We start from the raw sequence: 288,358 nt of genomic DNA, 5'->3' as shown, positions 1-288,358 counted from the left end.
AAAGTACATAAAATATAAAATAACAAAAAATGACAGGTTACTTAATATTTTTGAGAAGATAGTAAACTACATATATTAAAACAATGGTAGATTATAAAAAACTTTTACATGCATGTTTGTTTTTTCACTCTCAACTTCGAAAATACATAAACATTCTCCTTTAGTGAGTGAAAGGCACAAAACTTTATCTAGCCGCGACCTATCTTCACAGACGTTGTTGTTATCACAAAATTGCATTGGACTTGGTCTAGTGGTCCATGGAACACAATAGTTGAAAGTCCACTGTTGCGAAAATACCTCACTAAGTCTTTTTTATTGCGAAAAAACCAACCTGTATTCTTCAAACAAATCATTCATCTAAAAACAAAGGAATTATATTTAGTAGAAGAAGAAAATACTCGACAGAAGTTGAAAGATAAAAAGCTTGTACCTTTCTGGTGTTCTTCAAAGATCCTACCTTTGTATGGAAGACGAAAAAATTGTACCTTTGTTGTCTTCTTCGAGCAATTCATTGATCTGAAAGAAAACCTTCATTACTATAATGTTCTATACGCAAAAAAAAAAAAATCTACAGACGAAGAAAACATTCATTCATTAGAGAAAAAATACATAACAAAGTACATAAAAATGGTAGAAGCAGAAAAGATCCGAGAAAAGAAAAAAAATGTTGTACCTATGTTGTCTTCTTCAAACATGTCATCGATCTCGAATAAAAACTTCATTCATCACAGCAAAAAAAGACATGCAGAAGTACTTAAATCTGATAGAAGTAGAAAACATCAAAGAGAAGACGAAAAAATTGTATCTTTGTTGTCTCAAAGAGATGAATGATCTACCAGATTTAAAAATATGTTAGGAATCTAAAATTTAAATCAAAACTCAAGAATAAAAACTTAAAAAATAAAATAAAAAATTAGATCTTAGAGAAGAATAGAATATTAGTCAAAGTATAAAACTTACCAAAGTATAAAACTTACGTACCTTTTATTGTTGTCGTCAAAGAGTGAAAGGTTGAAAGATTCAACCTTTACTATGTTCTTCAAATATTTGATTTGATCCACCTCGCAAAAAATATACACTCATCCGTTTAAAAAATAAAAAATCATTCAAATCTTATAGAAGAACAAAGGATTCGACATAATATAAAACTTTTGTACCTTTATTGTTGTAGTCAAAGAGTGAAAGGTTCAAAGATTCAACCTTTATTGTGTTTTCCAAATATTTGATTCACCGAACAAAAATAAGTAGATCTTAGAAAAAAATATCCATGAGAAACAAAAATAAAAATAATAGAAAATAAAGTAGATTTGAGAAGATGGTAGAAGAACAAAAAAAAATAGAATTCTTGTTACTTTTTTTGTATTCGTCAAGTTGCTCAAGGTTCTCAAAGCAAAATATCAACCAAAATAAAGGTAGATCTGAGAAGAAAAAATCCATCGAACATAATACATGTAAAAGAAAATCTGAGAGCAAAGAAACCATTCAAGAGAGAAATAGATCAGAGTGAAAAAGTCGAAGATGGTAGAAGAACGAAAAAAAAAACAGAATTCTTGTTACCTTTTTTGTATTCGTCAAGTTGCTCAAGGTTCTCAGAGCAAAACATCAACCAAAATAAAGGTAGATCTGAGAAGAAAAAAATTCATCGAACAATATACATGGAAAAGAAAATCTAAGAGTAAAGAAATCATTCAAAAGAGAAATAGATCTGTGAGAGAAACCTAAATCCAACACATCTCGTACCTAAAGAAACGTAGATTTGAGAACATGGTAGAAGAACAATAAAATGAGAAGTTGTTACCTTTTTTTAAGTCTCGTGAAGGTGCTCAAGAATATTAGAGGAAAAAATCAACCAAAACAAAAGTAGATCTGAAAACATTCACCTAACCAAAATAAGTAGATCTTAGAGAAAAACAACACTCGAAAATCATCAAGAACAAAGAAAGAACCCAGAAAATGTCTAATGTTTCTTTAAGACTCTTGCATGTCTTCGACCTCTTCATTTCAAGCATTTAAACAAAAAAAAGTTAGAATCAACACAAAAATCACAAATAAAAGAAAATATAAGAAAAAGATGAACTCTTTGCTTGAGAAGAAGATCAACTCTTCGCCATGGTGTTATCTGTGAGTGAAAAGAAGATGAAGATTATCTGGAAACCATGATGTTGCGTGCGACTGAGAAAGAGAAAGAAGAAGATGAAGAGGTTTGGATGTGTGTGAGTTAGAAAGAGAGAGAGAAGAAACTGCGATTTGAATGTGTGTGAGTGAGAAGAGAGAGAAGAAGCTGAAGAGGTTTGTGTAACATCTATAAATTGAACATCTATATATATAAACTTAATAGAGTGGTTTTGTGATTTCGCATATAAAGTCTTGGAAAATTGAAGAGTCATAAACTGAATAAAATATAAAATAAAAAAATAAATAAAAATAAATAAAAAATATGACTCGATAACAAATCAATATATATTCTTATTATTATATTCCAATTAATATGATATCTTCCTTACAGTCACGTAAGCACAAATCAATATATATTCTTATTATTATATTCCAATTAAAATTATTTCTTTCTTACAGTCACGAATAGCATTAAATGCATGTCTATCGCAAAGTAAAATATCAAGAATGAATAGTTACTTAGTAACGTAACTGGCACAGTGTGAGGGATCATTTAGTTCAAATAAAAGTAATGTTAATCATTGCTTAGAGTAGTATAAATAGGTGATGAGGGAATGCAGGGGAGGAGAAGAAAAAAAACAGAAAAGGAGAGTCGTGGATGTGAGAAGAAAGAGAGAAGAAAGAAAGAGGAAAAAAAAATATCATCAAAGTCTCGGTGCAACCTTGGTATAATTTTCACAATAACTAAGGTAAGGGAATGAGACATCCATCACTTTATCTTTTTACTTTGATTATTTTTTTATCTATTAATAATTATTTTATCTCGATATTTACCCTAAGTGAGGTGTCCCTAACCTCATTCTAATTTATATTTAGTTCCCAATCCTATTTATTTATTTATATTCATCTCCAGTTATGCACTGGTCCTATTTATTCAATTTATATTTACTCTCATTTATTTATTTATATTTATCTCTAGTTACGTATTGACCCTTTTTATTTATTTATATCTATTTTAATTATTCATTGATCCTATCTATTTATTTATTTATATAATTATATGGTTTAATATTGAAATAAAAATTTTGATAAATAAAAGATTTGATTATTGTAGTTGGAGGTATGACCTTGGGGATTTAAACGAGTTAGTATCACTCAAGATGAGATGTTCTTGAGTTACTTTGTTGGCCATGAGCTCATTTACCCTGACTAGTCACTACAAAAGTAATCAATATCTTTATAAAAGTATAATAAAGATCCCGTTTTATGGAATTGGGAGAATTTTCATTTCATTTTATTTTATTATGATATGCTGTATTTTTTTATGTGATATTTGTCTCACTTCCCTATTTTATGATTGTGTGTGAAAAACAAAATTTTATAACATTATCATAGATGGCTGCTCCGAACACGCCTGATCCTTCTTCGTCGACATTGTGGCTGTTTTTCTGGGAAATGCATGGCAAACCAATGTAGTGAATAATTCTGTAACATTTTAGGGAACGAGAAACTCTATCATTACTTTTCTCTCTGCTCCAAACGCGCCGATTGTCATCGAAGGACAAATCGGAGTTACCTTTTATTTACCCCAAACAGTTCAAGTGAATCCTATCCATAACCTTTTCCCTCCATCTGTTTGATAAACCGCATATGAGGGGGAAACTGTAAATAAATAACCCTTCTTCCTCTTCTAGTGTAGGAAATATAAAATGTACTAAACAATGTTGATATAAGAAGTATATAGTATTGTAAATATATATATAAATGTGAATATTTTAAATATAATTATATATTAGTGTATAAATTTTTGCCTCTAAATTTTTATAAGTATACTGTAATAAATAAATAAATAAATTTTTTTGTATCGTCACAGTTTGAATGTGAGAAGGAGAGAGAAGGAGTTGAAGAGGTTTGAAAAAGGTTGAGAAAGAGGAATTGTGTATGAGACACGTTAGATCAGAAAAAAATAGTGAGAGAGTGTTTGATTTTTGATTTAAATTTTAATGTTCAAGATTCTGAGAGATTACCACATATCCATTGTTTCCTGTTGTAGAATTTTTTTTTTGAATAGAAGTAGTTCAGAAATATTAAAAAATTGAAGAACTTGCCATTTGTTAGTTCAGAATTGTATATAGTATTAGATTTATGGTATGAAGACTTTTAAGAAAGAAAAAGTAGAAATCGTCATACTCAACTTTGACATGTATGCAGTGGCGGACTTATGTATTGACAGAGGGGAGCCACGGCTCCCCCATTTTTTTTGGAATTTATTTTATATATATATATATATATATTTAAAATTATTTTTATATATTATTTATATTAAATTTATATTATGGAAATTATAATAAAAGATAAAATAAATAATTTAATGGAGACATTGATTTATAAAAGAGATTAGAATTTTGTTTGGCTATAGGATTTTTCCACCGTGTAAATTATCATGAAAGTGTGTGAGGAGAAATAAGTATAAAGAGATAGATTGAAAAAGATAGATTAGGGAACATATAGATTGAGATGAAGTAATTTTCGTATGATCTCTCACACATCAAGTGTAGTATCTTATTATGATTTATGTACATTGAATTTATGAATCTTTTTAGGATGTTTCTCCAAATTAAGTTTATCTCAAATTAGTATAAACTTAATTATGATTTTAGGGATTCTTTTATGAAATTGGTATGAATCCTAATTATAATTTTTCCTAAATTATTATAACTCTTAATTATGAAATTTATGGATTTTGTGTTTTTTGCTGACTATGGTAATTTTTTTTAAGTTTTAAATTTATACCTTATTGCTTATTTAATTAAAGTGGTATAAATTTTGTTATGTCTTGCATTGTGATAATTGTGACTTCTGAATATAAATTTTATTTTTTTCTAAATAGGTGAGATGTGATAAATTTATATTAGAAAAATTATGATAAAGAGTAAAAAAATTGATTCTTTTTTAAAGAAGGAGGTTTGTGATAAAGATGAAAAAATTGCATATATGTTAACTAAACTTTTCATGAGAACCAAGAATTCAAGATAATGAAAATCAAATCTCTAAAGTTCCTAGAGTTATATATAATGAATTTAAAAATTTATTAGAACGCGATCCGGAAAAAGTGTCTTCAAATTTGACAATACCCATCAAATCAAATTGATAAGATATAAAGGGTTGATCTAAAATGATATTCATGGTTAGTATCATGATATAATAACGATTAATAGTCATATTTTTTTGAATTCTACTATTATGCGTGTTTGTTTTAAGCAGAAGAAATGAAAAAAAAAATCTAACTAAAAATATTTATATATAACAAATTTAATCTGGCACCCCTAAATTTTTTCTCCTAGTTCCGCCACTGCATGTATGTTAAAAAGTATGCATCGATTTTATTCAATTTTGTACTATTTTAAAAAATAGAGCTTTTACGTCAATTAAAAAGTAAATTGACTCTTTTACGTAAATTTGTAAATTTGTCGTGTTTTTTTGTATAGTAATAATGTTGAATTATTTTGTCATTTGTTCTTTCATTTTTCTGTTGCTATATGGTTGTGGCATTGGTTGAAGGAAACTTTTCAAAATTTGTAGTTTTCTTCTTTGAATTTAGTTGTTCAGTTTATGAAGTCTCCTTGTAGTCCTTTGCTTAAAGTAATTGAAGTAAATCTCATTATTGCAATCATTTGGATGAGTTGGAGGATCTGAAATCATAGTAGGTTTCACGATCCAATTGCAATTCCTTTTGCTATTTTTCAAATTAAGGAGTTAGTGCGTATGACTGGAAATAAATTTAAGAAATATATGAATAATATTGTCTCTGATTTTTGTTGTGCTAAAATTTTTTAATATTCAATTCAGGGAAGGTATGATAGTTTCATTTATGAAAATAATATGACAAGTTCTATCCATCAATTGATTTATGGGTGAATATTAATGGTGCAATGCAGCTAGAGGTTGTCATAGTTTAACATCATGTGCTAGTATTAATAGAGGAAGTTAAGGTGAATATATGGGTGATTTTTCAGTATTTTTACGGGTACAAACTCTATTTATGCTGAATTTTTTGCAGTCATTTATGTTTTGGAGCATGCTTGAAAATAGAGAAAGTTGAGGTGAATATGTGGATAATTTTTCAATATTTTTACGAGTACAAACTCTATTTATGCTGAATTTTGTACGGTCATTTATGGTTTGGAACATGCTTGGAGAGAGGACTTTTAAATACTTTAGTTGGAGAGTAATTCTTCTTTATCGTGTCATGATTTTTTGGATGAACAAGTGTTTACTTAGAGTGAGATGATGTCAATGCTTGCAATTTTGTAAACATATGCAATTCAAAGTTTTTAGTACTTTTCATGAAGGAAATCATTGTGTTAAGTAGCAAATTTAGCTTTAATTCATAAAGAATTATATAAGTGGTTTATGTTAGTAATTTTGGGTCATGCATATATATGACACATAATTAAATGTGTTAGGGCCATTATTTATTAAGCCAAATAATAAAGTGATCTAACTAAATTAAAGATTTAGTTAAAGGCATATGTCATGAAAATAAATATTGTGTAGAGACCTTAAAGTAATTTCTAATTTGATGAGGGGCCAAATTAGAAATACTAAAACTTAAGTAATTAACCGTTTATAAATGGTCGTGGTCCCCTTCTGAGAGCATACTTTAGTTTCTGTTCCTTTCTCTCTATCCCTATCAAGAGAGAAAACCAAAAGGAAATAAAGGTGCTCTACAGGAGGAAGATCATTGTATCAGTAGTGCTCTAAAGAAGGGAACATCATTGTTATGGCTAACTCGGGTACGCTTCCGTTTACTATTTACAACCTGTTTATGAGTATGAGATATTGTTTATGATTGATTGTTAGAATCAATATTAAGATCATATTCTGCTTATGCTAACAGTTTAATACTTTACCTCCATGTATATATGTATATATATTTTTTTCATAATAGGTATTGTTTGCCTGTGTTTCATGAAGTGTAATTTTTATCATGGGTTTGGTGTGATTCTCATGCTTTGTATTCGTTTATAATGTTCATGTGATGACAAATGATTGATGGGCTTTTAGGTGTCAACATAATAGAGATGTAAAAGTTCATAGTAATACCTAACATGACCTTATTTGAAAAAAAAATGATGATTTTTAAATATTTTGAGAAACTTAACATCTTTAACTATTGTTTTATATATATTTTGTGATTTTAATATCTTTGGAGTGTCAAAATAGCATAGAGATATCAAAGTTCATAATGATACTTAACATGACCTTATTTGAGAAAAAAAAATCATATTTTTTTAATAATTTGAGGAACTACCTTTTAACATCTTTAACTATTTTGTTTATGCATATTTTTGTGATTTTAAATTAAAGAATAATGGTAATGTGTTAAAAAAACTTATATTGATATGTATGAATTGTTGTTTTCTCAAATAAAACTTGTATACATATGCCATTTTATTTTATCCCCAAATCATAATAATCTCAGTCTCACATTTGCTATTTTTAACATGACATGTTTACATGTAGACTAAAACATACTTAAATACTTAAATATGGTCTTTGCTTCTAAAGTTGTATAAATTGTTGAAATTTGAACACCATCATATATTACCTCATCTAAGTTAATTTGTTTTGCACCTTCATTATAGTGTGAATAATCGATTCCATTAAACAAAGACTTTATGCTTTAAATCTTTCAAAAGATATATCAAATTTTGGCCTTTCTTCTTTTCTACACAAATGTATCTTTCCTAACGGACATAGATTTTCTGTAATGGAGTATAAGCAAACATCAAGTTTAATACTCTACCGCCTACTTTTATATTTATCTATTAAGAATATAAATATAATAAGATAATTACAAAACTTTCTGTTTATTTATTTTTATTTTTATTTTTATTTATGATAAATATAATTCGTAAATTAATTAAAAATAAAAGATAGATAAAATTATAATATAAATATAATTTTAAACATAATAAATATAAATATAAAAATGATAAAAGATCAATTAAAATAACTTTCAACATTATAAACATGAATAAAATTTGTGTTCTATCTCTATTCTTTCTCAATGATACTAGCTATCATGAGTGGCACCGAAACATCCTCAAATATATCTTGAAATATGACTCAACAGTAGTGCTACATGCGCATATTCCTTGTACAAATATTCTTACACGTGTTCATTAGCATATTTTAAATTATATTTACTTTATTTATAATTTAATTTTAAATTAAAAATAAAATGTGAAAGGTCGGCACAAAATTTAATATACATTGACACGTGCATGTACTTGCAAATTGCTGGCATCGAGAAAGAAAGGCGAAGAAGAAACCTATTTCTTCAAAGAGGAGTTGCTTATATTATAAACAAACAATTTTTACTATATACTTATTATCATATTTTTCTTATTTTTATATGATAAGAAAAGATAGAGATATTGAAAGTGTAGACTAGCACATTCAAAATAATATTACCAATATATTCTTAATTATATTATTGCAATTTTTGAATAAATAAGCAAAAGAAAGAGATAAAATTAAGAGTGAATGACATGTTTATTATACCAAAGATATAGAAACTTCCTTTGCCAAATCATCTAGATTCTCAATTCTTCACATATCCGATTCATGTTTATCACAAACAACAAAACAAGCTCGGATTTGGTTAATATTATATAAAGAAAATAATACAACCAAAATTTTTGGTGAAAGAGGAAGGCGAAAATGATAACTGAAGATAAAAATAAAAATAAATGCATTTATCAAATTCATTTTAAAGAAACAACTTACTATAATAGTAATATATGGACTCCACTGCCAAAGTTAGTCCTATAGTAATATTGGAAAAAAAAGGAAGTTATATGCATATGAAAAGCTATTACAATATTACATTGTCACTTGTAGCCATTAATCTCATCATTTCAATATAAAATAAATTAGTGATATATTTTTATGTGACATCATGTGCAATATTTTTTTATTGTTTAAAATACATATTGGAGTTTTTAATAACCTATTCTCTTTGTCATCAAAACTAATTTCATGGAAGTAATTAACTTAAATAAACGAATGTAATTTATTAAAAGAGACACAATGAATAAATATTCCTATAATATATCTGAGTTATTCAAAAGATATATGTTGTAATATAGACATCAGAAAACTCCAAATTAAATATAAATATCTTTAATTGTTATTTTAGTTTTAATTTTAATGCTTTTATAGATATGTGCATAGCTGTACAAGGATTAAGATAGTAAAATTTTTCTTTATATTTGTATATCTTTAACTATTTTTCCATGTTTCTTATTAAGAAATTGTGTGGTTTTAGATTAAAGAAGAATGATACTATGTGTTCCGAACAAAATTGCAATTTGATATGAATGGTTGTTTACTTAACTAAGATTTGTGTACATGTATCATGTTTTACCCGAAGTCATTACTAAAACATACTTTAATACTGTATTTGCAACCTAGTATCAACAGATGTCAGAAATCAAGTTTATTTCTCTACCGCCTGACTTTATTTATATTTATATAAAAGATAATAAAATAAATATAAAAACAGTAAAAGATCTATTAATATAATTTTGAACATTATATAAATATAAATAAATAGTTTGTGTTGTATCTCTGTTGTTTCTCAATAATGCTAGTTACTATATGAGTGGCACCGAGACATCACCTCAAATCTATCTTCAACTATGACTCAATAGTAATGCTACATGCACATATTCCCTTGTACAAATATTCTTACACGTGTTCATAACTGTATTTTAAATTAAAATTATTTATTTATATTCAGTTTTTAATTAAAGAAAATATGAAAATGTCAGCATAAAATCTTTACACGTGCTTACTTGTGATAGCTGGCAGAGATAAAGAAAGAAAGGGAAAGAAGAAGCGTATTTCCTTGAAGAGGAGTTGCTCATTAATTGCATCTCCAAGTTAAATAATTCCTTTGTTCTAACTAGTAGGTTACCATACCCTGTCACACTCTTCAGGACATGCATTATTATTTGTCAGGAGAAACATAAAATAATAATAATAATAATAAATTGTAGAAATTTTGTTTTTTGAAACTATTATAGTGTACAATCATTTGAAAAAAAATGGATTTTAAGTAATTAAATGGAAGTAATTTAATTATTATGTATTTGACTGTTTTTTGAAAAGACAAGAGTTTTTGAATTAATTAAAACTCAGATTTTCATTTGGAAGCAAAAGCATAAAGAGAATAATTAGTTATACTATTTTCTGTTGATTTCAGAATCCTATCAACTTATTTGAGGTAACCTCATTTTGGTTGGACTATGTTTCCTGCAAATTACAGAAAAAGAAAGAAACATTTATTTCATGAAACTTTGATTCTTTGTGGAAAAAGAAGACAAAGACGATAACTCTAGATAAAAATGATATTTCATGGGAATAAACCTTTCTCCGATCAAGAAGAAATATTTTTTGCAAGAATTCTCACGATATTGTTAAATGATATGTGTACCAATATATTAACAACAAACAAAAATACTGTACTTGAATCTAAAAGAAAAAAAAAAGACACAATGAAATAAATGTTCTTATATTATAATTGATTTACATTACATTCTCAATTATTCCTATTGAAAAGTATGTTATTATCTTCTAAGTTAAGTGAAATTCACATTACAAAATAGAAAAATAATGAAGTAATACATTCTCTCTTACTAGAAAAAAGTATTTTGAAGGTATAAAACTTGTACAAAATGTCACACAATATTAAATATTTATAATATCTCCATCTTTATTTTCTATATCTAAATAATAACTAAATATATTCTTATTTTTTTATTCAAAATATTTATAAAACTGAAAAATTACCTCAAAACTAATTTGAATAGAAGCATTAAATAAATATTCTTAAAAAAATAGAATACAACCAAATATAAATAATATTATTACTTGTGATACTGAAAATATATCTTATCACAAAAAAAACCTTTATCAATTCGAGAGATGTAAAATTATAATTTAGAGTTGGATATAATGAAAATATACATTAATGATGAATTCAAACCAAATTAATTAGGCATAATCCCATTCGGCACAGATATAGGATCTCATTTGATACATATATAAGGACCAATACCAAAACCAATATAAAGATCTTCATCTTAAATAATCTTCATAACCTTAAATATAAAGATCTTCATCTTGAATAATCTTCATAACCCTAATTAAATCGTTCCGGCCCACTGAAATTATATTCACTACAATAAAGAAAACCAAGAGTGAAATAATAACTTTATGAATTCATTTTAGTTATGTTCATAGAGTATGAGAGAATTTTTGTAAAAATGTACGAAGAGATTAGCACCATTTTAATAAATTATATTATTTGACTGTGTTTAGATATGTAGTAAAATATTAAATATGAATTCTTTGTAAAAATGTAAGAGTACTTCAAAAGTACTCCACAATAAATATATTTATTTGTTGATAAAAAACAAATATTCACCACGAACGATCACATGTACATTCCAAAACATGTATGTTTCAGGAACATTTACCATGTACATTCCAAAACATGTATGTTTCAAGAACATTTAACCCTGTGCTCTTTTTATTACATCGGGCCATGTCTAAAATGCATGAAAAATTATTATCAAATAATTATAACATGAACAATGCTAACTTTTGTACAAATATAGATATAAATTCTTTTGTACAGAATCATACACACCAATAAATTCTTTATTAAATAATAGTTCAAAGCTAATTAAAAACAAAATAAGCACACTTACAACTTGCAATGATTTATCACTGTATCAAAGAAATCAAAGCTAGGGTTAAAAAATTGAAGTTAGGTTTAGAACAAACTGAAACTTAAAAATAGCGTATAAGAAGAAAAAAACACAACTACCGTAAAAATGAAAAACACTTCCGAGAAGAGATCATGGCTCTTATAGTAAAGAGAATTATTTCAACCGTAAAAAAAAAATTATGAGTTACAGAAAGTGAGCGTTAGAGTAAAAAGATGAGTAACTTAAATTGTGTGAACCTTATACTCAAAAAAAGCATGTTTGCGATAGGAAAAGAAATGAACTCAGACAATGAAAAAAAGACAAAGTTTTGTATCAACGAAAAATAAAATAAATTATTCATTCATTTTATTTATTTACCGTTTGTTATAAATTAACTATAAATATAATGTAAATTTAGGATCATGTTAATTTTCTTAAACAGCCAGAAAATAAATATCACTATAAAATATTTTTGTTGTAATGTATACATGAATTTTTTAAGAATAAGTAATTGTGAATAACTAAGGTTATTTATATAACCAATTGTTACTTAATTAACATGGCACATCATTTAATTCATAATTGATATTTTTTTTTTCAAAAAATATTTAAGAAGTGAACAATATAAATAAGATTAACATAAATCTTGAATACTAATTATCAACAAACTTAAAATCAATTAAACATGATTTTTTTTTTAATATTTGACCTTTACATATGTTGAATTTAAAAGTGATATACTTGTAATAAAAAAGTGTTTAATTAAATTTAAAATGTTTCATAAATTTTAATATTTTTAAATAAGTTCCTATTAAATATTTTAATATTATTGAGTATTTAAAAAAAATTAATAGTTTTCTTTTACATTTTAATGCTTTCATTAATTAAAATAATGTAACTAATATTTTGAATTATTACTTATATCACAATATAAAAATGACTTAATTATAATTAAATTTTAAGTTTTTATAAATGTATATATTTTTAAGTTCTTATAAAACAAATTTTCATTTCAACGAGTGTACAAACATGGACGATACATATTTATTTGAAACTTTAATAATTTTTATCATATGTCATTATTTAATAATTAAATAATCACATTATTTTAATTATGATAAATATTTCAATTAAAAAATATAACAATAATTGATACAAAATACTAATTATATTGTCTCAATTAATGATAAAATAAAATAGTAAACAATTAATTAAATTATAGATACTCAATAAAAAGATTAAATAAAAAAAATTAATGCTCAATTTTTTTAAAATTTACAACTTAATAAACTATTTAAAAACATGATATTTTTATTCTATACTCATAATAGCATCATTAAAATTAAAATTGAAACATTAAACCCTGATATTTTAATATTTAATGGTGTCATATGATAATATGATAAGACAAGTAACTACTTATTACAAATGTAAGGTTGTTTCTATTCTGTTATTAGAATGTAAATTAAATATATTTAACAAATATAAAAGGATAAGAGAACAAAAACTCAACTTGGCTACAGCTGTTTTTTTTGTGTCTTTTTCTTAAAATAAAAGAGTGAGATTCATTATTTGAGATATAATTGCAGTTTGGTTTAGTAGCGACAAATAATTGTGGAGTGGGACTCGACTACGTCACTTTCACACTAAACCCTTCAATTCAGTGGCCTCTATGATGCAATGTCATATTTAGTCAATATTATTATCTCTTAAAATTATTTTAATTATTATATTACACCTTTAAAATAACCTCAATATGCAAATTTAGGACTATTTTTATTCTGAGTATTTCATATTTTTATTTAAATTAAGCATGGAATAAATTATAAGACTTTGGTTAGAAGTCTATTATAAAAAAAAATTTATAAACCAACATTTTTATTTGTTAGGTATTCTTGTTTGAAGAAAAAAATTATCTAGTACTCATTTCTGGTGAAAATATAATATTTTAACCAAAAGTTAAATATAATCATAAGTTTTTATTCAGAATATTGTTTTACAACTTTCAATTTAGATTATAATTTGATTTTAAATTTTATGAATTTAAAGGAACATAAATAATATAAGGAATTAAATTATGAATATAATAGGTAATATATATATATATATATATATATATATATATATATATATATATATATATATATATATATATATTATTAGAATTTCAACATTTAAATTGTAAGCCCCTTTTCTGTGCTTTAGAGTTTTGGGCCTGGCCTTTTCGGAGGTCCAAGGCCAGCCCTTCAGTAGGTCCCTATACCCATTCAGTTGTCTCATTTGGCTCTTGTCTCCCTTACAGAAGCAGGTTCCCTCCCTCAAAACACTCTATCCTTCAGCAAGGCTCTGCTAGGGCACAGTCTTCTTCCATCCCGAGTTAGCAAAATCGACCTTGTACTCCCTGGTAAGTCGAACTCTAGAGCCTTTAGTCTACTTTCTTCCCCTCCTTTCACTGTTTAAGCACGTTGGTTAAGTTAGGGCTAAGTCTCTTAACTTCGTTTTGTACGAATCTTTCTGTTTCAGCTCTCTAATATAGTCCTTGGAGCTGTGGTATTTTCTGTTGCGAGTCAGTGTCGTGTTGTTATCATCTAAGCAAGGTAAGGGAAGCTAGATTCATCGATCTCGAACTATTCTTGGCTGTTTTGGTCGTTTTTATGTTTATATGCATGCATAGTGTGCTTTTGTTGAATGAAATGGAGTTGCATGTGTATTTGGGAGTGGATCTGAGCTGTTTCCGCCACTGCATGTGGGTTGACAGTGGTGAACTCTGCTATTCTCGCCCAAGCGGCCTAGGCGAGAGTATCAGAATGCTCACCCTGGTTCTGCCTCGAGCACTCGCTCAGGCGAGGGACCGCGTTTTGAGCGACAGGCCAGCTCGCTCAAGCGAGACAGCGTCGCCTGAGCGAGAGATCGTGAATCTTCCAATGACCCACTGTTGTAGGCTCGCCTAAGCGAGAGTCAGTCGCCTGAACGAGACAACTTCTCTCGCTTGGGCGACGACTCCTAGCTTGAGCGAGGCTACTGCAGCGGGTGGTTCCAATTCTGTTTTCCTCTTTGTTTGATGGGTGAATTGTGTGATTTATTTATTTACCCCTTTCTTTCAAAACCTAAAGCATGTGAATATATATATATATATATATATATATATATATATATATATATGTGGTTGTTTGAATCTTATGAACTAAAAGTTGGTATGTTGGCATGAATAACACATGGATTTTGTTTGGTTGGTTGGTTGAGAACTTGCATGAGAATTGGATGTTCAAGAGAAAGGTGGTGGTTATGGTATGAAACATAAATTTGGTGTGATAGGCGTAATTCCATGGGTCTCGTGGGGAGACCTCATGGTGGCGTGTAGTGTATATATTAAGATATGGATTCAAGTAAGGATCACATCCCGAAACTCTAAAGGGTCAGTGAGTCTCAGGTAGAGCAATCTGACCCAAGTGGTGAGAGTGGCGGGAGACCTTAGTCTTTGGCAGGATAATGGCCTTAGATGCTTGAAGGTTAACCTTGTGCGTGGTAGGGTGAAACCCATTGGCAATGGCTCTGCAAAGCAGTAGAGGCCACCACAAGTGCAAGCTTCCAGTGAATCCGATCTTAATATATGTATCCAGATAATCGAGTCATAGTGTTTTGCTTGCTTGTCATAGCATGAATTATGTGCCTCTGTGTTGTATGTCTGGGAATGTTTACGCACTGGTTCCTTTATACCATGATAAGATTAAATTGCACTAGCTTACCCTTGTATTTGTGTTGTTTCTGTTATGTTTTCTCTTTTGCGATGATCACCTTCTGGTGGGAGCAGATGAGAGGGAGGTTCGAGATGGATCCGGGAGACGCAGCGGTGCGACCTAGATTTTCTTGCTTGGATGTCTTAGGAGTAGTTCGTGGCCATGAGGCCTTTTTGTATTAGTTGCCTTGAGGGCAACCCTTTTGCAAGACTGTTAAACTTTTAGATTTGTGTTTTCTTATGGCATGGTGGTATGCCCAGGTTTTCCTCTAAGTACTCCTATGGATGACTGCAATAGTTACTTTTCGTACGTCTCATGTTGATCTGATTGGTTCTCGTTATCAAAATTTTGTGATGCTTTATTTGGTAGAGTAATCTATTAAAATGGGACGTCACACTTTTATGGTATCAGAGCCTTCGTTCCTAAGTGTTTGTGGGCTATGTGTTTGCTTAGCTTTCGTTGTGTGTTTCTTGTCGCGTTTAGATGGGTTTCAAGTCTAACCAAGTTTTGATGGTTCTTTCTGTGTGTCCAGTAATATGGCACCCCCGCGTATCGCTCCTCCTCCACCCCCTCAGGACGACGGACAAGATCTGGCTAGGGCGATTGAGGCCATGGCTGCGGCTTTGACCCAGCAAAGCAATGCCATGATGCAACAGCATGAGGCGGCGATGCAGCGCCAGGAAGACTCTCTTGAGCAGCAGAACTTCATGATGCAGCAGATGGAAGCTGCTAGGCATGCTGTTGAGGACGCTCAGAGGCAGCATGTGGATGCTCTCCGTTAGTTAGGGGAGAATGTTGCTGGTGCTCAGATGCATGGTCCTCATCCCCAACCTCCACCCCCTGAATGGAGTTTGGAAGACTTCTTGAAGCACCGCCCCGCCAAGTTTGATGGCAAGTCGAGTCCCGATCAGGCGGACCAGTGGATGAAGGATATGGAGCGCATCTTTGATGCCAAGAGGTGCCCCGATGAGAGCAGGCTTGCCTTCGCTGTCTACATGCTCACCGGAGAGGCTGAGCATTGGTGGGCCAGCATGAAGCTGGTGATGGAAGAAAAGCACGAGGACATCACATGGAGAGCCTTCAAGAAGAGGTTCTTGTCTGAGTATTTTCCTGATAGCGTGAGGTACGCTAAGGAGGTGGAGTTCCTCCAACTGACGCAGGGGGACAAGTCAGTAGCCGAGTACGCTGAGAGGTTTAAGCATCTGGGGCGTTTCTACACCATGCCGCTCGATGAGGAGTGGCGCTGCAGGAAGTTGTAGAATGGTCTTAGAGGAGACATCCGCTTGATGGTGGCCCCGCTGTCCATCAAGGACTTTGCGGCCTTAGTGGAAAAGGCCAGGGTCATGGAGCGAATGAAGGTAGAGGTGGAAGCTCAGCAGCAGCCACATCAGAGAGTTAGCGGACCATCTGGGTCCAGGCCACGAGTTGAAGAAAAGAGGAAGCCTTATGCTAGACCTCACCCACAGTCACAAGGGTCTAGAGGTTTTTCTTCCCCACCCGGCAGGATCCAGTGCCACCACTGTGGAGGACCGCATGTGAAGAGTTTCTGCCCACGGCTATCGGGTTTCCGCAGGTGCAACCATTGTGGCAAAGAGGGCCACTTTGGTAGGGATTGTCCTACTTTGAGGAGGGCAGTAGCGCGACCTTCACCGCAGACTCCGAGCCAGACTTCGGGTCAGACTCAGCAGAGGAGGGGAGGCAGCAGGCCTCAGGCTACAGGCAGGGTTTTTGCTATGACCGGGTCAGAGGCAGCAGGTTCAGGTAACCTTATGATTGGTTGTTGTTTGATATCTGGCAAGTCCTGTTGTGTTCTTTTTGATTCTGGAGCGACACACTCTTTTGTGTCAGAGTCTTGTGTGCGAGAGTTAAGTCTGCTGGTGTGTGAACTACAGTTTGATCTAGTGGTATCGACTCCGGCGTCTGGGTTGGTTAGGACTTCTTCAGTGTGTTCTAGATGTCCAGTTGAGGTAGAGGGGCGCGTATACAAAGTCAATCTTATATGCCTCCCTCTGCAAGGGCTTGATGTGATCTTGGTAATGGATTGGCTCTCCGCCAATCATGTTCTCATAGACTGTCGGGAGAAGAAGTTGTTGTTCCACAGCTCGGAGGAGCCTGAGCTAATATCTTCCCATGGGGTTATGAAGGAAATCCGGGACGGCGCACAGTGTTATATGATCTTTGCCAGGACAGAGGTTGAGAAAGAGGAAAAGATAACAGTGATACCAGTGGTCAGAGAATTTGAGGATGTGTTCCCTGAAGCGGTACCGGGTTTGCCTCCGAGGAGAGAAATGGAGTTCTCCATAGACTTGGTACCAGGGGCCAGTCTTGTATCAATAGCTCCTTACCGCATGGCGCCAGCAGAGTTGGTAGAGTTAAAGAAGCAGATAGAGGAATTGCTTGAGAAACAGTTTATACGGCCGAGTGCTTCGCCGTGGTGAGCGCCTGTCTTGTTGGTAAAGAAGAAGGATGGCGGCTCGAGGTTGTGTGTGGATTATAGGCAGCTGAACAAGCTGACTATTAAAAACAAGTATCCTTTGCCGAGAATAGATGATTTGATGGATCAGCTACATGGGGCATCGGTGTTCTCCAAGATTGATCTCCGGTCAGGTTATCATCAGATTCTGGTAAAAGCAGAAGATGTGGAGAAGACTGCTTTCAGATCCAGATACGGGCATTACGAGTATGTTGTCATGCCATTCGGTGTGACTAATGCCCCGGCTTTGTTCATGGACTACATGAACCGGATCTTCCGTCCGTTTCTAGATAAGTTTGTCGTAGTCTTCATAGACGACATTCTCATCTACTCCAGGACGCATGAGGAGCATGCCGAGCATCTGAGGATAGTGCTTAGTATCTTGAGGGAGAAACAACTGTTTGCCAAGTTGTCAAAGTGTAACTTCTGGATGAGAGAGGTGCAGTTCTTGGGGCACGTGATATCAGCTCAGGGTATAGCTGTGGATCCAGCTAAGGTAGAGGACGTGATACAATGGGAATGTCCCAAGTCAGTGACTGAGATTCGGAGCTTCGTGGGTTTAGCTGGCTACTACAGGAGATTTATAGAGGGGTTCTCCAAGATAGTGGCACCCTTGACACAGCTAACCAGGAAAGATCAACCGTTTGTATGGACTGATAGATGTGAAGAGAGCTTCAGGGAGCTTAAGCAGAGGTTGACGAGTGCTCCAGTGTTGGTAATCCCAGATGTGAGTAAACCCTTTGAGGTTTACTGTGATGCCTCTCATCAGGGCCTTGGGTGTGTCTTGATGCAGGAGAGGAAGGTGGTGGCTTATGCTTCAAGGCAGTTGAAGGTTCATGAGAAGAACTACCCCACTCATGACCTAGAGTTAGCAGCGGTGGTTTTTGCTTTGAAGATATGGAGACACTACTTGTATGGTGCACAGTTTCGTGTGTTTAGTGACCACAAGAGCTTGAAGTATCTCTTCGACCAAAAAGAGCTGAATATGAGGCAAAGGCGGTGGATAGAGTTTTTGAAGGACTACGACTTCGAGCTTCTCTATCATCCAGGGAAAGCGAATGTGGTGGCAGACGCATTGAGTAGGAAGACAATGCATGTGGCGCACTTGATGATAAAAGAGATGGAGTTGCTAGAGAGCTTCAGAGACATGAAGCTACAGTTTGAGTTGGAGTCAGAATTCATTAGGTGTAGTACCTTGGTTATATCTAGTGACTTCTTGGGCTTAATCAGGGAGAGGCAAGCAAGGGATGTTAGTCTACAGAAGGTAAAAGAGTTACTGGGATCGGATCAGGCCAAGGAGTTTGCCTTGGGTAGTGATGGTGTGTTGAGGTTCAGAGGCAGGGTTTGTGTACCGGAGGATGTTGAGTTGAGGAAGTTGATCCTTGAGGAGGGACACAAGAGTCGTCTTAGTCTGCACCCTGGCATGACTAAGATGTACCAAGACCTCAAGGAGAACTTTTGGTGGTAGGGCATGAAAAAGGAAGTTGCACAGTTTGTATCCGCTTGCTTGACGTGTCAAAAGGCGAAGGTGGAGCATCAGAAACCCGGTGGAACGCTTCAACCCTTGGATATTCCGGTGTGGAAGTGGGATAGCATAGCCATGGATTTTGTTACCCACTTGCCTCGCACCGTGAGAGGACATGATGCTATATGGGTGGTGGTGGATCGTTTGACGAAGAGTGCTCACTTTTTGGCGGTAAATCTCAGAATGTCTATGGCCAGGTTGGCCCAGCTCTACATCCGAGAGATAGTGAGACTTCATGGAGTGCCTAGTAGCATAGTGTCTGACAGAGACCCCCGGTTCACTTCCAGGTTCTGGCAGGCACTGCAGGAGGCTATGGGTAGCAGGTTGAGGATGAGTTCTGCTTATCATCCTCAGACGGATGGCCGGTCGGAGAGGGTGATTCAGTCCTTGGAGGACTTGTTGAGGACATGTATCTTGGATCATCTTGGCAGTTGGGACGAGGTGTTACCGCTGGTGGAGTTTACCTACAACAACAGTTACCAAGCGAGTATAGGGATGGCGCCTTATGAGGCTTTATACGGGAGGAGGTGTAGGACTCCTTTATGTTGGTACCAGGACGGTGAGTCAGTTTTGGTAGGACCTGAGTTGTTGCAACAAACCACAGAGAAGGTGCAGTTAGTGAGAGACAGGTTGCGAGCATCTCAGAGTCGGCAGAAAGCCTATGCAGACCGAAGGAGAAGACCCCTAGAGTTTGAGGCTGGGGAACATGTGTTCTTGAGGGTGATCCGAACCACTGGTGTGGGGAGGGCTATCCGCTCAAGGAAGCTGTCTCCTAAGTTTCTGGGTCCATATCAGATCTTGAGGAGGATAGGGCCCGTGGCTTATGAGATCGCATTACCACCCCAGTTGGCTAATCTACACCCAGTCTTTCATGTCTCACAGCTACGGAAGTATGTTTTTGACCCATCACATGTGTTGGAGGCGGAGGATGTGGAAGTCAGGGAGAATCTCCAGGTAGTGGTACAGCCTGTGGCTATAGAGGATCGCCAAGTGAAGGAACGCAGGGGAAGAGCCACTAGTCTTGTGAAGGTCATCTGGGACCAGAGGACAGGTGACTCAACTTGGGAGCTTGAGGAGGACATGAGGAGTTCATACCCACATCTGTTCTGGTAAGTCTAATTTTTCGAGGACGAAAAATTTTATTGTTGGGGAGATATTGTAAGCCCCTTTTCTGTGCTTTAGAGTTTTGGGTCTGGCCTTTTCGGAGGCCCAAGGCCAGCCCTTCAGTAGGACCCTATACCCATTCAGTTGTCTCATTTGGCTCTTGTCTCCCTTACAGAAGCAGGTTCCCTCCCTCAAAACACTCTATCCTTCAGCAAGGCTCTGCTAGGGCACAGTCTTCTTCCATCCCGAGTTAGCAAAATCGACCTTGTACTCCCTGGTAAGTCGAACTCTAGAGCCTTTGGTCTACTTTCTTCCCCTCCTTTCACTGTTTAAGCACGTTGGTTAAGTTAGGGCTAAGTCTCTTAACTTCGTTTTGTACGAATCTTTCTGTTTCAGCTCTCTAATATAGTCCTTGGAGCTGTGGTATTTTCTGTTGCGAGTCAGTGTCGTGTTGTTATCATCTAAGCAAGGTAAGGGAAGCTAGATTCATCGATCTCGAACTATTCTTGGCTGTTTTGGTCGTTTTTATGTTTATATGCATGCATAGTGTGCTTTTGTTGAATGAAATGGAGTTGCATGTGTATTTGGGAGTGGATCTGAGCTGTTTCCGCCACTGCATGTGGGTTGACAGTGGTGAACTCTGCTATTCTCGCCCAAGCGAGCTCGTCTCGCCTAGGCGAGAGTATCAGAATGCTCACCCTGGTTCTGCCTCGAGCACTCGCTCAGGCGAGGGACCGCGTTTTGAGCGACAGGCCAGCTCGCTCAAGCGAGACAGCGTCGCCTGAGCGAGAGATCGTGAATCTTCCAGTGACCCACTGTTGTAGGCTCGCCTAAGCGAGAGTCAGTCGCCTGAACGAGACAACTTCTCTCGCCTGGGCGACGACTCCTAGCTTGAGCGAGGCTACTGCAGCGGGTGGTTCCAATTCTGTTTTCCTCTTTGTTTGATGGGTGAATTGTGTGATTTATTTATTTACCCCTTTCTTTCAAAACCTAAAGCATGTGAATATATATATATATATATATATATATGTGGTTGTTTGAATCTTATGAACTAAAAGTTGGTATGTTGGCATGAATAACACATGGATTTTGTTTGGTTGGTTGGTTGAGAACTTGCATGAGAATTGGATGTTCAAGAGAAAGGTGGTGGTTATGGTATGAAACATAAATTTGGTGTGATAGGCGTAATTCCATGGGTCTCGTGGGGAGACCTCATGGTGGCGTGTAGTGTATATATTAAGAAATGGATTCAAGTAAGGATCGCATCCCGAAACTTTAAAGGGTCAGTGAGTCTCAGGTAGAGCAATCTGACCCAAGTGGTGAGAGTGGCGGGAGACCTTAGTCTTTGGCAGGATAATGGCCTTAGATGCTTGAAGGTTAACCTTGTGCGTGGTAGGGTGAAAGCCATTGGCAATGGCTCTGTAGAGCAGTAGAGGCCACCACAAGTGCAAGCGTCCAGTGAATCCGATCTTAATATATGTATCCGGATAATCGAGTCATAGTGTTTTGCTTGTTTGTCATAGCATGAATTATGTGCCTCTGTGTTGTATGTCTGGAAATGTTTACGCACTGGTTCCTTTATACCATGATAAGATTAAATTGCACTAGCTTACCCTTGTATTTTGTGTTGTTTCTGTTATGTTTTCTCTTTTGCGATGATCACCTTCTGGTGGGAGCAGATGAGAGGGAGGTTCGAGATGGATCCGGGAGACGCAGCGGTGCGGCCTAGATTTCCTTGCTTGGATGTCTTAGGAGTAGTTCGTGGCCATGAGGCCTTTTTGTATTAGTTGCCTTGAGGGCAACCCTTTTGCAAGACTGTTAAACTTTTAGATTTGTGTTTTCTTATGGCATGGTGGTATGTCCAGGTTTTCCTCTAAGTACTCCTATGGATGACTGCAATAGTTACTTTTCGTACGTCTCATGTTGATCTGATTGGTTCTCGTTATCAAAATTTTGTGATGCTTTATTTGGTAGAGTAATCTATTAAAATGGGACGTCACATAAATTATACATAAATTATAGAGATGCAATCAAAACTTCGTATCTTTTATTATTTTGAAATTTTATGACAAAAGACTTTAGAATTTGAATAACAATAGGAAATAATAAAGATTAATGAAAGTGACTTAGCCTAGAAAAATACTTGTAATGTAATGCAAATAAATTTATAATAATGTAAAGGAGATTGAAAACAAATGTAAAAGGCATAAACGTAATAATCAAAATGGTTGAAAAATAAATAATTCAAAAAATTAACTAAATTTAAGTTAAAGTAAACTAAAACCAAGTAATTAAATCTAAAGTAAAGTACAGCAGGAAAATATATTAAATAGCATACTGAAATCAGAAGAGGAGAATTGGGTAGAATTTGAGAGTTTCATAAAATTAATATTTGGTAGTCTACAACAATAATAAAAATACAAGAATTTAATATTGGTTCATCTCATATTTTTCAGTGTGTTCAATTTTCATTTAGAATATATTTAAAGGGTTCCCAGTAAAAATAATGAGCAAATAGATAAATAATTATTAAACATATATAATATCCAATCTACATGCTCTTTTTGAATTCATCCCACATAACATTAAGAACACCAATTATGTTATATCTATATTAGCTTGTAATTATAAATAAGAGGATTAGTGTTTATGAAAAAAAAAATGTAATGGCAACTTTTCTTCTAATAAAGTCATTGCATATTAGGAAGGAGCTTAATCCTTTATACCAAATTCATGGAGTTTGTTTTAGATCATAAAAAGATTTGTTAAATTTGAAAATATGGTTTGGAAAAATAACACTCTCAAATTCGTAAGATTGTTCTATTTAAACTTTTTATTTGATAAGATTATTTAGAAATGCATTTTTTACATGATGCAATTTCATATTATTATAAACAATAAATAAAGGTAAAATTTGTATTGCCTACAATCTACCAATAAAAGCATAAATTTCAACATTATTTCTCACTATCTTACCTTAGTCAACTTGTTTTGAAAAATCACATAGCTCTTACTACATATTTGTCATATAGTAGACTCAAAATTTCACGCATCGTTCTTTGAAACAAGTTTAATTTCTCTTGCATGACTTTTACCAAGTTTTTAAACGGGTCCTTAATAGATTAAGTAAGATGGATTGATATTCATAGACAATTGATTTTTATTTTTGTGAATGGTACCGTTAAACAAAAAAATATGTAATGATAAATGAGTGAACAGTGTTTTTATAAATTGTTAGTTTATCCTGTTTTTATGTTTATGTTGGTTTTAATTGTAATGATCATGTGATACACCAAGAAAAAAATGATGTTGCAATAAAATTGAGTAGATGAGGTAATGATATAAATTTGTTGGATTCATATGAATATTTATATATCTATAGTTGCCTCAATTTTAAATTTCTAAATAATTTTAGTTTTAAAATTTTCCTTTGTTTAAGGAGGATCTAATATTTTATATATATATATATATATATATATATATATATATATATATATATATATATATATATATATATATATATATATATTACAAGTAGATAATATAAATGATAAATAGAGTTAATACAAACACAAATTAATCAACACACAAATTTTAGGCTAATTTTTTCTATAAATTATTTTGTTAAGACTAACAAATAATTATGTTTGTTTGGATAACTAATCTATACATTCACTAACACATATAAATGTCCTTTTATGTTCGGTATTTTTGGCTTTTCACATCTAGTTTATATCAAACCAAGAATCAAGAGACGTAAATTTATGTTTGTTGAAAAATCAGACGTGCATTTACATCTGGTGTAAACAATCAGTTGTAAAATTATACAGACAAAAGGTGCTTTGGGAGATCATTTGTCGCACACCACTGTGGATGGTGGTTCACACAGTCACTGTTGTTCGAAGGAGACCCACCGTCGCGTTGTCGTTGCAGTTGGAGACCAGATTGTCCTCCGTTGCCGCACACTGGCGTCGCACACCAATGTCACACACCCTTGCTACAAATGGGAGAGTTTCAAACTTTCAATAAATGAAAATGGAGGCAAACAAAAATGGAAGCAAATGAACATGGAGGCAAACAAAAATGGAAGCAAATGCAAAATCGAAGCAAACAAGGAACATATCTTTGGTGGGTTTGATGTCGTCGTCCCTTTAGTGCAAAGAAAATGAGAGAAAACCCTTTCGCGCACAAAGATGGAAGCACTAAAGAAGAGGATATGAAATAAAAAATGTAACGTTTACGTTTGGCCACACACAATTAAATGTAAATTTACGTTTGGTTTGACTGAAACGAACGTAAATTTATGTCTAATTGCACATATTTAGACATAAATTATGATATTTACGTCTCATTTTGATGCGCCAAATATTGATTACTTATTTATAAATATGACACTGATATTTGTAATGTGATCCCTTTATGTCAGACGTGAATGTGCAAACGTTAAATATATAATTTGTTAGTGATTTTTTCTAAAACCTAAAAGCAATGAAGTTGTAGGATTAAAAAATATTTAAATCCTAATTTAATAATAATTAGGTTACATGCATACATTCGAATTATAATTATATATTATGTATCCGAAATGTTTAAGGAATAATTATAATTTTATAATTATAATAATCATTTTATTATTTTTTATTATTATAAAAGAGAAATAACACATAAAATATGTGTTTATATATATATATATATATATATATATATATATATATATAAATTAGTATTATTATTTTTTTATTATATAATTTTATTTACTAATTTTTTTTATCGACAAAAAATATATTGATTGCGGAGCATTTGGAATGCTCTAACTCTTATTTATATCTAAACACAGCCAAACAAAATCCTACTAATCTTAAAATTAATATTTACAAAAAAAACTCAACTTGGTGTTATATGAATATAAATATAGCTAGAGTAAATTCATAGAATTATTGTTTCATTCTATACCATTCTTTAAATTATTTACTAAATATCTTAATTAAACTATTTATTATCGAAGTTACTAGAATCTGAGACAATCGATATAAATCTAAAATTTTATGAAAGTTTAAGACTACATCAACTACAGACAAGTATAACCCATTCCAATTCTGGATTCAATCTATGCCCTGCATATTTACTTAAAAACCATGGACACGTCCCACTGTATCCAACGGTTAAGATTCCTTTTCGGGAGAACAAAACAAAGCTTCAATAAAAACTTAAAACAAAGCCTGTTTTTTATAAATCAAATAATATCTGTTTTTTTTAATGAACTACTTAGTTTAATTTATGTCCTTGGTTATTGTTATTTTCAACTGGTTTTCTTAGTATTGATAACCTTACATGATTGAAATATGATTTTCTTTTTTATAAAAGATACACATGTTTTTTTTCTTACTATATTACTTATGACTTTTAGGACGTTTTTGTTTGTCAAAATTTTTATTTAGGGAAAAAGTTAAATAAACTTTACCCATAATTCCTCTTAAGTGCAAAATTATTTAATGAATCACATATGAATGTTATTGTTCATATACCTGTTTTTGTTGTATATTATAATTTAATTATTCTTTAATTTCTTTACTATAAACTAATTTAATTACTATCTGATTAAAATGAACTAATTTATTTAAAATAGGTCAAAACAACATGCTCTCAAGAAGGTGTTAATGTTTCCAATGTAAAAAAAAAAAAACACTATTAAAATGCTTATCTGACTTAGAAATTAACTATCCCATTCCAAAATCACATACATGCATCCAATTTTTATTTTTATTTTACCAAAGTACTTACTGAAAGGAATTGGTGAAATCGTAAATCAAAGATCAACCTTGGTGTGCAAAATCAACAATTAAACTACTCCATTGCCCTGCCGTATTATTTGTATAATCAAACCACCTAATTACGCACTCACCAAGCTAAATTAAACTAATACTACTATAATTCTTTATGTTACGTCTTAATCATTGAAAATGACATTTTTTGGAAGCTGACCCACATACAAGTGACCCTTAAATAATATTGATGTTTAAAAAATCACAACACAAGCATCTCTTTAAAGGTTCAATGGTATTCGTAAAAAAAAAAAAGAAAAAAAAACCCTAACTTTAATAACTCCATAAATTAATTAAAATTCACTTGTTGGACATATCTCTAGCAATCATCACCCACATACTTCCAAACAAAACCACGGGCTTAATCCAACCACTCCATCAATTATGTTACAACATCTATGATGTTTTCCATGTTGCCCTTATAAAAGACATCCTCTTCCCACACTTCACAATACTAATCTTTGCAACAGCACAAAACACCCACCTCCTCCATCCTCATCCCCCACAATTATTATCTAGCCACCACAAATTACAGTCATGTTGGGCAAAAGGCCACAACCTCTCATCGGAAAAATCTCCGAACTTTTGGTGTCCGGTGGCCGCGCCGCCGCGCTTTTCGACGCCATCGGAAGTCCGAGAAGCCCATTTGAACATATGAACTTAAAGATGCAACAATCCCCCAAGGGTCTAAAAAGTTACGACCTTGGTGGTGTTGGTCTGGGAATTGTGGTGGCTCTAGATAAATCTGAGGAACCAGGGCACGAAATTCTGCCCAAACACGCCGTTTGCACATCAAGTTCGAACAAATCGGTTAAACAACAAAGCGCGTTTCAAAAGGGTGTGACCGAGATTCCCGTCGGAAGCTCCGAGGACTACACCTATGTCACATACCATATTCCCAACAAGACCATCACTAAGGTTTATTATGATGGCGGTGAAGGTGGAATCCTAACACATGGCTACTATAACATTAACAACAACACCAACACCAACAACGATGGTGGTGTTAGAAGATTCCCACAAACGCATAATTTAATCGAAGATGATGACGAACCGTCATACGCTACATCAGATTTTCTCAGCACATGTCACTTGTGCAGAAAGAATCTCCATGGCCAAGACATATACATGTACAGGTACTGGGAAATTCAAGTTCTTGCTCAAAATTTGATCATGTTATTTACTCAATCATTAGAACTAATGTTTTGGTCTGGTTTGGTTTGGTGTGTTCAGAGGGGAGAAGGCATTTTGCAGCACCGACTGCCGTTCAAGGCAAATATCCATGGATGAACGCAAAGAGAGGTGTAGATCAGAAGCTTCAAGATCTGTGGAATTGTCTAGTTCATCATCACACACAAGGGAACAAATGTTTTCAACTGGGATTGTGGCCCTTTAACGTTCAGTTCAGTTTTTTCTGTCTCTGGTGTTTGAAGGTGGTAGACAGAAAGCTAGAAGTGGTGATTTGAATTCACATGATCTAAGACTATACTAGTGCTATAAGTGAATGAAAAAATTAAGGCACCTCGGTGAAAGCATAGGAAAAAGTTTTGATCTGGAAATGGTAGGGATTTTGGTGTAGTGAATACTAATAAGAGCTTTCCTTTTCTTGTTTTTTGTTGTATCTTACTGAAAATCATAAATTTGGGATCTCAATTGCACAGATATTATTATAACTTGTTCTGTTTCTTGAAGCTGAAGTAGTTGATTCAGGTTTTGTTACTGGTGTGTGGAGTTTTGTGTTTCCTTCTACCCTTCTACTGTGCATATTTTTGGTGTTTCCTTTCTGCTATGCTCTCTGTCTTGTTTTGTGTAAAGTCTTTTAAGAGACATAATAATTTTTTGATCACTTTGTTCAATCAGCTTTAGGGAGTGGCTGTTCATAATTAAATCCGTGGGCTCCATGTGTTTAATTCGGTTTTGAAAGTGCTGCTTTCAACACAGTGCAGAAATGATTGAGTCATCGCAGTGTTAATCAGATGAGATTCTTTTTTTTTTTTTTTCTTCTCTTACCCATCTTTTTTCACTTCAGAATTGAATATAACTAAAATAGTTAATACAGGTTTTTTACTAGTGTGAATTTTTTTTTTCAATCTATCCATTATGAACATAAATAAGTAATGAGTTTTATAAAATTCTAAAGTTTAAATTTAAGATTTCATTTAAAAAATTTAAAGTCAATATTATCATAACTAATTTTTATTAATTTATTTTATTTAATAATTCAGATTTCATTTGGCATATAAATTGTAAATATTTTTTTACCAGAATTATAAATATTCTTATGAGGTTAAGAATTTCTACTGTTGTTTATTTTCTATTCTCGATTTTTTTTCTAATAAAATTTATCTATTTATCCGTTATTTTCTAAATTCTTGTATAGTGTAATGTTTTTCAATTATATTCTTAGTTTTATTAATATAAAGAAGAAAATTACTTATAATAACAAAATAAAATCTAATATTACATGATATATATTAAAATAAAAATTAAGAAAAGGAATATAATAAAGGATTCACTTAAAATAATATTAAAAACAGTTAAATAATTTTTTTTTTGTATAAAAATGCTTTAACTATTGCAAATTATAAAGTAAGGTATATTGAATGTTTTATTTTTTATTGAGAAATGAATTCTCTGTATTAGGCATCTATAACTTCATTTAGGTAAACTATTGAATGCAAATCCAACTAATTGAGTATTAACTTGTAATTATATGTTAAATTTAACAATATAATATATTAATCATTTTATTTTTTACACATAGTTCTAATTAACCAATTGCATGAGATTGTGCTTTTCTTAACTGTAAGGAATGTAAATTCTTTTCATTAATATTTTCTTTTAGGAGAGTGTGAGTTACTATATTTTAGGCTTAAATACTCTTTTGGTCCTAGTTTTGGTCGACTTTTTTCACTTTGGTCCTACTTTTTAAATTGTTTTCAATTTGGTCCTACTTTTCGTTATATTTTTTCAATCAACTCCTTTTCGTTAACTCCGTCCAAATCATTAACGGATGTGAACAGTAACTGCCACGTGTCATTTTGTGATTTTTTTGATTTTTTTTAAATTTTTTTTAAATTTTTTTTTAAATTTTTTTTAATTTTTTTTTAATTTTTTTTTAAAATTTTTTATTTAAAAAAAATGTACACGTGTCAAGCTCATATTATGCCACGTGTCAGAATTAGATTTTTGTATTCAATTTGGTCCTATTATTCGTTATCTGTTTTCAATTTGGTCCTAGTTTTTTTTAAAAATTTAACATTTTTTTTCCTCTCCAAATTAAGACAAAATTTAATTTGTATATATTAAAATGCATATTTTTGTTAAATATTTTAATTTAGAATTAAATTTAGTTTAAAATTAAAACGAAAAAAAGCAATAACACCATTAATTTAAAATTTTAAGAGGTTAAAAATATTTAATTTTAAACCAACTCTAATTTTAAATTAAAAATATTTAATAAAAATATGTATTTTAATAAGAATATTCATATAACATTTATATACAAATTGTAATTTGTCTTTGGAGAGGAACAAAAATACTAAATTAAAAAAAAAATTAAATTAATGGTGTTATTGCTTTTTTTCGTTTTAATTCTAAACTAAATTTAATTCTAAATTAAAATATTTAACAAAAATATGCATTTTAATATATACAAATTAAATTTTGTCTCAATTTGGAGAGGAAAAAAAATGTTAATTTAAAAAAAAAACTAGGACCAAATTGAAAACAGATAACGAATAATAGGACCAAATTGAATACAAAAATCTAATTCTGACACGTGGCATAATATAAGCTTGACACGTGTACATTTTTTTTAAATAAATAAAATTAAAAAAAATTAAAAAAAATTAAAAAAAATTAAAAAAAAAATTAAAAAAAAAAATTAAAGAAAAAATCAAAAAAATCACAAGATGACACGTGGCAGTTACTGTTCACATCTGTTAATGATTTGGACGGAGTTAACGGAAAGGAGTTGATTGAAAAAATATAACGAAAAGTAGGACCAAATTGAAAACAATTTAAAAAGTAGGACCAAAGTGAAAAAAGTTGACCAAAACTAGGACCAAAAGACTATTTAAGCCTATATTTTAAATATCCTATTTGATTCTCCTTATCAATCACATCAGTTTCAAAATTCAGAATTTTCATTTGCAATATTTTTGTTTTCTTCATAACATTGGAGTCTTTTATCATAAAGTCAAAAGGATAACTTACGGATAAAGTGTACTTTTTAAAAAGCTATCAGAAAATTCAGCAAAATTTATTAAAGTATTTAATCAGCACGACTGAATCTTCTACTTCTCATATTTTAGTATGGAACAACCAATTGTTTTTATTAATAATGCAGGAAAACAATTTTGAATTTCTGCACAAAATTGTTTGTCATTAATAAGAAGGAGATGGAATGGATGGGATGGAAGCAATTAGTAATGTACAAGGAATTTTTTTTTTACGATTAATGTAAAAAATATATAAAATAAAATTGACCTAATTAATTATTTTATACTTTTAGTTGAGTTTTTTTTTTAAATTTTTGATCTATTTCTAAATAATTTTTACATTTTTAACTGATTTTTTATTTGCTTTTTTCTTTTTTCTAATTAGCAGGCGTGTCTACTATTTTAGTTTCAAATCATCTCGCTTTTGCGTATCTACATGTTAAAATTTATAAATTTGATATAAAATAATATTATAGTTAATATAAAATATATTGTTTTAATATTATTTTATACTAACTACAAAACCTTATATGTCACCTTTCTTAATATGTGTATGATTAAGATAACATTCATGTACTCTAATAATAATAAAAAAAATGTACTTAATTAAAAAATATACAAAATTTGATTACTCTTTTATTATCTAATAATTATAGCAATTCAATTAAAAATATTTAAATATATGAAAAACTTAAAATCTAATTAAATTAATAAAATTTAAAGTAAATAATATAGTTTTTTTTATCTCACTTTTATCTAAGCATATATATATATATATATATATATATATATATATATATATATATATATATATCAAAGTTGATTTTAACTTCATTCAACTAAACATGATAACAGCTCTTAAGTTATTTACTTATAAGCTCGGAAGTAAATATCTATTTATTATTAGAATCTTCGATACAATAATTAGTCATAAATATGTAAAAAAATATAATTATTTAATTTCTATTACATAATGAAATTTATATTATATAGAAAAAAGTATATTTCTATACAATTATAACTTTATATTTTACAAAAATAATTAAATGTTTTATGCTTTTATTTATTTTCTTAAAGGTTGTATATGTTTTATTAATTAGACAAATTCTTTCATTTAAATGAATGGATATTGATATAATGAATATTAACAAATTTAGTTTTTACTTATTTTTACAATTTTTTTTCTTTTATTTCTCTGCTTAAATTATTATTATATTACTTTTTCTTTTTTACAAATTTTATTGTGTCAAATTTTCACATCAACATTTAGAATATCATTTACTCACCATGAAGACACATGTATGGAGGAGTTCAAACTCTGTCCAAACATGCAATAAGGAAGAATATGTTCTCACAGAAACACTATCTATATCAATATCGGTCACCTAATAATAATAATAAGTTATTTAAATTAAAACGAAGTACAATGACTTCTACTATTTATACATACATGATTATATGATTAAAATATATATTTTCCTCGTATCAAACACATCCCTGGTATCGGGTTAAAAGCAACGGCTCCGACACGCTCCTATGATGAGAATTTTCCTTTTATTATAGCACGTTTCAAAATGAGGAAAAAGAAACAATTCCATTCAGTGGGTTGAACTATACCAGTAAAGTAAGAGAAAACCCTATACATCTGTGCAGTCAAAAAATACAGTGACATAACATTAGTCAAATTTTTGAATATTTTCAACTCTTTAATCGATATCTTAACAATTATTAGTCATTCCATTCTCATTTATAAAGAAAATACATTTTTGAAATATAAAAAAATAGTAAAATAAGAATGAAGTATTGGTTAGTATATTCTATGACCTATTGACATCTCTAACTAGATCATCAATCACACAATTCAAAGATAATCAGTCAAAGGATGCTTACTAAAGATAAATAGTCTCATAAGTGTTGATGTGACAATTTTTTCATGATGAATTCATAAAATTATCCGTCTATAATGAACAGTCTTCGATCATTTATTCTCATATCGCCTTATCAAAAGTCTAGCCATAGATGAAGTTGTGATAAAAATAGTAGTAGCTATGTTGAAAGTTATGGTTGAAGAGAAGATGAAGTGGGTGGTGTAGGAGTAGGGACCATAGGGTGGACCACTTTGAATTTCAGCACCAGGTGGAGTGAATGTCATCACTACGAATGTAGCCCTACCCTACTTCATCCCTACTTCAAAACTAAGAAAAAAAAAACAGTATTATTATACTGTTATTTACTCATTCAAGTTTTATTTGCATAATTATTTGATGCGGACTTTGTTGAATAAAAATCTGGATTTTAATTAAAAATGAGATGTAAAATTGTATATAATTTTAAAATAAACAAAAAAAGGAGGGTTTTTTCGATAAATGAAGAAGGAGGGAATATTAGAGGTCCCAGTGGTGGCACTTTATGGTAGGAACCCCTTTTATGATTGATAGGCATATGCCCCACTATCACATTGCATGTCTGGTGCCATCTCTTTCCTAAAATTAAACATCATTGTGCTCCCTTCTCATAGGGGAAAAATACCTCTTCACCTCTTTCCTTTTATTTTCCATAACCTATGTATGCGCGTAATTAATTTTTTTTTTACCTATTTCATAGTTCTTTCTCAATCACTTTTAATATTTTTGTGTTCTCATACTAACTAATATTCTAAATATATATCCCTTAACTTTCGGTCAATTTTAGAATTGGTCTATTTCAAAACTTTAGACCAAATTAGTCTTTTATCTTTCGAAATACGTAGATTTAGTCATTTTAATCAAATTTTGTTAAGTTTATTTGACATTTCAAGCACGTTTCATAATAGTATTTGAATTACCATTAAAGTAAAAGTGTATCAAACAGTATAAACAACTCAAATACAATCCTGAAATGCCGAAACATCAAATAAACCCAACAAAATTTGATTAAAATGACTAAATTCATGTATTTTGAAAAATAAATGACTAAATTGGTTCAAAGCTTTAAAATGAACTAATTTCAAAATTCACTGAAAGTTAATGAAAAAAACATATTTAACCCATATATATATATATATATATATATATATATATATATATATATATTATCTTAATTAAACAATTGATCGTATTATTGTTATTTTATTTAGATGAAGATATTTTTTAATAATATTAACTAAAATATTCTTGATAATTATTTTAATTATCATTCCATGTTTTTAATAAAGTTCAAATTCATATTAAGTGTGTCTTATTTAAAACTAATATTTATCAATACATCTAATGTATAAAGTGTAAAGTAAATCTTTTTTTACTGTTACAGAACTATGTGGTCGTTCTCATGTCAGAATCTCTTATCACTCTCACCACGAAATCGTCCTCTTCTAAATGAGTAAGAATGACTAGTAGAATTTTAGGATTAGCTTCCTAAGATGTAGTAGTTCTATCCTCAGTACACACCTTAAAGATTTAAGCATTTAATGGAATTTCCTCATTGGAAATACCCTCACATTATCACCAAAAATCTTCACAAGTTCCTCATACCCACAATCATAAATCAACATATCTTATCATATACATTCTTAATCTCCTTTTCATATTCACATATAAAAAAAATCTATCTCAATCAATTACAATCTCAAACATATACATACACAAAGTACATCAAAACGGTGAAAATCATTTATCTAACCACAGACTTAAAAACAAAGATCACACTGGTCAAAGTGAAGATTCACGTGTTTAGGATAAGCTCTCAAAATTTCAGCTCGATCGAACGGTTAATGAAAAAGAAATCTTCATTTTACCAAGAGAACGCAAACTAGAAAAACAAGGTGACACTCGGTGACCATGGAACCCACTAACTTTTAGCGTCTGATGACACCAGGTCAATGGTCTAGCACCCGACGACACTGTAACGGTGTTCGACATTGTATCAAAAACAATTTAGGAAGAAGTTGATCCAGTGTACTTGACTAATTAGGTTCATTTCCTTTCAATGTTTTTGATTCCAAAGATTTTAAAGAGTTCAAAATAGATACTTAATCACTCAAAACATAGATCCAAATCTTTTACCAAATCAATACCAAACACAAATCAAATATCAAGCAATTCAACATAAATTTTCATTAAAATCTATCAATAAACTCGTTGATAATTTAATTTTTTTAAACTTCATCAATAATGGAATTTTGTATCTGTTGGTAATTCCATCACTAAATGAATTTTTTGAAAATCCATCAATAAATTTTTCGTAAAATCAATTATTTTAAAGTCATTCATTTTCTTAAAATCCATCGATAATCATAATTTTATAAAATTTCTCAACAATTATGTCGGTAAATGAACTTTTTAAAATTCATCTATAATTCAATTTTTTAAAATTTTTTGATAATTTCATTTGTAAATTTGTCAATAAAATTAACGTTAACTTTCTCACCAAATCTGTTTGAATAATTGTTATAAATTAATTAGAGATCGATGAGAAGAAACAATGGAAGAAGAGAACAAGAAGAAGATAAGAAGAATGAAGAAGAAAATGAGGAGGAAAAGCCAACAACAACCGCGGTTGCGGAGGCGAGGACAATAGTAACGAGAAAGAGGAGCCGAAGTCGGCAGTGGCATCAGTAGAGACGACAAACATGAAGGCATGTAATTTTACCAATAAGCATTTTGCCATCAATTTTTTTTCATAAGTCGTTGATAATTTTGATTTACCAACGAATTTGTGATTACTGATAGATTTTGCATGTTAGTAAATTTGTTTTTTCTTGTGATGTGAAGAGGCTAGAACCATTATTAAAATGGGTCGTCAAAGAATTTTTTTACACTAGTACTTGATGTACGTGATCTTTACCTCCATATTAAGTTTAGAACATTGCTTGTATGTGAATGTTGGTGGCCTCCTCCTTCTTTATAACATTTTTCCTTTTCTTTCGTGACCTAAAGATAATAGTGGAAGTTTGTGATCGTGTAGGTCAAGTCTCCATCCCTATAAATAGGCATCTCTCTTGTTCTCTAGTACACACCTCCACTCACACTCTTGTCTTCTTTTATATTGGTTTCTACTCTCTTGTGAGTACTTCTAGTTTTGTGATCCTTAGCGTACCACCCAAAAAGTTTCTATTGTAACTTGGAAGATATGAATAAGTCCTTAAGGGTATTGTTCATGTTCTTAACCAGCTTTTACTACAAATAACACCCCAAAACAACTATATTTACCTAGTGCATGTAGTTTTTCACTCATCAGCTTATCCCTACGAGGCCTTCTCATTTGTCACATCACAATTTTTCCTATGTAAGAATATTGTCATCATAATCAAATCACACTGCAAGAAAATTCTTAAACAGTGATCAATTTTAATAACAAAAAGAATATGTTTAGAGACCAATTTTCTAATTAGAAAGTAATTTAAAGAACAACTCCTTTGGTAGCTAATGTGAATGACCAATTTAGAGACCAATTCATAATAAAAACTATTTTAGCTACCAATTATAATATTTTGAAACTATTTCAGTTATCAATAATTTTTAATTTATAAATTGATATCTAAAGTGATTAATTATTTTTTGTTACTAAAATTTATTATTATTCAAAAATTTTATTATAATGTCAAAACATAACAGACAACAAAGGCTAAGCTAGTAACAAAAAAAATTTACAATACAAAATAATAACATCAATGACATTGACATATCTCACGACCCCTTTAGGATGATGTTGTAGTTTGGAAGAACTCAATGAGGGAAGCTTGAGGTTTGGGAAAATTTTGATATTTTATGTTGGAAGCCCTCCATTTAGAATTTCTCAATACGAGTAAAAGGTTTTCCAATCATATTGCACTTCTACCCTCGTGTAATAAATGTTTTGATAAGTTAAAATCATTCTTCACATTTTAATGGATCATCCTTATTCAAAAGAATTATAGATTGTGTTGGATCTTTATTGATGAGTTATTTTATTTTATAGAAATATATGGGTTTGGAAATGGAGGAATAACATTATCTTTTTATCACATCGTTGGAATATATTCTATGTTTAATTGTATTCAACAAACCATCTAAGAATTTTATTATTATTGAATGCTATTAAAAGTCATATAAATAATATTTGGGACCCTCTTACATGATGTCAAATTGAATAGCAATGGAGTCTAGCTACGCCATGATGCGATGAGAATAGGAGGAGTTATGAAAAAAATAGGTAAGATGATTGAATCTATGGGTTTTTTTTTTCGAAAACATGAGAGTGAATTTTTTAAATTTTCGAAAAGCATGAAATCTATCTTGGTTAGGGATGGCAAAACGGGTCAGTCTAACCCGTTTTGGTTCGGCCCACCTGTGGCTCGCTAAAGATCGGTCGGGTTGGACTGACCCGCCACCAATAAACGGATTGGATATTGCAACCCATCTTGTCTTAGGGCGAACTGACTCGTCTTTTTTTTTAACTTTTTTTTAAAATTTTGTTTATAAATCTATTATATATATACATATATATATATAATATAAAAAATTATTATTTTTTAATTATTTTTAATTTTAAACATAAAAAAATAAAAAAAATAAAAGGGGTTGGCGGGTTAAGGCCGCCTGAACTGTTTTGGCCCACTAAACTGGCGGGTTAGGCGGACTGAGTTACAGGTGGTTGACGGATTGAAAATTTCAATCCAATCCGCTCTTTTCTTGGTGGACTGACGAACCTAATCTGCTTTGACATCCATAATATTGATGATGTTTAGTTTTTATAATACCACCAAATTTAGTGTGAAATAAATTGATTTACGCTCATATTCCACATATTTGATATTTGAGGTGACTTCCGTCCTCATAAACAAGAATCATTTGAGATATTTATAAGACATTATTACATGATTAGATAGTTGACATCAAACTTATTCATAAAGATAAATATTTTACTTTCGGGATAAAAAATGAGGTAATAAAATTCGACTCCACGCTCTTATCATTCCTAGTTAAATCACTTAATATTTCTTATATTTAAATAAATAGATACTTATACTTTTGTTCTCTATAATACCAAATACTGAAGTCAAATATTAAGCATCAATTAATTGTACTAAATTTTACAAATTCCATAATATTCTTCTTGTCCTTTTATATAGCAGAAAGTTTACGCAACCAAAGAGTTGCACTTTCTGTTTTACGATTTAAGAAAAAAATATTAAGATAGCAATAAAATTTAATGCAGTTAAAAGATTTATTTTTTTATTGTTATAAAACTTCAATTACAAAATAGTTGTAGTTTTTAATCGTATATAAAGTTTTAAGAAAAGAATGTTCTAACTTTTAATAAAATACTCTCTTTTTCTTAATATTCCTCAAATCCAATTTTTTTATTAAAAAGTGTATTTATAGAATCTGTAAGATTGTTTTAGTAGAAGTTATTTAAGAAAATAACAATAAACCTAAACTACATTTGGAATTTAGAATCGAACACAGAGATTGGATACCAAGGTAATAACTTTTCAAAGGCCACAAATTCCAACATAAGAACTAAATACACTACACCTTTTACTTTATACACTCCCCTTTGTCTTATGATTTATTCCAAAAGTATCCTTATCTTCTTCAACTCGTTTATCAAAGTATCAGTTGCTACACTATACGTTCTCTCTTCACACACTTGAAAAAAATAGTTTCTTTTCTTACTGTTCACCCAACATACCCTTATGATTTGCAGTGTTTTCTTACGTAGATTATGTCATTATAAGGTTTCTGGAAAGAGCAATGTGGGGGAAAATGATAAAAACGTTGAAGGGGTGTTTTTAGAAACTCTGAGTGTATTTAGTAATTTGGCAAAAAATTAATAGTTTCGAGCCATTGTCACAACAAAAACACAGTTCAACCATTGTCTCCTTCGTAGAGACAGCAGCATTCAAATGAAACCCCCAATTGTAAAAACGGCATTTAAAAAAAATGATAGGGTGCATTAAGAAAATGATAGAGTACAAAAAGAAAAGGCCGATTGCATATAATTGTATTTGGGCTGAGATTTGAGGCAAAGTGACACCCAGCCCAAGACGTGGTATGGATTGAGCTGGTTAGTTAATAGGCCCATCTATTGTTTGATATGGTACTTTGGCATCAGTTTTGTAAGAACACGAGAAAACACTTTTATCAACTCTGAGGAAAAACTACTAAACTAAAAGATAAGAAAAAAGGTTTTGATATTAATACCCCTCTGTAATTAGGAAAATCAAATTCTCCTAATGTTCAAATCGATTATGAAGAACTAAGTGAAAATGCACTCGTACAGACACATCAAATTGAGTTTTGCTTCTTTCAACAAAGTTTTCAACAATCATATAATAAAAAATTTAACTTACAACAGATGCGACCAAGACCTACTTATCTAAAGTATGTTGATATTTTTAATTTATCAATAAATGGTAGAGGAGGTTTCAAGAATTTTAAAAAAATGAAATATGTTGTGCAGGTTGGAAATCAGTTTATTTAATATTATTATACTTGCATATTTACAAGTTTTCAAATATATAAGCATTCACAATCACTAGGCAATTTTTCCTTTTAATAATCTTATTTATCAAAATATTTTTTTAAAATATTATGTTAATAAAATGCACAAAATCTTAAAAATAATATTTGATTGATAATCTGTTATTACTATCTTTCAAAAACATTTCAAATATTTGGTAGATGTATAAATACGTAAGGTTTAGACCCTTTAAACAATTTTATCATTCAAGATTGGTGGATTAAGTATCAATAAATAAAGTTTTGATCCTTTGAGGAGTTTCATTGCTCATAGACTAAATCCCTACAAATATTAAATTGAATTATGAAATCGATAAAGAAAAGTAAAGGTTAGGCTGATCAAGAAAGTTGAATTTTACCGCATAATTATAATGTTGTGTTTGGATAAGACAATTAAAGAAAGTAATTCATTGATTTGGAGAATTTAAAACTCTCTTAAGTAAAATATTTGTTTGGATGAGAAAATTAAAAGAAAATTGAAATTGAGAAATTTGAAGAAGATATTTGAAAAAATAATATAATTTGGAATTTACTCAAAAAAAAAAGGAAATTAAAAATTCACAAATTGTGAAATTCTTCATTGGTCCGGATGAAAAAAAGTTTGGTCAAATATTAAGCCAAGTCAGTTTGGGTCAAATATCAAGCTGAGTCGGTCCAAGTCGAAGAGCAACTTGAGTCATTTTATGCTGAAAGTCGATCGAGTCAGCCCAGGTCTAAAGTCGAGTTGAGTCAGTCCTGATCAAAGGTCGAGTCGGTTCTGGCCAAAGGTCGAGCCGAGATGTCCCTAGTGAAGGTCAAGTCAAGACGGTCTAAACCGATGGTCAAGCAAAGTCAACTGGCCGAATGTTGAGCCTAGTCAGTCCGAACCAAAGTCGAGATGAGTCGTCGCAGATCGAAGGTCAAGCTAACTTAACTTGGACTCAATAGTAAAATTGAGTTTACCCTAAAATAAAAATTAAATTTCTTTATCCAAACAAAAGAATTTAAATCTAAAATATTTTAATTATTTTATACAAACAAATTATTTAAGAAATGAAAAGAATTCAATTACAAGTAATTCAAATACTATGTATTTCAATTTTTTGGAATTGTAGAGATCCCTGGTTAAGGTAAAGGAAATATAAGATAAAAACACAATTAACACATGTAAATTTAAAATCTTTGTAATTTCTTACATAATCAAGCAACCAACTTCTTGTTTTATTGTTTGTGTTTTCTTTGAGTAATTATGAGATCATCTTGTTTTCTTCGATAAAAAAATTCTCTAATTTTGGTATTCTATTTGGGATTATTCAACCACCAAGGAGTAGAGTGGCTGTTTGGTTCTACCTAATATCATCATTAACCGATGATCTAGGTCAGCCATGGCTACTATCTTACTCTTTGTTCCCATTTGATAGCAATGGATTGGAGGAGCAAGGCAACCCTCAAACTAGTAGTATAACATTCTAGGATTCTCCTCTAATCAACATGTAACATGATTATGTCCTAAATGTTGAGAGAACTTTCATTACTAAATAGGGGTGGAAACAATATCCCCAAAATCATTTAACATAGGTTTGTCAAGAAGGACTTGTACGAAGTGGTCGATGATAAGGTATCAAATTTTGATTTTTTTACTCTTCAAATTGTCTTTCTCAAACATGGTGTACAAATCTATATATCCTTTCGTATCCACTTTTTCACCGAGGCAATAAAATGATTATGTGTAATAAATGTTATTTATTGAATACGATATTATACCTACAAAATGTCAATTTAATGAACCGGATAAACAAATATTAGTCCAATAATCTATAGAAACATAATGGCAAATACTTCATATTTATACTGATAATATATCAACTTAGTTAGTACGGTAGTATTTACTCAAAATCAATATTGTTAGAGAAGATAAAAATTATATTTCGTATTGTTCACTTTAATCAAGTATACCTATAAAATTATTACGGATAAAGCAATCACCTTTTAAAATTTAAAGATTGGAAAATGGTTTTCAACTTTAAAGAATAAAAGAAAAAGTAACCCAAATGTAATAAATAAAAGTATATTTAAGCAAAAACACTAATGATTTTCTTCCTCTTGATGATGTAATCTGATACGATACTAACCTAAGTCCAATTTTACTCCTTTATGTTTCATTATAATAATTGAATTGTACAGACACCATTCAAATACCTTTAATTTTCAACAACTCCCTTTATCTTTAATACTATTGCTCCTGCTTTTACACGTCTCAATGTTTGGTTTAGTTTGTCTTTAATGTTTGGTTTAATTTGACCTAATATTTAATTTAATTCTAAAGACAAATAGAAACTTATAATCCTCATGCAAATCTAAATAAAACCGTTTTGAATTAATCACATCAAAATCGATTGATTCAGTATTTCCTGGTGAGAAAAACTAGAAGATTTAATATAACAATGAATATATTGAATCACTATAATTAGAGCAGCAACAACTAACAAATAGTTAGATCTATGACATAGCCCAGCAGAGCCGAAATTACTATGACAAACAAAGCAAAAAGCCCATAAAACATTGTAAAAAACATTACAAAAAAAAAAGTAATAATGCTACCCAGTCAGGAAAAAAATATAACCAGAAACTTAGTGAAGAAATCTGGCAAAAAACATCTGACTAGTTAGCATTTTCACAACAAAAATATGCTTAAAATTATATATTCTGTAGCTGCTCTCAGATTTTAGGTGAAGTAGCATTCAACCCAAGCCATGGTGGCATGGACTCAGTTGATGGCCCGTTTGGTACTTGATATGGAGCTTTGGAAGCAATTCTGAAAAACAACAGAAGGAAACATCATTGACTGAACAAAAACAAATACAAAAAGGTTGCAATTTCCACTAATAATATCTATGTTATCAAGACAAAAGAAAAAGAAAAACCAGATCTACAAAGGGTAAATGGAGATTTTTCTTTTGTGAGTAAATATATTTGATTTTAAGGTTGCACAGAACTGCAGGATTGTGTGTTTGGTTCAACTTATTTAAAACAAAAAATAATGATCTCTATTTCTATGGTTTTTGAGAAAATGGAAAGATTATTGTTTCCCTAAAATATTCCTATACCAAACATGCAGAAGATGTTTAAAGTTTTCTTTGTTTGGGTGAAAGTGCATACCTATCCTTTCTCTTCAACAGAAACCGGTGGAGTGAAGCTTTTCTAGCAATTGGTGGATCTGCTCAAAAAGGAAATTCCTGATTAGAAAACAAAATTATCCATATAACAAAGTTAAACAAAACCAAATCATTCATCTCAAAAGTATTAATGATCTCAAGAAATTACCACAAACAACAGGCCTGGATGATGGTTGAGAGTGTTCATGGATGGTGTTGGTAATAGTGACAGTAGGAATAATTGGAGCAGTTGAATCCGCAGAAGTTCTGACCAAACTAGGAGGAAATGAAGGCTGGCTCTGTGTGTAAGTGAAAACAGAATTGTTCTGACTCTGTGGCTTCCCTCTAGCATAGGACATGATCTCATTGGCTTTGTCAGCAGGAAAATCATCAAACACAACAACTTGTCCTCCATAAAAGATTGTCATCTGTGCAGTTTTAGCAACCTTGTTCGCAGACTTCAGTGCACTGCACAACATGAATTAATGCAAAAACTGTCACATACTAGGTTTAAGGCAATTTTTGTAGTGACCAAACAGTCGTAAAAGAAAATGGAGAGATTTATCTAAAGGGTGGTAGCAGTTATGAATTGGTATGCAGTCATTGGTCATTAATTTTCTTCAACAGCAAGTTGGAACAAAAGGTTAGTGTTAATTGACTTGGCAACAAATTAAAGAACCAACCTGGAATTAACCAAGGTTGGAATCTCCTCTGAAGGACGATAGGAAGCTTGTGGAGAGAGCAAATCCATGGCTGTCAGGTTCTTTGGTGTAACGTTGTTTTCATTGGTAGGAAACAAGTTCATTGTTGTAGCAGAGTGACAAGAAGTCTCAGGTGACCCTGTAAAAAATTTCACATCAGAAAAGAAAAAGGGAATTCTCCATTCTCCAAAACATGCAAAATCTCTGACAGATTAACCTTGTTTTGAAACTAAAAAGAGACCAGACATTAAAATCCAACCCTTTTCTCCACTTTTTCTCATTCAAACAAGTGGGGCAAATTTGGAGCCATGAGTTAGATCTAGGAATTTGAAAAGTCATGCAGAGCAATAAATTAGCAGCAAAGGCAGATACCTAAGAATTGAGAGAGAAATTCAAGCCTAAAACTACAAAAGAAAATAAATAAAAAAATCATTTTATAAAATTAAAAAAAAAAAAACTTTGAAAGACCCACAAGCTGCTTCTCCTTCCTAAAAATATATTTATCTCAAAACAAACCAAGATGAAAGGAATAACCAATTGAGTACCCATCAAGATTCCAATTTTTCCCCCTTCTTACACTTTCTACAGAACTAAGCAGCACGCAAAACTTTCAGTGAAATTGCATATAGAAAAAACCCAAAAAAAAAAAAACATTTGCAGAGTTTAAGGAGGCGTACCACATGGTTCGGCGTTGCATGTCATGCCGAGGGTGAGATCTCCAAAGCTACCCTTCTCCTTGATGTATTGACTCAGCAGACTGCAAGTCTGAGAGAAGCTCGACTTCTCCGGCGACTTGGCCGATTTCTGGCCGGAAAATTCAGAGTACTCCGACGAGCTCGACATGATGAATTGAATATAGCCAGAAAGAGAAACACAAGTATTCGGTGTGAGAGAGAGAGAGAGAAAGAGAAGCAGAGAACGCGTGGTTTGACGGTGAGGGTTGTTGTATTACAAAGGAAGAGTCCTAAGATGTAATGATAATCTTTGTCTCCGACCCTTCATCTTATATATAATCAATGATAACCAATTTCAATAGCGCGAATAAAATAATAATAATATTGTTATTATTATTTTAATTTTCAATAAGGAGGTGGAAGATTGGAGCACGAGGAATATGTGGGGTTTTTCGAGAGCGGTTCTTTTCTTTTCTTGCCGCTGTCTGCAACCATGTCATTGTGGTTTTCCCAAAGTCTCCCTCATAAATTTTTTTTTTTATTGTTCTCCATAATTATTTATTTACTTGTTTAATATTATTAATATTATTATTGTGGTTTTGTATTTTTCTTTCTACCACGTGTTGTTTGCGTCGGTTAACTAAACGGCGAAGAAACGGTTACGTTGGGGCTCCGTTTAGGTTGGTTTTTTACGACTGCGTTTTTCACTACCTTAAATGCGCCCACGTTTTTGGTTTAATCTTTTCACGTTTAACTCATTCATTCTTTAACGAACTGTTCATGACATTGTTAATTAATGCTTTTGCATAAATATCACGCGCTTTCGACATTTACATATCTAAATCACTAATATGGATTTTCTTTTTACATATCCTTTTATTATATTTATATCTAAGAAGAATGTTAATCGAGTGTCTGTAGCACTAGTTGAAAGAATAATAAATTAACATCGGTTCTCTCATTTTTACAATAAAAGTTAAAATAATTATTTTATTAATTAAAATAATATAAATAACTTTATAAAGAAAAAATATCTTTTAAGATTTTTAAACAATAAAAAACATTTGAAAACTCAATTAAAACTTAAATTAATATTTTTATTTTATTTTTTCTAAATATTTTAAATATTTAACAATATTTTTTATTGATTTTTCTGTTAATTTAATTTTTTATGTATAATTATATTTTAATTTTTAATAATATTAAAATACAATTATTTTATTATTTAATTATTTTTAAATTTTTATCAATAAACATTAAATAAAATATTATAGCAATTATATAATATTTATGAATATTATTATCTTTTAAATAAAATGAAATTACAGAATTAAGTCGTATTTTATTTAATATTATAATTAAATTATATTTATTATTAATTACTCTTAATATTCCAAAAACACCTTAACAAAACCCTAATTTAACTATATATAACAAACCATCCGGTAGTTACTTTCATGAAAGTTACAAAATATGCTAGTTATTAGATTGTAAAATTAATACACAAAATTCAGTTTTTCACTGTTTTTTATTATTTCAATATAAATTTTATTAATTACTTTTTATTTTACTGATTATTATAATTTTTAAATTTTTAATTTAGTTTTTCTATCATTGTAAAAAGTTGGACACACAGCATCTGTTTTTACCAATTGTTTTACAAATAGAATTTTTGTATACTAACAAAAATCTATTCATTATTGTGTTTGTCTATTATTTAATTTTATTAAAATAATATAGAATTTAAAAATACGTAACGTTGTAAGAATAGATTAAAAAAATATTTTTTAAAAGTATTTTTTTCATATTTTTGTTTAACAAATATATTTTTGTTATCTGAGCCTCGCAATTGCACGATGAGTTTGATTATTTTATTTTTGTATATTTAGTTGGGTCAAGAAAAACACAAAAATGAAAAGCAAATTTGAGAACAAACTTAGGAGCAAACATATACATGATTATTCTATAACCATACATGTGAAGAAGTTGGTGCTAACATTAGATTCAAAATGAAATAATAAACAAGAGTTCTTTATTAATAAATACTTTAAAATATAAATATGTAGTTTATAAAATAAATATGTAATTTTATTAAAAATTATATATGATCGTGTATTAAATATTTTTTTAATATATATGTGTTTGTGTAAAAAAATGGCCTTTTATTAAAAGTGAAACTTGATTAGCTTTATAAATCTTTGATAGATTAAAATTTAGGAATTCAAACAGATTTGATGAAACCTACAAGATCTTGCAACAAAATTAAAAAAGGAAATTATTACTACTAATCAATTGTTTGGATTGATTTTACTCCCTTGATACATAATTAGTTATATCAGATCTAAACACTAAATAATTAAAAAATTATAATTACATCTCACTCAAACAAATTTCTTCTCTAAATCAGTTTGTATTTATAGAATCGTGGCAGATCCCGAACGTGAAAGACGTGTCACCAGCACGCATAGGGATATCATCATGAACACAACTTCGTGATTAGACTAATTCCATTTTGAGAAAAATTATAAGTTTTCACGATTAAGATTTGTTAATGATAGTGCTGGATTATTAATGATCTGTTTTGTAAATGGAAAAAATTGGTATTTTTATTTGTGTTATGCGCAGGATAAATATTTCTAAATATGTAAACTATAGGGATTAATATTTGAGTCTATAATTGATTTTGAACTTTTAGTTTTTAACCAATATTTTTCCTAGGATTGAATTTTGAATCTATTACTTGTTATCTCTTTTAATATTTATCTTGCCAATGTTAATAGATTATATAACTATGAAATTAACATTCCGAAAACTCAGGTGATTTAGTAGTTTCACTTTAATCATGCGTAATTTCTTTACTTTTTTACGAAGCCGGTTAAATAACTAGTAAGAAATAACATTTGTTTAAACTCGATGTAATTCAAAATGGATTATATATATATATATATATATATATATATATATATATATATATATATATATATATATATATATATATATATATATATATATATATATAATCTCTCATGGATAAATTTTGTTGAAAAGAATTTATTTATGGTTTCAAAATCTTTGATTTATCTTTATAATCGACTTAAATCATTGTGACAATACTAACACCACAACCACAATAATAACACTATAAGGAAATGTCATTATACACTTGAGAGAAAATATATCTTATGTGAAAGACTAAATCTTGAGGAAGTGATTGTTAGGAACAATGCAATTGAGTCTAAGTCTTATATATCGTAGAAATAACGAAGTTAAACACTATATAAAAAGGAAGACCAAGAAACCTACTATCTTGAAGTTTTGAGTTAAATCTGATGTCAAATCTTATTTAGGTTACACTCATTTTACATTTATGTAATCTCTTCCTAATGAAACATTCAAAAACTTCTATTACACATAAATTCATATTTACCATATTTTAGTTTATAAATGACTATATCATCCCAATTTAATTAGCAGGACTCATCTTACTAATTTAAAGCATTTCATAATCGATAAAAACCAACATATTAGTATATAAAATGCATTTACAAATCCTTCACGAGAAAAATGAGACTTAAACTTTGAAAGATAAATAACACTTCATCAACTATGAGGATCTATACAATACAAAAGTGACTACTTTTATTTCTTGACAACCAACAACAAGCTTATATTACTTTACAACTCTTATATTTGCATTATTCTCTGCTCACATATAATATATGATCATTGTACGCAGATAAACCATAACATAACAAACAACAAGATAAGCTAGTGTAATTCTAAGAGACCATACGAATTACAAGTTTTATCATAACATGGTAAATTTCTCATCATCACAATTAGCCAATCACATATAACAATAATTAAATGTCTACATAAAACCTACCCTTATTGACATATACATGAAATCACAATCCACCGGCTCTAAGACTTGGATATTTGACTCTACTTTTAGAAGATACATGTATTGTAGATTTGGAGATTTTGCACTTGTTATCTTTCACCGCTGCTTCAACGGAGTTATAGCTATATATATTTCAAGGTCATACAACATTCTTTTCACAGACCATGATAGGATAAATTATATATTTGTGAGTTTTATCTCATATTGAAGCTCTAGATATGAACCTCCTTTCACTTTCAAAACTAGATATCTTCCTCTAAGTGATTAGAATGCTAGCAAAGTTAGGATAATCTCTACATGGAAGAACTTCTCAATAAAGCATCTAACATCATATCAATGTAGTACTTCCTCCCTTGGAGTCACTTCATTCACCACATTCGCACCATAACTCACACATCACATTTTCATATAATCTTAAATCATCACATCATATCATACATATCTATCTTACTTCAATCCAAGCTAATCTTATGACATCAATCACTTGTTATTTATTTCAATTTAAATGTTAATATTTCATAATTTATTTTCTATTTCATTAACATAATATCCAAATACAATATTTCTATTAAGTATATCAAAATGATGAAAAGCATTTCCCAGACCACAAACATTGAATGAAAGATCCTAATAGTCAAAACAAAAAACAATATTTTAAGAATCATTTGTCAAGATTTCAGCTTGATTCAACAGTTAACAAACTAGGGATCAAAATTATCGAAACCGCCTAAAACAGGGTGGTGCCCATGCCCTAACAACTACACCCAACGCCAGATACCCTTGTATTCCATGTGAAGTGAGCACTCAATGGTTTCAGAGTGATACCTGATGCCCTGAACCACTGACTTGGAAGCACCTAGCAGTCATAGGATAGTGTCATATTTAAAAATCACTAATATTTTTCGATTATTTCTAGGTTATCATAATAAATATAGTTTTATAAAAAACAAAATGTGATTGTATTGTAAAGACTTTAAATTATGTGACAAATCACTCCAATATGAACATTATTATTGTGTGATTAATTAACATTAGTCCTTAATACTAGAAAAGAAAAAAACTTATAAGATTAAAGATTAATATTTGCCAAAAAATCAAATTAGTATGAACTAAAACCAAAAGTCCAAAAATTGTGTAGACTAGAAAGATAGTTAGTTAATCTTAAATTATATTATAGTTAAAATTTGTAGTAAATAAACATATAAATTGCTTTACCCGATAAATAAATTATATACAATACAAAAGGAAAATTAGTACAAGATTATGTTAATATTAATGTCTAAGATTGAATTTATGCTTTTAGCTTTTAAGCTGATTAAGAATATTTCTTTTATCGTAAATTTCAAAAGTATTTTTTTAAACGTTCATAATTTTCACGTGAGTTTAATTTGTATAAATATTTAAAAAAAAAGTGTGGGATATGATACTTTTTGTTAAAGTATAGCACTACATTAAGATATTACGATTATTGTAGATTTGTATGCTTTCACTACATAAAATATTTTGTCATCAATTCCAATTATTATAGGCTTATACAATTTCACTATGTAGAAGACTTTTATTTATTTATTTTTAAAAGAAACGCACTCAATTTAGGAACAGATGCATTTTCCTCTGTACTTTTATTTTGATAGTTTATCGAAGAGTGAAATACTCAATGTGAATTTTGAAATAATTTTTACCTGTGACTCAAATCTTGACTATTAATTTTAAAAATTAAAATAATATATTCAAAATTTATATATTTTAATATTATGACTTAAAAAAAATAAATAAACACTTTAATATAATTATAACTATAAAATAAAATTTCATATATATATATATATATACTAGCTTATTAGTTTTTTCAAATATATAGTCATGGTTGTGGAGTTCAAAAATGAACTTTTTATGTTAGTGGTGAAAGCCAAATCTATTTCTATATCTACATGTATATAATAAGAGTTTTTTTACATTTTATTTTCACTACCACACATATAAAAATCAATATTAGTTCATTTATAATTTATAATTTCATTTTATCCATTTATGCATATAAAACTTAAATTAATTAACTTATCAACGCACTAACTTTATTTACAAAAAAATATGAAAACCCAAACTTCTCAAATATCTCTTCTTTTTAATAATTTTTAATTAGTCATATAATATATACATTAAAAATTCATTTTAAAATTGATTTATACAGAAACATTTATTTGAATACATGAACCCCAAGATTTGAAGGCAAATGTGTTCTAGATAAACAGTTAAATAATCAAATTAAGTGTGCTAGCTTTTATTTGCAAACTCATAAATTGTCCATGTTCAACCGATACAATTGTTTCAATGGAAGTTAGGTTACAATATACAATTGTTTCAATGTAGTATTATATTGTCACGCGCAATTGACTATTCTTCTCTTCATTAAGCCATGACTATGCACTTGTAATTATATTGTATATGAAAATTAGATTATTTCCATTCCAAGATTTCTGACATAAGTTCTTGTTTTAGTTTTTTTTTTTTTTAAGAATTTTACTATGTTATATTGTTTTTAAAACCTTATGTCTTTTTTTACTTAAATATGAATATCTTATAAGACTTCCTTACTTTTAATAATAATTCATTGAATTAATTGATTAAAAGTGACTTCTAAAATAAATAAAAAAATGATATATTTTTCTTATAAATTGTAATACTATTCAATTCTTAGACATTAAAATAAAAGAATTTTACGAAAATTATTATCTTAAATTTATAACGTGAATCATGAAATGACTAACGTTACTATTGTACTATTCGAGTCACGTGTCCACAAATATGCGACAGTGCCTAGAAGGTTACTACACGAAATTTCGCTGTAGTTCTCTGTCTTGACTTCTCATGTTATTCTCATTTTTTTTTTCACTGATAAACAAACAAGACCTAATTTGAGGATGCTTCGTATATAACATCAAAGTTCAACATTTTAAATTGATCTATTCAACATGAGTCATGTCTAATATAAACATATAAAATAAAAATATTGTAACTTAATTAAGCCTAATTAAAGTAGAATTTGTAGATAATATAGAATGAAAAAGTCAAATATTGTAAAATAAAAAGGTTGGTAAATGCGGTCCAGTGAGACTGATAAGAAAACAGTATAATATAAAGATGTTTGACTATTTCAACTCTCTGCAACACATGTTTAAAACAAGTTCATGTGATAGCTACCAGTGGAATAGTTGGAGAATCAAGTCCTCCATTTGGTAGGAAAAGAAAAAACAAAGAAATAGAGAATGAGAAAGAGAAAAAAAAATAGAAGCAAAGGAAAATAAACCTAATTAAAAATAAAAAATATCTGGTTAAAGAGGAATCGAAAGAAATATTAAGAAAATACCTTTATTATCATATTATTTTATTGTGATAAAAGATATTTGAAAATTGTTTTGAAAAACACATCACATAATCAATTAAATGATCCATATACACTAATTATAGGTTAAATATAATTTAAAAGCATAAAGTAATTAACTATTAGAAATTTAAATTACTGAACCCTTCTCTCTACTTTCTTTTCCTCTCCCCTTTGTCTTATTGAGTTACAACTTCGCGGAAAGATGCACGACACCTATATGTTTATTTTTGTTAAAAACGTGAAAAGTACAAATTAGGAGAAAAAAATTAAGAGTAGCAGAATTCATAACAAAAATGAAGACATGAAAAGTTACGCAACTAAACTTTGAGATAATCTATTACAATTTCTTAATAAGAATTTATTAATATTTATATCAATTTACTGAATAAATTTCGCTCACTATTTTACATTTAGTAAGAGAATCGAAAAAAATAAAAATAAAAATGGGAGTTTCTCTCCATAATTGGTTTAGCTGTTTTCCAATTATTTTAGATTTGCTCAACTGTATTTCAGTTCAATGATTCAAAATTCAATTTTTTTCTCTAGAGTTAGTTTCCTCAATAATATATTTACTCATCAAATGTAGCTTAATAAAACATCTTAACTTTTAACCTTTTCTTTTCTTAAAATGCTTTATAATCCGGTCAAGGTATTTAAGGTGCGATTTTTGCCAATTCATTCAATTCCAAAATTTAGTATACATTTAAAAAAAATAGATTAAGTTTATAATTCAGATCTATTTTAATTAAAATTTTTATTTTTTTTTCAATCCGATTTAAATTGGTTTAAATCTATACTAAATTAAATTTAGTAAAATGGATCTAATATATCTAACTATTAGATCTATTACACATAAATCATGTCAGTTTAACCTAAATTCATATTGATTCGTGTTGATTTCAATCTTGTTCATTCAGCTCAACTTTTGGGTCTAAGCAATTTCACCTTAACATTTAATACAGTTGACTTAAATCTAACTTGGTCTAGACCGATTTGATTTGATTTAATTTAGGTCTAGATCGATTCGACTTGACATTCAACTCACCCTAACTTGTCTCGAATTTAGACCCAAACTAACTCTTTTTTGTTCCAGTATGAACCAACTCCTTAATTGGAACTAATTCATCTCGACCACCGATTCATATTAACTCAGCTCGATTTCTAATCCAGATTATTAAACTGATTTGATTAAACTTTCAACCCAAACTAACTCTCTCCGAACTTCGATCGGACCGTTAGGAAAAAAAACTCTAAAACTACAAAAGAAAGAAAATTAAATGATTTTTTTTTTGTATCTTTTAGATTAAATGAAGAAATATATATATATATATATATATATATATATATATATATATATTTATAGCACATATTCTGTGAACAAGATGTTATTATTTTCATGAGAGAAAAAAAATATAAACATCTAATTGTTAATTCACAAAAATATCATGTTGAATGTTATCAAGTCACTCGTTGAAGTCATAAATGATTATTTGATAAAAGAGTAAAATTTAATAAGTGATTTTTGTTTTTGAAAAGAAACTATAATGTTTTAGAACATGACAATACTTTGTCATCTAGTTTTCGGTTAAAATATGGTTTTATAAAAACTTATATATCCTAATTGTAGTTAATTAAGCTAATCGAGAAGGAGTTTGACTTATTCAATACACTTTGGTATGTCACATACCGAATAGATTTTAAGAGATGAGAAGAAAATTCAACGGGAAGTAGTTGTTTGACTGATTCAATATTTATCAATTAATTATTGGAATTTATATTAGAAAAAAGTTGAATGAGTATCCTTATTTTAAGTGGATAAGTGTAGGAAGGAGAGATAAAATAAAATAGCGACGTACCAACAGTTAATGAAAAATAAAATTTTAAGATTTTCACAAGAAAAATAAATAAATTGAACTGAGAAATGTTATTCATTATCAAATTATTTTTTATGTCACCTTTTACCTTTTTTATTAACTCTATAATTTTTCATCTCATTATTTATCACAAATTTCGGTTCTTTTTAATTTATTTTCGTCGCCCTTTGTTTACAATATAATGAAATAATTTATTTTATTAAATGTTTTTAAATTAAGATGATTTTAGTTTAATTTGTTTCTTAAGAAAATAAATTTAAAGTACTTCAGTTAATTAATCTCACTTTGGTAATATATTTTTTTACTAGACTATATTACTATTTTGTTTTGCTAAAATAATACATTTTTGATTGAAAATAAATACACATAAATGTATGTTGTTTTATTAATTATATTATCATGTTTAAATATTATTTTTAATTAAATCTATGTTAGGTGTTATTATGAATTTTAACATCTTAATTATGAAAGTTTGGTCGTTGTTTCCTGATATAAAAAAAAAATCTCACTTATATATTAGTTGCACATAATCATTCATATACTAAGTTAATAAATGTCATAGGTTTTATGAGAATAATATTATAAGTTTGATTGATATGAATAGGTATGATATCAATTTATTCTTATAATGTTTCTTTTCAGGATCAAATTCTATATTTTTAGGATCAAACTTCCTATTATTACTTCTCATATCGACAACAAATGTAATCTATGAGTAAGAAAACAAAAGATGATAAGTCCTACTACATAGATAGACATATATGAATAATTTGTTATTTTGATTGTGAGACAACATTTAGGTACAAAATTTGAAAAAAATTCCTCTTTTTCTTTAAAATCAGTATTCAGTTTTTAAATAATTTTCCTTGTCTTATTACTAAAATTTCATGCATTACTCTCCTAACTCCATATAGACCAAGAAAATTTTAACTACTTTAGATTACTTTTAGATAAATAGATTCTAATTATTGAGTAATTACAAAAAATAATGCATGTAAAATATATTATTCATAATATATATATATATATATATATATATATATATATATATATATTATAAATTAGTTATAAAATTTAATAATTTCTAAAGTATATATAAATTATTGCAGATAAAATGTATATAAAATATTTCAAGCATTTAATTAAAACTAAAATTAATAATACAAAATTCATTTAACAAGTCATTCTTTTATCCATTGTATTTTTTAACTATTATAGTAATCACAACATATAGTGACAAATTCGTTGTGAGTAAAACATTTGGCAAAAGTTATTCATCATAATCAAAAGACTGTTGATTAGCATTATGTTAGTCAAACAAAATTAACAAACCATACAATTCACAACAATTTTAGGATTTTGATTTTAGGGAGAGAAAATATGGTTATAATATTTCAAATTGATGTTTTAATTTATTAAAATATAATCATCAAATGGTTATAATTTTTCATATACAATATTGTGTTATTTTATTTATACCACAGTCTGGACCAACAATGCAAAAATAAAGACATAATTGACTATATAATGTTGCATACTATGTGAGTTTTCAAGTTTAGTTTGTATGTTCAACTAGATGATCAATTTGTGAGATTTTTAAGCATAATCAATTACGAAACTTAGGCAATAGATTATAGTCTTCTACAAGGAATGTATTCCATATTTTTCATTGTGTGAGCCACATTATTCTTCAACTATCAGTTAATTATATAAGTCCTTAAATAACATTTATTTCTTTCACTCTATTACTCATTTAGTTGTTAATAAATAAATAAATATATATATATATATATATATATATATATACTAAAATAATTTAACTCCAATATTTTACTATTTGAATGTTTTTCTTTTCATATTTAAAACAATAATAAATAAATTCAATGAAATAGAACAAATATAATTGAAATGCAATTTAGGATGTATGAGATTGGTGTAAATATTCTTTTTTAAGATTTTAAAAAGGACATTTCAGTAAATGTATAGTGAAACTTGGACTCGGTGCTGATATTTGTTATCCGCATTGGACTGATATAGCAGAAACTACGTCACCGATTATCACCGATCACCGTTCATTACAATATTTTATTTTATTGATCATCACCGATCACCGATCACTACAATATTTTATTTTATTGTGAGAAAAAAAGAATGATAAGAAGCACACTTTCCTATGCAAATGAGAAAACGAAATATGAATTGAGATTCATGAACCTACCTACCGTAGTGTAACTTCTCGTGTTTGATGTTACTGTTTCCTTTATTCACTCGATGTGTTCCAAATTTAACACGTTTTTTATTTTACTGTATGTGAAACTCAAAATGAAGATATAGGGATTAACTTCTACTGAATGTGATGAGTTTATAACAAATTCATGAGTACTCCCTTAATTTACTAACCAATCTACTAAATAATACTATATTGAGCCATGTATTTTTTATGAGATTCTAAAGATTAGGTTAAACTCATTGAGATTGAATAAAAGAGTAACCTTGCTATAAATAATTTTTTGATTCTATTTTCAAATTAAAAAAAATATTTTATTTCATATATATTAATATTAATTATATATATATATATTATTGTCATCTATATTTAATATGTAATTTATAATTTAATAAAAAAAACAATGTTACAAATAAAATACTTAGAGTGTAAGTTAGAACGGAAGAAGAAAAAAAAGAAGGTAATTACATAATGAAACAATGTTGTATAAAATTATTTTAAGTGAATAAAAAATTTATTTCTATCCTTTTTATATTTTTCTTTGTTATGAAATATGTAACAAAAAAATATTTTTAAGATTCAAAATATTATAATTTTAAAATATAATCAAGAATAAAATAAAAATAAAAATATGAAATAAATAAATAATAAAATATTTTATTATATGTTTTTATAAATAAAGGATAAATAAAATGATAACATTAATAATACTATATTTAAATTAATATTATTTACAATAACATATTATTGATGTTCATGATAATAATAACAACAAAGACTTTAATTTTTCTTTTATTTTTCAATATGAAACTTATATTTTTATTATTATTTTAATAATGTGCAGGGTTGTCTACTCAAACAATCTTAACAATCTAATTTATGTATTTTAATGTCTATAAGGAGTGAATATTTAGCAACAATAATTTAAAAAATATAACATTATCAAGTGTTAAATATTAAAACAACACACATATTCTATTTTAATGTCAAGTAATTAAAAAAATAAATATGATATTCTCTTAAAAGTATTAAAGAATTCTGCTTTATCGTCTTAAACAATATGGATGTTCAAAAAGAATAAACATTTATAGATGTTTTTTTTTTTTGTTTATTTATTGTTTTTTAAGTGAGAAACATTTGTGTGATGCCTATCTTGCTTACATTAATGAAATGTCCCTTTAAAAGGTAACAAAATATAATTGAAAAGTTTCTCTTGCTATCTTTAAATACTTAAAAAGTAACTATAAGGTTTGGGATAGATTTTTTTTCACAAAATTATGAAATATACATCTCTTATAACCACATCTGCATTCATCCCTAACCTAATAGAATATTTGCACTTTTAGAATAATAAATATTGAAATATATAATTTTCAAAAGAAGAATGCGTATTGCATACAAATTTGATTTTATAGTATTAATTTACTTTTTAAAGGTGATTCTGAAAACAAAACAACAAGCTTGAGTTAAACAAAATTTAGTTGACAATTTGATAGACAAGAGTGAATTATAAAGAGAGACTTGGTGTTACTTAAATATATTTTGTCGGTTTAAGAAATTTGTCACAAGTTTGATGATCCTTATCTTTTTATAAAAATTTTAAACCTAATTTAGTGTATTTGAAATAATGTAATTACTTTTCTTTTATTAGCTCGCTTGTACTTTTGACCAAATTATGATAATATATGAGTATTATATAATTGTGTTATTTTAATAAATTATTTGATACAATTTTATTATATTATTTATGCTATAGTAGACATTTATTTTTCAAAAAAATGCACTAAACGTAAGGTTAGAAGAGGGTAAAAGAGATTCTGAATTTAATTATGGAGTGTTGAATCTAATTTAATCTATTTAAAATATTATTTTATGCATAATGTGTTTGCTTCATAAAATATATCCAGGATAAAAAAAACTTGTAGGATAAACTAAAGTCGAAAGCTCAAAAAAGAAATAGATAATGTATACGAATATATTGGTAGGTAATTAGTTACTTATGAATATATTTGTAGGTAACTATACATATATCTGTAGGTAATTTACCTACCGATATATGTGTATGTAATTACACACAGTTGTACCTACGAATATATTCATAGATAATTATGTAAAAATTCCAAAATTCGTAGGTGAACATTAATTTTATATTACCTTCGTAGGTAATCTGTAGGTAAATCTGCTTTACTTATGAATTTTGGACTTTAACTATGAATTTATGTTGTATGTAATACCAATTTTTTTTGTAGTGTTTTCCACTAATACTTGGAAGATATAAGGTTGGTTTGATGAGTAAGAAAGGTTGTGGGTTCAACTCTTTTCACTAACAAATACTATAACATCGCTGATAAAAAAAATCCACTTACAATATTTTTGTTTAAGATAAAAGGATGTGTTTGCTTTCAAGGATGAAATCCATCTGTACAAATCACCTCTAATTCCTGAAAACAAACAAATCTCATCCATTTTCATAAGTTCACTTAAAAGAGCAAATCCCTAAAAACAAACACATCATAAATGTGTGGTTAAATTCAATATAAGTTTCTCAAAAGAAAAAAAATCAATAATATTAAAAATTGAGATCAAAGAAATATTGAATAAAGGTTTTTTTAGCACAATGTTTGCTTTTATATTCCAATTGTAAGCATGAAAGCTTTAGCACTAGGTAATATATATATATATATATATATATATATATATATATATATATATATATATATATATATATATATATATATATATATATATTAGATTTCTACATTACATCATATTGAGTGATAGTATAACTTTTCTCAAGTGAGGGTTCAAGGCATACCTTTTCATGATACCTTAACTAATTACATTTTTTTTAAGCACAATCACACATTTATGCATTTTGAAGTGTGCTCAAAGAATAATAAAAAATATAAGAAAGAGAATTTTATACTTTCAAATCTCTTATGAGATCAATTTTAACTTAAATTTATAACAAGGAGTGTAATAATTTTATTATATTATTATTGATCTTACTATATTAGTATAGTATATAACTTATCCTAAAAAAGAACTATTGTTAAAAGGTAGGATGGCATAATTTATTTGCCTTTTCTTCTTATCTGACTATTACTATTGTGATCAACAACATATCGTTGTTATTATTCCTGTCGCTATTTATATAATTGTTGTTGATTCTACTTTCATCGTATTCATACTTGGGTTCGTTAAAAGTAATCGAGAAGTGAAAAAAAATAAAAACTAGCCTTGTAATGTATATATTTAAGGAAGAGTGTGGCATCAAGAAGAAGACCAGACATTATGAGTGAAATAGAACAACAGAGAACAACATGCAAAATTAAAAAAAAAAATTATGAGAATTTAGTATTTTGCAAGAAAAAATCGTATTTGAGCAGTAAAAAGTTTAATTTTTAAAAAAATGATGATCTATTCACGTTAGTATAATTCAAAAATATCTATAATAGAAAAATAAATCTTCAAAAGTTGCTTATTATAAAAATTTTCTCTACTTTTTCTTAAATGCAAATTTGTAATTTTATTCCGGAAGTTCAAATTAAGGAGTTTAATGTTTAAATGATCATAATCACCTTAAACTAAACAAACAATTTAGTATAACGTGCGAAGGATACAATATTAACATCTTAATACTAAATATAAATAACTAAGAGATTAAATGTCTTTCTCTTGAAAATGTGAAAAAGTTATTTATTGCAAACAAACATGATGACCAAAGTCATATAGTTGTTATTGAAAACAATTTTTTAAATATTAACTGATCAAAAATTATTTTAAACCATTATAACTACTCATGATGTTGGGCAATAGCGTAACAAAACTCATTCAAATTACTAAAAGAAGAGTGCTTATGAATTTGAAAGTGAAAAGTCGACAACGAAATTCCGTGTGGAAAATGAGGAGACAAGGAAAGTTCTAGGATGCACGCATTACACACCTCTTCACGCAAACGCAATAAAAAAACACGTGGCAAGACCAAACGGCTTTTCAGAACGCGCAGTTTTATATATTTTTTTTATTGGTATCTTCATTACATATTTTATTATAGATTTACATATTTAATAATTTATGTTCTTTTTTAAAAGAATAGTGATAATTTATTGAGGAGTGGTTAGAGCATGTGGTTTGCAGGGTGTGTTGAATTTTGTAAGGAAAGAATTATGGAGTCACGGGATAGGACCGAGTCATTCTAAAGAACAATGAAGAACCTTCTCTCTCTTCTTTTTTAACTTTTTTTATTTTTATATATATATTTAAGTTATTTTACACTTTTACAAAACTATAACATAAAATAAAACCTTATCTTTACGATTACTAGAAATTAAACATTCTCACCCTTACGTTTTCACAACACCACCTTTTTATATTGGTAAAAAATTGATTTGATAGAAATATTTAGAGTTTTCAACGTTTTGTTCCAAGTTGGGACAGGGCAACCTCAATTTAACATTATTTAATCCTTGATTTGAACTAGGTGGTGTCTTTTTGTTTACTCTTTACACTCATCCACGTGAAATTCATGACTTTTTTTTAATCTTTTTTTGGTGTTATGCGTGACATTCATAACCACTATGATGCTCCTTTACTCTTTCTCAACCATTGCCACGTCATTACATTACATCCACATTCATGTTTGTATTGTTTATTTCGCCAATCTTAAACTTCTCTGTCATGCTTCTCACCTCTTATATATAAATTGAACTTTATTTTAATTAAAACTTATTCAAATAAGAAATTAATAAAGATATAGCATACGAAAGTGAATTTGAAAAAAAAAGAAGAATTTTAATTACTTTAATTTTTAATTAAATGTTGTTATTGTTGACAACACATATAATAAAGTGAAATTCTAATAATATTGACTTTTAATGATTTTTTTTTAAAATTAGGTTTAGGTTTTATAAAAAATAAATTCATTTATCAAAAAGTTAACTGATGGTGGAGCGGATAATTTGGAAAGAACGATGACTCACATTATATTACAGTTTTATTTGACAATTTTAATGATTTTACTGTCTTACGTCTTACGATTATGTGTGACATTTGAATTGAAAATTTGTGTAAAATGATAAGATTTTATGATTTTTCGAATTAGATATTGTTTTTAATAATAATGATACATGTTTTTATTAGTATATTGTTTTCTTTATTTTAGCCATATATTATTATTTTCTTTTATTTTAGCTATATATTATTATGGATTAAATATGTTTTTGAGTCTCTTAGTGAATTTTGGAATTAGTCCCTCTTAAAATTTTATACAAATTTAGTCATTTCTCTTTATAAATGCGTGAATTTAGTTTTTCTTACAAAATTTTGTTAAGTTTATTTGACATTTTAAACGTATTTTATGATAATATTTGAGTTAACATTGAAGCGAAAATGTGTCAAAAGGTGTAAACAATTCAAATATTAACATGAAATGCGTTTGAAACATAAACTTAACAAAATTTGGTTAAAAGGACTAAATTCACGCATTTTTAAATATGAATGACTAAATTGGTCAAAAGTTTTGAAGAGAGATTAATTCCAAATTTCATTGAAACGTGAGGGACAAAAACATATTTAACCCTATTATTATTTTGTAATTGAATAATTGATTCTATTATATGTTTCAGTCTTCTATTTTTATAAAAGTTTATATAACTCTTTTTGTAATGCTGTGATTAACAAGTTCGATAATAATGAGATTCTCGTAAATCTAAGCGTTTTCGTTTGAATGATGGAAAATTAGAGAAAAATAAATAAATGAAAAAAAAAATAAAAAAGATTAAAAATAAATAAAGAGTCAAGCAATTTAATTAATAAGTTTATTTATTTATTATTATTATATTAAATAAAAAATATTCCTAAATAATCCGTTATGTATGTAACTAATCTTTCAAAACAATAATTTTTCAATAATATAATCAATTATATGTGCAATATAATTATACATCTTTACCTATAAGTCATAAATTTACATAATTTTTCTTCTTTTTCCTACCATAATCTCATTGTTAAGGTTATTATATTTCACCTATAAGTCATACATTAATATATTTCTTCTTTTTTTTCTAATCCATAAATTTTATTTTTTTAAGTTTTTTTAAGATATTTTTTCTTTGAAGTTTAATGACTCTATCCTAATTTTATCTTATGAAGAAGACACTGGAAGGAAATGGAGAAAGAAAAATGTTTATAAACTATATTTTGACATCAACTGCTCTTAAGTTATGATAATTTTAAGTATTACCAAAAGACACAATAACTGCCAAACAAATGTACTATAGAACTATTTACTTAAAGAGCAATTCATTCCTTTTTTATTTATTAGTTATAAGTTTGTATTTTCTTATTTTTTGTGATTTTTTTTTTTAACCATAAGAAAACTCCCTAACAAATCCATTGTATATTGCATACGTTTTATTTATTTTGTTTTGGTGTAATTGAATTCTAAATATAACATATTCAATCGAGACACCATTAAAAACAATTTAATTACTTAAGATGTGAAAAAATAAAATAAAAAAAATCTATAAATGAACAAGTCAAACCTACCTCTTAAAAGATTATGCGGCACCGGATTAAGTATATGGTTTCACGTCACGTTCACAAAAATTAAATATTATAATATTCAACTTAGTGGCCATCATTTCAAATATATAGAGGGAAAGAGATTCTCTCACGTGACTTTTTTAAAATAATCATGCATGATAAATAAGTTCTACTTTATAATAACTATTTTAAGAATTAATTTTCGTAAAAAATAAAAAAATTCTTAAAAGTCATTCTATTGATATTTTTTATTGACCAATAATGCAAAAACTAAACCTATATGTCAGTCTAGCAAAATAAAGTTTTAGAGAATTATTCTCACGTCAGTATACAACTAAAAAAAGATATATAATTAAAGGATGCACACATGAATTAAAGAAGCCCTTTAAAACAAATCTTGGATAAATAATCATTAATTACTCTGATAGTACATGCATGCGTGATTTATGGTTAAGAAATTATTAAACACAATAGCGTCATTTATGGTTAAGAGATAAATTCTTAAAACAACAAGGCGTTGTTTCAATGATACTTTGTGTTAAACAATGTTTCATATAATTAACTAATTAACCAACACAAATAAGCATTCCCATACTGTTTATATACTTTGTGTTAAATAATGTTTCTTAATGATTTGATTCCTTCTGTGTGTTTCAAATGATGATACGTGTTCTAACACTCTCATAATTTCTGGTCGTTTTTTTTTCATGTTTTGATAACTAATCTTTTGCAATAATAAGTGTTGCCTATTTGCACACTCTAAATAAAGTCAAATTTTTACTACATATACTTAAAATTATAATATTATGATTTTCTTGTTTGAATATTCGATAGTTCAGTTATACAAAAATAAAATGTTTCAATAACCTTAAATATTTTTCAGATAAAATTGTGATAAAATCATTAAGTTTCAAAATTGATAACAACTTAAAACGATGAACTTGACAAATCTATAACCTTGATATCTGTTACAGGTGATATCAATTGTCCCGTAGCAGATGTCAAGTGGTCCAGATCACAATAGAATCGTGTCACTTGAACGGTTACACTCTTAAGTAAAAATAGTTGTGTCCTGACTAATGGTTATACCTTTTGGTTTAATAATGGTAAACGTTCGATCCTAACAATATCAAATTATCGGTATTAGAAAGAGTGTTTATTCCACTTTTACCCATTAGAATAAAGTATTAGTTTGCTTTAATATACCTAAAATTCTCACACTTTTTTGGGATTGAGGTCAAATGCCATTTATAAACATACTATTATCTCAAAATATGTACTTATTTAGGTCAAAATTATGTGTTAAGACTATTCAAACAAGTTATAAGGTTAAAAGTAGTAAAAGTATATTCAAATTAATGGTCAAAATATAATGAAATAAACATGTTTGAAAAAGAGATGATTCAATTTCAAAATGTGTATGACTTAGAAGGATTCAAATAGCAGGGATACCTCTCAGAATACTATGTTAAGACTAAAGCTAAAATTCAAATAAATTATCATGGTTAGTATTATATTGACGAAACTTTTGAATCGAAACAAATACAAAGTAGTTCAAATGCAACTTTATTAAGAATAGTAGTGAGTGTTATTTAAATTCGAACTTAAAAAAAAGCGATTCAAATAAAAGGTATGAAAAAAAAAATCTCCAAAAAATTGAAGAGTAAAAGTGAAAAGAAAGCTAAAATATAGAAACATTGTCATTAAATTGTATGATAAATTAAAAAAAAATTATAATTATAATCACCTAAGGTTATTTTATTTTCAAATTATTAGAGAGGAGTACTCATAAACAATAACGCAACATGACCTACAACATTAATAGTTTTTTTTGCTAAATATCTGTAACGTCTCAATTAAATGGATAAAATCAATTTAAATAAAATGCCACATATAAAAATATCTAGAGAGTGCGGAAACTGGAATATGAAGTACATAGTATCTCAACATATTAATAACAAAAAGGGAAAAGGCTCCACACAGCCTAAACAAAGTACAAGGTCTCCACAAGTGCGAGAGGACTACTACTACTAAACTCCCAAAAGTTGTGGGTCCCCAAAGTGAGCCCGATAGACGCCCAAGATTCATCAAACCGCAACATCACCATTATTATTACCACTGCCAGAGGTTCTCACATCTGCTCACATCAACAAGGTTGATGATCATCGCAAAGGAGGAAACCACACACAATCATACAAACAAGCAAAAGGGTAAGCTAGCGAAAAAGTCATCATATCATACACTCAACATACGATTTCATATTCAAGCATAAATAGCAGACATCCACATAAGAGGTACCAAACCATATACAACACCAAGACTTGACTATTCGGATACGCTTAATGAGGCACCACCACGAGGCAGTGGAATTATGTCCTAGCAATGAGGCGTCACCACGAGGCCTTCACGGAATTACACCCTTACAAGAGGTACCACCACGTGGCCTTCGTGGAATTACGTCCTGGCCATGAGGCACCAGCACGTTACCCTCGTGGAATTATGTCCTAGTTTCGAGGCACCACCGTGAACTCTCACCTCGAGGTTCATGGAATTAGGTCCAATAACTGAGGCACCACCGTGAACTCCCCTTAGAGGGGCCCACAGAATTATGTCCATATGATGAGGCACCACCACGAGCCCCACTATAAGGGTCATGGGATTACGTCCTACATAAACCTTACTCATACATAATCAACCAATCATGGAGTTCCTATGCATACAATTAACATGTCATTTAGTATACATGACCAACCATCAATCATATATCATGCCAAGCTCATCACCAATTAATTAGCTCCCACCCCTAACATACATAGTACATGCATATCCATCCCCTTTATACAATAAATCAGTGAACCAGCCCATCAAACAACCAACAATATTCATGAAATGAAGCATAGCCAAAAACCAAGCTAGGTCTCGCCAAAACTGGGAGTCCTCGCTTAGGCGAGAGGAGTGCTCTCGCTCAAGCTGCAGACTCTCGCTTAGGCGAGACTGCGACAATGCCCCTGGAAGGTTTCGCGAACTCTCGCTTAGGCGAGGCGGTCTCGCCTGGGCGAGACAATTCGTCGCTAAAAAATACAGCCCCTCGCCTAGGCGAGCGCTCGAGCAGAAAACTTGGTCGAGTTTCCGTTATTCTCGTCTGGGCGAGATGAGCTCGCCTAGGCGAGTATATCAGTGCTCACCACTGTACCACACATGTTCAATCAGGGACTCACTCATAACAACACCCAAAGCATTTTCACACCATCATAAGCAACATACTATCACCAAAAACACGAAACAGGACCAAATCACACCAAAAAGCGAATAAAAAACATGAAGTCTAGCTTCCCTTACCTGGAATAAGCTAGTACAAGACTCCCAACCCATATTTAACGAGCACAGCAACTACGAGTATGTCTTGATGAACTAGAGATCAGAGGAACAGAGTGGAAACGGGATTAATCAGGGAACTTCGGTTGAAACCCTGATAATAAAGCTTGAATAAGGAGAGAACAGTTAGGCGGTTAACTTACTTGGAAAAACGGGTCCTCCTAGCTCAACGTAACAGTGTGAGCAAAACCCTAGTAGAGGCTCGCGGTTGCTCAAGAAGGAGTAGTGATCTCGTGTTTTCTGGAAAATGAGGTGGAATAGTGGAGTTAGGTCAGATTAGGGTGTTTGGCTCCCTATGGGCCTGCCCTAGGCCCAACTCGCAAGAGGCAGCCCTTTTAATTTAGGCAGAAAAGCATAAGGAATTTAATGGGCCTTACAATATCTTTTTATCTCTTAACTTTGAGTGAAAATTAAAATTAGTATCTCTTTCAAATTTTGTTCAATCTAGTATTCCAACTTTAAAAATGTGTGAATTTAATTATTTTAACCAAATTTTATTTAATTTATTTGATGTTTCAATCATGTTTTATGATAATTAAGTTGTTTACATCTTTTGACACATGTTCGTTTCAATATTAACTAAAATATGCATTTAAAATGTCAAATAAATTTAATAAAACTTGGTTAAAAAAATTAAATCCATGTATGTGACTAAATTAGGCCAAAATTTCAAAGAGGTACTAATTTCAATTTTTATTTAAAAGTTAAGGATAAAAACATATTTAATTTTTATGTTTTAAACATGATTGTTGTAGCTTAAACGTGCATCTATTTACGAAGCAAAACATCATCATTTGAAGTTCACTAAAAATTTAATTGCTTAAGATGTGAATTTGGTTCATGGCATGGGTAGTTTTAGTCTCAACTTTTGTAAGGCCCATTAATTTTGGCTTATTACTTTCTGCCCTAGAGTAAAGGGTTGTCCCTTGTGCTTGGACCTAGAGCTGGCCCAACTGATAAAACCTGTTTCAGTTACCTTAACGCCCCATTTCCTTGCATTCACAGAACCTTCAGCCGTTTCCCTCACTGGTGCACTAGAGCTCTGCTAGGGTTTGTTCCCGCCTCGAGCCAGTCCGTCCCAAGAGCTCAAGTAGCGATTTCTACTCCACGTAAGTGATTCTAAACCTATTGTATCTACTTCCTAAAGCTTTATCTTCGTATTCCACCGATTAAGGTTTCGAAAATAATCGTGTCTTCCGCTGTTCTGCCAGTTCTGCAAGTCTGTCACTCGAGCTGCTGTGCTCCGAGGTCACGTGTCGAAGCTCTGTTAGCCCTTTTCCAGGTACAGAAAGTTAGGGTTTTTAATTTCGAGTTGTGTTGGCCTGTGTTTGAGTTAGTTGTTGATTGTATGATTTGATCTTTCGTTTTGATGCGTGAGAATGCCTTGCATGATTGGTTGGTTTGGAAAACATGGCTGCTGCAGGTGAAACAGTGGTGAGACCTGTTAATCTCGCCCAGGCGAGCCAGTCTCGCCTAAGCGAGACAAATAGGGACTCGCCCAGACCAGTTTACGCGAGAGGTCACCCAGGCGACCCGCCCTTTATTTTGAGCGAGCGAGCATCTCGCCCAGGCGAGAGGGGTCTCGCCTAAGCGAGATCCCGCGGTGCTTCTGGATGCTCTTTTCGAGCCCTCGCCTAGGCGAAGGGGACTCGCCTGAGCGAGACCCTTCAGCCTGAGCGAGGGGTTGGGCGAGACAGTGTTGTGTTTGGTTGTTTGATTGTTCTTGGATGCTTGGTAATTGTTTGGGTATGATTGCTATGATGAAGTAAGAGTGTCGAACCTACGAGGAACGGATTCAGTTAAAATAATTAATTATCTCGATCAGCATATATATACAAAGATTTTAATTTGATTTGACATTAACTATTGCATAAAATTAATACAGTAAAAGCGAAAAAGTTTAGAAAAATACAGTCAAAGAAACTGGGATTGAATTTCATCTATCTCCCTTGTCTGTAATCTGGATGAATATAATATATAACATCTGAAAATACCAATATTGATGCAAACTCAAAAATCATTTATACCGATCCCTCGCGTATAAAATTTATAAGATTAGTTCCCTGAATATTGATTCCTCACATATTCAACAAACTATCCAGCATTACGGCCAAGTGTTAAAAGCAATTGACATATTGAGATCTATTCCTAGCATCACAGTATATCAAATATCATTGTTCAAATCAGATTTTCAGAAATACTTTCCAGACAGATCTAAAAACTAAAATCAAAACATCTATTGATCAGATAGAAGTAAGCATTAAGAGCAGAACAATAATACCAATATTGAGTAAAACAAAAATGCTATATATAAACATCACCAGATTACATCCAAGTTTGAGTAGACTACATTCAATCCCAAAGGAGAAGATTAGCCACTCATGGCAGCCATCAAATCCTAAGAACTAAGAAGAAGAAGAAGAAATAAGATCTGTGTGATGCTCCTGGTAGCAGCTCTGCAGCACAGATGCGTTCTTCTCCAAAATTCCAAGCTCCTCTTCACTTTCTGATGCACGGAGAATATATACCCACGAAGGTCTTGCTCAAGCGACGTGAGTCTCGCTTGAGCGAGACAACATTCTTCATCCTAAAGAAAGCTTCTCGCTTGGGCGAGACGTGCTGAAACCAATGTCTCGCTTAGGCGAGCAAGAGTATTTCGAGCTGAAGAAAGGATATCGCTTAGGCGAGATTGGCAGCATCTGAGCTCGCCTGGGCGAGAATGGCGGCAAGAGAGGGTCTCCACTGCACGAACTCTCGCTTAAGCGAGAGTCTGCGTCGCTTAAGCGAGAATGGCTGCAGTGGCTTTAGCTTAGGCGAGAATGCTTTGGTTTGAGCGACGTTGACAACATTCCTTCCCTATTTTCTCTGTTTCTTGCTTTCTCCTTCACTCTTCTTGAGTTCTCTTTAATCTTTCCTGAAAAACACACAAAATATGATCAAATGATTACTTTAAATCAAAACTTGGAAGCATGTGATTGAAACTTAGGTTTAGGGAGAATCAATATGAAATGAACACAAATTTAAAGCATAAGTGCCAGAGTTTATTATGAATCTTTACTGAATTTTGACACTTATCATTAACAATAAACTATATTATTTCACTTTCACATATTTAACTTTAAATTTTAGTCTAAATTCACCAAACTCCTCGGGTCAATAAGAACAGTATTGTTTGGAGAAGTGAAAACAATTTACAGTAAGGAATGAGAAGTAAAAGGAAGAGTTATTTAGAAACAAAACTAAAAGCTTTTGTAAACACTATATTTTCATTGAGAACATTCTACAAGGACTTTTATGTTCTATATTCTAAAGTAAAGGAGGAAAACCAATAATATAAAGAAGGTTCTTCATAACTATTTTGAGAACAAAAAATCTTAATAAATTAAAGTTAATTTATAGAAATTAACAGTAATATATATTAACATTCACTTGACATGTACTTATTTAATTATTATAAAATTTTATTAATTAAACCAAATATTATTATCATTATTATAAAATAATTGTTAATATAAAAAATAGTTTAATATTTAAGTTTCAAATCTCTCATAATTTAAGTATATTTAATTAAATACCTATTATATTTTTTTGGTTATTAATTATTCGAAATTAAGTTTACGTAGTCTAAGTTTTCTTCTAATAATTATGATTATTATTTTATTTCGTAATCTTATTTATTTATTTCCACATGTCAAAAAAATTTGAGATCTAAAACAATATTATAATCAGAACAAAATGATAATAATTTTTATTATTTCAATTAAAAAACATGATAAATAATAATAGTTTAGTCTCGTAACCTATGACGATAACAATTTTATTTTCTTGTATTTACGGATTTAGTTATTCAGTTATTCGTTATTCTCACCTAAGAAAATGAATTTATAGACATTTATTTTTATATTTTAACTTTTTTATTTTTTATTTAATGTGAGATTTAGATTAACACTCGAATTTCAACAAAGTTTATCCGAACATTGTTTGTATACAAATTTCAATTAATAGAAAAATAATTTTGAATTGTATTATAGTTGAGAAGGTGTGATGTGAAACCCTAGAAGATCCAAAAGTAGCAGGTTATCTGCAAATGGACTGAGTCCAGTGCGTGATTGTGTGGAGAGAAAATGCGAAGTGGAGGCAGCATGGAGAAAGTCTTGGTGAAAAATCCAAAGTGAATTTAATTAGGTCAACTTCAAGCAAACCCACAATTGGGTGCCGTCTAATTTGGGTTGGCTTTGGTGTTGGGAGCCACAACCACAACGCAACCAAGTCAAAGGTTGTAGTTTTAATCTACATTGCATTTTGCATCACGTGCCAATTATCATCTGTTGACATTTCACACATGCTACATCTCAAACCCTTCTTTAATCTTATCTTCAAACCTATTCATAACTCTCACTCAACTACTTCCTTCGCTTCGAAGCCACCACAATATATATAATACACTATGAATTTCATGTTTGGAGAAAAAAAAAAAAGTGAATTCAATCATTCTTATTAATAATTTAGAAAAATTTGATGAATTTTAAAATAAAATTAAATATATTTTTCTCTTTCAACTTTTAGTAAAAATTGAAATTAATTTCTTTAGAAAATATTAAACAAATTTAGTCATTTTTTTTAGAAATACGTAGATTTAGTTTTTTAAATCAAATTATTTTTAGGTTTATTTGATTTCAACACACATTTCATTATAGTATTTTAGTTTGTTTATACCATTTGACACCCTCCACGAATACAAAAGCTAACACCAAACATTTAATAAAAAAAACTATAATGTTGTATTATATGCAATTTATTCTATCCTTCATCTTTAGTATAACGTCAATTCAACTTTGGTCTAAATATAATTTTTGATTTAGGTTGAGAAATCATAAACTTTTAGTTTTTTTTTTTATTGATACTAGAGCACATTTTTCTTTTTCCGGTTAGTCAATGGTAATTATTTTTCTGTTGTTATTATTTAGTTGATGGATGATAATTAGTTAGAGTTTTTCTTTTTTTCAACATCTACTGAAAGTCAAACACAAATGTTTTCGATTAACAATAATATGATTTGTTATTTATATAATTCGCATTGTTTTCTATTGATATCAATTAGATAGTGTAGATTAAGGTTATTTATTGATTAATTTTTTTCATGATTTTCTCAATTAACAATGATATATCTGTATTTTGAATGACGTTTATTGTTTTTTTTTTTTTTATATCAATGTGAATGAGACTACTTTCATTTGATAAAAGTGTTTGACTTTTAATTGATATTTTGATAATTATTTTTAGTTGATATTATTAAGATTGTTTACCTACCGATGTATACTTAAACTATTTAAAGGTTAGTGTTTATCAGAGTTTATTTTTTTTATAAAATTAATCAAATATTTTGGTTGAAGTTTAAAGTGATTATATTTTTATTGATATTTGCACTACTAAACTATTAACTTTTCTGCTAATTAGCTTAATTAATATGACAAGTTTCATGATAATTGATTTAAGGTGAATATTAATGATACAATTAACAAGTGTCATAATTTGATTTTATGTACTAGTATTTTTAGAAGAAGTCGACGAAACATAGTTTTTTTAGCTTTTTTTAGGAACACAAACTTCTATTTATCTTCTATTTATGATAAGTATATATGGTCATCTATGCTTTGAAGTATGTTTGGAGAGATGATTTTCAAAAGCTTTTGTTGGAAAGTGATTATTCTTTAGTCTGTCATGATTTCTTGGATCAATAAGTGATCCTTGGAGTCTTAGAGGTAGTTGATGTTGGTGTTTGCATTTCTGTATGCATATGCAATTTAAAGCTTCTCATTTCTCATTAAAGAAATCATTCTTCCAATAATTTACCTCCATGTATTTATTTAATATTTTCTATAATAGATATAGTTTGTCAATATTGTACTAAGTATAAATTTTATCTTGGGTTTTGAGTGGTTCACCATGTTTTGTATTATTTTATTTTTAATAAATTTTCATATGATAATAAATGATTGATGACTTTGAGGTGGCAGTGATTTCAAAATTCATAGGAATACATAACATGACCTTGTTAACTTTTCCACGTTAACTTTTCCATTTGGTGTGATAAATAAAACCAAATAAAAAAAAATCATGTTTTATATAAATTAAAATAAAAATTTAAACCTTAACATATTTGAACTTTTTGAATTTTTTTTATCAAATATAAAATTATTGTTTGTGTTTTAGACATGATTTGATCATGACTAATATTTCTTAACAATTTTTAAAGGAAAAAAATTGTTTCACACCAAGTAATAACCTTTTGACAACTCATATGTAAGGATAAAATATTATGTAAAAGTAAACTTTAGTATTTGTAAAAAAAAATATAGTGTAATGTGTAACATCCCTAAGGAATATTACTGATATTAAATAAATAAAATTTGAATTAAAATAAATACAACATTGAATATAAACTATTTCACAAAAATGCGGGAAAATTAAAAGCCATAACTGGTACCATACATAATCCGAATGTACAATATCGTTATATATAAATGTTATTAAAGTTCAACATAAAAATATTTACATCAAAATCAAAACAATAAAGTTTCTTTCAAAATCCCAAGTAGCCCATGCTCTCCTTCTCTAAGCATCTCCTGACTCACCTGTCAAATCATCTGTTCCCGGATAACAAATTATCCGATCATCGCCATACACACACAGATAGAGTGAGCTATTAAGTACAAATCTCATAAATTTTTAAATCACCCGACCATGACCTCATAGTCCTTCATGAGTCATATGCATGAACTAGGTCTTGGGACTTCTCTGTGCTCTCACGAAACTAACTCATTCGTGGTCCAACCCTATGAGCCTATCCCGCTCATAGTCCTTCCCTACAGACTCCTCGCATGTAGTGAAAACATCCAAGCCTCATAACTTGGACCCTGGCACGCACGCAATCACCATACTATGGACTCCTCGCCCAATAGTAGCTGACGAGAACATCACAATTCCTTGCCCATCGTGCGCCCGACACATGCAATCATCATACTAAGGACTCCTCGCCCATTAGTAGCCGATGGGAACTCAACCAGTTCCATGCCCATCATGTGTCCAATCACCAAGCACACCCCAGACCCCTATTGGACTTAGTCCTTCAAGCTCAAACACCACACCACATGCATATACAACCTATACTTAGGATAAAACAGCCAAATCATCACACACAAAGCACACACCAACATGGAATTTCTCATAAATTCGCTTAAGCTAGGGACTCTCGCCCAAGCTAAGCCCTCAGCCTCGCTTAGGCTAGCTCACCTCGCTTGAGCGAGCTTAAAATAGCAACATCAACACATCATCTCGCTTAGGCGAGATCCTCTCACCTGGGCGAGTCACACCTTCGCCCAAACAACACACAAACCTTGCCTAGACGAGTATTCGACAAAACCAACATGAATACACTTCGAGAACTCGCTTAGGCGAGAGTGTCCATCGCTTAAAACTCAAAACGTCTCACCTGGGCGAGATATCGCGCTCAAATATTCCAGAATTACTCGTGCCCTCGCCTAGGCGAGCCAATCTCGCCTAAGCAAGACTGTATTTTGCTCAAACCCAACCCTGGTCGCCTGAGCGAGTTACTCGAGTATGAACGCTGAATGGACTCCTGCCACTCTCGCCTAGGCGAGAAGGAGTCGCTTGGGCGAAAATCACAGAGTTTCGCCACTGTTCCATCACGAAAACAACCCACACCATACTCCAAAACCCAATAGGTACTATACCAAGCATCCCAAATCAACCATCCACATATTAGTGTACATATTTGCATCCGGTGGGACTACCAATACACAACATTTGTCCAATTTTAACCATGCAATTCCCAAAACCCTCACTCTAATCATAAGGATACATAACATGTTTTTACACACAATCTCAATCAACCAAATTACAAATTACAACACACGACACACAAATTTCTGATTTCACAGTATATTCTTTATATCAGTGGAGACCCAATATAGTTTCAAAAACCAGTTTAAGACCATAATCACGTGAAAAGTGCGTAAGCCCCTCCCAACTATACAATTGATAGGACTTTCAAGCCATAATTTCAAAATACCCCAATCACTAACCCAAAACCCTTCTTTTCCCTTAAAATGACCTTTTATATGTTTTTAATTTCTTATTCATTGTGCACTAAGGTTTTTATTTTTACCTTTGCCCTTTCAACTCCACTCTAAGCTAGAATTAGCAAAAATAAAGCCTTCTTTATGCCCAACAGGGTTTCAACCCATGACCTTCCACTCACAATGCTATAGCACAACCACTATGCCAATTCACATTTGGTGATATACACAAATCAACATAAGTTTACAATACCAATCACATACTCATACATATCTTTAAAATCAATAATAAAACAACAACACATACATAGAATTCGAACCCAAGTCCTCTCACACAATCAAAGTACTCTCAACCACTTGAACTAGTACTTTTTTATATCACCCTAAACAATAATTAATGTCATAACGGCGCTTTCTACCCGCATTTATTAATTAATTAAATATTTAATTAATTAATTTTCACGGGTCTTACATAATGTAAAATATGTCTAATTTGATAAAATGAGAGAGTATATACCTAACCCATTAGAGATTACCAGTTTTATATTATTTGTATACAGTACTCATCTGATTTTATATAGTTTTCATGATGGCTTCTTGAATTTGGTAGGTATGTAGTTAAAGATAGACAAGTAATGCTTCATAAAGTAGTTAAGAGATTTGGGTAAGAAAAAACATGTAGTCAAAGACATTTATAATTTACAAGATCTGAAACTAAAATTAATATCACGTTTAAAGAACGTGAACAAAATACAGTAAGAAAAACTACTTAGCTATTGTATTATATACTATCCATAAGCACTTATAGAAAATGAATAAAAATGAAATATTTTCTTTTTACAAACTAAATTGTTTTAGGTAAGTCATTATAATTTATAAACAAACATAATATATGGAACACAATTGATGTTAGGTATAATAATATGAAAACATTTATTGAAATAAACAACATTTATTTAGAGGTGAAATGGAGACTCGTGGGAGGAAAAAACTATGGAGGTATGCAAATAAGGTGGGGTTTGTTTCATGAAATTCTTCAAGAGTAGCTAATCATTGTATAAGAAGATACATGGAGTGTATTTAGAAACTATGAGGTGCAAGAAGGAAAATCCTTTTAAGCATTGGCTTGTAAGGGCCCAAACAGCTGAATTCTTATCTTTATGTGCTCATTCAAAGTTAAAAATAAAAATAGCATGCTAATTATGGTTTCTTTATTCAGAATCATAAGGAAAAAATCATATAATTTTGCCAATAATTGATATATAATGGTTTACTTTAAAACTGTTTACCGATAAAACACTTTTAAACTATCGATTATGATTATAATCTGACTCAAAAAGTTATGATTTAACTATCCATCTAATTTCCACGACTTCTGGAAGGTATAATCACTTGCATTTCATAGAAAATTATCCTCAGAAATGATTTTGTAATTCTGGAAAATTTATATAAGCATCTGAAAAATTTCCTATATACAACTCATCATCTAAGAAAAGTAACTAACAATCTTGGTCATCCATGACCAAGATAACTTCCTCTCATGCTTTCATTGAGCACACCCTTTATATACACACACGCACGCACATCAGAGGTAACACATTCATTGAGTTTGGAACACAGACATCACCTCAAATTTCATAATCTATGTCTGTGACATTCTGTGAAGCAGCATGCTTAACAAGCTGCCCTTGCTCATCGTACTGATCAAAGCTGTCGCATGGAGCAGGAGAGATGGTCCCTATTACCTGACCTTGGACAAAGGCACACTGAAAGATATGCTTCTTCTTGTAGGTTGTTCCAACCTTCATGTCCTGGAATGTCACATTTCTTATCGGAATCTGTTCGCTGCCTTGAATTCGAACCGGCACACGAACTCCTTGGCCACGGATATTGATGAACCTTATGTCTCTCAGTATTGGAAGTGCTTTTGGATCGTATCCAGCACCAGGGTGTTCATTGTAATCTGTCTTTATCACAATTCCGACACGCACGTTTTTGAAAACTAGGTTCCTGTAAGTTATTTGGCGCACGTAGCCACCTCTTCCTGGTGCTGTCTTGATTCTCATCGCGCGTCTTGATTCCCATACCAGAATGTTCTCCACCAGCACGTTCGATACCCCACCAGACATCTCACTTCCTATTGAGATCCCAGCACTGTTGCATTTCACACAGAAATTTTCCAAAGTATTTAAATATCAAACACCATGAGATGCTCAATGACATATGATTTGTTTCGTATTTGTTGGCATGAGTGAGGAATTGACTTTACCTGACATTAGATTGAACAACGAGGTTTCGAATCACTATATTCTTGGAAGGCCTTCCATAAGTAATTCCATATTGATCCCATCCACTTTTTATTGCAATTGCATCATCCCCCACACTTATGTAACAGTCCTCTATCAGCATATCCTCACAAGAATCTGTTCATATCATAGAAACTGAGACCTGTGAATAACCGGTACATCATTTTAAGATATGAAATATGTTGCAGCTTTTAGGAGAAGACACTTCTTACCAGGATCTATGCCATCAGTATTTGGAGCGTGATATACTGGAGCCAATATAGTAACATTTTTCACTGTAACATTTTTGCAGTCATAGGGATGAAGTGTCCAAAAAGGAGAGTCACGCAAAGTAATGTTTGAGATCACAATGTCACTAGACCATAATATCTGAACAAGTGGCCCCCTAGTGTGGTTCAGAAGCTTTTGGCGATATTTTGTCCACCATGTTTGTCCCTGTCCATTTATGGTACCGTTATGCCCTGCAAACAAGAGAAACATAGAGAGCAAGTATTGCACAAACAGAAGTACAAGAGATCAGTGCTGTGGCAGAAAATTTGGCATCACAAAAGCAGAAGTTATAAAATACATGCTCAATTAGCTAAAACCTTCGAACTATTTGGTATCACAAAAAGTTGGACAATATTATTTTCTTTGAGACTCTAACATCAATGGACAAATTTCCTTCTCCTTAACATATATATAACAATTTGGTTATATTTTGATACTATGTATAAGTCTTGTCCTCAAGAAAAGATGATGACTTTTTGATCCTGACCTGTTATGACAACATCTCTAAGATTTTGGCCGTGGATCAAACTGGTATATCGAGGACCAGGATGCTCCCTTCCATACCCATACGAAGGCAATGCAGGCATCAGTGGCCAATACTTTTCGTCCTGTTAATCATCACACAGGATCACAAATACAAAAGTAAGTAAAAAGTTTTAATTTAATGAAGTGAGTAAGGAACAGTAGGAATGAAAAGGTCAATGAAAAACTGCAGCAGAATGCATATCATATGACGAGTATATGTGGCTAAACTACCTTAGTCATAGTAACAGCTTCTATAGTAAAATTACAATTGTATACTCACTTTCATTTCTATTTCATTTTCAGCTTACTTTTTTCCCATCTCGCTTCCTTTCTGACAAAATAGGTGGACATTTACGACAGTTCTTCTCTTTTTCAGACACTATCTCTTTCCATCAATTTAAAGTATAACTTACCTTCATGTCTGACCAGTACAAACCATTTCAGTGTTGTTACCATCGTATCAAGGTTATACTATTACTATTGAATTGAGATTGGAAAGAAAAAGATCAGAAAAGCCCCACCTGAATTGCAAGTATAACAGCATCAGGAGCAAGAAAAAGAGTCATGTGACTGGTGAGGTTGAAGGGTGCTGTGAGCCAACGTCCAGGTGGCACAGTGAGTTGGCCGCCACCCTTATCCGCCAACTTGGAAATGGCCCTAACACCTCTCTCAAACGCCTCAGTGTTGAGAGTAACGCCGTCACCGACCCCACCAAACTCGGTCAAACAGAAAACCACCGGCCGCAGCTTCGGCGGCGGTAGCACCGGAACACCACCCAGCACGAGAAACCCGCTGATGGTGTTCCTCTGCCAGACGAAAAGCGAGGCCAGCGCCGCCACCCAGAGGAACGCGAAGAGGGTCTTGTGAGAAGCGAAAGGTGGCGTTTTGGGGTTGAGGAGGAACCAGCCGAGTACCCCTGAATTCTCCACCATTGTTGGCAACTGGTTACGTTACGTGGGTTGCTTCGAAAACTGTCGAGGGCTTTGAATAAGGAAGTGGGGTTGCGATGCTTACGTGGGTTGGTTTTTGAGGGAAGTTTGTAGTAGTAGTAGTCAGAATTGGGTGATGATAGATGAAGTGCATTCAAAGCCAAGTACTGCACACTGATAGAACGATTGCAACTGAAACTGAAAGATATGTTTCTTAGGACAATGATACAACAATTGCAATTTTCTGGTTCAGGATTTGAAAGTTATCGTTGTCAAACAATTAGGATAATACGTACGTTTACATCAAATTAAAACATGATGCTTAGCAATTAATAATGATATTATAGTATTGATTATTTATTCAGCTAAAATATTAATGACGATTATCTTATTCTTAATAGAAAATGTTGTTACATTTTAATGACGATAGTATCAGTATTTATTATAATATTAATTGATGACTAGGTTTAACACTTTATATATATATATATATATATCAATTAGTTATCACATTAACAATTGGTTAAAACTGATCATTTTTCTTTTATAAACAATTGTTTAATTTTGAAAAATTCAAAATTTAAACGACGATTGGCAAATATTTATGTTAAGTAACTGTTATGAAATTCTACCGTAAATAAATTATATATTAAGTGAAAAAAAAAATTACAATGAGAATGAGAAAGAAGTTAGATCAAAATCTACGATCCTTTCTAATCTAGATCAACGTATTTATACATGATACATATCCAAATGTTTAAAATGCTTTAAAATATTTTTCCAAGTATCTAATATATAAGAAATATTTATTATATTTTAACAATTTTAATATATATGATTTTAATTTAAATTTATACATAATAATTAAATATTTATTGTATTTTTAAAAATTATTGTATATTTTTCAATATACATATTAAATATTATATCTTATTATTTTTAAAATAAACGTATTAACATATTAAATATGTATCACATTCGACATATATATATTCATATATATGTAAATCTAAATATTAGTTATTTATTAATAAATTAATATATATATATATATATATATATATATATATATATATATATATATATATATATATATATATATATATATATATATATATATAAACCATTATCTTCTCCATTATCGAGGTAGAGGATGTTGGAGAAGTTCGTCCAACGGATTTTCATGCAGGTTAGTTCACCAAATTCGTGAATATCCTGTTGATAAGAAATGCAGTTTATTTTATTTAGAAAGTCAAATTCGAGTTTTACATGATGGAATCGTTGGAACAACTTATATAAATACGTTGATATATACTGAATATAAAGTTTTAAATAAAAGAGTTTTCTTGCAACATGTTATACAGAAGACACTTGTTGACATTATAAGAAAACTTCGATGTTATAATGGTGAAAGTGACAAAGCAACTTGGTTTTCTTAGAGAGCAATTTGTTTGCGTCATGTGATCGAGACCGATTAATATTATTAGATGCATTTTTACAATTAAACACTTCTTTTGAAGATTCAATTCTTGTAAGCTGACTTTAATTTAGCACATAAAATATATTTACTATTTAAAAATTAATAACTAATATAGAATAAATTACACTTGAACTTTATAGTACATCTCTATTGTAATCCACATGTATAATTATTTAGGACATTTACACTAAGTATTCCTAAGTTGTAAAAAACATCCAAGTCTTTGTGAAAAAAATATGTTTATGACATAGATGTGATTGTTAATGAGTTTTTTTTCTTCTAAAAATGTTTTCATCTACTTTGTTAACGTAACATATGGTGGAAAGAAAAAGAAAATAATTGCAACTACTTAATAAGGCTTTCTTTATTTTCCGTCTTTCTATCTTCAATTTTGGATGCTGAGTGAAAATTTCATGTTTTTAATTGTGTTAGAAGTGTTTAATGAAATGCCACGATTAAGAGTAATGTCTTCTTTCATTGTCAATGTGAGAAAAATTAGTAAAATAAATATAATATTGTCATGGAAGGCTACTAAAATTTAAATATAGTGAAACAAAAAACAAAAATTTAAATAATCTCTTTTTTATTTGGAGTTTCATCATTAATGATTAATTTGAGTGATGTGAAAAAGATAATTGAGAATGAGTATTGAAGATAAACATAAAAAAGTTGAACTTGCTGAAACGAATACAAGCTTGAAAGTGATGGATATAATTGCTAGTGATTGAAAAACATATATATCATTTCACAATTTTAATTGTAATAATTGTTGTTTAAATTTTATTTCCTGCAATTGTATTTTTGTGGGAAGTCAATTGTACAATTCTTATTTTAATTGCACTTGTTATTATTTAACAGACTTACTTATACTTTTTAAATTAAAATACTTAATTTCAACTTGCTTACCTTTTCAAAAATTCAATCAAGTCCTTTTATATTTTAAAAGTGAATCGATTATGCGATTCTTGTAAAATTAAATGTAATCGGTATCGAGAGGTTTTGTACGTGGTTTATTATTAAATATGTAGAAGTCGATGTTATCATTATTAAGAAATAAATTTTCTTCCTCTCAATTTAAATAAAAAATTAGAGTTTCTGAGTACATTTGGGCAACCTGTCTATTACCACCAGAATTACAGTGAACCAATTATAACAGGGCAATCCTATGATAAAATCCATAGCCAAATCTTCCTATATTTGGTTGGAGTAATCCAACAGGTAAAGCAAATTATGATTTTGATTGTTGACAAACGAGGTATTCCTGGACAAATTTCTGGATATCATGTTGCATACCCTCCCAAAAAAATTGTGAAGCAATTATGGATAATGTTCTAGCAATTCCAGAATGTCCCTCGATCAAGATGAATGAAATTCTGTCAAAATTTACTTAACTATGTCATACTCTGCAAGAATAACTAGCCTTCCTTTCCAAATGAGCGAGTCATCCTTCACATAATAATTAGGATGTGGCTTCTTGTTTTACACACATAAGTCCATGATGTTTTTCTTATGTGAATCTTCCCGTAATGCCTTCCTCAGGATTGAAATGATATTTACTTTCGGCTTAAACCATGCCATAAAAAATGATCTAGTTAATGAATCAACAACAATGTTTTCTTTTCCAGGCTTGTATTCGATGGAGAAATCATAGCCTAACATGCAACCACTTCTGCTGTTCAGGATTTTATGATTTATTTTGTAAGAGACTTTAAGCTTCTCTGATATGTTTTAATAACAAACCTATATCCCAACAAATAATTTTTGAATTTTGCCACAATTTCAATAATGGCATAAAATTCCCTTATATATATATGTTGACTGCTTCTGCATTCTTGGGGAAAGTTGCTTGGAAAAGAATGTTAACACTGATATGTAAATAACGCATATAACAAATGACTTACTTATTATTGATGTGCGGCAAGTTTAAATAAACACAGAATCAGAAATGCAAGAATCCACTTAGCGTAAACATAGGCTAGTGGTGACAAAACAACAGAAACAGAGGAAAAATCCCTAAAGACTGGGACATCTTGGTAACCACCAAGATATTATTCTAAAACAGAAAATAATAACGTCTTCACTTCCTCCCTTAAACTAAATGCTATGAAGTGAGGCAATTAGTTTATATCAGTCATATCACACACTCCTAGTAGCTTCCGAAGCTTCTCAAAAACATCAACCTTCAATGGTTTGGTCATAATATCTGTCACCTATTCTTGATTTTTGCAATGAACTAATTCAATTGTGCCTTCCTTTGTAAGATTTCTTTAGAAAATGAAACCTAACATCAATATGTTTATTTCGGCCGTGCATGATAGGATTTTTAGACAATTTGATGGTTGAGTTATTATCACACATGATAGTTGTGCAGTCTTTATAGTCATGTCCCAACTCCTTTAGAATTCTCTTAATCCATACTCCTTGACAAATTCTGCCTCTATGGTGGATAAAGTTACAATTGGTTGTTTCTTTGAGCACCATGAGACAACACTTGAATTCATTAAAAACACATAACCAGATGTGCTTTTTCTATCTTCTATATCTCCTGCATAGTCACTGTCTGTGAATCCCACCAACTTACCATCTCCTGTTGTCTTATAATAAATTCCATAATTATAGTACCTTTTAGATATCGTAGGGCTCTTTTAGCTGCTTGGAGATGAATGTCCAATGGTTTTGCCATATATCTGCTTATAAGGCAAGTGATAAACATCATGTCAGGTCTTATGGTGGTGAGATACATCAGACTTCCAACCAGCTGCTTAAAATAAGTTTCATCAACAGTATTTCTGTTTTCATTTTTGCTCAATCTGCAATCAGGAACTATTGGGTTGCATACTGCATTGCTATATAGCATCCCAAACCTCCTTAATACTTCCAATGCATACTTTCTTTAACATATATAAATGCCACATGGCCTTTGCAACACTTCAATTCAAAGGAAAAATCTCATCTTCCCCAAATCAGACATATCAAATTCTCTTAACATGGAATTTTTGAATTCAGATATCATAATGGCATAATTGCCAGTGGAAATTAAATCATCAACATAGATACTTACAATGATAATTTTTTCGTCTTGATTTTTCTTGGTGAATAGAGTTTGCTCACTATCACATCGTTGAAATCCTTCAGCAATGAAATGAGCTTCAATTCGACTAAACCAAGCGCGTGGAGCTTGCTTTAACCCATACAAGGCTTTGTGCAACTTGTAGACCAAGTGCTCACTACCCTTCTTTTCATATCCTCTTGGTTGCTCTACATAGACATCCTCATTTAATTCACCATGTAGGAAGGCCGATTTAACATCTAGTTGAAAAATTTGCCAATTTTGATGAGCAGCTAGAGCAATAATCATCCGCATTGTATCCATTCTTGCAACTGGTGCATAAACCTCTGTGAAGTCAACTCCATGCTTTTGAGAATACCCTTTGGCTACCAATCTAGCCTTATACTTGTCAATCTATCCATGCTCATTATATTTGGTTTTGTAAACCCATTTCACTCTAATCTTTTTAACTCCAATAAGTAGTTCGGTAAGTGTCCATGTATTATTTTTGGTGATGGAATTGATTTCGTCATTCATAGCCAATCTCCAGTTGAAAATCTTTACAACATCTTCAAAACACACGGGATCACTTGACACCATTAGTGCCTTGTGGATCTCATCCTCTGATAACCCTCACCACTAACATAATCATCCATCCATGTAGGCGGTTGTTTGTCTCTTTGCCTCTATCTGTTTGGAGATTGCTGAAACACTCCATCTTCACTTCCACCAGATTCATCATCTTCTGCTACTTTTTCATCATCATTCTCGGGCTCACTGTTATTCCATTCCAAATCGGGTACTGCTTATGTCTCAGTCCAGTCCCATTGCTTGTCTTCTTCAAATATCACATCTCTGCTGATAATAAATCTTTTAACAATTGGATCAAACAACCTATATCCTTTTGATTCTTCACTAACTCCCAACAACACACGAGTGGTGCTTTTGTTGTCGAGTTTAATTCTCCGCACGTTAGGAACATGTGCATGTGCCATGCATCCAAAGACTATGAAATAACTAACTAAAGGTTTCATGTAAGACCCGTGAAATTTAATTAATTAAATAAATAATTAGTTAATAAATGCGGGTCGTGGAAGCCTTTATGGCATTTAATAATGGTTGATGTAAGGTGGAAAAGTGCTAGCTCATGTGGTTGAGAGTACTTTGATTGTATAAGAGGACTTGGGTTCGAGTCTTATGTATGCTATTTATGTGTTATTTAATTATTATTGTTTTAATAATATGAATGTGTGTGTTAAGTAAGAATATAATATTTGAGTTATGTTAATTGGCAAGAAACATGAATCGACTTGATGGTTTAGCATTGACTTAATATTTGCAAGGTTGGGGGTTCAAACCTTGGTGAGATCTAAATTAAGTTTTCTTTTTGCTAAACTTGATTTTTGGCAAAGAAGAGAGGAGGTAGAACACCAGCAACCACGTTAAGGCATTCAAAGGGGCTGAAAAACAATCCCATAATGGTCTTGAATGACACTTATCACAAGCAATTTCGTAGGCTAATTGTGAGAGAGAGAGGAGGGTTTTGGAGTTTGCACAATTGGGGCATTGAGGGCTGTACGAATTCAGAGAGAAACAATGAGTAGAGAGTGGGATTGAAGGGCTGGACAGCGGGAGAGCTTGAGGAGTTGTTGGAATTCAATGAAAGAACGCAAGCGTGTCATTTTAAGCGAAGGAATTCCAGGTTAGGGGAGTTTTTCTCGATGTTTTGTATGATGAATTATATGCCTTGTGAGAAATTTGATGAATGGAATGCAACTGTCTCTGCGTTTCTTTAAAATTCATCGCGTTCTGGAAATTTTAGAAACCGCCTGGCGGCATCGTGAAAGCCCGCCAGGCAACACATACACCAGAACATCAAATACTGGTTTTTCTTTCTGTGAACCGCCTGGCGGCTGAAGATGACCCGCCAGGCGACATAAACTGCGTGCCCAGATTCTTTTGGTTTTGGTGTTTTATTGTCGTGATGATGTGTGGATTGAAGTTTATTGCACGTATATTATTATTACCCTGAATTACGATCGAAAATTATGAATTTGGCGGAAATTGTATGACCTTGAAGTTGGAATCGGGGGTTAGGGTTTATGATGGAATCAGTGATAGATAAACATGAATTTTGTCAATGATGGTAGGTTGGTTTTGCAGAATTGATGCTACTGTGGGTGATATATGAATTCTGAATGATACTTTGATGGAAAAATATGTCTGTACGAGGGGGAAAACTGGGATTGGAAGGTTTGGGGTGTGGTTCAGTGCGGGAAAAACCTGGGAAGTTTCCAGAAGTGTATGCACTGCCTGGCGGCGCATGAACTGCCGCCAGGCGGCCTGCCAGTTAGTGGATTTATGTATTTTTGTTTGGGCTCTGTGTCCTTGGGTACTTAATGGACAAACTATATGTGTAAGATTCAAAAATTTAACAGGTAAGGATAATTTGACTTAAATAAGACTAAGGGAGACTGAATTAAATGAAAGTGGGTGGTGTGATATAGATAGCAGTGATCTTTGAACATTTGGGTGTATGTGGTAAGTTAGATTCAGAAGGTATGTTAATATGGTAGAAAGGGTGAGATAGATTTATATGAAATGGTATGCTAATAAATGAGAAGAGTGCCAAGTGCAATTCAGTTTATTAACATGTAGGGATATATGAAGATTATGTTTATGGGATGTTGTAGTTAATTTGCTACATTGTTTGTGTGATTTTGGAGAAGTGTGTGCAACATTGGTAATTACAATTTACTTGATTAAAAAGGTGTGTATGATATTCTAGAAATAGAACTATGCTTGGTGTGTCCAAATTGTTTTATAAGTTGTGTGTGGTATGATTTAAGATCCATTGGGATATGTTTTAAGTGCCAAAGTCAGTAGCATTGCGCTACTGGTATGGCGCTTGGCGGCGAGAGCGAGCCGCCAAGCGGACGGAATACAAATCAGTGGCAGTGGCCACTGTTGACGCATGGCGCCTGGCGGTAGGGGTAGTTCCGCCAGGCGGTATGGTATAGCAGAGGTCCTGAAGGTGCAGTGGCGCCTGGCGGTGCAGGTAGGTGCGTTAGGCGGTGGCGGCAAGGTGGAGTCCGCCCGGCGGTGACGATGCAGTGATGATGCTGCAGGCGCGTGGCGCCTGGTGGTGTGTGATGCCCATCAGGTGGTCTGAACCTGGTGTGTGCCTGGCGACGTGGGATGCGCGCCAAACGGTTTTGGTTCAGTGATGGTGCGTGAGGAAAGGTTCTACACAGCTTTAGGGGATGTTCATGATGCGATGCTTTGGCTAGGGGCCCAGTTACGAGTGTAATCTTGTATTGGGGTAACATGTGACCACTCTAGGTTGTAGCCCGGTGGTTTAGGAAGTCCAGTGGAGTGTGCGAGTTGTGGCTCGTACAGAGAGGTTCGGGTGATTGCCCTCTTCAGAGTGATTCTGATAGAGCTTTGGTAGTCTGGAACAGCTACAAACTTCATGTTTGTTTCGGGGAACTCCACTTGGTGTCACAGTGAGATGGTGTGGCAATGTTATTCCCACGTGTGGACTATCAGGTGGTGGCCTATAGTCGGAGGGGCGAGTAGACACTCGTGCAACAAAGATCGATCATCGTTCTCACCTAAAGGGTATAGAAATGATAGACGTATAAAGAAAGTATTGGAAGTGGAGAAGTAAGGAACAAGGGAGAAGAATACTAACTCGGGGTTTTAAGGTTGCGATGTTGTATTTAATATTTTATGTGTTTGGTTTTATTTAAATGAGCTCACCCTATCTGTGTGTGTGTGGCGATGATCATGTAACTTGTTACATGGGAGCAGATGATAATGCAGGTGAGCAGGCAGGTACGTAGAGACAGAGTGGGGATCTTCCAGCGATTTTGTTATCACCAGTTTTCATGTTGGACCATGGTTTTTCTTTGTAATAATTGTACAAACAATCTTAATCGTATTACGCATTTTACGACTATTTTTATTTATGTTAGCGCGTTGAACATCGATACTTAAATTTTTTTTCCCGCATGTTTTGGGAAATCGCGCTTAATAAATGAGGCTGTGACATATTTATTTTAAAAAGTAATTTCCGGCTAGGACGTTACATTTCACACCACTCCATGCTTTCTCAACTGTAACATCTTTCACAACCAGCGTAGGACACCTGTTTAAAAGATAAATAGTCTAGTTTACTGCCTCTGGCCAGAAAGACTTAGGAATGCTTTTACCTGATAACATGGACCGAACCATATTCATCATTGTTCTATTCTTCCTTTCAGCAACAACATTTTGTTGTGGAGTGAAGGCAGTAGTTAATTGCCTCTTTATCCTATGCTCTTTGCAGAATTCATTGAATTCATTTGAATTGATATTTCGGCCTCCTTTTCAACCATAATCTTGAAGCATTTGAAAGAGTGCAATGTTTCTGATTTTTCTACCAAAAAATACACCCATGCTTTTCTATTGTAATCATCAATAAATAGTAGAATATACCTTTTGTTGCTATTAGATATGGGAGTGATGGGACCACATATGTCTGCATGAATAAATTCCAGCTTCTGAGTTGCTCTCCAATTACTCTGCTTGGGAATACGATCGCAATATTGCTTCCCTTTGATACAATCAGTGCAGATTTCAGTTAATAGAGGAAGGTGAGGGAGGCCACTGTTAAGACTTTGGCAAGTGTACCAAGTCGCACAAGTAGTAACCGGTAAGACCAAAATATCGTTTCCCAAGAGACTCGTGTATACTAAATATTTGCTTAATTAGTGACTAATTTAAACTAATGAATGAATTCATAATTTGGGTTTTGTATGTAAGAAAGTAAATCTTTCATAAACAAGGAAAATTGAACTTGGATATTTAAAGACTCTAGAAAATGGTAAAGACTAGAAATGCAATGGATTGATATTGTTGGAGTTAGACTTCACCTACTTCACTCTCATGTATATTAAGCAATAAAACTCTTCTCCATTAATTACTAATGTCAACCCACAAGTCTACTCAAATTCTAATTCCTTAGTTGAATGAGCCTAGGTTTCCTTATTTAGAGTCAATTCCTTGAATCCCTAAATAAACAAATCCGCTTTACAAATTAGGGTTTAAGACAACTAATGGGTCAAGTTCCATTCCTAGATACAAGTTCCATTAGGTATCTTGTTCCAATTCTAGGTTTTAAGAGATATTTTCCAATACCTAATGATCCAAATATCATGCAATGAATAGTCAAAACAAAGCAAGTTTTAAGCACATAAACAAAGATACTAGCAATCAATGGAAGAAGCATTTATATATTCAAATCATTCAAAAATACATGAAAGTTCAGTGGCTACATCTAACCCCAACAAAAATGGGTTTAGCTCTCCATTGTCATGGAGAGCTCAAGCTTACAAAACGGAAATGGAAGAGGAAGGAGATACAAAGAGGAAGAAAGGGTAGTTCCCACTAGCCCTAGCAGCCCTCCAAGTGCTCCAAATTGCGTTGCTCGAGCTCCAAAGTGTCCAAGATGAGTTTCCCCTCGCGAAAGCAGAAGAAAAAGGCCAACTTGCCATATCAGCGAAAACTGGCGCCTGGCGGAAGCCTCTCATCGCCAGGCGCTAGCGAAAAAACAATGGCTAACCTCTGCATCTACCGTCTGGCGGTGTACAGGTGCCGCCAAGCGGTGAGCCACTCTGTCGCCTGGAGCCTTCATTCTGCCGCCAGGTGCTGGCTGCATCTTGCGTCTGGCGCTGGCATTGTGTCGCTTGACACTTCCTGTTGACATTTTCCTTCTTCTCCTTGCTATTTCGGGTCACTCATTAGTCTAGATTGTTGGAACAAAGCTTCCCATCTACAAAAAGGACACAAAAATGGGGATTAGTGGTATATTTAGATGAATGTAACCCAAAATGTATTTATTTACAAAAGTAAAGTAAAATTGAGGATTAAGTGGGTTAAAAGCTTTGGAAGAGATGATTTTGCTAATGAAATATAGCTTGAATAATGGTAAAAATTAACATTATCAGCCACGTACCATGTTCTTACTGAGTAGTGTTCTCAAGCCACTGTAACTCAGATGGCCATATCTTGTTTGCCAAAGATGTGATAAATCTTCGGTGATTATTTGAAAGCATTGATTAACTGACGACAAAGGCAACGAGAAAAACATCCTATTGGCACTCATATTGGTTTGAATGATCAGACCCTTTTCTGGATGAAAAATCTTGCACTTCCGTTCCTTGATTAGAATGGCCAAGCCTTTCTCTTGGAGTTGCCCCATATTTAAGAGGTTGTTTCTCAACTCTGGAATATAATATACTTCAGTGATTATTAGATTTACTCTACCTAACGACAACCTTATGCTCCCTTTTCCCATCACGTTCATCTTTGTGTTGTTGCCCAATTTCACGGAATGACGAAAAGTTTCATCAAGGTCGTGAAATAGAGTTGAATCACCGCACATGTTATTTAAACATCCTGAATCAAGGAACCATGCTTCTTTCCTTTTAAACTCAAATGACTCTTCATATGCCATTAATAGCAGTTTTTCTTCCTCGATAGTCTCGACATGGCTAGCTTCTTTGTTCCGAGGGCATTCATAGCTAAAATGGCCGAGTTGATGGCATTGATAACATTCAACAGTTGCTTTTGTTAAAATAACCACGACCACGACCTCGACCTCTTCTTTGAGCTCTTCATCTTCCTCGGTCGACTCCCTTCAGCAACTTGCAGTGCCTATTCCTCATTATTCTGTCTTTGAAATTTTTGTTCGTGTACCACTAATGAGCTTTGTAGCGCATCAATGGAAAGATCATCGATGTTCTTGGACTCTTCAATAGAACACACAATATAATCAAATTTCTCCCTTAGAGAACGAAGAATTTTTTCAACCACCTTGACATCAAGCATGTTCTCTCCATATGTCCGCATTTTATTGGCCATTATCATAACCCTAGAAAAATACTTTGTCACGGTACCAAATTGCATCTCCAAAACTTCAAATTCTCTGCGGAGAGCTTGAAGATGAGACCTTTTAACCCTTGCATTTCCAACATATTTCTTTTTCATAGCATCCTATATTTCTTTGGAAGTGTTTTTTGCTAGAATGGTGTCTAGAACTGTGCGATCAATTGCTTGAAAGAGGTAATTTTTTACCTCCATATCTTTCAATTTCATCACATCAATCTTCTTCTGTTGGGCTTCGGTATGTGTTATATTGTCTGTTACTGTAACATAACCGGGATCAATCAACTCCCAATACTCCTTAGAGTGTAGAAAGTTCTCCATCAACATGCTCCAATGGTCATAGTGACCGTCAAAGCTAGGAATAGCGGGTTGTACAAAGCTTCCTTCTGAAGTCATGTTGTTTTGCTGTAAACGAAAACTCAAAGATTGCTACTTTGATGTTGATGTATCAGGCCCAATGGAGGCTCTTGATACCGAATTGTTAACACTGATATGTAAATAACGCAGATAACAAATGACTTACTTATTATTGATGTGCAGCACAGTTTAAATAAACACTGAATAAAAAATGCAAGAATCCACTTAGCGTAAACATAGGCTAGTGGTGACAAAATAACAGAAATAGAGGAAAAATTCCTAAAGACTAGGACATCTTGGTAACCACCAAGATATTATTCTAAAACAAAAAATAATAACGTCTTCAAAGAAAGCTATAAGGTATTGTTCTTGACTCAAAACTATACCTATACTTGCCCCGATGCATCAGTTTCTAAGATTAATTCCTTGGAAAAACATATTTCCACACTAAAATTAGCCTAGGAAATTTCTTGTTGCACCTCGATGTTTTCTTCCTGCACCTCCATAGTATTAATGAAATGACTTAGATATTCCTTATTAAAAACTTTGCATCCTCGTGTTTAGGGATGTCAACGAGGTGGGTAGGGTACGAATAGTAATTCCTCCGTACTTTACCCATTGAACAAATATCCACCTCGTACCCGTATCCATATTCGTATGGGTATCCATTTTGCGGGTACTGCATATTTTGCTAATATCCAAGGATATTCATGGATACCCGCAGGTATTTGTAAATTTTTTTTAATATTTAATAAAAAAATTTAACCATAAATTTAAATAAAAATACAATGTATAACCTTTATAAATTTCAAACAAAGTAAAAATAACTCATTTAGATAGTGTTGAATGACGATTTACAAATAAATGAAGATTTTTTAAAACCAATTGATAAAAAATAACCTATTCAAAATCAATGTGTTAATGTTTTAATAATTATTTTTAATTTAAATTAGAGTGTAGCAGGTATGAGTATCACGGGTACGGATACTTTGATACTCGTACCCGTTATCCGTGGGTATCCATTTTCAATATTCATTTCTTATCTGTTACAGGTTTTATGCGCGAATATCCACAAGTAAAGATTTTTTTGACATCTCTACTCGTGTTGTCTTCAAAATTTACATTATAAATTGTACAATCCGTAATGTATTTTAGATTATGAATTGTCTTGTAAATTTGCATTATGAATTGTAAAATCTAAAATATAATTTTGAATTACGAATTCCGTAATCTAAAATGTAGTTTGCATTTCATATTATTTTTCAAATTTGTATAATAAATTGTACAATATAAAATTATAATTTAAACACAAAATAATTATATACCATTAGATTCATCCATGCAGAAAAATATTTTGGCATAGATTATTTTGGTTATAATTGATACCTAATGTAGGTATTTTTTATTTTTTAAATAATTTTGTTTGTTTTGTTCTTCCTACACATACACACCTGCACACAATACCACAGAACTATAACAGAAACAATAACTTATATTTATCACACCCAGAATAAGTGAAAATACTATTGTACAACAATATGCTATCCTTAAACAAATAATTGTACTAAATACTATTGTATTATGTATTTTGGAGAAACTATCTTTAAATACTTAATGAACCTATTTCACCTGTAACTTGTAAGTTCTATAATTTATACTCATTTTCCATACATATAAAGTTACTTAATTTAAAAATCGAGTGCAAGAGAAAAACATAGGGTGGAGGAAAAAATTCCCTCAGCCGAAATACCTTTCTTTGCTCTATCCACGTTAAGCCCAACACTCCACCCAGATCTCGAGGACAAGGTTCAATAATGATATTCGATAGGTTTGACCGATCAATGCAACAACTGTATTATTTCTGCCCTAAAAAGTAATTTTGTTAGAATAGGAATAAGTGTCCGGCAAATTAATGCAAGCAGATTGTGCCCTGTTCTGAACTCGAATTTGCGGGTTAATATCTTAAATAGATACATTAACTTTTAAAATTATTTAACCAACATTTTTTTGTAGAAAATATGAATTTAAAAAATGAAATATTTTGTCTTCAAAAATATACTTTTATTATTATTTTTCGGGTGTAGGGATCAAGCACCTACAATCAACACTTAAATTACCTTTTTTCTCCTCTTGTTTGACGTCCTCCTTAACGAGTTTATACAATTCTTTCTCTTGCCGCTCGGTCGTCCAGTCAAGCTCTTCTCGGATCCGCCCACAGTTAACATCCAGGTCCTACATTTCCCTCCGTAGCTCGGCTCTCCTCCCGTTCGGCTGGTCGGGCGATCGGGGTACCTGTCTAAAAGGCTCCGATGCTTAAGTCAGTTTAAGACCGATCGGTAGGTAGCAGTATATGCTGTAATAAAATGCGAGTTGAAGGTGTTTACCAACCTACCCTGGGCTTTTATTTATAGTTTTTGGTTTGGGCCTGTGATTAGAGTTTCTTAATCATGACCCAATTGTGTTTTAAACTTGATTATTGATCCAGGTTTTGGTGTGGTCGACCGATAGGTCGTGCGTCCTGTCGATTGTCTTCATAAATGAAGGTCCACCTGACCGATGGTCCTTGATCCGCTTGACCGATGGTCCTTGGTCCGACAGTAGGCCATACTATACAATTATCTATCTTTCCATGGACTCTTATATACGTGCCACGTGTGGGTTTCATATACCATTGGCCCTCGTTTCATATTTTATCCATCATCTGGATATAGCAGATAAAGGCAGAGAAAACACAAACGTGACCCTTCTATTGCATTTTTCCATTCCACACAACACTTTCTCTCATCTCATTCATGGCTTTAGCAGTTTCCTCCACCGCATTGTCAAGTCTTCCAAACAGGTGCTGGCTCAACCACTTCAACCACCATTCTATTGCTGTTGTGTTGCTCCTAACCGTTTCATTATTTTCTGCGGATGCAGAGAAATACGTCAAAAGGTTAATTTGGCCGAAAGAACAGGGACATGGCTAGGTTTGAGCAGAAGAACAACGACAAATGCAACAAAAGGAGTCTCAGCCGTGTGTGAGCCACTTCCTCCAGATAGACCACTGTGGTTCCCCGGTAGTTCACCTCCCGAGTGGCTTGATGGCAGGTTTGTGTACAAAAGTTTCTGATTTGTAATAAATAGAATTTGGCTTAATTGCTTCAATTTTCTGTCTGCTGCAGTCTTCCCGGTGATTTCGGTTTTGACCCTCTTGGATTAGGTATATATACACTACACACGTTAGTTTTACTTCTGTACAATGTTGCGTTGTGTTTAACCGAAACCCATGTTGTTTTATGTTTTTGTCTGGTCAGGGTCTGATCCAGAGTTGCTAAAGTGGTTCGCTCAAGCAGAACTAGTGCATGGAAGATGGGCGATGCTTGCAGTGTTTGGAATTCTGGTTCCGGAGCTGCTCGAAAGACTTGGTTATGTCGAGAACTTCAACTGGTACGATGCCGGTGCGCGAGAGTACTTCACGGACAACACAACGCTGTTCGTGGTGCAAATGGGCCTGATGGGCTGGGTTGAGGGTCGAAGATGGGCCGACATGCTTAACCCGGGATGCGTTGACATTGAGCCCAAAGTGCCTCACATCACGAACCCGACGCCCGATGTCGGGTACCCGGGTGGGCTGTGGTTTGACCCGATGGACTGGGGTCGTGGGTCACCTGAACCAGTGATGGTGTTGAGGACGAAGGAGATAAAGAATGGAAGACTTGCAATGTTGGCATTTGTAGGGTTCTGGTTTCAAGCTATTTACGTTGGAGCAGATCCTGTTGAGAATTTGATGGCTCACCTTGCTGACCCTGGTCACTGCAACGTTTTCTCGGTAATTTTTTCTTCCTTCATTAATTTCCTCAAAAAAACTTAAAATACAATTTCGTAAGTATTTTATAAATATTGTGAATTTTGTTTCCCTTCAAAATGCAGGCTTTCACGCGGTAGAGCTATTATTATATATAGTTTGAAGAAAAGAGGATATGGATCTGGATGAACATATGGTATTACAATATCAGTTTTTAAATATGTACTTTTTTTTTTTATAAATGTGAACTTTACAATTGACACCAAGTCTTGATTCTTTTAAAGAAAGTGATTTTTCCTAACTAAATTAAATTAGTTATTTAAATATTGTTATATTAGTTATTACTCTACTTATTATCTTGTATGAGAAATATCATACAATAAGAAAGTTTAATGTTTAATTTAGTTTATGTTTATAAATACGTGAGTAGAAACATATGAATGAAATGATCCTTATTAGAAAAAAAATGTTAAAACAAAGTAAAATATTACCGAAAAATAAATAATACGGAGATTTTTTTTTTAATATTTATATTTTGAATTTGATGAAAATTTTGGTTGTCTTACGTTGTATCACATATTGTACTTTTATATTTCATTTTAACCATTTCAAATAAAAAAAGAAAGAAAGAAAGTGTTAATGTGTGTAAATAAATTATAAACTCTTTAATAATATACATAGAATTGAGTAGAATTAGTTTTTAATTATATTGAAATATAAAAGGAAATTATTATATAACATTAGATTCTCATATTAGAATGATAAGACAAAATATATATGTCTGATAAAAAATTATAAATAAAATTGCAAAATTGATACCAATCAAATAAAAAAAAAATAGTTATGCTTGATTTTTTTTTATATTTAAACTTATAACCAAACCTAATTTCATATGATTTAAATTAACGTTGTCCCTAAATGATGATTTAGACAATCATAAATAAAATTTAAACTGAGAAAAACTTAAAATTCATAAAATTTATGATTGATTTGATTGAGTTTTTAAATTGAACCAAACCGCGAAATGCATTCTTAATTTCATCCTTGAATGATAATTAATTTCTTCCTTAAATGATGATTTAGACAAGTTGATACAAAATGAAAAGCTAAGAATCCTATAGTTAAGTATCTAAATTCAAACCTCAATTAAAATTACAGGAATAAAACACAAATATTGTCACACAAAAAAAATGTAAAATAGAGATTGAAGTTAGGAAGTGTTATAAATGGTAAATTTCATCCAAGATGTGTTAGAAATCCTTTTTTTTTTTAATAAGCGAGTGGTTGTTTTTAAATATTATGTTAAATTTTTAAAAAATATATAATTATAGATACTAAAGTATTGAAAAAAGGTGTAGTGAAAAAAATATGTGGCAAGTTTAGAGTTTCCATGCCGAAAACCAATAGTATAGGAAGTCCAAACATATCGGAAGGAACCAGAGGAGCACCATGTCCAGTGCAACCTCCATCTATTCTTAGAATCTCCGACGGCATTTCTGGCAAAAACACACCATCATCACTCATCTCCCTCTCTTCTCTCTTCTCTCCTCTCTCACACCCAAACACCAAAACCACACTAACCCAACCTCCAACATGACACCCCGCCTCACTTTCCCTTCCCAAAACCAACCCCCCTCACAAAAAACAAACAACCTTAATCTCTGCGGGCAGCGGTCCATTATTCCGACAACCACCCAATGGCCGCTGTTCGCCTCCACCACCACCACTACCACCACTTCCTCCTCCTCTTCTTCCACCTCTTCTTCGCTCTCTCTTCTTCAACCGAAACCGAATCCCTCCTCCGTCTCAAGCAGTCCCTTGTCAACGCCGATCGCTCTCTCTCCTCATGGATCCCCAACGTCTCGCCTTGCTCCGGCACCTGGCTAGGCGTTGTCTGCTTCAACGGAGTCATAACGGGCCTTCACCTCTCCGACTTGGGCCTCTCGGGACCAATCGACGTCGACGCCCTGGCGGAGATTCGCGGCCTCAGAACCCTCAGCTTCATCAACAACTCCTTCTCGGGGCCAATCCCGGAGTTCAACAAACTGGGCTCAATCAAGTCCCTCCTTTTAACCCAAAATCGTTTCTCCGGGACAATCCCAAACGACTTTTTCGCCCCGTTGAACTCCCTCAAGAAACTCTGGCTCTCCGGCAACCGCTTCTCCGGCAGCATCCCGCAATCCCTGACCCGGCTCGACCTCCTCAAAGAGCTCCACCTCGAGTACAACTCCTTCGCAGGCTTAATCCCCAACTTCCGCCAACAGCTAAGATCGCTGGACCTCTCCTTCAACAAACTGGAAGGGCCCATTCCCGAGAATCTGGCGACGTTCACCGTGGACTCTTTCGTAGGAAACGACGCTCTGTGCGGGAAGCCGTTGGTGAAGGTGTGCGAGGCTTCCAACACGTCGTACTCGGTGGCGAGCAACGTGGGAGACGAGGAGTACGGGAACGGGTGGGGGAGGAAGGTGATCGTGGTGCTGATGGTGGCGTCGTTGGCGGCGTTGTTGTTTCTGTTTTTGACGCGGAAGCGGCGGGTGGAGTTCACGCCGGTGAGCAGGAGCAGCAGCGCGGAGGAGGCGGTGGAGGTGCAGGTGCCGAGCTCGAGGGGGAGCGTGAGTGACAGGAGGGAGAACAAGAGGGGGGACATCGTGATGGTGAACGAGATGAGGGGGGTGTTTGGGCTGCAGGACATGATGAAGGCGGCGGCGGAGGTGCTGGGGAACGGTGGGCTGGGGTCGGCGTACAAGGCGGCGATGGCGAGCGGGCTGTGCGTGGTGGTGAAGAGGATGAGGGAGATGAATAAGATAGGGAAGGAGGTGTTCGACGCCGAGATGAGACAGTTCGGCAGGATCCGACACCGTAACATCATCACTCCCCTCGCTTACCACTACCGTAGGGAGGAGAAGCTCCTCATCACCGAGTACATGCCCAAAGGAAGCTTGTTCTACGTCTTGCATGGTGATAGAGGTCTATCCCATTCTGAATTGACATGGCCCATTCGTTTGAAGATTGTGAAGGGAATTGCAAGAGGGTTGGGCTTTCTTTACACCGAGTTTTCCACCTACGACTTGCCTCACGGCAACCTTAAATCTTGCAATGTCCTCCTAAGTGATGACTACGAGCCTCTTTTGAGTGACTATGCCTTTCAGCCACTGGTGAACCCGAATGTTGCAGTGCAGGCATTGTTTGCCTTCAAAACCCCAGACTTTGTGCAGAACCAGAAAGTTTCACAGAAGACCGATGTTTACTGCCTCGGAATCATCATTCTGGAAGTGATCGCTGGAAAGTTCCCTGCTCAGTATCACAGCAATGGGAAGGGTGGGACTGATGTTGTGCAATGGGCACATTCTGCAGTTTCGGAGGGAACAGAAGCAGAGATGATCGATCCAGAGTTGTCGTCAAACGACACAAACTCACGCAATCAGATGGTGAAACTTCTCCGAATTGGGGTTGCTTGCACCGAGAATGATCCTGATCAAAGACCAAAGATGAAGGAAGCTATTAGAAGGATAGAGGAGGTACAGGTTTAAAGACATGCGTGCCAATAAGCAGCTAGCTTAGTTCAACTTTCTTTTGTAGGTGACAAATGCAGGCTTTAGCCTCTTTAAGCCAACATCTGTCCTTGTAAGCTTATACAAATCTCATACAAAATTAAATCATTTTTGGACATTATCCCTCCAATTTCTAAACTCTTCAATTTCACTCCAAAATATTCATAATTACTACAAACATTTTTTATCCTCTCTTAAATGGTGTGCTCCAACATCACTATAAGTACATATTTTAATATACATAAGTAATTTCAACACAAAAATATTTAGGAAAGATAATATAGGTACTCACAAGAAAAATGACTTTTGTTATTAGCTCTAAAGCAAACATTTACCAAATTAACAAATGAACTGCTTACAATATTGACAATATAATTTAGAAGGATATTGAAATAATGGATTTATTTTGACTAACTCAATCCTCGATTTATGTTGGTATGTATATATTTATATACAGAACAATGATATTATAATTTCTATTTTTTAATTTTTAAATAGAGAATGTGAAAAATAAGTTGTATTTTTTCTATATAAAAAAATTTAAATCATTATTATACATAAATGAAATCCATAACGATTAACACTAAGAGAAAATTATATATAAGGATTGATTACTAAAATTCCCTCTCAAATATTTTTTTTTTCTATCTATAAGATTTGAACCGAAGAAATCAAACCAAGGACTTATTTATTTGTTATTTTTTTTTAATTTTAATTGGTAGGTAATTTTTGTGTGAGTAATTATTTCTTATAAAATTATAAAATTTATAAATATTTTTTATAAAATTTGTTGTGAAAAATGTTTTATATAAAATATTTTCTAAAAAAATTATCAACAATTTTTTGCAAATTTTTTTCATAACAAAATTTATAAATATTTCTTACAAAAAATTTTAAAACAAATTTTCAATTTAAAATCATTTAATATTATTTGTTTTCCTTATAATTGCTGCCTTATTCCTCAGCATGCAACAATATTGGAAAATAATGTCGTGAGAGAAACTATGTGATCTAAAATTTTCATTTTTTTTATTTTTTTATTTTATTTTTAAATTGAAAACTAGCATGAGACCCGTGCGCACGGATCGTGTTTTTGGTTTATAAAACTTTTGTTTAGAAAACATATTTTAATATTATTATTGATAAATCAATAATTTAATTTAAAAGTTATAGATGTTATAATTGTCAATTTAAATATATTTAAACGATAAATTCATCTAACAATGATATAATTATATATTTATGTATAATTAATTATTACTATGTATTATGTGTTATATGTTATGTGTTTTTGAGTAATTTGGAATAATCAATTTGTGATGACATAAATTGTTATTTTGTTTAGATTAAAAAATGTCAGTATGATGTTTTTTAAAAATTTAATTACAGAACATGTTTGTGATAATAAGTTTAGAGTTTTAGTCAAGATTAAAGAATAAAAAACAGGTGTTAATTTTTTTTTGTTTTGGATTTTCTTGTTAGATTTCAAAGTTATTTAAAATATATTTGAAATAACTGAATCATGTTTTTTTTATATTTTTAATATTTATAACAGATTTTATTGTTAATATATATAAATTAGTGATTTGAATAATTATTATTGTTATTAGTTTAATTATTTAATGATTAATTTTATTGTTTAAATATATTATTAATTTATTTAATTATAAGAATTTGTAATAGTAATAAGTTGTGAAAGTAAAATATAAGTATATTATGTAATATGGTCATGTATAAATTAAATATAATATAAAATTGATGTTAAAACTTTAAAAAAATATATTATATGTTATATCTATAACAATATATAAAGAGAATTATCTCTTTTGTGTCCACATTTTAAAATACCAATTTTACCCTTTAAAATATAATTATTTATTAAATTTTTAAAAATTGACCGTTATTTTTACAAACATTTTTATAAAATTGTCTATCTCTACTCTTTTATTTTTTCTATTTATCAAACAATTATTCTCTCATATTTTCTAATATATTTTACTTTATTTTTAATAAATATAATTTTATTTTATATATTAACTTAATAATATTACATTACCACCTACTAATATAATATAACGTATATTTAAAAAATGTGTCGCGCCTGTGTGTACGCTAGTATTAAAATAAGATGCATACTTTGTATGATATATTAGAATAAAATATGTATGCACATATCGTTATTAAAGTAAAATTTAGGCATATGGTATTATATGGTCATGTACAAAATATATACAATGTGAAATAATGTTAAATTAGTGTTAAAATTTTTAAATAGAAATATATGTAGATATAAACACATGTATATTATAATAGAATAAAATGTAGATATATTATGTTATATGGTCTCGTACAAAATATATATAAGATAAAATTTATGTTAAAATTTTTAAATAGAGACACATATAAACACATGTATATTATATTAAAATATAATGTGTATTCATAGGTCCTTGTTAAAGTAAAATGTAGGGGTATTATGTAATAATGTCCCATATAAAATAATACAACATGAAATTTTATTAACATTTTTAAATAGAAACACATGTAGATATAAACACTTGTATATTATATTAAAATAAAATGAGTATGCACGGGACGTTGCTAAAGTAAAATGTAATATAGTCCCATAGAAAATAAATATAATATGAAATTGATATTAACATATTTAAATAGAAACAAATGTAGAAACAAACACATTTATATTACATTAAAAGGAAATGCATATGCATGAGTTGTTGTTAAAGTAATATTTAGGCATAATGTGTAATATGGTCCTATATAAAATAAATACATGGTGAAATTGATGATAAAATTTTAAAATAGAAACACAGATGTACATAAAAACCCTTGAATGTTATATTTAAATTAAATACGTATGCACATGTTGCTACTAAAATAAAATGTTGTCATATTATGTAATATGGTCAAATAAAAAAAAATAAATGAATTTGATGTTAACATCGAAATACGTGTAGATACAAACATATGTATATTACATTAGAATGAAATGCATATGCACGTGTTGTTGTTAAAATAAAATTTAGGCATAATATGTAATATGGTCCTGTATAAAATAAATACAATGTGAAATTGATAATAAATTTTTTAAATAGAATTATATTAAAATGAAATGTGTATGCACATGTAGCTACTAAAGTAAAATGTAGACATATTGTATAATATGATCCAAAACAAAAATAAAATATAATAAATCTTTCCAATTTTCAATAAATACAGAATCAACCTCCATTGAGTATTAAAACAATAGTTTAATAAATAAAGAAATAAATTAAAAAAAGTTGAACATTTCATCATAATTATAATAACAAATAATAATAATACAAATAACATTAATAATTGAACAAAAATATTAAAATGAAATAAAATTATAATATCAATAATAATAATGTTAAATATATTGCAAATTAAGAAAAACAATGTAAACATAATTAAATATATTGACAAAATATAATTCTACAGATAGTTTTTGAAATACATATGTTGTTAAAGTAAAGCTTATAGGTGTAATATAGTCCCATATAAAATAAATAAACATGAAATTGATGATAAATTTTTTAAATAAAATTATATTAAAATGAAATGCGTATGAGGTATAATGTAAGCATATTTTATAATATGTTACTGTACAAAAATAAAATATAATAAATCTTTCCGATCTTCAATAAATACAAATTCAATTTCCACTAAGTATTAAAATAATAGTATTAATAAATAAAGAAATAAATTAAAAAATATTCATTACATTTATAATAACAAATAATAATAAAAATAACATTATTAATTGAAAAAAATATTAAAATGAAATAAAATTATTGAATAAAATTATAATACCAATAATAGTAATAATAAATATATTGCAAATTAAGAAAGATAATGCACATATAATTAAATATATTGACAAAATATAATTCTACAAATAGTTTTTGGATATCGTTAAAGAAATTTAAAATATTTAAACAAATCAACAAATAAGAACGTATGAATTCAAAATCTTGATTCACAATCAAAGAAATTTAAAATAATTAAGGAAATTTACTAATCGATAAAAAATCTTTATAAATTAAATATGTAATTATTAATTATAAATATAGAAATTTAAAAGATTTCAAAACCTATGAAATAAAAAATAATTAATCCGTAGTTAGAATATTAAAAACATTTAATAAAACTAATTGGTCAATTAATAAAAAAATTTAGAAATAGATCATATAAATTGATTGTAAAAATAAATGTTTTAATCCTTGAAATATTCTCAATCCCATTTAAAAATAAATTAATTATCACTTTCAAAAGGTTAAATTGATACAAATTTAAAATAAAAATAACTAAATACAACTTTATCATTTTGGTAATATGAACAGCAAGAAATCATAAAAGTAAAAGTGGAATCGACCAATATTTTTGCAATAAACCCAATTTTTATAAAAGAGTAAGATAGCCTATTACCATATAACACTCTAGATATGTTAACATTCTATATCCTAATTTTACTTGTTACCATATAATACTCCCTTGAACCACAAATTTTGGCCAAATTTTAAAAAGATAGCTTATTCACACAATAAAATGCTTATTATACGTTGTAAAATAATATTAAAACTGACATTGTAAACAAAATATAATAAATATATTCAATACATATTGATTCAAAATTTGTTGAGTAATAATTAAAGTAATAATTTATAATAAAATATATTTATCGATTCAAATAATAATAACAAAATAGATATTGTAATATTGTTATTTTAAATGCATAAATTATTTTTTGCAATATTATGATTGATATATTGTAAATGTATTCAATATATATGAAATTCAATAAAACTAATAAATCTATTATACAGTTATGAGAATAATAATTTAACTTGTGTGTACTTATTGATTTGGATATTCATGTAGAGTGATAAATATATTATTTAAATAATCATTTGGGTTATTGACAATAATAAATTTATATTAGCTAAATTATTCAATATAATCAATAACAATAACGTGATTAAGTAAATATGACATTGTAATATGTTTTTGTTATAATATTTGTTAGTTATTTTTTATATTTAAATATATATTTGTGTTAATTGAAAATAATCGGTTTATATTAGAAAAAGTATTTTTTCTATAATTACCATGAAATGATATATTTTTGTTAGTTATTTTTTATATTTAATGTAGATTTGTGTTAATTGAAAATAATCGGTTTATATTAGGAAAAATATATTTCGTATAATTAATATGAAATGATATATTAGTTATTTTGTATTGTATAATTGATGATTAATTGTTATTATTTGACAACATTTAACTATTAATTATTCCAATATATTATTAATATAATTTATATTTCACACAGCTTAAATAAGTTTTGTGAAGTAAATTTATTCCACAGTGGTCAAATCATTATATTTTTAGAATCAATAAGACGGATTTGATTTTGGCGGCAAACAATACTTATTAGGTGTCTTTTCAATACTCTACAGTTTGATTTGGTGGAGGCCCTTTAGATTTAGTAAATCAGTTTTTTAATACTATACTCAGTATGTCTATTAACTTGGTTCAGTATGTCTATTAATTTGGTTCAATGATAGTCTAATATTTTGTGTTAATTTGTTTACTGTAGGTAGGTTATTTCATTGAAGTAGTTTTTTTTTTTTTTTTTTTCGTTCCATTATAAAGTATTGTGAAATTAATTGAAATTAATTATAAATAGTTATTTTCATGATAACGTATGGTCAAATCAATTATAAATCTTTCTATTCAAATTTGACATTATTTATTATGAAGTGTCACTATGATTAACTATAATAAACTTATTTTACTTTGAATGCTTAAATTATATTTCTGTGATATTATGATTGATTTAGTAGTTATAAAAATAATAATTTACCTAGCATAAGATTAACTATTATAAAAAATTCCATTAATAAAAGAAATGTATTATACAGTTATTAAAACGATTATTAGGTATAATTATAAAATGTATAATATTTTTTATTATAGAAATATCAATTAATTAAAGATTTGAAAAAAGAAACATTTTTAATAATTATTTAAATTAAATAGTCATTTACTTTGTATAATATAATATTACTTGTTTTGTTATAGAAGGGTCGATTAATAAGATAAATGTACTCTACATTTAATAATAGCACAATTATTATAAATAATAATAAAATTAAGAGTTATATACTATATTAAAATAAATTGTATATTTTTTGTTATTGTTATAGTTAATCGTATATATCTTGTGCAATATGACCCGTAAACAATATATGATAAGTTTTTTTTATGTTTTTTGAAATCCTATTGTGATTCCATTGTAAACAATAATAATGTACCTTTTGTTTTAATTTGTTGTATTATTTTTATTGTATTTATTTGTAGTTATATAAGATAGCGGTTTTAGTTTTTTTTTTCAATAATTGAATCTATTTCATTTAATTTGCAATAAGAAAATTGATATAACAATAATAATAATAACAATAACTTGTATAATATGAAAGTTTTTAAAGATATGAAAGATTTTGAATATAAATATTTATTATGTTTAACATAATTACAACAGAAATAAAATAAGAATTTAATGGTACATTTATTTAGCATATGATGAATTAAAATTCAATGCTAACCATGTAAGTATACAATCAACCAAGTCTAAACATCAAAGATAGCATTATCTCATACACCTTTGTTACTCAAACCACAATCTAAAATGTCTTCAATTGCCTTTAACCGTTTAGGTACCAAATTCAATCAATCGAAGGTAAATTCAACTCCTAGAACTATCGGTTGCAACAACCAATGAACACAAACACTTAAGTGACTATAAACACTAAAGAAGCATTACAAACCATAAATCATATAATGCCATTGTTAGGAAAAAAATAACACGATAGCCAAAAAAAATTTAAAAATTGAACTACATGAATTGAGATTTAGTGTGGGAAACAATGATAATTGTTGTAGTGATCAAAATCATGTTGGCCACAATCAACAACATCAGCCTCACCCACAATTATTTCATCAAGATTTAATTTGCAGACAACGTCAACAAATGATATCAGTCCAAGAAGTTGCAAAACATGAAAAATCCTGAAAAATACACAATAAAATTTCGTCACCTAAACACATGCCAGAAATATTCAAAAACCATCTCCCAAAGAGGTTTTACACTTCCCGTGCATGAAAGTCATCAAACAGAAAGAAGAAAAGAAGAACAACCAAGAATCAACTAAAAAGTTAATAAATTAAATAAATAGAAAGAAAAGTACATTCATCAAATGAAACAATAAATCGTAACATGTACCTTCTATGTGTTATTTTAACAATAAACACCATCTCCCCAGCATTTCAAACGGCTGCAGAAAAAGAAAAATAAGCACACAGATAAATGAAACGCCTTTTCTTGAAGAGACATAAAAAAAAGGTTTTCTGCAAAGATCAAACATTTGAAAGCAAAATACATAAAACCCAAACCAAGATATGATATAGCTGTAAAATTGTAAAATGGTAAGGACAAAATTGGGAGACATGAAGCATAGAGAACAACACCATCAAGAAAAACATGTACAAAAATCAAGACAGAAACATAGACATCTTCATTTCAGTCATACTTTTTCTTCAATCCACAACCATACACATTACAAAAAATCTTACCCTTTATTCAATCTACAACCATAGACATCGAAAAAGCAACTAAACACACAATAATGATATTAAAAACAAAAAATAGTAAATATACTTCATGAAAACAAAAGGTTTAAGTTTTTCTTCAAAACAATGAAAAAACAAAAGGTTCAAGCTTTTCTTCAAAACAATGAAAAAAGAAGAAGTAGAAAACAAAAGTAGAAGAAGACCATGAAGGAGGAGAAAGAAAACTCAAGCTACTGACTAAAACGTACTAATCTAGAGGACACCATCTTCATCACAAAAAACCACAAAAAAATTAAACCTTTCATGATAAAAAGAAGAAGGAACACATAAGAATTAAAAGAAAAATAAATAACACCATAAAAAACAACAGAGAAATCTGAACATAGCTTTCAATAAATACTAACCCACTGCTACAACATATTTAACAGAAAAAAAATTACAAAAACATAACCTTTTATAAAGAAGAAGGACCACAAAAGAAGTAAAAAAAATAACACAATGAAGAACAACAAACAAATCTCAACAACAAACCACAAATAGACGAAAAAAAGAAAAGAAAAGAAGACCACCAACAATAACATCATCATCCTCACTCATTCTTTTTGTTCAAAAATACTTTCTAAAAATGAAAAGTTGAACCTTTTCTTCAATCCACAGTAATAGATGTATCAAGTATAAAAAAATAAATACAACAACACCATCAACAACAACAAAACATGTTCAAGATTTTGTTAAAAAATACCTTCTAAAAATAAAAACATTAGCATTTTCTTCAAAACGAAACACATTGCAAAAATTAAATCTTTCACGAAGTAAACAAAAAAATAATAGAACAACAACAACAACAAACAGAACAAAAAAAAAACTTAAGTTGGTATGAGGAAGAAGAAAGAAGAAGGATTGAAGAAGAAGAATAAGGAATACGAAAGAAGAAAAAAAGAAATTACCTCGACGAAGTTGATTGACTTGGAGAAGAAGATCCTACCGATTGCCTTGCAATTTCACAAAGTGAAAAAAAATAACAGAGTAAGAAGAAGAAAGAAAAAAGATCCTTGAAGAAAAAAGAATAAATTAAGAAATAGAAGAAAAAATGACCTACACCAACCAAAACTTCTGTTAATCAACAAAAATAAATAGAAAAAAAAACTTAAGTTGGTATGAGGAAGAAGGAAGAAGAAGGATTGAAGAAGAAGAAGAAGGAAAACAGAAGAAGAAGGAAAACAGAAGAAGAAGAAGAAGGAAAACAGAAGAAGAAGAAGAAGGAAAACGAAAGAAGAAAAAAAACGAAAACCTAACTTGATATGAAGAAGAAGAAAGAAGAAGGATTGAAGAAGAAGAAAAAAAGCTAACCTCGAGAAAGGTGATTGCCTTGGAGAAGAAGGATGCTGCTGACAACGTCAATCAATATTTAAAAAAGACGTTCGAGTCGCGAAAACACAACCACATCAAAAAGATAAAAATACCCTCAATTTCAACCACGTGTCAATAAATTAAAATGTCTATTTCAGTAATTTACCTACACTAAGAATTTCTTAGATATATAGTAGATTTGAAGTATATATGTCAGGTTTCGATTGATCCACATTACTGACATATGGTGGTGGTGACCCTCAACCAACCATGCAATAATGTATATCGTTGGTGCACAGTTACACTAAAAGCTTCAAAGGTGAATGAAAAAGATACGAAAAAAAGCTTGTTACTGTTAAATTAATCACACTTTATTACAAATACAGAAGTTAAGATCTCATCTATAAGAAACTGGATTATGCTGTGACATTCATGGGCTACATTAAAGTTGTAAAACATAGAACTTTTCCAGATTCTTCTTCCTGTTTGTCAGCTTTCCTTGGCATGATTCATACATCCAAAAGAGTAGGAACACTACTTCATATCTTCCATGCTGTTTATGCTACTACCTTCCATGTGAAGACTTCACCATGCATAATCAAACCAATCATATCTCAAGAACAATATCTGTTACACAGAAAAAAACTGAGTAATAAAATGTAATAATGTAAACAAATCATTGAATGTGCAGAGCTTACATTCAGAATCAGTCTTCACCCATTTACTTCCATTTTCTGAAACAGTAGCAAGTTCCTCTTCATCATCACCATCTTCATTGTCCTCCTCCTCATCAAACTGAGAAATTGGTGTGGCTTCAAGGTACTTCTTTATGAACGGTGTAGCTGAACATGATCCTTGGGGATATATCTTTTTGTGAAGTATTGCCCTCAAAATCTGTGATCACAAAATGAGGGTAAGAAAATTGAAGGAGTGATTATAAGGTGATTTGCATGGTTTCTGATCTACCTTCTCCATTCTGGACTCTGTGGAGAGTGGATCTTTGAACAAAGGGGTAGGTTGAAAACCACTTTTGCAAGCAAGCATCTTCTTAAGAAGAAAAGAGAGTGATTTCTTCCCAACACCTCTCTTACTGCTATGATCCAAACAGTAATCTTTTCCCCTGCTAAATACTATACTCTTGCTTGGGTAGAAATCACCTCTGTTGTTGGCATCAGAAAGAGATTCATTTTCTTTACCTTCAGAATCCAACCTTGAATGCTCACTGTTCAAACAATCCTTGGTCAGATCATTGGCGTGTTCTTCTTGTTCACCACCCAAATTTGGCTCCACTCGCCCCTTAAAGAATATGCTGAACTCATTCTGAAGATTTGCAACTTCTTCAAGCGTGATCTCTTGTGTGCAATCCTTGAAGGAAGATGAATCCTCCACAGTGTTGTTGTTACTCCTTCCACCCGAATCTTCTTTCATGCTGTTGCTCCCAAACGTTCCAATCGCAAGGAGTGCTTGAGGCCAGTCACTGAACTCTTGTTTGCAAGGTTCATGCTTCATGTAATCTGAAGGAGGAAAAACAATCATCAAGAATGATAGAATATACAAGGTGATAGAAAGTTGCAAACACAGACTTAGAATGGATAATATTTCCACTGAGTTATTATTATATTACTTTCTCTTGTATGATAAATCAAACAGAATAATAATAATTGCAGCCTATAATTTACTCTATGTACCTAATGAAGCCCAAGTGGCATAGTTTCTGTTCCTGTGTAGAATAAACAATGGTTTACTCAACAGTACACAGTACACAGTAGACACCACCAAACCTTAATTCTGTGAACATTGTTTTGTTGTTCTTAGCCGTGAGCATTATTGTGTTCTTAACTCTGTTCAGAATAGTGTTTTATCACTATGTGCATCTAGAAAACAAAAACTCATAGCTAGCCAACGTCATAATCAGAGCTTAGTGTATCAAACCATGTAAAAACTGTGGCATGAGAGCAAGGAAAAAAATTGCTTACGGGTAGCTGAAATGGATGAAGTACGTTTGTTCTTTCCATTGCTCCCATTGATTCTGTTTTGCATCCACTCAAAAATCTGCAAAGGAAGACATGATCATGATTGATGCATGGTAGTTGGCAATGAAGAATGATAATAATGTGAAGAGAAGAGAAAGCAAACCTTCATTTTGGTGAATAAAGTTTAGAGATCCTGAAGGTAAAATATATAGAAAAAATTGAAAGATTACAGAATGATGAATGAAGAATGTAGAGTGTGGTGATCCCACACCGAAGCAAAGTCCAGCAAGTGCTGAGCTGCAAAAGGATTTAAAGTTTAAATAGAGTTGGTAATTTGTGGTTCAAGTTCCCAAACAGTGACTTTAGCAACCTCTTGATTTCTCTAAGTTGTCTTTTTATCATCCCTTTTCCCAACCATAATTTTTTTTATTTTCTTGTCTCCTTTGCCACCTGATTTTTTATGCACAAAGGATAAACAAATGTGGCCATATATATTAAATCGATTACGGAAACTCGATTTATGATGAAGGATCTGAAACCTTCAAGAATATTGGGACATTATTATTTCACATCCAAATATTCAACAACAGTTCATTTTTATACTCACATGCATGCCAAGGTTGGTGTTCTTCACTACCTGTTACCAATATTATAAATTTAACACTCTCCATTTTATTATAGTTGATCTGATATAAAATCTAGGACATTAAATATTTAAATAAGATTTTTTTTTATTGAAATAAAAGTTACCAGTATGTCTTAGAAAGTGACATAAAATTATAAATTAAGAATTATAATTTATAATAACTCTTGTAATAGAAAAAGAAAGAAAGTTTGTAACAGAGTATAATTCAAAAAAATAAAATAAAATAGTATATAATAACTCTTGTAATAGCAATGACCTTATAATACTTATAATAACAATAAATCCTGTAATTAAAAAAAATTCGTAACATAGTATAACTCAAAAAACAATTATAATATTATATATATATATATATATATATATATATATATATATATATAAACTGTTGTAAGAGAAATGAATTTATAGTATTATAATAATCCTGTAATAAAAATATAGAAAAAAAAAATCTGTAACAGAGTATAACTCAAAAAAATTATAATATTATATAATAACTGTTGTAATAGAAATGACCTTATAATATATGAAAGGATTAAAAATAATTGTTTTTAAAGTCAAAGTCTGTAAGTAATCCGTTTAAATTTAATGATTCTGAAGAATAATTAATAAATATTTTAAATTAATAAATGATCTTTTGTTGGAAATAACTTTCCTTATCTCTATATATTAATATTATTATTATTATTATTATTATTATTAAAATCAAATGATATAGGGATAAAATTATTTTATAAGAGCTGAGTTCATTTTCCTATACATATCATTATGATTGATGAATTCATTATTTTTTCACGGATAATAAAGTTATTTATATGAAAGATAAAATTGTAATGTTTAATTGTAAAAAATAAGTTATTCTCAATTTTTTCAAATGTGTTTATAATTATAAGTGGGAACACGCTGGTCACATTTCTCTATAGATATAATACATTAAACTATATCATAATTATTTAAAAAATAAATGCAGTGCTTATTTTTCGGTGGAGAAGTTATTTAGTTAGATTTGAATAAAGAGATCATGTACTTGCTTATTTCATTAAATAAGAAAAGTACTTTTATTTGATTAAAAAATACAATTGTTTGATTAAAAAATATAAAAAAAAATGGTTAAGAAAAGAGCGTATATCCCTTTATTATAACTATGTAGATAGTAACAAATAAAAAATATAATAAAATATTTTGATATTGTAACAATTATTAAAAAATATTTATTGAATAAAGGTTTTTGTTAAGTTTTATAATATTAAAATTGCATAATATCTGAGAAAATTTATTATTTACTTTAGGTAATTTTTATAAATAAATAATAAAACGTAGTAGATTTTTATACTAAAAATATAGTTATATAACTATAACAAAGAGAAATTATTTTTCTTAATAATTATAATTAATAGTAGTAGATTTCTTTTCTCTTAATATTTTCAACTTGACATTTTTAAATTTCAACAACTCATTTCTAATCATTTTTAAATAATAAAAATTTAAAAATATAATTTTAACTATTCAATAACTCATACACTTATCAAAATGTTATCTAAGAACTTTAATCACATTTTGACCACATGATACCTTAATTTATTTGACTCAAAGCATCGATGAAAAATGAATATCTTATTCCTCTTAAGAGTAAATCATTACTTAAGCAACAATGGTTATCATTACTCAAGCAATTTATTCTGACACTTGAGTGTTACACTCTCAAAAAATATAATTGATTTTATCTTCTTAATGAAATATTATGGCTTGTAAGTATTTGAACAAGGAGTCTCTTACTTTGAATTTAATGTTGATTGCTTTAATATTGTTTAAACAACCAACTAATCATTTAAACAATTCAACACAGAAATATATCTTAAATTTAACATAAACCTAAACTTATATATATGAAAGACACGCAAAAATTCAACAAAAACCTAAACTTAACTCCTTCAATTAAAAATATATCTTAAATAATTTCTTATTAAAACCCAACTTATAATAATATAAATTGATTTCTATTCTCAAATTGCTTCAAATATGGATGTTTAATTTCAATATTAAGATTATTAATGTATTTGGATTTTAACAAATCTTTTTATAAAGTTCTAAAGCATTTATGTAACATAAATTTTAGATTACTAGCATGCACATAACATTTCATCAACTTCAAATAACACTAAATGATCAATTAAAACTAAACAATCCAATTATGGTTCACATGCATTAATCACAACTTTATAGTTATCATCAAATCAAAGTCTCTTTGCGAATGTAAACTAGCTTCAATATATCAGTTCTAAATCTAATAAAATGCAATATTTTCCTTATCTGGAGGTGTCTCGAAGGAATATCCCAACCCAAAGTAGAGAATAAGTGATGAATACTAAAATATTTTTCAAAAAAATTCTAGGAAATCAAATAAAATAAACAAAACACCACAAAAACCTCATATTCACAAAAACATTCTCCCTCTCGACATATATTTATGCAACCCAAAAGAGGTGTTTGTATAAAGAGAAAGTGAAGATATCTAAAGAGAAATTTAAAACTTATCCTTTTAAAATTTTCACTAGTTAATTTAAGTTTGATCTAGATCAACTCATATCATGCAGCATGAGTGGAAAATATACTCTATATTATTTAAAAAATTCAAAGGTTTAAGTTTTTGAAAAATAATACTTAAAAAAAAATAGAATAAAGTATTTGATTTATTGAACTCTAAAACTTAACCTAAAAAACACTATCGTTTTTTCATTATAAAACGTTACCTGCTAAAACTTATAAAAACACATTGTTTCCATTTTCAATTTTCAAAACCACTTGTTAAAAAAAAAATTCATAAAACATTTTAATTTTAAAAGTTACGAATAAGAAAATTGAAATGATTTATTTTCACTTGTTAAGAATATTTTCACAAAATACATTTGTAAGATTATTTTAAAGTATAAAACTTTATTATAATTATTATTCCTTTAATTTGGTTTTACTCTGCCAAAATTTGTCATAAATAACTAGAAAAAAAATACTAGGATAAAAGTATCGAAAAATATTACCAATCGTTAGGATCGAGTGTTTATTATTAGGCCAAAAACTATAGTGAATAGTCAAGGCGCAACTCTTTTTACTTAAGAATATAACAGTCCAAGTATAACGATTCGACTGTGACACGACTCACTTGATCTCTGTCACATGACAATTGATACTACCTGTAACAATCTCTCCCTCAACAATTATCCTACTAAGAATCTCACTCTTAGTCTACCTGGCCTCCGCCACATGTTGTGCAACCCGCAACGTAACATGTGTTTACACAAGTTGAAGCACAGTGACACTCATAAGGCGAATGGAAGTTATAATTTAACTGCCAGACGATTTAATTAAAAGCTATAATTTAATTGACCAGGCGACACTAGACTGGAAGCTACAATCTAATTTATTAGACGAGTGCATCCACCAAACAAGTACATTCATCAAACACTTTCAAGTATTTGTTCATATTATGTATAAGTTGTTTCTATCTTTACATTGTTCTTTTAATATTAACTTAGTTTTAATATTATTTGAGAGAAAAATTAAATTATTTGAAATGGTTAACCTGATTTTTGATAGTCAAAATATTTTTATGAAGTCACAACGCATAAAATTATCTTTTGATAATTATATTTTGAAGAAAAAATATTTTTAAATCAAATGGTCACTTTATATATGCATATATGAAACCATTTTATTTATGTGAATAACAAGTAAATTAATCTTGATTGAGATTAACGGTTATTATAATACTAATGAGATATGATACACATGTTTCCTTTAATAGGTAAATTTTGAATGTTGTAGAGAATAACAAAATCAAAAGATACAAAATCAAACTGTCTGATTCAAGAAATGAAAAGAATTAAGAGTCTCGGTGAAAACAATTCAATGACTTGAAGAATCAAATCGAAAAAATTATGAAGTCATTGCTTATAGAGAATAATTAAGAGATGTTGATCAAGCTAATCAAATTCAAATTCTCCAACAACTATATATCGTTTCAACATTCATAAAAAGGATGACAAGTTGATCATGATAAAAACAAGTGCTACAATATACATTCAAGTGAAGGAGAATTATCAAGAGCAAGTTTGCAATAATATTGATCGTATAAAGTCAAATTTAGATTTTAAAATGAATGTATAATTATAAAATGATTGTATAGAGTCAATTTAGATTCTAAATTGATCGTATAGAGTCAGATTCTAAAATGAATGTATTTAAGAAAAAAAAATGTTATGATCAATTTGAAGTTTCATACTATTTTGATTCAAATTTTGTTGGTTTCCCGATGATAAAAAATTTACCTTGAATTTAACATGTTATAATTTGTACCTATATTCTTTATAAAAAAATATGATTAAAATTCTATACTATTTCCATAATTTACTTTATCATTTATAAAAGTACCTATTTTCAATTATTTCATGAATAAAAATGTTATTCTTTTATTTTAATTATTCTAATGAAAAAGTCAGCACACACCACACAATGGTGTATGTTTTTTCTACTTTGGTGTTCTTTTAGGATACAATTTATATATATATATATATATATATATATATATATATATATATATATATATATTTTATGACCAATGTCTAGGGAAGCCTTAACTTTTGTACGTAGAAATTCTATCGTTATTTTGACAGATTTTGGAGGTGCACTTCATCCATCTTTTTTTCATCTTTTTGTAAATAGGTTAGAGCACATCTCAAATGCTCTATTATTAATTAAATTTAACTCTTTGTCGATAATAAAAAAATAATTAACACAACTTGAATTTTACAATTAAATACACATTTGTTTTCATTTGTTAATTTGATTTTGAGATATTTACTGGCAACTCGATGATATTATAAATTAAATGAGGGGTAAAATATGTTTTAGAAAAAAATGTTTAGTTTGATTTATTAACGTTAGTGAGGTGTAAAAATAATGGAAATGTGGAAGGAGAAAGATTTGAGGCCAAAGTTCTCGTTAGATGTTCCTTACTAACCGAACCATATAAGCTTGCTATGTGTGATTGCCATCACCATATCTCCACCATGCATTTCATTGGGCAGTTTCTCCTAGACACTACCAAATTCCACTACCCTTTCATCATTTTATATCTGTTCTTATATCATCATTTTCATTTTATTTTACTTATAGTTTTTTTTTTCATTACAACTTTACATTGCTTTTATGTTTAGTGTATCCAGCGTTCAGATAAAAAAAAGTTACTTTGAGAATAACTAGAACAGTTTTTTAATGGATTTAATGAAAGTCAACGAGTAATTTATGATAATTTATGAGTACAAAATTTTAGCTTCTTCTCTTCATTTTTTTTTATTGTGAGACGTTTGCTACAACTTTTAAGCAAAAGCTTTCGTACCAAACAACGCTATTTTATTTAAACTACTTGCTAAAAGACATAAAATCTAATATAATAATTTGAGTATTCTTTTTAAGGAGATTTGAATGCCACATGCAAATACAACTTACAAGGTCGTAGTTCTATAATCTCTCATTCACTAGTGCGCATAGAGAGATCCATATTCTAATATAATTTAACCTTATTCACTATAAATTATAACATGAATAATAAAACTGAAATTAATGATAAAATTTTGTGCAAAACATCAGCTCAAGAAAAATTTTGGAATTTGTGATGATCTTCTTGAAATCAACCTTTGATAGAATACATGCGAAAAAAAAAAATCATTAATCGAGGGTGCTGGCCAATAAGGCATAGGAAACATTTTCAGAGGTAGTTTCCTTAATTTGTATTGTTTCCTATTAACGGGATTGTGTTTAGAATTCTTTGCTTCTTATTATACGAATGTTGGTGCAATCACGAGACATTAAACTATGATTAAATTATTAGATAAGAGACAACATTGTGTTCACATTGTTCATTTCATGAGCCTAATTAGGGAAGTTTAAAACATCTTTAGTGGTCATGTTTTATGTTAGTAACCAGTTCAAACAAGTATGGGCGAAGAATTTTAGATGTGAGAATTTTTTGTATCGAAAAACTGAGAGAAATGTATCACTGCGTAAAAAACTCATCCTTGATAAATAGATTGTTGGAAATATAATGTGAGTTTAAGTTTCATTGTCTTGAAGTTTTGCATTAAAAATAATATCATTTTGTTTCAATTCGACCCAAGTCCATCCGTCATGGGTGTACTAGAACAAGTCCCAAGTTCGTCCGCCAGCATTATTAGGAACAATCACAGTCTTTTAAGAACAAAACCGTGACAGAACTTCACGTACCACAGCGGACAATACCTCCAAAACGAAGGTGTTTGTTCCTAACGATGATATCAGACAAACTTAGTTCGGGTCAAAACACATTCTTTTAGGTAAGTTTGACTGAGTCTCATCATTGTTGAATCTCATTAAAAAATAAATAGAATTAATTAAGATTGATTGTTTGAAATACCAATACATATACATTGGTTTTTTGGGTATGGAAAATTGGGTGAAAAGGAAAAGAATAGCGGAAAGAAAGGATAGGTATATGTAGAAAAAAACGATAGTTGCATGAAAGGAATTTTTGTAAGAGCTTCGTCCACATCTTTCTTTTTATTTATTTATTTATTTGATTTTGTTGGTTGATAGTGAAGAACTAAAATGTCCTAAGAAATATGTGAAAGCAATATGGCTATGTGGCTGCCCCTGGACTTGCGGCTTTTGAAAGTGGTTTTTGTTCCCTGCCTCTTTGGATTCACTACTCTATACACTAATCATTTTTGTTGATACATTAGAAATTTTCATATTCTCATTGATTTTTTTTTTTTGGATTTAGCTCAAGAAAATGAGGTAGGATTCGGATAATGCTGACTAGTGAGGATGGAACATGCCCAAAGTCATGTTTCTCATATAACAAACTCCTAATTCTAAGGCAATATTATTTTAACCTCCAAAATAAATATATTATATATTAATTAAGTTTGTATTAATTATATTGAAATGAAAATTAATTAGGGTTAAAGATTTAGAATAATTATTTTATGTATAAGAGAGAGATGAAGAGGAAACAAGAATGATAAGTGACAAAGTAATTCCGTTTTCAGCAGCATGAGATTCACGAGGGTTCAATTTAGGAGGTTTGTGGTACTTGGTTAGGACAACTCAATCTCACACTTGATTTGGTTCATAATACAATGATATGAACTCGTGATCCCATGTTTCATATGTATGTCGTTATGTTTGCAATTCTATATATGAGAGACACAAAATGAATGTCAATAAATCGTTGATACAATTAGTTTAAGAATTTATGTTTACAATAGTGTTGAGACAGGATTTGTTTTTCTTTTATCTTTTATACGTGTAAAAATAAAAGAGAAATGCATAAGCATTTTGATTGCAATGTTCAAATTATATAACTCCTTACCAAATGCGATGTTGAAATTATATGACTTCACTACAACTCACTCACCTATATACAAATCAACCTCAATTTTTTTTTTGCAATTTTTTTAGAACATTTTTATTTGGCGACCTAAATTATTAGAAACCTTTTTCATAAGGTTTGCCTAACAATTATTAATCGATCTAGTGAGTAGAACAACCTCATCAAAGATATTAATTTGACTTATTGATAGATCGATCAATTCAACTCATACTTAGACAAATCATATTATCCAAATAAGATCATGTTAGACATCACTATGAACTTTGATATGTCGACTATGCAACCATTCCAAAATTCATCAATCATTTGTCATCACATGAAAATTTATTAAGAAAAATAAAATAAAATAATACAAAGCATGGTGGACCACATTAAACCCCTAAAAAAATTACACTTCACAAAATATAGACAAATCATATTATCATACAAATGTCCATGCATGTTAACATCTTAAAAATAGGCCATATCACTACTCCTTCATCACAAATGCATATGCCAAATGACAGAATAAACAATCAAATAACTAGCTTTCCTTTCCTAACTTAAACTTTTAACTCAAGTAGTCAACTAAGTTCCAAAATTATATCTCTCACATGGATGCTCTACTTATACATAAAAATTACATATTTGTGTGAAGAAAATATAGAATTTTATGAAGAAAATTGGTTGGGTTAAGATTTCAATTAGGGTTGATTATAAGATTTTCCCTCATTGTGTCTCTTTTAATTTGTTTGGGGTCCAAAATATCTTGATTTGTTGTTTTGACTAATTTCAAATTCTTTCAAAAATTTGCAGTTGTGAATAAGCATAAGGAAATAAGAAATTTCTAGTATTCCAACTGCTTTCATCATTTCTAGACTAAGTCCATTTTCAAACTTCATCTTCTCCCGAGGTGATAAAAGAAAGTAAAATATTTTCCTAATTCTTCAAACTTGAAAGCATATTCTCATATTGTCATACTTCCTTATTTTAACTGCATAGACTCTATTTCTTTCACTCACCTCACATCACTTGGAAAATATTTTTCTAAAAAAAATGTTCTAATACTTTCTAGGCAATGATTATTCTCCCTTATTCAAGTAATCTTCTAATATTATTCAACCAATATTTAGCTTCTCCTATCAACATAAACACAATATAATTCACCTTTTGGTTGTAAGCACAACTTATAATTCGAAATATTTTCTCTAATTTCTTAATCCATAATTCAGCTTTTTTATTTTGTAACCTCTGAAAAATTCTGGAGAATCATTTCTCCTAAATTCAGCTGAACCTTATGACTTAGTGGTTCCTTAATGTCTTTGATTCCTTAATAGAATAGTAGTCATGTCTTTGGTAACTTGCACTACTTCAATCAATTCATTGTTCCTTCTATTATTTTTCATCTATAATTGTATAAGTTAGTACTTGTATAAAAAATCTTATGATAAATACATTTCACAAGTCTCACATATGAAATGTTGCTCTTATACCATCTAAATGTGATGTTCTTTCCCAAATATATGATAATTTGATTTTTTTATTATTATTTTAAAAGATAATTATATTGTACCTGAAATTTAATAAAAAGAGAATATAAACTTATAGAGGAATTATACATATGTTACTTATCCTGGTCTAACATAATTAATATTATTATTATGTAGGAATTAAATTTTTATAAAACATTAACAACATAATTACATATTGTGTCTATATATTACGATGTTACACCAAATAATTTAAAACAATCTTATATATTTTACAATACTTTCAGATTCTATATTTTATATCTTTCATTTTTCTAATACTAGAAGAAAAATGAATGTTATTTATAATTAAATAAACAAGACCGTAACTGAGGTCAGTTGTTGGAATCATATTTGCATTTATGAAAAAGATTGAAGAAATGTTTTTCTCATTGTTTGCTTCTTTGGTTGGTGGGTTATGGAGATTTGTCAATGTTAAAGATTTTGAAAAGATGTTTGGTCAACCTTTTCTACTTGGCTATTTGGTGGGTCTCTGTTATCCCATTTTTGAGGGGATAATAACTTTGAAAAGTAAAGGTCGTAGTTAAACTTTGCTCATAAACGCAACACGTGTCCTTTTATAGGGAGAATTACATTAAATGATCATTCGGGATATTCCAATTCATATAAAAAAAAAAATTCACCTGTAAGATGTGTTATTATAATTATGAATCGGGAAATTTTGTGATATGGTCAGTAACATGATAAATCAAGAAATTTTAGTTATCAAATTCCTAATATTAACTTTTAAGATAAGTTTACGTTAACTTATATTACTATTAAAAATATTACATGGTTCTTCACTTTCTTTTTACAATAAATAGCAAAGATAATAAATAATTATTAAAATATAAAAAGCTTGTACATACAATTAATTATACATAAAATAAATATTCTTTTCATTAATTTTTATATTTTTATTGTGATTTATCGTGAAAGTGTAAAAGAAGGTAGTTAGAATGAAAATGGAAGTTTTTTCTGTGGTATGGGTAGTTAGTTAATTTAGCTTTAGCTTTATAAATAACTACAAAACCTAAACAGTAAAATAATAACAATATGTGTAAAAAAATAAAAAAGAATAATTTTTTATTAATAAATATAAATACATTAATAGTATAAATAATCATTAAAATTTTGGATTTGACCGAAAAGAAAACAAATTAAATTTGTAGGTACAGAAGTTAAGGATATTGTTCATGGCGAGGATTTCAGAACGAAGCTACACGCGTCCTTCTGGGAAGCGACATAGCAAAACGTGTCAATCTTTGCGCACACGTGTAAAGATCGGTAGTTAGATATACATGGTGTGTTGTTCACTCTTTTCTTTTTCTGACTCGTTTATCTTAACAGGTTCCCTTCTTAATAGGGTAATTGACATTTTGACCATGTTGTCTTATCACCTTAATTGAAGTCCATTTGTTGTGACAGAGCATTGAATTTCAGATTATTCATGTATGTTAGAACAATGTATAAGTGTAAAATTTTCCTTTTGTACGATGTTATCTCTGCAACAATATGCTAGAAGTTTAGCGCAGGCACAGGCACAGGCACGTGTGTTTCCTTAGCATAATGGAATTGGTAATATGATTCAAGTGGCATTTTCTTAATTCTAACAAACACAAACCTATGAATGGTTGTTATGGAGAACTTGAACCTTACATTAATGAAAGTTGCACGTTGCATGTTTTGGTGTGATTGAAGTGCAAAAGTTCTCAAGTGTTTAGAGAGAAAGATGCATGAAGAATGGCACCAAATCATTTCTCAAACTTTGAAGGAACATACAAAACTCTTCGTCCACCTGCTGCCATAATTGCGGCTTGTTCTGTGCTTGAAGCTCTAGTGCTGTCTTTTCTTCTCATTCTGCAACATCTTCAATCATATAACAATCCTGCAGTGAGTTCATTTTTTCATGCCCGTTTAATCAATCAAGTTCTTATTTATTCTTTCTTCGCCTCTACTGTGCCATGAGGTGTGGATGAGTTCTGTGGTGTTTGATCATTGAAATTTTATTCAATGTAAACAAAAGAAGGATAAAATAACATGTTTCTCATACGCTTCCACATATTCAAGTTGCAACCTTTTTAGCTTGAATCAAATGTTTAGAGGTTAGGAACAACTTTGACTAACCCGAAACTGGTTTACGTTCAGGAGCAGAAGTGGATTGTTGGTGTTGTTTCAATGGTCCCTATCTATGCTACTGAGTCTGTAAGGTTCTATTACTCTCTGAAATACATTCCTAATTCTTTTTGGCTTGGTTGGGTTAGTCATTTGAAGGAACAATTACTTCAACATTTCTCAACTTTTGTTTTCTCTCTCCCTGTTATTCCAGATTATTTCTTTGTGGAATCCAAAATTATCTCTAGCATGTGACATTTTAAGAAACTGTTATGAAGCCTTCGCCCTGTATTCTTTTGGCAGATACCTTATTGCTGCTCTTGGTAAGTTGCTACCAGTATTCCTATCACCCCAAACCCTTCAAGAGTAAAAACATGTTGGTTCATTCTCTATTCATGATGCTAAATGTCATAACTGAAAATATTTCGCTTAACTATATTCTTCAAATGCAATGTGCTAGGTGGTGAAGGAAAGGTTGTGGAATTACTTGAAGATGAATATGCAGAGCACCTTGGTAAATCCTTGTTAGATGGTGTAGATGAGAATCACGACATGGATGATAGATCATTTTGCAACTTTTTTTGGCATCCAGCCAAGCTAGGAAAAGATCTTCTCACAATAGAAAAATTTGGTCTTGTTCAATATGTAAGTGGCGGAAGTTTTCCTAGATATTTCAGTTCATTGTATTTCCAAAACGACTCTAATATCACTAACATATAGTGCAGATGATCCTGAAGACTGTTTGTGCATTGTTAGCATTTATATTGGAACAGTTTGGTGTTTATGGTGATGGGGAATTCAAGTGGTACTACGGGTGAGTATTGTATACCATGATGGAATCCAATATCTGATTTATCATGGTCTCTGGCATCATAAACTGATATATCTCTAGTATGTTTTTTGAGCATCCATTTGTATTCTCTATTAATTGTATACACTGGTTAATATTAGGCAAAGTAATCTTCAACTTTGTTCAATGATGATGGTTTTCCAAATTTTGAAGGTATCCATACATAGCAGTAGTAATGAATTTCAGCCAGATGTGGGCACTATATTGCCTTGTTCAGTTCTATAATGTTACTCATGAGAGACTTCAACCAATACAGCCACTTGCAAAGTTCATCAGCTTCAAGGCTATTGTGTTTGCTACTTGGTGGCAAGGTGTAGGTATTGCAGTATTGTGTACATTTGGGGTGCTACCCAATGAGGGGAAATTCCAAACTGGTCTGCAAGATTTCTTAATTTGCATAGAGGTAATTAATTAGTCTTGTGGTCTTTCTCATAACCGCCATTAAGATATAAAATAAGCATTTTTTAAGAAGCTAAGTTTGACAGATATTTTTGTTTTATTAGCAGAAGGGATAGTGATCCATTTTGTCATCCAATTTGAACTTTGCAAGGTTTATCTTCATCTTCTGCTTGCAATCCTGGGGAAATGGGACATGAAACAATTAAAAATAAAGGTTGATTCTTATCAATATATTTATTTTTGGGTGGACGAGCGAATCACATTATTTTTGTTGAGAAAGATCAATTTTTAGTCTCAAAATTTAGGTGTTTATTGTGTTCAAAACATCATTATGTGCTTTATTGTTTCTAAACAAAATGATTTTTGATAGATGATCTTCTTTCCTCCTACCTGGAGGCAAATGAATTGAAAGAATTTCATAATGCATAGACTTCTTGGGCGTCTAAGAAATGCTAGTAGCACACACTCTTTACACACCTTTAATGCATTCTCTACTACTATAAACCATTCACAAGGAGCCCACTGAATGATATATGAGTTCTCTGTTTAATGAATCTCATTTAGCAGTGAGCGCTCTTTTTTTCTGGATTTAATAGGTCAACAAATAATGATAATTTCAGAGGCCTCAAAAACAAAGGTGTTGTTCCTTGCATTGCCAAGGTTTAAGCCTACGTACACAAAAGTGATAATTGGGTTTCTGAATTCTGCAAAACGCCGCAGTCAAAATTCTATTATCTTTTAGAAATTAGTCCTAAATGAAGACAGTAAAAAAGATTTTCAATTCCCTTACATCCCAAACTACTTTCATGTACATGATAATGCAGATGGCCGTTGCAGCTGTTGCTCATGTGTTTGTATTTTCTGCAAAACCATATCATTTTCTTCCTTCTGCTGCATATGGAGAACTCAGAAAAGAAACAAAGGAGGCAGCCATGGAGATAGATGATGAGAATAGGCAGAAAACAGCTTTGCTAAAAGAGACATCGACTCGAGTTGAGTCTCCAAGAACAAGTGTGACGGAGAGCGTCCAGGATATTGTTGTTGAAGGTGGTCAAAGAGTAAGTTCATTACATAATCACATAATTTGCCTTAATCATCACTGTTAACCCATCACATCAATCCATCAGGTTGTCGAGGATGTTGTACTGGCAATAAATCAAGCAATAGGGCCCGTGGAAAAGGGAGTGACGAGAATTCAGCAGACCTTCCATCACAGAACGGTGGTTTCATCAGATGAGGATGAGGAAAAAGAATCCGATATACAAGTAGAGAGAGATGTCACAGAATCTTAGCAGTAAAGGGAAAAAAAATTGCTACCATGTAAATTATTAGGATGGAAATCAGATTTGAAGAATCGGGCTTTGTTCTACACATCAAGATATCATATTCTACACAATATATGGGCAATTTCTGCTTGCTTTACATGTTAATAATGAGTACATATGTTGATGCAACTTTAGAAGACTATCTTACTAGTGCTAGGACTTGCTAGAATAGACAGTATAAACATCACTCCTCTGGTACTTAACCAGAGGATAAAATGACAATAGATTTCTGTTGTTTATTTTAAACAGTAAAAATCCTGAGATATGTGTCTATTAATAAGCTAAAAGGAGAAAGTAAAACTGTATTTGACAAAAACATTTTTCTTTTCTAACAGTATAAGCATTGAAAATTGACTTTCTATAGCAAATTAAACAAGCCGGACAATATACCCTTGGAAAATTTAAACTACCCAATTTTGGCCAGAAAAAATGAACTATCAAACGGAACTGATGACATGAGCATATACATTCCAAAGCAACAACCCAGTAAACAGTAATTTCTATGTAGTATACAACAAACATACAACGGGTTTCAGTTTTCATTGCCAGAACAGCATATATCTGCACAACAGTCAAGGCAGCCGAGGCATCCCAAACCAACGCAGAGTTGAGTAATTGCATTTGCACATTGGTTGTTCATCCGGCTACAGGCCTGGATGCAGACCATGCAACAGCAGGAATTGCAGAAAGTGCTACAACAATTCGTAGCCCGCTTAACAAAGATTTCAGCCGCATCAGGCCCTTTTGGTTCATGACGTCCGGGCTGAATGTTTTCAGCAGTTGCAGCCAAGTTGCCAAATCCTATACCTAAGTGAGGGAGCAAAAACATTCGGTTCCCTTGTTCTTTTGCACCAGTCTTCTTATGATGGCTCTTTTTTGACACCTTTTTGCCATAATGTAGAAGAACGGTCAGAAAGGAAAGTAATATTTTATTAATTGAAAAAGAAAAACTAACAACCACTGTATAAATGTGAAATATGAAAGTTCCAATAAAACAGGAAAACCAACAGACTAAACTCTAGTTTTCTATGTCATGTTACCATAAATCTAATACAAAAAGGAATACATTTCAAAGTGTGAAATGACAAAAAAGTTGTTTATATAAGATTATATCCATTTTATTAGGAAAAAGAACCTCAACTTTTGATACATACTTCTTTCTTTCTATCTGATTCCTTGGCATTCTTTCGAAGATCATTCTCAAGATTTGCCATAAGCGTGTACTCGGATATAAAGCCCGTTTGTAAGCTTAGTTTTGCAACCTGGCAATTTAAATGACTTAGCTCAAGAAAAAAATTTAGAGAAAAAGAAAATGGCCGAATATCAAATTGCCAGCCTAGAAGAAATTTTAACCCAAGCACGTGAATACGCGGAGTGATAGAACAGAAACTAATAACAAACCCGCTGTTCTAAATTTTCATCTTTTGAGAGCCAAGCTTGAGCAGTAAGATACTCTATTTGGTCCCTTGCACAAATCTGTTAAAGAAAAAGCAGTGCAGGAGAATAATAATTAACAGAAAAGAAAATGAAATGAGATAACAAACTTGTGCATCTTTATTACAATGAAGGTAAACTACAATATGCAAGAGTATAGATGAAGCAAACCACTATTTTTTGTACATGCACACATTAGAAGGATAAAGAAAGCCATGGTTCTTTATGTACCCCCCAGAAAATCATAAGGATGGAATGTAAAAAAAAAGAGGAATTAGGACTAAATGTGACTGGTATATCACTCTATGCTTCATGAAATGACGGATCCTTCAAAGTTCAAAGAGGATGGCAGAGTACCAAATGGATTTCTAGCACCCATAAACAAAATTTGAGCATCCTCTCCAGAAAGTTTAGGTATAGTTTAAGGGAAAAAAAAAGACAAATAAACTTGAATGGCGAATAAGCAAGGTAGTGCGAAGAGCATTACCCTTTGTACAGGTATGTCGTTAGCCTCTTCAATCTTCATATCTATTACAAAATTACTGAAATCAGCCAAGAGCCCTTTAATTTCAAGATCTTTGGGAAAACTGCCATTGAATCTTCCAGATAAAATCAATGGACCATCTGAGGAAAGATCTGGAATATGGAAGGGGCACACCTATGACAAGATATATTGCAAATATTGCTATTAGAGTGAACCACAAGTTCAGGGGAAGTTAGATAAAATAATGGAACATATAATAACATAGGATACAGAAAAGTAATATCCATATACTTGACAGGACATATGAATCCCATCATGGCATTATTTGAGTCTTCAATCTCTAACATTTTTCTAAAGAAGATATAAAGGGGAAAAGAGAAACATAAAGAAAAATAAGTATATCCCCTAAAGGCATCAGGGAACTGCAGAATTCAGTAGGAAGAGTATAGAAACTAAAAAAGAAGCCACTGGAATTTTTTTGCACGCAGGACCTGCCACAACTCAAATTACTCCATCAAAAACAGTGGAGACGAGGCAACTGATTCCCAGTTTAGAAAATCAATACCGAGAGAAATAACATTGGGGTCAGCGCCCAAGGAATCAAGTGGACCAGACCCTGTTAGTTAAAGGCAAGTTTTGTCAGTAAAGCCACTAGAGTTAGTTAATTGGTTAGCCTGATATAAATAGTGGCAGAGAATGTAATGGAGTATAAAAGTTGGTCCAGATAGTTTAGGGTGGGAGAGTCTAGGCTCTTGAAATACTGGGGAAGCCTCTTTGTATCTTCTGAACTCTAGACATCCATTGATCTAGAGTTGGAGATTACTCAATAAACTTCTAAGTGTCCTTTTCTATCTGCACCCTATTCGTAATCCAGTTCTATCAGACAAATATCAATATTTTGAGCTGGGTTAAGGTAGAAAAACTAAAGCAAAAGTATAAAAGTCAAGAACGGAAATTAGTGAGAAGAAAAAAAAAGCAAACATGCTGACACATTTATTTCCCTTTATCTAGCCAGGTGCCAGTAAGATGTTTACCTCAACTTCATTCAGACCATTGAATATGTCTGGTGTGATATTTGCAAGAACAATGGATGAAGCTTTGTGGAAGAATTGCAGCATCTGAGACTCGATCAAATCTGCAATAAATTCAAATAGGTCATAACTTGAATTGTTGAACACCCGAATATTTTTTGTAAGGTTGAACACTCAATCAAATCAGCAATTTTACTCTACTTCTGTTTTTAATGTTTATGCACCCCTTGCAATTAAACAAGAGAAAGAGGACCTTTCAATAAACAATTGTGAAACCAGTGTCCAAAACCATTATAGGACCTCTTATTTGAATGTTTAAGGCTAGTCAGCACAATCAGTTAATCCAACTATAATACATAAAGTTACGACATACCTTAGGTTTGAAGATCAAAATGTCTCTAAAATCCAAGATGCCACTAAGCTCACAATAACAAGAACTAAAAACAACAATGACATTTATTTTTTGAATTTAAAGTTTAGAACTTGCCTGCATCCAATGCTTCAAGATGTTGGCCCCGACTTATCGTAGCAAGCATCCGCAAGAAATAATGATTGCAGAATGGACCTGGGATTGAATGTGATTTTAGTAACACTAGCGAGTAAACTCATAAAAGATTTCACAATACACAAAAAAAACACAAGAATCGATGAATTTTAATTGGGTAAGACATAATAATGAATCCAGACTTAAAATACTGGAAAGAAGAAATCATACCTATGCCAACCGTATAAATTCGTGGGGACATTGACTCGCCATTGGTCACATGATTCTTTATCACATCACAAATTTCTCTCTCATCTTCAACAGTTCCATCTGTAACTAGGAAAATAATTGGAACTGAACTTTGAGCATCAGATAGCATCTCTATTGCCTGAAAGAAAAGACAAAGTAAAAATATACAAATATACAATGCAACGCTCTACGCAATGACAGTGAACAGAAAGAACTATGGTGACCATTAACAATCACAAAAGCTAATTTGAGGGTCACAAAGACAGTAAAACTATTTGCATCAAGTTGAGCACATATTGATTCATTTGTTCAGTAGACAGTACATTACACTTTGATTTAAAAGTTTTCTTGTTAAACAATGAATGATTAGAACCAAAACATGACAAACTAACTAGAGTATTGATACACAGAAGAAACTCAAACAGTTAAAAGTACCGAGAAAACACCTAATGATGTGACTTTTAATATATTATTTTATTATTTAAATTAATATTGAATAAAAAAGGAAAGTTCAGCAAAGAAAAATATTTCTTAACGGGTGTTGGATGAATGTTCGTGCTTTAAAGTGTTTGTGTATATCTTTTTCCTACTAAAAAATGGCTTTAAATATATAATTAACAACAAATATGTCAAATAGAAACATAAAATTCAAACCCCCACCCCAAGGAAAAAAGAAAATTTGTATGAATATTTAAGTTACCGTGTTTAAAGGATGCAAAATATTCGTATCACCCCCTGCAACAAAGTTTATGTTAATCCACTCTGTGGCCCTTTCAACAGCATCCTTTGAAGCCAATTCCATTGATTTTGAAAATTGGTATATATCTCCATTAAATGCTATAATACTAAATGAATCGTCAGGATCGAGCTGAGAGAGAGCAACCGATAGTGCATTTTTTGTGTCATCAATTAGTTTTCCCCGCATGCTTCCACTGACGTCAATTACAAATACGATGTCCTTTCTAAATATCTAGACATTGAGTAGGACCAACAATGTAAACAAAATGACAATCAGAAAACTATATGTAAAATGCACACCTACAAAGTTTATAGATACTCTACAAACCTTCTTACTCTGAAGATTTCCTGGATGAATGTACATGCAGAACATATCTCTTTGATCAAAATCATCCACAGGTGCAGATTCCAAGAGAACCCCACCACTTATATGACTTGAAGATTCCTGAATTTATACAACATGCCAAAGTGCAGCTTTCAACAGCTGAAGCTACAAATAAGAATGACAAGAAAAATGGCATTGAGTCTTACAGGCATAACATATGAAAAGCTAAAATCAGTTTTTGACCACGAGAGAACATCTGCCTCATACAAGAAACCCGTACTCCCAGCATTGTCACTCACTTTCTGTAAAATCAGGGAATGCAACCGCATCACATGGTGAATTGGTTGTACATAAAAAATGAACTATAATACCACCAATAATTGAACCAAATATGAACCTTCATGGGATGACTCGATTTCTGGCACAGAAGCTCACTTCCAGCTATAGCATTCACAGTTATTTCTACCTTCTCTTTTTTCGACATTTTCCCAACAGGGTTGACAAAATCAGGAAAGGTAAACGGCACATTCAAGAAGAACTCATCATTGCTGTATAGTATCTTCTGGTACCAACTAAATTTAACAGATAATTTGGAACCTCCGTCTATCTGTTACAAGCATAAGAAGCATATGAACAAGATAACCAAACCATTTGGACCTAGAAATCATAACCTTCAGAATACACAGAACATAATATCTACCTGAGGTATTTGCAATGTAAACAAATTAGGCCCGATAAAGCCTCCATCTTGACATTGGATCATATTCTCCTTACCATTTTTGTCTTTCATATCAACCAGCAGAGTAGAATAAGACTTCCTATGAACACTGACTTCCACACCTAGAATTGAACCCTGTTAGCCAAATGGTATCAGAACACAAAATCTGCAACTTCTTTGAAGCATTATTCAAACGCATCATGATTGGGAGTCATTATGGAAACCTTACATATAGGCCAGTTTTCAAAACATTTATTCGGGACTCTTTGCACATTGAATCATAGAAAAAATTTATTAAGTTTTCACAAAGAAAACAACAGATAATGGATTTGGAACGCCAGAAATCTAGCCTAGACTTCTTATTCAAGTCCTGCAACTATAAAGTAGTGATTTATGCTTGAAGTCTTTTTATTTTAAAAGCAAGTTCATAAAAGTTATAGAAAATTCTCAACTAAAGCAAATTTTCTGTTTCCTTTACTCAAAAGAAGTTTTAGATACATGATCACGCTTGGTTGAAAAAGCCAACAGTTTATTTTCGGTTCAACACATATTTAAGATTGTTAATTAGGTCACAAAATTAACAAAAATCATAATTAGAACCTTAATATTATATCATTTTCATAAATTTATTCCTATACTTATCTGCGCTTTACCCCTTCATAAAAAGAAAACATATCTGCGCTTTACCCCTTCATAGAGTAAAATTAATTCGTAAATTTAAAAAGCATATTTTTTAATTTGTCAAATTTCATCTCACTTTTTTTTCTTATTTTTATTTCTCAGAATGTGAGTTTTTGAAAACAAACGTTAGTTTTTTTTTTTTTTGTTATAGTCATTATCATATTTTATTTAGCACCCCCCTTAACATGTGATCCTTCAGCTAGTTCTTTGAAAGAAAATAGTAACAACTAAGAAAAAAAAAAGTAAGTAAATTACAAATATCAACGTGAAACAAAAAAAAAAAGTAATTCCAAGTAAAAATAAACTTGCAGAGGAAGGAACTGAAACATGGAATATATATTTGACGCACCTGATGTGGGACGGGGACAGCGACGATGCAATCGCAGAAGCGGCTGCCGGAGACGCAGTGGAGTCGAAAGGTGGCGGATAAGGTGAGGAAGGCGGCGGCGTCGAGATGGCATTCCGCTTGAAGATGAACGGCGGTCATGTGGAGAGGAATGAGCGCGGGCGGGTCGCACTTTCCGTGGACGTAGGGCTGGTAGCTTGGAACGTCGGGGTTGTCGACGATAGCAGGATTGTGAATGACGGCGTAGAGCATGGGAGCGGTGGGGAGGAAGGCGGTGTTGGACTTCGACATGCTTGGAGCTGGCTTGGGCGGCGAGACGGCGCGGTCTTTGCCGAAGTATATTCTCTTGGAGAGGTGGAGCCCCTCCTCCACCGATTTCGAGAATTCCTCTGCCATGGCTTCAAGAGAGAAGGTAAGGAAACATCGACATGGAGTTCCTTCCTTCTTCTCAAACCACCCTCATTCCGTTTTCCGTTTCCTACGATTTTCAATGTTTGTGACGCCCGCATAAAAATAGACACACCCTCTCATACAATAACGGACACCACCCACGTTCTCCTTTTCTGACGTGGCTTCTCTTTCCAACCATTTTTTTTTTCTTCCTGATAAATCTCTTTATCCAACACCTTCTAAATATTAATTAAATGCTCTAATACTTGCCACCGCCAACAAAAATATATCACATTGCTACATAGTTCCCACTTTGCAGGTGTTAGTTCAAACTCAATTTTCTTTCATATATCTTAGTTTTGTTGTCTTCGTCATTATACATATACTCCATCTTTCTGAATAATGATTTAAGAAGGTGTTCATCTTTTTTCTTACGTCCATGACAAAACCTATTTTTCTTTTTTTCTTTTTTTAGTTTTGTTATGGTCTTAGAGCAATAATAGGTAAAATATTGCATGAATACTATGTGGTTCATATCGATTTCAATTATTCAGTTATAGATTGATCACCTTGCTTTATTGAAGAAGCAAGAGTTACAACTCTAAAATAGAAAGAATTTTTTTGTGAATGTGTCTTGAGATCTTTCTGTTTCAGTAACTTGATCCATCTGAACAGCATTTTGTTGAATCATGAGAGACACTGAATGAATTATTGCATCGTACATAATACATTCTATCGAATTCTGAAGGTTCCGAACTAAAAGGAGTAATCATAGATACTCTTCAAAAATGATATATTTGGTGGAATCAAGAAAAAGAAAAACGAAGAAAAACCAAATTCTTACTTGGATTAGGATACAAATAATTATGAACATTAGATTTTTTACCATCTTCTATTGAAAAACCCTGTTATCACGGTAAAGCTATGAAAAAACATAAAAGAAAGAAAAAGAAAGCATGCTTTGTTGTGGACATAAGAAAAAGATCAACTGCTTGAATTATCAATTATTATTCAGAAAAAATAGGAGTATACATATGTTGAGAAAGACAACAAAATTAACTGAAAACAAAAATAAATAAAAAATTCAGTTTCGAGTAACCTTATCACAAAAGTATCGGATTTGTTAAGAGCAGGCATAAATAAAATATATTAAATTAAAATAAAATACAATAGCAAATATTTCATTAAAAAGTCACATGTTATTAAATTTAATTTAATCTTTCTTTTAGTTGTTCTCATTTTATATCACATAAGTAAGGAAGTCGTGATATTGCATAAGCTACATCACTTGGTTATTAATTTTCGTCAATGATTTGACAGTAAAATGACAAAGAGACTTAATTATTTCTTTTTATAACTATTATAGCAGCAAGTAAAACAGCAATTATACCAGAGGATTAAAAATACAGTGAAACTTGAGAGAATATTTCACAGCTATGACTAAATTTCTCCCTCGTAATGAAGAGGATATATGTTATATTGAACTTGACATGTTTATACTTTGAGAAGATCCATTAAGTATACTAAATCTAAAAGTACATTCGAACTTTATATCTCAAGCTCCCAAGAAGACGAAAAATGGTATCTCCATTTCCCAATGTCTTGACTTGCAGTTGAAGAGCCGAGAATAACTCAGTTCCAGTTACTATCGTCAAATGTTCCAATACTTTAGCTTTATACCAACATTTTCTGTGAGGACGCAACTGGCCACTTAAGAAGTACAAATTATAAGCTTAACCAATATTGTACAAAAGAAAATGCCGTACTTCAAAGTATCAGGAATGGCATACTCATGTATCAAAGATCAGGTCAAAGTTCCAACCCTGCCAAGGGCATCTTGTATTGCATGCCCACAACTGCATCCTCTGAAGAGTAAGTGTGAACGACATGATTGGGCAAAAAAAAGTATGTAACATCATGTGCAGACTAGATTTGTGTAAAGAGTATTTCATTCCATGTATCAGGAATGCCAGGCAAACACCAGTGTAAGCAATCTTGCACACCAGGCTTGGCCGAAATGCTAAAATGTGATATATGACCTTCATCCCTAAGCTGAGAAAGAGCTGTTATGTCCAATATCTTGACCCTTGTTCCCTTCACTGCATTGGCTACAACTTTATCTGTAGATTCCTCACCCAATATTTCCTTTCCCACTGACATCGGTGTAGTGCTGTTACAGCTGCCTCCAGTGTTCCAATCCCCACCAACAAAATGCCTTGGGGAAATGGTCCGAAAGAATACCTTTAAACTAGGATACTCTAAAAGCTGCGAGTTCACCCACCTAACCACATTGTGAACAGTGAGATTCTTGGCACCCGCAACCACTGCTATCTTCTTGTCAGTATTTGGCACACCTCCAACATGCATTATCCACCGATTAGCATTTATCTTTCCTCGATTCCAATGGTGACCTGTGTTGAGAACCAGCACGTTAAACTTGTGAAGGAATTGGTGCAAGAACGCCGGAGGCCGGTCAAGATGTATTGCATATTCTGTCGCTGGATCATCGACATTGATGGGTTCAATATCACATAGAATTGCAGACCAGTAGTAGAGAATTGTAGTATTGGTGCTCAAAAAACGGTAAGCCCATCCATCAGGGCGAGCAGCACCCTCAGATAGAATCAGCCCATACTCCTTCCCCACATCCTCCACATCACGCGTTTCCTTCCCAGCAGTGATCATGCACATTAGAGACTGAAACTGCTGCCGGCCCAATGAGTCTCCAACAAAGGCTAGAGTTTTGTGTTGCATCCTGAACACAGCCAATGATTATCAATTAGTCAAAATTGATCCCAAAAATTTAGACTGATTTAAACTATAGAGCACAAATGTATTGCAATCCGTTGTGCAGTGAAATACAAGGTAACTTCCAAATCAGACGAAATTGATTAAGTACAGAGCCATCTTTGAAAGCAACCAGATATAGTAATAACTAAAAACATGATTAGCCTGTACCTAAACTAAATATTCAAATTACTTCAAGCAGCATCCAATGATTCAATTCCCAATCTCAGGTATCAAATCATTGAACTGAGCTAAAACAATTAGACAAGAGTCTGATCTATAAACATTAGTGAGAACACAGAATACCTTCTCAAAAATTTAGACCCTTCAAATTCCTCCACTTGACAATCTTTTGGCTGCCATCGAAGCCTTTCATATGCAAAATCTGTGCGTTGTGTCAAGCGGCAAGCCCACATCTCTGACAGCCATTGCTTGCATTCAAAACCTGAATATAAAGGTCGGCGGTTGTCTGGAACCCATTTTCCTTTTGCAAGGTTACATACTGGAAAAGGATCAACAAGAAAACAGTCCTTACTTTACAGTACTAGCAATATATGGTTCATCAATCTAACAAATTTGCATGAAATTTTCCCTGCATCAGAAGAATGACTTTGATCCTCTAAAGCATGAATGCATGAAGAGACTAAACCAGATAAAAGATATGGAACATTCAAAAGTTGAATCCAGTTTGTCTAACATGAGAGTTTCTTCGTCCCTGAATCAGTCTACAGAAATATGTTTTTGTTTGTTGACTACTACTGCTCAAAATAGTGCTAAATTGCAACTTGCTTAGATATGTCGCCTCTCGATAAGAGAAGAGAACAAACAATGAGATTATTTTCTCAACTTCGACATCATAACTATAATGTTTCAAGTTTTCTTTAGCAATAGAACTGGTTTCTTAAAATAAAATAGAGGTAACTTTTAAAAACAAGCTTGTTATTAGATAATAAGCTGAAGAGCATGCATCAATTTTCCTCAAACCATAAGGGTTAAAAGGTTTTTGTAAAATAAACTAACAAGTTGGTTTGTCAGAAAAAACTCAGAGACACTTAAAAAAAACTCAAGGTCAAGAAAACAAGTTGCATGTATCAATTTCCCTTCAAACCATCAGAAAGAGTTAGCTTCACAATAATATTCTATGGATACTTGGATTAGCTTGAACATTCCATGAATTTGGGAATTAGAACGGCATATTACATATTCATTTGCCAAAAAATTCCAATACCTCTGTTTTCTGTGGCATTATCCAAACTGATGCCAACTTCTCCGCTGCCATCATATTCATCCAACACACTGGAAAGAATTTCTACAACATCAAATGAAAGACCAAGTTTAAGTCCCAAGTTAACACGAGCTTAACAAAGATAGAAGGGGAAGGGAACAGCAAGACCACATGCCAAGGGTTGTACTGGTTAAAGGATGATAATAGTATAATCTATTCTCATTTATGAGAGAATAGAACGTAAAACAGTGGACATGATTCATCATAACAGTATAATTAAGCCAATCAACTTGATGAAAAACAACATAAGCACGTAAATAAATTAAAAATGCAACCATATAATTAGAAAGAAATATATTACGTCTGTATATGGAGAAGTTCCAGCATTCCTTTCACCCCTTGAAAAGCATTGGGCAGAAACTGCCTGAGACACAACATTAATATTTAGTTTCTTTATCCTATTGGTTGTTTTATTATTTACACGTATTAGATGGCTTTGTCACGAGTACGTTGACCACAGAGCTAATGGCCAAATTATCTTCAAATATGCTAAACAACCAAAAATAAACTACTGATAGTAAATACAAGTGCACTGTTCAGCATGAAGTTTCAAAGCTTCGTTACAAAATAATAAGACGGTATTTGGCGTCAAGGGATACTAAATAAATGGGATAATCATCTCAAAAGGATGAGATTATCCTTATCAAGAAACTAGGGATTTACATCTAGCTTCATCAAGCCAACATGTTCTTTAATTCAGACTTTAAACACTACCTCCAAAGTCCAAAATTACTAAGTAACCTTTGCAACATAAATGATTCGGCCTTCATAAATGAAAAACAAAAATAATATTCCCATGTTAGGGAATAACACACAAGTTTTATTCAAAGAAAAAACGAATGCAAACCTGAAGAAAACTGCATCAATGTTTGAGAGGAAACAAAAGAAGCACGACCAGGTGCTCTCTCCCATGACCATATAATGAACGTTGTGGACACCAGAATAATGGAAATAAGGGAAATTTCTTTACCCTTCAAGCCATAGAAGCCCACCTTCATCCTACACAGACAAAAGAAAGTTACAAACATATGAAAGTAAAGAAAAGGCAAGGAAAGGCACCCTCTTTCATTTTCAAATGTGTTGAATACTAAGCTCGAATTGAGCTAAATTACAAGCAAAATAAATAATCTTCCAACAAGAAAGGAAAAAAACAAAACCAAACAAAAATGTTTCAGCTTAAGCCAATAGTGATTTCACGCTATAGAGGAAAACCAAACGTCACTTTCTCAAAAAAAGCAAGTGATCAATCAATCTCTAAGCAGCATTGAAACAGCAAGACCTTCCTCCACTAAAAATTCCAATAAAAGTTATCAATTTCAACTAAAATGTCTTTCTTGCTAAAACATTTTCACCATGTCGGTTTTGGAAGCAACCGCGACAAATGCACAAGAAACCAAAAAACTGGAAGGGTTGATGGCATGAGCTAGCAAGCTAGTATCACAAACGGACAGATATTGAGTGATTGCGATCGTGGTATGAAAATTAACAACGGATGATTGGTTTCACACTAGAACTCACCTCAATAGGAAAAGGGGACTTCGAACCCTAAGAAAGTCTAAAAATGTGTATCGAAAATGAAGTGACTAAAAACAGAAAAAGGGTAGCGTAGATTGGAAGTGGTTTAGAGATCAGAAAGTGGTGAGTTTGTAGGAGAACCGTTTTGGGGAAGTTTCTTCTTTCTTTTCCTGTTTTAACCTCTCTTTTTTTCTCTATCTGTTCACGGCTTCTATTGGGAATGGTTAAAAAATAGGAATAATGGCATTTAAGAACTTTAATATTTTCTTTCATTTTCATTATTCTCGAAGATTCAACGACTTAAAAATATAAGTATTAAACACCTTCATACTATTATTATTTTCAATTTTTTTTACTAAATTGAGCATTAAAAAACTCTTATCTAGTGGAGCTTTATTTGAGTCAAATGTTACCACTAGAGTTTGAACTTTAAGAGTGCGCTAGTTCAATAATATCATAATCATTGATTTAGTTTCTAAATTTGTTAAAACTATTTTTACAATTTAGTTGAGTTTTCATATATGTTGTTGACTCCAACATCTAATGTCCACTAAGCAATATAGGGGTGATTCTCATTTGATCTCCGACAATGATTTTTCAAAGTTCGCGTCAAATTGATAACAATTAAATTCTTTAAAAATCCTCCATTTATGCGTGTTGTTGGGTTAGAAACGTTTAATTAGCAATTAAACGTTGAAATATTGAGTTCAATTAAATCAATTCTTTAATACAAAAGTAACAATAAGTTATTTCTTATTTTTTATTTTTTAATGAATTTTGAAAATAGAATAGATTCTACGTTAAAAAGATCAATTTTAACTAATTTGATGCCGATCATAAGATAATATTTACGGTAAACAATTATATTGTCTTCTATAATCGTATAAAGTCTTAAACATCTTTTTTAGTCCTTAAATAAAAATGCAAAAAATATTTTTTTTTCTTTGTCCCAAATTTTAACAATGGTTGATCCTAAATTTTGAAAATGATAAGCAAACGGTGTTAAAATTTGTTTATGTGACTAATAGCATTTCTACATGTGTATCCATGTGTGTCCACGTGACGTAGCAAATCTTTAGTCTCATTTGATAACAAGAACTACATTTATTGATTTTTTAAATTTGTAGACCAAACACTTAAAATTTAGGATATCATGAAATTCAATCTCGCATGATAATTATAGTTTAGGCATGTAAGTTGTCTCAATAAAAATGAAATATTTTTCTTCCCATAAAGGTTAATTTTAACATTTTTAACCATTTTTAAAATTTCTTTATCTTCAATCATAATATAGTGGGCATTTTTAAACATGGGTTTAAGAATCAGGATTCTTTGGGTGGTGGTGGAGGAAGATGCCCAGGAATCTTTGTTTCTGCAGTAAAATAGTGAAAAAGCACGATTGGGAATCCCTTTGTTTCTGCTGTGTAAGAGAGAGAAAAGAAGCACGATTGCGTAATCTTTATCTGCAGTGAAAGATATAGAGAAAAGACACAGCATCGTATTCCTTTGTTTATGCAGTAGAAGAGAGAAAAACGCACGATTGCGAATTTCTGAAACTCCGGTAAAGTAGTAAACACACACTAACCTTCTTCGGCAACCGAACCCTAAAACCCTGAATCTGTTTCGGAAAGCGAAGCCATGGCACGTGAGTTCAACGATGTTGCAGCAACGCTTCAATCCATACGTTACAACCGCGGCTCCCTCCAGCTTCTCGACCAGGTCCTCTCTTCTCTTTGTATTCCTCTTCCCTTCGCCGATTTCGTATGCAAAGATTTTCGCACGTACACTCGTGTCACGTTTCCGACAATGTTCTAATATTATATTTTAAATTTGAAAGTCCGGCTTAATGATTTCGATGTGTAGTGGCAACCATGAATCTTGGTTTTGTTTTAATCTTTACATTTCGCCACTGATTCTACTTGTTCAGAGAAAGCTCCCTCTGGAGACAACTTACTTGGAAATTCGGGATTCAACAGATGGCTGGTAAGATGTTTTAACTAGATAACTTTTTAAGTGGACAATTTTCATCTAGAATTTGGATTATGATCTTGACATCTTCAGTCAGTGGGTTCAAATTATTTGAATGTTCATAACTCTCTCAGGAATGCCATTCGGGATATGGTGGTCCGAGGAGCACCTGCTATTGCGATTGCGGCGGCACTCTCTTTGGCTGTGGAGGTGTTCAATTTAGACGGTTTCAATGGGTCAGCTGGTGAAGCTGTTTCCTTCCTCCAGAATAAATTAGAATATCTTGTCTCAAGGTGTTTACAATTCTCTGCATTTCTTAGGCAGCAATCTTTGTATTTTGGTTAATTTAAGCATGCGTTTGCCCAGTGATTAACATTTGGCTTATTGAAGTTCCTTGTGAAGAAATTAATGTGATTGTCGTGAAGTTCCTTCCAAGCATATGATTTTTAGCTTATTTCTTTCTTCATGATGCAGTCGGCCAACTGCAGTGAATCTATCGGATGCTGCGGGAAAACTCAAAGAAGTCGTATCAACTGCTGCTGCTACCACTTCAGAGGGCAGGACTGTTTTCCAGGTATTACTAAAATTTACACTAAAGGAATTCTTGCTAGTGAAGAAAGTTACATTTCTTTTTTTACCCTTTTTACTGATTTTTGGTTTTAGCCATTTGAACCTGAATATACTGAATTAACCGTAGGCATTTATAGAAGCTGCTGAAGTTATGCTTGAGGATGATGTTGCCTCAAATCGAGCTATTGGCTCTTATGGAGCTAGCTGTATTCAGCAACAAACTGAGAAAAAAAAGCTCTCTGTTTTGACACATTGCAATACTGGAAGGTGCCTTGTACAGTACCATTCCTCATTTAGTGCAGTACTACGTATAATATAGTTATCTCTTGTTTTCCATTTGTTTGATAAATTATTGATGAAGTGTTTGTTTGGACGCACTAATAACTTGATCTTTGATTAATACTCAGTCTTGCCACAGCTGGATACGGTACTGCTCTGGGTGTGATCCGTGCACTTCACAGTGCAAAAGTTCTAGAAAGAGCTTATTGCACTGAAACACGCCCGTTTAATCAAGTAAGTGCACTTTCCGTTGTATATTCAAAATCATGTGAGTTCACTTTTCCTTTTGAGAGAAGATGCATCCTGTGTTACATTTAAATATGATGATCAGTATAAGTGATTATATTTTTATTTTTTTGACAACTTGATTAATAGCATTAATTGAGAACAGTTTTTAACCACAATGATGTATATTCATTTCTGGTTTATACCGATTTGCAATTTAAAGTTTCAATAGCATCAATTTCTGAACAAGAACACTCAGATAACAGATATTCTTCAATCTGTATCTTGGTGATAGTTGTAGTTTATCTAATTAGTTATATTCAGCTTAAGTTGTCTGTGTAGTCATTCATTTGAATAAGGAAAAGAACAGAGTAAAATTTCTGGGGCCCATTAAACTAAAAAATTTCATTCAGAGGCAGAATATTGCAGGTGATGATCACGTCGATTACAGAGATCCAGAATACATATGTGTGTGTATCTATTATTTGAACAAGAACAGTAAATTGATGACACGAAAGAACAAGTTAGCTTAAGTTTGTAGTAGTTTTGAGAACACATACTATGAAATCAAACTTAAAACGATTTGGAGGTTGTGAGTACCAATCAATCGCAATGTTTAATTGCAGGGATCTAGACTGACTGCCTATGAGTTGGTGCATGAAAAAATACCAGCAACTCTTATTGCTGATTCTGCTGCAGCTGCGCTAATGAAAGCTGGAAGTGTGGATGCTGTTGTTGTTGGGGCTGATCGTGTTGCATCAAATGGTACTTTGAGTTACAATGAAAACAAGCTATAGTTTGCTTGAGCATGAAAGCTATCATCAGATTCATCTTCCTCTAAATCACATTGCAGGTGACACAGCCAACAAAATTGGAACCTACAGTGTTGCCTTGTCCGCAAAGTTTCATAATGTACCTTTTTATGTGGCTGCCCCCCTCACCTCCATTGATCTATCACTTTCTTCTGGACAAGAAATTGTAATTGAGGAGAGGTCTCCCAAGGAATTGTTGAACGCACGTGGAGGACTTGGAGAGCAGGTTGCTGCCTCAGGAATTTCTGTGTGGAACCCGGCTTTCGATGTTACTCCTGCTAATCTAATATCTGGGATCATCACGGAGAAGGTCTTTCTTACTCCTAATTTGTATGAGTTTCAGTTGCATTTTCTCCTCTAACCATTTCATGTTCTCCGAGCAGGGTGTCATTACGAAGACTTCTGATGATGCATTTGACATCAAAGCTTTCGTGCAGAAAACAGGTTAAGGTAGAGTGGATTTTATCATGTTTGGTGAGAGTGTTGTGACAGTGTCAATGTTTGGTGAGAGTGTTGTGACAGGAGGAACAACTAGTTCAATGTTGGTGTCCTTGAAAAACTAATCTGGACATAGTTATGGTTAGTAAACAAGTCAATAAGAATTCATGGAAACCGTGCCTTGTGTGGCTAAAATGGAATTGTGGGGTTTTTAAGAGCCTTTTTGGTACGCTAGTTTGATAAGACTTGATAACAAAACCTAATTGTATAACATGATTACATTTTAACATTATGCAATGTTTGGTACAAGATTTTAGCATTTTAATGTTGCACGAGATAATAGTCAAATGTTTGTTTAGTGATCCATTGTGTAACATTAGACCAGATATGATAAAAATTGTCACTACTACAATACCTTTTTCCTTAAAAATGTCGTACAGACACATAATTTTGTTGAGAAAGCTTCAAATATAATTTTTTACCGAATTGCACTTTTTGGCTCTCTAATGTAATGTATGAGTAATTTTGTTTTGTAATTTTTACTGTTCGATTTTAGTTCACACAGTGGGCAATTTTTATCTCCATAATTTTAATAGATTGATTTTAGTTTATGCATTTCAAAATGGAGGATTTTAATTCCGTCGATGATATAATTTTAAACACGTGTAAGATGTGATAAAATCGTACGAATATCTATGGACATACACTATTTGTTTACAAATTAAATGGTTTAATATAAAGTATTAAATAATTCAATTTTAAGAAAAACACCGTATGTGTTAAAAATATTAGACTTTCAAGTATGAATTAAAATCAAATGGTTATGTAGAAATGAATAAGTATAAGTTGAGCATAAATGATAAAAAGTTATTAACTTATAGTCTTGAAATTTGCAGTGTTGACCTCCTAACTCATTAGTAAATATATTTCCATTATTTTCTCACATTGAATTAGTATAAAAAATAAAATAAAATTGCAAAAGTCATTGTTCAACTTGAAACAAATTAGTTAATATTATTGAACTTGAAACAAATTAGTAAAATGAGTTGGTTTATATCAAAATTATTAATTGTTTATTATATGATGGAGTTGGTTCATACATCATATTTAAATTTACCATTATAATAAACAAATTAGTTAATATTATAGGAACTCAAAATCAAGTGAGCATCCAACATCACACCAATAAATAGATCGCATATTTTTATACAATAGATTATCTAATTTGCTTATCTAGATAATTTTATTTCTTCCTTCCTTAATCCAAAATATCATATTATAGTTCCAAATAGAACTAAAATAGAACAAATTAAATAATCCTATTATAGACAAATTATTTTCACAAATAAAATTTTCCAATCAACTAAATAACCAAATTAGTTCAATATACCAAAATTTTAATTTCAAAATCACAATCCACACATCAAACATATTTCAATCAATCTAATTAACAGACTTGCTTTACTTGGTGAAGAAAACTCCTTACTCAAAACTCTTATTAAAGTTATAATTTTCATATATGTTCTAACTACTTACACAAACATCATATCATAATCATAAACAACCACAATTAAACACATATTTACTTTGAGTTATTTTCAGCGCATACATGAATTTTAGAATCACGTGTGTCTCAAAATATTAAACTAATAAAAAAAATACAGTATAAAGTAAACATACTCCATTTTATATTTTAATAGGTCAAAATAATATGTCTCTCTATTGTAAGTCTATTGATGGTCTCTCATCATCAAATAAATGAGAGACAAACTTACAAAGTTAGAGAAAACGTAGAAAAAACTTTAGAAAATATTTATAAAAAAATAATAATTTCTTTTTTTTATAAAATGAAACTCAAATAACATAAAGTATATTTATAATTAAACATTTTATCCATAAAATAATAAAATAATCAAGTATTATATCTAAAATCACCGATACTATTAAAACATTTTTCTATATTTTATAAATGTCTCCAAATAATTTTAATCGTAAATATATTACGTATTATCTCAATTAATATAATTAATTATCAAAATTAAATAAAAATATACCCAAAATTTAAATGAATAAAATAAATATAGCACTACACAGACAATTTCTTTTTTTTTCATAATTGATATATAATCTATTACTATACAATTAGTAATTCAAAAATAAAAACATCATTAAATACAATTAATATTATAGTATAGTATCATTGGATCCCTAAAAGATGTGAATGTTGTAGCAAAATTAGTTATTTAAGTTTAGAATGTTATAACGTGAAGTTATACTTTCGTAGTTAAACATTTAGGTTTTTAAATTTTGTTTTAGGTAAGCGAGTTCATATAACTTGTTACTAATAACCTTGTATAATTATGGTTTGTAATTATTAAATTGATTTTAATATTTATGCCTTAGCAAAATTAGTAGCGAAAAGTGATGAAAGGAGGAACATGAAATTACACAATAGGAAATCCGTTTCCTAGAAAAAGTCTTCCCTGAATTTAAACGTTTATCCTTATATTTTTCAAGAGCAAATAATTATTTTGTTAACAAAAAAGAAAACTTTGTAGAAACTTAAATTTCACTATTTATTTAAAATCGATTAAACAATGTTTTTATATCACAGGGATGCTGAAAATAATTCACTATCTATTTTTTCTATTTTACAAACGTAGAACGATATACATAAAAGACCGACATATTCATTCGCTGTCCAATTTCAATTTTTGATTCATTGGGAGAAAGAAAAACCCGCGAACGGCTTTGCACCGAGCAATTTGCGAAACCCTTCGATCAAAGGTGCTAACTTTCAGTGCATTTTCAAACGATTTTATTCCTAATTCTTCCGCTGAAGAATTCGTTGATAGTTTTTTTTTTTTTTTTATTTGGCAGGTTGGAATTGAAATGCAGAAGAAGTCGACATTGCCACTGAGCGACGCGAATGCCAACAGAAAGAAGAAGGAAGTGCGGAACAAGGAAACGTTGGTGAAGCTTCTAAGATGGCATTTTGGGTACCCTGATTTTAGGGGCATGCAATTGGACGCTATTCAGTCGGTGCTTGCAGGTGAATTCACCTTTTCCTTTCTACAAGCATAGAAGTGAACTGTGATATTTTCCTTCGTGTTTTGTAGTAATTAGTGCCTCAGAGACTGTTGATGAGTGTAAACTAACGGTTTCAATTCAAGTCGTGTTCTTTGTATACTAAAAGTGAGTCTTTGCTTAAGAATGGGAACTTAAGTTGGAATTTTCCATTGGTTTTGGACTCTTTTTATGCAGGAAAGGATTGTTTTTGTCTTATGCCAACTGGGGGAGGCAAGTCAATGTGTTATCAGATCCCTGCATTGGCAAAACCAGGAATTGTGCTCGTTGTATCTCCTTTAATAGGTGGAGTACTTTCTTCTTTTGTACATGTTTCGTCTTTAGCTGTGCTTGTTGCTGTTTGGTAATTCACATAATTTTTTATGCTAGGATACTACTGTGATATCTGACTTTTGTTCTGCTGACAGCCTTAATGGTAGGCATCTTTTGGTAATTCACTTGATTTTCAGAAATGTTGATTTTGAGTTGAGTTTGTTTTGGCTGATTTTTTTTCTTTCTACAAGTTAGGAAAACCAAGTAATGGCACTGAAGGAGAAAGGGATTGCAGCAGATTTTCTCTCCTCAACAAAAACAGCGGATGCTAGAGTAAAGGTGAGTAAGTTGTTAAAATGCTGATTTTTTATGATAGGCAATCTGATGCACGATAATCCAACATAGTGGGGTTCTGGTTTAGATGTAAGCCGTCTCACCTTGGAAGCAGTCCAGTGTTACTGATACTAGGATTTCAATCATGACTGATTCTATCAACTTAAAAGACAGTAACTTTATTATTGCATCAAGGCTCATCATCATCTTTACTGTAATAATATATCTACATATATCGAAGTGAAATAGAATTGTAGGTAATATAACAATTACAATAATCTCAATAATTCCAGATTGTGGATTTGATTACATTGGAATTAGTTTGGTACTTCTATTGAACATGAATAGTGTCTTTGTCTGTATATATGTGTATTTTTTGTTCGGGGAAAGGGAAAGAATCCATGCCAAATTAATATATATGCATGTGTAATAAATTTAGCCCCTTTAACGTAAAGAGATATTGATAAGTATCAAAGCACTTGGGAAACCCACCCTCGAAAGTCCTCTCCATGTTGGGACTTAGGCACCCCATGATACCAAAGTTCCTATCATGTGTAAAGTGAGAAAGTGAGGAATTATCTATCAATTTATAGTTACGAAAATGTTATAATTGAAATCAGTGTTGCATAAAACCCACTTTGTTTACTAATCTCTTCACGTTAGAGTTTAGAGGAGCTAAGTCCATATGTATCCAATTCCTCACTGTTCCATAGCGTTATTGATTCAGGAAACTGATTTTTACCTTTTATGATTTAAGATTCACGAGGACCTTGATTCTGGAAAACCTTCGACAAGGCTGCTATATGTGACTCCAGAGTTAATAGCAACACCAGGATTTATGTCAAAGCTGACAAAGATTTATACTAGGGGGCTGCTAAATCTTATTGCCATAGATGAGGTGTGAGCTGGGAAGACCATTTCAATTTTTTAATCTGCGGGAATTTACTTGCTTTCTTAGTAGTTTTGCTTGTGCAAAATTTTCAGGCGCATTGCATCTCAAGTTGGGGTCATGATTTCAGGTTTGTCATACATTCTGCTTTCTGCAACAAGCCAATTGGAGTTTATTGTCGTGCTAGAATTCTTTCATGATTATCTTATAGGACCTATATGTTTCCTTCTGCTAAGACAATAAATTTTATAGAGTTAATAATTTTGTAATGCCCTGCCTAATTAGATTCATCCTCTCTTCTTCTCTGTTCACATGTATAAATGCTTGATTTTTGTATTTACTTTTATCCTAGTGCTAAACCTATAACATTAATTTGGTAAGTGCTTGATTGTGCTTCAATAATAGGTTCCAGCTGAATTCCATTAATGTTTCGATTATCTTTGCCTTTTGGATTTTCTTTATCCAATATCTGAAGGTTTGATTAATTTTGGGGTGTGTGTTTAATTTCCCATATATACATATAGATTAGAGTTTATCATCATGATACACAATTCTCTTTTCCTTCTCTATTTTGGAGCAGACCTAGCTACCGTAAGCTTTCATCTTTGAGAAGCCACCTACCAGATGTACCAATATTAGCTTTGACTGCTACTGCTGCACCAAAGTGAGTCTCCTTAATTTAATTTCTTTGATATAATTTGCTTTTTTTTTGTCATGTTTTAATTTGTTCATGTTTGCATTTTACATTCAAATTTATGGTTTTGCAAGCTTTTATATTTTTTTGAACAGTAATTTGTCAATTTTGACATGGTTTTGCAATTGCTATTCTCCTATAAGTGAGATAGATGAAAGAGTTACGATCTATTTACACCAAGTATAAAACTTAGTCAAAATCAAACCTTCAATAACTTTTCATAGAATACAAATGTAGTTGATCCAACCGATGAAGTTTGCTATCTTAATGATCATGTCTATCATATTTCATATGATTTTAAAATTTGTATAGATATGTTATCTAATAATAAAATTTACACATTTTTAAATATAATATTATCCATTAAGTGATGTTATAACCTTTTAAATAATTTTGAAATTGTATGAAATTTTGTATTTATGATTTAATTAATAAGAATATGAAATTCAACTGTTGGATTGATTAATGTAGAGGGAAATGGTATGCATTCATGTGAAAAATCTCCTTGTGTGTATAAGCACAACTGAGGAACATATATACATATTTCACACATAGCATTACATAAGATGGGCCCAAGTTTAAGTACGAAATATATCTAACACTCCCCTCAAGTTGGAACATATAAATCTTATACACCAAGCTTGTTACATATATAGTCCATCCTAGGGCCCTACAGTGATTTGGTGAAGATATTAACCATTTGGTCACTGGAATTAATGAATTCAATGGTAACGTCTCTAGATAAAATCTTTTCTCGAAAGAAGTGGTAATCTATCTCGATATATTTGGTCCTCTTTTGAAATACTAGATTTGAGGCAATATGAAGAGTAATTTGGTTATCACAAACAAGAGTCATCTGTGTAACATCCCCAAATCTCAATTCTTTAAGAAACTGTTTGAGCCAAATCAACTATGAGGAATAGAAGAATGGTAGAGATATTTACTATCATGATCACTACGGAGTGTATGAATAGAACAATTAAATTTGCATTCTGTAAAAGTTTATTGAAGGTATGATTTGACTAAATTTTACACCTAGTGTAAACTTATCCTAACTTGTGTAAATATATAAATGTAGAAACTTCCAGTGTATTTTGTATCGTGGAAGAATTTTTTGCTATTATGGAATGGCCAAATAATTTTTGGCTTGTTGTTCTGTCAAGTGCCCTGCTGACCACAACGATCACTGCACATTCTGGGTTATATTTTTGGTGCACGCATTCTCTTTTGATCTGATCTAAAATTTTTATGTGATGAGGGGAGACAAATGAGAATGACATTGTGGCATTGATTCCCTGGATGTTCTTTTTCTGTAGGGTTCAGAAGGATGTAGTTGAATCCTTGCGGATGCAAAATCCATTAATACTCAAGTCTTCATTTAATCGTCCAAATATATATTATGAAGGTCAGTTCTGCTTTGCCGAATGATTCATATCTGAAAACAGTTAAGCTTTTGTGGCATAATTTTTATGCTAGTGATGGTGAAATATAATTCTCCTATGTGACATGTAATGTGACTGGCGCAATAAGTAATAAATCAGTCCACACAGTACATAAGTGTTTGTCTATGCTCCTCTTAATAATGAAGATACAATGACAGAGGATAGAAGAAAGCAAAAAGAACAACACGCTGTTCTATTTTGGCTATTTGAAACATTCAAGTTACTGCATGAGTTTTGTTTGTGAATTGCTCTAGATGTTGATTTTGCATGAGATGAAGCTTATAATTTATTCAAACAAATCTGGTTTCAATTCTTGATGATACAGTTAGATACAAAGATCTATTGGATGATGCTTTTGCTGATTTATCTAATACACTCAAATCTCTGGGAGATGTCTGTGCAATAGTGTATTGCCTTGAACGTTCAATGTGTGATGACTTATCAAGTAATCTATCCCAAAGTGGCATTTCATGTGCTGGTACTCCTTCTTTTACATATTTTTCTGTCTTTACTAATTGATTGTCTACACCTACTAGTTCACATAGTATATTTTATTTTGGGTCTTTTCAGCTTATCATGCAGGATTGAATAATAAAATGCGAACTTCGGTGTTAGATGATTGGATTTCTTCTAAGATAAAAGTTGTTGTTGCCACTGTGGCTTTTGGGTATGCTTTTCCCTTTTTATGTTTGTATCTAATGCAATTATTTCTTTGAAGCATGCAATTACATGTTGGTGCGTGCTGTGGGGGGTTTGATGAATTTTTTGGCCCTGTTCATGTAGTGGCCATAATGGATTGCAATTATGTCTGGCATGATACTTGGTGCGACATCTACCAAGCTAAAATGCTCTGTGATGGGAGTTTTGTAGAGACCAAGTGCCATGGAGCCATGATGGTGCAAAAGCATGCTGTTAACCATGCTTTCATCATTCCTTAGTCCAATGTTGATTTGGCCTGTATAGAGATTGAAAATATTAAAATGCAATAAATTACTAAAATTAATTTTATTTTCTTACAACGTGTAGCAGAATGGGTCAAAGTGTGAGGAACAAAAAAATGTGATTAGAAATCTGAGTATGAATATTTTCACTTGTGTTAAAGTATAGATACATTCTTTTCTGGGTTTAGTATGATGCAAATAACTTTTGATTTATTTGAGGTTGTGATGTATTTCTTTCCATTCTTCCTAATCTCTGCATGGAGCTGTGCTGTTGCATGTAGTTACTGAGCCTTTGGTCTTCATTCAGAATGGTAAGTGGGGATTTACTATTGGTTTGATTAAATTTTTTTGATATTTTTAATATTGTAATCTTTATTTATATTATTATACTTGTGCTTTGCTGGTTATAATGTGATCAAATTTACCAGGGCATTGATAGAAAGGATGTCAGAATTGTTTGCCATTTCAATATTCCCAAGTCAATGGAAGCATTCTATCAAGAGTCCGGCAGAGCTGGTCGTGATCAATTGCCATCTAGAAGTCTGTTGTACTATGGGATAGATGATCGCAAGAGAATGGTTGGCTTACTAGAGACTTTACTCTTCTTTTTCTTACTATACCTGTTTTCTTAAATTATAATCTGTATCAGGAATTTATATTAAGTAAATCGGGGAGCAAGAAGTCACAGGCATCTAGTTCGCAAGAAGAATCATCCAAAATATCCCTGATTGCTTTCAATCAGGTGACTTCTTGTCCCTGGGTGATTTTTTTTTTAACGCAGTATCCCTGCACCTTGCCGTTATATACTTACGTAATGGAATGTATTTGTAACTGACTGTAGATGGTTGAATACTGTGAAGGATCTGGATGCCGCAGGAAAAGGATTCTTGAGAGTTTTGGGGAACAGGTAATGAAATATCTGTGGCATGCTTCATCTTAACCTCTGTGGATTATTAACTTTAATTGTTATGAGCCAGGTAGCTGCATCACTATGTGGAAAAACATGTGATGCCTGCAGACATCCTAACATAGTTGCCAGATGTTTGGAGGATCTCAAAACTGTTTGTGCTCTACGCCATAAAAGTGGTTCATCTCGTGTTTTTATTACCAGGTGCTATTCATGAGTAAAGAACCCTCTTATGCATTAGGAATTGAACTTGAAGTTGATAAACTGAAAACAGATTGTGAATATTTAGCTGCCATTTTTTTTTTTTTTTGCTTGAAAAATTTATGAATGGTATAGGTGCACATGCAGGCCATACTTAGTTTACTTCATCTGACATAAAGCTAAGAAATATGGCCATATGGGTATAAAGATGGTACTTCAATACAGCTCTTGGCATAAAGTTGTGCCTTTTTAGTGTGAATACCATGGGACTTTCCTCCCTTGAATTGGGTCAGAAACATAAAAGGAAAAGAAAGCAAGGGAATTAAAACTATTGACCATTGAGTAGTTTCGTCCAACATAAGGATTGTGTATGCTCTGACTTCTTGTTAGTAACACTTTACGGTTATTCTTTGTGTATTTCATTATTGGCCTGATGATGATTGCCTTCTATTATATGAATTAATCCAGTTAAATGATACCTAGTTTCTTATTTATTGACAAATTTAATTTTTCAGTGCCACTGCCGCAATTAATGGAGAACAGTTATCTGAATTCTGGAATCGGGGAGAGGAAGCAAGTGGATCAGAGGAAGATATATCTGATTCAGAAGGTAGAACTTATTTTTGTTGCCTGTGTTTTCACTATTGGGGAGAACAAGTGTTTATTAGACCATAATTTACGTGGATAAATTTTCGCTTGCAGATGGTAATGACGTTGTGAACAACCTAACCAGGTCAAAGCTTCAATCCAGATTGGGAGTAAATGAAAAGCTTGCTATGTTACAACGGGCAGAAGAAAACTTCTACAGAAATAATAACAGTTATAAACAGGTTTATCTTTATTGGATTATATCCACGTTGTTGGTTAAAAAACGTAGATTCTCCATAGTTAGCACCTTTGGGTGGTAACAGCAGGAAATGTTTTTATAAGCAATCTGTATTGGGAAAGACAATACAGTTCTTTTGTAGTATTTGCCTATTTTTTTCATAGTTCATTACTGTTAAGATCTATGAAAATACATTTTTATTCTGTCTGTATACCCACTCATCTAATTTGATAACAGAACAACAAAGTTGACAAGAATGCTATCTCGGATCCAATGCGAGGATCAAGCAGGCAAAGGTTACAAAATGCTCTAAAACAGGTTCACCAACGGCTTGACAACAAGTACGCTTAACTTCTTTTTTTTTTTTGTTCTATTGTTGACGTGCAACGGTACCTTGTTCAAAGATCAAATTATTATTGTGCCATGGGTGTATTATTTAAATAGCAAAACTAATTCTTTAACCATAATATAATGACAATGCAACCACGAAGATGATGATAAATTCACCTTAAATTATATCACAGCTAAATTAAAGCGACCACAGTTGGAATATGAGCTATTTCCTTACTTCTTTTATTACGTTTGTTCAGGATTGAAGTGGATACGTCAGCATCTTTTCTTGAAGATGAATGCTACAAGAAATATGGGAAGGCTGGCAAATCATTCTATTATTCGCAAGTGGCAAGTACTGTAAGATGGCTGACGACTGCTAGCTCCAGCGAATTGATGAACCGACTTTGTGCAATTAATGCTTCTGCTGAAGCTGAACAGTCCCTTACGCCAGCTGAACAGCCCTTCAAACCGCCACCTACTTTGGATCCTTGTGCAGAAGATGATACCAGCAATGAATACTCTGGTAATGCTAGATCAGAAACTTCTCCGTGTATTGTGCCAATGGAAAGCTGTTCGTTTAATAATACCAACTTGCCACAAATACCATCCTTCTCTGAATTCGTAAATAGTAGGAAAACAAAAGGGGACCAGTTAAATGACACAAAGAAGCATTCAAGAATCGAAAAGAGGATGAGGATGCAGTAAATTTACTTTTGTAGATACTAACTATTAAAGTTTTCAGATTTTAGTGGCATAATATCAAGTGCCAACTTCGGCTTTTATAAATCAGATAGTATTGTTTGAATAGTTTGTCTCATTAGCATAAAATTCCATTTACTGTAATTTCTTTTATGTATTCTTTTTATTTTAGTGTGTTGAATAAAGAACATGTCAGTCTCTTAAATCTATCTGCGCTAGTTGTCAGAGAAAAAAAAAACTGACATACCTAATCATTTGAAATTGATAGAAAACTCCATTCTAATGGCCTGAAAAAACAAAGTTGTAGTTTTTTCCTTGAACACACAATTTTCTTATAGTTTTGACAGGCAGTCATAAAATTATTGTAATTAGGTCCCTAAACTATTTTTGAAATCAGATCCTTAAACCGTATTTGTTATTAGTTGATTTCATATTACTTTTTACGAAAAGTAAGAGCAAATGAATGTGGGGTGTAGAAGAAATGACCTTGATCTAATGAATGTTTAACGTTCGAAAAGATTTAAGAATTTTAAAAATGTCTAAGTGAAACATAAAGAAAAGACATGGAGACCTTATCATGAATATCTACCCTATATGCTTAGTCTGCATCATACATATAAGGAGATGCTTCTGTTTTGCATGATCCAAGCTGAGAGATGGCCCCTTATTCAAGACTTGAACTTCACCATTCTACGCAGCATTCAGTGGTAATTTTCCAACAAAATTGGAACTAAGACTACCAAAGTAAAGATTATCCTCAAACTCCAAAGCTGAAGTCACAAAATTAATGACCTTCCCATTACTATCTTCCAACTTTCTAATTATCTTGCCATCAGTTCCCACATTCACCACCCTTGCTCTTCTCTTCAGATCAGCCACAAAGTTAAAGAGTCTTGGAGATGAAGCAATAAGGTGCTTCGTTATCTTGTAGTTGTACATAAACTCCAGCCTTTCAGAATTCAACTGTTACATCAGTTTTCAAAGAAAACAATTCAGTATCACAGTAAGATTAAGATTGAGTTAAACTTAAACTTTTCTTAAGAATGATAAAGTGAATTAATGATTAGATGAAAGAAAAAGAGAGAAAAAAACCGTAAATTTAATTTTAGTGCTAATACTTTAGAAAAATAAGATTGATTTGATAAATTTAAAAAATAGATAAAGATAGATTATTAGTTCAACTTACTTCGTTATTAAAAACTAACGACTTGATACCACTTTGTAGACAACAACTCCCTACTTGTAAAAAAAAATTTATTCATTATTATTGCTGTTCATTCATAATATACAATATAATTTATAGACTCACAACTACTAATGCATTAACTAACCACAACAGTTAGTTTCTTACAACGACTAGTTATAATGTCTAATACATTTAAGTTTATTAAAACACAACACGACTAATATTTTTTATCGATAAAAAAAAGAATAAAAAAAAGAAAAAAAAAAACTCTGTAATACCTGAATCAAACCGATCCAGAAGGATCCATCAGGAGCAAGATTGATATTATCAGGTGCACCGGGAAGGTTTTCTACGAAAATATCTGTTTTGCCTTTGTTTTCTCCTTTTAACCAATACCTGAGACACCTATATCTGATTCACACAACACTTATAACATGAGACAAAAGAAAATTAGAGATAACAGAAGAAAGTGTTGTTTTAAGATTAGAAAGTGGTACCTCCAAGTTTCACAGATCAAAAGAAAATCTTGGTCCTTGGAGAGTGCAACTCCATTAGCAAAGGCAAGATTATCGAGAAGAAGAGCAGATTCATTGGTTTGGGCAGTGTACTTGAAAAGTTGTCCATGAGGTCTTGCCTCTAAGAAATCCAAATGCCAATGATGCATATCAAATTTTGTACTCACAATGCTGAAATACACATTCCCATCCCAGTCTTCTATTGCATCATCTGCAAACCTGGTTCCATCCAATTTTCATTTCATTCTCATTACTCTTTAAAATGCTTCAAACTTTTTATTTTTCCCACAATATGAGATTATCAGATTGAAGCTACTAAATTAAAATTAGTAATGATAGTTATAATATTTACCAGAGGTGTAGTAGTCAAAGTACATGAAAAATGGATGATAATAATTATTATAGTTGAAATAATAGAATATATATACATATATGTATAAATAAAATATATGTATAAAGAAGATTCGTGTAGACATCTTTCTCTCACCTTTAATTTTATTCTAAAATTAATTACTCTCTCTATTAATTTACAAATAATTATTTATTTTAAGAATGAGCTTATTTTAATAAAATTATTTTTAAAAGGTAATATATATAAGTTCTTAGGTGAAATCTTGTAAGGATTTGCTTAGATACGATAGAATGAGGAACTCTGATACGTAATTATCGAAGTTTTTGACGTTTTTGTCGGAATAATACGTGTTTGTGGTGTTAAACATTTTTGTTTCTCAATGACGACTTCTACATTGATAAGTTTGTCGTGGATTTAGGGTTACCATTTATTATTTCTTCAACAAGCAATTTAGGGTTTCGTGTCAAGAAATTCTTCTGTCACCAACTTGGACAGTTCTTCTAATTATCTTATTTCACATTTTAAGTTATTCCATTTGTTCGGTTGCCAGTGTTTTTTAAGTATGAACAGGAAAATCATATTGATGTCATTTTGAAGGTTGATTTGTGTTACATCTCCACAACAACTTCAGCATCATAAACTAGTTTAATACATTTGAAACTAAAATAATCGTGAAAAAGAAAATAAAAGAAAATTCGAAAGCTATCCCTTAATATAAGTTCAAATTAACTAGGAATTATAAGGAAGATGCATAACGATATATTCTGATTAATCACTATTTTTTTCCACGTCAAAATCTTAATGAAAGTTAAAAACTTGATAATTAAGTTCTTTAAAGCTATTATATATATTATCACTATTAAATTTGTATTAAACTACATATAAATATTTAATTCGAGTTTGAAAAATGTTTAATCTTGTAAGTTGAAATTAGCGTAAGTTATTTTTATAAATTGTTCGTTTGTTGGTGTAAATTAAGCCTTTCCAAACCAAATATTTATACTTAGGTTTCTGTCCACCCATTAAACATGGTCCTGAAATCACAACGCAGATTCGTTTTCCTATGTTGGTCCCACTCTTCTGCATTCTAACGTGAACCTTGACAGTTACGATACTATTTTTGTTTGTTTTTATGTCTTTTTTTTCACTAAACATTTATGAATTTATTTATCAAAATAAACTCTTTTTGGGATTGAAGGTTAAAAAGTCATATTCTACCTTCATTCATAACCTCGGAAACTGAAAAAAAAATAGAGTTGAAAAATGACTTTGGAAAGTAAACAAGTTTAGTTAAATAAACAAATTGTCGCAAACAGGGTAACAGGACGGACGGATCTTCTTTGGACACAAGCTGTCGTGGTCCTAAACTTTAAAAAAATTTGTATTTGAAAATTTATAAAAATTAAATTAAGTAAATATATAAATTTTAAAGATATTATTTTAGTATATATATATATATATATATATATATATTTATTTATTTATTTATTTTTCCTAATACTAAAGTTAAAACTACTTCCATTCAATGAGTGTCACATATGACTAAACATGACAACATATCAATTATTGATACTTTACTGAATTTAGGTAAATACAAACACATTAACCACGTGGTGTTTTTCTTATATTTTTTTTGGTACTTTTGTCGTTTTGGAAATCACCTTAGAGTAATGAGTTAGCATATAGAAAGGACAAAAAGGAAAACATTGAAGTGTGTTAAAATTAAGACATAGAAATAGTAACCATGCAATAAATTCTGGGACAGTAACAGAACAAAGCAATCTGAAAATGAAGCGTGAGTGTGTGGGACTAACCTTATTTCAGAACCATCGTTAGCATGTGAAGTGAGAACACTGATACCATCTTCTCTAACCCTCAGCAAACCCTGCAAATCATAGTTTTTGCCAATTTTATTATCCTTAAAACTCTTCAAATGATAGAACTCCCAAAATGTGAAAACATATATAACTTCAAACTTTTTAAAGTGTCTGTTGTTACGAGAAAGTTTATCAGAATGTTCCGAACATACAGAACATGCTTTTGAGAACAGTTTTAATGTTGTTACATGTGGATTTTAAGTCTAACTCAACTCCATAAATTCAGTTTGTAAGATGAGAATTACACAAATTTATTCAATTCTAAAATAAAGATTACACCTATTTATATATTGTGAATTGATATTATTTCTGGTCGACTTACCCTATCAGAGTCGCAAACAATGATACCACCTTCTTTAGATTCTGTGACTCCTATCAAGGTATCACCACCGATATACTTCCAATTCTCCCAATTTCCATTTCTGAGCATTCTTTTAATCCAACCATCTCGAGTAGCAGTATACATAGTTCCTTCTTTATCCACACAAAGATCTTCTGGTTCCTTCACATGTCCATCTCCAAGTTTAATGATGTTCTGTTCCAAAAACAGCAACACAGCAAGTAAAAACACAGATTCTTATTCAACTCCATAACAAAACCATGTTACAATAGTATCAACTTTTCACCTGTAATTTGTTGTCTCTGGTTGTTGTGGAAGGTTTGAGATCAAGCAAAACTGGATCAATGGGTGAGAAGAAAAGGATTTGAACTGTGAGAGCCACTAAAACTGCTAGAAAGAAGCTTGAGAACAGTGTTACTAAGGAAGCCATGTTCTAATGTAATGTTGTGGTAACTGATGCAAAAGTTTTAGTAATAGGTGACTCTATTTATCTAACAATTTTTTTCACCAGGAACCGCTTGTGTGGTCATAATTCGAGCATGGATTTTTGTTTAAATATCTTATCTTTTTCTCTGACAAGTATCAATAAAATCAAATTAGAACTGTGCTATGTAACTTATTTTAATTTTAATGCATGAGTACAAAAGAAAGTAGGTAATAAACGGACAACGTCCAAACTCCACCGATTTGAAAATAAATGCAAAATGTTGAAAAAAAAATAAGCAAAATGGTGAATTTTAAAGAATCATGGAAATAGGTAAGTTGTATTTGAGAATACCACTGATCATTCATCAAATTCGATCTATTAATTACTATTATTCATAAAAATATTAATATAAAATCTAGGCTTAAATATTCTATTCCAAACTTTACTATTTTTTTGTCACTAAATTTTAAGAATGAGATGATCATTCTTAATTCAAAGACATAAATTTTTTTATGTATTAGATGACGTTCAAAGTTAATAATTAATTTAAAATATATAATAGGATAAACAATTCAAACACAATAATGTAATTAAACATAAAAAAATTTAATATAATAAATTTAAAAAATTATATGTATTCAGTTCAGAAGAAAAAAAATTTCAATTTATGAAAAGTTTAGAAAGTTAAATATATTTAATCCTAAAATCTAAATCTTACTTTTAAAGCCTAATGTAAAAAGTAGATCTCACTTTTAAGATATTTACTTTAGAATTTCAACGTTGAACAACAGATAACATGCTTTTCAAGTGGAAAACTTATATTTACCTTTTCTTCGAGATGAATAAAAAAAAAAATCAACAAATAAATGATAACTCTGACCCATAATGTTACTACCAAAGACATTAACACAAGAGGACAAAACTGGTTCAATTTTTTGATACCAAACAAGTTTTCAAAATGAAATGGAAACTAAAACCATTGCTACGTCACATTTGATACCAACCACTCTTATCCCTTCCTTCTTCTTTCCTAAAATTACATCACGTATGTAGAAGAAAAAAAAAAATCCAAAATATGTAGTATCAAAATTTCTAAGGATATAATAAATTATAATCTTAGTCTGCAACTTGTAGCATATACCAAAGCACAACTCAACCCCGAGTTAATTTTTCATATAATAATATCAATATATATTCGGTCAGAGATATTTGAATTTCATGTACTTAAACATATTTTAAGATATTTAGAACTAACTATATTTTTAAAGATATTATTGTTATTAATCAGTCAGAATATAATGATATGATAACTAATTATTTTTAGAAAAATTATTGATAATAAAATCTGATTCAGGTAATTAAATTTATTATATGATCTTTATATGTGAACTGAAAAAGTCTAAGTATAAGATACCATTAGTCGAAGTACTCATTTAATTATTTTCTTACTTGACGTTAGAAAATGTTAGAACATCTTATGTACAAGTGAATCTCTCCTCGAAGATTTAATACTCATCATCTAAGCTAGCTCAACTTTTGAAAACTCTTAAAAACCTTACTTTCTTCATTTCAAAAGATTTTTTTTTTCATTGAGATTTTTATTCATTTCATGTAAGAAAAATATATAAGTCATATATCCAACTTAAACTTGAAAAGAAAAATCATAGACACTGAGAAAACAATAAAATAAATCTAGAAATGAAATGGTTAATTTGTGTCATTTTGGGATAATGTATGTTGGTTTAATGTTTTTTAGTCCCTTCAATTAGTTTTAGTCCTTATGTTTTTTTGTTGGTTTTGATCATAGATGTGGCATGTTAAAAACATATTGAGAGGGGAGCCGTAGAACTCCAAATTGTTGGTTTTTGATGATGCCCATCCATCGACTAAGTCTATATTAGTAAATTGACTCTAGAAATTGTTGTAAATCAAACAAAATGTTTATAAAATCAAATTAATTACAACATAATCAATTAAGATAAGTTTTGGTACAAAACAAATTTATTTCAAAACATGTACCTGCCTGCCAGTGATATGTATTAATTGATTAGTCCCCTAATCTAATCAATTAAAACAAAACACAATCACAAGATTTCAAAACTGATATCATTGATCTGTTTAATCGATTAAGTCACTAATATAATCAATCAATAGAAAAGACATTTGTAGGTTTTCAAAACTAAAGAAAAGCAATCAATTAGGTTCATAATCGATTAATATAATTAATGGACAAATTTGTCTTTAAAAACTAACATCTTACACATTTTTAAAATCACGAATTTTGATTTATAAATCAAAGATTGTGAGATAGAGTCACTCTTGTGTTCTTGGAGAAAACATTGTTGGATTTTCTGAAATTCATCAAGAAGCAATCAAGATGAATTTGATTTTAACACTTCTTGCTTAACATTAGGATTGATTTGAAAATCTAAACTCCCAAGAAATTATAATACTCGAGTTGGAGAGAACATCTCGGTTATTTGTGTAAGAGTGGTTCATATAAGAAAACTTGATACATCTAAGATTGCATGGAAGCTCGAGACTAAGGAGTTTTTTTTTTAGACCGTATATTGCGCCTGTCTAGAACCCGCGAAAATACGAGTTACTAATATAAAATGTCCTTTTAAAATTAAGCAATAAATATAGTTAATGTGAATATTTAATCGTTTATTAAATAAAACAACTTATTAATCTTTACTCCAATGTAAACATTTTACAAAATTCATATTTTAATTAATGTTTTATTTAATCATTCACATAAATATACATGTAATCAAGATTAATATTCTTTTCATAATCAAAGATTAATATAGTTAATGTGAATATTTAATCGTTTATTAAATAAAACAACTTATTAATCTTTACTCCAATGTAAACATTTTACAAAATTCATATTTTAATTAATGTTTTATTTAGTCATTCACATAATACATGTAATCAAGATTAATATTCTTTTCATAATCAAAGATTCAGTGTAAATCTTAAATTTTTAAATTTGATGTTACGTTAACCTATTAAAAAAATGTTACAATATTTGAGGATTGAAATTGATTATGAAGAAAAGATGTGTTTGTAATAAAGTTGAAGTTTCGATGAATGGTTATGATGAATTAAATCCTTTAAAATATAATTAAAAATAAAAAAAGTTTAGTTGCTCCTAATAACAGAGAAAACAACATGCTGTTAACTAGGCATTGATGGAGTTGGATTGGAGTTTGATTTTCACTTCATCATAGCAAGCTTGAAGATCCCTGAACTCTTGTGTATCGGAGAAGCAGCTCTGAGCCTGACAATATATACAAAGTAATAAATAAATCAAAAATACATTTTACAGAATGTTGTGTCTCCAACATCATGAAAAAATTGTACTAAATTATCTTGCCTGTCTGATGACATTCTTCAAGTGCAGCTCAGCTGTAGACAGTTGTTTACTACTACCAGAAGAAGATGAAAACATGTCCATGTATACCTGGCAAAGATCCAAAGACGATTTTGCAAATTTTTTGAACCGATCTTGGTCCTTCCACGTATCACTTCCCTGAAACGATACAAATAGTAAAATAAAAATCATATCAATTGGTTAATTATGAAAGGAAAATGAGCATTATCGTGGAACATACCTGGAGTGATCTAACTTGCTTTAAGAGGGCCTCCGAGCTCATCATGAGATCTCCATTCATTTTGTGCCATTTGGCATATAAGCCCCAGATATCAGATTCAAATCCACTCCCATATTTAACTATCTGTAGTGTAGCAGAGCGTAAAATATTACCCTTTTATTTAACATGCAGAGCAAACAACATTGTTCAACCACTTCATTATGCAGAGTAAAAGAATTGTTCTTGAGTAATACCTGTTGTAAAACTTTGCCGAGTAAAACCAATAATTGTTCAGTTTCACGTGATCTTCCGCCAACAGATGCTAAAACCCGCTTTTCCACCTCCCCTGTGATTCTTTCCAATAACTCACTATCTACTTTTTTATTATTGCTGATGTCCAACATCGTCTGCACACCTTCCAGAGCCTAAAACAATTTATCAAACCAAAAGAAATTATGGCTTCCCTACACTTTTTTCTTATTATTACGCTTGAATTTAAAATTAATTGCTGAATTAAAAAGGCTTTGAGATATATTTATTGTGAAAGTGGCCCATGAAGATAAACATTCGTATCCTATTTTCATAACTCAACCAATGAAAAAGGTACAGTAAATTTAAGAGACTACAACTGCATAAAAAGCATGTTTCATCAAAGGAGGATAAACCGAAAACAGCATACCTGACTGATATTGCCAATTTCGACAGCAACAAGGCTATATCTCTCCCACAAATGCAAGCTGTTTTGTCTGTTACCAAGTATCGTTATGTTATTACTTGCAAAGGTTGTTAACTATGGAATGGTTATGAACCGGTACAAATAGTATAAATGTTGTATGTATGCAAGCATATATGCCCATATTTATGACGAAAAGGAAGTTTAATAACAGCGATAAATATAAAAATTGAGTTTCAACAAGGTTTCTTGAAAGGGATGTATACGAAACTTGAATTTCAAGGCTTCTTTCAGTGTGATGAAGGCCTCCTTGCCCCTTTTTTTCATCGTTTGCCTGCATGTCAGGTAAAATAGAGAGCTTATGCACCAACGAACTAAGATATTTATTGTTTTTGAATAATACAAGAAAGAAAGAACTCCTTACAAGCATGCAATGTTATTCCAAGCATTCTCATTTTCAGGGTCAAGTTGAATTACGCGAGTAAACGCATCCAGAGCCTTTCCTGTCTCTGGAGCCTGTCAAATCCAGAACCTTAATTTTTGAATACTAAATGATGAGATAGTGAAAGAAAAACAAAAAATAAAATAATTGTTCGTTGTAATGAAATCTAACGCCGAGAAAGTAAAATAAATGTTAATAACCTTCAATGCAGCTTTCCCAAGTCCAAACCAACCTTCAGAGTCCATTGAGTTCATTGCAATTGCAGAATCCCTAGATTTGATGAACAAAAAATGTTATAATTAACATATCAATCTAAAAAATAAGTGCAAGTGCATGCATGCATTACGATAAAGGTAGTGATGATAGAAAGTTAAATACACACCACAAAATTATAGACGTGTAATAGTCTCCTCTTTTGTATGCACTTTTAGCCATAGAACGCTGTAAGAGAAAAACAAGTTTTATAATATGGTAGAAGCAGATATGTGGAAGGCAAAAAAACACGAATATGCACAAACACACCTTTGCTGTATAAGATCTATTGTTTGAAACTTCCAGAGCTTTCTCGAAGCATGCATCATTCTCTGTAATGTCACCCAGGGAACACCTAGAAAATAATTGAGTAGATAGAAAAATAAAAATAAAATCAAATAAAAATGGAAAAATGGAAAAATAAGCTTTCTTCCCCCAACACGTAACATACCATAAGCTGGGGTCATTTGGTGTTTCCAAAAGTCTCTTCTTGATGAGTTCAACAGCTTCTGCTTTCTTCCCCATGGAACTGTTTTCCAAATCAAATATCAAGTGATGGGAGTGTAAAAAAAATCATTCTGTTTATTCATTTAAGGTTTTATTATAATACCTGTAACACTCTATTAGATTATACCATAATTCTAATTCTTCAAACTCCTTCGCTGCCTCCCCTATCAAATGGCATTCTTTCAAAAGTGACCCATATTTCCTGAAAAAGAAAAAAAAAAAAAAAGGCAATACCAATGTTTAAGAATTGACTCATTTTTATGAAGCTAAAATACATACATAAAAGGCTTACAAAGCAAAGGTTTTTACTTCTTCAATTCAGGAATACTAGGCATATAAACAGCATAACTAAAAGCAATTCTATCAGCTATTGCTGGAGAAGGCTCGTAAATATGTTTAACCTGCAAATAATATATAGTACAAGTTTATCAGTTACAGTGTTCAAATATACAACCACTCATTATAGACAGATTAAACGTATACATGTACAAAGAGACAACTTCAATCTATTATATTTGGTAATTTTTAATTTTGACGCATATATATGTTGATTGTACAATAAAAAATGTAAATATATTTCATATAATATAATAGATCTCGTCGAGTGAAATTACGGATACATTTAGTTTTAATCTGAAATATCAAACTTATCATCCAAAGACAATGGTTTATAATGGATGTAGTTATGGACGTATAAGGAGATAAATAAAATTATTTCTTATTGTAATTCTTATATATTTAAATTTGAAAAATTAATTTTAAAACTTAAAAGAAATCTAAATTTACACTATACTCCTGTTTTTTAGTTCAATTAAAAACATATATATTTATAATTCCCAAGTCAACGTGCTAAGACGCGTACCAAGTTATCCATCATCAGCAAGGCACGCTGCTGAGTTCGGGGACGGCTATCAGATGACTCCCATCGAATACGCAAAAAATCCGATAAACACCTGATCTATATATAGCGTCAAAGAGAAAATTATCAAATACAGATAATCCTTACAATACAAATTTAGAGAAAAAGGGAAAACAAAACACCATAAGCATCAGAAAAATAATATTTTGAAAAAAAAAAAAACTATATAATAATAATATAATAATATAGGTTGTACAGAAAAGACTACATTCATAAAGTATAAGTTCCGGTGTAGAATTTTGTCTACTTACAGTAAAGTAAAAGAAGTTCTGGGAATCAATTGCTTCAATGTAAGGTGCCATTTCCCATACTGAAACCAGGTCATAAGACAGCAATTGAGAACTTGGTTAGAGACTTCTTTTTTTTACCTTTTCCTTCTCGGGAAAATAAGAGGCTTTTATATATACAATAAGAAATTTAAATAGATCTAAGCACAAGACGGTTTAGAAACATAAATGAAATACAATTGCACATACAAGATTGAATCAAGGTAAAACAAAATCTCTACTGGATTACAGGCTTAAAAAATATATTTATATGTATTAAGTATACATTTGCATGCATGAATGTAGAAATTGAAGTAACTTACGTTGCAACTCATCACGGTGTGGGGAGATCTTGATCTCGATCAAAATGCAAAATGCCAGAATTACAGCTTGTTGAGTTGCTGTCAAAGTAGCAGTAACATGGCCACCATTTTCATCGTTGTTTTCTAACAACTTGGGTATTCTAAGTACGGGAGATGCTTCAGAGGCTTCATGCTGATTCAAATTCCAATCATCTTCACCTTTGTTGGAATCACATGTTTGGATACCGGTATTCGTTAAGGGACAGTTTTCATCCACATTATTTGATGAACCTGTGTTGGTAACGAGTACCATCTGTGCCTTTGGTTCCACCTACGCAGATCCAGGAATTAAATAAGTTTGATGAAACATGTTATTGATGATGCATTAGGTGAACAAGGTTTACCTGGTGTTCAGTACGGAAACCAAGTACACCAGTGAGTGAAAGCTGAAGCCCAGCTGCCATCTCAGCTGATTTAAAATGCATCCTGATACCATAAACGCACAAGGTAAGAATATATCAATACTATCAATTCCAATGAAGATATGAATGGTAAGAAACATATCACTCGGACAATTCATGGCTTAAACTAATTTACCTGCAAGAGTCAACCCGTCCATAAACATATTCAATAATTCCAGCCTCCAAATGAATCACAGAGACGATGTCTGAGCTCTCTCCATCGTGTAAGTCATCCTGCCAATAACTCTCAACTTGTTCGCGACAACCAAACGTCTGCAAAGCTTCACCCATATACAAATGCAAGAGATCAGACAAGGAGGAACACCGCTCATTCAAAACCCTCTGTTGAACAACCAAAACCCGCGCAAGCCACCACCAAAGGCTTTTCATCTCAACGCCTAAATCCTTCACACGAATAAGCAACATCTTCGCAAAAACTATATACTACAAACACAACAAAAAAACATCAACATGTACGTACGTAAGAATTGGAATTAAACACAGCCTAATTGATTCAAATTGAATGCATGACATAGATGTACCTGAAGATTGGAGAACTTCCCAACCAAGTCAGAACCAGCAGATATAAGTTCATTCCGCGCCCAATTGTCTCGTTCTTCGTCATCACCATCCAAACGCAGAGGACATCTCGGTAGCTCTGCGCCTTTCAAGGGTCTGCACTAGCAACACTTTCATTCCCCAAACAAAAACATATATTAAAAACAAAAAAAAAAACAGAGAATGCATTTCAATTACCCGGTGAAATTGGCTTGAGTGAAGCCTAGAAATGCGGCCACTGCGATGCACGTGACAAGCATGCCCCTACGTCGCTGTTCAACGGCGTCGCTGGCTGCGGCGGTGATGAAGCACTCGGCGCGATCAACCAACAGAGGATAGAGGTGATCGGGATCGCTGAGTGGCGGTGAGTCAAGGGCGGCCAGTCGGAAAACAAGGTGAAAGGAGGGTTTGGAGGTGAGTGCTTGAATATAACTGCCACACTGAATCAAATTCAAGAGGTGCTTGATGGAATCATCCAAAGAATCACGTTTCTGCAAGGCGCAAACTTGTTGTGGTTGCTCAGAATTGAGGGTGCAACGAATGAGGCGAAGTTCATAGCCGCGAATTGCAACTGCTTCTTCTTCGACTACATTCGTGTCCATTCTCTGTTACTCTAACAATTCTCGTTCTTGGATCAAAATTTGATTCTCTCAATGGAATCAGGTATTTTTTGAATGTGTGAATTACTTACCTCATTCAAAATATGATTTGCCACTAATATACTTTTTAATTATATTTATTATTTGATTCTCTCGATGAAACGAGATATTTTTTAACGCGCCAATTAGTTATCTCATTCAAAATATAAAATATGATTCAGCAGAATATCGTATTTTTTAATTATATTTATTATATATACCGTGTCATCTGACATATATTCTTATTTTTTGAAAGGGAAATATATTTTGACAAAATTTTGTATAACAAATTTTGATAAACAATCCTTTTTAGTAAAAAGAATTCAAAAATTTTATTATTTTATTTTTGTAACTTCCGTAAAAAAAATAAAAGTTGCTTATTTAGTAATTTTGTTAACAAAATATTTGCCCAAAAATTATTTTTGTTTCTTCAAAGTTTGATACAAGATGCCTTATTTGATCATATTCACATGTGATGTATTTCTAAGAGAAAGAAAAATCTATCAGTTGAAAGAGGTGTTAAAAGAAGAATCAATCTATGTGAAATTTTAAAGAAGACAAAATGATACATTATTTATTAAAAATATATTTCTAATTATATTGTTGTTTCTAATTATATTATAAGTTTTCATTAATAATAAAATATATTTCAGATATCATTGTAGTTTAAGTTAAAAAAAATTAAGATTTTGAGAATATTCATTATTTACAAATTAATATAATGACTATTATATATATATATATATATATATATATATATATATATATATATATATTTGGTCATTGAATTAGTTTCTATATAAGTGGTCACTATATTTGTTTATATTGAACCTATAATTTGTAATAGAGATTAAAAAAATATTATCTTTAAATCATATAAAATTTAATCACTCCAAAATTAGTTTTTAATTTAAATAATACTAACTAAGAATTTAAGAATCCAATGATATGGCAATTAGAAACCAAAGAATTAGTTTTTAAGTTTATTCTTTTTACCGACCAAAAATTAGTTATTAATTGGAGTAAATTATAATAGTAATTAAAAAAAAGTTTTTGTTACTTCTTAATTAGGTAGTAACAAATATATTTCTAAATAAATAAATAATTTGTATGGTGATTAATTACTATAAATATAGTCTCTAATCATATCTTAAATTTTTATCAATAATAATACAAGTTATTTTAGAAATCAATATTTGTTGAGGAAATTAAGATTTTGAAAAAGTCATCAGACTCTTTAAAATGAACGTCAATATCTTAAAATTACATATTAGAATGATCAAATTTGTATACTATAGTGTTTAAAAAGAGGAAAATCAAATATATTAAATTTGTCTTAAATTTGTTAACCCAATTAAATTAATCACAATTATATTCCTTTTATAAAATTTACAGCATAAATCTTTCTTTCTTCTCTTAATTGTCAATTCCTTTTAATTTCCAGTCATATCATATCTACAACTTACAAAGGTGTGTGGGTTTTAAGCATTGATTTGAAACTAGGGTTTTCAAAATTGGAACTTCATTAATCTTTCAATCAAATTTGGAAATAAGAATTATTGTGGACTCCAAATCTTAAGTTTTTTTTATGTTGGATCAAGTTTTACTTTAAGGAACAATAAATTACAAAAATAAATAATTTAATGAATTATAATTTATATTAAATATTAATCTAAAATTTATCATATATTAGTTTATACTAAGTAAGTATTGATTTTTTATTTTTAAACAAAAAAATACTCAGCAACAAAGTGTAAAGTAAATAATTTAGTTAATTTTAATATATATTAAATATTAATCTAAATTTTATTATCTTGTTAGTTTAATCCAATTAAACAATGTATATTATTTTTATAGAAAAATTTGTGTTTGTATATCTAGTGACCAAACATTTTTTTGTTATATATAACGTTTTAGCAGCCAAAACTATTCGGTCCTGATACAATATAGAAAACGTTTTGAAGATCAGGAACGAAAAAAGTTACTAATATTGAAAATGATGGTCAATAGCAAGTAGGGTGGCAAAAAAAGTTAGTCCGACTCATTTTACTCCACTTTGTCCTTGGCCTACCAAAAATGGATTGGGCTGACCAGCCCGCCATAGAAAAATAGGTTAGAAATTGTAACTCGTCTTGTCATAGTTTGGATTGGCAAGTTGACCTGTCACTTTTTTTTCATTTTTTTATAAATTTTTTTTATATATATTTATAAATAAATATTTAGAGTATATTTAATCATATAAATATTTTATAAGTTTTTAATTGATTAGTTAATATCTGTAATTGGATAAATTAAAATAATTATTATATTTACATGTTAAATTACTTTATTATAACTAATAATTGGAACTTAATTTATAAGTGTCAATGATTTAAATTATAATAGTATTACATATTTACATTTATACAAAAATTTAATATATAAAATTTATTTTTTTAATTTTTAAAAATAAATAAGAAATAAAAATAAAAATAAAAAATAAAAACGGGTCAACAACGGTCTGGTTCGCCTTTAACACGCTAGTTTGACAGATTAGGTAGACCAGATCAAAATCGGATTGAAAATTCCAAGCTGGACCGTCCTTTTCTCAATGGGTTGGCGAGCTAGACCCTCTTTAACACCCCTAATAACAAGTAACACAAGAGTCCACAATGAACTTGAGTAGGATAAATTCTAAATGATTATAATATCATATTAAAAAGTGAATTTTAAACCTAATTTAATTATATAAAATCGATTTATAAGATGAAGTTTATACCATATTTATAAGATTGTGTGAGATCTCTAATAGAAGAATGTTATAAAAAAAAATAAAGTGAATAGTAATGACAAATAATGAAGTAAAGAAAAAACGTAAAATTTAAAATAAAATTTTGTGATAAAAGAGTTAATATTTGCTCACAAAATAACACTGAGCACAAAGCCTAATATGCAAAACCAGAAAGAAAAACAATACAAATAATTTTCTGTAATCCATTTTTTTCACTTTTATAGAAATGAGATACTATACAATGACGATTTTTAAAACTACTCTGTAGATTATTTTAAAAAATTAAATTATTGTTGTACTGTATGCCCCATCGGTCAATTGGCCAAAGCCAGTTCTCAAGTCCATCGGACAAGGTTGGAAAAATTCGTATATAAAAATAGTCATCGGTCGAACGGCCTGGTGTATAAGTTGTATAGGACCATCGGTCAATCGGTTCTACAAAACACCACATCGCATCGTTAAGAAACCATCGGTCGAACGGCCAGGTGAATAAATTGTATAGGTCCATCGGTCAGTCGGTTCTACAAATAAGTCACTGTATCGCCAGAAGCAATCGGCTGCTCGGCTTCTGGGCTGCCGCTAAGAAGGATGGGAGAATCCACTGAACTTGACATTCCCCCGAGCGAGGTCCTCGAATTAGAAGAGCTGAACAGAGCGGAGATCGACCTGCCGCCCCCGGACGCCCCGACCGCCCCACACGACAAACCGTTTGAACTCGATGCGCTAGAAGACATTTTTTACCTGTAGATAGAAGAAATCGATCGGAGGCTCGGGTAGAAAGAGATAAGAAAACGTGAAAATAACAACAGCCACATGTATCTATTTATAGGAGGACCCAGGGACACGTGACAGCCTCAGAACCACACGATCACGCGCAGATCAACGATCCATACTTCGCGACGCTTCAAATCCTAACTGACAGGCACGATCTACGATGCAAAGTAACCGTCAAAAGACATCGTCGGTCCATCGGCACTACGATCTTGGCTAACCTTCTCGCTTCACTTACACCATCGCTCAAGGCTGGGGGGCTTGTGTACTGTATGCCCCATCGGTCAATCGGCCAAAGTCAGTCCTCAGGTCCATCAAACAAGGTTGGAAAAACTCGTATATAAAAAATAGCCATCGGTCGAACGGCCTGGTGTATAAGTTGTATAGGACCATCGATCAATCGGTTCTACAAAACACCACATCGCATTGTTAAGAAACCATCGGTCGAACGGCCAGGTGAATAAATTGTATAGGTCCATCGGTCAGTCGGTTCTACAAATAAGTCACTATATCGCCAGAAGCAATCGGTTGATCGGTCTCACAATCAAACCACGTTCAGGCCCATCGGTCAATCGGTAACGCACAAACGAGTGACATTCTGATCCCCAATGTGACATCGGTCGATCGGCCCCACACGAACAACACCTTAACCTAATAAAGGACAACCAGTTGATCAACCATCGGGTCGATCGGTCGATCAATCTCTTTAGATTCGCGTAGTCCTTTACATGCGCCCATCGGTCGATCAGCCATACACGAATCGTTCACTTGTTAAAAACAGGGCATAACTAACTCAGTCAAGCGGCCATCGGTCGCACGGTCAAACAACCAGTCAATCGGATTAATTAACGTTAAACGAGTCAGTAATCTTGATTAGAGGATCATTGGGTCGTGATTAAGGAACCCTAATCACAGGCCCATACCGAAAACTATAAATAGGACCCAAAGGTAGGTTGGTGAGGATCTTAAATTCGCATTTATTACAGCAGTTACACTGATATACCGATCGGTTCATTACTGACTTAAGCATCGGAGCCCTTTAGACAGGTACCCCGATCGTCATCCCAGCCGATCGAGCAAAGGAGTGGATTTTCTTGAAGAAGTTATCGCTGTAGTGAGAAGTGGAGTAAGCTTGAAGAAGTTCTTTAGTAGGCTCTTGGTCCCTACACCCAAAACAATTGCATTATTTTGTTTTTTAAATTATGAAATGTAAAAAAAAAAGAGATTAAAATATATATATAAAAAGCCATATATCAATTATTAAAAATTGTTAGAATTATAATGTTGTTAGCCTAGAAGAACTATCAGTACATAACTACCTATACATATGTATAAAGTGATTTATTTTTGGTATTGTTTTCAATTTTACCTTTCAAATATTTTTAATTAAAATAATCATTTTATTAATGTTATTTCTTATAATTTAACCATTTTTTATTTGACTGCTTTTTTAAAATTTAATCAATTTTTTAATTATATAACTACTTACAAAACAAATAAGAATTATTTACAATAAATTATAAATATTATTTAGATTTAATTTTATAATTATAATTATAATAATAATAATAATTTATTTTTTATTTTTTATTGTCATAAAAAATAAACACATGTAACTCAGTTATTTTCATTAGATATAATAAAATAAATTTAAATTGATTGAAGATATTTAAAAAGTAGTATCTTCATTTTTTAACATACATGAAACAACATTAAACCGAGAAGAATTAAGTTAAATTTAGAAAATAATGCAATCAAGGAAATGGTAATTTTGATATAATTAACACACTGAAGTAAAAAATTTATTAGGGGAGCCTCTACTTATTTTATGCTTTCAAGCAATTTAACATTTATCTTAGTTGTTAATTTTAAAATGAATTAATTAATAATAATAAATTACACGTTAAATAGAAATGAGTTAAACTCTATATAAAGAATATTCCAAAACTACATAGTAATTTAGTTAATTCTATTAGTTCGAGGTGTAAGTAGTGAATTTTCATAAGTAATTTATTATCAAAAAATTATTTTTCTTCTATTTTACATCAATTTCAAAAGTTATATTTAATACATATTGTATTTTACATAAATAAGATATGTTCAATTATAACGTCACATCTTTCAATTTTGTCTCATAAATTTAATTTTATTCCTGTACGTAAGTTATTGGTGAATCTTACGAAACTCTTAAATGTAGAAATATTTTTCTCATAAATTTTGGTCAAATACATAAGTTATTGTGAATCTTGAGAAATAGTTGAACAAAATCTTTAAATTAGTCAATGAGTTCCTAAATTTTCTAAAAACCTTTAATTAAGTACTTAACTAAAATTTAATAGCTTATTTTATTATTATTTTTTAATAATTAAATATATTTTTAATTTCAACTTTCAAACAAAATTAAAATTTATTCTTGTTTTAAAATTTAATACATATTGATTTTCAAACTTTAAAAATAAATAGATATAATCTTTCACATCTAATTGTGTGAATTTTTTTTTTAACGTGTTAAATGATTTTTCAAGCTAGCATTTGAATTGTTTACACTATTTGACATGTTTCAGCTCAACTGTCAATCTAGATCACTGTTTATTTTTTTCGACATTAAAAGAATTATATCAATTTATTTTTTAAATTTAAGAATCAAAATTTAAAACCTAAACAAATTTTAATTTCGCATATAAGTTTAGGAACTAAATATATTTAATCCATTTTACAACTAATCATCACTATATATATATACATATAATAGGGTTAATAATGTTTTTTCTTAAAATATAACACAATTTTGATTTTTATCCATATCTAAACTATCACCATGTTAGGTCTTCGTACTTAAGAAATACATACATGTAATTCATAAGTTTCCTTTCAATTAGCATGATTTGTCATTTGTAATCTTAAAAAATAGTTAACATTGTTAAAACATCCATACATTTTTTAAGTATAAGAAATTTAAAAAGATTAAAGTTGAAATAAAGAGTAAAAACATAATTAACATTTATACTATTATTAAAGATCCTTTCAAAATAAATTCGTTCCTCTTCATAAAAAAATATATAATATACATATATCTAAAAAACAGAAAATCGAATTTATTTTCTCTCTCCTTAGTTTATTTTTATTAAGATTTCCCTCCTAAAATGAAAAAATAAAATAGACTAAACTAGCGCTTTAAAATCTCACACATACATACTATACCAAAAGCATATATATGTTTGTTAATAGAGACACAAAAATCATACAACATTTATAAGACTAAATGTTATAGAAGATTATATTGATCTTAATGGTCTTTTTTCTAAAAGATATGTAAAATATAAAGCTCTCTAAATGTTTTGGAAACAACAATAAAGAACTCCTCGAATGTGAAAACACTCTTAGAACTTTTGAATAGCAAAAAATACACGTTGATATTTGTTTGTCCACATTTTGTGAATAGATTCTTATAATCTTTATTAGGTCCTTCAAAAGTTAAGAATGATTGAGTTAGAAAATACTTGTGTATGACAATCTTGGGTTTAGATTATTGGTTAATAGTGACTTTTAAATGACTTACTTAGAAAATCAAAACTGGTAAAAGTATTTTCTTTTTAACAATTTTAGATTTGTGCAACTTTTCTAAAATTCTTGTATCCTTTTTATAATAGAACATTAATGTTTTAAAGAGGAAAGTTAGATATAACTCAGTTTGAAATCAACTGATATAAAGCAAGTTTTCACCCTACTCGATTGAAGATTTATATTTATACTGTCTTCTTATATAGTTTGTGTGAAAACCATTTGAAAACGTTTTTCTTAATCTTTAGTCTGTACATTCATAAATTCTACCACATGAGACATCTAGAGTCTCTTGTGGTGCACTCTGAAATTATATCAATTTGTTAACTATAAAACCAAAAATAAAAATTTGCAGCAATTAAATACAAAAGTGTGATATTTTCAAAGGTCAAAATCTACTTTGCTCAGATTTAAACGTCAGATACTTTATGTGGAAATAAGATTTTTTGTAGCTAATTTATTTGCCATTTATTTAAGAAGTCTAATACATAGTCATGTTGAAGGTTGAAACAACACCTTGAGCCAAAAAGTCAAGGAGACAAACATGTGGTTATAGAACTTGTCTCTTCCATGGCTGCAAAATTGCATTTTTGCATCCTCGTGTAACAAGGGTGGTTATCTAGCCAAAGTTAATTCCCTGAGCCAACGGTAGTTCACTTCCATAGTTGATGGTACTGCCAAGAAGAAGAAGAAGATATATTCACCATTAACAGAGCTTGTAACCAAGGAATGTAACATCATTCATAGATTGAACAAGAACTTACCATGTAGAACGACGCATGTATTGCTTCCATGAGTCACTTCCTGCTTCACGACCACCACCAGTAGCCTTTTCCCCACCAAAGGCACCACCAATCTCAGCTCCATTTGTAGGTATATTTGCATTCACTATACCACAATCACTACCTCGTGGCCTGCACCATATTCACATCACATCCATCAACAACTAAAATCAATTATCTTTACAGTTGTTGTAGCCAGATTAGTTTATAAGTACTTACCCGATCCATTTGAATATAGTTCCAGGTCTTTGTGTAAAGATTGAACTACTTAATCCTTGAGGTACAGAATTGTTCAAGGCAATTGCTTCTTCCAGAGTCTAAGTACAAAACAGTGAAGTTCAATCATAAAACTAAACTCCATAAGAAATAGTCCAATGAAAGAAGATATAGAATATATGCTACCTGAAATTTCATGACATAAAGAACTGGACCAAACAATTCTTCTTTAACTACAGGAGCATCTGCAGAAATCTCAACAATTGTTGGTTGTACAAAATTTCCTTCAGACTCTAATACAGATCCACCTGTTAAGATCTTCCCTCCCTGATGATCAGAGATTCAGAGTATCAAGAACATTATCTCCACAGAGAATACAAGCATCCAATCTAGAAAAGAGTATATAGCATATCCTACTTTGCAAAATTACAGACAAGAAGGTTACATTTAACTCAACTAGAAAAGAGTAACAGAAACGTGCCTGGGATTTTATGGTTGAAATACCCTTCTGAAAGTTTTCCACGGAAGTACGAGTATGCAATGGCCCAACTAGAGTCCCCTTCTCCAAGGGGTTCCCTATCTTGACTTGTTTGTAGAGCCCAACAAGTTGGTCTAGTACATTTGTGTAAATACTCTCGTGCAAAAACTGCAGCACAAGAAGTTGAATTAGAAAATAGATATATCTTTTAAAATCACACATAACTTGCATTACAATTATGAATTCAATCTTTTAAATTGGTTCTAATACCAGTCTCCGGCAGGTTGTACACCGCTGACCAGCAGTACCCACAGCAGCAAACAAAATAGAACGAACAGCAAGTTTAATGTCTGCATCATCCATCACTATTATTGCATTGTTTCCACTTAACTCAAGCAAGCATTTGCCAAATCTCTCACTCACTGTTTGCTGGACCATCAAGCCAACCTATATAACAGAGAAAACATCATTAAAAACTCAACACCATAAGATTGTAATCTCCAACTTGTTCAGAAGAAAGTTAACAATTCAGAGTTTCTACATTAGATATTTAATAAGGAGGAAGGGTGACATACATGATTAAACAGTACATGAAACATGGAAGTAGTTGCAGCAATGGGGTAATGAATTAGCATGATAGATATCAGATATCTTAAATCTTCATAGAGAGACTACAATAAAGACTAGAGTACTAAGGGCAACTAAACTGACAACCATTTAGGTGACATGCTCTGGACTCAACAGAAATTTATATATCCTATTCAATTAGTTTAGTTATGCTTGGGTGTTTAAAACATTATGCCCAACTACTAAGTACATGAAGTACCTTTGTACTTCCAGTAAATGAAACCAGGGGAATGCGTGTGTCTTTTGCTATTGCCTGACCAATGTCAGCACCTCCACAGAAAGATGTGAATATTGCACCGGGTAAGTTGTTCTTCTCAAGAACTTCAGCGACTAGCTTTGTCACAGCAATAGTTATCAAAGGAGTTGTTGGAGCACCCTTCCTTTAATGTATGTGATAATCAGAAAAACATATATTATTAAGATAACACAAAACATATATTGGAACACTAGATAATGTGAATAATCTGACAAGTGAATACACATGTACATACAAAATCCATACAGATCTGCATAATTGGCAAAAACAAAGATATCTAGATAATCTTTTATGATAGACTTTCTTTATTGAATCTTGTCTGTGTATATTATAGGAACATTTTTTGGGGGGACGGGGCTGAAACCAATACAAGCAAGCAACCATTACGAAGATATATTAGAACTCAAGGATGACTGAACTATGATGAGGACTCAAGACCTAGCGTCTCCAAAGTTTGTCTAAGAACCCAACAAAGAAAGTAGAATAGTACCGTCAGTTCCAAATAAATAAAGACCAAAAAATGTTTAAACCCAGGCATCACTTTTGGGCTATTTTTAACTGCCCAACTGTACACACAACTGCAAGTGAACTTGCAATTTTACATGAATGTGAATGAGTTTTCTCAAGTTCACACAGGATCTCTTAAAAACAAGTTTGCAAACGTATTAACATGTTTCATGGATCCATGATCGTAAACGTGTGAAGTTTATATAAGTTGGCTTGTGACTTTGATAACCATTGAGTATTGTGAGGAGATAAGAGAATAGATGGAGTTCAAGGAGCAGTCACAGGATCGAGAAAATTAGTTATGACTTGAGAGAGTTAGGCAGTCCCAAATTGTCCAGAAGTTGTATTTCTTTCTGCAATTTCTCATAGTAAATAGAATTCCGGGATTTGATATTGCACTGATCTTAGGTGGAACTTTCCAATATCTATACAAGTATCATCTCCGATTTTACCTCATTTATTGGTACCTATCAATTACAAAACTATATAGCACTTGAACATTACCATTTCATGAACAACAATAAAAACCACCAACATCAAGCTTTATCCTACTAGGAGGGATAGGCTTCATGCATTGATGTCATTGGAAGTTTTTACACAAGTTGAAAATTAAAATACTGGAAGTGGGAAGGGCATATTATATCTTAAAATCCCATTCAGCAACAACAACATTGCCACGTAAGATATATTCCCTTCATACAAATGAATTACGTTAGAGATAAGAGGTGGATTTTTCATAACAAAATGTTTAGTTACCCAAAAGCCTAAAAGTCAAGGAAAATGTTCACCATATCCCTGTTTCTGACCAATCATTCTAATTTTGTACTAATGAAATACATACAGCTAGACCGTAATGCATCAAGAACCGAAGTATTGGATAAATAGAGTTGAGAATTTAACTGAAATACAGGGTCCTACGAATGTTCAAGTCAAAGAATATGGTGAAACACAACCAGGCAAAATTGTCGGGAATTCTACATATACCATTATTCCGACTAATTATAATAGTCAATTATCACAAGAAAATAGAGAAGAAAATTATTATACAAGTCATGAAATATTAACAAAACAATCATGATCTGACATAAAATGGTCAGTTCAGCAATCTCATAAAATATAAAGACAGATAGAAAGGTAGACTTACCACACAACACAGTTGCCACATACCAACGCAATGCAAGCATTCCATCCTGACGCAAAACAGAAATTAACGTGTTTTGATTACAATAAAAATATTAAAAATTCAGAGGATAGAAAGTGAGGCACAAGACAAATGAAAATGTTTTCATTACAATAAAAAACATTAAAATCAGGGAATAGAAAATGGATTGTATAATTAGATGGAAAAACTTCAAGAAAGTTGACCGCTCATATATGTCAGCATCCATCTATTTAATTAATGTAGGGTTGGTAAGAAACTGGCAACATGTTTTAGACAAAGATTCAAAGTTGCAATCCCTAATCTGAATATTTTTTGAAGTATAGCTGGGGCGGCTAAAAATTAAAAAAAGGCTAAAACATATCATCAAATGGAAATGAACAATATAAGGACAGATATACAATCAGATGAAGCTTTAAATACATGCCAAAAGGACAGTGAATGAATGCAGTAACGTGCTCAATCTGATTATATGTAACATTGAACTGATATACAAGATCCAAAGGAATTTGATGCCGTGTGCGTGCGTTAAAACAGAATGAAAAAATACATACCTAGAACCGCGCATGGAAAGTTGAAAGCAGTGATTACACCAACTATTCCTAGGGGGTTCCATACCTGTGGTGTAAAATCATGTGTTTCTGTTAATGTCATCGAACCTACTAATTATTATAGTTATAAATAAGTATAAAAACTTGCAAATAATTATACTTAAAATACGCACCTCAAACATCATGTGATCTGGACCTGTTAAAAGACAAGTAGAAGAAAACAATAAATCAAAAATTGGGATTTCTTCTAGAGAAATCAGTATCAAAACAAAAGACTATCCCGAGCTACAACTTATTTTAAACAAGTATGTAACCAGAAAGATCAATTAATTTAGGTAGACAAAAACAATCTTACGTTCTGATGGTATTATTGATCCATTCAATTGTCGGCTTAGCCCAACAGCGTAATCACACATATCAATAATTTCCTGTAATGGGTAGCAAGATCACAAAGTATATCATATAAAAGTGGTACATGAAGAATCTTTCACATAGTAATTTTCCCATTAACATGGTGTAAGTTATTATCTGGTCAGAAATAGCTGAACATTCATTGCTTATTTTTCATTAGTTGACATTAAAGAAGTTTGGAGTATCATACACATTTTAAGCTCTGATTTCTATGTTGTAAAACCTGACAAAACGCCACAAAATATTGCAGAACAGAGATAACTGTGATACCTGAACTTCCCCAATTCCTTCTGCAAGAATTTTTCCCATCTCAAGAGACACCAGCCTACCCAGAGGATCCAATTTGGCCCTCAAAGCTTCACCAATCTGTCTCACAATCTCACCCCTCTTTGGTGCCGGAATCTGCAACAGCATTACAAGAATATCCTCAATTCGTTTCCAATTTAAGGTAAATTCCGTACTTGCTGGAAACACCACCATGTAACTAAAACTAAACTTAATAAACCCCCCAAAACCTTAAGTAAACAAAAAAAAAAAAAAAACTCACCGTCATCCATGTCTTTGCTGCTTCACTGCAAGCTTGCAAACCCTCCTCATAATCTTGCAAAGTAGCTTCAGTCACTTCAGCTATGGTCTATTTTCAAATCACCAACAAACACACGCGACAGTGAAAAAAAAAAGAAGAAAAAAAGGCTGAAGAATAAAATCAAAGAAAAACTAGTATCTAAAAAATGAGAAAGTGAACCTGATTGTTAGAAGGGTTAACAGACGTGACAGATGAACCAGAGGCTTTCCATTGGCCATTAACATAAGAGCCAATATTGGAGGAACCCAACCCGATCTCCTTCAAAAAGTCGAAGCTCTTGCTTTCAGAACCCATTTTGTTGCAACGAGAAGATGAAGAAAAAAGTGATGCAGAAAGAAAAAAAGTGATTGAGAAAGTGGTGGAAGAGATAGTTTATTTATAGAGATATTGCTCTTCCTCATACTGTGATGACAGGGACAGACACGGGACGTGGAGTGTTATGGCCATTTTTTGTACAAAGCTCGCATTCTGAGACATGACGTGGCATCAGAACATATGTTAGGTTAAACGATAAGATCTAAGGTAATCATGTGATACGCCAAATCCCTATGCTGTCGTTTCCTACACCGGAGGAATATGAATTTAAGACTTAACAGTTTAACTTAATTAAATTCTCATTGTATTATTAGTATAAATAAAATAATATATGAAACACAATGTTTAAACTTGAGAATGTTTCAAATTAAAAGAATGTTTAATTAAGATTTTAAGTAATTTATAAACTTAGAGATTTTGAATTGAATTTTTATTAAAAATAATTGGTAAATTGAATGTTTACAATATTTTTTTTGTTTAATTGTTTTGTTTGACTTTTATCAATAATTAATTAATATTTTTCTATCTCTAATTTATCGATAATTTACTTTTTTTTTTCAAAAATTTTAGGAAAAACTTATAAATTATTTACGATTACGAGTAAAAACTAAATTTATAACTAAAACTTAATTATTTTATTATTAAAAGTTTAAACTATAAATAGAAAATTAGTTAAACGAGTATCATTTTATTAAAATGATTATTTTTATAAAATTTTTTTTTTCTCCTATTGTGTTTTTTTTAAGAATTTATTTGAAGATTAAATTACACCATAAGAGTTCTAGAGTAGATAGCAACAATATATATCTAATCAATATATTAATCAAAGTAAATTCATCTTTTACTTTTTTTCTTGAATTATTCATATGCTTGCATGTGGGGAGAAATATGTTTGTATGTGACTTTTTTTGGTTTAAGATAAATTTCCACTTGTCATTGCTCATTATAATGCATTAACATCTTTGATGTGATTTTTTTATGTACATAGAACATACAAAGAGTTTAAATATGTGGATCTCAATAGAGATAAAAGTCTAGGTAAAAGAAATTAGTTATTTTGTTATTCTTTTGAAAAAAAATTGGCTAATTTTAGTTGTGTAAATGAATTTGTCAGAATGTACGATAAATTAACAAATTAACGTTATTTGAAATTGACATGTTGACTATTATATTAATTTTAAGTTGATATGATGAATTAAACGATTATATGTGATTGAGATTTGTTGTTTAAATTTTGATATATGGGATATTTGAGTTATTACATGAGTATAAATCTTTGAGAAATATTAATTGAATCAATTGGTTCTAATTGTGGTAAATTTTGACAATAAAAAATAAGTAAAATCATACGAATAGACAAAATATCAACTAATATATACGTGAGATTTCTACAATTATGTAGGAAGAGTTCTATGCGATAAGATAAGTACGTTAGTTTAAAACTATTTGGATTAAGATAACTTATTTTAGATCTAGATTATACTTTTTGTAAATGATTTAGAATAAGGTGACTTATTTTAGATATGGATTATTGAATTCACGTGGAAAAATATATTTAGATGGTTCGAATTAATGAAGATTATTTAGAAGAGCCATATAAAAAATGATTTTATCTCATTGACAGAATTAATTTATAAGAAATAATAAAAAATAGCAAAATTTCAGGATTATGTAATTAAATTTTTTTTTAATAAAGTAACCTTATAACATTATCCAATTTTTTATTTTTTTTTTCACACTGAATTTTTAATGGATTGCTCTAAAATGTGTAATCAATCATCTGAAGATGCACGTGGTCTCAAACAATGACAGCAAGAAAAGCTGAACATCCACAATAAAATAATAGCAAAAGTCACTCTGAAGATAAGCGGAACAAAACAACATTTCTTAGTTTTTTTTCTTTTAAAAAATAGAGCAAAACTGAGATACGTTGTTAGTTTCACCTTTCATCACTACTAGGTTATGATTATAGAAAAAATTATTTACAGTGAAGTAAATTGCAAAAATAATAAATTAGTAATAATCAAATCCTATATTTAAGTATATAAAGATGAGAGTTTTACATTAAGGAGAAATAAGTAAATAAGATGCACCATGTATAACACAAAAAACCATATCAATTTGACTGAAGCTAGAAAAAAAAAACGCAAAGGTATTTATTTGCGTGTGAAAAACAAAAGAATTTTAATATTATCTTTTCCAGAAAGGTGATTGAGATGAGGTTGACGCTAAGAGAATTTGTGTGACGATGGATCATTATTTTTTTTATTCATATAACCTCTATATAGATAAATCTTACAAATAATACGTTGGAGACAAATCAAGTAACGTGTGTGTCTATATCTCTTTATATCTCTATATATTATTTTATTTATTTATTTAAGTTTTAAATTTATCATAAATTTATATATTTTTTATAAGTCCTTTTAATTTATTAAATATTTTATGTTTTTATACTTTTTATTTGAGTTTCAATTTTTTATTAACTGAATAATGTGATTTTTATTTTATTTATTACTTTTTTTACTGTTTTCCCGAATTAAAATATATAAGATTTTGTTATTAATATAAAAAAAGTATCATAGTTAATGTAAAATAATTAGAAACTTTAGTATTTTTATTAGGAAATCCTTACGTACATCAAAGTTGTGATGAGAGTCTCTTAACTATTATAGATAATAATATAAAAGTTGAAACTTACTAAGAGTATGACAATTTCGTATTCATTTAACTAAAGTTATTTATTTCTTTTATCAATCAAAATCTTATTCTATATTAATTATAAAATCTAACATTTGTAATACATTGAGATTAGTAATAAGAAAAATGTCAAAACAAAATAATAAATGATGTTTGGAACTCAAATCCAAATTTACTTTGCATTGAAAGTCACAAATGATGTTCGACAAATTTTTGTTTTGTTTTATTGAGCTTCAAAGGTGGGTTGCTTTCAAAGCAAAACCATAAGGTTTCTCCATTGAATGAAATATTCAGTTTTATTCACTCAACTTTAATTTCTCTAACTACAATTCAAATACATCCCATGGTGAGTATAAAACTAATTTTCATTTTGTCAAAGAGGTTTTCTTCAATGCTCTAACACTACTAAAAATTCTCATATTACATAGTAATTTTCTTACAAATTTGTTAAAAAAATTTGCAAGAAAAGACTTTTTCCTGCTATTTTTTATAGGAATCTTGACTGGCAGGTAATTCTTTCGTAGATAATTATTTCCTGCAAAATTATAAAATTCACAAGTATTTCCTACAAAATTTGTTGTGAAAAGCGTTTTATACAAAATATTTTGCAAAAAAATTGACAGCAATTTCCTACAATTTTTTTTCATAACAAAATTTATAAATATTTTCTACAAAAAAAAACAAAAAATTAGCAAGAAATATGAGTTTTTTTAGTAGTGTAATATGAAACTCAAGTTTTTTCTCCCAAATTTTTGTTTCAAAATTAACTTTCCTTACTTTGTGTTTGGATGAAGGATTTCAACCATTTCAAGAAATTGAAATACTTAATAATTGAATTACATGCTTTTGAATTCTCTTCATTTCTTAAATAATCTAACTTCACTTAATTTGACCTTCAATTCGGTATGATTAGCTTGACTTTTGGTTCAAGTCGACATTCGGTGCGACTCGACTTTTGATATGGACAAATCCATCTTTTGGTTCAAGAAAAAATATATCTAGTGTTGGTTAATTGATCAATTTCATAATCGTATTATAATACTTGAGTTGTTATGCTCTTAAATAGAAAATTATATATTGATTATTAGTTATTAGTTTTGGTCTAGTTGTAAGAACTAAATCTAACAATTGGTATTAGAATCAAGATTGCAACTTTAATTCCTAATGGGGCATCCTAATGAGATAGTTTACTACACACTTTTTATTTTTTAATTTCTTCTTATTATTTGGCTTGTCATGAAGTTAATTCGTATTTCTAAAATATTTTTCGTCTTATCACAACTTTTATGCAATTATGTTCAAATGATGTATGTCAATTAAATATTTTTTTGTCTCATATTTGAATATTTCTACTATTTTTTAATATTTTTATTTATTGTACATCTTCTTTCCACATGAGAATGTTTAAGAGTCTCAATTTAAGTATTTAATAACATAAACATTTCATTTACTAGGAAATATAAAAAAGTTATCTTCTTTATTATATTATTATTAATTTTTGTTTCTTTTTGAAAACTCATTTGTTTCACTAAAACACTTTAGTTATCTCTTAACTATCGACTAAGTTGATATTTGAAAAGTTTGCTTATATCTATACGATATTTTTCATCTTATCATGTCCTTAATTATACATTTATTTTTCTTTGTGCGATTTCAATCTCAAATTGTTTTTAAGACACATATTTGATAATTTTTTGTAATATTTTTATTTGTTGTTTATTTTTATCCAATAGAATAGTATTTTTTAAATTTTTTTAACTATTTTTATTTTCTAACTTATCATACGTGTAACTTCATCACTACATTTGTATAAATAAATTATATTTTTTTTTATCCATCACATTGGTCTTGGTTTCTATTTGCTCTATACTTCCATAAATTTCTGCACTACTGATTTAAACTGATATTGCAATACTTAATTGCTGATTTGATTTATGGCTGTCTGCACTCTGATGTTAACCTGTGCTACTGATTTCACCTGCTGTGTTGTTAGTATTGTCATACTTTGTATGCCTACTGTGTTCAAATTGTGTAGCTGCTTGCCTAACCTTGGCCTTAATCCATTATCGTGTTCTGTCTAAAGCTTAGTCTATGTTAAGTTCTGCATCACATAGTTGCTACTTAATTTCTCAAAAGGAGCCCGCTAATCCATTATGCGAAATTGTTATGCATTCTGGTTGTTATCCTGGTTGTTATGCATTATCTCCTGCTGCATCTCTTACATTGCTGCGCTGTTTAGATACAATTTTCCTGTTGTCCTGTATTGCATCCTAAATCTGTCTGATTTTTTTTGCTAATGTCCAAAAAGGGGGAGAATTTGATATATTGTTGGTTTATTGGTAGGGGGAGTATGTAATGAAAATGATATATGTTATATGCCTATGTTGTTGTTTGTTTTGTGTGCTTGTACTGCTGTTGTTGTTTGCTTAATGTGCTGCAGGCAGGCCTATCACAGTCCATGTTTTGGACATCATCAAAAAGAGGGAGATTGTTGGTAGGGGGAGCTATTTCACCTATGAATGAAGAATGATTTTGATGATGTCTACTGGTTTAGAATAAAACATAGCTTGGTCTAGTTAGGATATGCATTAGGCATGTTGTGTAATCTTGCATATGATTAGTTTTTTAACTAATGGATTAGCTGTGAGTATGGCACAAAGGAAGTGAAAATATACTCACGATAATCGATTAGGTAAATTGCTAATCAATTAGTGACAACAGAAAACTCTGTATAAAAGCTGTTTTTAGAATCTGTTTGGAGGCAAGAGAAAATTGATAAATCACGCAGTTTTTCCTTCTGAGAGAGAATCTTCTGATAGTCACAGAGAGATTGAATAGTCTGGAAGATCACTCAAGTGCAGATCCAAGAAGATTGATGGTTGATTCTACCATGATGGGTCTTGCTTGAATCAAGGAGCTTTTTGTCAAATCTGCACAACATAGGTGTATTCGTTTCTTGATTTTGTTTACTGTATTTCTGATTACAGTTGCTTCAGTGTTTGAAGTGTGGACCTAGGTGCAATTGTGTGGATGCATTGCTCCTAGGGGGAGTTCTTGATTGATAGATCAAGTTCTTGGGTTTTTAGGGTCTAGAATTATATAGGTGTGCTTATAATTCTTGAATCCTATCTGTTTAGTGAAATCCTCCTAAGTGTGTTACTTAGGAGAAGACTGGATGTAGATTCGCCCTGAATCGAACCAGTATAAATTGTGTGTCTTGCTTCTTTCTTCTCTCTCATAATCTTTCTTGATTGATTTAAACAGTCCATTAACCCAGAACTGTGAAATTGATTAATTGAGCTTTAAAACCTAAAGATTCATTCAAGATTCATCTTAAACCAAATAAAAGTCTATTAATCAATTCAGATCCCTTTGTGGTTAAGATAATTAGACAGATCTGATTTTAACATATTGAAGTTCAGAAGATGAAAGATCTATGTTAAAATTCTATTATTATTATTATTATTATTATTATTATTATTATTATTATTATTATTATTATTATTATTATTATTATTAGTTAATCTTTATTTTTTTTGTGATTTTGATCAAGTGATTTATTACAACTTTTATTAGTGTATAAACAAAGATATTTTCATTATAATTTAAAAAAAGTTAAAGTAAATAGAAATTGAAAATATTTTTTTAATTTGAATTTTTTTTCCTTTTATATTTTTTGAAAATATTTTAAAATTTTATCAACTAAGTTTCATTAACGTTTGCAAATTTAATAAATATTTTGACTCTTATGAAATTTTATTTGGTATTCTAATTTGAAATATACACAATTATAATTTCATTTTAAATATTTGATATTGAAGAAACAACACTCCTTTTAATATTGAATATTTGATAATATTATGATTTCTTTACCATAATTTTTTATTATTTTATACAAATTAATTTATTGATATTCAAACAGTAAAAAAATGAGTATAGATACGAGTATATACTCGTTATTTAGTGAAAATATGAATAAGACAAAAATTTGATATTTGTTGAATTTGAATACGAGAATAAGAATAAATTTCTTATTATGGGATAATAGTTATTATCTCTGTTCATGTGCAATATTTAGGTAAGAAAGGAGAACTCGTCTTCTTTGTCTAACTCTACAATATTTAATGAATATCTCGTTTAGTTAAGTGCCTAATTATGTTTTAGGTTGATTAGTATAAGAAACTTGATTTTTTTTTGTATGAATTAAAGATCAAACACACACACACATATATATATATATATATATATATATATATATATATATATATATATATAATTGAACACAAAATTAATTCATAAGATTAAGTAAGTGTAAAAGCTTGCATATAAGAATAAAACAAGAATAAGGATACAATACTCGTAAGTTTGCCACTAGACACAAATCTAACCATTGACCTTTAGTAGTTGGATGAAATTTGTACAGGTCCTTGGAGAAAAAAATAATAATTCAAATTCAACTAAAAGAATTAAAAGAAATTCCTCCATTGGTCCTAAATTGAGAATATGTTTCTCATGTTTTAAGTTCATCCTTCCTTCTTTATTTCCTACTATATTCCCACCCTCTTAACTTATTTGGGCTTAGTAAGCCCAATTAAGAAAATTGCTAATTGTACCTATTTTCCAAAGAAATAAAATAAAAGTAAATTTTTAATTTCTAAAAATTTTAAACAAAATACTACTCTAATTTATAAACATTTATTTATTTAAAAATATTTTAAATTCCTCCATATTCACGCACTCATCATAATCAGTCTTTTGCATTGAAGGCTTTGAGAAATAGAGACTTCTTGTGCTTCAGAACATTCACTGGCCAATCAACTTGTTTTTCTTCTACTGGGACATGTTGAAGTTCTATCTCCTGAATTTTGAGGTCACCTCTTTTAGGGTAACATTGTCTAGGTTTTTTTGAGGCATGTGAAATTCTCACCTAAGTTCTCCAATTTTGAGAATCAGGCCAAATTAATAGTAGTTATCATAATTTCTATTTAGAGAGAGAATAGTCCATTAACGTTATGTATAATAAAAATATATATTTATTGTAAATTTTAATAAAAAAAAAATGTATCCGATATGTTTGTGATATAGCAAATGCATATATGAATCCAGAATACTGCATGGATTGACCGAAACATCATGCACAGATAGATGGTGGCAGAGTCGTTAGATTTCCAATCACAAAAAACAGCAGTTCTCGACTTTTTCTTGTCTAATTACATGAAAATTCGACGAATCCTAGGTTTAGAATAATCTTTATTTGCTAAAAGAGAATCACACCAACTCTGTTTATAATTGGGTAGAGAGAACCCTTCTCACTAGTTAAATAATTCAACAAAACATATACTTTTCTTTTGAAATAGTAAATTATTGGTTTGAACTTAAGTATAATCTCTTATATCAATTACGCAAAAACTAGTCATTACGTGAATATAATACATACGCATGAATTCAGAGTTCTTGAGATTCTTTTTTAACCAAATTAGCCAATTCCGTGCGTAATTTATTCAATTAATTCAGTTCCAAACTCTTAAAATTCTTCCATCACCAATCCAATTTCACACAGATTCGAAAGCAGCCTATAAACGATAACCACAAGGAACAATTACTAAATAATTAAGTTTAACATATACATCATTGTCAAACAAGTACGCGAATTAAGGAAACAAATAATCACTACCTTAAAGTATCCAATTTCCCTTCCACAATATACAAGGTATTTTCCTATAGTAGTTGGTATTTCTGGTTTCATATATATGCATATTTATGATCAGAAAATAAAACCATCATTGGTTTTCTGCAACAATAATAATAATAATAATAATTCAGCAAACGTAGCATCTTCTGCACAATTTAGCAGTAGGTCGATTCTCCATGAATGTAGTCAAGAACTGCGATGACTCCAAAAACAAAGGCTTGATCCATCCCAGGTTTCACCACCACATTGTACAGATCCTTGCTTTCCATCAATTTCTCCACTTCTTTATTCACCCCAACCTTTGTATAAACGAACCAAACACATTAACAACTTATACTATAATGTCATGTTAACATGTTCCAGTTTCTGAAAGAGAAAAAAATGAGACTTGAAAAATTGCGTACCTGGGCAATAACGTTGCCCCTAATGTCAACAATGCTACAATTCCTATCAGGGAAGTAACCCCTGATCTCAAAGTCCCAACCTTTATTACCTGCAGCTCTGGGCTCAATGGAGATTCTAATCCCATTGTTCTTCACAAAACAAGAATTGGGTTCTTTCAAGCTGAAAACCAGGGTCTGTGATCCTTCATAGTTCAAGCTATATCCTTTCCACTTCTTGTAAATGCTAAGCGCCTCAACCATGCCTCCCTGAACATCACACAAAGTTATAACTTCATGTTCATAGCAAATCAATCACAGAGAATATATACGTTGCATGCACAGTATATATGAGAAACTTGATAAAGATTAGGATTAAATTTTCCCACACAATATATATACCTTTCGACGCATGAGAAGTAAAGCATCTCCTTCACCATCTCGTAGAATTAACTGATCCTTTGTGCCATGAATTCCACAGCCATCAACCTTGAAAACAACCCTCTGGGCACTACAATCCGTGACTACAAATCCCCCTCCATTCACCACATGTGGCCTTCTTCTGACCCCAAGCACCTTCTGAGAAGATGAACAGTACATTTTGCTAATAACAGGCATCATCTTCCAATTTTCTTTGTGTGTTTTTGTGAGTAAAATACCGTAAAATTCTGAGCTCTATTATTCTACGTCCTTACACTCTTGTTGGGTTTCCTGAAAGACCACCCGTTTAGCTTTTATAGATACACAAAGCATTGGGGTCTATCATTGCGAGAAATAGTATATATTAATGAGTGAGTAATGAAAACAAGGTTTTTCTCACTTGTGTGACTAGACTTCTCTGGCTTACCCTTTATAGGTTTGGCAAGTTTTGACGTATAGGAGATAGAAGAATCTTACAAGGCATTATTGATTTAGGTTATTAGTTGCTTGTGGATGAGATTTTGAAGCTTGAGTATGTTCACACACATCAGGATCATTGCTTAAAAGTTAAAACCCTTCTCTCTCTCTCTCTCTTCTCTTTGTGATAAATTATTAGCTCATTTCACAGCATGCGTTGGCGTGTTAGAACTGCTCTTTTGGTTATGGCAGATTGAATTTCCATAAGGGGTTTTCAAAATGCCAAAACCTTCAGATTTTCAAAGTCTCAGGGCAATGCTGACAAAAAATGAGGTAGGTTAGATGGTAGTTTTCAAAATACTGTTCGCAAGGTTTTGAATTTCGGTAGAGCTATGTTTGAAACCTGAAATTCAAAGAGGAATATTTGAAATTTTGAAATTTTGAAATTTACACATACGAATCTTATGCTTTTTGATGGAGAAAACCCATAAATAAAAGCACGTTGGATACCTGGATAATTATGATTCGATGCTTCACCAAAAGTTTATTAATTTTGCTGCATGGATAATCGTTATACTACAATATCTCCGACAAAGCATTGGTTAACTCTAAAAGCTTGTTTTAACAAAAGGCTTACATAACGATATATATATATATATATATATATATATATATATATATATATATATATATATATATATATATATATATATATATTTATTAATTTCTCAATAATAAATTACTTAAATATAAACTAAATAATCTTCAGATAATATTTTTTGAGTGACGCTAATATACAAAAGTAATATAAAAGACCTATCAAATTTTGAACAAGTATCTCAAGAATGATCTCAAAACCAAAGAGTTTAATGGATTTGGTTTAGGTAGAATAAGGTAATTAATGAAGTATTAATAGAAATTTGGCATGAGGTGATAAACCTAAATGTTGCTTGATAAAATTTAATTATGTAATAGTATTTGGTTGACTTTAGTACCCATATACAAGAGTGTAGCATCGTACGACATAGTTGTCTATTTGCTGTCGTGACACGTGGTGGGCAGAGGACGAGACTCGTGGAGACGCGGCCAATAGTAATTGTTTTCAAACATTTGTAGAAGTTTAGAGAATACGTATGTGGCTGTAGATTTCTCATCTTACCAATTTATTCATACAAGCCAAAATACAGACTTTTTACGTACATATTTGTTTACATGTTCTAACATTGGAAAAAAATAGTATTATTAAATATTATAATTAAAAGTTATAAGAAATAAAAATAACTTCTTTAAAATATGTTAACAATTTGTCTTCTTTATTTATTAGATGTAGAAGTGCTTTCGAAATGCTAATTCTTTAAATTGAAAGTAAACCGCTATACGTTCCTTTTATTTGAGTTAATAATGATAAATCACTTTGAATATGTTGAATTTCTTAAACAATGATTAAAATCGTGTCAACAAATATATATTATATCAAAGCACTCAATTTCTAAAATCAAATTAAATAACATGTTTTATTAACTTCATTTATTATTTTTATAAGGATACGAAAATCTTTAAGTATTAAAGTTTTTCACAAAACCAAATTTGTACTAATAATAATTTAGATTTCAAATCAATTTCATTCTTTCAAAAAATTTCTTAAATACAAGATTATAAAGAGAAAAAAAAAAGTACAACAATGAAACAAGTACTATAAAAAACAAGTAGATATTAAAATTTGCTAAAACATTCAAAATAGACAAGCAAGAAAGTCAATCTATTTGAAAACCAAGTGAAAGACAAATTTTTTTTTTCTAAATATTTTATAAGTATAGTAAAACATTACCACTACTTCAACCTATTTAGCCTTACACATCCTACAAATGGTATATTTCCAACTAGAATACCTTTCTGTTTGAATACAAAACAGTTTCGCCTCTCCAAATATGTGTAAAAGAAAAAAGGTTGTTTGACACCATTTGACAACCATCTGACAACTTGTATAAGGTTGAAATAGTCTTAACAAAAGTTAACTTTTATGTTTTTAGAAGAAAGAGAAAGTAAATAATTATGAGAGATAGTGTCAAATTGTAGTAAAAAAAATAGTGTGAAGATACTAGTGTCCTTTGTAAAGCTATTGTTGTGTCAGTTTCATGTGTAGTATTACACCTTCAATCAAACATATATTCCTCAGCCGAGTTTGTTTTCTACAATTGAGGTTCTATATTGCATTATGTCATCCAAATTCATCAAATTTGCTTCGTTGTGCCATCACTGAAAGCATTTTAGGGATTGTGGCAAATAGAATGTTTCATTTATAGACGTCCATGATTGTGAATTTGAGAGTTAGACAATCAAGTATAAACCTAACCTTGTTGAAATATTTATAAAGTGAAATGTTTATAGGAGAATATGATTTCATTAAGCTATCAAATAAGCATGTGATTTTAAAAAGGAGAGAGAATAGTGGAGCTTTGATATTAGACTTGAGTTTTATAAAAGTTACACTATTTAAGAATTTTATGGATATTTGGATTTTATTTAGTGAATGTAAGAAATAATAATAATTTTGACTACAATAATTCAAAACACAATCTCCAACACAAAATACTATGTAGCATGTGTGGACTTAGACGTAGTGAACATACTCTAAGCTTTTGACTAGTTATAAGGACTAAAATATATTAAATGACTAAGAAAAAAAAAGTTATTTTGTAATATGATAAAAAAAAATGTCTTTTAGTTAGAAGAGTAAAAACACATCTAGTTCTAAAAGTTTTAATTTACTCGTTGGTAAAGAAAAAAATTAAGGGCACTGATAGTTTGAAAAATAAAGTTTGAGGACAGAAAAGTAAGAGGGATAATGAAAGAGATCATTACACATGACTTTGGCAAACACAGCATCACCAAAAATCAATTAACCTCGCAAAGCTTTTTGAGCTCATTGCCTCCTTCATCGATTTGAATGTTCAAAGAATTCTTACTAAAATCCCTTTTGAACTCAGGAATATTACCCTCTTTTTTCCACGCCATAACCCCTGCAACAGAGATGATGCAGAAATGTGATCGTCATGTCCTATCCTTATTATTTGCAACTGTCAATCAGACATAAAGTGTCTTTTCCTTTCAGACCCTAAATTTCCTCAAGGACTCAAAATGGTTACCACACATTTTTAAATAACAAGACACAACTTGTACTGTGGTCGAAGAACTAGATAATGCCTTCACTCGTCTGATTAATTCCCACCCATGTAGAAGATAGTGATAAGATTTTCCATTTTTCCAAAATTAGCGATTCAAATTTAGAAAATGAAGAACCAGATAATAGGTTTTTTGTCTGCATAAAAATTGAATATGTTTAATACTCCTTATATTTAAAAAAGACAAGCTAGGTTATATATTTAGTAAACTAGGTTGGACCAAAAGGAAAAAGGAAAAGAAGATGAAAATTTATGAATTTGACTCTATTGTACTTTATGAAAAACAGAAGGCTGAAATTTTGGGAGTGAACTGAAGTCTGATTCTTAAGGATAATTGGCGTAGCCAGTGTTTACTTTTTATACAGAATCACCAACGCACAAACTTAACATCAGTTTTACTTGGTACACACACAACTAAACCATCTCAAATCTGTTTTTTGTCTCACGAGAAAAAAATACACAACCTTCTAACTGAACTGAAATGTCCAACTAAATAATGTTACAGTGTTGGCTGAAATCAACGAATGCCTTACTCAGCAGCATTTATGATTTTTGTTGGGGTTGAAACAATGGTTGTGCTGACGAGAAGAGACTCACAAGAGAGTCCAAGAAAAGGCAACTGGGCTTCTCACTTGGTGCTGCGCGTTGCTCCACATGATGCTTCCGAACCCATACTTGCCGGAATCACCGCCACTCTTCTTCGACACAAAGGTCACCGTATACCTCCGTCTTTCCCCCACCTTCCCAAACACAAGCCTTGCGGGCTTCACCCTCACCTCCACCGTCGAGGGGGCGTCAACGGTCACATCGTAAATGGAGCCAGCCTCGCCCACGTTGGTCAGGGTGCGCGTGTACCTCACCACCCTCTTGCCTCCGAAGAGGATGGAGAAGGAGGGGTAGTTCAGTTGGCCGGGGTCAGAGAATTTTCTGGTGCAATTAACGGCGTGGCGCTTAACTATGAGTTGAATGTGGTCGGGGGTGTAGTCCAAGGAGCAGAGGAACTTTATGTAGTCACTGGTGGAGGCGTCGTAGACAAGCCCGGGAGAAAGGGCACGGTGTGGGTTAACGTGGCCCGCACCGTGAGCCCACGGCGTGGAAAAGGCACCACCTGCGGCGTCGCGAATTGGGGACTTAGTGTTGTCGTGAACGTACGCTGTGGTCATGAGTGCAGATTTTATCGCGCTGGGACTCCATTCTGGATGCGCCGCTTTCAGCAACGCAGCCAACCCACTTATGTGTGGACAAGACATCGACGTACCTGTGATGCACACGACACAACACAACAATGTTATGTTACAACAATCGCACCCAATCCCAAACATACATTGGTAGTGAAACACCACATACCTGACATGATGTTGAACTGCGTCTTGCGCGTGTCATCCGTCAACCCAGAGGGCCCAATAGCATCGGACCACCCGGCTAAGATGTTAACCCCAGGCCCAATAACATCCGGTTTCAGAATCTGTCGGGTCACCATGTTGGGCCCTCTCGAACTAAACGCTGCCACCACTGGTGAAGGTCTAACGTTCAAAACCGTTCCACGGAAACCGAGAACTGCCGTTGGATTAGGATCTGACGAAGCGTATTTCCTGATCTGGTCCCCCACGATTCTCCCCACCGCCACGGCCGGTAGAAGGTGGCTGTCCGCTACTAACTCCTCCCCACTCGCCTCCGTGTTCGCCAGAATCATCCCCACCCCACCTGCGTCACGCACCACCTTGCCCTTCTCCACGCGCGCGTTAATCCCTCTATCGCAAACCACCACTTTCCCACGAACCAAACCTGGGTCGAGCGAACCGGGCATGCACACGCTTCCGGACTGGTTCAACCCTTTATTATAAACCAGCCCCACCGGTTCGGTCCCCATTCCGGTTCCGCTGTAAAGCGAAACACCGGAGTACCGTTTTTTGTCACCGAGCACGGCGAAGGCGGGGAAATCACGGTCCAACGTCCCAGCACCAACAGTCATTATCCAGGGTGCTACATTTGCAAGGGATGCCTTCTCGGGGCCGCTGTTCCCAGCGGAGCAGGAGACGAAGATCCCCCTTGCCACCGCTGCGAACGCGCCGACAGCAATTGTGTCGCGAAAGTACGGCGCGGAACCGCCGCCGAGGGAAAGCGAGAGCACGTCGACGCCATCCTGGATGGCGCGGTCCATTCCGGCGAGAATGTCTGACGCAAAGCAGCCGTCGGTCCAGCAGACTTTGTAAACCGCAACACGCGCGGTCGGCGCCATCCCACGTGCGGTTCCGCTCGCGTACCCGAGGAGGCTGGCGTTGGCCACGTGCGACCCAGCCGCTGTGCTCGCGGTGTGGGTGCCGTGGCCGTCCCTGTCGCGTGCCGACGCCGGCTCCTTCTCCCGGGCCCCAACCCCAGAGGCCATGTGGAACCCTCGCGAGAAGCTTCTCGCGCCGATGAGTTTCCTGTTACACACACTCGGCGAGAAATCTGGCCCGGTCTCGCACTCCCCGCGCCACCGCGCCGGAATCGCAGGCATACCAGCGTCAGTAAAGCTTGGAGATTCGGGCCACACTCCCGTGTCTAGCACCCCCACGATAACGTCGTGCGAGGCTTGGTTGAGGTCCTGCGCGGTGTGACCCTCCCACAGCCCCGTCTCTCTCTCGAGCCCCAAAAACTGCGGCGTGCGCGTGGTGTGCAGTTGGTACACAGTCTCCTCGTACACTCCAAGAACATCCTCGGATCTGAGCAGCTGCTGCGCCTGGTCCTCGGCCAGCGACGCCGCAAAGCCGTTGTAGGCATCAGTGTAGGAGTAAAGCAATGGATCGGAATCAGTGGTTAAAGATTGAAGATTTGCGGTGTACCAGTCGGTGTGAGTGGGGTAGATTGAAGGCTTGTTGTGGTGTTTCATGTGAACTATGTATGTCTTCTTGGGCAATGTTAGACACCAGCAGCATTGTGCCACAAGCAAGAGAGAGAAAACGAAGGTGAAAAGGGAAGCCATGAACTGAGTGAAGGTTTCTAATTTAGTGTCAGAGAAATTGTGGAACTGATGTTGGGTTTATAATAACGTTGGGCGTTGCTAAATACGACTTTCTTTTCCACTTCATTTACCTTTCTGCCATTCCCTCTTTTTTCTTTCGTTTTCTTCGTTTTCTTCTCTCACTCGTCTTCCCTACCGTTACCTGTCTTTCTCCACATTGGACTTCAAATTACATCCATATAATATTAATAATTTTATCTCTTATTATTCCTTCCATCAAAGTTATATTCTTTTATATGAAAATTCATATTTCTAATGTAGGGAGATGTGAAGCTTTGATGTTTTACTTTTCCAATAGTTTCTGCAAACTACTTACTTTATTTAATTATAATTATTTGTTTATATAAGAAAAAAAAACATGAAATGTGTCTTTTCCAACACAGTGATATTAAGCAGAACAGCATCCAAGAAATTATGCACTATGCCCATCCTTCACTATCTTAAAAGAAGTATATTCTAACTATTAAACAGTATTTGTTTAGAAAAGGTACTATATGCCAAATATAAAGATCCATGATATAAACTTCGATTTTGGTTACATATTTTTCTCTTATAATTATTTATATCCGGTATTCTAAAATATTTTATCATACTTATTAATAAAATATTTAATTTATAAAACTAATATTTTTATCACGATAACAATTTATAGTTTATTATATTAATATTTTTAATATATATAATTTAAATTTACACTAATAATTATATATTTTTAAGAATCACTATATAGTAAAAATATATATTACTTATAATCTCTTATTATTTCTAAAATAAATGTATTGATATATTGGATATATGTCTTGTCAAATATTAGTGTTAGATGTTTAAATGTTTGAATTATATCGATGTTTTTTTAGATAAAATATAGATTAAATATGTTTTTAGTCTTTAATTTTTAATAAATTTTAGAATTAATTTATTTCAAAATTTTAAATTAATTTAATTTTTTATTTTTTTAAAATATATAAATTTAGTCCTTTTATAATAAGTAAATTTTAAAATACCTAAACCCTAAATTTAGTCTTTTGAATCGATGTTAACTATGGTCGGTTTTGTTGATTAGTTTTTACATTTTGGAAGTTAGAGAAAAGATAAAAAGAAGTTTGAGAAAGCCTAAATAGGTGGCTACAGGGAATGGTAAAGGTCCACTACTCTGCCCTTTTGTGTGGATGAAAGAGGATATCATGGACCAACTTCTTTTCTATATATTAATATATTATATAACTAAACATAATAATAGGTTCATATTTGAGGTTAAATAATCTGTTTTATTTTTAATTTTTCCGTTAACGTAATTATATCACATATTACTTAAGAGTTTATTTTAATAATATTTAAATTATATATAGTATCTTGCTTGTTGTGTTTAAAATTTCAAAATAATAAATAAAACTAAAATAGTTTGTATATATCTAAATGTTATATATTATATTTATTTAGGAACTTCCAAGTATTTTATACAAAGTTATTTAATATGTAATTAGTGTGTGTCCTTTCCAATAAAAAAAATGATCATTCTCAACTACCCAATCAAATCTTCTTTTCTAGATGAGCATGGTGCAGTGCCAGAAACTGGTATAGTATTTTGAGTGCATGTACTAATTGAATATTTTAATCTCCACCCACAAAAAAAAATATCACTTTTATATTTATAAGCATCAGATATTTTCAACACAACATAAAAGCATAATGCATGAAAATAATTACTTTATGTTGGGGGTGAATGGACAAAATCATTAGATATTTCTTTCAAAAAAAAGTTGGCTGCATTCTTTTGAAGTGTTCTTCATAGTTTCTTCATCTTTACATCAAAGGTTCAATAATCATGTTTATTGATAAAATATTTCATCTCCTTATAATAGCAAATGATAAGGGTTTAGTTTAGTGGAGTTTTGAAGTTGCATTCAATTTTCATGTGCTAAAAACAAGTGTACTTATGTTTTAATTGGATCAACAAGAACATTCATAGATCCTCACAAAAAGTTCTATGTAATGGAATCCATATCTTGATCGAATCATTGTTAACAATATTAACAAGAAGTGGGTTTTTAGCTCAAGGTTAGGTTTCATGTAAAGAATATTTTATTATGTTCTTAAGTGGTATTGGAATAAAAGATTGTCAAGAATAAAAAATTCTGAACTTAGCAGGTAAGAATCAATTTTTTGGAATAATTAAATGTAAAGTTAATTGCCACTGAATATATTGTTCTTAAAAAATATATTAAATAGTAAGGGAGTATTAAACACATTTTACAAACTTTTAGTTGTTGAGAAAGTTGCCTAGTCGACAATATATAGAAGATTCTCAACACCAAAAGTAGCATGCATTGTTTATTTAGTATTTTAATTAAATTATTTTAATGATAATGTGCTCTTATTAACTTAAATTACTTTTAAGTTAACTAAAACTTATTTGTTTAACATAATATTTTATAGTGTACAAAGTATTTATTTTTAATACTGTGATTATAAATATTATTAAACGACTAATTTTAGTGTCTAATGTTTAAAGTCTATTTTTTAATTAGAAATTTATTTAAAATCAATTTTTTTATAGTTAAGATCTTGATAATTAATAATTTATAATAAAAATTATTATAGTTATCAATTTAAAAATTAATTATAATTTTTGAAACTATTTTATTTATTAATAATTTTTAATTTATAAATTAGTATTTAAATTAATTATTATACGAATTAATTATTTTTTATTATTAAAATTAATTATTATTAAATATTTCTTATAATGGTAAACCTTTCCCTATGACTAAAAAATATTGTTAATTGTAAAGTAGAAAAACATTTTCTATATACTAAAGAAGAATTCTCCTAGGTATAAATTATGTATCGTTAAAAAAATATATTTTATAACTTGATTAAATTATTAAAATAAAATAAAATAAATAATTTATATATATATATATATGAAATATGAGAATTCTCATTATATTATTATTATTATTATTATATTGTAAATTAGAGACAATTGTCTTAGTTTTTAAACGTGACAATGATAAAAAAAAATTGTTTACTTTAAAAATAAACTAATTTTGTTTTGTTTTTCAAAGATAGGAGAGTCGGTTTATTTTGTAAAAGGAAGTTAGAAAAGCATCAACTGGGCTTAAGAACGTGTTTTACTTCATATTTGGGATACATTATTTCGCATATTTTAAATATCATTTCATAATATATTTTAGATATTAACTATCTCTAAAACAGAAAGTCCATTAAAAAACATTAATTAAGAAAAAATAAGTTTGCAGAATACTTGGGAACTAAAATAGCAGCATGTTTTCGAGAAATTTATAACTAAAGTTTAAACTTGGGAACTAAAATAACAGCACTGTTAACTATTAAATGTGTCTTTATTAAAATCTTAAATATCGTCCTTTTCTTTACACTTTAAAATCTTAAATACAGTCAGATTGATATGATTTTTAACATTCATACTAATATTTGATACCATAATTTTCACCGCTAAAAATTGAGATTTGAATAGAAATCAAAACTTCTAATTAATAATAGTTTAAAATTATTTGTTTGGATTATTGTTTTTAAAGATAGACTTCTCATAACATAAATCGTGGTGTAATGACACTACAACAAAAGTACTAAATAAATTAATTTAGAAAGTTAACAATTAATTAATTAATTCATTATTATTATTATTATTATTATTATTATTATTATTATTATTATGTCAATACATAAACTAAAAATTAGATATATCTAACGTAATCTTTATTATAAATAAAAAATTATAATTAATTTAAATCTTACTTTTTTAATAGTTAAAATGTTGTAGTTAGTGTTAGAGATAATTTAAATTTTAATGAATAAATTCATCATAATTTTTTATTCATAATATTAGAAACTATTTTAAATATGATAATTTTTAGTTTTTAAATTAATATATAAATTGGCAATTACATTAACTAATTATTATTAATTTCTAAATTTTTTTGTTATTTAATAGTTTTCTTGTAATGTCAATATAGTTAATTATCAGAATATTGGCTCATACAATATGATGATAAATATCATCATGCTTGGAAATATTCTATTATAACGACTGTTGTTTCTAGTTTTTTTTTATTTTATTTATATTTTATGGGGTTTACTTCATTTAATCAACATGTATATACCAAAAATTAATTTTAGGAATATAAAAGATAAAAACAATATTTTATATAAATATTGTAAATGTCAAAAATTATAAAAAAAAATACTAAAAGAATTAAGAATTAAGAATTCTAAAACTAATATAATATGTCATCTACTCTAATGTGTTATAAATAATAATAAGATAGGTAGTTTATATCAATATACTTAAGAAATTATTTCAATTATTCTAACTCTTTTACGTATAATATGATTAAATATATTTTAGTTAATGTTTATAATTAGATCACTTTTATTTACGTATTACAAAATTTGTCTTATGAGATTAACTCATATATAGGGTTGAGTACATTTTGAAGGATTCATGAATGAATATATGATAAATAAACAATAGAGAGATCATAAATGCATGTATATACAATGTAGTATTTTTAATACTTCAAATGATTGGGAACAATTAAATCACACACATATATATTTATATCTAATGCGACATTTGGACTAAATTTGCATTCTAAGACAACTATTGCACCTTTTTTGCCATTATGGAAAAATGGTCAAAGTTGGTAATGGATTGTACTTTTAATAGAGTCTTTAATTTGTAATTAATGTCACATTCTTTCACGAAATTGGTAAATAAATATTGTGTAGTTTACCCTAAGTATTATATCATGTATCTTATAATAATTAGGTTTGGAGCAATACATTTATGGTAACAACACTAAGTAAATACATTTATTTATAACAAATATTAACTCATGTTAATTTGAAGAAAAAGAAATGATGAAAAGGGAAAGAATAAGAATGTGTGAGTGAGGTAGATGATAGGTGGCATGCATAATGCATGGTGAAAGTAGAGAAAGAAGAATAAAAGTGCAAAAAAGGTTCTGTGGTGGGGGCCGCAGGAGAATAATGTTATCTTTTAAAAAAAGTGATTAATTGGCTGCTGAAATTACGCCAATTATAAGCGCTTTTCTTAGGTCACCTACCCAACCCTACCATGCTAATTGCAACCTCATATTCTCACTTGTGAACAAGAGACATGGAATTAATTCTATGTTTTTAATAATATTCATATAAGGGTTAAATATGTTTTTTATCCCTTTCCTTTCAACGAATTTTGGAATTACTTTATTTTGAAACTTTATATCAATTAAATCTTTCATTTTTCAAAACATATGAATTTAGTCATTTTAATCCAATTTTATTAGGTTTATTTGATGATTCATACGTATTTCAAGATTGTATTTAAGTTGTTTAGACTGATTGACACATTGTTGTTTTAATGTTAAGTCAAATAAACTTAATAAATTTTGATTAAAAAAGACTAAATCTATATATTTTGAAAAATGAAAAACTAAATTTGTTTAAAATTTCGAAATAGATTAATTTTAAAATCCACTGAATATTAGAGAACCAAAAACATATTTAACCGTTTATATAATAAATAAATGATTTATGATCTCACTGTCATTGCCATTGTAAAAGTGAGTCATTTAAAAACTACAGTTAAAGTTATGAAAGAAAAATAATAACAATAATTATAGGAGATATAACAAAGTATATATATATATATACTAGTGTAAACACAGGCGCTATCGCGCCTGCGTGTACACATTTTTCGAATTATATTTATAATTGATGATATTGTAATGTTATTAAGTTAATGAACAAAATAAAAGTATATTTATAAAAATTAAAGTGAAATGTATGGAGAAAATATGAAAAAAATAATTGTTGATGAATAATATGAGAAAAAAGAAAAAGGAGATAAATAAATAGTTTTATAAAAACTTGTAAAATTAACCGTTAATTTTTAAAAATTTAATAAATAATTAAATTGTAAAGGGTAAAATTGGAATTATGAAATGTGGACACAAAAGAGGGAATCCCCTTTATATATAGTTATAGATATATATATATATATATATATATATATATATATATAAAAGTTATGGATACATTATTGTACTCTTTTTTTTTTTCTCTTTAGCGTACATTCAGATCATATCCATACATACGGTAAATACTACACATTTAATTTTTAGATTCATTAATAAAATGTATTTATAATTAGTTTTCATAAATGACATAAAAGTTTAATATGTGGCCCTCTCGAGAAAAATTAAATAAAACTTAGGTTTTATTCATTGTTTGACGGCCTTTGATCCCTTGTTAAAAGGAAATCAGTGAAAAAACAAGCTTTTAATTAATTATATAAAGTTTAATTATTTTTTGAGTACATGATAAATTTTTAAAAATTTAATTGAATTCTTAATAAATTTTTATGATATGTTGAGTATTCAAAAATTTTCAATAAGTCTTTACAGTTAAATATGGTAGTTAATATTTTAATATAACAGTTATTTTGTACGATCATTTTTCAAAAATATCAGTCACATAATATTTTATTATAAGAGAATATGATAAGAAGATTTTACATTTTTTACCTTATCTAAATATATTTTGAATAAATAATCAAAATAGAATTTCCAAAATAACTTATGTAAAATCTATTAGTAATAGTGAAATTCCAAATATGAAGGATAAAGGGTGTTGGTCATCATTTAATTTGAAAATAAAAAGTCATGCAAAAGTAACTAATTGCTCTTAAGACTTGATTGTGCATGCACAATTGGAACCTTCATATCTCAAATATCTCAACCAATTCAATAAATGACTAGCTCATTCAACTAATTATTTAGTCTATGTTTGACTTAATTTATTTCAAACTTTTTTTTAATAAGGAAAGTTGTACTAAATATGTGATTATTCGAAAAAAAAGGCATTATTCTCATAAAAATAATATGTATGTCCATCTGTTTTCATAATCGGTTTTGGAGCTGTTTGGGCAAATATTTGTATATAGAAAAAACTCTAATTACTTTATTTTTCTTTACTTTTGGTAGATTTCAAATAATTTCTTTTTTCGAAATATCATTATCCTATTTATTAATACAAGTCTAATTATCATGCTCAAAGTACAAATGAAAGGTACGTAAACGAAAACAATGATAGAAAGAAAAGAAAATAAAAAAAGAAGATTATTTAAGTGCATAATGAACTTTGACTGAAGTTGAGAGTGATTGATGGCATGCAAAGTTACATCATTGTCAAATATGCTATAAATGATTGTGTAACCAAAAAATATCTACCCGTTAGATTCCTTAAATTGCGTACGCTGATGTTGTGAAAATAATGTTATGATTTAATTGTTACAAAAAAAAAAGCATTCCTAATCTATAACTACATTTTTATATATAATTTAAATTAAAATTAGAATTTTGAGAGTCACTATGGCGTTCCTATATTATCATATTTAAACTAAATAGAAGAAATAGAATGAAAAAAAATAAAAATCATACATTGTGCTGGCACCATGTATTTAAAAATCTGACTGGAATTTGGATTCTCTGTTTTATCTTTATTATGTGGGCAAAATATAGCAATTACTATGTTTATGTGTGCAATAAGTGTATTTTCACTTCATTTTGATTCATGACATTTGCATTATTACAATTTTCCTCTAACATTTCCTTTATTGCTTTAGGAGTCGCCTATTTATCTTTTGTTTGTGTTTTTTAGAAAAAAAAAAACTTTTAGTCGTTATAATTTTATATTAAATTTGATATTGGATCTTTTTATTTTAAATTGATAAATTTATCCTCTACTTTTTTTGATAAATATAAATTCAGTTGTAATTATTATAAATATCATTACTTATATATGTACACAGTTAATTATTTAATTTTTATTAACTCACATAATATATATATATATATATATATATATATATATATATATAATTTTTCACTTGTTGAAAAGTTTTGGTAATTGAATTTTTGGTCAAGTGCAATTAGTGACGAATTTTTTCTTAATGACGGAACTTTTGCTGTAGTGATAAATTTTTGCTATACTAATGGAATTTTCGTTTCAGCGATGAAATTTTACCGTAACAAAAATAAAGTAAAACTAATGATTAGTGTCTATAATCTACTATGATTTGTTAAGTACAATTTGAATTTATTGTGGTGAGTTATGTTACAACAAATTCAATGAGATTTTATGTTCTGTGGTATTCAATAACATAAACTAAGGTATTAAGTAGTGATGATATCATGAAAAATATTAGAGACAGGTTTTGAGGTAACAATAAGGTTGACCAAATTAAAATAAGATTAATGGAAGTTTTACTTTGGTAAAAATCCAAAAACACTTACCCAATTGAATTATTTTTCATTCTAAAAATAAATCAAATAATAAAATGTTTTTTACTTTATTTTTACTCAAACTCTCACTGAAGCAAAAATTTTCAAAGTTATTTTTTTAAGTTTATCTAAAGCTGTCGTTAGAAACAATCACCGTTACAATTCTGTCTTTAAAAAAAGTTTAGAAAGGTGAAGGAAGAAAAAAATATTTAAACTTTATTTGACATCGACTCCTAAATAATGAGACTTATTAGGTATACCAAAAAATTTTTTTGCTGTCAAAGCAAATATTTGTCACTAAAACTAATTATCCCTAATTTCACTTCAACATAAACTTATAGCGGCAGAAATTTTATCTGAAAAGAAAAAACTCATTACCTTAAATCACATCAACAACCACAGTTTTGGTTGAACAAAAATTACATTACTTTAAATCAAAAATTACATTACTTTATACACATTGCTTGAGCGAAAAAGTTAGGTAAATAACGATGAATAAGCTTGTTTTTATAAAATATTCTGAAAATAGAGGCTGCTAGTTTGCGTAATAATGCAGGTGTTAGATAAGCTAAAATATTGTGAATTTAATGTGAGTGGAAAGTTGGCATAAAAAATTGAAAGCGAAGCCTGAAGCAATGAGAGTTGATATTAATTGGTGTTGATTATAGAAAATTATACATAAACCAATTGCAGCTGAAGAAAACAGAGTAAAGTTTTAATATATATTATATTATATACATTCCTTAACTTTTGCCTGGAAAGTAGCAACACAGTATGGCCAAAATTCAAAACTGTTTCTTCCACATTTTCTTGGGAATCACTAGTTTATCTAGATTCAATCATTTTATTCAAGTGCCATTTTTTTTATTACTTTAAAGTTTTTACTTAATCAATCAATTGGAATTTATATTTTAATGGATTTGCTTATTCTTTTTATTTCTATTTTCCTTTTACAAACTGATCTCACTGGTATATTGTGTCTGATGAAATTTATACACAGTAAGAATTAACGCAGTTCTTATTGTCCGGGGTTCAGTAATTTATTATTTTATCATCATAATTAAAATATAATAAAAAAAATAGTGGTAATAACTTATTATTATTCTTATCATAACGATTATAATGAAAATATTAGCGAATTTTACTGTTAAGTATATTTAATTAATAATTTAATTTTTATTTACCTTTCTTTTTATATTTGTTTTATTTAATTGGGTTCAACTTTCAACCGTTCTTCTGTCAAATTCACCTTTACAGAATAAAGATGAACACGAGTAAATCTAATAAAATATTCAATTAATAATTTGGCTTTTATATTTTTTTTTACTCAATTGAAATTTATATTGGCCATTTATAATAATTAAACTTGTTATTAGATTGATACATACTAATCTTTCAAACTATATTAACCTCAATTTAAGAGAAAGACACATTGAATTTATTTAAAAAAAATATTTTTAATTGAGTTAAAAATAACAAATAAAAAAGTTTAATATAGAAACCATATTATTAATTAAGTCTACTGACTGATTATTCTTAAATTTGTGTTAAAAAGAAATTACATGATGAAGAAATTAAAACATCTGTAATTATTTTTAGTAGAGAGATGACATATATTTATTTATTTATTCTTTTAAAAGTTATTAAATTATATATTTAAGATAGTTATAGAGCTGAAGATATTGTAATTTAAAAATGAAATAAAAGTATAAAAATAAAGAAATAGTTAGAAGAAAGTACATAAGTAAAAATTTGGAAGGTGTGAATGAGAGAATGGGTGGGGTGAGGAAATGATGGTGTGTGTCTGCTAATTTGAAGGCGTGATAAAGGATTGAATTGGTTGAATGAGTGAAGTTGAAAATAAAATAAGCACTTTAAAGAATAAAGAGAAGTTGATTCACAAACTTCTCTGCTTCTCCTCCTTTTAACTGTTTCCTCTCTTAGCTGCATTGCACATGCCCACAAATAAAACTCTTTTTCCTGTCCCTTCTCTCTACTGTCATACTTTTTTTTTTTAAATATATATTTTTTTCTCTCAAGTGTAGATGAAGTTTAGAATTACTTTTTTTTTTAACTTTATATCAATTTAATCTTTTATTTTTAAAAATACGTAAATTTAGTTTTTTTTATCAAATTTTGTTAAGTTTATTTGACATTTAAACGTATTTTATGATTATATTTGGTTAACATTGAAGCGAAAATATATCAAACGGGGTAAACAATTCAAATACTATCCTGAAATGTACTTAAATAAACTTAATAAAATTTGGTTAAAAGATTAAATGTATATTTTTTTAAAAATAAATAACTAAATTGATCAATAATTTTAGAAAGAGACTAATCTAAATTTCACCACAACTTGAGATACAAAATTATATTTAACCCTATTTTTTTTAACTAATTCATTAATGTTAGCGTACTAACTGATGTAACTGCATAAAATAAAAATATCAACATAAATTAACAAAACTACAACACTGTGTTACTTTAAATTTTTATATTAGGATATATTTAAGAGAGTTACCTGAACTATGAGTTGTATTTAAGAATAGATCCATGTTTGTAATTTTTTAATATGTTCCCGTATTAACGTAGAATCTCATATTTGTTTCCGTATTTAATAATATTTTAATATTAAATATTTAACAATATTAAATATTTTTTATAATACACATATTTTTATAAAATTAAATTAATAATAAGAAAACAGATATAAATGTTGCATGGATATATAGTTATTCGATCAAGACGGAAATGAAACAAACACTTTATATCGGAAATGTTGTATGAATATGAATTATTGTTTTTTTTAGATGAAAATAAGATAATGAAATTAACTTTTTCTTTATTATCATCTTTAACTGTAATTATGAAAAGAAAACTGACTTCACCATGAAAATAAAGTTTAAGATTCATGATGTGTTTGTTTGAGGTAGAGTGGCAAAGCAAAGATGAATTATGAAGTTAATTTTATGTTCGTTTGGTAGGTTTTAAGAAAAAGGAATAGGAGTGATCAGCAGGATAGAGCAGGAATGCAATCTCCTTACTTATGCGTTGATTTGAATGGATTTACCGGCTTAATGACAATTTTACCCATCCATAGTGTGAAGAAGCTGAACGTGGAGAGTTGAGTGTGTTTAAACAAGGGATTCGATCCCACAAGAAATCTATGTTAAGAGAGAAAGTAAGAGATCTGATCCCCATTTGAATGGATGAGATCTAAGGTTTGAGGGATTCAATCCCATTTTGAATGGATTGGATCTGGGGCGAGAGATTCAATCCCATATCATAGAATGGATCTGTTGGTTGGTTAAAGTTGAGAGATTCGATCCACGTGCTTGGTTTCTGAACAATAATTTTTCTTTATTAATACAAATATATACTACTTATTAAATTAAGGACAAAATGGTAATCTCATCTATAATTTTATGAAAACATATTTTTTATTAAATCACATCAATCAAATTTTTCACAAACTTTCACAAAAATTACTTCTAAATTTTTTCGCAATCATTTTTAAATTCCTTAAAAAAAATAACACATAATTCACTCTTAAATCTACTTAAACATATCTACTCACTCTCTCTCAAATACTCTCCCTCAACTAAATACAATGTTAATGTTGGTATATCTTTGATTCAATATAAAACTTTAAACTTATATTAAAATTCTCAAAATGAGTTTGCTTCCACTTATTCTATGTTCATACAAAATAAATAGTGTAGAAAACGGACCATTTGGCTCATTTGAAAAAAAAATGAAGAAAAAGTTGTGAGATCCACGATTCTTTACTTTTTCCAAAGTAGTGTAAAAAAACCTGGAATAATAGATTGGCTTTTGCAAATGTCATTATTGTGTTTGTATTATTATTATTTGCAGTGGTGCAGCTATTATTCATGAAAGTATTTAATACTCTGATACAACACAACTTAGTAGATGTGACCCAAAAGCCAACTCTATTACATTTTCAACCTTCTTCCCTTGCATTTTTATTATAATAATTATGCTGAATACATCGGTGTATCCTGGTTCTAAAAGTTGAAGGTAAAAATAATATATTTAAAATTTATATATTTTTTAAATATTTAATACGAAATTCTTCTTTTATAATTATAATTCTTTGAATTTTAAAAAAAGTTTTCTCTAGTTCAAAATTAAAATTTATATATCTTCCTAAAAATTAATACAAAATTCCTCTCTTACAACTATAATTATTTAAATTCTAAGAAAGGTTATTTCTAATTAAAAAATTGAATCTTTAGTATACTATCTCTGAACGTACGTGAAAAACAAAAAATGTGAAGTAAAATCTATTTTATTTTCATCTCTATAAATATCTTCTCTTATCATTCCTAAACAATAATCTATTTTTTTATTGTTCATCTATATACTTATCTAAAAAAATAAAAATAAAAATTATGATAATCACGTCACAAAACAAGTTATGAAAAAACATAGTACATCACTTTTTATTCTATATTCATAAAAAAATACATAAAAAATTCATAAAATAGAAAATATTATTTATTGAACTAATATTTTTCTATCAATAGACAAAAGAGAGTTACCTTTTCTATTATAATATGTGATAAATCAGACTACAAAGGATGAGTTTGTATCTGTTTAACTTTCTACTCTTTTTTTTTCATAAACAAAAAAATATAGAATAGAAAATAAACACAGTATGTGACAAATCATAATGAGAGAAAATATACAAAAATATTTTAATAAATTTGTTTATTTTTTATTGCTTAATTTTATATTTTATTATTTATTAACTTTAAATATTATAATTCATAAAAAAAATAAAAATATATATAATTTAATTTTTATAAATAAAATATATTGCATATAATTTAAAAATAAATAATTTTTTTGGGGACTACGGATCAACTGAGATCCGCCTCTGGCTAAATAAATATAATTTAATTTTAACTAGTCATTTTACTTTTTACATACATCTTATTTTTTATATACAGTCAACAAGCATGGAACTAAATTCCTTAATATTACTAATTATAAACAATCATTTACCTATATATGCCTTAGAGTAAACAATTTCAACTCGATCCAAAATATACTATTTTATTAACACCTATCCAATCAATTATATAATTTGGATTTATAAATCTGCATAGTTTAGCACTTAGCAAACCTCTCTCTATAATACAAAGTCCAAATAATTCTTTCACTCTAAAGCGATTTTCATATTTAAAAATTAAAAAAAAAAAAATCGACCGCCTCACGAATTGCTTTTCTGCAATGCCAAGAATCGCAGGTGCAAGGAAAAAAAAATAACAATAATAATATAACGAGCCCAATTATAAAACTTTCGTGGCAGTAAAATAATAAATAACCCAATATCATGCTCTCAGAAGCCATTTAAGGGCTATAAAAAAGTATCAACATCACTATTCTATACCTACTTCATTTTATAAGTCAACTTGATAAAATTAAATTAAAAATTTATTTTTTAAGATAACTCATATTAGAGTTATTCATACTGAAAAAAATTTCACACCAATTATTTAATAAATCCGTATAAAAAATTAAGCTTTAGAAAGTGAATTTGTGTGTTTTTTTTTTCTCCTGTGTTGTTCACATTATTAGTTTTTACATAATGTGAAACTCCAAGTTATCATTGAATATCCCTAAGTAACAAAATGTGTGATTCTCCTTATCTTACCCAAACTTACGCATGAATTCTGAAAAAGATGTAACTTTTGTAAATACTAGTTTTTGGTCCCTTAATTTTATCTACATGAAAAAAAAAGTTAAATATGTTTTTGGTCATTTAATTTTTAGTGAATTTTGAAATTAGTTAATTTTGAAACTTTGGACCAATTTAATCTTTCATCTTTCGAAATACGTGAATTTAGTTATTTTAATCAAAATTTGTTAAGTTTATTTGACATTTCAAACACGTTTTATAATAGTATTTGACCTAACATTGAAGAAAAAATGTGTCAAACAGTATAAACAACTCAAATACAATCCTAAAATGCGTACGAAACATTAAATACACCTAACAAAATTTGATTAAAAAGATTAAATTCACGTATTTTGAAAGTTAGATGACTAAATTGGTTTAAAGTTTTGAAATAGACTAATTTCAAAATTCACTAAAATTTAAGAGACAAAAACATATTTAATTCAAAAAATAAACTAAATATAGGTGTATAAAAAAATAATTAAAAGAGTGTGGATTGATTATTGGGTGTAATCCGTTTGTTTGAAGTTAGCATGAGTTATGGTGCAATATAGGTGCGAAACACCTAAGATTTTGGAATAGATCACATTATCACTCATTAATTTGCATTACGTGTATCTTGTTTTATAAGAAAAATACCGTTTGTTGTCTCTTGTGAGATATACACAAAAACTCTACCTTTTCTGTCTCTCATATGCTTCCAGCACAACCTCACCTAAATAGATATTATATCTTCTCATTCATCCACTCTTGCAATATGGAAAACGCGTCTAAGATTTCAATAATGTTACAAATTTTAATATCAATTTTACATTAATTAAAAAAATAATAAAATTTATCAAACATATAAAAAAAATAATTTATACAAACTATTTATTATTTTCAAGTTTTAAATTAAAAATAATATTGCAATATTCAATTCATGACTCGTTAATATTGAATATTTTCAATTATAGGTAAATTTGTATAATTTTGTAATCATGCTATGAAAAAAAATTAAACAATATATATAAAAAATCACTAATGAGACCATGACCAGCTCAGCACCTGCTAACCCAACCCAGGTCTTCAAGAGAGTAATCAAAAGCATGGAGTTCTTTCTCTTTTCTATATCACAGGAGGTGTAAATAGCAAGTAAAGGGTTGTCATTAGCCTAGGAGTCCAAGAGCCGTAAGTAACACACAACCAGCTACCTTAGCCAATAGAGAGGATATACAAATGACTTGGAGAGCAAGGAAGGAAGAGTAAGTCTTTAATTTAAGTGGCATCTCTTCATCACATATCTTGGATCATCATGTTAGTTTTTGATTCTAAGTGTTTCTAATAATTTGAATGATTTTTTCATAAATAATCGCATTAGACAAAAGTATTTAATTCAAGTGACAACTCTTCGTAACTTATCTTGAATTATCATGATTGTTTTTGGTTCTAAGTGTTTCTAATTATTTGAATGAACTTAATAATCTATAATCTTAACAAGTCTAATTTATTATGAGCTGGATTAACTTAATATAGCAATGCATCCTTCTATTAAAATCATACTTGTCGGCGTCCATTCAAATTCAACTTGTATCACATATACATATCAGTGTGGGACTAGACATTAATTGATGGTTCAATAGTAGCTTGATAGTAAATGACATAATAGACCTAACAAATAACAAATATTTTGTAACGGTAACACAATAACCAATAGACAACACATCTTACTATAATAGATTTCAAATTAGTATAATATCATGTTAAGTAGTTAACTTTAAATCTAATTCAACTTAAAAAAAGTATTGTAAAATGATTTTTACACTCAGTTATATATTATACTATTAATTTGTCTTATTTAATCAATATGAAATCTCCAACAACGGTTTAAATCAATAATTTTTCAAAGAAAGAAGGCGAGAAGCATGGATTGACCTAAATTGAATGTTTTTGTTGTTTAGGACGAGTGATAAAAGGGTATGACCATTATGAATGGGACTTGTGTGAATACGTTAAAAACTAATCTCTAAACCTCGATAAAGAAAAAATGCATTAGTTATTATTGTGGAGTTTGAAGTTGATGACATAACTTAGCATGATCTCATCTTTGGCATGTTAAAGATCCAAGAGAAACGGCGAAAGAGGATACAATAATTTTTTGGAATCTTTTGATTGTGCTAGTTTTCAGAAATCACCACTGCATCATGTGTGCTACCAGCTATGGCGGAACTATATGTACTATTATGTATTACAATAGAACCAAAATAAAAAATAATAAAATTATTTTCTATTACAGAAAAATGCAATTTTTATATAAAAAAAATTATACCGGTGTAATGATATATATTATATATATTTATTTATTTATTTGGTTGTATAGTGTTTAAATGAATGAATATCTGATTGCTTAATCACTTTCTGTATGAACATAATTTCTTCTGATAATGTTTGTGTGAACAACTGAAGCTAACACACAGCATTGAGCTGAATGGAAGCAATTATCTCAAATCATCACATGCGATAAATAAATTATGCATTTGCTTACAGCTCACAGGCTCATTCCACAAATCATTTGTTGGTTATGATCTATTTCAATACTTGCAATATTAAATAATCAAAACCATATGTTTATAATGATAGTTAGTAATAAAAGAAAGTTAATTAATAAAATAAAAAACTATACATTAATTAAAAGAGAATTGTACTATCCTATCGTAGAAGACTAACTCATACTCAAAGATGGATAGAATACCAATTTAAACATATAAATATCAACTTAGACAAGAGAATATGAAAATACAACAAAATTTTTAAATTCATAAATTTGACCCAAGTTTTGTACAAGGTTTTGATTTAATTAATATATCCTATAATATAGAAAAATAACTTTAGTTGATATTAACCTAAATACTTATTGTTAATATTAATCCAAAAACAATTTCAATTAACCTCAATCAAGAAAAAACTTAATCAATATTAGTTCATTTTTTACGAGCTTTAATGTAAAAATAACATCGTACAAGAAGTCAAAATAAACTAACAATGTTATCAATATTAATAATTTAAATTAAATATTTAAAAAATGAAATAATTTTAATAGGTTATATGAAATTCATTTTAAATATAAATTAGTTAATTTAAACCTGCATCTAGTCTTTGGGTTTAGTGATCTATTAGATGCGAGGCTCCTTTTTCTCTGCACCTCCCTATTTTCTTCCTGGACCCCATAAAATTGAAAATTTCGACTTTACCCTTAACCTAAAAAAAATCTGTTGGTTTCTCATGTCCAAATTCTTTTTAATCACAAATCACTTAAGGTAGCTTATTCTTGTACCTCCGCCAATTTCTTTTGTTTATATAATCTGAATATAAATTTTGTATTTAAAAACGTATAATTCAATATATATTTTTTATCTTATATTATGTAATATATAATCTTAGATATAATTTTGTATATTTCAAAAATACAATTCTAAATAAAAATTTATTTCAAATTATATAATCCAAAATATATTTAGATTTTAGATGATGCAGTTTAAAATATATTTTTTATTTTATATTTTAGAATATACAATCTAAAATATACAAAATTATATTTTGGGTTATATTTTCTAAAATACAAAACTTTATGAAGTTACATGTTGAAATTATAGAGGACCAGGAAAAAAGGCCTGGATATTAAGAACAAATTTTCAACCCAATATTTTATATCCAATCCATCAGAGTACATTTACGGTTGTTATTTACCACAAGGCCTGGTTTTTTTGCGTTGGCCGAACTAATTAAAGAAGCATGCATAATGATTTGCCTATCCTGTGTAAAAAAAAAAAATTTAAGGTCAATTTTATCTGACTAAAAATATATTTTATATAAAAATAAACATTTGTTTCATAAAAGATATTGTAAATTTTCCTTTTAAGTTGTTGAAATCAATGAAATAATTTTTGCACAATTATATTCCATTTTCTAACAACCCTGTAACACAAGAGAGATATATTTATTTAGAATATATTTTTAGTCCTTTAACTTTGACCTAAACTTAGAATTCGTCCTTGTCCGAATGAATATAGTCATTTCAACCTAATTACGTTTTTTTTTATGTGTCGAACCTTTTTAGGTTAGTATTGTAGTTGTTTACACTGTTTGACACATTCTCGGTTCAATATTGGTTAGAAAATACATTCGACACCTAAACAAAAGTTAACATAATTGGGTTAAAAGGACTATGCTCATTTATTCTTATTGTTTAGAGATCAAAATGTATTAAAGTTTCAGATATGGACAAATTTCAATTTTGGATTAAAGTTCAAAGATTAAAAATATACTTAATCCATTTATTTATCTCTTTCTCTTTCTATCTCAAGAAAAGAAAAATACATTTAAACATCTAAGAAAAAAAAATATTACTCTGTATGAAAAAAAAATCTTTACTATAGTTCCTCTCCCTTATTCATTTTTAGAGGAAGAAAATAAATCATCACCTTTTTCAAATAAAAATACACATTTTATCTAACTTACATTTTTCTACCAAAACCGCACTTCACCTTTTGTTTCTCCATTTATGATAAGGCTATATTATGAGATAAAAGATGAAAAACAAAATTAAGGATAATACGATGATTCCAAGAAGGAAGAAACAAAAGCCAAGCACTTGACTATGGTGGCTGAGTGCTATATTTCCACCATCGTTGTTTCTTCTTCTGCCACCACGTCTTCGAAGTTTCACTGCTTTATCTATGCTTTTGTCTCGGTTCATTCTTTTTCCTTCAACAAAGGAAAAATCCTATGATTTTGTTGTTGTTGTGAACACTACAAAACCCTAATGAAACTCCTACGTAGGTTTTCTAGCTTCTATATATGGAGACATAGATGATCACGAAGACCATTTAATGGGGCAAAACCCTAGGTGGGTGACAACAACGTAAGAAATTCCACCAAGTCATTAAAAAAAATCTTAGTTTATTTATTTTTATTTTTATTTTGCGTAACCCCATTTTGGTTTCATAGCTTTTTCTTGGGTTTTGGTTCCAACATAGTACGACTCGTGCTTTTATTTATTTGGGGTTAATCCTCGAATGTTTGAGACTATTTTTTAGAAATTTTGTTATTGGTATAATTTAGACCAATTTAATAGAATTTTCCCTCTTAATTAATACTTTATTATTCACAAACCTTAAACCGGAGACACTAGGGAGTAATAAAATTAGAAAAAAAGGTAATCAACCACTGATTATAATTTAAATTTTTATGTAATTTAATCGTATATTTTTAATGTCTATATAGATAATAAATAGTGTATAACATAAAACTAAGACTTACAGGTCCAAAACCACTTGAAAATGTATTATGGTAGAATTTAATAGGTATGGAACGAAATGTTGACAATTTCAAAAGGAAAAACAAAAAATAATTGACCATAGTCATTGTGTGACCAACATATTTCTAAGTACTTGCTTGCAAGAAGAGCACTTTAGTTTTATGCCTTTTAATTTTCGTTCTTAGTAAAAAAAAAATTCAATTAAAAAGTGTGTATAAAATATGTTGTATATGTTTATATAAATAGTTTCTAAAATAAAGAGAAAACAACAAATATGTTATAAAATAAAAGGGAGAGAAGGATAATAGAGAGTAAAAACTGATTTTCTGTGATATAAAAGTTAATCCAAGAGATACAACTAATGGTTATAATACTAAAGATAACATCAATAGCAATTAATTATAGGTAATTACTAACAAACCAATGGACAACTATAAATTTCATAACAAAATATATGTTTCTTAAAACCTTCATTAATGTTTTCTTGTTTGATTAATTTCTTTTGCAATGGCCAATTGAGCCTATGTATAAGTGACATAATTGATACGTGTAAAAAATTAAAATTTAAACTAATATCTTTTTGCAAAAGTATTTTTTACTTTTATTCTGATATTCTTATTTCTTTCTAATTGATATTCGTTGGAGAAATTGATTTAGACCCCCTTAATTTGGTTTAGAAAATGACTAACTTTGAAGTTACATTAGTATTATGCTTAGATCCAAAATTGGAATTAGTTTTTTTCTAAACTTTAATACATATTAAGTTTACAACAAATATAATTTCTTTAATCTAATATTAATTCTTTTAGACTTGTATTGGTTTGCTTTGGTGTTGAGCTGTTTTAATTTTCCTGCTTGCACGTGTATCATCTCACACACAATCGCCTTTGTTATTGGGCTAGACCTTTGTTTTATTATTTTGCAACTCTTTTTTCATTATTCACACTTCCACCCTTTTTATTTAGTTAGATTCCCTACTTTCAAATATGCATAATCTTTTTAATATCAAAAACACATTTTATATAATAATAGTAAAAATAATATTTCTTTTAAAATAACTTTTATTAATAAAAAATTAAAAATTTAAAAATAATTTTCTGTGTCTTTTATATGAGTACTCGTGTGATCATTCGCGTCGTCCTAATATTTAATATTTTTCTTTTCAAATAATTGAATTCTTTTTAAAGGTATGAGTAGTCCTATGACTATGTGCAGTACTTGATACTTTTCTTTTATTAAATAATTCAAAAATACATTATTCTTTTAGATATCTGTATGACCATTTGCATCTTCTGATATCTCTAAAATAAATATATACAATATATACTTACTTGTTTGATCTTTGTGTCGTCCTAGTACCAAGTACATCTCCTTTTTTTCCAAAAATATAAAAAATACAAAACTTTAAATATAGCAACATTTTTTAAAAAATGGTTTCTCATTAGAAATATGTGATCCCTAATTGATTTTTCATTGCGAATGGAGATATGTAGAGCGAGGTTAGTTCTTGCCGAGTTCACTATTCTTGTCAAACCAAAAAACTTAAAAAATATTGTTGTTTATGTTGAGTATTATTTTCGAGAAAAATTAAACATTTTAAAAATTACATCAATCTTGTACATTTAATCAAAGGTATCAACTTCAGACGGACTTTGTACGGTACTAACACCTCCCTTACGCATATTTCCAAATTCAAAATACAATTTTCGTAAACCTTATTTTATCTTTACTATTTTCAATAGTTTATTTAGGATAAACTATGATAACGATTCTAATTTATATTTTTTAAATTATCTTATTTTGACCTAGTTAAATCATGTAAAATAAAAATTAAATCTCTATTAACCTATTTTGACCTCTTGTCCTTTTCATAATCTTTTTACTGTTTTTTTAAGACTATTCAACACAAAGGATAATCTTAAATTGTATTTAGTAGCCAGCGTTTTTTTTTTTCCAAAAGATTTTTTTTTTTCAAATTAATACATATGTTTTTTTCTTTTTATTTTTCAAGTTAGTTTTACTTTATCATTTATTATTATTATTGTCTTGAAAAAATTTGATGTTGACACTACCTAAAATTTTATTTCTCTATTTTTTCAACAATAATATATGTAACAAGCGATCATGGAACAATTGTTGTCACCAACAACATTTTTCATATCTATTTTAATAATAGTATTATTATTCAATATGACTAAAAAGAATTCGAATATTTATGAAATTGATTTGTTTTAAAAATTTATTATTGTCGTCAACAACTGTTAAAAAACGAGAAAAACTTTTTAAAGCTAAAACTAACAAAAAAAAATATTAAATAATTCCTTTCTGAACTCTTATCATTTTATAAATAAATATTGACAGGGACTCGTGGCTGAACATGATGCTCAATCTAGAAGGAGTCTGTTGTCAAAATCAATATAAATATTATATCACATGATTTCATCATGCTATAAACAATTCATTAAATATTTCTTTCATATTTTTCATTTAAAAGAATAGTTTTGATATAGAAAAAATAGCAAATTAACAAATATATATTCCTCTATAATGATATTTTAATTAAACAACTGATATCAAGTAGATTCAGTATTGAAGAACTCTTACATTGAAAGTGACGGAATATCTATTATTTTGTATTATTAAGATTCTGTCAATGTCCAATTAATAGGGAAACAATTTACAGTGACAATATTTTTATAAATTTCAATAATTTGAGATATGTGTCAGTAAAAATTATTTATAAACATATTATAATACCCATAATTATTTTTATAAATACTGATACACCTACTAACAAATATTTTTGTAAAATTAATACTATATAATAAAAGTTACAATAATATTAAAACTATAAATTGAAATTGTTTTATTCATAAGCCAAGTCACACTGATTAAGTTAGAACCTTTTACTCAAATTGTGATCTTAAAATGAGTGTAGTACAAAGTTTATTACAACACAGTACACGTATACTAATTTAGAATTATAATATATATATATATATATATATATATATATATATATATGAATAACTCTCTATTCATATTACTTATTATATTAATAATTTATTTTCTTTTTTATTTCTATCAGTACTACATGTCAAACTGGATCAATAGGTTACATAGAGCAAAAAAAATCTAGTACACCAATTAAGTATGTAATTAAAAAAATTCACAAATTTGGCTAGTAGAAAAAACTGTAGAAGAACTGAAAAATCAACAAAAACAGTCAAAATCATCCCATTGAAAGAGTCACACCATGATAATAAAAATATTATTTTAATTTTTTCTTAGAAAATTAAAAGTCAACTTCAAATGTTTATTATTTCTTTATTTTACCTGCAACCCGGTAATTTTTAACAGACGTTATTCTCTCTCTATATATATATATATTACTGACATTTAGTATAAGTATTATGATTTACTTAATTTAAAATTACAAATTACGCTTTAATTTTATTTTTTATTGTTATAAAATTACGATATTTTTAATTATTCAATATATATATATATATATATATATTTATTTGTATTATTAAGTGTTTTGGATTATAGTTATTATATTTATGGAACTTGAAATCAGTAATTTGAGTTGTGCAATTAACAATTCAATTTAAAAATATTGTGTGAAATATAGACTAGTGGAGCCACCAATTAATACTTTTTGTTTCTCTAATCGTTCACCCCACCCTAATGATTATCTTTCGTCAAATAGATAACTACACGTTTGTTATTTATCCATCAAGTACACATACATTTATATAAGGGTTCCTTGCTGTCTCCACTATCTATGATAAAAACTATTATAATTAGCATCTAAAATGAGCTTAATTACACACTGGAATGTTATTCAATATAATATATTACTTCATGTTTGGTCAAACCTCTTAGCTGTAACCATTGTTGTTGAAAGATCTTTATATGTTTGTTCAACAACTAATAAGTAGTTGGTAATTCTCCATTTTTATTGAACAAGTCTCTTCATCCATCCACAAGAAAACTTCATCACAATATTTATATAAGCACATGCAATTTAAAACAATTAACTCTCTAATCCTCCCTTAGTTTAACAAATTAAATTACTATAATAACTCATGCATGCTTTCCATGTTTGGACCATGTATTAATCAATTCTTGCACGCTCACTCTGTGTTCTTTTTTGCTAGGGCCCACTACATAAAACTGAACAATTCTGTGGAGAAAATCAAGTGAAAATATCTATGTATATACAGTATATATGATGATTTTTATGTATCTATATATCAGGTAACAATTCCAGGCCTTTTCACATGTGATGGAGGAGAGTTTGATCCACTTCCTCTACCATTTCTGTGTCTGTTGTTGTTGTTGTTGTGATCGTTATTCACTGAACGTAAATGTGTGTGTGATTGTGGCTTAGGGCTCTTCGGGGACTTCAGAGGATGATGTCTGTTAAGGTTGTGGTTCCTACGATGGTGTTGGCCGTTGTTGCTGTTGTGTTCCCTCCTTCTAGGTGTTTCAAGCTGATCCTTTGCATTGTTCTGCACTTCGTTGTTGTTATGATCTTGTGGAGCAGTGTAAACAAATGTTCCTATTGGGATGTCATCAAAATCCTGAAGTGGCTCAAGGGTCTTAACCACTGTGCTCATGGAGGGTCTGCTCCTAGGTCTGTGGCTGAGACACTGGTAGGCCAATGCAGCTGCTTTTTTGGTCCCCATTTCAGAATACTGCCCTTCAAGTCTAGGGTCCATTATCCTACCCAGTTTTCTTGAATCATTCAGCATTGGCCTTGCCCACTCCACTAGGTTCTGTTCCCTTGGAGGACGGTTCTTGTCCACTGACCTTCTCCCTGTCAGCAACTCCAACAGCACTACCCCAAAACTATACACATCACTCATTGCTGTCAAGTGACCTGAAAAAACCAAACAAACACATTCACATAAACAGCTAATACTTCCACTTTTTAAGGTACAAAACCAGTAATTAATGTACTTAATTGGTACTACAAAAGTGGATTAGTTGGCATTGAAAACTAATCAAGTTAAGTTACCTGTCATCACATATTCTGGGGCTGCGTATCCATGTGTGCCCATTACTCGGGTTGAAACGTGGGTGTCATCTCCTTCGGGACCGTCTTTTGCCAACCCAAAATCTGATAGCTTTGCATTGTAATCCTACAACAATATTAAATTACAAGAGTAAGAATCACAGTAATAGAACATAAAGTATACCAAAATTCCTTAATTAGCAACAATAATTTAATATTTCATGTTAACTATATCAAATAAACACAAGTTATGAACTTGTTTATATGATTGAAAAAGGAGATATAAACTAGGGACACTTACAGAATCTAACAAGATGTTGGAAGCTTTGAAATCTCTGTAGATGACTGGCTTCTCGGCTTCATGAAGAAAGGCTAGACCCTTGGCAGCCCCAACAGCAATTTTCATTCTCGTTGACCATGGTAGTGATGCTGTGAATCCTGGATTAGTTAATTAATCATCAAGGTTAATTAGTTCTTAATAAGGCTTATTATGGCAAGAGTTAAAGATAGTTAATAATGAATAAAAACCGTACTTCTAAATAGTTGATTCTCCAAGCTTCCTCTTGGTAAATATTCATATACCAAAAGTCTGTGTTCTTCTTCACAACAGTATCCTATCAGCTTCACCAGATGAGGATGCCTCAGTTGCCCCAGAAAAACAACTTCAGTCTGTCATCACCACACACAAGTCAGAAAAACCTCGTAAACAGATCTGAAAAAACACTCATTTTGTCACAAATTTACGAGGAAGAAAACAAAGTACTTACCAACCACTCTTTGTGGCCCTGCGAGCCATCCAAGTCCAAGAGCTTAACAGCCACGGGTTGAGCCTTGAGGCCATGCCTGAGCTTGTCATCAATGAACCCTTTATGCACGGGTCCGAACCCACCTTCTCCTAGAAAGTTGCTGGAAGAGAAAGACTGCGTGATGATCTTGAGCTCAGCAAGTGAGAAAACATGGAGGTTGGTCCCCGCTAGGGAAATGGAGAGATCCTCTGAAAGAGTCGTGCTTGGATAACTCAAATCCGTGACAGAAATCCTGTGAGAAGAATTTGGCTTTGTAGCCACCACCTTCTTTGGCTTCGGAGAGGGATACTCACCCTTGTAACAACCCGGGAAGATGGATTTCCATATGCTTTTCATCAGGGTCATTCTTGATCAAGACAGAAAAAACTAAAGCTCGAAACTTTAACTCTTTGTGGTGATGATAAATGAATCTACAATCTCATAGCTGATGAAAGAAAGATGTTTGTATAGAGATATATACTCGAAGAAGGTTCAACTTGTTGAGATATTTGAATGTATTAGGTATGAAAATTTAGAGATAGACGGTGGTGGAAATGGAAAGGGAAGTGAAAGGTTATTCCAAAATCTTCAACTGCTGAGAGAGAAAAGAGGTTTTGAGCACCCTTTTATACGAACACAATGTTGATTTTTTCCTATAAAGGTTACTTTTGATTAGTTGTCTAGGTCCTATATGCCATGGATTTCTTCTTTTTGTTCATAATATATATATACACAGAGAGAAAGAGAGGGTTGTTTGGCAAGCAAGAAATTGCGAAATATTATGTGAATAAATATGTATTTGTTTAATAGGATTTGATAATGAGGAACCGAGTATTCCAAGTCTAAGATGTTGGTTGAAGGCAAATGACGTAGCTACCCCCACTTGACTTTCATGCACTCACGGTCACAAATTTGGAAATTATTGGCTTTGACTTGTCATCGTGTTTCGAATATTTTCAATTGCGAAAGCAGCACCTTCCACATTTTCCTTTCACTTTCTAGTTTCCATTTGGTAAAGACTTCCACAAACTGCTGCTCGTGATTTCATACCGCTCCATTCAGTACAACCCTATTTTTCTTCTCTGCTTTTGTTGGGTTTTCGTTGACCTTAAATTCCGTAACTCATACTAATGCTTCAATACGTATCTATATCTACTCCTCTATTCATCACCACTAAAAACATATTTAACTATGTAAATAAATTTTAAAGTTATAAAATTTCGATTAATTATGTATTTTATGTAATGGTAACAGTAAACTTCAACAATAGTGTAAACACAAAGCAGTTTCTATGCAGATAGAAGAAAATGGGTATTATGTCAGACGATTTTACTATTTATTTTTTGGTGCGTGTTTGTTCTTCAGATATTGAAAATTGTACTCGGTTGGTATGGTTTCAACCTGAATTGGATAGGTTTCTAGAAGATGTAGATAGAACATAAAATAATTCAACATGTTGTTTATACAATGACAAAGCAGCATTTAAATAAATGAATTGGAAGGATATGCATATCATCAACCACAAACACAGGGACTTGTATTATAATATATAGGTCTGAAAAATACACATCTGAGAATTAATTCTAGTGGAGGGCAATGGAAATGAAAATGTTAAATAAAAATGCTAAAATAGATTTTTTTTTTTAATGTGAAAGATGTTACAATATTATTGTATATAATATAAGAAAGAGAGAGATAGTAGTCATAGACTTAATTAATATTATATGATTCAGAATTGAGGTTAAAGAAATTTCAAAACTTCTGGGACAAGCCTCGTTCCAAAGTTTTTGACTTTTTGGTTTGTAGTGGAACAAGAGGGGATTCTATCACTTCCAAAAGAAACTTCTATAGGTTTTAGTTTTTCTCCCTTTTACATTATTGTTCTCAGAGTAGCAACTACACAGATAAATCAAATAATATAAACAATTAAAAATAAAACCTATGAGGCTAATATCACCTAGCGCGTAGAGCAGTTGGTATAATAAAACAATTTCTTTATGTTTTTCTAATTATTTAACTATATATGTGATATTTTTACATTTTGAAATAAATATTACTAATAGAACTAACTCTATGTATAAGAACATAAATTTGTTGTTCTCAATAATAGGTGAATCAAACAGAAAAATATCATCTTGTTACGAGGTGAATTGAAAATAAATTAATTTGGATTTTAATATTTATATTGTATTCTTTACTATCTTTAGGTGGACAAAGCTAATAAATTCAGTAGTTTATAAAAAGTGGAATAATCCATGAAAAGTCCTGCAATGTACGGCATGTTTGATTACTGAGGATTGTGATAGATTAAAATAATCAGGTATCTGCTCTTGATTTAACCGTTCTTGAAACTTCTTGCAGGTATTTTTATGATTTTTCCTTCACTATTTAAATAGGAAGTCATTTTTTAAAAATAGAAAGAAGATGAATTATTGTGCAATTTGAAATTTCGATAATTTTTAGCTTTTTGGATTCTATATATCTGTTTTATTTTCAAACTATATTAGTTTTAATATTTTAAAATATATTAAATTTTTGTAATACATTAAAATCTCTATTTTAAAATCCAACACAAAAAATTTAGTAAAACATCTTAGTTACAAATGTCAAAATATTTATAATTCATGAGTCAAATTTAACAACATTGGTTCGAATAGGTTGAATTGAAAAAAAATAATTTTTTAAATATAAGTTGAATTAAACTTGCTTCACTTTATCAATATATTAAAAGAGTTTGAGTCGGATCGAAGGTAAGTTGATTCGTAATTTACCAACAATAATATTTTATTAGTTTTTTTACAATTTTTTAAAGCTTTTTATTATAATTATTTACTACATTTGATTGAATATTTTCAAAGTTTGATCTTTTTAAATTTTAAAATGTTGTTCAATAATATGTTTAAATAGTTTAGATGTTAAAATTATTTGTTTTGCCAAATTATATACGTTTGTATTTTAATTTTGAACTACCATTTTTATAATAATTCTTGAAGAATTAGATGTACACTTTGATCAACACTATAAAAAAGTAAATCAAGTCAAGACGTTCATTGTATTTCAATAAATATATAAAATATTACAAAATAAAATATGTATAAGTGAGTCAACTCATCAATTTATGGTGAGTCAAGTCAGATTATAAAATTTTTTACTATAAAAAAATAAAATGAATCGAATCAAGTATTTTTAATTTAATTGATGATGAGTGAACCCTTATAAGTTAATTTGACTTATTTTACCATCCTAATATGAACTCACCGTTAATTCTATAAAAACCATAATCTTGTTAGTGTATTTAACATGAATGCTTTGAGTTATGTAATAAGGAATCAGTATCTACTCAATGAGAATATATTACAATCATTGGGGGAGCAATGAAGGGACAGGGGAAGCTGTGGCTCCTCCAACTTTTTTGAAATTTTTTTATTTATGTTATATGAAAATTGTTTTATTTTTTATTTTTTAAATTATGTATAAGAAATTTGATTTTTTGGAATTTTTTAAATAATAAAAATATATACTGGGAATTGATAAGAATTAAAATATGTATCTTTTTATTTATTTTATAAAATATAACATTTAATGCTAATAAATAATAAAGCATAAAATTAAATTTAATAAAAAATAAACAAATTTATTAAGATATTTTTTATTTTTTCTTTCACTATTTTTCGAGTTAACGTATTGTACCCACTTTAGACTTTTACTTGTTTTGTTTTCTTTTATTTATGAAGAAAAAAAGAAAGTTGCACACAAATTCATTATTTTGTGCTCTCATTTTTGTATGCTTTCTTCTATTATTGAAGAAAAAAATAATTCTTTTTTTCTCAATTGATAATGAAATATTAGTTTAATATATAATATTATTTTTTATCTTACGAGCATTTGGTATATTCATTTTTATAAATATATATGAAAAAGCAATGCACTAAGTGTTTTTTAATAACTGGTTTTTAATCGTGACTTGATTATCATATATTTTTCTTTTATTAATTACGTATCGCAATTTTTATTTAGATTATGATAAATTATCTTTTAGTATTTTTTTAAAACATAAGTATATTGATGAAGAAATAAAAGAATAAATTAATTATTTAAAAATGATAAAATGGAAGCTACCGTGACGAAGAAAATAGACAAAATCAATCTTTGACAAAAATAGGAAGTCAATTACATCTACTTGATTGATTTTTTAATTCATCTCGTCTTATTTTAACTCTTCTTGTTTCTACAACTATATCAAAAAAATAATTTTCTACAATGAAAATTCTCAAAATAAAATTGCAAAATAAATCAGAAGATGAATTTTTTTGCTGATGATATGATTATTTACATTAAAAACAAAATATAACTAAAAATTTTAGTATTGATTAAATTATTACTGAGTTCAATAATCTTACGAATCCATAATTAAATATATAAATTTTAAGTATATTTTGGCATCTCCACAAATATTGAGTAAGATCCATCACTAATTACAATGAAGATATAATGTTGACTTTATTGTAGAAAAGAAGGGAGAGAGGAAGGTTGATATTGTTGCACTTACCTTAGTTTTTTTCATTCACATTCAAGACATTGTATTTTGAACTAGTTAAGATGTTTTTCACGTTTAAAATTTTGTTTCTAGAAGGCTTTTTCGTAAGTAATTCATGCATTGTATTAATTTAGTCAAGGTTCTAAACTTTATGAAAAGACCCTTAAAAAATGTGTAAGATTTATTTTTATGTGTTATTTATTGACGCCAGATTCTTGTTAAATTAAAATTGTGTTATATCAAATACCGAATTATATTATATTATTTTTGCATAAATTATTTTATATTAGTAACATTTCTGTGCCCATTCAAATTGAAAATGATAGATTTCTAGTCAAAAAAATTCACAAGCGGTATTTGTTTTATAATATAATAAATTCAAAATATCTATCTTCAAATAAAAGATGGGACACTTGTTTTCTGCCACGTATATAAGATTAGGGAATGAAAAGTAAAATTATACTCTCGAAGACATAATAAAGACTAAATATGATAAACTTTACATTATAATTTTTTTTAAAGAGAGTTATTTTATCATCTACTAACACATTTACCGTTAGATTTATAGAAAGGGTTTTATCGGTAAATAAAACACTAATAAGATTTGGGCTCAACCATATAAGATATTAACTTAACTCTCAACCCAAAATCTTAAAGCAATGAATATATGGATCTTTATCATTATATGGTGCTCCACTTTCTCATTTCTATCCAATATATGACTTAAATTCACGTTTGAATTTCTAACGATTACACTAGGATTATGTGTGTAAAAGAGAAAGATAAAATGAAGTAATGAAAGAAATGGATATTATTGTTATGAAAAATATGTTACAAAGCAAAGGGTGAATACATTTATATAAAATATGCATGACACTAGTAAGGGATTTAAGATCCTAAAGTCACCGCAAACAATAAGGGGAGACAAATATATAAGATTAAGGAGAGCAAAATATGTTTTTTCATATACTTAGAAATAATTTCAATAAAACCAGAAGGTGTGCTTACCACCCTCGTGTACATGTAGGTTCGCTACTGCATGATACATGCATACGTACATAAGTGAAACTAACATAACAAAAATAACAAATATATATATATATATATATATATAGCAGCGATATCTCCTAACATTCACTTATGGATGATGTGAGTATATTTTAAATTATTTCATATTATTTATGCAGCTTAAGTTTGATGACAACAACCATTGTTGTAACTAATATCTATATGACAATGAAGGTATGTAAATGAAGTGATTATGAACATGGGGAATGTTGAAATCAATGGTTTTCTTAACCAGTACAAAAATTTGGGAATAGAAACATGGAATGCCAGACTTACATTCAACGTTGGTTTAAACAATCCCGAAAGAATATTTACGTGACATCTTTTTATAATGCGTAAGTAAAATTCACTTTATGATACTATGTAAGAGAGAATGGTGAAAAAAAAAATAATTAATGAAAATATTGTAGGATGTTGAACCTGCAAAGAGGGTGTGCACAACACAAAAAGGGTCTTCTATGAAAACAAGAAACACAGTCTATGGAACTTATGCTAGTGCAAAACTAACATATTACAACTAAATACTATGTTAGTTTTCTCAAAAAACGATGTAAAAAAGCTATTATTTTAAACATGCAAGATGTCTTTGAAATCATTGAGGGTCACCAGATGTTAAACGTTTAATATTTTTTTTATTATCGAATAAGCACTTTCGGTTAAAAATCCAACGAGAGTGGGGATACCTCATAAGTTATCAAGTTTAACTTTGTTTTCCCAACTACTCGTCAAATCATTTGGTAAAGTTTAGAAGAGAAAAAGGAAAATTTAATCCAACTCGTTTTCATAATTTGTCCATGAAGTTTTACCAAACATGTTGCTGATCATGTTTTGACTTGTGATTTTGTTGTGTTCGTCATTATGGTTTTTATTTTCTTTTAAGAATAAGAATAATTAACCGGGTTAGATAAAATTTACAAGAACAACCACAAATTAATCAATTCATATCATTGCATTAATAACAAAATCAAATAAGAGATTATTTAAACAAAAAAATATATTTAAAGTATTTAACGGAATAACTTTTTTTTTTATGAAAATACCTTGAGTTATAAACTAGACAAAATTTAATTCACATCCTTAAAATGAAAATTTATTCACGAGTGACGCATAACTGATGTCTGTTGAAAAAGTCAAAATTCAATTCACAGTAGTAACCGGTGACACCCTACCTGGGAAAGGGGTTTTCGGCCCTTCTAGATTTCATTTTTCACAACGTAATTTTAATTATTTTATTTTTCAAAAATAAGAAATTATTTGGTTGAAAAATTGCAATAGTACAGAAGATTATAACCCCAAATTAAACTTTTGCAATTAAGTAATTGATCTTGTAACTTTTTTGTGTAATTAAACTTTCAGGATTACTATAGATATGGTCAACTCTTTTATAGGTTACCCACACGTGACAATGAAGACCGAAGAGTACGGAATAACTCTTAGAGTATTTATAACTGTATAATTATATTATTTTCTTTAATGTATATATATATATATATATATATATATATATTACTTTTAACATATTTTTATTTTACGTAAAAATTTATTTATATATTTTTAAAATAATCATTAACTAATTCTTCTCTCTTGCCACTTATATTTTTTTACATGTGATTTATTATCTCTCCAACTTATCACTTTGAGTTCTTATAATCTTAAAATTTATATCTTTTAAATAATATTTTAAAATTTTAAAAATAATATAAACATAATAAGTAATATATGTTAAATTTAAAATTCATGTGTGTGTTCTTCTTAAACGGTCAAGATTTATTGAAATATAATACTTGTTAGATCGTTGATTTTGTATCAACGATGTGTTTTTAGTATACTAGATCAGTATAGGTGTTAAATAATCAAATTTCGTTTAACATATTAAATTTTAATTTAATAGAAAGAAATAGTAGGATAAAACTAAAGAGACACACGTTCACGTTAACGTGTATATTTTCGCATAATGTCTATGCGTGTTTTTTTTTTTTTGTTAAGATTTTTCTCTCTTGTTTTCAAGTAACGTGTTCGAGGTTGAAAACTAAACTATAATGTATGTAATAAAATAATAAAGTACACTAAATGTTATTCGTTTAAAATTACTTAAGATTGTATCAATAGTAAATGTATACTTACTTTCCCATTCTTCATATTTGCATACTTCAAAGTTTTATTATAATTAATTATCCCACTATTTTATAATTAATGCAATATTTATTATTTCAAATTTGCATTTCCATGTTCCTTACTTAGAACAGATCCCAAACAAATTTGATTTAAACTTTCCCGCGTAAGTTTTTGAAACAAGGGAGTATGAAGGTAAAATAAATTGAATTTCTCTTTTGAACTAAAATTGATATATCCACTTTAATTTTTGTAATTAAATATTATTTTTATAAAAAGTTAAATAATTCTTGCTTGAAAAGCTTCTGCATCCCACCTCTTCATAATTTTGGAAACCTATCCAACTTATAGTACACACTCTTTCTGAACTATTCTCTTTTATTGGTTTATCGAGTAAATTATAACACTTTTAAAATTACACTTATATTTCTTGCTTTATCAAATAGAGTTTACTTCAAACAATATTCAAAATGTTTCACATATGAATAGAGTAAAAGAAAAATAAATATTAAAGTATTAAAAAAATCATATACAGAGGTAAAAATTTTATTATTAATGGATGAGCACTTTATACCAAATCATAACATAACATGGGTGATTATTTATGTTTTTGTAATATAAGTTTAATATTATTGCATAAACTAGCATAAAATATCCGCTTATATTTTTTTAAATATAGTTTATGGCTATTACGCGATAAACAAGACAACTAATTTCTTTTCCTTTTAATACAGTTAAATGTTCAAGTTATACTAAAGTTTGATAATTTAATTTAGTAAAGTGTGATACTCTAAGGAAGTGTTCAAAATAAATATAATATTAAAAAGATAAATAATGCTTGTGAAAAACTCGTAAGTGAATTATTTAAAAAAAAAATCACTGCAAAGCACCAACCTCACGGGTAACACTAATAACGAGTACCATGTGCTATAATATCATCACCAACTTTATTCATTAGAACAAGAACGATATTAATATAATATTATTATTTTCACAATTTATACTTTACGTAAGTTTAAACAATTATATCATTTCGTTTATATATTGATTTATATTTTTAACGGATCTATTTTATATTTTTTTGTATACCATTTATATTTTTAAAGAATATATCCTATAGTTTTGTATATAATTTATTCTTTATATTTTATCAAAACATATTATTTATATTTTTATAAATAAATGAATTTTTTAAATTAATAAATTATTTTTCACGTTGATTTTATTCAAAATACAACTTTTTTTAATCTTTAAGTCTCTTTTAATAAGACACAAACCATCATCATCTACGTAATTAGTTATTCTAATAAAAAAACTACTGTTAGCTAAAAAAAGCGCAGTTTTTTGTAAAATCCAAATAAGTTATGAAAATCAAATTTAAAAAAAAGAAAAACTATTAGGTAAAATTTTTGAAAATGGTCGGTTCCTTTCAATGCTTTAAATATAACGGTCACATAATATATTATTGTTTAAAATAAAACAACTAAGACAAAATTATTAAAAAAATGTATAAGGATTTGAAACACTTTTTTTTAATATCTTAGTGAGAGATAGTTGTTGTTTTGGATAAACTCAAATAGCATTTTTTTTAAACATGAGTAAAAAAAATGATTATGGAGGATAAAACTAAAATTTTTGTGGTGTTTTTAAAATTTGAGTACGTCTTATAATTATTTTTAAATATTGGAAAATAGAATAAATGAATTTAAACTCATCCTACCAAAATTAAAAGTGAACGGACATAATTATTGATGTGTAATAGAATTTTGAATCGTCACGAAAAAAAGAAAATTTTCTGCAAAAATTCTAAAAAACAAATTAATTACGAATTTTTAGTAAGTCTACGAGCAAAAATAATTATAAGATAAAAATACTTCTTATGATAATATTTGTAAGACTCAATATTTTCTGCCCTAAATTAAAAGGGGCTGCCCCATGTGAGTTGGGTCTAAGGGTTGGCCCAAAAGGGGAATAAACCCTAAGTTTGCCTTAAACCTCATTCCTCTCACTTTGTTGAAACAGATTTTCTAACTCCCTTTGAGTAGCCGTCACCTTCTCCGATAGGGTTCAGCCTTGGAGCTCCCTCGCACTTGTTCGAACCAGTTTTTCCGCTTCTCTTCATAAGCATACCCCTAGAGTCGTGGTGTCCGTGTTTGCGGTTGAATTCCTGTACTAGCATATTCCAGGTAAGGGAAGCGAGAACCCCCTTGTCTGGTGTGATTGTGATTTGTACCATTTTAGTTTCATGATTTTCGAGTTTGATAATTGTCTTGGATGCTTGGACTGGCTGGTTTTCCTATTTGGTGTATGTTTATGTGTGATGCAGGCGTGAACAGTGGCGAGCACTGATAATCTCGCCCAAGCGAGCCTGTCTCGCCCAGGCGAGATGAGCAGAGGCTCGCCCAGACTTTTTATGCGAGGGGTCGCTTAGGCGACCAACTCAGTTTTGAGCGAGCGAGTGTCTCGCTCAGGCGAGGGGAGTCTCGCCTAAGCGAGAATGCGCAGAGGCCGTTGTGGTGTATGTGTCGAGCTCTCGCCTAGACGGAGGGAGCTCGCCTGAGCGAGAGTCCTTCTCGCTTGAGCGAGACCCTCTAGCCTGAGCGACGAGCTAGGCGAGAATGCGTTCTGATTTGGGTTCCCTCTGTGCTTGGATATTTAACTGGTACTTGTATGAGTTATTGTATGATGGCTTAATGGGAATGATTATGCATGATTGGGAGAGGGTCTTATGTGTGAATCATGAGTTTAACAAAATCTTTATATGAATTATACTCGAGAGGTTGAATATATGTATATATGTGGTCACGAGTTTGACAAGCAACAATGGACATGATGGTTGGTAATCCAGTGGCATGGCTTTGGTATGTGGAGGAACACTTTACTCATGGTTGGGAATGACAAATTGGTATTGATTCAAAGTATGAGAAATAAGGATTGGTTACGAATGAGGGGATGAGGTTCCTATGTATGATATATGTATTTATTACTTGGTTGTTGGTGTGTGTTTGTCATGTGGTCAGTACATAATTCCTTGAAGTCTCAAGGTGGGACTTCAGGGTCTTGCTTCAGTGGTCGGGACGTAATTCCATGGCCCCTGATAGTGGGTGTCCATGGTGGTGCCCCATTTATATAACTTGGTAAGGATTCAAGGTAAGGATCGCATCCTGACACTCTAAGGAGTCAGTTAGTCTCACTTAGAGCGGACTGGCTCCTGTGGTGAGAGTAGCAGGAGGCTTGAAACTCATTAAGGGCTAACCTTGTGGTGAGGGAAATTGATTCATTGTAACACTTGTAACACATAGCTCGGGGGTGAGCAGCTTGGGGGTGAATAAAGGTATCCACCACAAGTGCAGGCATCCGCTGAATCCGACCAGGTTATATGTATCCGGATGAGTCGAGTCGAGTCGTAGTGTATTACTTGGGAGGTCGTAACATGCTTGTGTGATGTATGTATAATGGACTGTGAATATGTATCTGATTTCATTGATGAAATGATTTTGGTTCTAGCTTACCCTTTGCTTGTTTGATTGTTTTGTGTGTGGTTCTTCTCTTTTGCAATGACCATCAAATTATTGATGTGAGCAGAAGCGAGAGATTCTCGCGGTCAACAGGGGAATGGTGACTCCGCTGCATAGTCCATCTGGGCTGGAGCTGATGTTTTATTTCTTTTTGTTGGGCTTTTCTTAGGGCCACGACCCATGTATTCTGTTTGACTTGTGATCTCCTATATTCCTTTTAACTTCATATTTGGTTTTTCCTGTGGTACCGTGGTGTGCCTTACGTTGTAAGGAGTGGGTTTAAACTCCAGGACTGCGCTACGTTATTATTCCAGTGTGACGCTTCTTTAATTACGTTATTAATTAAATGGGGTGTTACATTAATGGTATTAGAGCAGTTCGTCCTTAGGATGACCTAAGGTTGTGGGTTTGTCGTGCCTTGCGGGCGTAAGTAGTCATGTTTCGTCGAGTTTGTCAGTGAAACCAAAAGTTTTAGGAACAGAAAACGCCTTGATAGAGTAATGAGGGTGCACACTCATGACTAGATTAAAGGTTGTTTTCCTTTCTTATTCTAATGGTTCAGGAAAAGGGGGTGACAGACAAAAAGGGGTTCGTTGTCTGTAAGTGATAGACTGTTGCTTGGTATGATCTAGTTTGTCTTATTGTGCCTCTGTGTTCTGTGTCTGGTGTCTATAGAAATGAGGGAATGCAAATCCAATGTCAACTTGGCCTGTTTTCCTTTACAAGTGTTGAATGAGGTCTCTAAGATAACTTCTTGCCTCGGAGATGGGAAGTTGATGTGTGATGTATACCGTTGAATAAGGAAAGCTAAGTTTGGGTTAATAGTTTGAGAAAAGATGTTGAAGTTTAGCAACGATTGGACTAAGGGAGCTTTAAGGACAAGTTTGGGATCAAATACCGCAAGTTTTCCAAAATGAGTTGAATCTAGAGGTTAAAACATATGGGAGATATCAGTGCATGCAAGTGCCACATCGTTTGAGGAAAATCAACTTGATTCTACATCCCGACAAGGTTGAAGTTCAGAGTCATGCAAATGCATACAGTGTTAGGAGAAGTGTCATTGAATACAGTCATATGGTCACACCTAGTGCTTCTTGGAGAAGTGGAAGAGGAACAATTGGCAAATTCTAGGCTGCAGCGAGTGGAGAGATTGCTTTGCAACGAGCAAGCTAAGAAAGGAAGAGACCGTGAAGTGCAAAAAGATGGCAAACCTCTAGTGAGAGGCTGAGGTGGATAAGAGGTTCATACTAGAATTAACAGTCAACAAGTGGAGAGGGGTCTTTTCAACTTTGTTAGTGGGATGTTTCAAGGAAAAATAGTTCCCATGAGCAAGTCACTTAACCTTGGGTATAAAGTGAAAAGTTTCACGCACCAGGAGGAAGGGTACACCTTTAAAGGTTATTCTCGTATGGAAGGACAACCCAACTGATGTCATAGCACAATGATGGAGGGAATGAAAAGAAAAGTTTTAAGCAGTTGACATGATGTCTACGATGGTTGATGCTAAAATGGTTAGCACGAATATATCTCACCCAGAGATGCACCTTTCGAAGTGATGTTTGGACTAAGAGCTGGTTTTCTTGGAATCGTGTACTCCTTGATGTCGCCAGTATGGTACAGGAATCATGGTTACCTTTAGGAAGGGACTAAGGTTGAGATGATGGTTTTGCTACAATTGTGACCAAGTGGAGACTCGCTCGGGTGTGTGGTGCCTTCGCGGTGATCAAAGTGTTTAAATTCAAAGCCAATTTGAATTATTCCCTTTATAAGGTTGGGACATGATCTCAAAGGTGGATTGGTTATTTTCTTAATCTCATTCCTAGGAGATGTGATCTCCAATGAAGTTGTATCCTTTGATTTGAAGGGATATGTCAGTAGTGGTGTAACAAGTGTGTATCAAGCTGAAAGGTGAGGGCAGGGTGTCATGTGAATCAGAGTTATACGACAAAGGCAAGAGAAAAATAGACGCAAGGAATCTCAGTGGTAGAAGAGTTATAGAATTGTCCTGAAGTAAACATTAGAATTTTCGCTTTGGAGTGGTGAAGTTCCCTTTTGCATTTGGGTCTGAAGTCGAACTTGTGCTGATAGTTTCTAATTGGAGGCTTTATGCTAGGATTGTGAAGTAAGAGAAACAAGTGAAAGAGTTGTTCGAGACATAATGGTATAAACTTAGTATAATCACCAGGATGACTACGAGTTTGGGGAATCTTTAAAAAGAAGTTATGGTGTCAAGCCGTTCAAGAAGAGTATTGACTAAGGTTGGAGTGACCAATAAGGAATATGGTTTTAAAAGGATAGGTACATTGTTGAGAAAATGGAGCGTTAAGGCTATCAAAAGAGGAGTTTAAGAGGTTCTGCAAGTTTGGTAGGGGTCTCGAGGAAGATTTCTCAACAATGATTGCTTCCTTGTCATGACGGACATGAAAGGATCATTATTTGGAGTAAACAAACAAGTGAGTTTGGGTATAAATCAAAGTAGCGCAGCGGGATGGTGGCAGATGATGCTTAGAAATGGTAATAGGTGCGCGAGAAGAACTATCTTATTCAAGACCTAGAGATCACTACGAAAACCAATTCCCTAAAAACATCAAAGGTTTCGTCCTTGTGAGTGTCAGGTAAAAGTGTGCAATGATCATTCAGAGTTGGAAGTGTAGGGTTGCACAGAGGAAGTTGGACCAAGGAAATGAGAGGTGGTTGAATTATGTTTTCAAGTTAGGGTACCGACCTTGAAGTAAGGAACTAAGGGTAGGTGTTTATTTCTAGAAGAGAATTCAAGATCTGGGCTCGACGGGGTAAGGGTTGGCGGAGAGGTAAGTGTCTAAGTTGGGAGGAGGAGATGTGACAAGATTTTCTTGGTCTACTTATTCGACTAGAACAAGTAAGTTTCTCAAAGAGGTGGGGAAAAAGCCAAATCGGACAATCTTAGTTCGAGGTGTATCGTAGGGTTGCTTGGTGCAAACCAGACTTGAGATTTGGAGTCAATGGAAGTTATGGTACTGTGGGTTGGTGGAATGATGGTTACGAGTTGAGGGATAAAAAATGAGGATAAGATACCAAAATGACATGGCGATGGAATCAGTTGAGAGTTTTAAATTGGAAATGGAATAACTCGGTAGGGGACTTTGTTGCCTTGGTTGAAGCCAACAAAGGAAGTAAGATGTTATGAGTATCGTTATGCGTAAAAGGGGTCAAGAGTGTTGATGGTGAGGCAGTAGGCCAAAACTCAATAATGATCTAGTCAATGGAGTGAGGCATAAAGGAGTAAACAAGGTGATGCGAAGTGATAACGAACATGTTTTAGTTTGAGACTTAAAGTCATCAAAGACTTTGATAAAACCTACAAGAGGTAGTGGAGAGCATATGGTAGACGAGTCGGTATATCAAATACAAGTTGGTTGGGGAGGTAAGGAGGAGCGTCCCAGTTTTAAGGTTGCAGGTCGAAAGTTACTTCGAGAGTAGTGACTAAACTAATCTACACAGTTGAACACATATTGCTTAGCACAGAGGCAAACTTTCCAGTGACTATAGGTGTTAGAGTCGTTTTATTCGTCATGTCTAAGTGGTGGTTGTCAGACGAAATGGGGGAAAACGTAGTTTCCTTCCCATCTCGTCGATGAATTTTCAAGGTCAAAAATTTTTGTTGTTGGGGAGAATGTAAGACCCAATATTTTCTGCCCTAAATTAAAAGGGGCTGCCCCATGTGAGTTGGGCCTAAGGGTTGGCCCAAAAGGGGAACAAACCCTAAGTCTGCCCTAAACCTCATTCCTCTCACTTTGTTGAAACAAATTTCCTAACCCCCTTTGAGTAGCCGTCACCCTCTCCGATAGGGTTCAACCTTGGAGCTCCGTCGCACTTATTCGAACCAAATTTTCTGCTTCTCTTCATAAGCATACCCCTAGAGCCGTGGTGTCCGTGTTTGTGGTTGAGTTCCTGTACTAGCATATTCCAGGTAAGGGAAGCTAGAATCCCCTTGTCTGGTGTGATTGTGATTTGTACCATTTTAGTTTCATGATTTTCGAGTTTGATAACTGTCTTGGATGCTTGGACTGGCTGGTTTTCCTATTTAGTGTATGTTTATGTGTGATGCAGGCGTGAACAGTGGCGAGCACTGATAATCTCGCCCAGGCGAGCCTGTCTCGCTCAGGCGAGATGAGCAGAGGCTCGCCCAAACTTTTTATTCGAGGGGTCGCTCAGGCGACCAACTCAGTTTTGAGCGAGCGAGTGTCTCGCTCAGGCGAGGGGAGTCTCGCCTAAGCGAGAATGCGCAGAGGCCGTTGTGGTGTGTGTGTCGAGCTCTCGCCTAGGCGGAGGGAGCTCGCCTGAGCGAGAGTCCTTCTCGCTTGAGCGAGACCCTCCAGCCTGAGCGACGAGCTGGGCGAGAATGCGTTCTGATTTGGGTTCCCTCTGTGCTTGGATATTTAACTGGTACTTGTATAAGTTATTGTGTGATGGTTTAATGGAAATGATTATGCATGATTGGGAGAGGGTCTTATGTGTGAATCATGAGTTTGACAAAATCTTTATATGAATTATACTCGAGAGGTTGAATATATGTATATATGTGGTCACGAGTTTGACATGAGCAACAATGGACATGATGGTTGGTAATCCAGTGGCATGGCTTTGGGATGAGGAGGAACACTTTACTCATGGTTGGGAATGACTAGTTGGTATTGATTCAACGTATGAGAAATAGGGATTGGTTACGAATGAGGGGATGAGGTTCCTATGTATGATATATGTATCTGTTACTTGGCTGTTGGTGTGTGTTTGTCATGTGGTTAGTACGTAATTCCTTGAAGTCTCTAGGTGGAACTTCAGGGTCGTGCTTCAGTGGTCGGGACGTAATTCCATGGCCCCTGATAGTGGGTGTCCATGGTGGTGCCCCATTTATATAACTTGGTAAGGATTCAAGGTAAGGATCGCATCCTGACACTCTAAGGAGTCAGTTAGTCTCACTTAGAGCGGACTGGCTCATGTGGTGAGAGTAGCAGGAGGCCTGAAACTCATTAAGGGCTAACCTTGTGGTGAGGGAAATTGATTCATTGTAACACTTGTAATACATAGCTCGGGGGTGAGCAGCTTGGGGGTGAGCAGAGGTATCAACCACAAGTGCAAGCATCCGCTGAATCCGACCAGGTTATATGTATCCGGATGAGTCGAGTCGAGTCGTAGTGTATTGCTTGGGAGGTCGTAACATGCTTGTGTGATGTATGTATAATGGACTGTGAATATGTATCTGATTTCATTGATGAAATGATTTTGGCTCTAGCTTACCCTTTGCTTATTTGATTGTTTTGTGTGTGGTTCTTCTCTTTTGCGATGACCATCAAATTATTGATGTGAGCAGAAGCGAGAGATTCTCGCGGTCAACAAGGGAATGGTGACTCCGCTGCATAGTTCATCTGGGCTGGAGCTGATGTTTTATTTCTTTTTGTTGGACTTTTCTTAGTGCCACGGCCCATGTATTCTGTTTGACTTGTGATCTCCTATATTCCTTTTAACTTCATATTTGGTTTTTCCTGTGGTACCGTGGTGTGCCTTACGTTGTAAGGAGTGAATTTAAACTCCAGGACTGTGCTACTTTATTATTCCAGTGTGACGCTTCTTTAATTACGTTATTAATTAAATGGGGTGTTACAATATTTATTTATAAATGTTTTTAAACTAAAAAACTATATATCTATATTCGAATATCGTATTTTCCTTACTTTAAAGAGATTATATGAATCTCATAATTTCGAATTATCTGTTTACCGAACCATTTTGGAGTCGCGAATAATAATAATGAAGTTTATATAAAAAGGAAATGCATTTTAGTCCTTTGAATTTCTTTATGTAAATTCTTCTGTAGTACTATAGGCTGTAGTAAGAAAAAGTTTAGCCTGAAAACTCCTAGCATGGACTGAAAAGATAAAACTTAAGTTGGGCTTTTGTTTTTTACACGTTCGTAATTTCTTCTTCACCTCCCCATTGAAGTGGGATGGGGAACACAACTTTTTAACATCTAAGACTATTTAGAATGTATTAAAAAACTTTTAAATTATATATTCCGACCATAATTAGAAAAAAATTGTAAAAATTATTTTCTCCACGAAATTCTTTCAATTTAATTAATACATTTGTTTCTTTTCTTTTATTTATTTGTATGCTTTTTTTAATAGAGAGTCTGAATGCGATTTTTTTTTCTTGAAATGTATAATTAAATTAATATTAAAATTTAAAATGTTAAGTTAAATATCAAAGTGTTTTAACTAATATTAAATGTAATTAATATTGTACATATTTGGTCCAATATATGATGCTAAGTAATACAATTTAATAAGATTTAATTAATCTCATCACAGAAAAATTATAAAATATCCTAACATACATCTATTGAGGCAAATATTCACATATTAATGGTAATTATGACAAATCTTAGAAGTTTAATTACATATTACAAAGTTTCTGGTATATCAAGTAATGAGTCACATTATTCTTACTACATATTTCAGATAAGTCATTTTACTTATATTGGTTGATACATTACCTATTACATGGATCTAAGATCCTATAAATATATATAGTATTCTCCGATACACACTCTTATGCTCATTATCCCTCACTCTAAAAATCCAAACTCTCTTTGACTTGAGAGAGAGCCTCAGAGAGTCTTTTGCAGATCAATTTTTAGATTTTTTCATGTATTCCAACCATCAGAAACATAAATCAAGATTCTTCAATTCACTCGTTCCTTATCACCTATTAAAAGGTTCAATATAAAATTTTGTTGGAAGGTTGATGTTAATAATTCAAAATTTATGATTCCGTACTAAATCTGGTATACTGTTACTTAATTAATGGCATTTAGTTTTAGCTTAGCTAACACTAAATATATTTTCTTGTAATGAACATAAATTATATTGTAGTTTGAGGAAAGTCATAAATAGTTTTCCACATAATCAAAATATAACTAAAGGTCTTTTAAATAATTATAATGGCTCTCGCTTTATGAAAAAAGATTGAAAACATGTTTTCTCTTTTCAACACACGAGCATTAATTTATAATTAGAGCGTATTTGGGACAGTTATTAAAATAAGATAATGTTAGTACTTAAACGTATAATTGATTATAATAAAAAAAAATAACTCTTACTTTCCCATGATGTTAAGGATGCATATTTTGTCTATATTATCTTTTGGGTGGAGAGCCATATATCGATGATGTTTGCATATAGAAGAGTGTCAGAGTCAGGTAGGAGTTAGAGTATTAAGGGTTATCATTTTAATTTATGATTCAAAAATTTATCTATTTGCTGGAAAATAAATTAAATTACTACATTTCATATGAGATATCATAGAGAATTAATCACTAAATAAAGGAAAGAAAAAAGAGGGAGTGACATCAATACAATACTATGCATTGAACACAAATATATACAAAACAATATTATATTTAAAGGAAAAATAGCCTCTCTTTTTTTTGGCTTTATTATTTCCCTTGCATACTTAAGTTTGTAAATTGTAGTTGTTCCAAAATGATTACTAGAAGACTATGCCATGTGCTTGTGGTCAATGTCTTCAATAAAAGCGAGTAGATTTTATCCAATAATGGATAACTGTTTCCCAAATCCATGAATGCTGAAGCAGCATAAGTGCAAAGTGAAGACAAGCCCAATTAAAACCCCAACAATTATTACCTACATCCCATGACCTAGTCACATGCTAGCTCCAAACCCTATTACAACAAAGATTTTTTTCCTCTTTTTATCAACAACCAGTATGAGACCCGTTCATATGCACACGAGTATTTTTTTTGTTTTTGTGTTAGTGTTGTTATATTTTGTTTAAATATTATATATTATATCAGTTAAAAATTAAATTAAAGTATTGTTATTATTAATATAATTTATTTGGATTTGTAAATATATCATTTAGATTTTAGCTAACTATGATAATCTGCTTCATTATCTAATTATTCAAGACCATTGATTATGTTCATTATATATTGATATAATCTATAGTTACACAATACATAATTTATAATTATACTTAATTTATATTGAAATATTGAAATGATTACATTTGACGACAAGGTATAGTGTCTTGTGAACTTTTGTTCCATGCATATGTACATTGAGTTATATATTATATTGAAATGAAATGCATAAGTACATATTGTTGTTAAAATAAAATATAGAAATATTGAGAACTTTGGTCTCATACAAAAATAATGTCCACACATGAATAATCAACTTAAAAAAAAATGCAAACATAATGTAAGACTGATGTTAACATTTTTAAACAAAAATAAATGCAGGTATTGTTATCAATGTAAACATTAAATTTATAATAACTAATTCTTGATGGGTATACACATTTTATTTTATTTTTGTTTAAAATATACGTTGAGTTATATATTATATTGAAATGAAATGCATATGTACATATTGTTGTTAAAATAAAATATAGGAATATTGAAAACTTTGGTTTCGTGTAAAAGTAATGTCCACACATGAATAATCAACTTAAACAAACAAAAATTCAAACGTAATGTAAGATTGATGTTAACATTTTTAAACAAAAATAAATACAGGTATTATTATCAAAGTAGACATTAAATTTATAATAACTAATTCTTGATGGGTACACACATTTTATTTTTATTTTTTTTAAATGTACATTGAGTTATATATTATATTAAAATGAAATGCATATGTACATATTGTTGTTAAAATAAAATATAGGAATATTGAGAACTTTGGTCTCGTGTAAAAGTAATGTCCACAAATAAATAATCAACTTAAACAAAAATGCAAACATAATGTAAGAGTGATGTTAACATTTTTAAACAAAAATAAATGCAGGTATTGTTATCGATGTAGACATTAAATTTATAATAACTAATTCTTCATGATCAAACAAAAAAAAGTGTGAAATGTAGATGAGAGAAGTAAATGTATCTTTTGAATTAAGTGTGAAATGTGAAGAGAAGTAAATGTATCTTTTGAATATTTTAATCTGAATAAGTTGAATCATGAAAGCGTGTTGGAGATGAAACAATAAATGAAGCAGTTGAAATATGTGGACCAGTGCAATGATGATTATCTTAAGCAGTGCAAATAATAATGAAAAAATATTTATACAAACGTGCACCATATTCGGATATCAAGAGAGATTAATGAATTACTTCAATAGTTGAATCCCAATCAATTGAATCAGCAGAACGTTTATTCCGAGTAGTTCAAATTAATGGAGCAGTTCAATTATATAGACCAGTGGTGCGATGATGATTATCTGGAGCAGTACAAATAATAATAACAAAAATTTATACAAATTTATTCATATTTCGTATTCATTATTTAGACGTTATACAAATATATTAAAAAAAATTCATTGGAAGTTGTGCATGGTTTCTTGAGTAATGATAAATTTAAATTTCCAATGCAATGATAAATTTAGATTTTCATTGGAAGGTGTGCAGGATTTAATTGAACGTAAGATTTATTGATAGAGTAAGTTATTGCATTAGATGGTCTTAAATAGTAATTTATGTTTCCCATGCTATTAAATGGTCTTGAATAGTAATTTATGTTTCACATGCTATTAAATGGTTTTGAATAGTAATTTATGTTTTCCATGCTACTGATTTGAAGAGACCGAAACATTCAGAGGTTTCATTGAAGAAACTTTACCACATAGTGTTGAAGAAACTTAACTAAGCAAATCATTCATCTTTTCAAAAAATACAAAGTATTCAGTTTCAAGAATTTGTTTCAGAACCTCAACTACATTCTAAGTATAATATTTATTGAACAATAACGTCGTCATATAAGCCAAACAAATTATAATACACAAAATCCATATAAAAAAACTTTCATGAATAACGTACAAATCCAACAACAGATCTTTCAAGTTTAACCTTGTAGACCCACATGTGAGGAACACCATTGGAACACCACTAGGAGGATGGGTTAGCTAACAAAACAAAAATGATTAAAATCAAACTCAAAAAATGGAAAAATAATAAAAATCAAACCTTTTAAAAATAAAACCTCTTAATAATGATTTTTCATCCTTCTGCTTGAGAACTTCGTTTTGGATCTTCAAAAATCTTTGATCTTCTTTTTAATATAAAAAGAAAACATGAAAGAACAAAGGAAAAGAAGAAGCTTCAAAGAGAAGCTAAGAGTGTGAGGAAGAAAGAGTAGAGGAGAGAGAATAGAGAAAAGAAGTGTAGCAGAGTGGTAGGTGAGTGTGTGAGTGGTGCTGAAGTTTCTGGAGAAAAGTTGAGAACCTGAAAAACAAAAAAAAAGTTTATGAAAACGAAATAGAAACACACAAAAAATACATTCAAACAACAACAACACAGACAAGAATATATATGCAAGATGAAGAAGAAACTAAAAAACACTCGAAAATTATTACCTTTTCTTCACCTAATAATAGGTCTACGAAACTCCTGAAAAACCAATTTTTTTTTATGAAAACGAAACTGAAACAACAAAAAACACCTTCAAACAACAACATGGGTAACAATGCATATGAAAAAAGAAGAACAAAAAAATTGAAAGTTATTACCTTTTGATCAGCCAAAAATAGGTTTTGAAACACTTGGAAAACCAAAAAACGGTTTATAAGATGAAATCAAAACAACAACAAAAATACCTTCATACACATTTAGTTTGGCGGTGGAAAGGAAGAAGAAGCTTCAAAGAGAAGTTGAGAGTGTGAGGAAGAAAGAGGAGAGGAAAGAGAACGGAGAAAAAAAGTGTGGCAGAGTGGTAGGTGAGTGTGTGAGTGGTGATGAAGCTTCTGGAGAGAAGTTGAAAAGATTTAGTTTTGGGTCGCGTGTTGAAGTCCAACAATTAAACCTTCAAGGACGAAAAAACCAAAGAAATGACATGTGTCAGAAACTTAGAAATGGGTGTTTAGGTAATATCCAGAAGGAAAAGTTACCAAAAAACCTGGAAATTAGACAGGTGTCACTTGTTTAAATTGGGGTATTTGGATCTTTTCCAGATATCATTATTTTTTTATATTTTAGATGAACAAACATGAATCTACGACCTCTTATCTTATTTTCTAACTTTATCACTAAATTAACCTTATATTATCTACTCAAGAAAACTCAAGAAAACTCATGACATTTTTAGGTAGTTAGTTCATAGTATAACTACAATTTCTTTTTTTTTATATTTAGATTTAATTTTCAATGTTTTTTATTATATTACTTACATTTTTTTTTTGTAATTATTAAATTTGCAATCAAACTTTTATTAGAACCAAACATTACATATTTGTGAAATTATAGACTAAAATACATTTAAACCAATAATTACAAATAGGCTTAAGTAAAGTTGTTTTTAGATTTAATTAATTTTTTTTAACGAGATAAAAAGGATATTTCCATTATTATGCACAAGGTCTCCTTTTAATATTAGTGATATATTCTCAAATCTTACCATCAATAATAAAGAGAAATTAGTCCATGTTTTTGTATGATCCTGATAACTTTCTATAACTGAGAGTTTTACAAAATCTAAAACTTAAAAGTCATTGAAAGAAATTTATGGACGAAAATAGTTAAAACAAAACTTATCAAGATACGAGTTCGACTTTACCTTATTTTAGCTTTAGAAAACCGATTTTCTTGTCTAGATTCATTGTACCAAGGTTCCAAAAGGGACATAAATTATTATTATTATTATTATTATCTTCAACTGAACCCCTTTCACACACAGTGTATATGCATTGGTACACTTGGATGGTTACCACAGTTTATTACTGTTTCATCTGGTGATGGAAGCAATGGATATCTTCCATAACTCGACAAAGTTTGGTTACACCTATAGAGTTGCTTCTACGACTAAAACAACATTATTTGGGTCCATCAATGATGTTGAGAACAACATAATATCTCGAAAACCACGTCAGGGAACACATCATCAACATTTTTACAAATCAATAAATAAAACACTCATGAATAATGCATACTTATTAAAAATCATTTTTGACTAAACTATACTTTTATCTTCTTTTTAAGAATCATTTTAGTATTTTCTTTTATTTTATAATGGAACTTTGCCATTACAATATGAAATTTGTATTATTATATTCATCTATGTGTAAATAAAAATAGTTATATACAGACTGAAATTCAGATTAAAAAGTACTTTAATATTGAAAAATATAAAACCCACTTCTTCATAATAAAATCATTAATTCAATATTAATTTATCTAAAAAGGTATCCATTTCAGTAATTTCAAAACCTACCCAACCATCTTGCATACGTCCTCAGTGATCCATATGATTAATTTTTCACGTAACTTTCATAATGTTCATAATTTTGTTTTTAACCAATTCAAAAATAGAAATAGTGTCCTAAAATCAAATTAGATCATTGGTTAACCCACTTAAAAAAATAAAAATAATAATACTATAGAAATTAAAAATAGGGTCCCAAGATATTTTAAATGATAATGGTACACTTTAAATGAGTATTGGAATAAAATAGGGACAAAAAAATATAATCCACGCAAATTAAAAATATCTTACACTCAAAGATAGAAGGTGCACTAGCGTGGTCCCAAGATACTTAAGCTTTGATGAATACAAATACAGCTTATCGCCATTGAAGATTCCGCAAGAGTGGGAGTGATAAGAAAAGAGAGAGTGGAAAACATGGCACGATTTGCAGTGGTGTGGTGCGCGGTGGCGGTGCTATTGTGCGCCGTGGCGGGCGGGTCATGGCTGGAGGATGCGAATCCGATTCGGATGGTGTCGGACGTGGAGGGGAAGGTGATTGAGGTGATAGGTCAGTGCCGGAGCGCGGTGTCGTTTGCTCGGTTCGTTGGGAGGTTCGGGAAGAGTTATAGGAACGAGGAAGAGATGAAGCGGAGGTATGAGATATTCTCGCAAAATCTCAGGCTCATCCGCGCCCACAACAAGAAGCGTTTGCCCTACACTCTCGCCGTTAATCGTATGTATCACTCACTCAATCTTCGCTTGTTCTTGTTTTTACCCTTTTTGCCGTTTGATTTTTATCAGATTTGATCGGATTCTCATAGCTAATCATGCTTCTCACTGTCTCAGTGTTAATATCAAGTTTTGGTGCTTTACTTATTTATCACCTAGTTTTGTTTTTTAAATATTAACTAAGAAATATAAATATTTTACTTTTGAAGAACTAGTTGATTGATCCTTCGGACTCACTAATGGATCCATAATTTTGGAGTAATAAGAGAAGAAATATTACTTGTTTACTAAACACAAGAAATCGTTTACATAATCATCCTAAAAGAATAATGGATGATTTTATCTCTAAAGGGTTATTCGGAAACAACATAATTTAATTTTTCATTTTAAATTACAGTACAAAAATGCTTAGCAACAAAACACGTAAGAGTACTATTTAAATTAAAAGACACTTTTCTATATTACACTTTGGACGATTTTTTTGTAAGTTATTTTTAAAAGGGAAAAATAAAAAGGAAAATCTATATTGGTTACTTCGTCACCAAATTAGTTTATACAGTAATTAACTGTAGAAACTTAATTCTATAATTTTTCTATTTTTTTTAATTTGGAAATAAGCTAATTTTAATTTATAAAAAATATTTCGTATTGTTTTCTTTTTAAATTAAAAGTGCTTAAGAAGAAACTCTTTGGAACAGGCCCAAATTAGCTCAATGTACTTGTGCCATTGGTTGAGTTTGATAAGTAAAGTTGACTAATGGGTTGAACTAGTTATCCAAGAGCTAGGTTAAACTCACTTTGCCACGAAATCATATTTATTTAACATTAGTGGGAACATAATAATGCTTGTGTGTTTGTATTTTTATTATCTTATCTTATTTTGTTGATTTAAAACTTAATTATTGTTATAATTTTTATTATTTTACTACATATTAATGTATATATTAATTTTAATGTTTTTTACTATATATTTATTTAATATAGATACTTAATTCTCAAGTCCAGAAAAAGAAAATATAGATACTTCTGTGATTCATCACATTTTAATGGTATTTTGCTGTTGTGTTTGACTGTTTATGCTTTCTAAATTTCAAAAATGGAGTGAACTTTTAATATTTTCCTTCATCAAATAATAAATAGCATGTTTTGACGTTATTTATTTGTCTTATGAAACAGATTTTGCTGATTGGACTTGGGAGGAGTTCCAAAGCCACAGACTAGGTGCTGCTCAAAATTGTTCTGCCACTCTCAAAGGCAACCACAAGCTTACCGATGCTGTTCTTCCTCCAGTGGTACGTTTTCAAAATTCTACTTAACTCTACTGTTCCATACAACATAAATTTAGCAACACCTCTCGTGTTCACTGTCAATCACTTTTTAACACATCACGTGAATGTTTGACTAAAATGTGGCAGTTAATAATGATAATGTTAGAAACTAAAAGCACAATCATTCGAAAACAACATATTAAGACTAAATTGACTGATGTTCGTGACTTGAAAAACTAATTGGATGTATTGTTTTTTTTTTCGTCCTATTCACTAATGGGAAAAAATTTAATTCTTGAATATTTGTTTTGCTTTTGAGATTTAATGTTTGGGTCTTTTTTATTCAATACCTTTTAATGTTTGGAGGATATTGTGTAGCATTACTCAGATTTGTATTCCATTGGTGATGTGTACAGAAAGACTGGAGACAAGAAAACATAGTGAGCGCAGTTAAAGACCAAGGTAGCTGCGGATCATGCTGGACATTCAGGTTACTTTGGGACCCTGAAACACTCTTTGAAATGAACACCGAGTAAGGTACATCTTTTAATTTGTCATGATTCTAACCATGATATCTGCATAATGCAGCACAACTGGGGCTTTAGAAGCAGCCTATGCTCAAGCACATGGAAAGAGTATCTCTCTTTCTGAGCAGCAGCTAGTGGATTGTGCTGGTAATTTCAACAACTATGGCTGTAATGGTGGGTTGCCATCACAGGCCTTTGAGTACATTAAATACAATGGTGGGCTTGAGACAGAGGAAGCATATCCCTACACTGGTAAAAATGGTGTCTGCAAATTCTCAGCTGAAAATGTTGGGATTCAAGTCCTTGATTCTGTCAACATCACCTTGGTACTCACTTCTCTGATTTTTCTTCAAAATGACTTGTAATTTTTTGATTCCTATGTCCATAGCTTAAAACCAGTGACAAAAAAACTTTTTATTTATTTCAAAAAAATTGACATCAGTATTAGTGTTGAAAATGCATTTTTTTTTACTTGGTCTTATATGGTGTTTACATTAATTTTTTTTTATCCTATGTTTTTACTACAGGGTGCTGAGGATGAATTAAAACATGCAGTTGCATTTGTTCGACCAGTTAGTGTGGCCTTTGAGGTGGTTAGAGACTTCCGATTCTATGAGAAAGGAATTTACACCAGTCAAACTTGCGGTAAAACTCCCCTGGTGAGTCCTACAAATGATTACCAGCATTTAGATAATCAAGAAAAGAAAAAAAAAATGTGTAATAAAATTTTCAAAACAAATGGTTTGCTACAACAAATTTATGCCTTTTGACAATTTCTATCCAATATATGGTATGTTGTTTTTCATAACGTACCATACACTACTAGCATCTCAAATGTTAGTTAAATGTTTTGATGTGTTCCAAATTGTCCTAGTTACCTTGTATCTTACACATTCATTTTGGTAATTGAACTGATGTCAAAATCCGAATTTGCTTGTCAGGATGTGAACCATGCTGTTCTTGCTGTTGGGTATGGAGTTGAAGATGATGTCGAATATTGGCTCATTAAAAATTCATGGGGAGAAAACTGGGGTGACGATGGCTACTTCAAGATGGAATTGGGGAAGAACATGTGCGGTGAGTATCCATAAGACCTCAGTTCTAAATAAGGAAACCCCTGCAGATCATGCCCCAACGAAAACCAAACTTAAAATTAGGAGTGGTCATGGATGGATTGAATTTTTAATGATCCAATCTATATCCATTTTCTATCTAAATAATTGGATCAAATTTTCGATCAAAATCCATTTTTTCAAGAAAATTAGTTTGGATTTTTTAAAATCCAGATCAAAATTTTTGAATAAAGATTTAAATTCAGTCCAAATATTTGGATCAACTTCAAAATTCAAAATCCATTTTTTATAAAAGAAATCTAAATTGAATTTTCTAAAACTTGTGTCCTTAGGATTGACACGGTACAATTTGGTTAGAGCGGTCAATTTCAGGGTTGTCGGGCCTGTTCGACCCTTCAGGGTCGTCGGGTCCACCCGACCCTTCAAGGTGGTCGGGCTTGCCCAGTCTATACAGGTCGTCGGACACGGTCCGTCTGAGTCTGCATATAGCCTATTCTATCTCAACTTTTAACATAACCAAACTAAAAGTTTAAATTAAAAATTTGGATTGAATTTTTTGGATTATCCATAATTGAAAATTTAGATTTAGAGAATGAATATTCAATCCATACAATATATAAAATGTAAATTAGATTGAAATCTAGATAAAAAAATGGATTTTAAATGGATTAAATTTTTATTAAAATTGATTTTAAATAGATTGGATCAGAACAAAAGTGGATCGGATCAACAAAATTGGATTTTTTCTCACCCCTACTTAAAATGACCTCAAATTGAAATTCTGAGTTTGTAAATTCATGATGAACTGATTTTGTTAACTGTTCATTTTCAGGTGTTGCAACTTGTGCTTCTTATCCTATTGTGGCCTAAATTGCATAACAAAATGGTCCCTGGTTTACCACCTGGCTTGTCATGCGTCAAAGTTTAGAGCATCTGACGGTGGTATTAATGATTAAAGATACGTGCCATTGTATAATGAAAATTACTCCTAGTTGGGTTGGCACGATATAAAATAAGCTAGAAGTTGTTGTAAATGCTTAAGAATATCATGGACTGGTTTGTGTGTATCACATACTTTATAATCATCATAAATTGTTAGTTATCGTAAAAGTTGCTGCAAAAGCTGTTTCTAATGGCAAAATAAAATGAGAGGAATGAAAAATATGTATGTAATATAAACACTTACCAAACTTTTGCTCGTTTGCTAATATCAACAGCTTATTTTCTTATTAAGAGCTTGAGAAATCGTAATTAACATTATTATAAGAAAATCTCTATACATTAATTTCGAAAAAGACATAGTTTGACATTAATCAACAAGAATAAACACTCAATTAAGATCATTCTCAAGTATACCTCAAGTTGGTTTTGCATCATTTAATTTCTCGTGTTATATCCTATTTTAAATAGTAAAAGTTTAGTTCTTCCAAGAACGAAAATGTAAGGAAAATTATCTTGGTATATTTTTTTTTTTTTATGTTTTCCTATTTGATTTCGCATTCGTACACATATTTTATAGTTAATTAGTGGGGGTTTAAGAAGGTTAGATATTTGATGATTTACTAACAAAATAGGTTTCTAAATAAAGATAAAAAAAACGTTCTTCAGTATTATTTTTGTAGATGTCATATAATTCTTTAAGCTTATTTATATAAGGTGAAAAGATGACGAGGTTGATCTCATAACTTGATATAATCTCTTAATTTTAATAGAATAATAGTATTTTGATATATTCTTTTTGTTTATTTTTAATTGATTATTTTGATCGTTCTTAGATCATCACATTATATTATTAAAAAAAATCTAAATAAATAATTACAAAGTGATTGAAAAGATAAATTAAAAGTGGATTAAAATATTATTATTTATTTTAATAAAAAAAATCTACAAAGTGAGAAAATATGTCCTAACGAAAATAACTTTAAAAATAAAACAAATGAAATTATTATTTTTACTTAATGTACTGGAAAAATTCTATAGACAAAAGGAGCATAATTATATATTTAAGCAAGTAAGAAAATAAAGCAAATGAAACAAACATAATTAACAATTTATTTTTTACAAAAAAAAAAAAAGTATTAGGTAAACACGAGAATGTTTGAGTCTGTTTGGGCGAGCAGGGGATCAGAGAACCTCTGTTACTGAACCCTGGAATCGAACCCTCTCTTCTCTTCTCCTCTGTCATGGCGACGGACAGAAACGCTTCTCCACCAGCCACATCGCCGGAGGACAACGCTCTGTGAGTCACGCACACAATACTCCGATCACTCTTCATTTTCTGTTACCTAGTTCCGCGATGCATAACAAACATACTTCGATTTCGTTTTCGTAGCTTTCTCGATATTCTGCACGAGGCTCCCCTTTTTGCTCACCGCAAGCCTGCCAGGGTCATCGGCAGCGTCTTCTATTGCATACTATTGGCAAGTTCAATTCCTAATGGCTCGTTTCGCAACATGTTGTGGTGATTTTTATTGAATTCAAATTTTGCATTGATTATGGTGTTAATTGTTTTTTTATTGGTTGGTTCCATTTTAGGCAGGTTATGCTGCTTTCGCCATTGGAGCTCAGTGGATATTTCTTCCCGTGCAAGGACTCATCTCTCCCGTGCTCTGTAGTTGTGATGTTCTTCTTTTGCTGTTGACAGGTTTGGAACTGTCTCAATTAGGGTGTCTTGGTTGTTATCTCTGGATAAGCTGGTGCATTTTATGAACGTGTTGTTGAATGAGTGCCTTTTGCTCTGGGTCTTCAGTTCTCTCTGCTTGTTTGAACGGTCTTTCTTTACTCGTTGCGCTCAGTTTTGCTGCTTTTGTGTCCACTGCGACCTTCAGAAGAATGCCAGAATTTCCTTCTTATGTTGATATGGCTACTACTACTACTAGCTAGAGCGTAGTTGTAAATCACTTTTTCGATCGATTGATTTAATATATGGTGTACAATTGTATTATGATGAAAATCATACGTAAAACAGTATGGATTTTTTTGATAGAGAAGTTAGTGATAAGGAGAAAAAACTTATGACTTCACTAGTAATTTTCATTATAGCCATTTTGTCAAAGATTTGAACATGAGAATCAATAACCTTCTAAAGTAAAGAGTGGTGGCTATGAATTTAAGACTACTTTTTTTAACAAGATTTCCTCGGAAAGAGGAAATAGATATGAGAATGTTAAATCTGAAGCAATCACCTCCACCCTCAATGATAGAAGAAGTTAAGCTTGGGATTCATCTTTGTTGCATGCTTCACTTTAAGTACATTAATGTTTTAGGAACCCAAATCAGATCCCTGTAGAATACTGATTTGTTATGCATTATATTATACTAGTTAAAGCTGATTTCCAATGTAGCCATCGTGAGGTTTGTTTGACCTAATAACTTCAAGTGCAGAAAAAATTGATTAAATGAATTAACAAAATTAATTAATAGTTTGTGTTTAGTTTTTTTTCTTCTATTGATTGATTTTATATGGTGTAAAATTGTATTTCTGGTTTTGGAAATATATGGGTGGTGAATATAAAACATAACAGAGTATGGATTGTAAGAGAGAAGTTAGTCATAAGGACACTTATTTGGCTTCACAATTAATTTTCATTACTGCCATCTTGTTCAAGATTTTGGACATGAGGGTGGATACCTCTTAGAAAGTAGATTCATGTCTAACCTAACCATAAAAAACTTCTAAGGGTATGTTTGAACCCACTTATATAATATAATTTAGTTATATCTTTAGTCAATGTGGAGTCTCAGTACATTCTGTCACACCTAGTTCTGGACATCTTCAACTTGAGACTAGATATTTGTGTGTGGTTTGATAACAAATGACATGATACCATTTTCAATAGTTGATTTATGCATAACTCAATCCTAGGAAACAAATCTATAAAGTGAAGTTTGCATTCACTTATATACTATAATTTGGTTATATCTTTAGTCAATGTGAGATTTGTAACAATAATTTTTAGAAATAAAGAGTGGTACCTCATGAATTTGATGACTACTCTATGACAAGATGATATGGGAAAGAGGAAATAAATGTGAATATCCAATCTGAAACACCCCGTCCCACCAAAGCACAAAAGTGTTCATCCCAATCCACCGCCCGTTTGCTGCATTGATTTTTAAGAATCCAAAGCAGATCCCTATAGAATACTGAACATTTTTTGTGTTAACACATCATGACTAGTTAAAGTTAAATTTTAGTATAACAAACTTGAGGTTTGTTGACGTAATAGAATCTAAACTCAATTGGAGACAAAAGCTTTGGACTTTATATTTTTATTATGCTCATAAATACTAATGTATAAAGTTAACAACATTGCTTCTAGCTAAATAAACATTAGTTTAATTTTACTAAGCATTATAACTTACAAGCTTCTTCAACTTCTACTCAATATTCTCTGTATACAGTTTTATTATATTTAATGGTCATATTTTTTTCCGTTTCAGGAATCTTTCAACAATACCTGGTTTATCAAGTACAGAAGATACGCTTGCAGGTAATTCTTTTAATGAATTTCGTTGTCACAATAGTTTCTGAAAGTTTTTGCAATGTCATTAGACCTATAAGACTAAATAATTACCACTACAAAATTTGCTGCAAAGATCTATGAAATAATGTTTGAATGTATTTCCTTTTATCACCAACATGATTTTTCAGGGCTACTATAGTTTCAGCCAGAAGTTGAAATTTCTTGTGCGCATACCCTTTTACATTACAGCCTATGGTATGTATTTCAATGTTTAAACTTTTCTTTCGGATTATACTTAACATATGATGTCAAGAACTGACTCAAGCCCAAAACATAAATTGTTTGGTGGATGCACGTGAATGTCTTGATATTTTTAACATTTTGGATGGTTTATATTGTTTGAGTTGCTTATTATAATGATAGTGTTGTCAACTATTCAATTTTATGTCAGGAACTGCTGCAATGCTACTTGTTATAGTCTGGAAACCTTACACTGGTTCCCTGTCTATCTCTGTAATATTGAGGTATATTCTCCATTTGGTTGTACTTATTCATTTTAGATATTTTTCTTGGCTAGATTAAATTGAATTAAAAAAAGTAATATTGCAAGAGTATGCAATTTTTAAATATGAAGGACTACATACTTAATCTGAATCTTGTCATCAATAATAGGTGCCAAGTACAGGGAATTGACATTGAGGCTTTTTTGTCATGTTTGGTCAAATGAGTATGCTAAACTTAAAGCCGTACCTTTGGTCACATCACAGCATATAGCATGTATTTGTTTCCCTGTCCCCTTCCCTTTATCTAGATGAGTTCACAGTTGAATTTCTGGGATGGCCATGATCTAATGAAATTTTGTTGTTCACAACTTACAATAATTTCCTCCTACATTATTACGCTTATATCTTTGAAGGTTTGGTTTTTACCTAATGATAAATTGTTCACCATCAAGCTCTTGTTCCATGTGTCATATTTCTTCACTCTGCCATTTTTCTCTTGCGATTGACTGGAAATTTGTTGTTCGCTTGTACTCTACTAAGATTTATTGTCTCATTTTGGTTGACTTAAAATTCTACAGGATTATTATGGTAATTGAAGCAGTATCTGCCGGATGTTTTATGAGTCTTTACATTGGTAAGTTTATGTAATTTTATGGGAAGGAGGGGGGAAATGAAGCTACAAATTTCATTTTATGATTTGTTTATATTCACGGGACTAAGAGCGTGTTTGGTAATGCCAATAAGCTAGATACTAGCTGATAAGCTAATTTGACTAACACAAAAAGTCTTTGGTACCTCAAAGTAGTTTATTTTTGGAGCTTCTAGACTTAACCTACAAGCTACTTCAGCTAGCTTGTAGTTTATTTAATTTTCCTTCATTATTATCCTTTATGTTTTAATACATTGTTGATTTTTTTTACCCGTTATTTTCTTTATTAGTTTGGGTTAATATAGGAATGTAATTGAAAAGATATTGAACTTTTTTTTTTTAATTATTGCACTATTTTTAGTATTTGCTGGGTTACTTCTAAATTTAATGTAGTTCAAATTAAAAAGGATTTAACTTATAAATTGAAGTAACTAATGTTTTATTACATGATGCTCTGTGAAAATTAGTTATAATGAAATTTGTAAAAGGAAACTTATTTTGATAGCAGTTTAGATTTAGAAATAAAAAATAAAACTAAATAAAAAATAAATTTGATTGGTGTTCATTAGATCAAGTACTTTAAATAAAATTACATGTAAAAAAAGCATATACAATTTTTAAAAGATAAATAGAAGAACTAATAAGTCAAATAAGAATTTAATTATTTTTTAAAAAAATCTGAAATTCTAAATACATATTAATATTTTTGTCTGGAAAACACATTTTATTTATATATAAAACTTATATTCTTATGTTCTTTTATGTCATTTTACATTTATCAACTATTTTATCAAACACTTCGAATGCATTAAGTTAGCTTATCAGCTCGGAACTTATATGCTGGGAACTTATTAGCTAGCTTACAGTTAGGAATTGTAGGGATGTCTTGTGCTTTGGGCAGACTGTGTCCCTACCTGTCGACTATAATTATAAGATCTCTTTGTATGTGGTAGAAACAGTACTAGTTTTATCGAACTACATTTTTGCTGCAAACAGGTTACATACACCAGTACAATTCATTAAACTCACACCCTGATGTTCTGAAGTCCTTGTATTCGCCACTACAACCATCAAGTTCTCTTGAGGGTCTAAGGTAAACATTTTGTATTTTAGTTTGTTTTATGATTTACTTCGTGGTATAATACATGTTTGATTTTCAAACCCAAAAGTAAAAATAATAAATAAACTGTTCAGCAAAATAATATTTCTGAATGCACGATTTATGTTTGCCATTTATAAGATCACACCATGCCAATAACACATTCAAAATCATGTCTATAAACCCAAATGAAACTGTGGGTTCTTGATTGTTAAAGATGATATCTTGATGCAATAGGTACCATGAAGGTAGGCTCTCTGATCAGCAAATGGCTTTGCTGCAATATCAGCGTGAAAATCTTCATTTTTTGAGCGAGGAGGTATAGAAAGAATTGAAGCATTCATTTACTATTTGGTTATATAAGCTCTAAATGATACTTACAGTGTAGACATTCCACCGATGATTTCATTTAATTAGTTCATCAACATTTGGTCTTGCAGATTCTTCGATTACAAGAGTGTCTGAGCAAATATGAAGGAACTGATGATCGGAGCACACCACAGGTAATAATTAACACAGATAAGAAAACCTTCCTCGTTTTTACCATTATGTTTAATTTATAAATTCTTATATTGTCACTTTCAAGTTACAACGGACACGTGTCGTGGTTGTGTGTGGGTATAATATTCAATATAGTATTTTTTATAATCAGAAATTAGCAAGTTATGCAATAACAAATATCTTTTCTGATTCAGTACAGTTGAAGTTCAATCTGAATTCTTATCGAGATGTAAACCAGTAGTATCCTGTCAATACCTATTTAATTCTGTACTTTATTCAATTAGCATTCAAAATCCTCCCTGCTATAAAACAGTTCTTTGTGTTTCCACCGCCACAACAGCATTTCCTTTCACTTGAAGAGAATTGTACTGGTGTTCCAACGTGAATCACGTCTTGAGGATTTCTACCCCAGTTTGCATTTTTAGAAATCAGAACGATTTTGTTAATATGATTCCTAATATAATGAAGTGCAGTTAAATAGCCCAGGATTCTCATCAGAAAAATCTATACCTTGCTACAGCTCTTTTCTATCATAGGTTTAATGGTACTTACTATTTAATTCCTTTCTGGTACATCAACAGTTATCCTAGGTAGTTTTTGCTTTTAACATTTATGCTTCGTTGCCTGTGGGTTTCTAATTTAATTTTTAACTTCTTAGAATTCTTATTCTTGAGTCAATGATCTGAGGCTGATAGTAATACCTATTCTGATAATATTATTGTACCTCGGTCGAATTTTGATCTTACTCTTGTCTAGTAATATCTTTGGTAGGATATCTATAGTTGAGGGACGTAGTTAATCTTCTTTCAATTAACTTTGGGCTTAATGGCTCCTCCATTTTCTTGAGAATCTAATTGAAATATTAGTTTGACAACGTGTCTAGTTGCAATGATTATAGTTGAGTTGAAACTAGCTTGAATTCTGTTCCATTTGATGTTTAGGCTAAATTACTATGAGCTAGGCTTGAATTGTAAGCAAATAACTTTAACATAATTGTAAAACAATATAGCTTATAGCCTTTAGAAACTCATGAACTAGCTTGACTAGTAAAAAATTTACCCTTGGATATTGGTATCAATAAATATTATTTGCTACCTTCATTCCTCTTGGTAATAAATTGTTTATCTTCTTACAGGTTGACCTTGCCCACCTTCTAGCAGTACGTGATCAAGAATTACGGACACTTTCTGCTGAGGTAATTCATGTGTCATAATAATGATTAGTCATTTTATCCTTTCGGCAAATGTTGATGGTTAGTGTCCCCAAGTTTAGGCAGTCATCAGATATGTTTGAACTCCACACCTTCACAAACTTGAACGACTATTAAAAAAATTTCAGATGAACCAAGTGCAATCTGAGTTGAGGCTTGCCCGGTCCTTGATTGCTGAAAGGGAGTCAGAGATCCAACATTTTCGCACGACGAACAATCAGGTATCTTAGCTGGTTTTTACTAATATTAAAAGGGTTATGTGCTTACGGCACAATTCTTGTTATAACCAGTATGTTGAAGAGAACGAGAGACTAAGAGCTATTTTAGGGGAATGGAGCACCCGAGCTGCCAAGGTATTACTCACAATTGCAATAAATACGAACAGCTATCAAATATTTAAAAATGCCTTTTCTGCTGAGACCGTTTTATAATGACTATTAAAGCTTGAGCGGGCACTGGAGGCTGAGCGGATGTCAACTCTTGAATTACAAAGGAAACTTTCAACGCTAAGAAGTCAATACACATCAGCAGCAGAAGCCACCGAACCTGAACCTTAATAATTCACACTTACAGGCAAATATGGCACATATCCACTCCACGATTCAGCATTTAACCTTCTTCCCAGTTTAAATGAGTACGTAGTAGTCGTCACTACTGTAGAGGGATTCCATGTACATAAAAGTAGTTCCAAATAGGGTTTTGAAATGATGTAATTTGATTGTGTTATTATGCGCCATTGTGCTCCATACTTCTTACATATGCCATGAAAAACCGGGTTGCATTGAAGGTAAATAGAAACCAAACGAAGCGACAGAAATTCATAAACCATGCGAGACCACAAATTATAAAACTCTTGTTCGGTCACAAAAATACAAAAATACTGAATTACAATTGACTAACTTGTGAAGTTCCATTCAAAAAGAGACACTTGAACACATTATTGAAGAAATCACAACCTTTTGCAATGCCTCCCTCTCCAACCACAATATCCATGTCATATTTGCAAGCTCTTGTACAATCCGGGCAATAAGTTACCTGTAATAAAAAAAAAGGCATGTTTCACATAATTTACAAGACCCTAGGATTAAAAGGAACCCATCGTTTCATTTACAAACCTCTAGTAACTTGGGTTGGAAAGAGCCGTCCAACATGACATCAACACCATACATTGCCCTTGATGTTGGATTGTGCATCTCAGGATGAGCAACAGCAGCTGCCTCAAATACTGAACGAATCATTTTCCTTACTCTTGTGTGTATATCCAACCATTTAACTGAAACAGATACAGAGATGGGAATTTGTATTATGTAGTAGTCATTTGAAAATGGCAGAGGATAAACATGAAGAAGTAGCCATTACCTTGATGTTCTTCCTCAAATTCCCTTACAAATTCATTGGCATTCTTATGATTTATGGTTCCGCGATAATTCTGTAATCCATGAAGTGACTGTATTAAAACTTGTTGAAAAGAGGAAAACATTAAATATTTCAATCAAGTTTTCATCCGAATTTCTTGTACTCAAGACATACCATTACAGTGAAATGAGTTTCATACTCAAACAAACTACTTCTGGCCAAAGAATATTGATTGTTGGCAATCCTAACCTGAAAATGAAATATAAAACCTAATTCCATTAGAACCTTTTAAGAGAATAGAAAAATAAAGACTTGAGAAAGTTTCTTCACACTCAAAAGAAGAATAAGGGTACCCAGAAACAATCTGAAAGGAATATCTCCAGAGGATGCATGCTCCGAACCAGTACTATGTAACGGAGATCAAACTTTTTCCCCTGGAACAATGCAGGCTGTTCAATATACTTCTGACAAATCTTGGGACCAGTTTCCATGAGCCGGATTATTGCAGGCAAATTATCAGTTACAGTAGTATCAATGGTTCGGGCCATGTTCCAGGGTTTTAAGATCCAAAGATTGTCTAGCCCTTCCCTTTTGCGAACACAATAGTCACCAATAAGTTGAGATAGGTGCGTTTCGAGATTATATGTAGGCTGCAACCATTGAGGAGATCCATGTGCCTGTAGCAACGTAAACCATCCCATCACCACCCCAAGAAAAAGCTAAGGTTCTAAAAATGCCTCAATTAGAAAACAAAATAAATGCTGCATGCTAGTGACACAGGTCAGTCATTTAGATGTTAGTTAACTATTATCACCTTTTGAATTGTCTCTGCTAAATGATGCTTCATAACAAGACATGCTTCAAAAGGAAATTGATTAATGTATTGCTGATCCGTTATTCCAGTAGCTTTCTTCATCTCCTCATCTACCTGCATACTTGTCCATATTATATCTGCATCTTTTGGTTCATTTGCTGTAGGCATTCAAACATTCAAAAAGAAGGTCAACAATACAAAGTATAACATTTTATACGTGATGCCAACCATAATAAAATCCAACAGAATTTTCTGACAGCATAAAAAGGTTAAAATCAATAATGGAAAATCCAATTTAGTCTCTTCACATGAATTGTCAATATGTTCCAAGTCACATTTAACCATTAATTATGAACTGCAGCAAAGAACGAATGCAAAATAGAGAGAAAGTTCAAACATGCATGCATTAAACTTACTGATTGCAAACTCGGGATGTGTCAAGTATTCCTCTACGTGAGGTATATCTGTGTAAACAAGCAATGGACGCCCACCATGTTGATGAATACTTTGAGTCGCAGAATACTGAAAGGTGGGAGGTATTAGACTTGTGGACAACAATTTCTGATGGTGCTTCTCATATGCCTGAAAGAAGGAAAGTAATTAGCTCCAAAACTTCCTGATACTGTGTAATAGATCTTTAACCACAAACTATCTTAGCAATGGGAGAAATACATGGATAAAGTAGTTTTCTGGAGTGTGGAACCAGGCAGTAAGCCTGGCAGAACGTTGTTTATCTTCCCCAATACCAAGAAGAAAATCGCGTGTGCACTCATCACCTTTCTGAACATTCTGTGTTGGCCATAGAATAGAAAAGCTGGAGAAAATGTGAGAGTTAATCCTTTGATTAATTTTAACACGTTACAAATCTAGAGGTCATGCATAAATCCATGTAATATGGGGAGGGGAAGAAGAGAATACAGAATTCTCTAACAAAAACCATGTTGGAAATGAACACATAATACATCAATGAGCAAAAAACTAGAATCAAAACTTATAAAAGGATCTTTTATCATACCAAAGGTGTTGAATAATACGTGAAGTAGCAGATACATTTGTAACGCACGAAAATACGACTCTATCAAAGTACAAATAATAATGAAAATATAGAAGATAACCTCACAGCTGATGCTAGATTGCCCTCTGGCATGAACAAAAATGGTGCCACTCTGAAATTTGGCTCATCACTATGTCGCAAAGCTGAACCTAGCTCATCCATCACATACCTGAAAAATATCCAAAAGAATGTGCTGTTCAAGTGGGAAAACCAACATGATTCATGTGACACTTCAATTTTGTTTATCCCATTTAAAATACTAAACCCAAAAAATTGAGTAGTCAAGCATGGATCCAAGGATCCAAGTTGCGTGAAAATATTAAAGCATAAACCCAACAACCTTGATGAAATGAAACAAAATATTAGAAAATCCGTTTATTGACCAAAAGAAAACTATATGCAGGTCATACCATACTGATGTTTCGTCTAACTTTTCTTCATCTGCAAGTCTATATGTCATTAGATATTGCCACATTGCATTTATAATACGATCAGCAAGCGGCTCATCAGGAGTCCATTCAGGAATACGAGGAAGAAGCATTGAATCATTAACATGCTTTCCTGGTTGCAATATTTTGGATGCATCGATACCATTTAGCTCAGAAATGTTTGGAAGAGATTCAAGAATATCAATGGCCCTTCGTCCAAGTGGACCTGGAATATCAACCTGAAAATTGCTCAAATTATCAAGGCCAAAACACCAATCACAAAGTGTGTAAACAAAGAACCAAATAAATAGCAAAGGAAATTTTGAGGCATAATAAAATGTGACAACGTAAATCAAATCAACCTCCAACGACCGCAAGCAAGGGAATCTCTGCAGCAGATCTAACAAGTCACCAACTGAGTTTTGCTCCAATGGATTTCCTTGAATGTTCAAGTACGTAAGAGATGGCAAACAAATGGGTGTAAATGCCTGCGAAAATAGGAAAATCACCAAAACATTTGGAATGAAAAAACAAGCAATGAATGGGTGTACAATATCAATTATTAACATCTTTAATTGATAAAAAAATTCGTTTGGCATCTCCTGGGTAAGATATGAAATTCCCAGATTTTTTAACTCATACAATCAATTTTTATTCTAGGGAAATAATGCATCAAAGTCCCTTGTGTTATCTAATGAAACGCAGGTTACAAAGAAAAGGATGTAAAAAGCATACAGAAAAATAAGCATAAGAAACTGTTCAACCTTATTCTTTAAATTGTGAATGTTCCTATTTGAAAGGTCAAGAGAAGACACAGTGTGAAGTGAAGTGTGAGCTTGATCAGCATTTACAGGGTTATCCTTTCCATATATCCCTGCACAAAAGCCCAACGCCCACTCCCCAAAATTGCTTGTGAAACTTGAATTATAAATTTCAAGTTCAGGCAACTCCTTAAGAATCGCCCCTGCAAGCTTACCATCACTGGAAGAGCGGTAAAGTAATTTAGTTCTCTTTATAAAAGGAACACATGGTTCAATTATCAATTTTACGATATTAAAAGAGTTACCTATTGTTATGAACTGGGTTACTTCTGAGCCATAATCCTTTGAGATGCTTAAGTTTGATAACTTCCTGAACAACCACTTCGGCGCTATTGAGCTTGTTTTCAAGTAGGCTAAGTGCCACTAAATCCTGATACAGTGAAAGGGGATGAAAGTGTGTGAGTATTCAAATTACGAAATGATTGACCACGACTTAAATGAAAAACAAGAACTGAGATCATAATAGTAATAAAAAAATAATAATACATAACATTAAAGTTTATATATCCTGACGTTTACCTGATTAACCAATCTGAAGTGATAATCCATACTTCTATACCATAAAGGAAATAACCACTTTAGGCGTCAAAGTTCATTAGACAATTTTACCTTCGAATAATTTATTAACTTTCATTATTCCTCTTTTGAACGGTAGTAACTGTTCAGTACTCTTATAACCAGGGTTGTTTTTTTTTTCGCTGCCACCTTTTTTTTCCTCTTATATTTTATTTTTATTTAAAAATGTTTGGAAAAAATTTTACTTCTATGCCCTACAGTCACCCAGAAATCTCAATGAAAAGATAAACGTTTTTCAGTCAAATACATTACTTGTGAAATACGTCTACGTCTGTCCTGGAGATCTACCGATTGTTGATTGAAAACTAGAAACTGATATTCCAAAGAATTGGTAGCTTTATATTCTATGGTAATTATATTGAGTGTTGCCCAACAAATTATTTATATATGACAAAGAATATGAACCTTCAACTTATATTTGCATGTGTATATACACACACATATAAATGTATAAAATATGATAGACATTATTAATTTACCAAAGTATTTTCCAGTATGAAAAGGTAAAAAAAGAAAAGAGGGTTACTAACCGGAAACCTAGTTGGCAATGCTAGAGACACAAGCATAGCATCATCAATGTTGAGCCCTTCAAGCTCCAACCACCGTAACGTCCCATCTCCGTTCTCCTTTGCCGCATCAACTTCCATCTCTATAGTTTCCTCAACACCAAGCTCATCGTTCCTTTCATCTTCACCATCATCTGAACTCACATCAGCATCCACACACATTAGAGAACCCATCCTCTCAGTCAATCCTGGAACCTCACGCAGCTGCAACACAAAACACCAATAACGTCAAGACGAACCCTAAAGCAAGGAATTGTAAGAAGAAGACGAAGAAGAAGATTAAGAAGAAGACCTGCTTGAATGCGTCGGAGAGTCTGAAAGTCCATGCATGATCAACGAGGAAGACGTCGGAGTTCTTTTCCATCGACGCCGACGTAAGAACAAGGCGCCGCTGACAGCCGCCCTCGCATGGCTCGATCTTGAAGTGCTTGCCGCCATCAAATGACTCTCCGTAGAGCTTCTCGAAGAGACGCTGGTGCAGACACTCCGGCAACCCCGACGCCGCAAGTAGCAGCGCGTGAACTTTCGCGAACTCTTCGTATGTTTCGATTTTTCTATTGGCAGTGGTGGCCATGGTCACCATTGCTGTGTGGCTTGGTGGTGCTGCTCTTGCAGCTTGTGCTTGCTCTTTCGGATTCTCACAAACTCGGAGAGAAAGGCGTTTAATAATTGGGCTGGGCCTGTTGCTCGTAAGCCCAATTTCTTTGGTCCATGCTATTTGCACCCTAAACCCTAAGCATTTCCTGCATTTTTTTTTAAACACTCTTAAAAGAAGATATTAATTAAACGTGGTAAACTAAATATTTTTACATAAATTAATCACAAAAAAAATGATAAAACAAGTTTTCGTAATGTAATATTTTATAATATGAAAAGTATTTTTTGTAAGAAAGAGATTTAAAGTCTTTATGACTTACAATTTGCTTGCAGAAAATCATGCCTTCTACACCCTAAAATTTCAACTTAATAATTAGGTGAATATCTTGTTAAGGCATAAATATAGATCTATAATAAGACATAAGTTTTAATATTTATGTCAAGTTATTAAAGGAATAAAATAACTTATTCTAAACTTAAGAAAACAAAATTAAATTTTTATATTTTATTTATTTCTTGAAGTATATGTTATATATAAATAAATATAACATATAAACCTCATACAGATAAACATTATGGGGCAAGATATTGTGACCCCATCTTATCCTTCTTATTTTTCTTAGGATAACATCAGTGTGGATATAAGTTTAAGTGTATGATTATGAAATGATGTTTAGCTTTTATGGATTCAATAGATGGTTTAGTAATAACTAATATGATATTTACTAGAATTACATCATACTGAAATTAATTTTCTGTTGAATCTTTAAAATAAATATCATAAATCTGTTTTAAAATAAATATTGCGATAAAGATGGTAATTTTAATTTTTTTCGACGGGTGAAATAAAAAGGAAAAAACTAAGCCAATTATTATCAAGAAATACGGATTTTACATGCCATGCTAACTAATTTAAATTATTTTGTTAAATTGTTAAACACCATATATTTTACACTTTAAAACAGTATTCAATAATTAACTAGTAATATGACCAGCTTTGAAAAATATCATATGACGAAACAAATCAGAATCAAACACTCAACGTTGTTTTTAATATTTCTAATTTATCATTGAATTTTTTTTTTCACAAAATTTGTTAAGAATTAGCTTCAAAAAAAAATTGTTTTAAAGGATTGTTTCATGCATCACACTTTATGAATTGTTGTCTTAAAAGTAAGTTTATATATTTTTTGTTTTAACCCATTTATAGTGTCGTTTAAATTTAAAATATTTAATGTTTCTTCAAACGATAATTGAAGTTTAGTTGTTTTGCACTTTTCATTTCACAATCATGAAAATATCCTAAAGTGTGTGATTTTTCATACTTATTCAACATATTAGTACAAGAAGTCCAAAAATGTAGATTTTTTTTTCAAATGGCAATCTTTCATTTGTTAGTACCATACATACAAAATAAGTTTAATTTTTTTTCCTAATAACATGTTTAGTTCTTGACAAATAATAAAGTTTCACTAATTGATTGATGTGTATAAATACCTTTTACAGGTGGATTAAATTTAACCCAATTTACATATGTATTTTAAATATTAAATAATGTAATCTATTGCAAAAATATAATGCAAAATGTTTTTATATAACATAAAATTTAGCATTTTATAAAAATATTTTCACTATAAATTTGTCCGGAACCTCCTTTTTAGACTTCTAAAGAAGATGAATTATTACAAGAATAATTTTGTTTTGTGAACATTGACAGTAATAACATATAAAGTCCTTTGTTAATACAAAACCTTATATAACAAAAATATATTAAGGTGCATGCCTTGTCATACCTTGATCTATCCAAACAAACACAATTATAACCGAATAAAAAGTACATTTTATAAGAAAAGATTTCCCTAGATTTTTTTTATTGCACCAAAAATAATTATTTTAACTATTAAATTTTGAAGTTTTATCTTACAGTAATATTTTTAAGTGATTTTGAAATATTAAAAATAAGAAAATGAAAAATCACTTAAAAAATAATAATAATTGTCAAAATTTAATAATAAAAAAAATTATTTTTTAATAAATAAATAAATCTAATTAGCTCCTTTTGTAAAATCAATACCTCCAAATTTTTAAAATAAAATATATCTGACATGTCTTTTTTATCATCTTTCTAAAAAAGAATGCAAACGTTTTAATAAGTTTACAAATAAGAAATTAAGACAAATATAAGGGGAAGAAGGATAATATTTTTAAAATGGTTCAGGTAAGATATTTATAATTTTTTTTTTTGGAATGAATTGTTTGATAAAAATGAAACATATGTTTGTTTGTGCTTTTCCGAGATGATCTGTTTATTTAATGAACTAAAGTAGATCTATATTTCTTATATGTGTGTTTAATTTTTTAAAACAAGTGGTTTTAGTAAACAACGTATTATCTGTCTTTGAAGTAAATGATTATCTTAAAAATTGTTTATATTATATGTTTAAACAAACTTGTCCAATATCTTATAAATTTAATTTCAAATCTAATTTATTTTTCTGCATATCCAAATATTATACTTTTTCAAAAGTTATTACTTTAAAATTCATTGTATCATCTTTATAACTGTGACAATCTTGAAACCTAAAACGTTTAGCTTTCCAGCTTTGACCCAACTCATCAACTATGAAATTAATCGGAATTCCGGTACTTGAATATCCCTTTGATTATTTTAGTTTTATTTTTTTTTAATTTATTCTATTAAAATTGAGTCCTCCAACATTGTTTTTTTATTCGGTAAAGGATAGAGACAAAAACAAAGTTTAGTGACATGTTTATCTTAACCTTGATATAATTATCATCACCTAATCTAATCATAGCCAAAAACAAAAATCTCTAAAAATTAAAAAAGGGAGAAAAAAATGGTGTTATCTTAATCATGAAAAGAAAAAATAAAATGGATAGCCATATCCATTGTCCTTACTCATGAGTCTCCAGTCATAGCATACCCCACCACACATCCTCCAATAACATCATCAATCCAAAACTGAGTCCTTGGCGTAGAAGCATCATCAAATTGTCCTCTCCTCACCACTAATGCCAATTCTCAAACTTTGAGAAACAAGAAGCACAAACATGTAATTTTCAACCTATATTTGAAACCACAATTCTTCACCTCTCTCTTTCACTTCAGTTCTCTTACATGTTGCATCACTGCCATATTGAAACATCAAAAGGGGTTTCTTCCTTTTGAACTCTTGGACTTAAAGATTCTTTCTTTTCATTCTTTTGGGGTTTTCATAAGCCCTTGAATCTGGAAGAGAAACATGTCTCCCATGTCAACTATCCCAATTCATAGACCTGAATTTGGGACCTTATTCTTCAATGGGTCTCCAAGCCCTTATAAATGCTTGAGAGTTAACTCCTCATGGACCATGTGAGCTTCAATTTTCTTTTTGATTTATTTTTTAGTTTGGGATTTTTTTTTATTGTATGATTCCTAGCTTCTAATGTTTTATGTGTTTTATGTTTGACATGAACAGGGCCATGGATTCAAAATTTTCTCCCACAAAGAAGAATAGTATTAATAATGATTATAGTATGAAGAAGAAGGAAGAACTCTCTAGGCAGCTTTCAACTCCACCCATTTCCAAAGTGGAAACTTTAAACTCCAACGATCTCCAATTTGATCGGTTGCAGCCATCGGATCAAGAATTGGGTCGTGTAAATAGGGTTGAGTTTGGGCAATTTGTTGCACGAGAAGCTGTGCTTGATGAAGAGTATTGGGTATGCTATGATAATTTGTATGACAGAAAAAAAAAAATGTGAAGTGTGTGTATTGTCATCTATAATTTATGATGCTGTTATCTTTCTCAAATATTTATTTATTTGTTTTGTTTAATTTTATGGTAGACAGCAGCATGGTTGAGAGCAGAAAGTCACTGGGAGAATCGATCATATGAAAGGTATGACATGACACACATCAGGAAAAGGTCAAATGTTCTTTTATAGACATCTTTTAGTAGTGATAAACATGGGATGTGAAACCATATTTTGGTTTCATTGACTTCAGCTTTTACTTTTTAGCATGGTGTGTTGTGTAACTAAGCATGTTAGCAGATTGAGTAACATTTGAATCAGGGACAATTAATCAGATTAACATGTCCCATATTTAGCATTGATTTAAAGATAATTTTTGGCTTTTGTTCACAATAGATGATGAGTGCAAATGATTTTCCTTCTGTTTTATCCAGATATGTTGATAACTACAAAAGGAAATTTGCTGAGCAGGTAGGAGTTGATATAATATAACTGCTGTGTATGTACTGTATAGCTAGAGTGTAGTTCATAAAAAATCTCAACAGGATTTCCTATTGTTTAGGAATTTCATGCATTAAAGAGACGGTGCAAGGTGCAAAACGGTGATAGCTGCGCATGCATCATCACGGTAAATCAACCTCATCTTAGATTCTGGTTTAGTTTAGAATTTAGGTTATAATATATACTTGAAAGCTCTGATTTAATGACAAAAATGAGAAGAAACCTGTTAGATCACTAATAGTTTGATGGTTGATTGTCCTTAATGTTTCAACTTATGGTGTTTGGAGTCAAGTTTAACAGGTGAGGAAGGAGCAGAAGAATGCAAAACACTCGATATTAAAAAGTGTTGTAGGAACCCTTGATTTGAACATCCGATATTTGCTTCAAGGGGAGACTTATCCTGGGGTATTGCACATTCTATCTCACTTTGTTGCTTTGTCTACTAGACTATTGGTGTTGATGCATTCTGCAACTTGATCATTTCTTCAGGAACGGGTAAAGGCTCCCCTGTTTTGCTGCATCAACAGAACACCACCAAGCAGATATGGTTACATTGCAAACTTGTGCGTTATCAAATCAGCTAGGCGCCAGGGAATTGCAAGTAACATGTTGTCTTTTGCTATTGGAGCTGCAAAATCTAATGGTAATACAACCAAACATTTTAGTGAGAGTAGTTTTCCTTTGTCTGATGTAATTTACCAAAAAAATGACTGAAAGTTCACAATTCCTGGATTCATTTAGCAGGAGTGACACAGGTGTATGTGCATGTGGACAAAAAGAATAGGCCTGCACAAATATTGTACCAAAAGATGGGTTTTGAGGTAATATTGCTAGTTCATGTGCATTTTCCACCGTCTACATTGGATCGAATAAGTTACTAATGTGGTCCTCAAACTATTAACCTCTATCCCAATTAACTTCTAAAGTAATGGAACTATATAAGTTATAAGAAAAAATTGGTTGATAGCTGGGTTTCTTAGTATATTGTGAAGTGTTCTATATCTGACTATGTATGAAAAGACTTTGTTTGAAGAGATAAGACTCACTTTTGTGATCTCTGCATCTAAAAAGGAATTAGCTTCCAACTACCAGTCTAGGATATCCTTGGTTCAAGAAATAAAAAACATTGTATAAGTTATTCTGCAATTATTAAATATCTGAGTTTAGTCCCCATTTTGATATATTTTACTTATAGAATCAATTTTGATGAATTTCTTAATATTTGAAAAACTACTTGGAGGATTATTTATGCAATCTTTTACTTTTAGGACAACTTAGGAGAGAGGATATTCTTTTAAGGATGAAATTGATGGTTCATTCATGATGTAATTTTTTCTACTTGTGAGAAGCAATAACTGGCAGTTTCCATGCTCTTCTCAGATGGTTGAAATGGCAAATTCCCAGTTGGTGGAAGAAACATACTTACTGCGATTACAGACATAAAATACTAAGGATAGCTTCAGAAAAGTTGTGAATTTCAGAATTTAAGTAGTTCCTGTAACCATCATAGAGGTGTAAGATGTAAATGCATGTAGGTGTCCATGTTTGTACCTAACTAAGGTAACATATTTTCATTGTTTCTCCTTCATTTTCAATGCGTGGATATTTAATTCTGTAGCTTGTATAGGTATCATATATTCTTCCTGAAATTATATGTATTGGAAAACTTGTGGGTAATTTAAGAAACAAACTCAGATGTATTGGATTCAAAAAGGGTGATTTTTATTGCAAGAGTCTCAGTCTCTTCTTTTTTGTGGTTAAAAGTTTGTTTCTCTATTGAAGTGCCTTCCTTTGCGCTGATTTACTTAATTTATGTCAGGAAGAAATGTTACCATCTGTATCTCTCTATCTATGCTACTTTTGTCTCCCTCTCAGAAGTTGTTTTTTTGGTTATTATGTGTTTATGAATTACGTCCCACGGTACAAACTGTAAATAATACAACAATGTGTCGGATTTCAAGATAGAAGAATGAATCCTAAAAATTATAGGAAAGTGAGGCTAAGAGGACAAAAACAAATTAAAGGTTAAAGTTTGAAGAAAAAAGAGAAGGATGATGAGAAGGAAATGAGAAGGATGATGAGAAGGACAAAAACAAATTAAAGGTCGAGTTTTAAAAGATTGAGAAAGGAAATGAGAAGTTGGAGTTTTGGAATAAAGAGTGAAATGTAGAAGGATGATGAGATAGGGTGAGTGAATAGGAGTTTAAAAGAGAAAATATTAAAATTTAATTTATGGTTTAATCAGATATTTTTATAATTTTAATTTGTATATACATTCTAAATAATTCTATTATTAAATTAATAATTATGTTTTAATTTAAACATTACATAAATATATTAGAAAATATCAAAGATGATATTGCATTTCTGAGTAAAATAAAATAGTTTTAAAATTATTTAATCATTTATAATTCAAATTATTCAATTAGTAAAATAATTAAATAACCCGTGCACAAGTTCGGCAACACACATGACATAACATGTATAAATTATATAAAATTAAATAAAAAGAGCAATGGTACAAATAAGATTACAAAGACGAGCTAATACACTCTCTTGCTTCTGTTTGCCTAGATTTTTTAAAATTTGAAATGAACTTTTAATGACTCACCGAGAGAGCCTGTGTTTGACAATGCGAGAATTTGTAAAATGCATAAATACGCTGAAAATTAAAAATTAAATATTGGGCATTAGTTAAGATTTAACAGATATACAGATAATGTGATGCCCCTAGAAGGCCAGCTACTAAACATTTATAAAAATCTTCCAGATCGTGGACTGATGATGAAACCAATCCTGAGAAACTTCGGGCATTGACATTAGATGCAAATTACCTTATCTTCCACCCTCAAAATGATAGGCTTGGCAAAAGATCATACTTCAAATATCTTCGTAGGCTTAGTTATGCTAAATGTCTGCCACTACATATTTTTGATTTTGACACTAATGTTATACCAAATCCGAAGAGACTGATGAATAATTCAAAGCACCCTGATGAGGATCTGGAACTTTGACATGTTCTAAAACAGGAGACATTTTTAAACCAATTATCTGTATCTGTAGGTTTGAGTGACCATTAAGAAATGCATCTGTAACCTGCAAAAATGCACAAAACATTTCTTTATAAAAACCCCCGTGAATGATGAAGAGTGAACTAGATAAATTTATCAGAGATATACATATACCTGAGTGCATCCAAAAAGTTTGAGTAACCTCAGCGCCAAGCAGCTATCCACAATCAAACCCAATGCATTATCTGTCAAATTTCTGCACCAAGATAAATCTAGACAGTGCAAATTTTTAGCATGGTTTGCAAGTGATAAGGTTGTGTGGTAACCAACCTGTATCAAACAAATGAGGCACTCAGAGATGTACCAAAGAATTAGAATGCAGAAATTAGACTTACAACAGAACCCAAATGATATGCATTTAGGGACAATAGCATTGAATAAGAAAAAAAATGATATCTTGATGATATATCATGTAACCATGTTCTGCAGACTACTGCTAAAGCTCAAAAGTAGGTTTGTTATTTTTAATAATCACAGCACCTCTTCCGGTATGTCACAATGTTCAAGAACTATTGGTATGAACAAGCCTAACTGTATATAAAATCATTGAGTTCCAGAAGACAAAGTACCTTCTTGATGTTATTAAGTGACAGTTCCTTCAGGGACCCTCCGGTGGTTTCCACAAATGCAGCAATTGCTTCATCACTACAACAAAATCCAGAGTATTATTCGATCCCAACGAGATCCACCCAAACATACCATACATGACAATACCACGGAATAATTAATCTCAAATCCAGAATATCATGGAGCAACGGAAATTAATATACAAAACATATTACTGAACACGTGATAATCTACTTGTTACAAAAGATATCCTAAAGAAGAGTAATCTCTGCCCACAAACTGCAGTAACTTATTTTCAAAATATATCTGCAATTAGGTTAGTTATTACTTTTACAAGTTTCATTATTATTTTCTATCAACACTGTCATCCAGCCAATTCTTCAGTTGTTTCCTATGGCTAGTATAGGTTTTCCACGTGGATTTTTTTAGTTTTCAATCAGTTTTGTTAGGATTTGAGTCCACCACCTATCCCCTTCCTCCCATACACTTTTACTACCAAGCCTACTTTATAGCTCCACATTTTCCACATGGATGGCTTGCCAAGTCTGTATACCAGTGAATCTACCTTATTTCCATCAGAGTACAAAATGAAATATTTGTAACCAATACTTGTATTCAAGTAGGGAATCAGTCAACAAAAGAGAATTGTTTTTCAAGACAGTTAATGTTGAAAAAAGTATCGAAATTTCAACTTCTGGGAAACAAAACAACGCTTAGGGCATCGGAACGAAAGATAATCATTAAAAATCCTATTAAAAATTCAGAACTACTATGACTTGATTCTTGCATGGACTAAATTGACCATAGACAAACAATCAAGTGCACAATCAAAAGTGAGTGTAGCACAAGTCTCTTGTGGTAAGGAAATCTAGAAAATGAAGAATAAAAAAACACCTGAATGGATTTCGGCAAAGCTTCAGGGTATGAAGTACGCGGCAACTATTGGTAAGATATCCAATGGATAAATCTGTTAATCTGTTCAGGTTCATAAGATCAAGTACCCGCAATCCCGGACAATGCTCAACAATAACTTTGATTGATGAATCGGTCAAGTTTCTGCACATTAGAAACATATATCAACGGACAAAACTTTTGAAAATGAAAAAAACCGGAAATTACTATATCAGAAAAAATTGTGCCATTTCAAATATAGAACTAACTAGCTTCACAATTCAACCATGTCCAAAGAATGATTAACAACAAGTTTTGGACACTTGATCAATTAACCAAAACTAATATCACATCCCAATTTGGTTTAATTTTTTCTTTAACTGAAATTTTGATCACCAAACATTCAAAGAAAATACTTGAACGTCTTAAGGAGATTCCCGACATGAAACAGATAGCTACAGTGATACTTACATACAGTCCTTCAAAACGAGCTCTTTCATGTTTTGGCCACGTGCAACAATGTAATTCTTCACAAATTCATCACAAACAGTTTCAATACCAGCTACTGACAACACTTCTAAATGTTCAAGCTCAATCAGTGCTGGCACAATTAGTGCAGCATCAATGCCATGGCAATCATCAAGGAACAACTCTTTCAGAAGATATCTTAAAGATTCAGCCAAAATATATATACTAGCAGATGTGAGAAGGGAGCACTGGCTTAGATTTATCGATCTAAGTGCAGGAGCTGAAGAAACCAGCGCACGCAAACCTCCATCTGAAAGTCGGCATGCACCACGGAGTGATAGAGTAGTCAACCTATCCAAATTCCTAGGTGACCGTGCCAAAGTAGCAACTATTACAAAATCAGGCAAACATCTCCCACACTGGTCAAGTTGCAGTACCTACAACACAAGTAAATAAACAACTAGATGTTGGTTAATATAGGAATTGAAAAACAAAAGCCGACAAAGAAGCTAATCAAATTTCAGAAAGAGAACAAAAAAAAAAACTGTAAGCTAGAAAATACACAATTAAAATTGAGCATAGCAAGAAAAGAACGTATAATGCATCTACCAAAAATCTCTCCTTAATGCATTTATTCTTAAACCCTTCTCGTCTAATATATTCGTTCATCTAACAAAGAACAATCAAAATATACAAGTGTATATCACACAATTTTAATGAAGATTTCAAAAGGAAAACAAAAATATTAGAAATTCCTCTCTTAAATTCAAATCAAAGGACCTAGATTAGATTCTCGACGACAAAAATAATATTGTACTAGCTTCAGGACAGTCACCTCATCCTCTCTTTTCCGTCTACGTCGAAGAAGTGTTGCTTAACATGTATAAAAAGAAATTCAAATACACGTAATAGTACTAGTACTGGTACTAGTAACAAACCCGGGCACATAAAGGGGTAATCAATTTCAGCCACTAAATACAAATCAAAATCAAGCAAAGGAAAACCATGTTAAATTACACCTACATATATAAAGTGCCATTCAGTAGAAAAACATGAACATACAGTAGACAATGCAGTCCATAGATCATACAATGAACAAAATGCTGTAAAGCTAAATACAGGTACCGTTTAATCAGATTTCTTGTATCATACAACCATCTTAAATAATAATATCTTACCTTAAATATCAACCCACATACCTCCAACAAGAATAGAAACAAAAAAACCAGTTAACTTCGTGATAATCAGGCAACAATAGTAGCTTATAAAATTCAACACTCCAGTTTCATATGCACCAAAAATAGCAAGTAATACCAAAAGCCATCAAATATCTTAGACCACATACCAACAAATTCTCCGTGTTACACGTTCGAAAACACTCGGTAAACTGTTCCTCGGTCAACCACGAGCAGTCCCTTAACCGAATCTCCGTGGGAGTTCCACGCACAAGAAGCTCTAGAAAGTGACCATTAATTCTCCTCGAGTCACAGAGCAACTGGCTAAGCCGGTGTCTCAGTGCATCAGGCACACTCTCGAGCGATGCAATCGCGTCAACATTCTTCACAAGAATCTTAAAGCACATGTCTTGCAACGAAGGAACCGATAAAACGCCCACATCCCCCTTCTTCGCCTTGGGAACCCACTTAATAGACTCACACAAGTTCGTCTGCGAACTTGTTTGAGCGTTCTGAAGATTCATCCCTCGGTCTCTGATGATTTTCATAGCCGTAGAGAAAGGACCAGGCCAGTCCTCAATTTCCTCATGCGCCGCTTCGGGAACCGGCGGCGACCGGTCACCATCTTCCTCTTCCGGTGCGAAGAAAGCAAACCGTGACGCATTTTCCCGCGCAATGTCGTGGAAGCCCTCCATATGATCATTCCTCCTCAAACCGGAACGGCGCTCTCTTGCATTTGAGTTTCTAGAACGTTCTCGAACTCGCGCAGGTGCATTATTCACACCGGAGTTCTCCGTTCTGGATTCCGGCGTTGTCACGTCACCATCAACCGCCACTGCCACGTCACCATCGTCATCAACATTACTATTATCAGCATCATCGTCATTTGCGTTATTAACTTGTTCTTTGGGATCGAAATTGATTGTTCTCCTTAAAGTCTTCTTTCCCGACCTTAAGTAGAGAAACTCCTCGTGTTCGGAACCGGCTGAGTCACTCTTGCGCTTCCGGCTCCGGGTGGAAACCCTAACACCGGAATCATCTGCTACAACATTGACATTGACGGCTGAGGTAGTTTCTCTGGTGGTGACATTGACATCAACCGCCACTGCAACGTCATCATCTTCATTGTTTGCGTCATTACCTTGTTCCTCTGCGTCGTTTGTCATATCGCTCTTGAGAACCCTCTTTCCCGATCTTAAGTTGAGAAAGGCCTGGCGGTTGGAGGCGGTGGAAACCCTACCGGCAGGGGAGACGTCGGAGAGAGAGGCGAGGCGGCGGCTGCGGCGGGGAGGAGGGGGAGAGGCGGAAAGGGAGGAAGGTTCGCGGGTTTGGGCCGGCGTGAGTGGGTGGATGGCGTCGGGTTTAGAGGGGTTTGTGGTTTTGGTTTGAACCATTTTGATGAGAAATCCGAAGCACTAAATACGATAATAGGGTTTGGAAGTGGAAATGAAGTGACTGAAAATGTGAGTGAGATCCAGAGAAAGTGGTTGGAGCAGAGTGAGAGGGAAAATGAAGAGATTTGGAGGGAAAACGGTGCTGTCGGCGTGAGAGAGGCTATTTATTCTGCAAGTCTAGAACATTGGTGGGACCCGCAGTAACAGAGAGAAGACTTTTCCCAAACTTCTCTCGCACACCACTTCACCGGAATTCACGTTACATTTTCCCGCCAACCCATACCAGTCTTTATATTTTCTTTTTCTTCTTTAATTACAAAAATTGTAATTGCTTCACTTTTTTTTTTCATATTTTCTAATGAATTATAATATTCGTTTGAAAAACACTGGAAATTTTATTGAATTTGACAATTTTCAACTAACATTTTATTTGTTTTTTCATGTTAACCTATTTCATTATTTGACACTTTCTAAGATCACGTCAATGGATGTCACTGATTTAACTATCATTTCTTTTTTAAGCTATTACTTAGTTTTTAATTTTAAGCAATTGCAATAAAAGAATGTATTTATTATATTACAAGTAAAAATGCTATTACCATTTTTCAGCAGTTTTAATGAGTCTAGCTTTAGAACTTTAGGATATTATTATTATTATTATTATTATTATTATTATTATTATTATAATTATAGGAGCTTAAGTTATAGTTTCCTTACTAGCATTACATGCATAAATTGGTCTACTGTCTTCATTTAATTTTGAGAGTTGTAGAAGGATTTTAGGTTTAAAACTCTTCTTAGGTTAATAGATCTTGTTAAAAGTCTTTGAAGACTTTTTTTTTATTTTAGTTCTTTTTTAAGATATTTTTCTTTTCTCACTCGTTTATATTCCTCATTAGACTGCGGATCCATTCCTTTAAAACAGTTTATATTATATATAAAATATTAAATTTGATTTATTACAATAAATAACATATAATTTGAAACATTAACTTTTTATATTGTGTTCTTTGATGAGCCAACCCATCATCTATGGTAAGTAGAAGCTATGTTTTACGTTTCATTTTAAGAAAATATATTTTTGACATCATTATACTAGTTGACAGCTTTTTTTTTCAAAGATAATTTAGTAATTAAAAAAATCAACTTTTTGTATTTATAAAAGAAAATTAAAAGATAAAATAGAAAATAGAAAATTTATGAAAAAAATTGTTAAATTTCAAAATGATATTTACCTTCATTCTAATTATGACAGAATAGAAGTAGAACAAGTCAACATAATATGTTTTGATTGTGACAAAATAGTAGAACAAGTCAACAAACAATGTACTGACACATTCTTTTCACTGTGATATGTCTAAAATTTATGTAAAATATTAGAGAAAATGACATTTTCCTTTCTCAACTCAAGCCATTATTGCCCATCATTTTACGCTGTCTAAAAAATTGAAAACAAATATCTAAAAAAAATACAAAAATCAACTAAGTTGTTGGGTTGATTTCATGGTATTTTTCTCTATGCAAATTAACACACTCATAGGATGAATCCAAAGACATACGAACTAGTTATTATAAATTAAGATAAGAGACCAAAATTTTATGTTAAACCTCTTTTTTTTTTTGTCTTTACATATAATTTATATTGATATCCAACGTTAAACACTTAATTTCCCACCTTTATTTACTCTACGGTAAACATAGACACTATTACGTTTACGTGTATTTATACGTTTACGTGTATTTATGATTTTTTATATATACATGATATTATATTAATAAATAATAATATTATAATGTTATTAAGTTAATATATAAAATAAAATTATATTTATTAAAAGTAAAATAAAATATTCTAGAAAAAAAAGATAAGGAAATAATAGTTAATAAACAGAAAAAAAAAACAGAGATAACGATTTCATAAAAATTTACAAAAGTAGCAGTTAATTTAATAAATAATTATATTATAAAAATTAAAATTAAAATTTTGAAATGTGAAAAAAAAAGTAAAAATAATGATAAATTTTTAAAAATTTAATAAATAATTATATTTTTAAAAGTAAAATTAAAATTTTGAAATATTATCGTAAAAAAAAATATATCTTTTATATATTATAATAGATATGATAAAAACTTCTCCTGTACCACAGATCACAAATGCAAAATAGTGAGGTTTTTTCCAGAACAAAAACAGATTACAAAGCAAGAAGACATTTTCACTGATCATGGTCAAGGTAGAAAACATCAAGCTAAAAGAAGAAAAAAAGGAAGTAGTAGAGAAAGGTTGTTGGAATTTTCTCAACTAAATTTTTGAACATTGACCACACCTTCGGGCAATACTAAGCGAACTTACATTTTGTTTTGTGGACATGAATCAGAGATAAAAGTTAACTGATAATGACTTTAGTTCATAATCGACCAGGAAATTAGGAATTAAATTTTTTACAGATTAATTTTCTTCGTTTTGCCTCTTTCCGTCATTAAAAAATGGTTGAAAATGACAGATACTAAGTAACTGTAAACCATGAAGACTTGACTAAGCGCCGCGTATTATTCAGATTCAGACACGCATCAAGAAGAAAAGAAAAGAGAGAGAGAACAATCTGGAATAAAAAACCAACACTCACTGCTACTTTAATCAGTGGCAGCAACAAAACCACTTTGTGTGAATAGTGATAACGTGCCATGGCGCACAATAGCAGCAACAGCACCGCCGCAGTGGATGGCGGTCCACACCGAGTCAACAGCCCGCGTTACTCCGGCTCCATGACTCGCCGAGCCCACTCGTTCAAACGCAAGAACAACAACAACAATAACATCAATGAAATTGAGCTTCAAATCAACTCGCCCAGATCCCCCTTGGCTCCTGCTGAAGGGTCTCTTTTGAAAAGGAATAATCTTCACCATCACCACAATCATCATTTGAGCCACAAGGAAAAAAGGAACAAGTTTGGGCAATGGGTGTTCTTTCTCTTCTGCGGGGTGTGTCTTTTTGTGGGTCTTCTCAAGATTTGTGCCACTGCCTGGTGGTTCCGATCTTCAGTACACAGTACACGTGAATCCGTTCAGGTTTCAGTTATACCGCGCCTTAATCTTATTATGATGCGATGAAGTTGATGATGCTTGTGGTTTAAACATTTGCTGAGAGGAAAACTTGTCATTGAAAATCTTTTGTGTGATGCTATTTGTTGATGATAGATTTTGCGCACCAAATTGTAGAAACCGAGGACAAAGCTTAATTAAGGGCAGATCTTAAGTGTTTCTAGTTTTGTTTTTCCATCATAATTGGAATTTCACTTTGATGGTAGCATATATTAATGTTTAAATTATCATAGATTATTGAAATGAAATTTCAATGATGCATTTCTTAAGTGCTTCAGTGATGAATTTCACTTTGATGACAATATAGGGTTATTAAGTTGAATAACAATACGATAGGTCACACTGAGTAAATTACTTCACCCTCTTATCAGGAACTATCTGACTCCATTAATAATCGAAATCTAATGGATCAAAGCTCTCATGGTTATGCACATAGGGAGGGAGCAAATGAGGTTGAAAGAACTCTCAAGATGGTAACTGCAGGAATGATTGACAGCCACACTGACATGGCTGTAGTAAGCCTCTAACCTATATCTCATCATGTTCAGTGTGTTATATTCAGTTCATTATGTTAGGTTGTCAAATGAAATTCCAAGGAATTTGGAATGAACGGCACATGTTGTTTTATTTGTGTATAAATTCTCAGATGTATTTTCCTTTTCATTTATTAGCATTTCCTTTTTGTTCAGGAATCAGGAATCTGGTTTAATCCCAACTATGAGAATTTCACGCAATGTATAGACCTGCCAAGAATTCATAAAAGTGTGTTATTTTAATATCAAGTATTTTCTGCTATACATTTTTCGACATTTCTCTCTGCTAACTTTTGAATTCTATTTTGCAGAGCTTGATGCAAAGACCAATGGCTACATTCTTGTAAATGCTAATGGTGGCCTGAATCAAATGAGATTTGGGGTCTGGATTTGTTGGTTTCTAATGAATTTGAAAAAAGTTAGGCTGGCTACAAGCATAATCTAACATGTCAATATATTTTGAATGCAGATATGTGATATGGTCGCTGTTGCTAAGATTATGAAGGCAACACTTGTTCTTCCTTCTCTTGATCACACTTCGTACTGGGGTGATGCAAGGTTGGTTTACTTTTACCTCCTCTGGTACTGTGGTATTGGAAAAATGGATTGATTGGTTTGTTTTGATGTGTTTGCAGTGGCTTCAAGGATTTGTTTGACTGGAAACATTTTATTGAGACACTGAAGGGTGATATCGAAGTAGTTGAGAGATTACCACCTGCTTATGCTGAAACTGAACCTTTCTCCAAAACTCCAATATCTTGGTCTAAGGTCAACATAATTGTCTATTATTTCTTGAAGTTAAAATGATATGTTTGATTAATTGATTTATTGCATTCTTGTGGAAGACAAGCAACCCATATGATGTTTTTTAGTAGCAAGTTCAAGTGAATATCAAATAAGATTATGAAATGAGAGACATATTTGCTATCCATATTGATTGAGTCTCCTTGTTCACAGACCAGTTATTACAAGAATGAGGTTCTTCCACTCCTAAAGCAGCACAAAGTGATCTATTTCACCCATTCTGATTCCAGGCTTGCTAATAATGGAATTCCAAGCTCAATACAAAAACTAAGATGTCGTGTAAATTATAGAGCACTGAAATATTCCTCTCCAATTGAAGAATTTGGAAACAAATTAATATCCAGATTGCGACAGAATGATGAAAGTCCTTATCTTGCGCTTCATTTGAGGCTAGTTTCTGTTGATCTGAACTGATAAAATATATTTTTTTCTCTGGACTAGAAGTATTCAATTTAATATTTGGTCTATCCCCTTTTGTAACAGGTATGAGAAGGATATGCTCGCATTTACAGGCTGCAGTCACAATTTGACTGCAGAGGAAGATGAAGAACTGCGACAGATGCGACATGAAGTTGGTCACTGGAAGGAGAAGGAGATTAATGGGACTGAGAGGAGATTAACAGGGGGTTGTCCATTAACTCCGAGGGAAACTTCCCTATTGCTCAGAGCACTGGATTTTCCATCACAAACCAGGATTTATTTGGTAGCCGGCGAATCGTATGGTAGAGGAAGTATGAAATATCTTGAGGACGATTTCCCCAACATTTTCTCTCATTCCTCTCTGTCTTCCAAAGAAGAGTTGAATCCTTACAAGAATCACCAGAACATGTTAGCTGGTATAGACTATATTGTTGCACTTCAGAGTGATATATTTCTCTATACTTATGATGGGAATATGGCAAAAGCAGTACAAGGTCACAGGCGCTTTGAAAACTTCAAGAAGACCATCAATCCAGACAAGTAACATGTTCTTCCCTCATTCTTACTTGTAGATATTGACTGTTTGATCATGTATTCATATTTACATTACTGCTGCAACGTGAAACTGTTGCTGTGCAGGGCAAATTTTGTTAAACTGGTTGATAAGTTGGATGAAGGAAAAATTTCTTGGAAGAAGTTCAGGTCCAAGGTAAAAGTACTTCACAAAGAGCGAATGGGTGCTCCATACCTTAGGGAGCGTGGAGAATTTCCTAAGCTAGAGGAAAGTTTTTATGCAAATCCTATGCCAGGTTGTATATGTGAAACAAAACAAGATTAGATAAAGACCTCGCAGAAGGTTGTCTTTCATATGATGCCATGTTGAGAGTTGCATGAACAGGGCATTGTGGCTGTTTTATAGGTTATTTTGAGTACTTCTTCTGTCTTGAGAAAGCAGAATGTGATTGTTCAGAAGCTTGAGTGCTTGAGAAGTTGTACATGCTTACATGGGACCAAGAAAAAGTGGTAAAAACTGAGCTATTCTGCTGCTGCATTTCAAATTGAAGGATCAAGCATGAGCAGGTCAAGTATACTATATACCTACCATTCACAACAGATGATAAACCTTGAGGGAAAAACCTCATCCTTAGTCACACTTCTAATGAAAAAGGTTTTTTTTTTTTTTTTTTCTTTTTTGTATTTTTAGATTTTTAATTATTCAATATCTTTTCATGTCATGAAAAGATGCTAGACTGAATAAGCTGTATTGTTGTAGTTCATTATTCAATAGTACAAAATTCTCTGGTTTTATGCACTAGCAATTGTTTTAAGGAGGTGTTCTTTGATGAGACTTTAATGCTGCAAATTTTTTAACCCTTTAACAGAAACTTTCTGCTAATGATTAGGGTTTTGATACAATTTAGCGGAATTAAAAGTCATGGAAAAACATCATTTGTTGGTATTCCAATACAGGCATAAAAGATAATGGTTAACAATTTAGTGAGCCTAGCATATTTCTACCAAGGTCTTGGAGTTAGACACAAAAGACAAACTTTGTAGAACATGTTCAAACCAATGGAGAAGTTGAGAACGCAAACAAATTCATTCTATTATAATTAAAGAAGAGGATAGGAATATAAAACTTCAGCTTTAATCATATAACTTCTTTATGACTCGAGTTTTATTTTCATCATAAATTTTGGTATGTTTAGTATTTAACATATATCTTCATGATAAAATAAAGTAATTCTGTATACACAAAATCACTAGAAAATGCAATTAAAATTTTTAATATGAAAATGGTAGTGAGAGCTTTTTTTTTTTGTTGTTGAGAAATGGTAACTATTTTATATTACAATAAAAAAATTCACAATAATACTTGAAATTTAATTCATACAAATTTTGTATATTATAAAAAATTAAAAATTTATAAGTTATAATTTCAAAAAATATGTAATTAGCGAATATTAAGATTTGAATTAATAAGTAGTGGTATTTTCACTTTTTATTCTGCAACTTTCAACTAACTAACGAATTAGTTTTACCAAACATTTTTTTGTTGTTGTTAATTACCTTTCTGGATTAATTCTACCAAACATAACTTCAGATTTAAAGCGTTACATCGATAATCTTAATAATCAAAGTTGATTTAGATATCGATGTTTATTAATAAAATAAAACTAAAACGACACAAACAATACTTACGATGGATATATGCCTTTTTCCTTAGAAATAATATTTCCATGGTGTTATTAATATGATAGTGGGGAAGAATAATATAAAGGACTTGAAAACATCTGTTAGAGAATAATACAAGGGGTTGAAAAAAGACTTTTCATTTAGCAAGTATTTTTACAATGGCACAAAAATTGTATGGCCAAGATTCCAGTGTTTAACCTCCCAAAAAACTATGGAAGAAAACATCAATAACACTATAACTGAATAATAGATTCAACAAGGTCCTCAAGAGGTGCCAACTCTGCTTTGTCGATCAAACGGAATTCCTGCAACACAATACACCATATCAGCCACAAAATCTAAGTCACAAGGCAAAACAGGAAGAATTAAGTGTAGCAATGAATTTTTCTCTATCTTTGTAACAGTCCAGATACTCTGCTGAGTTTTTACGTAATGTCATCTGCTGAGCATTAAATATACTAGTGTTGATGTATTAAATTTCTTTATAATATATTTTAAAACATCAAAATCAGTATCCACATGTGTATTTTGCTGAGTTTTTACGTAATGTCATCTGCTGAGCATTAAATATACTAGTGTTGATGTATTAAATTTCTTTAAGCATTAAATATACTAGTGTTGATGTATTAAATTTCTTTATAATATATTTTAAAACATCAAAATCAGTATCCACCTGTGTATTTTGAAAGCACGGCATATAATCAACAACAACAAAAAAAATCCAGTAGAGAATCTAAATTCATTTGTAACTCACTTACCCAAGTAAACAAAACAAAGTGCTTGAAGCAAGTATTAAGGTGAGCTTCTTCTTTCAAACTCACTATCTTCTGAAAATGAGAATGGTAAATGTGAGCATATACACGGAATAATCGCTTGAAGATTGTCTTGACAACATCTCGGAAATTAGATGGAAAGGGAGCCCCTGCAGAAATTAATAAAAAGTGTGTTATGATGCAGAAAATTCAGAAAACTAGTGAATAACAGTCTAGAAAATTCAGCTAACTGAACCATTAGCTTTATCAATATGTTCAACATACCCAATCTTTGAGGGAATATTGTTTCATCATCTAGTTGAGATTCAATCCAATCCATCAAGTACTCAACATATTTTGGAGCAGACACCTCTATTGGTTTCTTTATAGTAACACCATCAGCCCATCTATACTCATACCTGTAGAGTTAATAATTTTTACATTAAATAAATGTGTAATATATATGTAAAATAATGTTGTTTACGATGATTTAGATTCTCCATTTTAGGATATGAAGCTATGGATAATTGACTAACTAGACCATGAAAAGGTTAAGGAAAAATGGCATAGAAAATGTGAAAAAGGGTGCTGCAGTCTCAAGGAACATGGTATGCTCTTGGTTGAAATCTGTTTCCTTTTATCCCTCCTATGCATATAACTCTATAAATCATCTTAGAAAATGTATTTAGCTATGAACTGCACATTCAAGACATGAATCTTCATAACTCCAAACTACTCATTCTCAAACATTCAAAATGTTCAAAAAAGATAAACATAGTAGCCTGTCTAATCTAGCTGCAAAAATGCTATGTAAGTAAATTAAGAAGAGTTGGTTGAAGGATGAACAATACTTTGGTCCTGCAGACATTGTAGGGCAGTTATTTGCTGTGCAGAATTCAGTAAGTGTACCAAACAGGATATTCACTTGATTAAAGAAGTCAACAGCTGCACATAGAAACAAAATATAAATAACAATGTGCAAAATTTCTCAACTTTCCCATGAAATATAATCACCAATGATGCATAAATAAAACACCAAGCACTGTCAATTTATAGTTAGAAACTAGAGTACTATCTGCAAAGAGCCAAATATGAAAGATTCTTACTGTTTACAGCTAGCCACTCGTTGATATCTTCACCAGGAGGCAGTTTAACTGCTTCCCTCAAGTTTCCACTACCCAACGTGGCATCGATGTGTTTTTGAAGTTGAGCACCCTACATTTTATAACGAAAATGCATAGAAGGTTCAATTGGTTGAACATTAACCATAAACAAAATGCAGAAGTAACCATTCGACATGTAAAAGTACCAACCTTACTTCCCGATGGGGCACTCTTTTTTGGACGAAAAGTTTTTTGGTTTCTGCATGGATCAAAGTTTGATTGCATGAGTAGTCATTTATAGAAACAAAACAAAAGTACACCACAACACTGAGACAATAACATAAAAAGAGACAATCATTTCACTTTCAGAAAAAGTTGCAGATTGGAGCAATTTTTGTCATATAATGGTTTATATCAGTGATCTACACCCAATAAATGCGTATGGATTCAAACCAGAAGCAACTAAAACTCAAAAAGAATCCATGTCCCACAAATTCAAGTATGACCAAATTTCTGCCAGAACAAAACCTAGTAATATCACTCAGTTTAGAAACATTTGTTATATCAGGAATTTCACCCCTTGTTCGGTTCAAAATATGTAAAGGGCTAAAATTCCTTCCTTGCAATTTTGCCTCTCCCCCAATAATGGAAGACTATATTTTTCATCCTCCTCTATCCTCTGATCTAAACATCCCTTATTACTTTAATTAGATACCTATTTGAATTCTCTGTCGTGAATAGCTTGATCAATTCCTACTTTCACCTTCAGAATGTGGCAAACCACCACTGTATAATATAATAAAAGCAATAATGAAATTAAAGCATATAAATTTCATAGCCATGTTATTAACATAATCAGTAATCATGATGTCTGTTATAGTTTTATCTATCAGATGATCAACCATCCCATTTACAGAACACAGAAGACAATTTACGTACAAACAGATTAAGAAAACTCTAAGATCAAACAAAGGGTATAAAAACACATCTTAAAACAAATCAAGAGCAGCCTCAAAATCAAAATCCAAGCTCATCCTCAAAAGGGTATAACGAGAACACATAAAAAGACAATTTTTTTACAAAAAAAAAAATCACAGAATCATGATGAAAATATCAATCAGAAGAAATAGGAGAGGATGTGAAATGAAGAACCTGTTTCCAAGACCGAAGAGACTCATGGTGACTCAATCCCAAGTGTCTCTTTTTCTTGAAGATCCAAATACCAAAGGGTCGTCCTATCACAACTACAAACACTAAAATTTGATGAATTAACAAAACAAATTTATATATATTTATATAGACACAGAGACAGAGAGTGCTTACCCTCCTTGTTGCCAGTCTGTCATTTCCTCCGTTTCTCTCTCTCTCTCTTCCCCCAAAATAGAGAGAGAAACCCAAAAACTCCATTTGCCAACCTGCATTATGCTTACCTGGCTGGCTCTGCCTCATGCTCCTCTTTTTTTCTCCTAATTTTCTACCTTTTTCTTATCCCCTTTTATTTTTGGCATATATTCTTATCCTCATTTGGTTATTTTTCCTTTTTAACCTCTTTCAATTTTAAGAGTTTGATGAATGAATGATAAGCTTCAATTCAGATATCCTTTTTTATTATAACAGTTGCACATGAATTCAGGCTTCAAATTAATGGTGAATCAAAGCATTAAAATCAAATATCCTTTTTTATTCCTCAAGAAAAATCTATGGTGGTGGGCTTAAGTTTGAAATGTTCTCTTCAAAATATACTAATTTAAATCTGTTCAAGTTGTCATAATTTATTGTACAACGTTAAATATAATATTTTACTATATAAGTGGAAAGATAAAGAAAAAAAAAACTATAACAGAAGGAAAAGGAAATGGATTAATTTTCAAGTGGCTTTCACAAGTTTCTTAACTCACGAGTTCTTCTTTTAAAAATACATTACTTTTTTTAATTTTCTTGGCAGAATATAATTGTCAAAATCATGTTGAAGCTTCTCTCTCATCCAATCATTTACAGCTTGATGCCAACTTTATATAGCTTACTATATGTTTAATTTATAAGTATTAATTAATTGGAATGAGATCATCCATGATACTTTACACATAATAATAATTGGTATGTCCACTGTGAAAAAAAAATTATAAAAAAAAAAAAATATATATATATATATATACTCAAATGTTGTTAAAATTTAAACTTTTGTATATGGGTGTATTACTTGTTATATGTTATGAGTCATTTTCCTATATAAAATTGTTACTGTTGCCTGTCAAATATTTGCATTTTATATCTTCATTTCATTCATACATCAATATTAACATAATATTTATTTTTAAAATATACATAAATTATAAATAATTTGATATTTTTTATCGTTAAAATTTCACACAAAAAAAGCACATGATATGTTTAATATAAAGGTAAAACTCAATGGTTTAAATCATATAATATACCTAGATTATTATATCATTCCATAATTTTTAATTCAACAATTCTTTTATAACAAAAATTTATTATTGGATTGAAAAATGTAATTCAACGCAAAATTATTGACACATAATTAGAAAGGAACAAAACACAAAATTGATGGTAAACTTTTGCAAAATATTCAGAGTTATAATAAAATATAACCGTTTTAGATAAGCAAATAATACAATACATTTTGTATTCACATTTTCTTCAGATAGGTTTAGTCCCTTTAAAAAGAAAGGTTCACTAGTAAATATTATGAGTATTTTAGAATATGTTTTTTTAAGTGACTTCATTAATGATTTATATTTAAGAATAAAATAACATTAATTTTAAAAAGGGTTTAATAGAATTATAAAGTTTTTCGCAATTTATTTGTACATAATCTAATCAGTGTTTCCTAAGGTTTATAAATTATTTAAATAGCTTCTTGTAAGACTTTTGTATAAGGATTTAAACAAGATACACCATCTACATAAGAAATAGAAAATGAGATAAACAAATTGTTTTATACTAATTTCATTCAAATTGAATTACGTTTAACTCTCTTTTAACTAAATTTTAAAATATTTCATCATAATAAGTAAGCAAGACGTTACAAAGAAATATCATTTTATTATTACTTTTAGCTTACACAATTAATTATATAATGTAATTTTTAGAAAATTCTTTCTATTTACCTCTAAAAAAAAGAAGAAGAAAAATATTAGTTAATAACTAAGGTACAAGATCTTGTAGGATTTAAGATCTTGGTTTGTTTGTGATAGAAATATCAAACATTTATTCATCTTGTAGCACAAATTTCTGAAGTGCTTAGTCACCGGCCTCAAAGAAGCTTAAAGTACTTGACATGACAAGAAGAAATTAACATTAATATAACCAAAACCAAATCACAGGTGGTCTGGTTACTAAAGAAGAAGAAGAAGAAGAACCTCGTGCATGCGTTTACATGCATGCAAGCACGCTACATCCAAGACGAAAATCACACAAATAATTAAATTTTAACAAAAATGACACAAACCCTTGAGTACATACTCCTATGTTTTTTTCATGGATTGTTCAATTTAACCTGAGCCTCCAAGAACAGCCTTGAGCTTCTTGACGACAGCAGCATCAATGAAAGTGGTCTGGGTGATGAGTTCAGTGGGGAAGTCACTCTTGAACAAAGCGAAGTCGAGAATCTGGAGGCCAGGGTTGGCACTGCTGAAGCTCACAAAAGCTAAAGCCTGGGAGTTACCAGAGTTGATTTGGAAGTGCAGCAAGCCCTGAGGGAAAACCATGATGTCACCCTTTTCGAGGGTTTTGAGGTAGACATTGTTGCCGGAATCAACGAATCCAGCACAGATTTGACCTTCCACAACCACCAACAGTTCTGAGGCTCCAGGGTGTGTGTGGAGTGGGATAACCCCATCTGGTGCCAAGTCCAAACGTGCGGCAGAAATGCCGAGGCCATTGACGCCGGGGAACTGAGCATCAAATGCTGGAGTCACTGCAGCTTTGATGATGTTTGAGGTGTTGCCAGCAGTGGCGAGGCCAGAGTAGGCAAAGTCATTCGCTGTCACGTGTGCAGGGTTCTTGCATGAGTAGCCTGCAGGGCCATTGGGAGCTGTGAAATCTGCCACGCAGAAATCTACCACAGAAGCGTGGGAGAGAGAGAATAAACTCAAGAAGATGATGCTCAGAACTATCTTCATTGTTGTTCTTGATGAGGTTGTCTGTGTGTTATATCGGAGTGGCTAAGGTGGGAGATTTAGTTCTGTTATATATGAGTGGAAGTGTTGATATAGATATTTGTTAAGTGTGGATAGATTTTTGTTACATGTCTTGTACGTGGAAACGACAGATTCTGAGCTAAGTCCGGTGCATGTGAATGACAACTTTTTTCTTCCAGGATAACAACAAGAAGTGTCTTTTGGCTTGAAATGGATGTGAAAAACAGTAACTTCTAACACTCTATAATTAGACAGTAAAAGATGTATAGAGTGGAAATTTGATGCATTGTTGGTGGATTTTGAGTGAGGGAAAAGGTAAAGAAGATGAGGGTGGTGGTGGTCCATGCAGAAGCACATGGCATGGGGAAGAAGAAGACGTTTTGACAGCTAGAAGGAGCCTCTGCAAGTCTTGAAAACTTACATATCTGTGGTCATCTTGAATTCCCCATCTTGCAGGGAACCCAGTGTTCTACTTTACCAAACCATAAAATTTGTCTGAATAATTTGTTTTTCTCTTGAGGTGAAGAGGATCATTCTGCACATATTCTGCCAAGTCTGCTATAGGAACCTCCTATCCCTATATCATACAAATTATGTTGGATGGACACTCTGCAGCAAAGGATAAGGCTTTCCTTCCAATTGGCCATTCGTTCAAAATGGGTGTGTCATTCATGTCACTCTCATTGTCATCAAATTAGCTTTTCTATTGTCAGTGTACGAAGTGTTACCGAGAACCATCATTCTTAACCGTTGCATAACTTCTCGAAATCACGGTTTGAGGAGGTGTGTTGAAAAGTTGAATACTTTGATGAAAAATAAGTTAAAAATCTATTAAGGATAAAATAATTTCAATAATAATATATAAATATGAGAGCAGATCTTATTTTATAAACTAGCTTTCGATTAGTCTTAAAATCTATTTTTTAACCTAACTCTTGGATTCTGAGATATTTTTGAATCTCAAAGACGTGTCTAGAAAAAGTTGCAGATTGTCATTCACATTTCTGCACAAATTACAGCTGCACTGCGCTTTCCTAATTTGTAAACTTTCTCATATATATATATATATATATATATATATGTTTCTGTATATATATTCCGACTATAAATGATAAGTTATAGACTGGTAAATAAAGAAAGTATTATTTATGGAAGAGAAAATTTTGTAGAAACATGTCACTTTTTATGTGAAAATATTACCACGACGCATTTGTGAAAATCTGGTGTACAATTCGTTGAATTGCAAGGCAGTGGAAAACGACTACTCTGAAATGTTGTAATTTTTTTTTTCTTAACTCTAAAACAAGTCAACATAGTTAAATATTAAATTCTAAAATAAATATTAATTTTAGATTATTTAGTTTAAATTTATCATTCTAGAAGAAATATTTTAAAATATTTTCGGAATGCATAGTTTTTTATTTATTTTGGAAAGTACTTTCTGAAAAATGTAAAAATGCTATTTTTCTCAATGTGATAGGAGGTGTACACAGAAATTGTGAAGGTGGAAAAATTAAAGGCCCGAACTTTTCGGGCGTCCAGTCCATTTTTAGTTCTTGCTTTCTGCAGTTACATCACTACTAATTGCAACCTATACTGACAAAAAAAAGTTAAAATACTACCTCTCATTACACTAAATTCCAGAGAGAATATATGTTGAGAAAATAATTATTTTAGATAATATTATATATATTTTGAAAATATTGTTCCATAAATTTTATTTCAGAGAACTTGTTTTGGAATTTTTCTCAAAATTTGTATTTCAAACAAAAATCTTGTTTTAAAAATTTTATTCTGAAAATCATATTCCAAAAATTTTAAAAAAAAAATAAAAAAACTTCTGAAATAAATAATCCAAAAGTCATTTTTATAAGAGTAAAATAGTTATTTTCAAAAATTACGAGCTGCCCGAATTAAATTATTGAGATGTAAGAATAAAAAGCCTCCATTTTGATGTCACGTGATTATTTGTAGTCCAAACAACGACAACCCATTAGCGTTAATATAATCATCAAAAAGCCTTTTTTTGTTTTCTTTTTCTTTTCGCAAAAGTATTCTTAATTAATTTGGGTCTATCGAATAGGCCCAATTTTTGTGAAAGAAGGTAATTACGTCGTTTGATCGGTTTATGGTACGTTTTATTTTATCAAACTCAAATTAATTCGACTGGATTAAGAATGCCTTTATTTGATTATCGGATTTCACATTTTACTTTATTTTAGAAATCAGAGAATGTGTTTTATGTTATTATTTCTAATAATCTATATTAAAAAAATAATGTTACATTACAAATACAAGGAAAAAGAATGAATAAGAAGAATAATGGTTATTTTGCATTTCAGGGTCAATTTAATGTTAAATTTGTAAATATGATCCATTAAAATTTATTTTGTCAAATAGGATCAAATTATGAGGGTGGATGACGATATTATAGGTGAAGTCGTCCTCCACCCAACCGGTTTCTCATGTTTTTTTTCAAAAAAACAAAGTCGGCATATGTAAAGATGATTTTTGTCTATGTGAGAAATGAAATCGTACTCTAAGATAACGACTTCACTTTTTCTTTTTTTAAAAAAAACATTTAACTCGTATGCAACCTCCTTGCCAAGTCCTCCAAAACCATCCAATCCCCAACTCACTCTCTTCACTCCACCCACCTCTCTCTTCTCACCACCCCTCTCACCTACAACTTAGTGCACCTTTCTTCAAACTTCGCCTTCGTCTACAACTTTGACCACCACTCTTGGAGGCACTTTCAGGGGTTCCATGCTTTCCTCAATGACAATTGCCTCCAGCAAGGTACTTTCTTTCACGGCGGCTTGTACTTCACCATCCCGAAACTGTTCTCCGTGATGCGTTTCGATTTGAAGAGTGGCAAATGGAAGAGCAACGTGGCTGAGTTGCCCCCACAATTCACTTCTCAAAATTAATTAATTAATTAAATACTTAAAAAAAAGGAAAAGTGAAGTCGTTACATTAGAGAACGACTTCAATTTTCACATAGGCAAAAATCGTCCTCACATAAGACGACTTTATTTTTTTGAAGAAAATAAAGAGAAACCAGTTGGGTGGAGGACGACTTCACTTGTAATGTCGTCCTCCACTCTCACAACTTAATCTTGTTTAGTAAAAAAAATTAACAGATCCTATTTTACGAATTTAACATCAAATCGACCCTAAAATACAAAAAAAAAAATAATACACTAATTCAATACACTTAAAGAAAAACCCTAATTTTGTGAAGTGGGTGGTTACGTGGGAAGAAGTAAAGTGAATTGAGGTATATATGTTAGTTTGGATTGAACGTTTTGAACAGTTACCTCTCTATTTTGATGCTCATAAATAAAAGCATGCATTGGAAAATTGAACAATGTCTACAACACTAAGAGGCATGATTAGGACTAACTTTTTGCCAAAGTGGACCACAATTATCATGTGCATAGGTACCAAACATTGTGGTATAACATCAAAAAAATTAAAACACCAACCTTTGTTATTTGTTTTCTTTTTCTTTCTGTTTTTTACTTATTAGATTGAATTATGGAGGCTATTGAAAAAGTGTTACGTTAATAATTACCGAATGGACCGCATGTCGCAGAAAGTGGTTAGTTCCATGCCATTTTTCAACGCAATGTGCCTAACACTGCATGCTCAAATCAAAATAAATGACGTCAAAAAAGTAATGATCGGTGTGGAGGGATCGTAGGTTTTTCTTTATAAGAGAATTTTTCATTGTAAAAGTATTTTTTGTAGAATCTTAATTACTTGGTGTCGTAGATATATTGAATTTATTTAAAAAATAAAATTCGAAAATAAATGCGGATAATTTTTTTTTATATAAAACTAGTCAACACATATTTTCATATTTTTTAATTTTCAAAAAATTTAAGTTAAGATCAATAATAAATATATAATTATTTTTTAGAATAGTTATTAAATATAAAAAAATGTGTATAAAAATGAATTAAAATAATTATTTAAAATAAAAGAGATTTTTAGAATAATGGTTAAAAATAAATTATTTATAAAATAATTAATTTTTAAAATAATTAAGAATGAAATATGGAAATAAAAGAAAGAAAACGTTTTTTATATATTGTTACAGGTATAAGTTATTATTATTAAGAAAGGGGCATTTAATGTTTCCATATTAAAAAATAATAATAATATTAATAATGATATAAACATAAAAAAGTAGTTATTGTAATGTTGAAAAAGATGAGTGATTTATAATGTGTTACGTTATTGAAATGTTTAAATTTGTAGTTTTTTTTTCACTTTTAAAATAGGTTAAAATACCTTTTTGGTCCCAATTTTTGTCAAGTTTTTTCAAACAAGTCCTAATTTTGCTTTTGTGTTCAAATAGGTCCCAATTTTCGTCAATTTTGTTCAATTGGGTCCTTTTTTGCTAACACCGTTTAAATCATTAACGGCCATGAACAGTGACTGTCACGTGTCACTTCGTGATTTTTTTGAATTTTTTTTATTTTTATTTTTATTTTTTCAATTATTTTCAATTTTTTTCAATTTTTTTTTAAATTTTGTTAATTTTTTTTAAATGTACATGTGTCAACCTAGGAGTGTGCCACGTGTTACTTCGTGGTTTTTTTGAATTTTTTTTGAATTTTTTTTTAAAAAAATTTAAATTTTTTTTAATTTTTTTTTAAATGTCCACGTAACCCAGTAGCGTGCCACATGTCAAAGTCAATGTTCTAAATTCAATTTGGTCCCTATATTTGTTATTTTTGTTCAATTAGGTCCCAATTTTTGTTAACATTAACCAATTTGGTTCCTCTCCAAATTAAAACCAAATTTAATTTTTATATTAAAATTCATATTTTTTATTAAATATCTTTATTTAATATATTAAAATTCACATCATTATAACTTTGATATAAAAATTAAATTTGGTCACATCTTCTATAGGGACCAAATTGGTTAATCTTAACAAAAATTAGGACCTAATTGAACAAAAATAACAAATATAAGGACCAAATTGAATATAGAATATTAACTTTGACACGTGGCACACTACTAGATTGACACGTGGACGTTTAAAAAATAATTCAAAAAAATAAAATAAAAAATTCAAAAAAACCACAAAGTGACACGTGGCACACTCCTGGGTTGACACGTGTACATTAAAAAAAAATAAAAAAAATAAAAAAATAAAAAAATTCAAAAATTCAAAAAAATTCAAAAAAACCACGAAATGACACGTGGCAGTCACTGTTCATGGTCGTTAATGATTTAAACGGTGTTAACAAAAAAGGACCCAATTGAACAAAATTGACGAAAATTGGGACCTATTTGAACACAAAACTAAAATTAGGACTTATTTGAAAAAACTTAACAAAAAATAGGACAAAAAATGTATTTTAACCTTTTCTTAATTCAATGTACATTTATGTAATGCAATTTTATTATTGTCTCTGACTTTTAGATTAATTAAGTTAAGAATATCATTGAAAGAAAAAAGGTAATATATACAAATAAAAAGAGCAATCTTCGTTTTTGTTAAAAATTGATA

General features: G+C 30.9%; 25 protein-coding genes, 1 long non-coding RNA gene and 2 pseudogenes across 50 annotated transcripts; 11 read left to right on the top strand and 17 right to left on the bottom strand.

Moving 5' to 3' along the window:
- Positions 1-47: 47 nt before the first annotated feature.
- Positions 48-2,301, bottom strand: LOC114164753 (uncharacterized). 11 transcript variants are annotated; one of them, XR_014984548.1, is made up of 8 exons: positions 1,799-2,301; positions 1,558-1,623; positions 1,353-1,463; positions 1,158-1,200; positions 982-1,061; positions 674-760; positions 431-516; positions 48-357 (listed from the first exon to the last, which is right to left on the bottom strand). It is a non-coding gene; the product is annotated as an uncharacterized LOC114164753 (long non-coding RNA). The 11 variants fall into 11 exon arrangements; XR_014984547.1 differs by having other exon boundaries at positions 1,353-1,418; XR_014984551.1 differs by having other exon boundaries at positions 982-1,250; positions 1,799-1,880; positions 2,078-2,301.
- Positions 2,302-27,001: 24,700 nt separating this feature from the next.
- On the top strand, positions 27,002-28,280 carry LOC114164796 (FCS-Like Zinc finger 14-like). Its single transcript, XM_028049561.2, has 2 exons — positions 27,002-27,697; positions 27,795-28,280. The coding sequence occupies exons 1-2, from the start codon at positions 27,099-27,101 to the stop codon at positions 27,955-27,957; spliced, it is 762 nt and encodes a 253-aa protein (XP_027905362.2). The 5' UTR covers positions 27,002-27,098; the 3' UTR covers positions 27,958-28,280.
- A 13,395-nt stretch (positions 28,281-41,675) lies between these two features.
- LOC114163885 (protein TIFY 10A-like) lies at positions 41,676-44,082 on the bottom strand. The gene is made up of 5 exons (XM_028048258.2): positions 43,777-44,082; positions 43,082-43,238; positions 42,568-42,866; positions 42,403-42,460; positions 41,676-42,058 (listed from the first exon to the last, which is right to left on the bottom strand). The coding sequence occupies exons 1-5, from the start codon at positions 43,940-43,942 to the stop codon at positions 41,962-41,964; spliced, it is 777 nt and encodes a 258-aa protein (XP_027904059.1). The 5' UTR covers positions 43,943-44,082; the 3' UTR covers positions 41,676-41,961.
- A 30,523-nt stretch (positions 44,083-74,605) lies between these two features.
- On the bottom strand, positions 74,606-77,402 carry LOC114162229 (putative polygalacturonase). Its single transcript, XM_028046048.2, has 5 exons — positions 76,806-77,402; positions 76,247-76,367; positions 75,702-75,950; positions 75,453-75,606; positions 74,606-75,337 (listed from the first exon to the last, which is right to left on the bottom strand). Exons 1-5 carry the CDS (start codon positions 77,214-77,216, stop codon positions 74,812-74,814), a joined length of 1,461 nt encoding a protein of 486 aa, XP_027901849.2. The 5' UTR covers positions 77,217-77,402; the 3' UTR covers positions 74,606-74,811.
- Positions 77,403-88,341: 10,939 nt separating this feature from the next.
- Positions 88,342-89,068, bottom strand: LOC146883460 (uncharacterized; annotated as a pseudogene).
- Positions 89,069-91,702: 2,634 nt separating this feature from the next.
- Positions 91,703-93,082, top strand: LHCA6 (PSI type II chlorophyll a/b-binding protein (Lhca2*1)). Its single transcript, XM_028046953.2, has 5 exons — positions 91,703-91,868; positions 91,949-92,119; positions 92,194-92,231; positions 92,326-92,840; positions 92,942-93,082. Exons 1-5 carry the CDS (start codon positions 91,822-91,824, stop codon positions 92,954-92,956), a joined length of 786 nt encoding a protein of 261 aa, XP_027902754.1. The 5' UTR covers positions 91,703-91,821; the 3' UTR covers positions 92,957-93,082.
- A 1,083-nt stretch (positions 93,083-94,165) lies between these two features.
- LOC114162805 (pollen receptor-like kinase 3 pseudogene) lies at positions 94,166-96,481 on the top strand (annotated as a pseudogene).
- Positions 96,482-102,905: 6,424 nt separating this feature from the next.
- LOC114162986 (protein NEGATIVE GRAVITROPIC RESPONSE OF ROOTS-like) lies at positions 102,906-107,678 on the bottom strand. Of its 2 annotated transcripts, none has more exons than XM_028047020.2 (8): positions 107,525-107,678; positions 107,365-107,440; positions 106,355-106,902; positions 106,087-106,282; positions 105,389-106,015; positions 104,986-105,030; positions 103,692-103,743; positions 102,906-103,477 (listed from the first exon to the last, which is right to left on the bottom strand). In XM_028047020.2, exons 1-5 carry the CDS (start codon positions 107,528-107,530, stop codon positions 105,996-105,998), a joined length of 846 nt encoding a protein of 281 aa, XP_027902821.1. In that variant the 5' UTR covers positions 107,531-107,678; the 3' UTR covers positions 102,906-103,477; positions 103,692-103,743; positions 104,986-105,030; positions 105,389-105,995. The 2 variants fall into 2 exon arrangements, with proteins under 2 accessions (XP_027902821.1, XP_027902820.1); XM_028047019.2 differs by having other exon boundaries at positions 105,389-105,971.
- Positions 107,679-118,101: 10,423 nt separating this feature from the next.
- LOC114162164 (organic solute transporter ostalpha protein (DUF300)) lies at positions 118,102-121,653 on the top strand. Of its 5 annotated transcripts, none has more exons than XM_085666988.1 (10): positions 118,102-118,239; positions 118,637-118,828; positions 119,084-119,140; positions 119,265-119,373; positions 119,511-119,695; positions 119,776-119,864; positions 120,054-120,303; positions 120,451-120,513; positions 121,124-121,357; positions 121,427-121,653. In XM_085666988.1, the coding sequence occupies exons 2-10, from the start codon at positions 118,679-118,681 to the stop codon at positions 121,589-121,591; spliced, it is 1,302 nt and encodes a 433-aa protein (XP_085523114.1). In that variant the 5' UTR covers positions 118,102-118,239; positions 118,637-118,678; the 3' UTR covers positions 121,592-121,653. The 5 variants fall into 5 exon arrangements, with proteins under 5 accessions (XP_085523114.1, XP_085523116.1, XP_027901762.1 ...); XM_028045961.2 differs by lacking the exon at positions 118,102-118,239 and adding an exon at positions 118,270-118,513; XM_085666990.1 differs by lacking the exon at positions 118,102-118,239 and having other exon boundaries at positions 118,269-118,828; positions 119,084-119,145; positions 119,354-119,373.
- On the bottom strand, positions 120,925-128,707 carry LOC114162163 (uncharacterized). 4 transcript variants are annotated; one of them, XM_028045958.2, is made up of 14 exons: positions 128,118-128,706; positions 127,070-127,222; positions 126,767-126,976; positions 126,576-126,671; positions 126,373-126,489; positions 126,007-126,276; positions 125,289-125,445; positions 125,061-125,138; positions 124,577-124,677; positions 123,546-123,716; positions 123,026-123,100; positions 122,779-122,886; positions 122,149-122,507; positions 120,925-121,503 (listed from the first exon to the last, which is right to left on the bottom strand). In XM_028045958.2, exons 1-13 carry the CDS (start codon positions 128,508-128,510, stop codon positions 122,157-122,159), a joined length of 2,280 nt encoding a protein of 759 aa, XP_027901759.1. In that variant the 5' UTR covers positions 128,511-128,706; the 3' UTR covers positions 120,925-121,503; positions 122,149-122,156. The 4 variants fall into 4 exon arrangements, with proteins under 4 accessions (XP_027901759.1, XP_085523111.1, XP_085523113.1 ...); XM_085666985.1 differs by having other exon boundaries at positions 120,925-122,507; XM_085666987.1 differs by having other exon boundaries at positions 120,925-122,507; positions 127,070-127,209; positions 128,118-128,375.
- A 1,232-nt stretch (positions 128,708-129,939) lies between these two features.
- LOC114164652 (protein trichome birefringence-like 16) lies at positions 129,940-134,296 on the bottom strand. Of its 2 annotated transcripts, none has more exons than XM_028049388.2 (5): positions 134,095-134,296; positions 133,424-133,575; positions 132,520-132,600; positions 131,598-131,793; positions 129,940-131,259 (listed from the first exon to the last, which is right to left on the bottom strand). In XM_028049388.2, exons 2-5 carry the CDS (start codon positions 133,572-133,574, stop codon positions 130,431-130,433), a joined length of 1,257 nt encoding a protein of 418 aa, XP_027905189.1. In that variant the 5' UTR covers position 133,575; positions 134,095-134,296; the 3' UTR covers positions 129,940-130,430. The 2 variants fall into 2 exon arrangements, with proteins under 2 accessions (XP_027905189.1, XP_085522275.1); XM_085666149.1 differs by lacking the exon at positions 134,095-134,296 and adding an exon at positions 133,929-134,067.
- A 1,119-nt stretch (positions 134,297-135,415) lies between these two features.
- Positions 135,416-138,702, top strand: LOC114164387 (NagB/RpiA/CoA transferase-like superfamily protein). The gene is made up of 9 exons (XM_028049039.2): positions 135,416-135,810; positions 136,019-136,074; positions 136,194-136,352; positions 136,534-136,633; positions 136,757-136,896; positions 137,037-137,142; positions 137,760-137,898; positions 137,987-138,255; positions 138,329-138,702. Exons 1-9 carry the CDS (start codon positions 135,730-135,732, stop codon positions 138,392-138,394), a joined length of 1,116 nt encoding a protein of 371 aa, XP_027904840.1. The 5' UTR covers positions 135,416-135,729; the 3' UTR covers positions 138,395-138,702.
- Positions 138,703-141,017: 2,315 nt separating this feature from the next.
- On the top strand, positions 141,018-141,817 carry LOC146883459 (ATP-dependent DNA helicase Q-like 3). Its single transcript, XM_085666480.1, has 3 exons — positions 141,018-141,170; positions 141,264-141,435; positions 141,648-141,817. Exons 2-3 carry the CDS (start codon positions 141,276-141,278, stop codon positions 141,815-141,817), a joined length of 330 nt encoding a protein of 109 aa, XP_085522606.1. The 5' UTR covers positions 141,018-141,170; positions 141,264-141,275.
- Positions 141,818-141,977: 160 nt separating this feature from the next.
- LOC114163982 (ATP-dependent DNA helicase Q-like 3) lies at positions 141,978-149,192 on the top strand. Its single transcript, XM_085666481.1, has 15 exons — positions 141,978-142,061; positions 142,813-142,953; positions 143,040-143,074; positions 143,525-143,608; positions 144,955-145,043; positions 145,406-145,558; positions 145,651-145,751; positions 146,450-146,599; positions 146,671-146,763; positions 146,863-146,928; positions 146,999-147,132; positions 147,645-147,739; positions 147,832-147,959; positions 148,193-148,296; positions 148,546-149,192. Exons 1-15 carry the CDS (start codon positions 141,990-141,992, stop codon positions 148,991-148,993), a joined length of 1,893 nt encoding a protein of 630 aa, XP_085522607.1. The 5' UTR covers positions 141,978-141,989; the 3' UTR covers positions 148,994-149,192.
- Positions 149,193-149,453: 261 nt separating this feature from the next.
- LOC114163983 (protein STRICTOSIDINE SYNTHASE-LIKE 4-like) lies at positions 149,454-153,787 on the bottom strand. Its single transcript, XM_028048407.2, has 6 exons — positions 153,544-153,787; positions 153,240-153,452; positions 152,855-152,925; positions 150,671-150,907; positions 150,452-150,584; positions 149,454-149,950 (listed from the first exon to the last, which is right to left on the bottom strand). The coding sequence occupies exons 1-6, from the start codon at positions 153,685-153,687 to the stop codon at positions 149,678-149,680; spliced, it is 1,071 nt and encodes a 356-aa protein (XP_027904208.1). The 5' UTR covers positions 153,688-153,787; the 3' UTR covers positions 149,454-149,677.
- Positions 153,788-156,788: 3,001 nt separating this feature from the next.
- LOC114162950 (uncharacterized) lies at positions 156,789-162,338 on the bottom strand. Its single transcript, XM_028046966.2, has 20 exons — positions 161,862-162,338; positions 161,648-161,780; positions 161,242-161,549; positions 161,049-161,130; positions 160,666-160,975; positions 160,328-160,386; positions 160,020-160,115; positions 159,467-159,558; positions 159,261-159,359; positions 159,102-159,179; positions 158,921-159,005; positions 158,781-158,839; positions 158,599-158,668; positions 158,381-158,472; positions 158,228-158,290; positions 157,963-158,029; positions 157,538-157,708; positions 157,305-157,427; positions 157,067-157,222; positions 156,789-156,970 (listed from the first exon to the last, which is right to left on the bottom strand). The coding sequence occupies exons 1-20, from the start codon at positions 162,263-162,265 to the stop codon at positions 156,872-156,874; spliced, it is 2,646 nt and encodes an 881-aa protein (XP_027902767.1). The 5' UTR covers positions 162,266-162,338; the 3' UTR covers positions 156,789-156,871.
- A 7,507-nt stretch (positions 162,339-169,845) lies between these two features.
- ALDH7B4 (aldehyde dehydrogenase 7B4) lies at positions 169,846-175,402 on the bottom strand. The gene is made up of 14 exons (XM_085666815.1): positions 175,136-175,402; positions 174,938-175,024; positions 174,661-174,792; positions 174,335-174,407; positions 174,153-174,175; positions 173,983-174,046; positions 173,414-173,459; positions 171,706-171,886; positions 171,150-171,326; positions 170,879-171,047; positions 170,588-170,724; positions 170,405-170,502; positions 170,168-170,317; positions 169,846-170,077 (listed from the first exon to the last, which is right to left on the bottom strand). The coding sequence occupies exons 1-14, from the start codon at positions 175,268-175,270 to the stop codon at positions 170,023-170,025; spliced, it is 1,527 nt and encodes a 508-aa protein (XP_085522941.1). The 5' UTR covers positions 175,271-175,402; the 3' UTR covers positions 169,846-170,022.
- Positions 175,403-183,567: 8,165 nt separating this feature from the next.
- LOC114162933 (protein LURP-one-related 6-like) lies at positions 183,568-184,858 on the bottom strand. The gene is made up of 3 exons (XM_028046948.2): positions 184,466-184,858; positions 184,088-184,333; positions 183,568-183,982 (listed from the first exon to the last, which is right to left on the bottom strand). Exons 1-3 carry the CDS (start codon positions 184,682-184,684, stop codon positions 183,839-183,841), a joined length of 609 nt encoding a protein of 202 aa, XP_027902749.1. The 5' UTR covers positions 184,685-184,858; the 3' UTR covers positions 183,568-183,838.
- A 3,521-nt stretch (positions 184,859-188,379) lies between these two features.
- On the bottom strand, positions 188,380-191,097 carry LOC114163341 (Subtilase family protein). The gene is made up of 2 exons (XM_028047598.2): positions 189,430-191,097; positions 188,380-189,340 (listed from the first exon to the last, which is right to left on the bottom strand). Exons 1-2 carry the CDS (start codon positions 191,045-191,047, stop codon positions 188,676-188,678), a joined length of 2,283 nt encoding a protein of 760 aa, XP_027903399.1. The 5' UTR covers positions 191,048-191,097; the 3' UTR covers positions 188,380-188,675.
- A 23,383-nt stretch (positions 191,098-214,480) lies between these two features.
- LOC114195944 (EPD1-interacting receptor-like cytoplasmic serine/threonine-protein kinase 5A) lies at positions 214,481-216,944 on the bottom strand. Its single transcript, XM_028086396.2, has 5 exons — positions 216,213-216,944; positions 215,979-216,114; positions 215,747-215,883; positions 215,449-215,572; positions 214,481-215,310 (listed from the first exon to the last, which is right to left on the bottom strand). Exons 1-5 carry the CDS (start codon positions 216,594-216,596, stop codon positions 214,682-214,684), a joined length of 1,410 nt encoding a protein of 469 aa, XP_027942197.1. The 5' UTR covers positions 216,597-216,944; the 3' UTR covers positions 214,481-214,681.
- Positions 216,945-240,076: 23,132 nt separating this feature from the next.
- On the top strand, positions 240,077-244,405 carry LOC114163167 (pro-cathepsin H-like). Its single transcript, XM_028047303.2, has 7 exons — positions 240,077-240,431; positions 241,604-241,719; positions 242,112-242,185; positions 242,284-242,548; positions 242,750-242,881; positions 243,164-243,299; positions 244,128-244,405. The coding sequence occupies exons 1-7, from the start codon at positions 240,134-240,136 to the stop codon at positions 244,163-244,165; spliced, it is 1,059 nt and encodes a 352-aa protein (XP_027903104.1). The 5' UTR covers positions 240,077-240,133; the 3' UTR covers positions 244,166-244,405.
- Positions 244,406-245,347: 942 nt separating this feature from the next.
- On the top strand, positions 245,348-252,480 carry LOC114163035 (FRIGIDA interacting protein 1). The gene is made up of 14 exons (XM_085666870.1): positions 245,348-245,534; positions 245,628-245,719; positions 245,835-245,939; positions 247,739-247,788; positions 247,950-248,016; positions 248,213-248,285; positions 248,843-248,898; positions 249,910-250,006; positions 250,250-250,331; positions 250,453-250,515; positions 251,649-251,708; positions 251,852-251,944; positions 252,014-252,076; positions 252,167-252,480. The coding sequence occupies exons 1-14, from the start codon at positions 245,479-245,481 to the stop codon at positions 252,278-252,280; spliced, it is 1,071 nt and encodes a 356-aa protein (XP_085522996.1). The 5' UTR covers positions 245,348-245,478; the 3' UTR covers positions 252,281-252,480.
- Positions 252,481-252,540: 60 nt separating this feature from the next.
- On the bottom strand, positions 252,541-257,970 carry LOC114163034 (tubulin-tyrosine ligase). Its single transcript, XM_028047079.2, has 15 exons — positions 257,631-257,970; positions 257,303-257,542; positions 256,442-256,566; positions 256,140-256,356; positions 255,738-255,863; positions 255,358-255,614; positions 255,009-255,116; positions 254,566-254,707; positions 254,310-254,475; positions 253,894-254,051; positions 253,433-253,756; positions 253,254-253,328; positions 253,083-253,152; positions 252,839-252,996; positions 252,541-252,758 (listed from the first exon to the last, which is right to left on the bottom strand). The coding sequence occupies exons 1-15, from the start codon at positions 257,919-257,921 to the stop codon at positions 252,609-252,611; spliced, it is 2,607 nt and encodes an 868-aa protein (XP_027902880.1). The 5' UTR covers positions 257,922-257,970; the 3' UTR covers positions 252,541-252,608.
- A 2,918-nt stretch (positions 257,971-260,888) lies between these two features.
- LOC114164366 (Acyl-CoA N-acyltransferases (NAT) superfamily protein) lies at positions 260,889-263,955 on the top strand. 4 transcript variants are annotated; one of them, XM_028049012.2, is made up of 9 exons: positions 260,889-261,308; positions 261,415-261,658; positions 261,785-261,837; positions 262,126-262,162; positions 262,254-262,319; positions 262,493-262,597; positions 262,682-262,835; positions 262,937-263,013; positions 263,461-263,955. In XM_028049012.2, the coding sequence occupies exons 1-9, from the start codon at positions 261,199-261,201 to the stop codon at positions 263,488-263,490; spliced, it is 876 nt and encodes a 291-aa protein (XP_027904813.1). In that variant the 5' UTR covers positions 260,889-261,198; the 3' UTR covers positions 263,491-263,955. The 4 variants fall into 4 exon arrangements, with proteins under 4 accessions (XP_027904813.1, XP_027904812.1, XP_027904811.1 ...); XM_028049011.2 differs by having other exon boundaries at positions 262,934-263,013; XM_028049010.2 differs by having other exon boundaries at positions 260,892-261,308; positions 263,573-263,955.
- A 906-nt stretch (positions 263,956-264,861) lies between these two features.
- On the bottom strand, positions 264,862-269,951 carry LOC114196112 (uncharacterized). 2 transcript variants are annotated; one of them, XR_003606623.2, is made up of 6 exons: positions 268,535-269,951; positions 267,193-267,626; positions 266,725-266,886; positions 265,833-265,908; positions 265,378-265,475; positions 264,862-265,288 (listed from the first exon to the last, which is right to left on the bottom strand). XR_003606623.2 is itself a non-coding variant. In XM_028086644.2 (6 exons), the coding sequence occupies exons 1-6, from the start codon at positions 269,756-269,758 to the stop codon at positions 265,142-265,144; spliced, it is 2,199 nt and encodes a 732-aa protein (XP_027942445.2). In that variant the 5' UTR covers positions 269,759-269,948; the 3' UTR covers positions 264,862-265,141. The 2 variants fall into 2 exon arrangements, 1 of the variants encoding a protein (XP_027942445.2); XM_028086644.2 differs by having other exon boundaries at positions 265,378-265,533; positions 268,535-269,948.
- Positions 269,952-272,318: 2,367 nt separating this feature from the next.
- On the top strand, positions 272,319-275,929 carry LOC114164634 (O-fucosyltransferase 35-like). Its single transcript, XM_028049371.2, has 9 exons — positions 272,319-272,824; positions 273,229-273,372; positions 273,547-273,619; positions 273,702-273,772; positions 273,860-273,948; positions 274,026-274,158; positions 274,348-274,583; positions 274,678-275,154; positions 275,254-275,929. The coding sequence occupies exons 1-9, from the start codon at positions 272,441-272,443 to the stop codon at positions 275,450-275,452; spliced, it is 1,806 nt and encodes a 601-aa protein (XP_027905172.1). The 5' UTR covers positions 272,319-272,440; the 3' UTR covers positions 275,453-275,929.
- A 1,002-nt stretch (positions 275,930-276,931) lies between these two features.
- On the bottom strand, positions 276,932-280,178 carry LOC114162282 (MOB kinase activator-like 1A). Of its 2 annotated transcripts, none has more exons than XM_028046111.2 (8): positions 279,989-280,178; positions 279,818-279,918; positions 278,876-278,924; positions 278,669-278,777; positions 278,414-278,507; positions 277,848-277,981; positions 277,569-277,732; positions 276,932-277,115 (listed from the first exon to the last, which is right to left on the bottom strand). In XM_028046111.2, the coding sequence occupies exons 2-8, from the start codon at positions 279,841-279,843 to the stop codon at positions 277,044-277,046; spliced, it is 648 nt and encodes a 215-aa protein (XP_027901912.1). In that variant the 5' UTR covers positions 279,844-279,918; positions 279,989-280,178; the 3' UTR covers positions 276,932-277,043. The 2 variants fall into 2 exon arrangements, with proteins under 2 accessions (XP_027901912.1, XP_027901911.1); XM_028046110.2 differs by having other exon boundaries at positions 279,818-279,909; positions 279,989-280,129.
- Positions 280,179-281,869: 1,691 nt separating this feature from the next.
- LOC114162328 (auxin-binding protein ABP19a-like) lies at positions 281,870-282,863 on the bottom strand. The gene has a single exon (XM_028046179.2). The coding sequence runs from the start codon at positions 282,808-282,810 to the stop codon at positions 282,181-282,183; it is 630 nt and encodes a 209-aa protein (XP_027901980.1). The 5' UTR covers positions 282,811-282,863; the 3' UTR covers positions 281,870-282,180.
- Positions 282,864-288,358: the final 5,495 nt, after the last annotated feature.

Source organism: Vigna unguiculata, chromosome 9 (genome assembly GCF_037176805.1).
Source record: "Vigna unguiculata cultivar grain cowpea cultivar isolate G323 ecotype 2 chromosome 9, ASM3717680v1, whole genome shotgun sequence".
NCBI lineage: Eukaryota > Viridiplantae > Streptophyta > Magnoliopsida > Fabales > Fabaceae > Vigna > Vigna unguiculata.
Note: the sequence above shows the minus strand (reverse complement) of the source record. Positions and strands in the feature narration are given on the sequence as shown.

Coding starts and splice junctions, on each gene's coding strand:
- LOC114164796 (XM_028049561.2), top strand. CDS start 27,099: ATGTTGGGCAAAAGGCCACAACCTCTCATCGGAAAAATCTCCGAACTT. Junction 27,698..27,794: donor CAAGACATATACATGTACAG/GTACTGGGAAAT, acceptor TGGTGTGTTCAG/AGGGGAGAAGGCATTTTGCA.
- LOC114163885 (XM_028048258.2), bottom strand. CDS start 43,942: ATGTCGAGCTCGTCGGAGTACTCTGAATTTTCCGGCCAGAAATCGGCC. Junction 43,239..43,776: donor ATGCAACGCCGAACCATGTG/GTACGCCTCCTT, acceptor AATTTTTTACAG/GGTCACCTGAGACTTCTTGT. Junction 42,867..43,081: donor CCAACCTTGGTTAATTCCAG/GTTGGTTCTTTA, acceptor CATGTTGTGCAG/TGCACTGAAGTCTGCGAACA.
- LOC114162229 (XM_028046048.2), bottom strand. CDS start 77,216: ATGGTGGAGAATTCAGGGGTACTCGGCTGGTTCCTCCTCAACCCCAAA. Junction 76,368..76,805: donor CTGTTATACTTGCAATTCAG/GTGGGGCTTTTC, acceptor GATGATTAACAG/GACGAAAAGTATTGGCCACT. Junction 75,607..75,701: donor TACTGATGGCATAGATCCTG/GTAAGAAGTGTC, acceptor TGATATGAACAG/ATTCTTGTGAGGATATGCTG.
- LHCA6 (XM_028046953.2), top strand. CDS start 91,822: ATGGCTTTAGCAGTTTCCTCCACCGCATTGTCAAGTCTTCCAAACAG. Junction 91,869..91,948: donor TTGTCAAGTCTTCCAAACAG/GTGCTGGCTCAA, acceptor CTGCGGATGCAG/AGAAATACGTCAAAAGGTTA. Junction 92,120..92,193: donor CCCGAGTGGCTTGATGGCAG/GTTTGTGTACAA, acceptor TGTCTGCTGCAG/TCTTCCCGGTGATTTCGGTT.
- LOC114162986 (XM_028047019.2), bottom strand. Junction 106,283..106,354: donor CAGAGTCCAGAATGGAGAAG/GTAGATCAGAAA, acceptor TTGTGATCACAG/ATTTTGAGGGCAATACTTCA. Junction 105,972..106,086: donor GGTGAAGACTGATTCTGAAT/GTAAGCTCTGCA, acceptor TGCATGGTGAAG/TCTTCACATGGAAGGTAGTA.
- LOC114162164 (XM_085666988.1), top strand. CDS start 118,679: ATGGCACCAAATCATTTCTCAAACTTTGAAGGAACATACAAAACTCTT. Junction 119,865..120,053: donor GAATTCAAGTGGTACTACGG/GTGAGTATTGTA, acceptor CAAATTTTGAAG/GTATCCATACATAGCAGTAG. Junction 121,358..121,426: donor TTGTTGAAGGTGGTCAAAGA/GTAAGTTCATTA, acceptor TCAATCCATCAG/GTTGTCGAGGATGTTGTACT.
- LOC114162163 (XM_085666985.1), bottom strand. CDS start 128,510: ATGGCAGAGGAATTCTCGAAATCGGTGGAGGAGGGGCTCCACCTCTCC. Junction 125,446..126,006: donor TTTTGCATCCTTTAAACACG/GTAACTTAAATA, acceptor CTTTTCTTTCAG/GCAATAGAGATGCTATCTGA. Junction 123,717..124,576: donor ATGGTCTGAATGAAGTTGAG/GTAAACATCTTA, acceptor ATCTTGTCATAG/GTGTGCCCCTTCCATATTCC.
- LOC114164652 (XM_085666149.1), bottom strand. CDS start 133,996: ATGCCATCAACCCTTCCAGTTTTTTGGTTTCTTGTGCATTTGTCGCGG. Junction 132,601..133,423: donor ATTGATGCAGTTTTCTTCAG/GTTTGCATTCGT, acceptor TTGATGTTGTAG/AAATTCTTTCCAGTGTGTTG. Junction 131,794..132,519: donor TAATGCCACAGAAAACAGAG/GTATTGGAATTT, acceptor ATCCTTTTCCAG/TATGTAACCTTGCAAAAGGA.
- LOC114164387 (XM_028049039.2), top strand. CDS start 135,730: ATGGCACGTGAGTTCAACGATGTTGCAGCAACGCTTCAATCCATACGT. Junction 135,811..136,018: donor CCCTCCAGCTTCTCGACCAG/GTCCTCTCTTCT, acceptor CTACTTGTTCAG/AGAAAGCTCCCTCTGGAGAC. Junction 137,143..137,759: donor AAACACGCCCGTTTAATCAA/GTAAGTGCACTT, acceptor GTTTAATTGCAG/GGATCTAGACTGACTGCCTA.
- LOC146883459 (XM_085666480.1), top strand. CDS start 141,276: ATGCAGAAGAAGTCGACATTGCCACTGAGCGACGCGAATGCCAACAGA. Junction 141,436..141,647: donor TATTCAGTCGGTGCTTGCAG/GTGAATTCACCT, acceptor CTTTTTATGCAG/GAAAGGATTGTTTTTGTCTT.
- LOC114163982 (XM_085666481.1), top strand. CDS start 141,990: ATGGCACTGAAGGAGAAAGGGATTGCAGCAGATTTTCTCTCCTCAACA. Junction 145,044..145,405: donor TCCAAATATATATTATGAAG/GTCAGTTCTGCT, acceptor TTGATGATACAG/TTAGATACAAAGATCTATTG. Junction 147,740..147,831: donor AGATATATCTGATTCAGAAG/GTAGAACTTATT, acceptor TTTCGCTTGCAG/ATGGTAATGACGTTGTGAAC.
- LOC114163983 (XM_028048407.2), bottom strand. CDS start 153,687: ATGGCTTCCTTAGTAACACTGTTCTCAAGCTTCTTTCTAGCAGTTTTA. Junction 153,453..153,543: donor CCAGAGACAACAAATTACAG/GTGAAAAGTTGA, acceptor TTTTTGGAACAG/AACATCATTAAACTTGGAGA. Junction 150,585..150,670: donor TTGATCTGTGAAACTTGGAG/GTACCACTTTCT, acceptor TGTGTGAATCAG/ATATAGGTGTCTCAGGTATT.
- LOC114162950 (XM_028046966.2), bottom strand. CDS start 162,265: ATGGACACGAATGTAGTCGAAGAAGAAGCAGTTGCAATTCGCGGCTAT. Junction 161,550..161,647: donor GGAAGTTCTCCAATCTTCAG/GTACATCTATGT, acceptor TTGTGTTTGTAG/TATATAGTTTTTGCGAAGAT. Junction 156,971..157,066: donor TGAAGAATGTCATCAGACAG/GCAAGATAATTT, acceptor ATATATTGTCAG/GCTCAGAGCTGCTTCTCCGA.
- ALDH7B4 (XM_085666815.1), bottom strand. CDS start 175,270: ATGGGTTCTGAAAGCAAGAGCTTCGACTTTTTGAAGGAGATCGGGTTG. Junction 174,176..174,334: donor ATCAATAATACCATCAGAAC/GTAAGATTGTTT, acceptor GTCTTTTAACAG/GTCCAGATCACATGATGTTT. Junction 170,725..170,878: donor AACCATAAAATCCCAGGCAC/GTTTCTGTTACT, acceptor ATCATCAGGGAG/GGAAGATCTTAACAGGTGGA.
- LOC114162933 (XM_028046948.2), bottom strand. CDS start 184,684: ATGATGCCTGTTATTAGCAAAATGTACTGTTCATCTTCTCAGAAGGTG. Junction 184,334..184,465: donor TACTTCTCATGCGTCGAAAG/GTATATATATTG, acceptor TGTGATGTTCAG/GGAGGCATGGTTGAGGCGCT. Junction 183,983..184,087: donor GGGGCAACGTTATTGCCCAG/GTACGCAATTTT, acceptor GTTTATACAAAG/GTTGGGGTGAATAAAGAAGT.
- LOC114163341 (XM_028047598.2), bottom strand. CDS start 191,047: ATGGCTTCCCTTTTCACCTTCGTTTTCTCTCTCTTGCTTGTGGCACAA. Junction 189,341..189,429: donor GCAGTTCAACATCATGTCAG/GTATGTGGTGTT, acceptor TGTGCATCACAG/GTACGTCGATGTCTTGTCCA.
- LOC114195944 (XM_028086396.2), bottom strand. CDS start 216,596: ATGACCCTGATGAAAAGCATATGGAAATCCATCTTCCCGGGTTGTTAC. Junction 216,115..216,212: donor AGGGCCACAAAGAGTGGTTG/GTAAGTACTTTG, acceptor TGGTGATGACAG/ACTGAAGTTGTTTTTCTGGG. Junction 215,884..215,978: donor GGAGAATCAACTATTTAGAA/GTACGGTTTTTA, acceptor TAACTAATCCAG/GATTCACAGCATCACTACCA.
- LOC114163167 (XM_028047303.2), top strand. CDS start 240,134: ATGGCACGATTTGCAGTGGTGTGGTGCGCGGTGGCGGTGCTATTGTGC. Junction 242,186..242,283: donor GGATCATGCTGGACATTCAG/GTTACTTTGGGA, acceptor TGCATAATGCAG/CACAACTGGGGCTTTAGAAG. Junction 243,300..244,127: donor ATTGGGGAAGAACATGTGCG/GTGAGTATCCAT, acceptor GTTCATTTTCAG/GTGTTGCAACTTGTGCTTCT.
- LOC114163035 (XM_085666870.1), top strand. CDS start 245,479: ATGGCGACGGACAGAAACGCTTCTCCACCAGCCACATCGCCGGAGGAC. Junction 248,017..248,212: donor CTTTTACATTACAGCCTATG/GTATGTATTTCA, acceptor ATTTTATGTCAG/GAACTGCTGCAATGCTACTT. Junction 248,286..248,842: donor TCTATCTCTGTAATATTGAG/GTATATTCTCCA, acceptor AAAATTCTACAG/GATTATTATGGTAATTGAAG.
- LOC114163034 (XM_028047079.2), bottom strand. CDS start 257,921: ATGGTGACCATGGCCACCACTGCCAATAGAAAAATCGAAACATACGAA. Junction 253,329..253,432: donor TCCTTTCAGATTGTTTCTGG/GTACCCTTATTC, acceptor TTTCATTTTCAG/GTTAGGATTGCCAACAATCA. Junction 253,153..253,253: donor AAACTCATTTCACTGTAATG/GTATGTCTTGAG, acceptor CATGGATTACAG/AATTATCGCGGAACCATAAA.
- LOC114164366 (XM_028049009.2), top strand. CDS start 261,199: ATGTCTCCCATGTCAACTATCCCAATTCATAGACCTGAATTTGGGACC. Junction 262,836..262,933: donor TGGAGCTGCAAAATCTAATG/GTAATACAACCA, acceptor GGATTCATTTAG/CAGGAGTGACACAGGTGTAT. Junction 263,014..263,572: donor ACCAAAAGATGGGTTTTGAG/GTAATATTGCTA, acceptor TGCTCTTCTCAG/ATGGTTGAAATGGCAAATTC.
- LOC114196112 (XM_028086644.2), bottom strand. CDS start 269,758: ATGGTTCAAACCAAAACCACAAACCCCTCTAAACCCGACGCCATCCAC. Junction 266,887..267,192: donor CTCGTTTTGAAGGACTGTAT/GTAAGTATCACT, acceptor TCTAATGTGCAG/AAACTTGACCGATTCATCAA. Junction 265,909..266,724: donor CTTTGCCGAAATCCATTCAG/GTGTTTTTTTAT, acceptor ATTTTGTTGTAG/TGATGAAGCAATTGCTGCAT.
- LOC114164634 (XM_028049371.2), top strand. CDS start 272,441: ATGGCGCACAATAGCAGCAACAGCACCGCCGCAGTGGATGGCGGTCCA. Junction 272,825..273,228: donor GTACACGTGAATCCGTTCAG/GTTTCAGTTATA, acceptor CCCTCTTATCAG/GAACTATCTGACTCCATTAA. Junction 273,373..273,546: donor GCCACACTGACATGGCTGTA/GTAAGCCTCTAA, acceptor CTTTTTGTTCAG/GAATCAGGAATCTGGTTTAA.
- LOC114162282 (XM_028046111.2), bottom strand. CDS start 279,843: ATGAGTCTCTTCGGTCTTGGAAACAG. Junction 278,508..278,668: donor CGAGTGGCTAGCTGTAAACA/GTAAGAATCTTT, acceptor TTCTATGTGCAG/CTGTTGACTTCTTTAATCAA. Junction 277,982..278,413: donor ACAATGTCTGCAGGACCAAA/GTATTGTTCATC, acceptor TTAACTCTACAG/GTATGAGTATAGATGGGCTG.
- LOC114162328 (XM_028046179.2), bottom strand. CDS start 282,810: ATGAAGATAGTTCTGAGCATCATCTTCTTGAGTTTATTCTCTCTCTCC.